The sequence below is a fragment of the Crotalus tigris genome, unplaced genomic scaffold (assembly GCF_016545835.1).
Source record: "Crotalus tigris isolate CLP2741 ecotype Arizona unplaced genomic scaffold, ASM1654583v1 scf7180000018322.853269, whole genome shotgun sequence".
NCBI classification, from domain to species: domain Eukaryota; kingdom Metazoa; phylum Chordata; class Lepidosauria; order Squamata; family Viperidae; genus Crotalus; species Crotalus tigris.
The window spans coordinates 96,952-383,873 of NW_024096942.1; the positions used below are offsets into that span (position 1 = coordinate 96,952).

General features: G+C 43.2%; 9 protein-coding genes and 2 long non-coding RNA genes across 21 annotated transcripts in view; 3 read left to right on the forward strand and 8 right to left on the reverse strand.

Annotated features, from left to right (window-relative positions):
• Positions 1-611: 611 nt before the first annotated feature.
• On the reverse strand, positions 612-27,711 carry NAAA (N-acylethanolamine acid amidase). 2 transcript variants are annotated; one of them, XM_039350319.1, is made up of 11 exons: positions 26,869-27,711; positions 21,599-21,763; positions 19,178-19,304; positions 16,703-16,793; positions 11,140-11,216; positions 9,632-9,804; positions 7,991-8,053; positions 7,028-7,094; positions 6,016-6,044; positions 3,873-3,954; positions 612-781 (listed from the first exon to the last, which is right to left on the reverse strand). In XM_039350319.1, exons 1-10 carry the CDS (start codon positions 27,087-27,089, stop codon positions 3,879-3,881), a joined length of 1,089 nt encoding a protein of 362 aa, XP_039206253.1. In that variant the 5' UTR covers positions 27,090-27,711; the 3' UTR covers positions 612-781; positions 3,873-3,878. The 2 variants fall into 2 exon arrangements, with proteins under 2 accessions (XP_039206253.1, XP_039206252.1); XM_039350318.1 differs by having other exon boundaries at positions 612-2,345; positions 26,869-27,709.
• A 4,421-nt stretch (positions 27,712-32,132) lies between these two features.
• LOC120311155 lies at positions 32,133-34,277 on the reverse strand. The gene is made up of 2 exons (XR_005557539.1): positions 33,362-34,277; positions 32,133-32,359 (listed from the first exon to the last, which is right to left on the reverse strand). It is a non-coding gene; the product is annotated as an uncharacterized LOC120311155 (long non-coding RNA).
• Positions 34,278-40,976: 6,699 nt separating this feature from the next.
• On the reverse strand, positions 40,977-78,632 carry SDAD1 (SDA1 domain containing 1). The gene is made up of 22 exons (XM_039350321.1): positions 78,474-78,632; positions 77,305-77,409; positions 74,870-74,968; positions 72,712-72,822; positions 72,048-72,119; positions 71,842-71,942; positions 71,033-71,090; positions 68,913-68,987; positions 67,371-67,472; positions 65,886-65,955; positions 64,939-65,042; positions 62,264-62,321; positions 59,669-59,727; positions 57,060-57,136; positions 54,694-54,791; positions 54,258-54,334; positions 52,201-52,333; positions 49,387-49,484; positions 47,603-47,793; positions 46,752-46,836; positions 43,104-43,265; positions 40,977-41,242 (listed from the first exon to the last, which is right to left on the reverse strand). The coding sequence occupies exons 1-22, from the start codon at positions 78,561-78,563 to the stop codon at positions 41,192-41,194; spliced, it is 2,076 nt and encodes a 691-aa protein (XP_039206255.1). The 5' UTR covers positions 78,564-78,632; the 3' UTR covers positions 40,977-41,191.
• A 2,846-nt stretch (positions 78,633-81,478) lies between these two features.
• On the reverse strand, positions 81,479-87,669 carry LOC120311144. Its single transcript, XR_005557536.1, has 4 exons — positions 87,563-87,669; positions 86,477-86,603; positions 84,884-84,960; positions 81,479-82,726 (listed from the first exon to the last, which is right to left on the reverse strand). It is a non-coding gene; the product is annotated as an uncharacterized LOC120311144 (long non-coding RNA).
• Positions 87,670-96,561: 8,892 nt separating this feature from the next.
• Positions 96,562-103,982, reverse strand: LOC120311156 (C-X-C motif chemokine 11-like). Its single transcript, XM_039350343.1, has 4 exons — positions 103,844-103,982; positions 100,310-100,433; positions 99,160-99,229; positions 96,562-97,555 (listed from the first exon to the last, which is right to left on the reverse strand). Exons 1-4 carry the CDS (start codon positions 103,905-103,907, stop codon positions 97,526-97,528), a joined length of 288 nt encoding a protein of 95 aa, XP_039206277.1. The 5' UTR covers positions 103,908-103,982; the 3' UTR covers positions 96,562-97,525.
• Positions 103,983-112,401: 8,419 nt separating this feature from the next.
• Positions 112,402-120,714, reverse strand: LOC120311145 (C-X-C motif chemokine 11-6-like). Its single transcript, XM_039350322.1, has 4 exons — positions 120,539-120,714; positions 118,712-118,838; positions 114,905-114,974; positions 112,402-112,924 (listed from the first exon to the last, which is right to left on the reverse strand). Exons 1-4 carry the CDS (start codon positions 120,600-120,602, stop codon positions 112,895-112,897), a joined length of 291 nt encoding a protein of 96 aa, XP_039206256.1. The 5' UTR covers positions 120,603-120,714; the 3' UTR covers positions 112,402-112,894.
• Positions 120,715-140,652: 19,938 nt separating this feature from the next.
• On the forward strand, positions 140,653-172,829 carry LOC120311146 (protein FAM47E-like). 2 transcript variants are annotated; one of them, XM_039350323.1, is made up of 8 exons: positions 140,653-140,837; positions 146,639-147,024; positions 158,045-158,202; positions 160,942-161,092; positions 162,243-162,440; positions 169,987-170,133; positions 170,828-170,905; positions 172,545-172,829. In XM_039350323.1, exons 2-8 carry the CDS (start codon positions 146,656-146,658, stop codon positions 172,656-172,658), a joined length of 1,215 nt encoding a protein of 404 aa, XP_039206257.1. In that variant the 5' UTR covers positions 140,653-140,837; positions 146,639-146,655; the 3' UTR covers positions 172,659-172,829. The 2 variants fall into 2 exon arrangements, with proteins under 2 accessions (XP_039206257.1, XP_039206258.1); XM_039350324.1 differs by lacking the exon at positions 162,243-162,440.
• A 2,655-nt stretch (positions 172,830-175,484) lies between these two features.
• On the reverse strand, positions 175,485-188,276 carry JCHAIN (joining chain of multimeric IgA and IgM). Its single transcript, XM_039350325.1, has 4 exons — positions 188,034-188,276; positions 182,558-182,690; positions 179,343-179,423; positions 175,485-176,278 (listed from the first exon to the last, which is right to left on the reverse strand). The coding sequence occupies exons 1-4, from the start codon at positions 188,095-188,097 to the stop codon at positions 176,080-176,082; spliced, it is 477 nt and encodes a 158-aa protein (XP_039206259.1). The 5' UTR covers positions 188,098-188,276; the 3' UTR covers positions 175,485-176,079.
• A 10,007-nt stretch (positions 188,277-198,283) lies between these two features.
• On the forward strand, positions 198,284-199,992 carry UTP3 (UTP3 small subunit processome component). The gene has a single exon (XM_039350326.1). The coding sequence runs from the start codon at positions 198,401-198,403 to the stop codon at positions 199,901-199,903; it is 1,503 nt and encodes a 500-aa protein (XP_039206260.1). The 5' UTR covers positions 198,284-198,400; the 3' UTR covers positions 199,904-199,992.
• Positions 199,993-204,273: 4,281 nt separating this feature from the next.
• On the forward strand, positions 204,274-276,445 carry RUFY3 (RUN and FYVE domain containing 3). 9 transcript variants are annotated; one of them, XM_039350328.1, is made up of 19 exons: positions 204,276-204,738; positions 230,874-230,927; positions 240,235-240,408; positions 242,225-242,342; positions 242,759-242,860; positions 244,873-244,996; positions 246,727-246,788; positions 250,215-250,280; positions 250,384-250,453; positions 251,973-252,065; positions 253,126-253,209; positions 254,817-254,984; positions 256,039-256,136; positions 264,204-264,323; positions 266,813-266,930; positions 270,064-270,140; positions 270,733-270,760; positions 273,023-273,091; positions 275,747-276,445. In XM_039350328.1, the coding sequence occupies exons 1-19, from the start codon at positions 204,456-204,458 to the stop codon at positions 275,888-275,890; spliced, it is 2,052 nt and encodes a 683-aa protein (XP_039206262.1). In that variant the 5' UTR covers positions 204,276-204,455; the 3' UTR covers positions 275,891-276,445. The 9 variants fall into 9 exon arrangements, 7 of the variants coding, with proteins under 7 accessions (XP_039206262.1, XP_039206266.1, XP_039206263.1 ...); XM_039350330.1 differs by lacking the exon at positions 204,276-204,738 and adding an exon at positions 215,985-217,227 and having other exon boundaries at positions 275,747-276,444; XM_039350329.1 differs by lacking the exon at positions 230,874-230,927 and having other exon boundaries at positions 204,277-204,738; positions 275,747-276,444.
• Positions 276,446-283,047: 6,602 nt separating this feature from the next.
• The window catches only part of GRSF1 (G-rich RNA sequence binding factor 1), a 21,924-nt gene continuing 18,049 nt past the window's right edge, over positions 283,048-286,922 (reverse strand). Inside the window, exons 9-10 of the mRNA XM_039350335.1 lie at positions 285,880-285,966; positions 283,048-283,220 (exon numbers count right to left, since the gene is read on the reverse strand). Of these exons, the coding sequence (XP_039206269.1) occupies positions 285,917-285,966 (50 nt within the window). The 3' untranslated portion in view covers positions 283,048-283,220; positions 285,880-285,916. The remainder of the gene's footprint in view (positions 283,221-285,879; positions 285,967-286,922) is intronic.

Consider the following 286,922-nt stretch of genomic DNA (forward strand, 5'->3'; position numbering starts at 1 on the left):
AATAGGAAGACAGTAGATCATCTCCACCATTGCTTCCTAGTAGACTTGATGAACATGATTTTGGAAGACAGTAAACAATCATCAGATATCCCCACGGAGCTTATAAGTCAATGAATTTGGACAGGTTTAAGGAAAGCTGCAGGAAGTCTGGTGGACAGAAGATGGATCACCTAAAGCAGGGGTGTTCAACCTTGACAACTTTAAGAATGACTTCAACTACCAACATTTCCCAGCTAATCATGCTGAGTTGAAGTCCAGTTGAAGTCTTAAAAGTTGCCAAGACTGGACACCTCTGATCTAAAGCAACGAAATCACTTTGAAGATATAACGTATTTATTAAGCATTCAAACCACAAAGACTGAGCAAACTCCCATTACCAGCATACTAATGAAAGGCTTGAGATGACTAAGAGCTACTCCTTCAATGTTCCTTCTATAGAGCTATTTGGAAAAACCATATTCTCCCCATAATTGATAGGTATCCTGGTTATTCAGAAAGAATTTATCTCCAGTGGCTGCTTAAGGACGAGCAGGCAATGATCACAGCACAGGTGGCTAGATCCTGCGCAGCAGCATTGGGGATTCGCCAGAAATACAAATACACATTTTAGATCTTTTTAATAATCTTTTATAATTAATTTTATTACATGTTTTTATCCAGCATTAGACTCTACTCAATGTATTTTTACGTCAGGTCAGTATGATTCCGTTTTTCTGAAGGTAGCCACACTTTGCTGCTGATTGTCCTCTTCCCGTTCCTTCCATCTTCCCCAGCATTAGAACTTTCTTTCCAGAAAGAAAGAAAAAAAAACAAAAAACAGGCAAGACGTCGCCCTTTTCCAAGTCAATTTATTTTCAGCCCTATCATTAAGTATTTGTGATGATAGACACAAAGAATAAGGAAAAAAAAAAAGGTTTTGGCAGGTTTTAAAACATGGCCTGAGGCTTACATTTAAAGATAAACGACATTTCAAAGTATAAATCCTGATGCTTTTGCGACACTAAAACTACTAGCAGGAAAGGATCTTAAAATTTTAATTATTATTATTTAAAATAATTACAGGAAACATAGCAGTGTATTTGTAGTTGACACTTGAAAAAGGGACGGCAAGACCCCATTCTTCTAATCTAGAAGGACAGAATTTTCTTTGCCTATCTCCTATACCAAGGGTCCCCAACCTATGGGCCACAGCCTGGTACCAGGCTGCGGGCTCTTGGCCAGCGGCCCGCAGAAATGGCTGGCCAAGGCACACACTCGTGGGCGTGCATTCCCCACTTGCGCTAGCGCCCACGGCCCTGCGAATGGGGATGCTAGCGCGGGGGGGGGCGGTGCGCCTTGTTTGTGCATGCATGAACGGGGTGCTAGTGTGTGTGTGTGTGCCCGCAGCCTATTTGTGCATGTGCAAACGGGCGCTAGCCGCCGCAGGGGGTGCACGGCTGTTCACGCACGCACACGTCGCCAGCGCATGCACGAACGCAACCGCTAGTACTGTGCCAGTGGGCGCGGCCCCATTTGCGTGCACACAGTAATTTGGAAGGTGCTCTCCCCTCCGGGCCGCGAGCTCGGAAAGATTAGACAACTCTGTGCTATACTTTGAAATACCAACAGAAGAAAATATTTATAGTTCACAATTGAACTGTGGGGTCCTTGCTGCTCTCTGAGCTCCATTGTTTTCTTGTATATAAACAGAGAGCAAACCTCTTCTAGCACTGATGATGTTACCTAGTTGGATAATGAAACGTCTGCAAGAAAACAACCAAACTCAGAGAGAAACTACAGACCCCCCCCCCCATTTTAAGATACATTCTGCAAAAGCTGGGTATGCAGAGAGCTCTTTGTCCATCTTGGAACTTAACAGCTGTCCAAACTCATTTTTCTAGGGTTTTCCGTAGGAGAATAGAGTCACCATAAATATCTATGTGTGTATCTGGCCGTTGGCCAAATACGTAGATCTAAGATAATCCATCTAAGTCCTGATGTAAACCACACATATCTTATGGTTTCTCAGGAATATCAAATAAAGTGCATCTAATCAGGACATAGCCATGTCATACAGCAACAGGGAAATCTGGTTTTTGTACTGATGGGCTAAAATAGCCAATAGGACATGATGTTTAATCAAATAAAAGAAGGGAAACTGGCTCTTATCCCACGTCTATTATTTCAATAACCATTGCCTGCACACTAAGCCCTAAGGCCCTGAAGGCAGCAAGTTCTTTTTTCTTCTTTTAAAGATGGTAGTTTGAAGAGAATACTATATATACATCAGTTCGTTATTTTGCCTATGCAGTTAATAAACGTAGCTCCTGCTTTTGCGTTTTCAAAGATTTTCATTCCTTCATTTCCTGATTCACAAGAGAGAGAAAAAGAAAGAAAAAAAGGAGAAAATGAACATTTTAAAAACATTTTAAGGTGAATTGCAGCCATCAGCCACGTGACCTATTGACAGTATGCTCTTTCTGTAACTAACTTTTATCCCTTTATTTGATGTCATGCTATCCAGCCACAATTAAAAAAAGGTCTCTGAGTGGCTTGCATAAAGTCTATTCAAGTTTGTTGAATTCAAAAATGTAGTTTAATTCTGTCAATTAAAATAAAGCCTTCTATCATCATCATCATCATCATCAAATCTAGAAAAGCCCATTGGGGTATCTGACACCCACTGAAACTTTGCCACCTTAAAAAGCTCCCTGAATTTTTATTCAGACGCTAAGTGCTTAAGCAAGAAATAAAACCAGCATCTGGAATAATAAAACCCCAGGAATTCAGAGGCATCATCCTGGATTTCAGTGATAGGCTGCACAGATCACAGCATGGTACTCAGAAGAATGCTTTTAAGAAATCTGGAATGGATGATATCGAAGGGCTTTAAGTTATTTTATCTGGGAGTCATATAACATTAGGAAGATGTTTAATTAAAGCATGTTATTCAGTTGTTAAGTGAACCAGATAGTTGTTAAGAGAATATGGCTTCTCCCATTGAGTTTGTTTATCAGAAGCCAGCTAGGAAAGTTACAAATATGATCCTGGGACAGGGCAACCGTCATAAATACAAGCTAGTTACCAAGTGCCTGTATTTTGATCACTTGATCATGGGATGCAACAGTCATAAGTGTCAAAAACGATAATACATTTTTTTCCCAATGCCGTTGTAAACTCAGACAGTCGCTAAACAAATGTTTATAAGTCGAGGACTATTTGTATGTACTTATAATGTCCCAAATGATCAACCAAGATGGTCAACAGATGTCTATCGACTGCCAGCAGCAAAATTCTATTTGAATCAGGGTTAGATGTCGTATCAATGTTCAGTTCCCAAACTGGGTTTGGTGGAAACTAAACTCCCAAGAATTTGCAAGAACTGCAATTGACTTGGCAGGGTTCCCATTTCATGCGCCACTGAACTGCCAGATTTGCATGTTGAGATGTTAAGCCCTTCTCTTATTTCTCAAGCCACAGAACAGTTATACTTACAATTGCAGTCTATCAGGTGCAAAGGATCAAGACCATACATTAAGTTGCAGTTCAAAAGATGTATTGCTCAAATCTAGGCACCAGAATCTAGTCAACTAAAGTTTAATGATGAATTGGCACCAGATAAAGGTTGACAGAATTCAAGAGAGGCTGGACATAGAGCATTCGTTGGAACATAACGATTCTATGCTGATGACTCACTTAACTCCACCCCCAATTCTGCTTATGCTTCTCCTTCCTACACAGTCTGTCAGTGGGTCTCTTCTGCTTTGTTGGAGTTGTTTTAGGAGAACAAAGAAATGAGGATCAAGGCCTTAATTAACATTTTTAGAAAACATGAAGAGTAGAATTGGAATGAAACTTCAAAGGCTCAACAAATGGCCATCACCAGGACTTACACATTTTCACTCCAGTGTCCTGATCCAAGTCTGATACTTGTCCGGATCTGCGTTACTCATCAAAGTAGTATAAATGGTGAGCCTGATGAAAGAAAACCACACAGAAACACACAAAAACCAATAATGAAGTCCAGAACAGATCAAATTTTCAGTCCAACCCAACTGGAAGAGAATTAAAATCAGATTCATCACAGTGTCTGTGTTTGCCTGACAATTATTTGGACAATACACCCGATGGAAACTGTCCAAGGAGAGAAGCAGCCTAGAACTAAGGAGAAACTTCCTGACAGTTAGAACAATTAACCAGTGGAACAACCTGCCTCCAGAAGCGGTGAATGCTGCAACACTGGAATTTTTTAAGAAGAGACTTTTCTAGTCATAATGTGATTTATGACATCAGAATAACAGAACAGAGTTGGAAGGGACCTTGGAGGTCGTCTAGTGCAACCTTCCAGTGTTGGAGCATTCACCACTTCTGGAGGCAGGTGGTTCCACTGGTTAATTGTTCTAACTGTCAAGAAGTTTCTCCTTAGTTCTAGGTTGCTTCTCTCCTTGATTAGTTTCCATCCGTTGCTTCTTGTCCTGCCTTCAGGAGCTTTGGAGAATAGCTTGATTCCCTCTTCTTTATGGAAGCCCTTGAGATATTGGAACACTGCTATCATGTCCCCCCCTCGTTCTTCTCTTCGTTAAATTAGACATACCCAATTCCAGCATCTTAAAAGCATCTTCGCTCTCAGCTGCCACTGTCTAAGCCCATTTTGCTAGTCCATACACTTTCCAATCTTCATCGCACCATCCCTTTGTCTCCTAAGGCATTTCTGCTACCAGTTCAGAGCACAGCATTAGCCTCGCTGTTTCTTCACTTCCTTCAGCCTCAAATCATCTCTGCCTGATCCGAAATGATCCTGAAAATACCTGCCATGTGCCTATTTGGGTTCACTCTGAACCTTCTAATTCAGTGGTTCTCAACTTTTTTAATGCCGCGACCCCCAACCAGTCATAAGTTGAGAACTACTCAACCGGTCGTAAGTCGAGGACTACTCAACTGGTGCAGCACCGTTTGCAGGCTGGGACTTTTGGCGGGCTCAGTAGGGCAGAGACAGCCTGGACAATTCCTATTGGCTTTTGAAAGCCAATAGAATTAGACTCTATTCAGGAGAGTCTATTCTATTGGCTTTCAAAAGCCAATAGAATAAAAGGGAGTAGCACAGCTAAGGAAAAGGGGGGAAAAAATGGCAGACTGCGTTGTTTGGCGACCCCCGTGAAATGGTCGTTTGACCCCAAATGGGGTGCCGACCCACAGGTTGAGAACCACTGTTCTAACTACTGTCTTTCCCTGAAAATAAGGCCTATCCTGAAAATAACCCCTAGCTTGATTTTTATATGTGCCCCTAATATAAGCCCTACCCCCAAAATAAGCCCTAGTTACAACGCTATCCACTCCGTCCCACTATCTGGTTGTACGAGGTGGGGCGAGGTACATGCATAAAAATCAACCTAGGGTGGAGGTGGGGTGGTGGAGCTGCCCCATGTCCCACACCTGTTTACTGCCCGACTTCTTCTGTGTCCGCTTGCTGCTGTTCGCGGCCAGACGTCACATGGCGCATTGCGCCAGTGCCGCCACTTGTGGCAGGAGGCCATGTGGCTCGTCGCGCTGGTACCACCACTCGCAGCAGGAGGCCACATGGCTCATCGGGCCAGTGCTGCCGCACGCACACGTCACGGCACAACATGCCACCTGACCTGCCGCGAGTGGTGGCACCAGCAGGAGGAGCCATGGGGCCTCCTGCCGGAGTGGCGGCACTGTCACGATGCACCATGAGCAGTGGCACCGGCACAATGCGCCACGTGCCGTCCAGCTGCAAGCGGCCACAGAATAAGTTGGGCAGTGATGCAACAAATGCGGTGGTCCTAAGGTCAGCGGGTAAGACATCCTCTGAAAATAAGACCTGTTGCCAGCTTTGGAGGCAAAAGAAAATATAAGATGGAGTCTTATTTTGGGGGGAACACGGGGGAATACTAAGCACAGAACATTTGTGTGGAGAGGGGTTTTCCACATAACCTCTGGCTGATTATCTTTTCCCCCAAAAGACTGTGTGAAATCCAAAATGAATGCATTTTACTTTAAAAAATAAAAACTTACGGGTTTAATACAGGTTCTGTTGATAACACCTGGAAAAAAAATAAAGCACGAGATGGTCATGCATTTAGACTCTTGACAAGGAATACCAGTCCAAATATATTAAGCTAAGATTTGCAAGTGCAGCTGCACAGAATACAGATTTACAACAGTTCATTTACCGACAGTGCAAAGTACCACAGCACTGACAAAAAGGGGCTTATGACTATTTTTCACGCCTCTGACAGTGGCAGCATCCCCATGGTCATGTGATCAATAGTTGGATGCTTGGCAATTGATTCATATTTATGATGGTTGCAGTGTCCTGGGGTCCCCAGGCAGCGACCTTTTGAGAAGCAAAGTCAATGGGGAAGCCAAATTCGCTTAACAATTGTGTTCCTAACTTAAAGACTGCAGTGATTAACTTAACAACTCCAACAAGAAAGTTCGCAAAATGGGGCTAAGTTCACTTAACAACTGTCTCACTTAGCAACAGAAATTTTGTGGAAATGAATAGAATAGAATAGAATAGAGTAGAGTAGAGTAGAGTAGAGTAGAGTAGAGTAGAGTAGAGCAGAGTAGAGTGTAGAGTAGAATAATAATTTTAAATAACGTTAAAATGAGATTTTGTTGCATACAGCTCTCAAAGGGGAACCATCTCCAGTATATATTGCATGAACATGACAAAAATAAATAAATAAAATAAATTATGTGTATATCCACATACACACACATATGTGGCCCACAGAAACAACAGTCTAGTTTGGATATACATACATACATACATACATACATACATACTATGTATGTATGTATGCATGCATGCATGCATGTATGTACATGATCAGAAAAACGAATCTCGCGAGTTTACCAGACTGATGACCTAGGGAACAAAGCTGTTGCAGAATCTGGTAGTCCTGCTAGAAATACTTTGAAATTACGCAAATCACTGAAGTTGTTGGGTGAATCAAATAGTCATTAAGCAAATCCAGTTTCCTCCATGGACAACAGCAAAAGGAGCATGATTTAAACTTGCCTTAAAGAGGGAATTAAGATTGAGATGTTCTTGTCCTGTCCTATTTAGTGCTTTAATAGCTGGAGTCCTGCAGAATAAAAATAAAACGTTAGTTGACCAATATAACTGATTTCACAAGTCAAGAGTGTGCAAACCTGGATTTTAAAATGTTGCCTCTGCTGCTGTGTTCAGCAAGATTTTAAAGAAGTGGATTGTTTCATATTGCAGGAAGAGATCCAGATATTTCCTCTTGCACCCAATCCATTTTTCCAGGTATGGAAAATACAATTTCGACTTCCAAAAATGCTTTTCCCTTTTAAGATTTTTCTCCCCTTTTTTTCCTATTAGGAACACTATATTTTGGGTTGTATTCTGCATTCTAGGAAATAGACATTACACGTTATAAAATTTATGAGAAAAAAATCACAAAATGCTTTGACGGTTGGGGATTTCTGCCTTCAACACTTAAGCACAAACTGGCTTCTGATATTCTACCAGTGACATAAAAAGCAGCTATGTCCTCTTCTCCAAATCCCTGCTTGATCCCAAAGCTTTTTTTCAGATTTTAGCCATTATATTTATCCCAGCATAGGGGATCTCCAGCATAAGCAGGCTATATTTAATAGAATTTAGAATAGCATAGAGCTGGAAGGGACCTTGGAGGTCTTCTAGTCCAGCCTCCTGCTCAAGCAGGAGAACCTATACTATTTCAGATAAGTGACTGTCTAATCTCTTCTTAGTTGCTCGTCTCTGAATTTTTTCCGAACTCTCAACATCTTTTTTGTGACACGGTGACCAAAATTAGCTGCAGTATTCCAGGTGTGGTCTTACTGGGGTTTTATAAATCAGTACTAATTCTTTGCGTGATCTTGATTCTACGCCTCTATTTATACAATCCAGGATTGTATTAGCTTTTTTGGCTGCTGCTGCACACGGCTGGCTCATATCTTGATATGGGTATTCTTCCAGAAAAACATACACTACCTTCGATCATCGTAAGGCGGTGGGTTTGTCCAGTGGTCATAATTGGTCTCCACTCGGTACCACCTTCCAAAAACAGAAAACATACTTAAAAGCAGCCATATTATAACATTTATTTATTTGTTTGTATTCCACTTTTATTATTTTTACAAATAATTCAAGGCAGAGATTATATTTAATACACCTCCCTTCTATTGTGCCCACAACAACTGCCGTATGTGACGGGTTAGGCAACCTTGGCTCTTTTCTGACTCATGGACTTCAAGTCCCAGAATTCTTGAGCTAGCCATGCTGAGGGGAAAGGGAGAGGTTTCTAAGCTGAGCCATGCTGGCTCAGGAATTCTGGGAGTTGAAGTCCACGAGTCATAAAAGAGCCAAGGTTGCCTACCCCTGGGTTAGGCTGAAAGAGAGTGACAGGTGTTTCGTGCCTAAAGCGGGACTAGACCTCACAGTGTCATGGTGATTGGCCCAAAGTCACCCACACGGCTTTCACGCCTAAGGCGGGACTAGAACTCACCGTCTCCTGGTGATTGGCCCAAAGTCTCCCAGCTGGCTTTTATGCTTGAGGCGGGACTAGAACTCTCAGGTTCCTGGTGATTGGCCCAAAGTCTCCCAGCTGGCTTTTATGCCAGAGGCAAGACTAGAACTCACTGTCTCCTGGTGATTGGCCCAAAGTCTCCCAGCTGGCTTTTATGCCTGAGGCGGGACTAGAACTCTCAGGTTCTTGGTGATAGGCCCAAAGTCACTCAGGTGGCTTTCACTCCTAAGGCGGGACTAGAACTCACCGTCTCCTGGTGATTGGCCCAAAGTCTCCCAGCTGGCTTTTATGCCAGAGGCAAGACTAGAACTCACTGTCTCCTGGTGATTGGCCCAAAGTCTCCCAGCTGGCTTTTATGCCTGAGGCGGGACTAGAACTCTCAGGTTCTTGGTGATAGGCCCAAAGTCACTCAGGTGGCTTTCACTCCTAAGGCGGGGCTAGAACTCACCGTTTCCTGGTGATTGGCCCAAAGTCATCCAGGCGGCTTTCACACCTAAGGAGGGACTAGAATTCACCATTCTCCCTCTTTCTAGCTATTCAGTTTTTGGTTTGTATTATTAGGTAGCATACAAAACCAGTCCATGTTATTTTGCTACAAATCCCAGTTAAAAGCCATAAAGGAGCATTTAAAGGTAAACTTAGTTTTATGTCCATCTCTAAGGGGTGGAGGTCATGTTTCTTAGCTGAGAGAGCCAGCATTGTCCGAAGATGCTTCCGTGGTCACGTGGCCAGCACGGCTATACACCGAGGCACACAGAACGCTGTTACCTCCCCACCAAAGTGGTACCCATTTATCTACTCACATCTGCATGCTTTCAAACTGCTAGGCGAGCAGGAGCTGGAGCAAGGAATGGGAGCTCACTCCACTGTGCGGGGGCTTGAACTGCGGCTATCAAGCTCAGTGTCTTTAACCACTGAGCCATCATACCCCTCCCCACACACAAACACAAAAAACAATTTACTTATTTGTTAAATTTATTTGCTGCCTATCTCGCCGAGGGACTATTTAGGCAACTTGCAACAACAGTTTGTTGCTCCCATCATCCTAACAAATGGGTCAATTGCTTGCCATTTGCCTTATAAAACTCAGATTCTACGCAACTTACGCCCCAGTTAAAGGTTCCAGGGGCCAAATATCTACCGGGCCTCTTCTTTTTCTTGTAATGATTGCTCCTTGTCTGGGTGCTGTGCCTCCGATGATGTAATAAACGTCTGCTATAATGGGTGTCTTGGAGAGCATCAGAGCAGCTTCTTCAAAGTTTTCCGCTTCACTTAGAACCTACAAAAAAAAAAAATATTCATGAATTATTGCCAAGTTTGGATAAACCTCTGTTAGACTGACTGCAGCGCTTCATTGTGAAAACAGCACAAAGTACGTGCTGGGGCAGGGGTAGGCAACCTTGGCTCTGTTATGACTCGTGGACTTCAACTCCCAGAATTCCCGAGCCAGTCATGCTGAGGGGAAAGGGAGAGTTTCCAAGCTGAGCCATGCTGGCTCAGGAATTCTGGGAGTTGAAGTCCACGAGTCATAAAAGAGCCAAGGTTGCCTACCCTTGGCCTAGAAGCTTCATTTTATTACTTGGCTCTTTTATGACTCATGGACTTCAACTCCTAAAATTCCTGAGCCAGCATGGCTCAGCTTGGAAACCTTTTCCTTTTCCCTCAGCATGGCTGGCTCAGGAATTCTGGGAGTTGAAGTCCACGAGTCATAAAAGAGCCAAGGTTGCCTACCTCTGGGCTAGGATGTGAGGGTTTCCTTTCAACGTTTGTAAGGTGACCAACCGTCCTTCTTTAGGGAGGACAGTCCTCCTTTTGTAAGTTCTGTCCTCCCTCAAAAAGTGTCCTCCTACATGTCCTCCTTTTCGAAATTTGAAGACTAATCTGCAGGGCTTTTTTTTCTCCTCATAGAACGCTCAGAACGGCGTTCTGGCACCTTTTTTTGATGGGTTTTTTTCAACTTTTGCATGTGCTGTGCTACTCCCGCTATTGGCTTTCGAAAGCCAATAGGAATTGCTGCTGAGCGTGCCAAAACACCCGGCTGGCAAACTTTGCACATGCAAGTTGTCTGTATTATTGTTGCAATGAATAAAATGTTTCTTTTATTTACGATATTTTTTTCTTCAATTTATTTGTGTCCTCCTTTTCATTGTAAAAAAGTTGGTCACCTTAACATTTGTAAAATTCACAGATAGTCCTCGACTTACAACAGTTCATTGAGTGACCGTTCAACGTTACAATGGCACAGAAAAAAGTGACCTAGGACCGTTTTTCAAACTTACAACGGTTGCAGCCTCCTCGTGGTCACCTGGTCAAAATCCAGGCAATTGGCTTGGCAATTGATTCATACTTATGACGATTGCAGTGTCCCAGAGTCACGGGATCCCCTTTTGCGACTTCCTGATGAACAAAGTCGACGAGGGAAGCCGGATTCGCTTAATGACCATCTCACCAATTTAACCAGTGCAGTGATTCACTTAACGACAGAAGAAAGGTCGTAAAAGGGGGCAAAACTCACTTAACAAATGTCTCACTTAGCAACAGAAATGCTGGGCTCAACTGTGGTTGTAAGTCAAGGACTATCTCAATATTTTTTTTTTTAAAAAAAGTTACGCACAGTTCTGATAAGCCAGCTGGCTGGACTGTATCGGGCCAAAAAGGCTGATATGGCGTTCTCCCACCAGTAGCCAACATCTGTAAAATAGAATATAAAAATGAAAAATGCCTTAAGAAAACCAGTTATTATCAAGAATAGAATAGAATAGAATAGAATAGAAAATATGGAATGGAATGGAATGGAATAAATAAGAATAAGAAAAGGAATAAGAATGGAATGGAAAGGAACGGAACGGAACGGAACAGAATAGAATTATTACTAATGGAATGGAGTGGAGTGGAATAAATAAGAATAAGGAATAGTAGAATAGAATAGAATAGAATAGAATAGAATAGAATAGAATAGTAGTAGAGCAGAGCAGAACAGAGTAGAATAGAAGAACAGAGTTGGAAGGGACTTTGGAGGTCATCTAGTCTAGTCCCCCGCCCAAGCAGGAGACCCTACACCATTTCTGACAGATGGCTGTCCAGTCTCTTTTTGAAAGCGTCCAGTGATGAAGCTCCCACATAAAAACGATCCCAAAATCAAAGATAAGTAAGTAGGTTCGATCCACTACATGAAAGCCAAAACTACAGGTATCCCCAACTTACAATCACAGTAGTGACCAGAATTGTCACTGCTAAACAATATGGCTGTTGAGTGAAATCACGCCCAACATTATAACCCTTTTTTGCATGGTTGTTAAACAAATCACTACAGTCGCTAACTGAATTGCATGGTTTTTAAGCAAATCCGGCTACCTTCCACTGCCCCAAATTGGCGATCTCATGGCTCTGGGATGCTGCAAGTGTCGTAAATGCAAGTCACTTGCCAAGCACCCAAATTTTGACCACTTGACCTTGGGGATGCTGTGATAGTTGTTAAGTGTGCGAAACGGTAATAAGTCACTTTTTTCAGGGCTCTCTCGTATCTCCGAATGATCACTAAACAAATGGTTGTAAGTCGAGGACTATCTATGTGTTGTGATTCCTCCTCAGCCAGTGGACCCCACAGCTGAGTCTGAGGAATTGGAGGAGGAGGAGGAGGAGGAGGAGGGGCCTGGAGTAACATTAGAGTCAGAGGAAGGCTCTGAGGAGCTCCAAGACTTACAGTCGGACGAGGAGCCTGGCCCCTCTACTCGCACTCAGGCTGAGACACAGCTGTGCTGGGAGTCCGAGTTGGACACTGATGAAGAACAGCTGGGACAAATCCCAGATGCACGAAAGCACAGGCAAGAGAAGCAAGTAGGACAGAGGAATGCAATGGGGCGGCTCCAAAGGCAAAGGAGAAGGCATTAGGACGCCACTCCTTGGCTGCATAATAAAAGGGAAGGTGTGGGAGGTGCTGGTTGCTTAAGGCAACTGTTTGTGTTAAGGAATCAAGTTTCAGTGAATTGTGTTTTGTTTGCCTTTGCCTTTGGATATTTTACTCAGGTCTGTAAATAATAAAAGGGGACTGGTTTTTTCCTTCAGTTCCAGCTTGCTTGTTGGAAGAGGGGTTTCTCCTTCTGGGCTTAACAAGACTCACGTAGGCTGGGACAGAACACTGTGCTGGAAAATGAAGTTAAATGGGCCATAGAAAATAATAGTAAACAAATAAGTAAATAATAAAGCTGCAAGAGTTTGTGGAATAACAGTGATAAAATTGGTAAGCAGGTATAGAAAACACAGCATTGGATAAGAGACTGGGGTTGTAAGTAGAAGACTGCCGGGTAGAGTTACAAATATGCAGAACCCTGCAGAACCTCAATTTAGATCAGTTTAGGATTAAGCAAACTTCTTCAGGTTTGAAACTGTATTTCCTCTTTCTCAGCTGCCACGGAACTGATGTCATTTAAGCGAATCAGGCTGCCATTTTCACTCTTCATCTAACACAGGGGTGTCAAACTCAATTTCATTGAGGGCCGCATCAGCATTGCGGTTGCCCTCAGGGGGGGCGGGTGGGTGTGGCCAGGGTGGGTGCGGCCTATTGGGTGGGCGTGGATGGAGTGGGTGTGGCCTACTGGGTGGGCGTGGCAGGCTCTACATCATTTGCCTCAAGGGTGCCTGTGGGGGCCTGGGCAGGAGTGGGACAGATCTGAGGGTCTCTGGTAGAAGGGGGTGGGACCGGGGCAAGCGCCAAGGCATGGTCTATTTCTTCATTCCTCACAAAAGGTGACATCTCCCCAGCATGCACCCAGGGGGTGGGGCCGACACGGCAGGGTCTGGTTCCTCGCTGTTTCTGGACGGCCTTGTGGAGCTAAGACTGAATGCGTTTCAGCATAGATGGTTACCACAAAATTGTACCTTGGCTCCCAGGGGCCAGGGCCAAGGCAGCGGGGGCCGTTCCCTCACTGTTTCCAGGATGGCTTCGCGGGCCACATGAAACCACTTCACGGGTCGCATCCAGCCCCTGGGCCTTGTGTTTGAAATGTCTGATCTAGCAAGAGCACTTAGACTTATAGATTAGATTAGATAATCTTTATTGTCATTTTTTACTGTGGGCACAATGGCACATATTGAAAATGAAATTTAGTTGCTTGCTCTCAGAGTGCACACACTACATAACACTCATTTAAACATACTATATACAACATATGTGTAGACCTACACCCTTACATATAAGTAACATATAAATATTAATTGCTCTCCATCTTAAATACTTAACGGAAGGAGGAAGCTTTAGAGTTCACAAGATTAATACAAGGTTAATATACTGCTTTATAGTGCTTTTATAGCCCTCTCTAAGGGGTTTTATAGAGTCAGCATACAGTATTGCTCCCAACAATCTGGGTCCTCATTTTACCCACCTCAGAAGGATGGAAGGCTGAGTCAACCTCGAGCCAGTCACGATCGAACTGCTGGCAAGTGGGCAGAGTCAGCCTGTAATACTGCATTCTAACTGTTGTGATTCCGTGCCAGACTGTAATCCCGGTAGTTGAGTCTGGGGAATCAGAGGAGGAGGAGGGGCCTGGAGAGCCATCAGAGTCGGAGGGAGGCTCTGATGAGCTGCAAGACTTACAAACTAATGAAGAGGCTGGTCCTTCCACCCGTGATCAAGAGAGCCAGCTGTGCTGGGAAGCTGAGTTGGACTTGGAGGAAACACAGCTGGAAGACCTCAGAGATGGGACAGGTCACATGAGTAGGATAGAGGGAGGCAATGGGGCGACTCCAGGGGAAGAGGAGAAAGCAGTGAGAAGGGGGGCTGCGTAACAAAAACGGAATGTGTGGGCAGGGCTGGTTGCTGGAGGCAACCATTTGCAAAGAACTTCAGTGTCAAGAGATCATGGTCTGTTTATTTTGTCTGTGAGTTATTTCCTGTTTGACTCGTGCTCCGTTTTGCTTTTGGACAAGGTCTCCATAGGAAAAGTGTTCTGTTGCTTTTGTTTTCTGGGACAATTATCAGGTCTGTAACTCAAATAAAAAGGGTTTATTTTCCAGTCTACTGTTAAAGAGGGGTTGTCTTTGTGAAGTAACAAGGACGTACGTAGGCTGGGACAGAACACTAACCACTGCACCACTACAGCTCATATTTTTATGTTTTGTGGTGGAATCTCCAGGAAGGGAGGAGTTGAGGGGGGGGGACGAGTTTAGAGGTTCTGTAGTGCAGGACCTGAGCCCCAAACTTCCATGGGTAAGCAAAACACTTCTTCAGTGAATTTTGCCCTGTTTTGATGTCTTTCTTGCCATAGTTGTTACGTGAATCACTGCAGTTGTTAAGTTAGTAACCCTGTAGTTAAGCAAATGTGGCTTCCCCACTAACTTTGCTTGTCAGAAGGTCCCAAAAGGGGATCACGTGACCCCGGGACACTGCAACCGTCATAAATATGAGTCAGTTGCCAAGCGTCTGAGTTTTGAACTCGCGACCATGGGAATGCTGCAATGGTCCTAACTGTAAAAAAAACAGTCATAAGTCACTTTTTTCAGCACCGTTGTAACTTTGAATGGTCACTAAACGAAGGGTTGTAAATTGAAGACTACCTCAAACAGAAGTTTTATTGCTAGTCACCTATAGTAGAAGAATCTCACCAGACTGACTGCCTTTGTTTGTGAAGAGTCAGGTATGGCTTCAAGCATTCTGGAGAAGGTCAGGCCTGTGCCACTTTCTGCAGTGCCAGGACTCTGAGCTCGGTTCCCTCTTAACACCTCCCTCCAGTCCAGCTGGAGCTTCCTCCACATGTTCTGAGCTTCAAGGAGGAACTTGAATCTAGAGAGAATTTGGGCTGGAGGCTAAAACATATGAAGAAAAAAGATGCAGAGACTGTAGAAAGGGGGCAGAAAAGAGCAACAAAGATGATTAGGGGACCGGAGGCTAAAACATATGAAGAACGGTTGCAGGAATTGGATATGTCTAATTTAATGAAGAGAAGGACGAGGGGGGACATGATAGCAGTGATCCAATATCTCAGGGGCTGCCCCAAAGAAGAGGGAGTCAAGCTATTCTCCAAAGCACCTGAAGGCAGGACAAGAAGCAACGGATGGAAACTAACCAAAAAGAGAAGCAACCTAGAACTAAGGAGGAATTTCCAGACGGTGAGGACAATTAATCAGTGGAACAACTTGCCTTCAGAAGGTATAGGCATCACTGGAGGTTTTTAAGAAGAGATTGGACAGCCATTTCTCCAGAGTGGTATAGGTTGTCAAACTCGCAATGTCGCATGACGTTTGCAATGTATTGTGACTTTTTCCCCCATTGCCGGCAATGGGGTAGGCGTGGTTTCACTATGATGCATCCAGCCTGCGGACCCGCAGTTTGACACCCCAGGTATAGGGTCTTTTGCTTGAGCAGGAGGTTGGACTAGAAGACCTCCAGGGTCCCTTCCAACTCTGTTATTCTATTCCAGTGGTGGCGAACCTATGGCACACGTGCCAGAGGCGGCACTCAGAGCCCTCTCTGTGGGCATTCTCGTCATGCCCCGGAAATGGCAACCGTCTCTCTTCAACCAGCCGCCTGCTAACTTGCCGAGGTCCCATGTGGCTGGATGCATCCCAGAACCCATGTGCTCGCTGGCCTCTGTGTGCAGGGGCCTGTGGTGTCAGTCAGCAGTTGCCCCGGCCCCTGCCTCACCTTGCCCTGTGACAATGGCACCCTCGCCCTGCCTCGCCTCGCCTCACCCCGCAGGACGAGCTTCTTGCCCACTGCCCTACCTGCCAGAGACCCCCTGGATCTCCCCCAACCCTGCCCGCCCCCCCCCCCCGGTATTCCTCCCCACGAGCAACATTGAGGTTATCATGCTCACCTTGGCCACACCCACCCAATCTGCCATGACCACCACAGCCACGCCCACCCAGTGGGCCACGCCCACCCGGCACCCAGCGATAAATAAGTGGGTTTTGGGTTGCAGTTTGGGCATTCGGCCTCTAAAAGGTTCACCATCACTGTTCTAATCTCTACTCCCAAATCCTGTTCCGTTAATCCGTTCTGGAATTTTTAAGGTGTGCTGCATCTCTTAGTTTTCTCCCAAAACTTTCAACCTGCCTTCTCTAGAAGAACAATCTAACAGACATTCCTCACAAATGCTTCACCCCTGCTCTTTGCCTTCAGAACCAGGCAAGTGAGTCAGCAAATTATCAGCTTCTCCGGGTAAAAATAAAATTTGCCTTACCTCGCTCATTCCCAGTGATGGAAAACTTGTGTGGACTTTGCCCCGTCCATAAGCCGACGTAGCCGAAGAACGTAGTGCCTTTGAATTTTACCTGGAAATAATTAAAGGACAGAAGAAGCTATACTTATTCCTCATTACTTTTGATATTAAGTTCTCTTCAAAATAGTAAACAAGCCAGGGAGATTGGGAATCCTTTAATTTGATGAAAACCTGTCTTGACTTAAATGTAGAATAAGAGTTAAAATACTTTAGGGATGTAGGAAAAAGGTTATTTTATCTTATCTTAATTTATAATAGTAATAATAATTTGTTTAGTACTGCAAAAAAAAAGAGGAACAAATTTAAGGAAGCATAATTTCTGCGCCTGCTCAATTCTTCCTCAAACCAGTTCAGTGCAAAGTTATTATTTATATTTTTTGATCTTTCTCCTTTCTTACATTCCATTGCTTGTCACATTATCCAGAAATGGAATAAAGTTCACCAGAAGGATTATTTAAAAAGTTTGCCTCACAAACCAAGAAGGGAAATTAACAGAATAACAGATCTGGAAGGGACCTAGGAGGTCTTCTAGTCCAACCCCCTGCTCAGGTAGGAAACTCTATACCATTTCAGACAAATGGCTGTCCAGTCAGTTCTTAAAAACTTCCAGCGTTGGAGCATTCACAGCTTCTGGAGGCAGGTTGTCCCACTGGTTAATTCTTCTAACTGTCAGGAAGTTTCTCCTTAGTTCTAGGTTGCTTCTCTCCTTGATTAGTTTCCATCCGTTGCTTCTTGTCCTGCCTTCAGGTGCTTTGGAGAATAGCTTGACTCCCTCTTCCTTGGGGCAGCCCCTGAGATATTAGAACACTGCTGTCATGTCCGCCCTCGTCCTTCTCTTCATTAAACTGGCTGTATCTAGTTCCTGCAACTGTTCTTCATATGTTTTAGCCTCCATTCCCCTAATTATCTTTGTTGCTTTTTTCTGCACTCTTTCTAGAGTCTCTACATCTTTTTCATGATATGGTAACTAAAACTGGATGCTAAGGCTTTATGAAGCAGCATTCATATGTCACATGATCTTGATTCTATCCCTCTGTTAAATTAGCTTGTTTAAATTTCACTGCAATAGATATCAGCTGCAGAGATGACACATATTATTAAACAAAAATGCAAGTGGAAACTTTAAGACTCATCGTATTTGTGGTGTAGTATAAGAATAGAAAATCATATGATTGTAGCTGCTTGTTGCAATTCTTAACCACGCAAGTTAAAAGTAAAAATTGTGAAAGTGCCATAGTGTTAAATGACTTTGGGTTTGAGGAAGTATAGTTGCACAACAGTTTGATGCTTTAGCACAGCGGTTCTCAACCTATGGGTCGCGACCCCATTTGGGGTCGATCGACCATTTCACGGGGGTCGCCAAACAAGGCGATCCGCCATTTTTCCCTCTCAGGGGGCGCCGCCGCGCATGCGCGCCGCACACGGGGGCGGCGGCGGCATGGGGGTGGCGGTGCGCATGGGGGCGCCGCCGCGCATGCGCGGCATGTTTGTGTGACAGGGGTCGCTGTCACACAAACGTTGAGAACCACTGCTTTAGCAAAACAATCTTTGTGTTTGTTCTAATCCAAAGCCAAATATATAATCCATTTGTTATTTAATGCATTTCTATCCAACCACAATTAAAAAGAACATTTTTGATGACTTACATAAAATAAAAATGATATAGCAATAGAAAAGTGAGAAATTTGTTCCAGTGCAGTAATTTGTATTTTCTTCTAATTTTTTCTTACTTTGCAATCTTTTCCATATAATATCTGAATTTTGTAATTTCTATGCGGGTTTTTTTCCTCTCTCCCTTTCCTTTTAAAAGAAACACATTAATTAAAAAAAACTTTAGAACAATTGGGTATTTATTTTTAATGACCAAACTTTATGGAGGGTCACGTTTATAAAAATTGGAAAGAAAGATTCCGAAAAACAAATGTTTGCAATACAATTGATTTACTGACAATATTATGGTTTGGCTACTAAATGCGTGTACAGACAGTCCTCAACTTATAACTATTCATTTAACAACCATTTGAAGCTACAATCTAAAAAAAGGGACTTACAACTGGTTCCCGCACTTATGACTATCACAGCATCCTCACAGTCATGTGATCAAAATTCGGGTGCGTGGCAACTGGCAGGTATTTAGAACAGTTGCACTGTCCTGAGGTCATGTGATTTCCAATTGCAATTTCCTAGCAAAGTCAATGGGGGAAGCTGGATTCATTTAACAACCGCATGCTTCATTTAACAACTGCACTGATTCCCTTAACAACATGGCAAAAAGGTTGCAAAATTCGGTGCTTCGCTTAGCCACAGAAATTCTCATCCCAATTGTGGGCATAAATCAAGGACTGCCTGTATCTCCAAAATGAACTGTTTCCTACGCTACTTGCCAATATTTTTTATACTTGCTGGGCTCTTTTTTTGTTTTGTTTTGTTTTGTACCTGCCCATTCTCGATAAAATCCACATCAATTGTAATCTTGCGTAAATACTCTCCAAAATCATAATCCATATTCCGACCATGATATATATTTCCTTGCTTGTCTTGAGCAACAATACTGGTGCAGAAGCTGTGAAAGAAAAAGAATAGCAGCTGTGTTAGAAAAGGCTGGACTTCTAAATTCATTTTTCCCAGGGTGTCTTTTTAAATGAAGGAAGGTGAATATACACATCCCAGGATAATGTTGCAGGATCCAATTGGGGTGAGTTACTGGGACCAAAGGTTTTGTCTTCCAAGGTTTTGGACTCGTGCTGGAACCCATCTTCAGGGAATTTCTCTCTAGCAAAGTGTGTGCTATTCTCCATGTGGTATTTATATGGAAATAAATACCTGGCAGGTAGAACAATTAATCAGTGGAATCACCTGCCTCCAGAAACTGTGAACATGCCAACACTGCAAGTTTTTAAGAAGATATGGGGCAAACATTAGTCTGAAATGGTATAGGTCTCCTGCCTGAGCAGGGGGTTGGACTAGAAGATCTCTATGGTCCCTTCTAACTCTGTTTATCCTATCCTAGCCTATCCTATTCATGGACCACACATATAAATACCACACACAGAACAGCACACCCTCTGCTAGAGCAGGAGTCCCCAACCTGTGGGCCATGGCCCAATAGGGGGCCAGGACTGCTGGCCACTGGGCCCCAGGATAGGCTGGCCAGTGTGTGTGCGTGTGTGTGTGTGTGCGCGCACCACCTCACCTGTGGAAGAGCTGCAGCCATGGGGCGCAATAGCAGGCCACCGCTGCACCTCGGGGCATGAAAACGGGATGCTGCCATGCCTCAGGGTGCAAAAATGGGACGCTACCATGCCGCGGGGTGCAGAAATGGGCACTGCCACACCGCCAGGTGCAAAAATGGACCGCCACAGCACTGCAAGGCACAAAAATGGAGGCTGCTGGGCCACGGGGCACAAAAACGGGCTGCTGCCACACTGCAAGGCGCAAAAACAGCCATTGCCATGCTGCAGGGCGCCGAAACAATGCGCTGTGCCACGTAAGACGGGGCAGGCTAGCAAGTATCACACGGGCGCTAGCCCCACCCCATTTGTGGTGCACGCATTCTCACAGCCCCACGCGCATGTGCATGCAGGCATGTACAATGCTTCCCCCTCCTTTTTCCTCCGGTCCGCCAACCTCTGGCCTAGAGAGAAGTTCTCTGAAGATGGGCTGAAAGCTCAGAGAAAGCTCTGATCCTGGTGACCAAACTAGATTGGATCCTGATTTTTTAAATTTTAAATTCATTTTCCCAGGGTGCCTATTCCTTCTCACAATATTCTTAGACCCAAAACAGCATAAGAGAAACTAATTAAGATCTAGTTAATTAAGAACTAATTACGTCTCTGGACTGATTAGATGAGGGATGACCAAGCTTGACAACTTTTAAGACTGGTGGACTTCAACTCCCAGAATTCCCCAGCCAGCTGTGCTGAATTCTGGGAGTTGGAAGTCCACCACTCTTAATGTTGCCAAGGTTGGACCCTGCTGGATTTAGACCAGTGGTTCTCAACCTGTGGGTCAGGACCCCATTTGGGGTTGAACGACCATTTCATGGCGGTCGCCAAACAATGCAGTCCGCCACTTTTCCCCCCTTTTTCCTTAGCTGTGCTACTCCCTTTTATTCTATTGGCTTTTGAAAGCCAATAGAATAGACTCTCTTGAATAGAGTCTAATTCTGTTGGCTTTCAAAAGCCAATAGGAATTGTCCAGGCTGTCTCTGCCCTGCTGAGCCCACCAAAAGTCCCATTCTGCAAACGATGCTGCACCAGTTGAGTAGTCCTCGACTTACGACCGGTTGAGTAGTCCTCGACTTACGACCGGTTGGGGGTCGCGGCATTAAAAAGGTTGAGAACCATTGATTTAGACTCTGGAAAACCTACAGGGCAGAAAACAACCTAAAACAACATAACAAAGAAAAAGAACGATGCCCATTTAGAAGGAAATAAAACCTCCAAATCTTAATTATTAATTAATAATCTTAGCGGATGGTTACCACCCACTTGAGCCCCAAGGCTTGTGGAAAAACCAAGTTTTTAAAGACTTTTAGGGCTGACTCAATCTTCACTGTTCCAAACAGGAGAAAGTCCTGGATCTCATCAGATGACATTGTCCCGTCGATGTATTGTTGATGTCCACACATTTTGTTTAGAGAAAGCAGAAAACTTATTTACAACCCGATAGCAACCAGAGATTGCTTCCTCTAGGCCAGCAGCTTCCCCTGGCTATCTTTTTCCTTACAAAATTTTGCTAAGGAAAGCTAAGAAAAGACAGCCTGATCTTTGCAACAGGCCTGTGCCATGATGAATTTCCCCCCCCCCACACACACACTTCCAGTTCTTGAGACCCACAATGCATTGCAACACTCACGCAGTGAATTCGTAGGCCAGATTCAGCAGGAGCCCATCACCAACGTTAACCCCGAAGTACTTGGAAAGTCCCCGAATTTCTCCTTCATAAGGCTGGGGGATGAATTTCTCTATTTCTTCTGCTATAGGTCGAATAATGGCATGGACCCATTTGGGGATCACTGAACTGGAGGAAAAAAGAGACTCTGGATCATTCATTGCTCAACTAACACGTTTTATTCTACGTTCCTTTTATATTCAGTGGAACGGCTTGCCTCCAGAAGCTGTGGAGGTTTTTAAACAAAGATTGGACAACCATTTGCCTGAAATGGTATAGGGCAGGGGTAGGCAACCTTGGCTCTTTTATGACTCGTGGATGTCAACTCCCAGAATTCCTGAGCCAGTATGGCTGACTCAGGAATTCTGGGAGTTGAAGTCCATCAGTCATAAAAGAGCTAAGGTTGCCTACCCCTGGTCTAGAAGCTTCACTTTATTACATGTCAAGATGTGAATAATTTAGACCAGGGTACACAACCTTGGCTCTCTTATGACTCGTGGACTTCAACTCTCAGAATTCCTGAGCCAGCCATGCTGAGGGGAAAGGGAGAGTTTCCAAGCTGAGCCATGCTGGCTCAGGAATTCTGGGAGTTGAAGTCCACGAGTCATAAAAGAGCCAAGGTTGCCTACCCCTGGTATAAGGTTTCCTGCCTGAGCAGGGAGTTGGACTAGATGACCTCCAAGGTCCCTTCCAACTTTATTATTATTATTATTATGGATCATCACACAGTCAGCCAGAAGTTCAGACTGGATTTGGCATTTTGTCTACCTATCGAGTCCTTACCCAGGACCTGGGATAGGCAGATGTGGATGTTTGATGGTATTACAGATAACGTCGCAGGATGGAAGCAGTTCCTAGTAAGGCCGCCTTTTGCAATTGACTAATAGCGAATTTGTCAATGCCAATGGTGTTCAAGTGGTGCTCCAGTCATCTGGGGATTGCACCCAAGGAGCCTATGACTATTGGTACTACCCTTGCTTGCTTTTGCCACAGTCTTTCTATTTCTATTTGTAGGTCTTTGTATTTTGTTATCTTCTCCAGTTCTTTCTCTTCTATTCTGCTGTCTCCAGGCACTGCCACGTCCACTATCCAGACTTTTTTGTCTTTCTTATCGACAATTGTTAAGTCTGGGGTGTTATGTTGCAGGTGCTTGTCTGTTTGAATTCTGAAGTCCCAGAGCAGTTTAATTTTATCATTTTCTATGACTTTCTCTATTTTATGATCCCACCAGTTTTTGCTTACAGTCAAATGATAATTTTTGCAGATCTTCCAATGCACCATTGTTGCTACTTTGTCATGCCGCTGCTTGTAGTCAGTCTGTGCAATCTTCTTGCAACAGCTTACCAGTTGGTCCACTGTTTCTTCAGCTTCTTTGCATAGGCAGTACTTACTGTCTGTTGCTGTCTTCTCAATTTTGACTTTATATGCATTTGTCCTTAAGGCTTGGTCTTGTGCAGCCAGAATTAGTCCCTCGGTCTCTTTCTTCAATTTTCCTGCTCTTAGCCATTGCCAGGTCTTGTTATTATTTGCTTTCCCAGCTATTTTTTTAATGTATTGGCCATGTAGTGTTTTGTCTTCCCAAGCCTCTATTCTGTTCTTCATTTGATCTTTCTTGTAGGCCAGTTTGGATTATTATTATTATTATTATTATTATTATTATTATTATTATTATTACTACTACTACTATAGCAGGAGTCCCCAACCCCCGGTCCGTGGACCAGTACCGGGCTGCGGCATGCCATCAACCAGTCCGCACAAACAGGCAAAGCCCTATCCGGAGGATGCAGGCCGCACATAAAACCACGCACCCTCCAGTCCACAGAAAAACATTTCTCCATGGAACTGGTCCCTGGTGCCCAAAAGTTTGGGGATCTGTGCTTTATAGAACCAAATCCAGTTAGTCGTCGTATGGGAGATTTATGGGAAATTTTCAGTTCTATAGATTACATGGAGGAATAAAAGCAAGCTAACCTAGGGGAGAACATTTGCTAACTCTTTTTGTATAGCCCCCACTCCTCAAATAAGCGACCACCTCACACTTGCTGAATCCAGACATCTGTTTCCACCCATAGACTAAAAGCCAAAGCAGCAAGACATTGGAAGGTCTTTTTGTAATTTTCCTGCAAAGTACAGGTAGTTCGCGACTTACAACAGCTTGCTTAGTGACCCCCTGAATTTACAAACGGCACCCAAAAAGTGACTTATCGCCGTTTTTCACGCATATGCTCGTTGCAGCATTCCCGTAGGGTCACGTGATCAAAAGACAGCCCCTCGGCAACTGGCCTGTATTTATGACAGCTGCACCGTCCCGGGATCATGTGATCTTCCCAGCCAGCTTCTGACAAGAAAGAAGCCAGATTCGCTTCACAAATGAATAATTTACTTAAGAACTGCAGTGATTCGCTTAACGACCGTGGCCAATAAAGATGGTAAAATCGGGTTCCGCTCCCTTAACAATCACCTTGCTTATCAATGGAAATTCTGATGCAATTGTGGTCGAGGGCTACCTGTAAAGGCTACCTAAAGCAGTCAACAGAGCCACACAAACAACCCCAATTTCTGACCAGTTCAATCCCATCCAATTTTTCTGCCAGGAAATGGAATTTTACCCTAAACTCCCTCTCTTTGTCTGAAACGGTATAGGGTTTCCTGCCTGAGCAGGGGGCTGGACTAGATGACCTCCAAAGTCCCTTCCAACTCTGTTATTCTATTCTATTCTATTCTATTCTATTCTATTCTAATTCCATTAAATGCTATTCTATTCTACCCTATTCCACTCTACTCTACTCTACTCTATTTCCATTCTAATTCCATTACATTCTATTCTATTTTCTACTCTATTCTACTCTATTCCACTGTATTCCACTCTACTCTACTCTACTCTACTCTATTCTTTCTATCCCTATATTCTATTCTATCCCTATAGTCTATTGAATAGACTATAGGGATAGAATAGAATATAGGGGTAGAAAGAATAGAATAGAATAGAATAGAATAGAACAGAGAATAGGAATGAATAAGAATAGAATAGAATAGAATAGAATAGAGTAGAGTAGAGTAGAGTAGAGTAGAGTAGAGTAGAGTAGAGAATAGGAAAGAATAAGAATAGAGTAGAGTAGAGTAGAGTAGAGTGGAATAGAGTCTATTCAATAGACTCTATTCTATTCTATTCCACTCTACTCTATTCTTTCTATCCCTATATTCTATTCTATCCCTATAGTCTATTCTATTCCACTCTACTCTCTACTCTACTCTACTCTATCCCTATATTCTATTCTGTTCTGTTCTATTCTATTCCACCTCCTCTTCCTCCAATGCCCCATCAGAGAAGGTCTCTCAAGTTCACCCAGCCAAGACAAACATACACTTTGTTCCAGCTCAGGTGAACTTGGCTCCAGTGTGAGATGTTCAGTCTGAAACACAAACAAACAGGAAGGATGAGAAGGAAAGAACTCGTTCCTCCGCCTGGTTCACAGTTTTGCTCAGCTGGGTAGAACCTAACATAGAACAACAGAACTGGAAGGGACCTTTGAGGTCATCTGGTCCAACCCCCTGCTCGAGCAGGAAACCCTGTACCATTTCGGACAGGTGGGCTGTCCACCCTCTTCTTCAAAACCTCCATTGATGAGACACCCACAATTTCTGGTGGCAAGCAGTTCCACTGGATAAATGTTCTCACTGTTAGGATGTTTCTCCTTAATTCCAGGTTGCTGCTCTCCTTCATCTTCTGAAGGCAAGGCAGAGAGTCTTTTCCCTTTAGCAAACCAGGAAGCCAGCCAGGACACAAACAACCCGAAGCAAAGGCAGAGACAGGCAAAAATGAATCCGAATAGAGCTGGGAGGCACCTGGAGTCTTCTAGTCCAGCCCCTTGCTCAAGCAGGAGACAATCCTGCAGGATTTGGGGCAGTCTCGGTCCACTTTCCCCCACTTTCCCTTCCAAAGACCCTCCCGCGCTTTCCCTTTCAAAGACCCTCCCGCGCTTTCCCTTCCAAAGACCCTCTTGCGCTTTTCCTTCCAAAGACCCTCCCCCGCTTTCCCTTTCAAAGGCCCCTGCTTTCCCTTTAAAGACCCTCCCCCGCTTTCCCTTCCAAAGACCCTCCCCCGCTTTCCCTTTCAAAGACCCCTGCTTTCCCCTTAACGACCCTCCCCCGCTTTCCCTTCCAAAGACCCTCCCCCGCTTTCCCTTCCAAAGACCCCTGCTTTCCCCTTAACGACCCTCCCCCGCTTTCCCTTCCAAAGACCCTCCCCCGCTTTTCCCTTTCAAAGATCCCTGCTTTCCCCTTAACGACCCTCCCCCGCTTTCCCTTTCAAAGACCCTCCCCCGCTTTCCCTTTCAAAGGCCCCTGCTTTCCCTTTAAAGACCCTCCCCCGCTTTCCCTTCCAAAGACCCTCCCGCGCTTTCCCTTCCAAAGACCCTCCCCCGCTTTCCCTTTCAAAGATCCCTGCTTTCCCCTTAACGACCCTCCCCCGCTTTCCCTTTCAAAGACCCTCCCCCGCTTTCCCTTTCAAAGGCCCCTGCTTTCCCTTTAAAGACCCTCCCCCGCTTTCCCTTCCAAAGACCCTCCCGCGCTTTCCCTTCCAAAGACCCTCCCCCGCTTTCCCTTTCAAAGATCCCTGCTTTCCCCTTAACGACCCTCCCCCGCTTTCCCTTTCAAAGACCCTCCCCCGCTTTCCCTTCCAAAGACCCTCCCCCGCTTTCCCTTCCAAAGACCCTCCCCCGCTTTCCCTTTCAAAGACCCCTGCTTTCCCCTTAACAACCCTCCCCCCGCTTTCCCTTCCAAAGACCCCTGCTTTCCCTTTGAAGACCCTCCCCCGCTTTCCCTTTCAAAGACCCTCCCCCGCTTTCCCTTCCAAAGACCCCTGCTTTCCCCTTAACGACCCTCCCCCGCTTTCCCTTCCAAAGACCCTCCCCCGCTTTCCCTTCCAAAGACCCTCCCCCGCTTTCCCTTTCAAAGACCCCTGCTTTCCCCTTAACAACCCTCCCCCCGCTTTCCCTTCCAAAGACCCCTGCTTTCCCTTTGAAGACCCTCCCCCGCTTTCCCTTTCAAAGACCCTCCCCCGCTTTCCCTTCCAAAGACCCTACGGCTTTTTTCTACGGCGGAGGCTTAAGATCCGCTCGTCCTTCCCCCCTCCCCCCCCACCGCCTCCCCATCGCCCTTTCGCCTCCTCGGAGAAGCGTCCGGTCGCCCAAGCGGAGCGGCCGCGCCAGCCCACCCCCCCCCCCAACTCTCACTCGATGATGCGATTGAGCACGGCGCGCATGAACACCGGCTCGAAGTGCCGGGCGACCGGGCCCCAGCGGAGCTCGGGAGGGCTGTCCAGGCTGACGTTGCAGCGCAAAGGGGCCACTTGGGACCGGGAGCCGCCCGCCCCGCCGCGGGGCAGCGCCAGCAGAAGCAGCCCCAGAAGGAGCGCCAGGGAAAAGCCGGAGCCCCCGCGCCCCTGCTCGGCCATGGACGCAGCTGCAGGACGCGGCAGGCACCCGCCGATCGCCTCCGTTTTCCACGGCCGGCCCCGCCGCTCGGATTGGCTGCCCCGCCGCCTCTCCACGCCCCCCCCTTTTCCGCCCGGACATCTGGGCGCGGCTGGCAAAGGGGATCCCCGAGGCGAAGGGCGCAACTCCGGGCAAGGAGTTTTCGGGGGGGGGGACGAGCAAAATTCAGACGGCGGAAAGCGAGGCCTTCGATCGGATTAAAGCTGGAGGGGACCTTGGAGGTCGTCTAGTCCAGTGGCTCTTAAGCTGGGCCATATTGCCCCCCATATTGCGATTTCATTTTTTAGGGGGGGTGATGGAACGATATGGGGGCAATGGAGCGAGAGGTTTTGGGGACACTTTTGAGACTTTTTCCGTACAGTGAATCGCTGTATATCTGATGGAGGGGGCAGCGCTTCTTTCGAAACATTGCATGCTGAGTGGCTCTGTAAAACATTTTGTATTGTACTTTTTTTAGCGTGCGTTCCAGTTCAATATTACATTTTCTTTGTGTCTTTTTAATCCTTTTTACAGTGTGTGTGACTATGTGTACTTTCCTCGAATCTTAATTGAGTTTCAGTGTTTTCGTCTTGAAATTCTTAGTTCCTGCGTTGCGGTTTGTTCTTATGCCCATTTATATTTCTTTTTTGCGTCTTAAATTTCACTTGTAATTCAATTATTAAATGTTACTGTTTTTCATTTCGGGCATTTCACTTTCTTGCAACTGAATTTTGTTTTCAGTGGTGGTCATTACATTTAAGTGTCTTGAATCAATAAGATAATAATGAAATACATGTATCACGAAGTTTGGGAATAAAGTGACGGGTGGCACCAAAATTTTTCACACGGTTGAGATATGGGAAAAAGACTGGAAATAAATTATTTGCATCGATATGTCCCGATGACAATTTTAAAGAAAACCAAAAAAGTGTTTGGATAAATTGAAGAATTATTTCCTATGTTGTGATTGAGAGATTGAACGAATCGCCCCCTTGAGCCAATGAGGAAGTTGTCATCGCCCCCCTCCCCCAACATAACCTCTCAATCACAACATAGGAGAGAATTCTTCAATTTATGCAAACACTTTTTTTTGTTGTTTTCTTTAAAATTGTCATCAGGACATAGCGATGCAAATAATTTATTTCCAGTCTGTTCTCCATATCTCCCGTATTCTGGCCAATGGCATGCCACTGTATGGGTAGAGGCTGCTGCGCAATGCGCATGAAGATAAGCGATGTGTATTCACATATGTACGGCGTTCTGTACTGAAGCTAGCTGGAGGAACATTTGAAAGCACAATTCAATCCACTAATAGCGAGTGATCTGATGTTTTTGTAGGACAGATATACAGCAATTCACTGTACGAAAAAGTCTCAAAAGTGTCCCCAAAACTTCTCGCTCCATCGCCCCCATATCGCCCCCGTTTCGTTCCATCGCCCCCCTGAAAAATGAAATCGTGCCCAGGGGGGTGAATTTGCCCAGGTTAAGAACCACTGCATTACAGCATTAGTTTTGAGGTGGTCAAAGACCTAATGAGAATATATTTTATTGGCATAGGAAGACCATAAGTTGGAATGTCATAAAGGATATTTTCTCTGACCTAAGCCTTATTATCTTTTTAATTAAATCTTAATCGGGAGAGTACAAAATAGGTCATTAAAAATGATGTATTAATGTTATAGTAATGTCATGCCTGAACTTGTTTTCTAACAAATTAAAATTGGGAGTGTGAATGTTACTATGCCAACTTACAAAGTCATTCCAATAGAAGCTAAGTTGTTTGCTGTTGCTTATTGAATTTTAATATTTTGGATGTAACTAACATGAGGATGTCATAACCTATTAAGCAAAATAAAGCTATGACAGTGGTAAAAAGAAAGCATCTTTATCTGTCATTAATAGCCTATATAAAATGAGATGCTTAGTGTATGTGTGGAGAACCTGAAAACTAAAGTCCTATGAGAACAAAAAATACCATCACTAACCATTTTTTACTAGCAGCTAACTGCAGCTTCTTTGAAACAAATGAAATATATTTTCTAAATGTACCCAAAGTCACAACAATGATTTAGCTGCAATATTCTGTCATAACTGCAGCTTTCATTCAACTTAACTCAAAATAAATTTAGAATAATCTAAATGGGGGGTTGGCAGTCCATGGACTAGTGTTGATGTTATCCATATCCTGGATTAATCACGTGATAAGCCAGCTAAAGTACTCCAAAGCAAGAGAGGCTGACTGATTGAACCTCAAGTGATACAGATGAATTTAGCACTTCCAAACTCCGTACTGCTTTGTGCAGACAATATTGAACAGCCCTGCTGTCAACAAGTTAGAAGGACGTCCACATGTTGAGCCCAATTGTCCACATTCCAGAGGTCTTTGCACGAAAGCAAAACGTCCATGATGGTGACTGGCAATTTGTAGCTCTGTAATAAAGACTTTAGGAAACGTGCCTGAAAGTTCTTTGAAGTGCTTCATTAGTCGGAGCCCTGACAAATGAGTTAATAGGACAAGATTTGAGATCATGTAAATCAGGGCTTTTCAACCTTTTCACCCATTGTACCACTTTTATGATATGGCAATATCCGAGTACCACCAGTCGCCTAGCAAGGTATCAAAAACTTGATGACCCCCCCAAAAAGGAAAAAAGTGATAAAGTACAGGTAGTCCTCGACTTACAACAGTTCACTTAGTGACTGTTCAAAGTTACAATGGCATTGAAAAAAGTGCCCCCCCCAAGCCACAGCCAAGCAAGACACCTGCCTGCCAACTCGGCCGCACTCTTCCTCCTGTCCGAGGTTTTCATTGTCCGCATTTCTATTGAGGATTGGAAGTGGGGGTGGGGTGGAAGGGTGTTTGGTTTTTATTCCCCCCGTCTGCTGGGTGGTTGCAGCAGGTTTTGGTCACTTCATATGACTCTGGGACACTGTGACTGTCATAAATATGAATCAGTTGCCAAGCATCTGAATGTAAATCACAAGACCCTGGAGATGCTGCAACATTCCAGCTGATTGGCGCTTCTTCTGGGCTCAGCAGAAGCGCCAGGATCAGTGCTGAGTTCCAGCTGGAGTCTGGCACTGATCCTGGCACTTCCACTGAGCCCTGACAGTCCCGAAGAAGCGCTGATCCTGGTGCTTCCGCTGAGCCCTGACAATCCCGAAGAAGCGCTGATCAGCTGGAAAGCAGCACTGATCCTGGCGCTTCCGCTGAGCCCTGACAGCTTTGCAGCTCCAGCCGTCTCTCGCTCAGGCTTGTGCGGTGCTGCCACCGGTTCAGCTCATTCCCCTCCCCCGCTACCACTTTTCTAGGATGGTCGCATACCACCTGCCAGGTGCCAATGTACCACAGGTGGTACCCATACCACTGGTTGAAAAGCCCTGATGTAAATTATGTACTTCCCCAGCCATAGGCTTAGGCAAAGTAGATATTGGCCCAGGGCACCAAGATTTAAGAGGTGCCAATATGTCCCTCCTTCTGAGTTGTTCTAAAAATGCGAATCTTCATGTCAGTGGGACAGTGCTCTGCAACTGTGTATGTGAAGGTATCTACATTAAGCAAGCATAGCATATATTTAAAGTTTGTCTCTAAACTAACATAATAGAATACTTTGGAGAAGAGAAAGCTAACTGCCTCACATGGAAAGTTACAACAATTGAAGAAGGCAGTATATATTGTATGATATATGACAGTGGTGGCGAACCTATGGCACGGATGCCAGAGGCGGCACTCAGAACCCTCTTTGTGGAAACACGCTTCATCGCCTCAGTCCTAGACCTTCAGCTGGGTTTTATAAAATCTTTTTACTTTAGGCCTCCACCGCCGTGTGCAAAAAAAAAAAAAAAAAGTTCAATCGATTTCAAGATCTCGCAAAGTTGTAATTGATTAAACTTTTTAGTCCCACCCAGTCTGCCATTATCACTGCAGCCATGCCCACCCAATGGGCCACGCCCACCCAATTGGCCAGACACACCCAATGGGCCACGCCCACCCAATTGGCCAGACACACCCAATGGGCCACACCCACCCGGCACCTGACAATACATAAGTGGGTTTGGAGTTGCAGTTTGGGCACTCGGTCTCTAAAAGGTTCGCCATCACTGATATATGATTTTGGTTGTCCTTTTGATGGAAAGCCTCTAGAGCAGGGGTCTGCAACCTTGACAACTTTATGCTATGCTGGCTGAGGAATTCTGGGAACTGAAGTCCACAAGTCTTAAAAGTCGTCAAGGTTGCAGACCCTTGCTCTAAACCAGTGATTCTCAACCTGTGGGTCAGGACCCCATTTGGGGTCGAACGACCATTTCACGGGGGTCGCCAAACAACGCAGTCCGTCATTTTTCCCCCCCTTTTCCTTAGCTGTGCTACTCCCTTTTATTCTATTGGCTTTTGAAAGCCAATAGAATAGACTCTCTTGAATAGAGTCTAATTCTATTGGCTTTCAAAAGCCAATAGGAATTGTCCAGGCTGTCTCTGCCCTGCTGAGCCCGCCAAAAGTCGCATTCTGCAAACGGTGTTGCAAGTTGTCTGCAGCAAAGGTGAGTTGTCTGGAAGTTTCCACCCCTCCCTGCTGAGCAACTACTAAAAATGTAAGTAAAAGAGGGCCAGGGGAGGGAGGTGGGAGGCTGGTGGGTGCAGGGCGCGCGTGGGGCCCGGCGGGTGCCTTATCTCCCTTGGGCAGCCGGTGGTTGGCCTGCGCCGTCTCTGCCGCTTGCCAGCTACACCTCAGCCGACGCAGGGGGCAGCACCACGCATGCGCAGCACTCCCGGGCAGGGAAAGTCCTCGACTTATGACCGGTTGGGTAGTCCTTGACTTACGACCGGTTGGGTCCTCGACTTACGACTGGTTGGGGGGGTCACGGCATTAAAAAGGTTGAGAACCACTGCTCTAAACAAAGTTATTCCTTCGTTTCTCTGCTTTTAAGTGCTCTACTAGAAATAAGAAGTGGCTTGAAATGTCTGCAGTTTACTCTTTTTGTTTCTTATGTTTCTACTTCTCATAAAAGATGAAAAGACTCCAGAATGAAATGTTAGCCTTTATTGACAGGAGGTATGTTCCAAATTGTTTCAGGCTACCTGGTCCTTGGGAATTCTTGCAGCGTGTTTCAGGGAAAGAAAAAGGAGGTTTGATTTTTTTTTTTTTCCTTTTCTGTTTGGCAGAAACTGAAGCACCATGAAGACCGCTATGAAGACAGAAAACCTAGTGCTTTCTCCTTCTTCTCCTTCTTCTGCCACCTGAAGATTTATGACCTGGAAAAGAGAAAGCCAACATTAGTGATGTTGAGATTGGTCATGTAAGGAAACACAGGGGTATTGGCGTATGGTTTGGAAATGGGTAACAGAAATGAGCATACAAAATATTCAATATAAGCCTGAGACATTTTTGTTAGGAATTGTTGAAGAAAATGTTAGTAAAGAGGGTATGTATTTATTTATTCATGCGGTTACAGCGGCAAGAATAGTATTCGCTCAGAATTGGAAAAATTCAGCTGTACCGAGTGAGGAAATTTTAATTTATAAAATTATGCATTGCACAGAATTAGATAGGTTAACTAAAAGATTCAAAATTCAGGATGTTATGGATTTTTACCAAATATGGAATAAATTTTATAAATGGTGAGGGAAAAAATTTGGAGGTCACTGTGATGAGATAAGTTAAGATTGAGTTTAGAGTGATGTTTTTGTATAGAGTTTAATTAATTATGAATAGGAATGAACTGCGATGTTGGTCAAGTCTGATTTACCATGTTCAATGTTTTTAAACTTTTTCTTTTTTTGTTATTTAATAAAAATTTATATATATAAAAAAAATTAGTGATGTTGAGATGTGTTTGAATATTAGTGATGTAATGTTAATCTTGTGGAAAACGAAAGGACTCTTACGAATTCCAGAGGGTTTTAGCAGAGAGATTTATTGCGCAGGTTCAGAAGCAATAGCAACAAGCAATTCTGAACCCCAAGGGTGGGTTCAGACTTCAGTTTTATACCTTCCCTTTCTCAGGAACAAAGGAATACACATTGAAATACACATTGTAATACATTAGGTTCGTTTCTCACAGGTATACAATGGAGAGTTTGCTACCTACATTGTATCGAAGTGCAATGCGTATTAGGTTAGTCACATACTACTAACACAGCACTATTCCAGTAATTATGCAGACACATCATTATTCTAGTGATTGTTCATCATTCCACATTATTAACATGTTGAGCTGTAATGTAGTTGTAAGGTTTAATGCCTTGACTGTATACCTCTCCTTCTGCCATGTCGTCTTCCACGCCTCCTTCCAGATTTACCCCCACGCCCTTTCCTCCGTCGACGCCTGCGATGGATGCGAGTTAAGCTCCAGCTCCTGCTGTGTCTGAAGCTGGCCATTTCTGATGGTCTTGTTGTTTTTACAAGATCTTAGCAGCTGGAGCTCCACCTGTCTTAGATGGGCCTTTTAGATTTTGTGAGTTGCAGTGGCATCTCCGATCATTTAACAGCTCAGCTTCGAGGTGTAACAATGACCAATGATGTCAGGCTTTCCATTGTGATGAAACTCAGTTACTTGTTGCATATATCTGAGCAAAATAATCTGGCTCCTGTTTTACAGAGATAAGCCAGGAGATGCTATATGTCCATGGGGTTTATCGTATACTTGAAAATTATATCATAGTTTGCATTTTAATATCTATTTCTCAAGAAATCTAAAATTATTCAATTACTTTCCTATGGGGGTGTTCAGTTAAATTAATTAAAGTTCAAAAAGATAGAAGAGTTAAATATCTACATGTGTCCCTTATTATAAATACAATTTTCCTTTAAATTGTTTTTTTAATTCCTGTTGAAAATAATAAGATGGCTCGCTATTTATTTAATATGCAAAAGCCACTGCACTGACAAGTTTTTCTTTAGATTGGTAATGGACAATGTCCATTACATATTTCAAAAGAACAGGGTGGTATATATTAGCATGGCGTCTCCCACAGTACATAGCAACTGATATTTGAAGTAATAGCCTCATCTTGGCTAGTGATCAGGACAATCCAGCTTTTTTTTTTCATAATGTGTATTTGTATCCATAGTTGAAATACAGAATAATAGGAGTTGGAAAGACCTTGGAGATTATCTATTCCAAATCCCTGCTTAAACAGGAGACCCTATATCAGGGGTAGGCAACCTTGGCTCTTTTATGACTCGTGGACTTCAACTCCCAGAATTCCTGAGCCAGCATGGCTCAGCTTGGAAACTCTCCCTTTCCCCTCAACATGGCTGGCTCAGGAATTCTGGGAGTTGAAGTCCACTAGTCATAAAAGAGCCAAGGTTGCCTACCCCTGCCCTATATCATTCCAGACAAATGGCTATCCTGTCTCTTCTTAAAAACCTCCAGTGATGGAGCACCCAGAACCTCTGGAGGCAAGCCATCCCACTGTTTCATTGTTCTTGCGGATAGGAAATTTCTCCTTAATTTTAGACTGGATCTCTCTTTACAGAATAACAAAATCACAGTGTTGGAAGGGACCTTGGAGGTCTTCTAGTCTAACCCCCTATTCTGGTAGGAAACCCTATACTATCTCAAACAAATGGCTGTCTAGTCTCTTCTTAAAAACTTCCAGTGTTGGAGCATTCACAATTTCTGGAAGCAAGTTCCACTGATTAATTGTTCTAACTCAGGAAACTTCTTAGTTCCAGGACAACTGCTTTTCTCCTTGATTAGTTTCCATCTGTTGCTTCTTGTCCTGCCTTCATTTGCTTTGGAGAATAGGTTGACCCCTTCTTCTTTGTGGTAACCGCTGAGATATTGGAACACTGATATGTCACCCTTAGTCCTTCTTTTCATAAACTAGTCATAGCCAATTCCAGCAACCATAAGTTTCCATCTATTACTTCTTGTCCTTCCTTTAGGCATTTTAGATAATAGGGCCACCCTATCCGTGACAGCCCCTCAAACAATGGAAGATTGCTATCATATCACTCCTAATCCTTTGCTTCGTTAGACTAGACATACTCAATTCCTGTGCCATTAATTGTGCGTTTTAGCATTCAGTTTCCTAATCGTGATGACCAAAACTGAACAAGTGTCAAATGTGGATGGACAACAATTAAACTGGGACAATTTTTGGACAATGCTTTTGTCCCAAAATATTCTTTTAGAAGGACATATATTGTTGTGTGAAAAGGGCACTACTGTTAGCATCTCCTTGACACTGGTGAAAAAAGCAAAGTTCTACATTTTGTTAGATAGCGCCCAGTGTTCAAGTCTGTCCAGATCCTCCTGTATCCTAAGCCTGTCTTCTGGAGTGTTGGCTATTCCTGCCAGCTTGGTGTCGTCTGCAAATTTGATGAGTTCCCCATCTATCCCCTCATCCAAATCGTTGATGAAGATGTTGAAGAGCACTGGGCCCAGAACAGAGCCCTGGGGCACCCCACTACACACTTCCCTCCATGTAGATGCAGTTCCATTGAGGACCAAATTAAGATATGTGCTACTGGGCTCTTATTTTATTCAGCTTATACATAGGCCTAATAATGTCATTCTTATGTACCTGCCTTGATAGAACAGAAGAAGATAAAGTTCACATTTTATAAGGAGAAAGAGAAAGATAGTTAAAGTTTACTTACTAAACTTCACTTACCATTACAGTAATGATGGAACCAGGGAAACTCCCTGTATATACAAATGTAAGAAAAGATAATTGGAAAAGAGAAAAAGAAGTGAATGTGTGGGGCAAGTAAATCTTACGTGCTGAGGGTATAGGTCAGAGATAGGCATTTAGGCAAGAAAAACCAAATGCACAGGTATAGTATAGGGGGTACCTTGCTCAACAGTAGTAACTGTGAGAGGGATCTCAGAGTCCTAGTGGACAATCACTTAAATATGAGGCAGCCGTGTGCTGCAGCTGCCAAAAAGGCCAAAACAGTGCTAGGCTGCATTAACAGAGGGATAGAATCAAGATCACATGAAGTGTTTATACTGTACCACTTTACAATGTCTTGGTAAGGCTACACTTGGAATACTGCATCCAGTTTTGATCTCCACGATGTAAAAAAGATGTTGAGACTCTAGAAAGAGTACAGAGAAGAACAACAAAGATGATTAGGTGACTGGAGGTAAAGCATATAAGGAACGGCTGCTGGAATTGGGTATGTCTAGTTTAATAAAGAGAAGGACAAGGGGGTACATGATAGCAGTCTTCCAATATCTCAGGGGCTGCCCCAAAGAAGAAAGAGGGTGTCAAGCTATATTCCAAGGTGCCTGAAGGCAGGACAAGAAGCAACAGGTTGAAACTAAGCAAGGAGAGAAGCAACCTAGAACTAAGGAGAAACTTCCTGACAGTTAGAACAATTAACCGGTGGAACAACCTGCCTCCAGAAGTGGTGAATGCTCCAACACTGGAAGTTTTTAAGAAGAGACTGGACAGCCATTTGTCCAAAATGGTATTGGGTTTCCTGCCCGAGCAGGGGGTTGGACTAGAATCTAGTCCAACTGTCCAACCGCCCCCCCCACTCCACTCAAGCCGGAGACCCTGTACAGATAGTCCTCGACTTAACAGCAGTTCGTTTTAGTGACCATGCCAAGTTATGGCACCAAAAAAAAATGTGACTTATGACCTAGTTTTCACACTTGGGACCTTTGCAGTTATTAACGTGGCCATGTGATCAAAAGGCAGCCACTTGGCAACTGACTCATATTTATGACGGCCGCAGTGTCCCGGGGTCACGTGATCCCCTTTTGCCACTTTTCTGATGAGCAAAGTCAATGGAGAAGCCGGATTCTTCTCTCTCATTGATTAGTTTTCATCCATAGTTTCTTTTCTTGCCTTCTGGTACTTTGGAGAATAAGTTGACCCCCCCCTCTTCTTTGTGGCAGCCCCTCAAATGTTGGAAGACTGCTATCATGTCCCCCCCTAGTCCTTCTTTTCTCTAGACTGGCCGTTCCCAAATCCTGCAACCATTCTTCATGTTTTAGTCTCCAGGCCTTTCAGGGGGTTGGACTAGATGACCTCCAAGGTCCCGTCCAACTTTACTACTACTATTATTATTATCATCTTAGTTGCTCTTCTTTGCATGTTTTCCAAAGTCTCAACATCTTTTTTGTAATGTGGTGAACAAAACTGGATGCAGTAGTCCAGATGTGGCCTTACTAAGGTTTTATAAAGTGGTGCTCATACTTCAAGTGATTTTGATTCTATGCCTCTGTTTGCAAAAACCACCTGCTCAACATCCCACCTGGTCATTAAGAGGTCATTGATTGGGGCTCAAGGCGTTGTGTGAACACAGCCCTCTCGCTTAAAAGCAGTGGCTGCCCCATTTCTCCACCAGGGGATTCAAATGGAAGAGGGAAGCCACAGGCTGGTTTAGCAAGGAGATGCCGTGTTTTGATTCCTCTGCATTGTAAATCCTGCTGTTTGCTAAGGGAGTGGAATTTCTTCCATTTTGCATGTGGACTTTGCCTCCCTTGGCCAAGATGCCCATCACAAGCCATGGCGTGCTTGAAATATGGTTTTGATGTGTAATTCAGGGTTGAAATGGTGCTGAGCTTGGTTGTTTTCTTGCAGATGTTTCATGACCCATCTAGGTAACATCATCAGTGTTACTGTTAGAAAGGAAAAAAAACCCATTCCCTTCGTGCACCAATGCTGTTACCTAGTTTGGTCATGAAACGTCTGCAAGAAAACAACCAAGCTAGGCTCACCTTTTCCCTTTCGCCCTCAAGCTTCAAAACTATATTATGGGTTAATTCAGCCCTGGGAAATTTTTAATCACAACCTCAATTAAAAGAAATCATGAATTAACCATCCCCTCTGACCCACACCTTGCAGATTCTATCTTGAGCAACCAGGTGAGCAGGAATGGAGGTAGGCACCCAGATGTGTTTCTGCTGAGGAAGCTGCAGGTACCTAGATTGTTGTTGTTGTTAATTGCGAAGTCGTGTCCGACCCATCGCGACCCCATGGACAACGTTCCTCCAGGTCTTCCTGTCCTCTACCATCTTCTGGAGTCCATTTAAGTTCACACCTACTGCTTCAGTGACTCCATCCAGCCATCTCATTCTCTGTCGTCCCCTTCTTCTATTGCCCTCAATCTTTCCTAGCATTAGGCCCTTTTCCAGTGAGTCCTTCCTTCTCATTAGGTGGCCAAAGTATTTGAGTTTCAACTTCAGGATCTGGCCTTCTAAAGAGCAGTCGGGGTTAATCTCTTTTAGGACTGACTGGTTTGAATGCCTTGCAGTCCAAGGGACTCGCAGGAGTCTTCCCCAGCACCATAGTTCAAAGGCCTCAACTCTTTGGCGCTCAGCCTTTCTTATGGTCCAACTTTCACAGCCATACATTGCAACTGGGAAAACCATGGCCTGGACTATACGTACTTTTGTTGGCAGGGTGATGTCTCTGCTTTTTAGTATTCTGTCTAGATTTGCCATAGCTTTCCTCCCCAGGAGCAAGCGTCTTTTAATTTCTTGGCTGCAGTCCCCATCTGAGGTGATCTTTGAGCCCAGAAAAATAAAATCTGTCACTACCTCCATTTCTTCCCCATCTATTTGCCAAAAATTGAGAGGACCGGATGCCATGATTTTGGTTTTCTTAATGTTGAGTTTCAAGCCAACTTTTGACGTACCTAGATAACCACCCTTAAGTCATGGCCATGTTCTGCCAGCTGATGTTTTGTCTCAAACGAGACTCACAAACCCTGATTTAATATTTCACCCCATTGTGTAAGGGTTCTCCATCTATCTGTCCGGTATGTGATCATTTATGTGGCTAACAGAGTGGGATCTCAGGTGATCTACTCAGGGGTTGGGTTTTTTTTTTTTCAATTCCAGGATACTGTCTTAATTTTTTCCAACATCAAAAGCCAGGCTTTTTGTAAGCTGCTCAGAGTCACCATGAATGAGTTAGGCAGCTATCTACATTTTCTTAAGCCAGGTGGTCCTTCACTTACAACCATTCAGGGACCATTTGAAATTAACACCAGCCCTGAAAAAGTGATTTATGACTGTTTTTCACATGAGAATTGCAGTATCCCCGTGGTCATGTGATCAAAATTTGGATGCTTGCACTGTCCCAGGGTCACGTGATCCCTTTTATGACTTCTGATTAGCAACAACCGTGTTACTAACCGAACAACTGCATGACTTGCTTAGCAATTATGACAAGTTGGGTCCTAAGATGCATGGGGCAAAATTCAGTTAACCGCTGTCTTGCTTAGTAACAGAAATTTTGGGCTCAATTGTGGCTGTATGTCAAGGACTACCTGTGAATAAAAATAACTAAAAAAATCAGTGTCTTTGGGATGAAAGAGTAAAAATGTCCCTTTTCTAGGAATACTTTAAAAAAATGTCCTTACTCCTATAGCTTAGTAGAAGAGAATGCAATGTAATCTACACAACTGAGTTAGACATCAAACACTGCGACAACTATCTTAACCACAACTGTGTCATAATTTAAGCAAACATTCTTCTAATTAATTTTGAGAACAGTGGCTGTGGGTGGATGGTTGAAGTTTATACTCCCTGTCTTTTCTCATTATTTTATTTCAGTATCTAATTCTCACGATTTAATGAAGGTGGTTCTCCAGATGCAAAGTTTTTGCATTTCATCATCCTGTAGTAATGTGAATAGAGTTGATTTATTAAACCATGCAGGAAAGTTCACTGGGCTTATCCCAAAGTAGTGCAAAGTTCGTAGGAATGCTAAAACAGCATTTTTCACACAGCCTTATAAATTGTATTTAGAAATATCCAAGGCGATATCTGTAGCTAAAATTGTGTTTATATAACATATTGATTGATTGAGCTTTATTAAGAAATGGATTAAATTGAATATGATATAATAATTAAGGGAAATATAGAGAGGGAACTTCTAATGATTTAATTTTTGATTTACATGAATGACGCTGTTACTGGACTATGGCTTATCCTATCTTCACGGTGTTTTTCCTAATCACTTGGCTGTAAAAATTGAAAAATTAATAAAACTTGATTAAAAAAAGAAAGAAAAGAAATATCCAAGGCTGAGGTCAGAAGTTATTAAAATGCATTATGTAATTATTACACTTCTGGTAAAGTGGGATGACACAACCCCCTTACACAGTGAAATAGGCAAGTCATTGTCATAAGGACATAAAATAAGTCTTCAGCCAGAGGTTGGAAGGGTCATCTGTCAAAAAATGCTCCTACACCAAACAGAGGGTTAGGCTAGATGACCTCTACAATCTCTTCCAACTATGTTTCTGTGAAAAGGTTCTTCAGCAAGATGAATTAAATCAGTCAGTCCGACTCATGTTACAGTTTAGTCGATAAATGAGAAGGCAGAAATATATGTTTATTTTTAAATATATTTAAAACCATGTTCTTTTCCCATATATATAAATTTGCAGGCTGATGCAGTTCTGCAGCACCATTTCCTTGTAAAACAGTGGTTCTCAACCTGTGGGTCGGGACCCCATTTGGGGTCAAACGACCATTTCACGGGGGTCGCCAAACAACGCAGTCCGCCATTTTTTCCCCCTTTTCCTTAGCTGTGCTACTCCCTTTTATTCTATTGGCTTTTGAAAGCCAATAGAATAGACTCTCTTGAATAGAGTCTAATTCTATTGGCTTTCAAAAGCCAATAGGAATTGTCCAGGCTGTCTCTGCCCTGCTGAGCCCGCCAAAAGTCCCATTCTGCAAACGGTGCTGCACTAGTTGAGTAGTCCTCGACTTACGACTGGTTAAGTAGTCCTTGACTTACGACTGGTTGGGGGTCACGGCATTAAAAAGGTTGAGAACTACTGTTGTAAAACAATCCCTTTGCAATTCATAGGATTTGGATTATGAAGGCCGGAACACAAATCGTTGCCTTTTAGCATCATACTTTTTCCACCCCACTTCATTTTCAAAACAACTTTTTTTTCATCGTGAGCCTAGAGAAAGAACTGAATGTCATTAATATTTTTTTTCTTAGGCACATAATGCATAGAGAAGTCTTCTTTAAATTGTCTTGTGAATGAAATCAGTGTATTGCTTTAGTTCACCATTTTCAGCTACCTTTCTCCGGTCCTCTTAGTTTTGGCTTTTCAAACTATAATTTCTGACGTTTATATCCTCTGCCATGCTGTGGTTATTTCGTGAGTCTTTTTTTCTGCCTCAGAAGGGCGTCCCGTAGAGCCAGCTGCAGTTGCAAATAAATAAATAAATAAATAAATAAATAAGTTAGCATAAACGACGTACTTTGCAAAGGAAAACCTCTGAATTTATACATGGCACAATATCCGTTATAAAATCTCCTGTATTCAATTCCCCAATTCAAAATAGTTTTATCATCCTATTCTAATCCAAAGCATATGCTAAACCAGGGGTAGGCAACCTTGGCTCTTTTATGACTCGTGGACTTCATCTCCCAGCATGGCTGGCTCAGGAATTCTGGGAGTTGAAGTCCACGAGTCCTAAAAGAGCCAAGGTTGCCTACCCAACCAAAAGGATGCCAAACGTAACTCGATGGTTCCCATACCACATGAATGAAAGAAAGCCTCTTATGCTCATCGACGCATGTTTAACCACAAAAATAATAATCAGTAAAGTAGAAAAAGGTTAGAATTTATATTTCAGTGCTTTGTATCATCACTCAACCTTCTTAAGCCAGTGTTCTTCAAACACGGCCCCTTTAAGACATGTGGACTTCGACTCCCAGAATTCCCCAGCCAGCATGGCTCAGCTTGGAAACTCTCCCTTTCCCCTCCGCATGGCTGGCTGGGGAATTCTGGGAGTCGAAGTCCACAAGTCATAAAAGAGCCACGGCTGAAAAACATTGTTTTAACCAATACAGGTAGTCCCGACTAGTTGCCTAGCCACTATTCAAAGTCACAACAGACCCCCTCAAAAGGTATTTATGACCAAATTCCAAAGTTCCAATGGTTGCGCCCCTGGTCACGTGATCAATATCAAGAGGCTTGGCTCAAATTTACGGCTGTTTGCAGCGTCTTGTAGTCGTATGACTACCCTTTACGACACTTTTACAAAAAAAAATAATAATAAAAAAAATGGCATTGACTTCTATTTTTCACCAGAAACGGCCAATAACAAACAATGGCTCCACTTTACAGCTGCAGTGTTTGCTCCCTTAACGGTCACAAAAAAAGGTGTAAAATCAGGACAGATGTGGGTGACCTGGTTTACGAGTGTCATGACTCACGTTAAGTACTGAGCATTAGGGTCATAAGTTGAGAACTCCCTGTACGACTAAGTTTAGCGTTTGCAGCTATTCTAAAGCCAGGGAAAAATAGAAAAATTGGGACCGGGAAACAGGAAAGAAAACGCAGGTCCTAAAAGGATGAAGCTAATGAAGTAAAAGCTGCTCAGTGTGCAGAAATAAAAATACTTTAATGCATTCAAAACGCTCACATGTAGCTCACAACAACTGATAACTATGCATTATCTCTAATGTTTAATTAACACGGAGTAATTTTCGGCTTTGTCTTCCCTCAAGGGAGGTGCAAGCAGACGTAAGCAAACATTATCATTACTCATTTCCAGCAATCCTTGATCTGGTTTTTAGGGACTTAAAGCAATCTGCCTTAATAACATGCAGGAACCTGTGTTTTGTTCAAGTCCTCGACTTACAGCGGTTCATTTAGTGACTGTTCTAAGTTACAAGGGGCAGTGAAAAAAAGTGACTTATGACCGTTTTTCACACTTACGACCGTTGCAACATCCCCTTGGTCATGGGATCAAAATTCAGACACTTGGCAACTGACTCATATTTATGACGGTGGCCGGGTCCTGGGATCACGTGATCCCCTTTTGCGACCTTCTGACAAGCAGAGTCAATGGGGGAAGCCAGATTCACTTAACAACGGTGTTACTCACTTAACAACTGCTATGATTCACTTAATAACTGTGACAAGAGAGGTCGTAAAATGGGGCAAAACTGATTTAACAACTGTCTCAGGAGCAGAAATTTTGGGGCTCAATTGTGGGCCTAAGTTGAGGACTGCCTGTATTTGGGAATCTTTTCGTTACGTAACCTCACTTGCCTGCTTCTCCCGAAAAGAACGCTTATTTTTCGTCCGGACGTTGTGGCTGTATCGCATCATCATGAAATTCTTCTGCTTCTTCTTCTCTTTGTTGGTGGAGCTGGCAAAAGGGTTGAGTTTTGTTCTCCTTTTCACAAACTCTTTTCTGTCGGTCTTGCCAGCCTCAAAGCCCACGGGGAAGAAAAGACAGGTTAGCGACGTCGCTCTTTTACGACCTGCATGTTCACTTTTTGTTTTGTTTTTTCTTTTGCTTTGAAATGCACGAATGCGTTTAATTTTAAAATATGCAGCACACCTTGCAGAAGTTAAATGAGGAAGCTCACCAATTAAATTATAGCTTCGTTGCGGAAAGGCAACATCATAATAAGCAGCTGTTATTGGCAGAGAAGGCATGCTGCGAGTATGATCTGCCGGAGACTTATATTGGGTGGTGGGCTTTCTCTGACGCAGTGCCCACCTTAAGGGGCATTTGCCCTCCTCCCTAATAAATTAGCTTAGCTCCGCACATGATATTCTAGAAGTATAAGATGATAAACCTTCTGTAGGCTAAATTATAGGATGAACAACTCAATAGCAACAGCAATAGCACCTATATACTGCTTCACAGGGCTTTACAGACCTCTCTAAGCGGTTTACAGAGTCAGTCTATTGCCCCCAACCATCTGGGTCCTCATTTTACCGACCTCGGAAGGATGGAAAGCTGAGTCAACCTAGAGCTGGTCAGGATCGAACTGCTGGCAATGGGTAGAGCCAGCCTGTAATACTGCATTCTAACCACTGCACCACCACGACTTTCAAATAGGTCTGTCTAGTCCAGGGGTAGGCAACCTTGGCTCTTTTATGACTCGTGGACTTCAACTCCCAGAATTCCTGAGCCAGCCATGCTGAGGGGAAAGGGGGAGGTTTCCAAGCTGAGCCATGCTGACTCAGGAATTCTGGGAGTTGAAGTCCATGAGTCACAAAGCGGCCTAGGCCTAGGCCAGAGATAGGCAACCTTGGCTCTTTTATGGCTCGTGGACTTCAACTCCCAGAATTCCTGAGCCAGCCATGCTGAGGGGAAAGAGAGAGGTTTCCAAGCTGAGCCATGCTGGCTCAGGAATTCTGGGAGTTGAAGTCCACGAGTCACAAAGCGGCCTAGGCCTAGGCCAGAGATAGAGCCAAGGTTGCCCACCCCTGGTCTAGTCTAATCAAAAGAAGGCCTAGGGGTGACATGATAGCAGTCTTTCAATATCTAAGGGACTGCCCCACAGAAGAAGGGGGCAACCTATTCTCCAAAGCACCTGAAGGCAGGACAAGAACAATGGATGGAAGATGGAACTAAGGAGCAATTTCCTGACAGTGAAAACAATTAAGCAATGGAACAGCTTGCCCCTCAGAATTGTGGATGTTCTATCGCTGGAGATTTTCAAGGGGAAACTGGGAAACCACTTGTTCAGGATGGTATAAGGACTCCTGTTCTGGGCGGAGGGCTGGGCTAGAAGACCTCCAAGGTCCCTTCCAGCCTCATGATTCTAGGCCCCTCAAGACCTGGTTGTGTCACCACACCTGGTGGTCCCAAGGATCTAGAGACAAGCTCAGATGACTTTACAGCTGAGACAGATATACTCACTCACTCTCTGCCTGAGGTCTGTATATTTTGATGGAGGTAGGAGGTAGAGCACAGCCCCCAGGTGAGCAAGGTAAGTGGAGGGAGGATCCATTGACACTTCTTCACAAAAAGCATCCAGCACAAATGAGAGAGGACTTCTCCAAGTTAACAGAATAAGAGAGTTGGAAGGGACCTTGGAGGTCATCGAGTCCAACCCCCTGCTCAGGCAGGAAACCCTATACCAGGGGTAGGCAACCTTGGCTCTTTTCTGACTTATGGACTTCAACTCCCAGAATTCCTGAGCCAGCCATGCTGAGGGGAATGGGAGAGGTTTCCAAGCTGAGCCATGCTGGCTCAGGAATTCTGGGAGTTGAAGTCCACGAGTCATAAAAGAGCCAAGGTTGCCTACCCTTGTCCTATACCATCTCAGACAAATGGCTGTCCAGTGTCTTCTTAAAAGCTTCCAGTGTTGGAACATTCACCGCTTCTGGAGGCAGGTTGTTCCACTGGTTAATTGTTCTCACTGTCAGGAAGTTTCTCCTTAGTTCTAGGTTGCTTCTCTCCTTGATGAGTTTCCATTCGTTGCTTCTTGTCCTGCCTTCAGGCGCTTTGGAGAATAGCTTGACACCCTCCTCTTTGGGGCAGCCCCTGAGATATTGGAACACTGCTGTCATGTCCCCCCTCGTCCTTCTCTTCATTAAACTAGACATACCCAGTTCCAGCAACTGTTCCTTATATGCTTTAGCCTCCAGTCCCCTAATCATCTTTGTTGCTCTTCTCTGCACTCTTTCTAGAGTCTCAGCATCTTTTTTACATCGCAGTGACCAAAACTGGATGCAGTATTCCAAGTGTGGCCTTACCAAGGCGTTGTAAAGTGGTATTAACACTTCACGTGATCTTGTTTCTGTCCCTCTGTTAATGCAGCCTGGCACTGTGTTGGCCTTTTTTGGCAGCTGCAGCACACGGCTGGCTCATATTTAAGTGATTGTCCACTAGGACTTCAAAATCCCTCTCGCAGTTAATACTATGGAGTGAGGTACCACCTGAATTGTTCCTGCTGAAATGCGTTGCTTTGCAATTGTTAAATGACAGAGGCAAAGATGACAGTTTACTAGCAGAGCCATCGTAGTAAATGTACTAAAAATGTCACTATAGCCCAGTGTTTCTCAACATTGACAATTTTAAGGCATGTGGACTTCAGCTCCCAGAATTCCACAGCCAGCATGGCTGGCTGTGGAATTCTGGGAGCTGAAGTCCACATGCCTTAAAATTGTCAAGGTTGAGAAACACTGCTATAGCCAAAGATTCGATTTTCTCCTGGCCCCCACCCACTTGTTTGTCTATGGAGATTCTCCGTCATCCAGATCCTGGCTATCCCAAAAGTGCTTTTCCCAAAAGGCAATTGAACTTAGTTTTTTTAAAAAATAATAATACTAATAATAATAGTTGGAAGGGATCTTGGAGGTCATCTAGTCCAACCCCCTGCTCAGGCAGGAAACCCTATACCATCTCGGACGAATGGCCTGTCCAGTCTCTTCTTAAAAACTTCCAGTGTTGGAGCATTCACCGCTTCTGGAGGCAGGTTGTTCCACTGGTTAACTGTTCTAATTGTCAGGAAGTTTCTCCTCAGTTCTAGGTTGCTTCTCTCCTTGATTAGCAACGTTTTCTTTGAAAACCTTTCGCTTCTCATCCAAGGCGTGTCCTTAATTCTAACTTGTTCTGAACTTTTGAAGAAGCTTCTTGGATGAGAAGTGAAATGATTTCAAAGAGAAAAAAAAAATCAAGAAAGTCCAGATGCCTTTTAGAAAAAGCTCCTTTGGGACATCCACTTCAAAAAGCTTAAGTCTGAGGTTGTAATTTCTTGGTGTGCAATCTTACAGGCCCTCCCACCCAAACTACACACCTCTGGCTTAGAGGCTTTTAAAAGGAAAGGACCCATCCTTGGGGAGGCAGACGGAGCCTCAAAATGGAGATGGCAAAGAGGCTGGTTGAGCTTTTCAAGTGGTTTTGAACGACTGAAGCATATGTAAATCTTGCAGGTTTACATGCACGCAACTCACCATTGCAGTGGCTAATCTTGTCTCTTTATCAGACCGAGGCTTTTTATGGAGGTGTTCGATGTCTCTAAGTGAGAGCAGCTCCCCCCTGCAAAAGATCACAGAGATAATAACAGCCTGAGGCCAGAAAGGAAAAAAAATATTCCTTCAAGAGGAGAAAGTTGAGAACCACTTTGGGTTGTCGGTAGGTCACCAGGCTAGAACCCAACCGATCCTGAGTTCTAGTCCTTCCTTAGGCATGAAAGTGGCTGGATGATTTTAGGCCAGTCTCTTTCTCTCTCTCTCTCCTACCTCACAGGGCTGTTGAGACTAGAACTCACAGTCTCCTAGCGACTGGCCCACAGTCACTCAGTCGGCTTTCATGCCTAAGGCAGGACTAGAACTCACAGTCTCCTAGAGACTGGCCCACAGTCACCCAGCCGGCTTTCATGCCTAAAATGGGACTAGAACTCACAATCTCCTAGTGACTGGCCCAAAGTCACTCAGCCGGCTTTCACGCCTAAGTCAAGACTAGAACTCACAGTCTCCTAGAGACTGGCCCACAGTCATCCAGCCGGCTTTCATGCCTAAGGCGGGACTAGAACTCACAGTCTCCTAGCAACTGGCCCAAAGTCACCCAGCCGACGTTCGTGCCTAAGGTGAGACTAGAACTCACAGTCTCCTAGCGACTGGCCCAAAGTCACCCAGCTGGCTTTCATGCCTAAGGTGAGAGAGCAAGAAGAATGAGAGGTGGCCCATTTATTTAGAGGTCCTTCAAAAACCTGGCTATGCCATTCCACATAGGATTTTGCTGCTCTCCCTCCTGCAACACTCAATGCAAGGGCCCGTTGCCTGCATCCATCATTTTTTTTTACCTCGATTCTTCTTCACTGTCTATTTCTACGTTCTTCCTTTTGGCTGCCTTGCCAGGAGCAGATTTGAGTTCTTTGCTCATCTGAGCCAGCCGGATTTTCTGAAAGTCTTCTTGAGTGAGAAGGCGGCTGCTGCTGACAGCCGTGGCCTTGGCCTTCCGTTCCTCCGCAGGCAGGCTTTCGATCTTTTCCGCCTTGTAAGGGAAGAGGCAAAACAGGTGAGACCTGGAAGACGGACGAAATCCACCCCCCCTCTTCACGAAGGACGACGGGCAGTCCTCGGCTTACGACCGCAACAGAGCCCAACGTTTACGTCGCTAAGTGAGACAGCTGTTTTCTGCCCATTTTAGGAGCTTTCTTGCCACGTTTGTGAAAGTGAATCACGGCAGTCGTTTTAAGCTTGTAACCCGGTCGTTAAGTGAATCTGGCTTCTGACTTTGCTTGTCAGAAAGTCGCAAAAGGGGATCACGTGACACTCCCCCCCTCAGGTCACTGCAACCATCATGAATGTGAGTCAGTTGCCGAGCTTCTGAATTCTGATCACATGACAATGGGGATGCTGCAACGACTGTAAGCATGAAAAATGGTCATAAGTCACTTTTTTCAGGGCCATGTGGTCACTAAAGGGGTGGTTGTTAAGTTGAGGACTACTTTGTATACTGAGTAAGCTTCGCAGCAGTGACTCACGTTTACACACAATGAGGGATTATTTGCAAACAAGCATGATCATCATCCTAGTCCAGGGCTTTTCAGCCAGTGGTACGGGTACCACCTGTGGTATATTGGCACTTGGCAGGTGGTACGCGACCATCCTAGAAAAGTGGTAGTGAGGGAGGGGAATGAGCTGAACCGGTGGCAGCACTGCACAAGTTTGAGTGAGAGATGGCTGGAGCTGCAGGGCTGTCAGGGCTCAGCGGAAGCGCCAGGATCAGTGCCGCTTTTCAGCTGATCAGCATTCTTCAAGGCTGTCAGAGCTCAGTGGAAGCGCCAAGATCAACGCCAGGATCCAGCTGGAGCTCAGCGCTGATCCTGGTGCTTCTGCTGAGCCCTGAAGAAGCACCAATCAGCTGGAAAGCAGCACTGATCCTGGTGCTTCTGCTGAGCCCTGAAGCACCAATCAGCTGGAAAACAGCACTGATCCTGGTGCATTTGCTGAGCCCAGAAGAAGCACTGATCAGCTGGAATGTTGCAGCCTCTCCAGGGTCTTGTGATTTACATTCAGATGCTTGGCAACTGATTCATATTTATGACGGTCACAGCGTCCCAGGGTCATGTGAAGTGACCAAAACCTGCGGCAACCACCCAGCAGACGGGGGAAATAAAAACCAAACAACCCCCCACCCCACCCCCGCTGCCAATCCTCAACAAAAATGCTCACAACAATGAAAACCTCGGACAGGAGGAAGAGCGCCGCTGGGCGGGCAGGTGTCTTGCTGGGCTGTGGCTTGGGGGGCACTTTTTTCAGTGCCATTGTAACTTCGAACAGTCACTAAGCAAACTGTTGTAAGTCGAGGACTACCTGTACTTTATCACTTTTTTCCCTTTTTTGGGGGGGGGGTCATCGAGTTTTTGACGCCTTGCTAGGCGACTGGTGGTACTCGGATGTTGCCATATCCTAAAAGTGGTACAATGGGTGAAAAGGTTGAAAAGCCCTGTCCTAGAATGTGCCTGGCTGTCTCACCCTGCAAATTCAGGCCCAGCTAAATGAACCAGGAACTTAGCAAAGAATAATTATAGTCATAGAGGAAAATGTTTGGCAAAAATGTAAGGGTAAAAGGACGCCCTACTATCGCTTGCTGTTCCTCATCCGAGGAGTGATGCACGTCCACCCACTCTCCCTCTTCATCATCTTCCTCTTCGCTGCAGCTGGCTGTCTCCCAACCATCTGTAAAGAGGTTAAAAAGAGGTAAATGGTGGAACAGAGTTGGAAAAAAATAAATTAAATTATTTTAAGAATGAGTTTTGCTTCCTTCAGACCTTCATTAAGGTTTAAGCCTAAAGGCTACAGCCGTCATTAAAAGGTGTATTAAGGCCAATGTATGTTGCCTATCAAAATTACTTTGTGAATCACCATTATTACTAATATAATACTAAATATTAATCGGCCTATCTTGTCTCTGCTTTCCTTTTGCTGATAGTCCTTCATTTACGACTGTTAACGGGCCTGCCTGTTGTGGTTATTAAGTTGTAACGGTCATAAGCAATGGGTTTTGCCATGGTCGTTAAGCAAAGACCTCAGCTGCGAAGAGAACAGATGGTTCGCTAGGGGCGTGATTTTGCCAAAACTCGGAAATATGTGCCAGTGTTTGGCAAAGCCATCGTAAAATGCAGTCACAACTCTGCAAAGGCAAGTATGTTGAAGAGTGACCAAAGTGCAACCACATGACTGCCCCCACCCCCTGGCAGTCAAAACTTTGGATCCAGGTTGGAAGTCTCCTTTCTGGGATTTGTTGAAGCTCTGGTTACAAGTCAAGGACTACTGTACATCTTTGTGTACACAACGCAAACAGAACAGAACAGAAAATATGGAATGGAATGGAGTGGAATAGAATAGAATGCTCTTTAGAAGGCCAGATCCTGAAGCTGAAACTCAAATACTTTGGCCACCTAATGAGAAGGAAGGACTCACTGGCGAAGGGCCTAATGCTGGGAAAGATGGAGGGCAATAGAAGAAGGGGACGACAGAGAATGAGGTGGCTGGATGGGGTCACTGAAGCAGTAGGCATGAGCTTAAATGGACTCCAGAAGATGGTAGAGGACAGGAAGACCTGGAGGAACGTTGTCCATGGGGTCGCGATGGGTCGGACACGACTTCGCAATTAACAACAACAACAAGAATAGAATGGAATGGGATGAAATAGAATAGAATAGATGGGATGGGATGGGATAGAATGGGATGGGATAGAATAGAATAGATGGAATGGGATGGGACAGAACGGGACGGGATGGAACAGAACAGAACAGAACAGAATAGAAGGGACAGAACAGAACAAAACAGAAGAGAAAATATAGAACGAAATGGAATAGAATAAAAATTTTATTGTCACTTTAAATGCACACTAAACAGCATACATTAAAATGAAATTTTATCGCATTCAACTCTCAAAAAAAATACTATTATGCATGTAACCACATACACACATATGACACAGAGAAACATTTCAGTCTAATTCAAATGTATACATATACATGGTGGTGGGGGGGGGAAAGAATCCTGCGAAATTACAAGATGGATGTCATAAGGAACAAGGCTGTTACAGAATCTAGCAGTTCTGCTATAAATACTTTGAAACCTCCTCCCAAAGGGGAGCAACAGGAACAGACCGTGAAGTGGTGTGTGTGGAGTCTCTAACAATGCCCCAAGCTCTAAGCACATATAAATGCTTGTAAGCCGTATTCTGAATAATGGGAAGCGGGCTTCCTATAATCTTCTCAGCGGTCCTTACCACTTTGCATGGACTTTCTATCTGAAGGTCTGCTACCAACCAAACCAAACACTGATGCGGTTTGTTAAAATGCTCTCAATTATGCCTCTGTAAAAAGTAACCAGGATGGAAGGAGAAAGATGTGCTCCAAGATGTACCAATTAGGATAACGCTTTCTGAATATGAAATGAAATTTAATCCATAAAATCTTTTGAGCTCTTATAAAAGATATGCAGATGATACCACTCTAATGGCAGAAAGTGAAGAGGAACTAAAGAGCCTCTTGATGCGGGTGAAGAAGGAGAGTACAAAAGTGGGCTTGAAACTCAACATTAAGAAAACCAAGATCATGGCATCCAGCCCTCTCAATTCCTGGCAAATAGATGGGGAAGAAATGGAGATAGTGACAGATTTTATTTTTCTGGGCTCCAAGATCACCTCAGATGGGGACTGCAGCCAAGAAATTAAAAGACGCTTGCTCCTGGGGAGGAAAGCTATGGCAAATCTAGACAGCATTCTAAAAAGCAGAGACATCACCCTGCCAACAAAAGTACGTATAGTCCAGGCCATGGTTTTCCCGGTTAAAATGCATGGCTGTGAAAGTTGGACCATAGGAAAGGCTGAGCGCCAAAGAATGGAGGCCTTGGAACTCTGGTGCTGGAGAAGACTCCTGCGAGTCCCCTGGACTGCAAGGTGATCAAACCGGTCAGTCCTAGAGGAGATCAACCCCGACTGCTCTTTAGAAGACCAGATCCTGAAGTTGAAACTCAAGTACTTTGGCCACCTAATGAGAAGGAAGGACTCCCTGGAGAAGAGCCTAATGCTGGGAAAGATGGAGGGCAATAGAAGAATGGGACGACAGAGAATGAGGTGGCTGGATGGAGTCACTGAAGCAGTAGGTGTGAACTTAAATGGACTCCAGAAGATGGTAGAGGACAGGAAGACCTGGAGGAACGTTGCCCATGGGGTCGCGATGGGTCAGACATGACTTCGCAACTAACAACAACAACAACAAAATAGAAAAAATATGATTAGCCTTTAAAGCGCCATAAGATACCCCCTTACACACCTTAAATCAGGAGTATCCAATCTTGGCAACTTTAACACCTGTAGATTCTGCTCCCAGAGTTCTAAACAAGAGGAGCAGAAATGTACCGATGGCAAACTCAAACTGACCTCCTTCTTCTTCAAGGATTTTTTCTTCTCCCTTCTCGAGCTCCAGGACTTCAGCTCCTGGAATATAATCTTTGACATCCAATTCCCCATATTCGTGGATCTTGGCTTCTGAAGTGGCTTCTGTTGGTTTACCCTGCAGACAAATCAGTGCTTAATGAATGCTACATCCCACCGTGTTTCCCTAAAAATAAGACTGGGCCTTATTTTTTTTTTTTACTCCAAAGAAGGCACCAGGTCTTATTTTCAAGGTAGGCCTTACCTCACCTCCGGCACCGACAGCCCCACCCAGCTGGTCCACTTCTTCTGGGGCCGAAGTTCTGCAGCTGCATTCGGGCCTGCATTTTGCAGTCAGTCCTTTCCGGAAGGCCTATGCAGCCGAGTACCAACCTATGGATTCAATCCATAGCTCGGTGCTCAGCTGCTGAGGTCTTGCAGAACCAAGCTAGGGATTGAATCCATAGCTCGGTTCTTGGGTACAGAGGCCTTCCGGAAAGCCCTGGGACTGAGAAATGCAGGCCTGGCTGCAGAAGAAGAAGCCTCATAAGAAGTGGGCCAGCAAGGAGAGGCCTGGCTGCAAGGGAAGTGGGTGCAGGGTGGGTGGGGCAGCTTCACACCCCCACCCCCAGCTGATTTTTAGGTGTGTGCCTCACCCCAAAACTAAGGCTTATTTTTGGGATAGGGCTTATATTAGGCCCAGCCCTCAAAATCAAGCTAGGGCTTATTGTTGGTGTAGGCCTTACTTTCAGGGAAACACATTAAGATACTTCTAGAAAGGATGCTTCAAGACAACTAGGATGGCTTCAAGCTTGGACAATCTTCTCTCTTGCTTCTAGAACAGGACTCTCCAAATGGGGCAACTTTTAAGACTTGTGGACTTCAACTGCCAGAATTCCCTAGCCGGCTGAGGAATTCTGGGAGTTGAAGTCCACAAGTCTTAAAAGTTGCCCCGTTTGAAGTCCCCTGTTTTAGAAGATACCTAAAGAAGATGGATGGCAATCACAGAAAGCTTAAACAAGCCAGAGCTGTCTTCTTCAACCCCAACAGGTGCAAAGAGAGTTCCAAGCCAGGGCGGACCAAGTCCACTAGGTGGCCAATGGCAAAAAAACCCCATGCTGAAGAGTTACAACTCCAGAATCAAAATCAGAAGATCTGCTGCAGATACAGCAAGAACCAGCGCATAAGATACAACTTACTCATGAGGTCAAGAGATTAAAACTTTCACCTAGCCCACAGGTCCCCAGCCTTTTGGCCACCAGGGACCGGTTACGTGGAGAGAGGTTTTTCTGTGGACTGGAGGGTTCGTGGTTTTGTGTGCTGCCTGATCTTGCGGATGGGGCTTTGATTGTTTGTGCAGCCACCGGTACTGGTCCATGGACTGGGGGTTGGGGACCCATGACCTAGATCAGTGGTGGCGAACCTATGGCACAGGTGCCAGAGGCAGCACTCAGAGCCCTCTCTGTGGGCACGTGCGCCATGCCCCGGAGATGGCAACCATCCCTCTTCAACCAGCTGCCCACTAACTCGCCGAGGTCCCACGTGGCCAGATGCATCCCAGCACCCATGTGCTCGCTGGCTTCTGTGTGCGGGGGGCGATGGTGTCAGGCAGCAGCCGCCCCAGCCCGCCTCGCCTTGCTCTGTGACAACGACACCCCTGCCCTGCCTCGCCTCATCCCGCAGGACGAGACTCCTGCCCACCGCCCCACCTGCTAGAGACCCCCTGGATCTCCCCCAACCTGCCTGGCCCCCACAGGCGTCCCTCCTCATGAGCAACATCGAGGTGACCATGCCTGCCTTGGCCACACCCACCCAGTTTGCCATGACTACCACAGGCACGCCCATCCAGTGGGCCACGCCCACCTGGCACCTAGCGATAAATAAGTGGGTTTTGGGTTGCAGTTTGGGCACTCGGTCTCTAAAAGGTTCGCCATCACTGACCTAGATGTTTCATACCAACTCTTAATTTTAGTGGCCTCTTTTTAAAAAAAAAAATATTTCAGGAGGCGAGCATCAATGGTGAGCAGTTCATTCTTTCTCACAGACACAAAATAATTATTTACCCGGAATTTTTTCTGCAACATCCGTGGATTCAGTGACTGGAACAGGTGGATGAGTGTCCTTGCTGACATCACTACGTCTGTGAAGAACAATTAATAACACTGAGCGTGGCTTGCAAAGCTATGTTCAGAAATATATATAAAGTTATGCCTTTGAATTTTATCCTTCCTGATGGCTTTCTGCTATTTCTGTTTATTAATCATTAAAAAAAAATTATGCCTCCCACCTCCTCTACAAGCTGACTCTGAGTGGAAAACAAATAATATGGCAACAGTGAAGCTCTCAAAAATGTTGGAAATAAATTAAAAAGCTGATTAAAAGAAGACACTCACTTGGAATTAATAACAAAGGAGCTCTGCAAAGCTACCTAGCCTCTGAACCAACTAAATAAAGTCCCTCAGAGAGCATTCATTTTGTACACATACAAAACTGACTTACTTTTGTTTTTATGAGATTTGTATTGAACCAAGTCTTGAAGCAAATCAACCGTCATAGCCAGAGGGCACCGAGCAGATATTTCTTTAATAGCATTGATCCTAAAAAGTTGGGAAGTTTTGAATTATATATACATATACATACATACATACATACATACATACATACATACATACGGCAGACGCTACTGCGACAAACTATTTTTGTGTTAAATTTAGATTTTGCTGACAAAGAATTAAAGTATAGTATAACTAGTATAGCTATTTCGAGCTATTTAGCTCTCATCAGCTAGCCATACCCTTCTGAGATTCGAACCTGGGCCACTTGCAAGAGAGACAGGCGAAAGCAATAGCAGATTGCTCTGTCCCATATTTGGGTAGACCACGAACTCTGTTATACTGCTTTCACTGGAAAACACTTAATCTCGTGACAGCTGACAAAAGCGAGGAGAACCTGTGGCCTAGAGGTTAATAGAGCTGCCTAACGTGCAAGCAGCCCGGGTTCAAATCTCAGAAGGGTATGGTTAGCTGATGAGAGCTAAATAGCTTCAAATAGCTATACTAGTCTCCCTTTAATTCTTTGTCGGGAAAAACCATCTGTCTGTCTGTCTGTATGTATGTATGTATATTGCTTGAATGTGTATCAGAGTTGTGAAGTCCTTTGATTTGATATCCGAGAAATGTTCAGGAGTACAAACATAGGACCTGTTAGCAGCTTCATGTTCCTAGAAAAGATGAAAGGGCTACATTTGTTCTTTTATACACTTCAGAGGACTTGAGGAGACTGGCACTGCACAACTCTGAAATAATTCACAATGCGCATTCTGCAGTAACTGAAATTAAATTCAAGGTCAAAGCCATACAATTCTTAAAGTTGGATTCTGCCTAAGCTATACGGAAATCTACTTTCTGTGCCTTACAAACAGTCCTGAGTTAATGACAGCCTTGTTTAGCAACAGTTCAAAGTTAGGATGGCCCTGGAAAAGTAACATCACCCACATGGGGACGTGATCATATTTCAGGCACTAGTGACTGTGATCTGCAAATTTGTTTTTGCCGTTTTCCAGCAAAAAAATGTCGAGTTTTTGCTGATTCATTTAAGAACTGTGTGAGTTGCTTAATGACAAGTGACTCACTTAACCGCTATCATAAAAAAGGTTGTAAAATTGATCCACAAAAAAATGTCTCGTATGTATCCTGACTTACAGCCTAAATGTTGGAGATGTGGATGTTCGGATGCTACTTATTATCATATCTGGTGGTCATGTAAAAATATAAAAGCTTTTTGGATTAAGATATGGTGGAATATCCAAAGAATTTTTAGAAGAAGGGTAAAATTTACCCCACAATTGTTTTTGTTAGGTATTGTTTCTGATTGTGATACTAAAGAGACTATATTGATGTTAAATTTAATTACAGCGGGAAGGTTGTTAGTAGGGCAATGTTGGAAGAAGGAATCTTTGCCTACCTTGCAAGAGTGGTTTTTTAAAGTTTCTTATTTGGCGGAAATGGCAAAGATTTCGGCTTTCTTAAAACACCAACCACAAGAGAAGTATTTTTTGGTATGGAAAATATGGATAGACTTTATACAACATAAGTTGGACATAAAAAAATATTATTTAGCTTTTCAATAACTTATATTTAAAATTTAAGATATTTTATAGATTTTATAGACTTTCCTTTTTTCTTTTTTTTTCTTTCTTCTTTTTTCTTTTTCCTTTCTTCCTATTTTTTTGTATTTTCTTGTATTTTTGTCTTTTTATATACCGTAAATGCCAGCGTACAAGGCGACCCGGCGTATAAGATGACCCCCGTCTTTATAGCCAGGCCGCATTCCTAGAACGTCGTCTTATACGCCGGAAACTACAAGTATTTCCGGCGTATAAGACGACTCGGCGTATAAGACGACCCCCGTCTTTGGCGCCGATTTCAGCCCTCGCGGAAGTCGCCTTATACGCCGGCATTTACGGTATATATTATTGTTAACTATTTCATAAATTGGTTTAATTAATGTATTTAGACTTGTTAATGGTTTATATCTGTTTTAAGATTTTTTGAAAAATTTTAATTAAGCCTGTATTCAGCTCTGGGAGGGTCGGGGGAGGGTATGGGGGGGGTTGGGGGGGGCTTGGGGAAGGGAACTGTATTGTTTTGTAAAATTTAAAAATTTTCAATAAAAAAAAAAAAAGGTTGTAAAATTGAGTCCCGTCACATGGTGACTCAACTCAACTCAACCACAATAACTTGTGACCAAAACTCTAAGCTCCATTGGATAAGTTGAGGATGCCTGCACTCAATTTTGCAAAGCCACATTGTCTCCTCTTTAGATGTTGCTGGTTTACATGCTGGTCCCAAGCTCTAAATGCTTACCCAACAGTCATGACTTCCCCAGAGTTTTTATCGGTGACAAAGTTGTTGGCTATTGTCATGAGGACTGGCTGCATAGTCTGTTGAAAAGAAGAAGAAAAAATAGGTTGAAGAATTGATACGAGTCATTTTGTTCCTTCTTTAGTAAACAAAGAATGGAATTTAATTACATCAAGGTGTGCTGGCATAACAAACTCTTAAGTTACATGGAACATTTCAGTCCGGGGGGTTTTAAATTAACAGAAAAAACTAGGCAAAGGATTGGCCCAAAGTCACCAGCCGGCATTCATACCTAAGGAGGGACTAGAATTCACAGTCTCCTAGAGATTGGTCTAAAGTCACCCAGCTGGCTTTCATGCCTAAGGAGGGACTAGAATTCACAGTCTCCTAGAGATTGGTCTAAAGTCACCAGCCGGCATTCATATCTAAGGAGGGACTAGAATTCACAGTCTCCTAGAGATTGGTCTAAAGTCATCCAGCTGACTTTCATGCCTAAGGAGGGACTAGAATTCACAGTCTCCTAGAGATTGGTCTAAAGTCACCCAGCCGGCATTCATGCCTAAGGAGGGACTAGAATTCACAGTCTCCTAGAGATTGGCCCAAAGTCATCCAGTTGGCATTCATGCCTAAGGTGGGACTAGAATTCACAGTCTCCTAGAGATTGGTCTAAAGTCATCCAGCTGACTTTCATGCCTAAGGTGGGACTAGAACTCACAGTCTCCTAGATATTGGCCCAAAGTCACCCAGCCGACTTTCAGGCCTAAGGAGGGACTAGAACTCACATTCTCCTAGAGATTGGCCCAAAGTCATCCAGTTGGCATTCATGTCTAAGGCGGGACTAGAATTCACAGTTTCCTAGAGATTGGCCCAAAGTCATCCAGTTGGCATTCATGCCTAAGGTGGGACTAGAACTCACCGTCGCCTGGTTTCTAAGCCATCACCTTAATCATTATACCAAACTGGCTCTCTAACTACACTGCGGAGCCAACAGGCATGGGTTCTCCTTCCCACCCTATCCAACACAATACAAAAAGTTTAGCCAGTATGATCAATATGTACGACATACAACCTCAATTGAGCCCAAAATTTCTGTTGCTAAGTGAGACATGTGTTAAGTGAGTTTTGCCTCATTTTCCGAACGTTTGTTACCAGAGTTGGCAAGTGAATAACTGCAGTTGTTAAGTTAAGTGACACAGTTGTTAAGTGAATCCGTCTTCCCCACTGACGTTGCTTGTCAGAAGACCACAAAAGGGGATCACACAAACCACGGACACTGCAACTCTCATAAATATGAGTCAGTTGTCAGGTGTCTGAATTGTCACGTGATCATGGGGATGCTGCGATGGCCGTGTGGAAAGCGGTCATGTCGCTTCTTTCAGTGTCATTGTAACTTTGAACTGTCACTAAATGAACTAGTGTTAAGTCGAGAAATTCCTGTATCAGCACAGGCGATACAGGAATTTCATTAAGCCCCACCAACTACCTATAAAGGAGAAATCCCATTTTTATTATTATTATTATAAATTTTATTGGTTTTAATAGGGTTAGGGATAAAATGGGGTCGGGATTAGGATTGAGGTTTGGGTTAAGGTTGGGGTTTCCTTAGGTAACATTTTCAATATTTAGCAAACAGCATATTGTCTGGGTATATGTTATTTAACGAACAATAACAGATATAGCTAATTATCATAAACAGTATTAATTAATCACTCAGTAGCCTTCTTCTTACTAATATATATTCAAAATTCCATGTCACATTCCTTGCTCTCTGACTGGTTTTTCTAGCCATTGGTAAAAGTTATCCCAAATAGAGTGAGTCTTCTTTCTCTTTAATCTCTGAAGTCAATCTATCCATTTCTGCGCACGCTAGAATTTTCTTAATTAGTACTTCTTCAGTTGGTAAGTTTTCATTTTTCCAATATTGGGCAAATACAATTCTTGCTGCTGTTAATACATGTAGTATTAGATATCTGCAATCTTTCTCATACTTGGCTCCTATTATTCCTAACAAAAACAATTCTGGTTTGAAGTCTATTTGTTTTTTAGTCATCTTCTCCAACCATAACTGTATTTTAGCCCAATCCCTTTTTGTTTTAGGGCACGTCCACCAGATGTGGTAATAAGAACCTGGCCTTTGTATGCATTTCCAACAATTGTTTGACGTATTTTTAAACATTTTCGCTAGCCTCACTGGTGTCATGTGCCATCTGTAAAACATTTTGTATAAGTTTTCTTTATAGGGCACTGCTTTAGTTAATTTAATATTTCTTTCCCATAATTTTTGCCACTCTTCTAATTCTATAGTATATCCAAAATCCCATTTTTATCCTTTGGGCGAGATGTCTGAAAGAAAACAATTACCGTATATTCTGGCGTATAAGGCGACCTGGAGTATAAGACGACCCCCATCTTTGGCGCCGAGTCGCATGCCTAGAAAGTCGTCTTATACGCCGGAAACTACCGTAATTTCCGGCGTATAAGACGACTCAGCATATAAGACGACCCCTGACTTCGGTGCCGATTTTAAGGCTTGCGAAAGTCGTCTTATACGCCGGAAAGTACGGTACTTCTTCCTAGTCATTTTGGTCAACAGGAACTTGAAAAGGCCTCACCTCTGGTGGGACAAGCTGGTGAGATGCTTGGGCAGCAAAAAGAAGAATCTTGGTAACTTCTGCAACAACAACAACAAAAAAGGACAGTTGTAATGATGGACCAAAAGATACATCAGTTCCTCAAATAGAAAGGAAAAAAAAAATCTGTTAAATTTATCATTGATGAATCTTCTTGTTTAGGGCTGTTGGCAACAACTGGCAGAGGTTTTCCATATTTAATCATTTGATCATTTTTAATGTGGGCTAGTGTGCTCACTGTAAAATTGACAACAAAGGTGATCTTATTTGTCAAATTTAGATACTGCCCATCTGACTGTCCAAGGGACTCTGAGCGGTTTGTAGAACCTTTGAATCATTTTTCAAGCTTCCACGTCTTCACCTTCCAATGTGGAAGTCTGAAAAATGATTCGAAGGTTCTATAAACCGCCCAGAATCGCTTGGACAGGAAGATGGGCAGTATCTAAATTTGACAAATAAGATAACCTTTATTTAACGTGGGCACACCAGCCCACGTTAAAAATGAAATCCTATTTTTGCCTGCTCTGAAAAGAAAGTATATATCTAATGTCAAGGTTCCGACTGACGAACCCAACCAAGCAAATACCATTGAGACATTCCAATCTCTTAATGCAGGGGTCTTCAAACTTGGCCCTTTTATGACTGGTGGACTCCAACTCCAACTGGTGGACTCTAACTCCCAGAATTTCTGGGAGTTGAAGTCCACCAGTCATAAAAGGGCCAAGTTTGAAGACCCCTGTCTTAATGTAAAACTTTATTGAGTACATCACTTCGGCACTAATGAAAGCAAAACCAGCTCTGGCAAGACCCCTCCCAAACCCATGTAGTAAAAGCATTGAATTCTCCCTCCTGCCTCCCTGGGTCAGGTCACGTTGCCCAATCAAGTGGAAAAATATTGTTATGAGAAAGCATCTCTAGGTTTGGCCAGACATCTGGTGTAACATCCTTGAGTCTCATGGTCTGGCTTCTTAATCTTTGAAGTCTGCATTTCAAACTTCTCACCCCCACCCCCAAGTTCGTTGGCAAGCTGAGAAGCTGTCACACCAGCAAAACCGTGCTTGACATCTAAATAAATAAACAATAAACCAAATCTTTGGCCTGAAAAGTGACTTGCCATTGAGCAAGGCCATTTTCTAGTATTTTCCAACTTCCTAAAAAAGTTAAACTGGTGATGGAGAACACTCTTGAGAGATCCTGCAAGGGGATCCCATCCGTCAATCCTAAAGGAAATTGCCCCGGATTGTCCTTTGGAAAGACAGACACTGAAACTGAAGCTCAAATACTCTGGTCATCAAAGGAGAAGAGAGGACTCATTGGAGAACGTAAGAGATGTTGGGAAAGATGGAAGGCAAAAAAGGGGGGGGGATGGCAGAGAATGAGATGACTGAATAATTGTATTGATCCAATGAACATGAATTTAGCCAAACTCTGGGAGACAGTGGAGGATTATGGGGATGTGGGGTGCTGTGGTCCACAAAGTGTCATGGTTCCGAAAGATGAAACTCTTCAAAGAACTTTGAGGCATTGTTTACCTTAAAGAACCTTTAATTGAGCAGCATAGCTTCGGTAGGTACATAGTTGAAGCCAAAATCTGACTTCCTCTCCCTTCAGCACATAGTATCAAAGCACAATTCCCTCCTACAACTAACAGTCATAAATCACATTCTCCAAGTAGTTTGAAATGCTGGCTTCCCACCCAGTTCGCTATCCTGCCATGCTTTATCAGCTCTTTTTGCAAGATATTGTATGTCTAACTAATTCCCATCACATTCCTCCCCCAGTATCATCTAATTCTAAGAGTAGAGTACAAGAAAGAGCTACATCTTCATCTTTGTCAAAGCAAGAACATCCAGTGTTAGCAGCATTGACACAAAGAGTCAGACACAACTTAGCGACTGAACGACAACACAACACTTTGCAGCCCAGAGCTAAAAGCATCTGCTTTTATCGTTTGTGTGTCTCTTCTTTCAAAATCAAGGCTGTTACCAAACTAAAATAAAATGGGTCAAAGAAAGAAAGCAGAGAGAAAAAGCCTTGCTTTTCATTTTTCCAGAAAGCTTCTGAAGTAAAGAGAGGAGCTTTCCACTGCTGCTCATAAAACCGAGCAATATTTTCGGCCAGCGTAGGATTCATTTCCATAAGAACCACAGAAAGAAAAGCCCATAATTTGTGCTTTTCTTTGGATCCGAGTACCGTGCTTTCCGGCGTATAAGACGACTTTCGCAAGCGTTAAAATCAGCGCCGAAGTCGGGGGTTGTCTTATACGCCGGAAATAACGATAGTTTCTGGCATATAAGACGACTTTCTAGGCATGCGACTCGGCGACGAAGTCGGGGGTCATCTTATATGCCGGAGCGCCTTATATCCGGAAAATACGGTAATTTGTTTTCTTGCTCCGAGTTCTGAAATGGTTGCCAAAGGCCAGAAAGGTTCAGAGACCTTAATATTAAAATGAGACAACATCTGGGAACGCAAAGCAGAGTAAACAAAATTCTCTTTGTTTTTTGGCAACTGGTAGCCTCAAGGCAAAGAAAAATAATGAGGTTGGGAAGAACGTACTGAATTGAGGCCACTTACCTCTTTGGTGGGGCTGCAGAAATCGTTGTATAAAAGGGTAAAAGTTGAAGACGAAAAGCTGTGGAAACACGAAGGGTTGTCAAGAGGTCAGTTATGAATGAAATGGACGACTGAGTATAAAATAATCCCACCCACCACCAGAGTGACTTTCCAGCGAAGCCAGAGAGAAAAAGCATATGGAACAGACCCCAAAATGCTTTTTCAAAAGGCAACTGGACTTCGTTTTTCCTAGAAGACATTTCGCTTCCCACCTTCTTCAGTTCTTGGATGAGAAGAGAAACATCTTCAAGGAAAAAACAAAGTCCAGTTGCCTTTTGAAAAAGCACCTTTGGGACAACCATGACTTGAATGACTGAGAAGCTCCACAGACAATCCTTAGAAAAGGAACCCAGACTACCAACTTCTAGATGTGTTGACTACAATTCCAACTGTCCCCAGCAGACAGTTGCCGCTTATAACCCAACCCGTCTGGAAGGCACTTCCTGAGTTAGAACAATTAATCAGTGGAACAACTTGCCTCCAGAAGTTGTGGGTGCTCCATCACTGGATGTTTTTAAGAGGAGACTGGACAGCCATTTGCCTGAAATGATATAGGGCAGGGGTAGGCAACCTTGGCTCTTTTATGACTTGTGGACTTCAACTCCCAGAATTCCTGAGCCAGCATGGCTCAGCTTGGAAATCTCTCCCTTTTCCCTCAGCATGGTTGGCTCAGGAATTCTGGGAGTTGAAGTCCACAAGTCATAAAAGAGCCAAGGTTGCCTACCCCTGGTTTAGGTCTAGGCCTAGGCCGCTTTATGACTTGTGGACTTCAACTCCCAGAATTCCTGAGCCAGCATGGCTCAGCTTGGAAACCTCTCCCTTTCCCCTCAGCATGGCTGGCTGAGGAATTCTGGGAATTGAAGTCCACAAGTCATAAAAGAGCCAAAGTTACCTATCTCTGGCCTAGGCCGTTTTATGACTCGTGGACTTCGACTCCCAGAATTCCTGAGCCACCATGGCTCAGCTTAGAAACTCTCCCTTTCCCCTCAGCATGGCTGGCTCAGGAATTCTGGGAGTTGAAGTCCACGAGTCATAAAATAGCCAAGGTTGCCTACCCCTGGTATAAGATCTCCTGCTTGAGCAGGGGGCTGGGCTAGAAGACCTCCAAGGTCCCTTCTAATTGTTATTCTGTTACTTTCACTATTGTATCACAACATGCTCATATAATTCCGCTGATCCTGAAAGCTGAAGCAGACATTTTAAAGCATTACTACCAAGCTACGTAAACATTTTATAGACCATCAGCAAATTTCACCCTATGTTGACATCCAGATGACCCTCAACTTTGCTTACGTAGAAGAGCTGTGAAGACATGACTCTTCCCCCATATCTTTAGCAAGAGAGTGAGACCCCCCCCCTTGCTTCATGGTGCTTGCCCTCTTTTGTCATTATTTTTATTTCACTTCATTGTAATTGTTCATTGTGAGCCAGGGAGTTATTGAGAGACAGCATACAAGTTTGTTTTTTTAAAAGAAATACTGTAAATTATCTCAAGTTTCATCATTGAGGATTATTAACACGCAGAAAAACAGTTAAAGCCGTGATTTGTGGCACTGAATGCTCAGCTTCTTTAAAAAAATATATATCAGAATTTGGGTCAGAGGTGGGATGGATATATGTTCCTAAATACAGGTAGTCCTCATATTACAACCATTCGTTTAGTGACCGTTTGAACTTACAATGGTCCTGAAAAAAGTGACCGATGACCATTTTTCACACTTTATGACTATTGCAGCCTCCTTGTGGTGAGTTGATCAAAATTCAGGGGCTCGGCATGTATTTCTGACAACTGCAGTGTCCCCAGGGCCACGTGAACACTTTTTACAACCTTCTGACAAACAAAGTCAATGGGGAAGGCAGATCCCCTTAACAACCGTGTCACTAATTTAACAATTGCAGGGATTCACTTAACAACTGTGGCAAGAAAGGTTGTAAAATGTAAAGAAAGATGTTGAGTCTTTAGAAAGAGTACAGAGAAGAATACCAAAGATGATCAGAGGACTGGAAGCTAAAACGTATAAGGAATGGCTGCTGGAATTGGGGATGTCTAGTCTAATGAAGAGAAGGACGAGGGGGGACATAATAGCAGTCTTCCAATATCTCAGGGGCTGCCACAAAGAAGAGGGAGTCAAGCTATTCTCCAAGGCACCTGAAGGCAGGACAAGAAGCAACGGATGGAAACTCATCCAGGAGAGAAGCAACCTAGAACTAAGGAGAAACTTCCTGACAGTTAGAACAATTAACCAATGGAACAACCTGCCTCCAGAAGCAGTGAATGCTCCAACACTGGAAGTTTTCAAGAAAAGACTGGACAGCCATTTGTCCGAAATGGTATATGGTTTCCTGCCTCAGCAGGGGGTTGGACTAGATGACCTCCAAGATCCTTTCCAACTTTATTATTATTACTGTTGTTGTTATAATAAAATGGGGCAAAATTCACTTAACAGCTGTCTCGCTTAGCAACAGAAATTGTGGACTTAATTGCGGTCATAAGATGCCCGTACGTGCTCTTGATCAACAACCACAAAACTTGCTAGCACATTTTCCTTTTCTGCCCCAGACTTACCAAAAAGTAAAGCAAAAGGAAAACAAGAAAAGAAAAAGCCAGGAAAAATAACTCAAAACGTGAATTGTACCTCGTGAATCCCCACCAGCCTCGAAATGAGATCCATCAGCATCATCTTCACTTCAAACCTCTCCTTTGAGGATTCCAGCTGCTTTAACAGCTTCTCAGCAAAGTCTGAAATCAGCAGGAAATGGATGAACATCCGAGAAAGGCCTGTGGCAGGGTAGGCTGTCTTGAGGGCCTCAAAGTTAAAAGTTTTTTTTCTGTGTGGCAAAACTAGGCTCAGTGTCCCACGGATGCTGAGAGGTTTCATGCCTGATTAAAACACCTGGGTCATAGGTGTGTTTGCCCTAGAGATGAAAATACCCCAAAGGTGATGGTGTTAAGCAGGGGTCTTCAAACCTGGCCCTTTTATGACTTGTAGACTTCAACTCCCAGAATTCCTCATTTCTGGGAGTTGAAAGTCCACTCCTTTTAAAGTCTATATCAGGGGTCTTCAAACCTGGCCCTTTTATGACTTGTGGACTTCAACTCCCAGAATCCCTCAGCCAGGCACACTGGCTGAGGAATTCTGGGAGTTGAAGTCCACTCCTCTTAAAGTCTGTATCAGGGGTCTTCAAACTTGGTCCTTTTATGACTTGGCCCTTTTATGGCCCTTGGCCCTTTTAAACTTGGCCCTTTTATGAATGGACTTCAATTCCCAGAATTTCTCAGCCAGGCACGCTGGCTGAGGAATTCTGGGAGCTGAAGTCCACAAGTCATAAAAGGGCCAGGTTTGAAGAGCCCTGGTGTTAAGTAATGGAAGGGGAGATGGTTGGATATTCCTGGAGCTGATTTTGCTTGGTGTGGCCTGGAGATACTTGTATATCAAGGTAGAGGGAGAATCTGCAACTCAAGACCGTGTCTTCCCATCCAAACTCTAACCACGACTGACCCCGCTCAGCTTCCGAGAGACAATAAGGAGGTAAGTCAGAAGCTGCTCCTTGCAAAGATTTATCTCAGGTGAAACAAACTTGCCTTGGGGATCGTGGATTAAATGAATTGCTGAAAAATTGAACACTTCTGGTTTCTTCTTTTTCTTGTGTTTCTGGAGAAGAAGGAAACAGACGTGTTCAGTAAAGAACGAATTCAATAATTATGTTTCATTAGGCTGTCTGAATTCTTCCTGGGAGAGGTGATACAGATGGAGAGAATCAGCCTGCAATATTTAGCTATTGGGAAATGCTTGCTCTAGACCTGTTGAACATCCACGTCCTAGCTTAAAATCTATCTGCAGGGCCCTGAAAGTGAAGTCCAATAGGAACAGCCTGTGTATCGTGGCCGTTTTCCAGACTGTTAATTGTCACTTCAGAAGAGACCTTCCAGAAATACATAGAAATAAAGATACAAGTGGTCCTCAACTTACGACTGATCGCTCAACGACCGTTTGACGACATAAATACCTGGAGGATATTTATCACCCCCCATTTGAAATTACGACAATCACAGCGGCCCTGGTCATTACGAGTGCTCAGCAACTGGGTGGCATTTATAAGATAACACATTAAAAGCACATATTAAAAATGAAATTCTGTTGCCTGCTCTCAAAAGCGTAGACATACCTAACGCACATATAAATGTGCTACCTACAACATATGTATATACCTACAGCCTTACATATAAATACATATAAATATTAATCACTGTCCATCTTGAATACATAACGGAAAGAGGAAGCGTGAGAGTTCACAAAGTTACCGTATTTTTCCGTGTATAAGACAGGGAGGTGGAGCCGGGTGGGAGGCATCTATTTGGAGCGGTGGGAGGCGATTGTTCCCAGCGCTGACTTTGTTTGCATCTATTTGGAGCGGTGGGAGGCGATTGTTCCCAGCGCTGACTTTGTTTGCGGTAAGCTTGGAACTTGCATGCCAGAGCGTCTTATACAAGGGTGCATCTTATAGACGGAAAAATACGGTAATACTGTACGGAAGAAAACTGTGATTGAATCTGGATGTTCTGCTTCGGATACCACGGAGCTCCCTTCCCCCCAGAAGGTAAGAAAGAAAACAGACTGTGAAGAGGATGTGTAGCGTCCCAGACAATCCTGGAGACCCTATTCAAGGATGGCTTACGTGCCATCCTGGATAGAAGGGAGGAAACTGTCAATAATCTTTTCTGCCATCCTCACCTTTTCTTTCTTTCTTTCTTTCTTTTTTTAATGGCTATTTGCTGAGTCCCACAGTCACATAACAGTGTTTTACTGTGGTTTTGCAAAAAAAAAAAAAAAAAAAAGGCATTTACTTTTGGTTTTTCGCAAAACCATACCCACAGCAAACCAGGGGTTCTCTTAACGACCACTGCAATAAACAAATTACAAAAATCAGGCTGGTTACGTGACCGACCTGCTTTATGACCATCACAAGCAAGCTCCACTAGTCATAGCTCCAGGATTATCTACATTAGGACAGGCATAGAGAACAGGCTGACTATGTCCAGAACTCCTTGGCTGAGCAGACTACTCACTTTTAAAACTCGCATAGCTTTTTCTAGTTTCTTCTTGTTCTTTGTCGTTTTCTTTCCTGTGGCATACCGTACCATCAAGTCTCTTGCTGAGGGACCGTCATCCTTGAGAAATAAATATTGTATGAAAGAGAAATTTAAGATTCAGTAAAGCTTTGCGTGAGGAAACATGAAACGACCACTCTTTATCAAATTCTATTCCTGGGATGTACAGACATATGGTAATTTGGTACATCTTCCTCTATCTTGTGCTACATTTTGTTGGCAATGCACAGTGAAATGGTTGTGGAATTGAAAATAATGACACTTTGGCAACAATGAGTTAAATAAAAATTTAGAGACAAAACGGCCACAGAATCCTTTGCATCAATTCAATGGTGAAAAAAGTAAGGTTCTACATTTAGGGAAGAAAAACTAAATGCACAGGTATAGTATAGATAGTACATTGCTCAATAGTAGCAACTGTGAGAGGGATCTCAGAGTCCTAGTGCACAATCACTTAGATAGGAGCCAGCAGTGTGCTGCAGCTGCCAAAAAAGCCAACATAGTGCTAGGCTGCATTAACAGAGGGACAGAATCAAGATCACATGAAGTATTAATACCACTTTACAATGCCTTGGTAAGGCCACAAGTGGAATACTGCATTCAGTTTTGGTCACCACGGTGTAAAAAAGATGTTGAGACTCTAGAAAGAGTGCGGAGAAGAGCAACAAAGATGATCAGGGGACTGGAGGCTAAAACATATAAGGAACGGCTGCTGGACTTGGGGATGTCTAGTCTAATGAAGAGAAGGACGAGGGGGGACATGATAGCAGTCTTCCAATATCTCAGGGGCTGCCCCAAAAGAAGAGGGAGTCAAGCGCCTGAAGGCAGGACAAGAAGCAATGGATGGAAACTAATCAAGGAGAGAAGCAACCTAGAACTAAGGAGAAACTTCCTGACAGTGAGAACAATTAACCAGTGGAACAACCTGCCTCTAGAAGCTGTGAATGCTCCAACACTGGAAGTTTTTAAAAAAAGAAAACCATTTGTCTGAAATGGTATAGGGTTTCTCTCCCTGAGCAGGGGGTTGGACTAGAAGACCTCCAAGGTCCCTTCCAACTCTACTGTTCTATTTCTAATTTTTTAGAAGAAAGTTTTATTGATTTTCTAGTTTTACATTTAAATATTTGAAAAGCAACGTGGCGGCTGGATTAGTCAATAATCCAATAACCTACAAATATCTTTAGTAGAATCTCAAACTATTACATCTAATGTTTCCTCTCTTTCCCCCTTGGTACTTACTCATATTTGAATTAATACAATTCTTATTATATCAATTAAATAAAAAATAACTTTCTTACATTGATCAATAATTTTTGTTTATACAGATCTATTGTTCTATTTCTAATTTACCAAATTTCTATGACAACGTCCGTGGACATTACTCGGCTTTTAATGGTGGGGCATTCAATCAGACATAAGCTGTGGTACGCTTCTCATCTTTTGAGAATTAGGCCCAAGACAGGACGCTGAGTTATTATTCTGGATTCCAGGAACACTGACCTCCGATTCTGAGTCACTGTCTTTCTTTTCATCTTTCTCCTTCCCAAGGAAAAACGTCAAGCCAGCAACTTGGATCTACAAAGTCAGGAGAGGTGACAAAGAAGAGCCAAAGGAATTTTTTTAAAAAATCCAACTCCTTGAGAAAGTAGGTTTCATACACTGCTGAACTAACAAAATCAGAAATATTATCCCCTCCCGCCTCAAATCAGGAAAAAAGTAAAGGTAGTCCTTTTTTTAAAAAAAAAATGTTTTATTAATTTTTTTAACATAATCACCTTAATATTTGGTAAACAGTGTGTTGTCTGGGTTTACATTTAAGAAGCTATTTTCCAAAGTGCCTGAAGGCAGGACAAGAAGCAACGGATGGAAACTAATCAAGGAGAGAAGCAACCTAGAACTAAGGAGAAACTTCCTGACAGTTAGAACAATTAACCAGTGGAACAACCTGCCTCCAGAAGTGGTGAATGCTCCAACACTGGAAGTTTTCAAGAAGAAACTGGATGGCTATTTGTCTGAAATGGTATAGGGCTTTCTGTCTGAGCAGGGGGTTGGACTAGATGACCTCCAGGGTCCCTTCCAACTTTATTATTATAAACATTCACTAACAGTTGATTTCTATAATCTATAACCCATATAATAACTTTACTTGATTCCCTCTTTGTTCTCTTTTACCAACTTTAAGTTAATACAATTCTTGTTGTTTTAATGAATGACGATTGAGTACAAACGTCTTCTAATATTTCTACATATAATAATCACATCAATATAATATTCCTTTTTTATCTACGTAGTCATTCTGGTTGTCTCATCATAGATCCTGTTTACAGTTCTTGTTTACATTTGTTTTTTTCCACAATGTTCAAAACATAATTACTGGTTAAGATTTTCTCAAAGCACAAGTAGTCCTTGACTTACGACAATGGAGCTCAAAATTACCACTGCTAAGTGAGACGTTTGCCAAGTGAGTTTTGCGCCATTTTATAAGCTTTCTTGCCACCGTTGCTAAATGAATCGCTGCAGTTGTTCAGTCAGTAACACAGTTGTTAAGTGAACCTGGCTTCCCCATTGATTTTACTTGTCAGGTCGCAAAAGGGGATCACGTGACCGCGGGACGCTGCAACTGTCATAAATAGTTGCATAGCATCCAAATATTGATCACTTGACCAAGGGGATGCTGCGACCGTCGTAAGTCTGAAAAATGGTCACTTTTTTTTCAGTGCCGCTGTAACTTTGAACGGTCACTAAAGGGACTGATGTAAGTTGAGGACTACCTGTACTTATTCCCCCTAATAACGGCTCTGCATTTTAGACACCTGGTAACCGTTTGCATCCTGCAGTCATGTGACCGCAATTTCTTATTTTCAGAAATTGGCATTTATTTCTGGTTTCTGGCTCAAAGTGCGCAGAGCGAACAAGGGGTCTGCTTAACAATCAGAGTGTTCGCTTAAGGATTACAGCGTTCGCTTAATGGACCCTGCAAAACAGGTCGCAAAATCGGATGCAGTCATGCTGACCTTATTAACCATTGCCATAACTTAAGTTGTACTTGACAATATAATTACCTCAAAAGTTGAGGACTAAATGTACTGAATAAACCAGGGGTCTTCAAACTTGGCAACTTTAAGACTTGTGGACTTCAACTCCCAGAATTCCTCAGCCAGCCCTCAGAATTCTGGGAGTTGAAGTCCACAAGTCTTAAAGTTGCCAAGTTTGAAGACCCCTGGAATAAACCAAAAGTTCTAAAAAAATAATTACAGGTGGCCCTTGACTACAATTGAGCCCAAAGTTTCTGATGCTAAGTAGGATAATTAAAGGAATTCTGTTCCATTTTATGACCTTTCTTGCAACGGTTGTTAATAACATAGTCATTAAGTGAATCCAACTTCCCCGTTGACTTTGTCAGAAGGTCGCAAAAGGGGATCACACGACTCCGGGACACTGCCACAGTCATAAATATGAACCAACTGTCAACAGTCTAAATTTGGTCACGTGACCACGGGGATGCTACGATGATCGTAAGTGTGAAAAAACAGCCATGTTATTTTTTTTCAGTGACGGTCACTAAATGAACTGCTGTAAATTGAGGACTACCTGTACTTGGACCAAAATGTTTACTTTACCTTGGTGACTTTGGAAAAACAAGCCAGTGTTATGACATTCACAGTTCTGGCATCGTTCCTGTTTTAAAAAAAAAAGACTGTTTACAACAGAGACTGAGAAATTAAATATATGTGTTTTATTTTCTTTAGCTATAAGCCAGCCGTGTGCTGCAGCTGCCAAAAAAGCCAACACAGTTCTAGGCTGCATTAACAGAAGGATAGAATCAAGATCACGTGAAGTGTTAATACCACTTTACAACGCCTTGGTAAGGCCACACTTGGAATCCTGCGTCCAGTTTTGGTCACGACGATGTAAAAAAGATGTTTAGACTCTAGAAAGAGTGCAGAGAAGAGCAACAAAGATGATTAGGGGACTGCAGGCAAAAATATATAAGGAACGGCTGCTGGAATTGGGTATGTCTAGTTTAACGAAGAGAAGGATGAGGGGCGACATGATAGCAGTGTTCCAATATCTCAGGGGCTGCCCCAAAGAAGAGGGAGTCAAGCTCTTCTCCAAAGAAGCAATGGACAAGAAGCAACGGATGGAAACTAATCAAGGAGAGAAGCAACCTAGAACTAAGGAAAAACTTCCTGACAGTTAGAACAATTAGCCAGTGGAACAACCTGCCTCCAGAAGCGGTGAATGCTCCAACACTGGAAGTTTTTAAGAAGAGACTGGACAGCCATTTGTCTGAAATGGTATAGGGTTTCCTGCCTGAGTAGGAGGTTGGACTAGATGACCTCCAAGGTCCCTTCCACCTTTATTATTATCATCATCATCATCATCATCATCTGAGGTTTCACCATTGTTCCTACCCACTGCAACCTACCAGATATTCCTTCTGTACAGCTCAATCATCACATCCAGTGAAATCTTGGCTGCAGTTGGGTTACTGTCTTGCAGCATTGTGTACATGAAACTCTGAAGCATCTGCAAAATAAAAATAAAAAAAATAAAAAGGGGACACTGTTTTTTGAGGAAGAGTCACCTGGAGCTATCCATCTTAAAATCTGATGGAAGGAGCCAAAAACTTACAGTGTTCATTCTGTTGTTCTTGTGTTTGGCATTGACGTTCTTGATGTCGGTAACGATGTGAGTGTATAATGTCTGTTGAAATAAGAATAGCTTTTTTGAGAAAAAAATGAACAGAAGCAGAAGCAGACACTCCATGATGGATCAATCTCAGATAGATAAGATTTCTCATCATTTGTCTATGTGTGCAATGGCACACATTAAAATGAAATTCAGATCCAAAAGAATCACACCCAAACACCTATACTGGATCTGTATGTATGTATATATAGTAGTGGCCAAAATTGTGGAAACCTTTTGGGAAAAGTGTACAGTAGAAATGCCATCTTTGGTTAAGCTTCCACCAATTTTTCTTCTAATTTCTTTATAAATGAAGCCTTGTTCACTTAATAATACTATTTTACATCGCTTTCTGGGCAACCAGTCAACTCTTTGCACCATTACTTTAATTTTATTACGTTTTACAAGCTCACTAAATGAAGGAACACAAAAAAACCCAACCAACTGGATAGCGATCACATAACACACTGACAAATGTCCTCCTCTCAGCTTCAATACATGACATCAATAACTGAATCCTGCTGTGATCTGATTGGCTCATGGCCAAAACAAAAGGACACCTGATTGGCTCTCTAAACACTCATGCTCATTACGAAAAGCTACTTACTTTTCGTAAAAATTTATCATGGCAACGGAGGAGCTCAAAGAACAGTTCCAACAAGCTTGTGGGATTGATCAGGTTCTTGTTGCGTAGCAAGATCAGCGCTCTGCAAAACGTCTGCAAAAAGGAGGAAGGGATTACTACAAATGGCAATAAAAAAGTGTGAATCAGCCAGACTGCAACACTAATACTAAAATAACCAACCGTATCCTATTCTTTCCTCTCATTTTTTTTCCAGCTTGCTATTTTTTTAAATAGCACTTACCAACAGCACTTAGCGTTATATACCGCTTCATAGTGCTTTAAACCATAAATGATTTACGGAGTCAGCATATGGCCCCCAACAATCTGGGTCCTCATTTAACTAACTTCAGAAGGATGGAAGGCTGAGTCAACCTTGAGCCGGTCAGGATCGAACTCCTGGCGGTGGGCAGAGTCAGCCTGCAATACCGCATTCTAACCAATGCACCACCACAGCTCACAGAACAGAAAACCACTGCTCTTTAATGTTGGTAGACAGAACATTCACAGCGTGGGCAAATGGTATAGGGCAGGGGTAGGCAACCTTGGCTCTTTTATGACTCGTGGACTTCAACTCCCAGAATTCCTGAGCCAGCCATGCTGAGGGGAAAGGGAGAGGTTTCCAAGCTGAGTCAGGCTGGCTCAGGAATTCTGGGAGTTGAAGTCCACGAGTCATAAAAGAGCCAAGGTTGCCTACTTCTGGTATAGGGTTTCCTGCCTGAGCAGGGGGTTGGACTAGAAGACCTCCAAGGTCTCTTCCAACTCTGTTATTGTATTGTATCTAAATATCAGCCATTCGAGGTAGACCAATAGAACTCTTATTTTAATGAGATTCTAGTAACAGAATCTTTCAAGCCGGATTGTATTTTTCGTTGCCTTCCTGCTGGCTGGCGAATTCTGAGTGTTGAAGTCCGCACATCTTAAATTTGCAGACATACAAGTAGTCCTTGACTTACAGTCGCTTAGTGACCGAAGTTGCAATGCCCCCCCCCCCCAGAAAGGTACTTACAATCTGGTTCTGAAGCTGCCCCCCCCCGTGGTCACATGACATTTTAGGTGCTTGGTAGCCAGTCCACGCTTATGGTCATTTAGAGCGTCCCATTGTAGTGTCCCGCAGTCACATAACCATGATTTTTGACATTTTTGTGTTTACTTCCAGTTTTTTGGAGAAAATGCCCCATAGCAAACAAACAATGCTTACTTAATGACCACAGATTCACTTAATAATCATGGTGATTCACTTTAAAAGATCATAAAATCAGTCACGTGATGATCTGCTTTATGTCACAATATACCATCATAATTTGCAAGCTCCATAACTGTCCTAAGTTGAGGACGATCTGTACTGTCCTAGAAGGTCAGAGAGAAGCCAACTGAATTTCTTCCTAATACTTTCTCCTTTTCCTGGGCTCAAGGCATGCTTCCTCCCTTTTAGTTTGTAACAGTTTCTGAATATTTTGTCCAAGGTCACCTCGTGAGTAAGAAACTCCAGCTGTCATGGTTCCTACAGATGAAACTCTTCAAAGAACTTCAAGGCATTGTTTACCTTAAAGAATCTTTATTCTGAGTAGCATAGCATCTGCATGTACATAGGCGATGCCAAAATCTGAATTCCACTCCCCTGAACACATAGTATCAAGCGCAATTCCCTCCTCTGATTAACAGTCATAAATCACATTCTCCGATTAGTTTGAAATGCAGGCTTTCCCTCCAGTTCCCCAACCGCCATTTCTTATCATCTCTTTTCAAAAAACCTTGATTCTCACACTGCTACAATATTGTTATGTCTCACTAACTCCCATGCACATTCCTCCTCCTCTCCCCAGTATCATCTAATTCTAAAACATAAGAAGGAAAATGGCTGCCTCTCCATATGTTGTCAAAGCAAGAACATCCGATGTTAGCAGCGTTGACACTAGCAACAGAGAAGCGGTGAAAAAGCGTGCTTTTCACAGCTCTTTTTCACCTTCCCTTAATAAAAAAACATTATATATAAATTATCAGCAGGGCAGCATGTGGTACCAGTCTTATGCTATTCCAGAACATTGGCTCCAATCTCTTAAGACAAGAAACTAAAGCAACATTGTCCCCTCACAGAGTCCTCTCCTTCCAGGAATCAAACATCTGGATTGCAGATGCTCACCATACGAAGATCTGGATCCAAGACCGTGTGACTATAGGACAACAATTCCTTCAACTGTTGCGGAAAGTTTTCTAGGTAATCAGGATAGCAATGGGCAACCTGTTTAAAAAAGAAAAGGAAATCGGAGTAAAAAGTTTTTCCACATCAATCAGAAAGTTTGTCTGGTTGTACTCAAATAACATTAAGGGGGCGTGTTGGGTGGCTGAAATGGATTTCTTCATGAATCTTTACGACAATCTCAGTCTCGCTAGTTGCCAGAGCACAGGTGTCAACCCTCTCAGGTAAATCAGAAAGGAAACTACCATATTTTCCCAAAAATAAAACTGGGTCTTATATTTATTTTTAATCCAAAAGATGTATTAGGGCAGTGGTTCTCAACCTGTGGGTCGGGACCCCATTTGGGGCCGAACGACCATTTCACGGGGGTCGCCAAACAATGCAGTCCGCCATTTTTTTCCCCTTTTCCTTAGCTGTGCTACTCCCTTTTATTCTATTGGCTTTTGAAAGCCAATAGAATAGACTCTCTTGAATAGAGTCTAATTCTATTGGCTTTCAAAAGCCAATAGGAATTGTCCAGGCTGTCTCTGCCCTGCTGAGCCCGCCAAAAGTCCCATTCTGCAAACGGTGCTGCACCAGTTGAGTAGTCCTCGACTTACGACCGGTTGGGGGGTCGCGGCATTTAAAAGGTTGAGAACCACTGCATTAGGGCTTATTTTCCGGTTAGGTCTTATTTTCGGAGAAATACGGTACTAAATGCGTCTATCTGGCTGACACTCTTAATTGGGGCTTATTTTCGGGGTAGGGTTTATATTACAAGCATCCTGAAAAATCATGCCAGGGCTTATTTTCCAGTTAGGTCTTAATTTCAGGGAAACCGGATAGATGAGCTAAATCTATTTTACTGTAAGACTACATTAACAGCATCTTGCAAGTCTGAAGGTATAAACTTCCTGCCGCCACTGTTTGATCAATTAGGGCAGGTCCTACCTAAGTTTCTTCCTCTGACTGCTAAGCCACTGGGAACTCCTGCCTCTCGTCTGATAATTCCCTAAGTAGCATCTTTTTCCTTCATCCCCCAAGGTTATCCACACATTCCATTACAATAGGTCAGGGGTAGGCCACCTTGGCTCTTTTATGACTCGTGGACTTCAACTCCCAGAATTCCTGAGCCAGCCATGCTGAGGGGAAAAGGAGGTTTCCAAGCTGAGCCATGCTGGCTCAGGAATTCTGGGAGTTGAAGTCCAAAAGTCATAAAGCGGCCTAGGTCTAGGCCAGAGATAGGTAACCTTGGCTCTTTTATGACTAGTGAACTTCAACTCCCAGAATTCCTGAGCCAGCCATGCTGAGGGGAAAGGGAGAGGTTCCCAAGCTGAGCCATGCTGGCTCAGGAATTCTGGGAGTTGAAGTCCACGAGTCATAAAAGAGCCAAGTTTGCCTACCCCTGCAATAGGTGATCTCCTCAGTAAACAAGCTATCTGGAACCCTTGTAAGATTTTGACATTCTTACATGAAACCTCAGCTTTGGGACCTTGGAATTTTCTACCTTAGCAACTGGGACAACCCCATTTCTGAGGACACTGCGAATCCCTGTCCCAAAGAGAAATGCCTCTGAATACCTTATTCTCCCATTCCCATGTCCCACAGATAACATTCAATCCACAATGCAGTTTTCCCTAATCTGGCATTCCCTGGAAATTATTGGATGTTAGTTCCACCATGGTTTCACTACAAACTGGATATTTTCCCCTAACGAGGTTTGCTATCAAGAGGGTACCAGTAACTAAGGACACTTTCTCTCTACATAGCAATTTCCATTTAATACGCCTGAATGCATGTTCTAAAACGTATTACAGGGTTTAGCAATACTTTGGAATAAACTATTTCAGAGGACAGAATGCTAGTTTTGAAGATTACTCTTCAAAGTACCCCTGTTGTTTCCTAGGATTGTGCAGCTATCTTCTATGACATTATCTGGCAAGAATGCAGCTGCTTTAAAAAGTTAACAGTGGGTATGTTTATGATCCCAACCACCCCAAACCAACTTTTTGGAACTGAATCTAAAGCATTGGACTCCTTGCTATATAACTTCTATTCCACACACTGTGTTTTTTCCACCACAGTATCCTTGCAACTCAAGAATGGTGAGAATTTTCTTTGAAAATATTGTTAAAGCCACATTCAAAATGGTGATTCAAGCAGAAATTGCTAAATCAATTTGAGCTCCATACATTAGAATTGTCAGAAGTGATTATTCTTACTCGCTTACATTTAGAGCCTTCCATTAGAATTATCTGAATTATCTGAAGCCTTAATATTTTTATTTTCTTAATAATTTGTTTTTTTTTTTTTCCCTTCAGTGAGGGAGGCTTAAACTAATTCAAGCAAAATTCTCTCTCTCTCTCCCATCCATCCCCCCCCCACACCATGAATTTTACCTGGGCCAAAAACATCACCAATTCACCCAGTTCTTTACTGGGCTTTGCTGGCTGAAGCTTGAATATTTCCACATTGGACTTATAATGGCGATACTGTTGAAGGAACTAGAAGAAATCCAAAGAAGAAAAATTACTGGGAGTAAGGATTGAGAAGGATGCTCAATAAAACAAATAAGAATACTCCATTCAAAAGGAGAAGTGGAATTCTAGGATTTACTAGGAATGGCAAATTTTCCGAGCCTGCAAACAAAACTTTCCAGTGTTTTATATTATCCAATGGAATGAGGTAACACACAACCAATTAAAACAATCCTATCTGGATCACATCTTCTATCATTCCTTTCATTACACTGGTATTAAATTACAAAAGCTGGAGGAACTACAGGGAGTGGTTGTTTTAAAATCCAACAAAATATTTTGCGGCAAATTACAGATAGTCCTCAACTTACGACCACAATGGAGCCCGAAATTTATGTTGCTAAGTCAAACAGTTGAGTTTTGCCCCATTTTATGACCTTGCTTGTTCGGTGAATCAGTGCAGCTCTTAATAACAGGGTTGTTAAGTGAATCTGGCTTCCCCATTGACTTAGCTTGTCAGATGGTTGCGAAAGGGGATCACATGACCCCTGGGACATTGCAACTGTCATAAATATGAGTCAGTTGCCAAGCATCTGAAGTTTGATTATATTACTTTAGGGTTGCTGCAAAAATCGGTTGAGTGAAAAAAACAGCCGTAAGTCACTTTTTTCAGTGCTGTTATAACTTTGAATAGTCACTAAGTGAACGGTTGTTAAATCGAGGACTACTCTAGAGGGAATGGATGTCCTTGCTAAATGAGGAGAGCCTGTTTGGTGTAGTGCCTTTGTACATGCTCAGAGGCATCCTTTCTGTTGCTCTATCAGCTGCAATACCACCAAGCGCTGATCTTCAATCCAGCTGCCATAGCTCCACACAACCTAAGTCACTCTGTATATGCTCAGAGGCATCTTCTCCCTTGCTATTTCAGTTGCAAAATCGACCAAGCGCTTACACCCCCACAGAAATAACAGAGTTGGAAGAGACCTCAAGAGATCTTCTAGTCCAACCCCCTTGGACAGAAACACCACGCAGGACCCCTTTTCAGGGTATACTCCAGTGAAGGCAGCCCACCCCCCCCCCCAATTCCTTACCTCCTCGGTATAAGACGGCGGGTCCCGCTTGATCAAGTTCTGCAACTGCGGCAAGTTGAACGGCAGCTTGTTGTTATGGCGAGCAGCCATGACGGCGAACAGCGCAGCTTCTTCCGGGCCGGCAACGTGGGACTTTCGATGGGCGGCGCCATGTTAAGTCACGTGGGTAAGGCAGCCGCGTAGGGTTCTTCGTCCTTCTAACGCGAAAGCGCCTCAGACGCCGTACTGCACCTTGCCATTCATAATCTGCTTGCATTGCGACTCCCAAAATTCCCAGCGGGCGCACTGAACTCTGGGAGTTGGAGTTCCAGCTTCTCTAGCTGGCTTTTAAGTCAGAGCAGCGTTTCTCAACCTTAGCAGCTAAGGAATGCTAACCCTCACATTATGATCAGAATCAGAATAGCGTTGGAAGGGACCTTGGAGGTCTTCTAGTCCAACCCCCTGCTCAAGCAGGAGACCCTATACCAGGGGTAGACAACCTCGGCTCTTTTATGACTCATGGACTTCAACTCCCAGAATTCCTGAGTCAGCTATGCTATGCTATGCTATGTTGACTCAGGAATTTTGGGAGTTGAAGTCCATGAGTCATAAAAGAGCCGAGGTTGCCTACCCCTGTCCTATACCATTTCAGACAAGTGACTGTCCATACAATATTGTTCATATAATACACTAGCTGGGGAATTCTGGGAATTGAAGTCCACAAATCTTAAAAGTTGCCAAGTTTGTAGAGCCTTAGTGTAGGATATGGTGTCAAAATGGCTGGTTGTAGAGAATCTCCATCAGCGTGTTAAAATATTTTTTATGATATGATATTAGAATATTGTATTTGAGCATTTGCATTATTATTAAGGCTCAGAGACCATGTCTCCCTTTGTTGACTTTAAGATTACGGTAGTTGGCGGTCTTACACTTCATTGTTCACAGTACTTGAAAGTAGTTTTTCCAGGAAAATGAGATAAGGTGATCCTCCCACGGATTATCCTTAATTATTATCATAGAATATAGAATCATAGGAACTGGAAGGGACCTCAGAGGTCATTTAGTCCAACCCCCTGCTCAAGGCAGGTGATCTTATACCATCCCAGTGAAATGCTTGTCCAGCCTACTTTTGAAAACCTCCAGTGATGGAGCACTCCGGGAGGCAAGCCGTTCCACTGATTAATTGTTCTCACTGTCACAAAATTTCTCCTTATTTCTAGGTTGGATTTCTCTTTAACAAGCTTCCACCCATTACTTCTTGTCCTGTTCTCTGATGCTTTGGAGAATCAATCAATTCCCTCTTCTCTGTAACAACCTCTCAAGTACCAGGGGATTGCTATCGTGTCCCCCTTATAATAGATTGGATGCTCAGATACAAAATTCTAATGTCATTTGCACTTTTATTACGGCTCAGGAGCCATGTCTGTTTATTTTAAGATTAGTTGGCTGTTTTACACTTTATTGTTCACACAACCTGACTCTTCCACCCATTACTTCTTGTCCTGCCCCCTCTGTGCTTTAGAGAATAAATCAACCCCTTATTTTATGTGACAACCCCTTAGATTCCGGAAGACAACTATAGTCAGACATCTAGCTCCCTCAACCGCTCAGAAAACTTAAAGATGACAGCAAAGAAGGAAGCTTCTTATATGGAATAATGTGAAGAGGGAAATGAGTAACTGGAGAAGGGGTAAATATTCTATAGGAGGAACTGATTGCAATGTATATAAATTGTGCTGATTGGGCCTTTGCAGCCACCTAGTCACAGCTTTCTGTCATTGCTCTTCAGTGAAGAATAAAGAACTTAATCCATGACTCTGCCTGTTTTCTGGATCTCGGCTCAGAAATGAGTTTGGTAAGGAACAAAATATTTCAACACTTGAATGTTTCAGGTGGAGTTTTGGCTTCCGGAGTTTCGAAAAGAAAATCTTTTGTTGCCCTTTTGTAAAAGGGGAACTGAAACACTGCTTTTAATAATTGAACAACACCATAAAACAAGTCTGTGTTTTGTTAAATTTTATTGAATAATTTATGTTTTCTTAGGTAAAAAGTTATTTCCTCTTAATTTAATTATTTTCTTTAAAACATTAACAGGCGTATGTTTACAGGCATCCTGATATTTTATTTTTTCTGAGTGCATGTAACAAATTACATTTTCACCTATAGCTGTAAGCAATATCGGTAACAGTTTAAGAACAGAACAAATGTGTATTACATCATCTCACATATAAATGTACCTGTTTCATATATTTAAAAATACATTTAACAGAAGCAAATCTTTAGAACTGATTTATAAGAAAATACTTTTGTCTATGCTACATAAAATGGAAATGAGGACTGAATTTTTCTACAGATTTCTTGGAGTGATGAGACTAGCTTTAAATTCCCACACAAGGTGGGATGAATAATATAAATTACATTATTAATTTTAGCAGATTGAAAGAACTAGATATGTAAGCATATCTAAAGTCTTAGGAATATATAGTAGAGAATTCCTTGCACATTTTTGTTGAAACAGAATATATTTTAAAGTAGTTCAACAAAACCAAAGAACTTTATTCAATAAAGCTATATTCTCTAAGCTTAGTTTTCCATTTGCAAATATTTCATTACTGGCCAAATCATATCTGCAATGCTACCAGCTGGGATTTTTCCATTGTAAAATATATTAATGTCTGTACAATCAGTTACATGTCATTGGTGAGCTGCCCTGTTAAATGCAGTTGTTGTCTGCAAGATGGGCTGTTATCTGGTTAATTGTTGGGTAAGAAAGAGGCCTTTGAACTGTGGTGCTGGAGAAGACTCCTGCGAGTCCCTTGGACTGCAAGGCATTCAAACCGGTCGGTCCTAGAAGAGATCAACCCCGACTGCTCTTTAGAAGGCCAGATCCTGAAGTTGAAACTCAAGTACTTTGGCCACCTAATGAGAAGGAAGGATTCACTGGAGAAGAGCCTAATGTTGGGAAAGATTGAGGGCAATAGAAGAAGGGGACGACAGAGAATGAGATGGCTGGATGGAGTCACTGAAGCAGTAGGTGTGAATTTAAATGGACTCCAGAAGATGGTAGAGGACAGGAAGACCTGGAGGAATGTTGTCCATGGGGTCGCGATGGGTCGGACACGACTTTGCAATTAACAACAACAACAAGAAAGAGGACCAATACCGTGATCTCATTCCAGCTTAATCTTTGGTTATTTCTGTGGTTAACTAAATTCATTTATGCAGCTGTCCACTCTGCAGATGTGGCTCTGGGCCGCTTACCACACATTCAAAACAATAAAACGATGTCAATGAAACAAAGAACCAATAAGGGATATTGAAAAAATAAACCAAAGATTATCAGCAAGCCAACAATTATGCTTAAGCCACTTAACCTATAAATCCCATGCTCTGGCACACATCCAGGTTTTAAGGGCTTTGCAGAGAAACTAGCAAGTTCCAGGCCAATCTAACCTCTAAGGGTAGAGTGTTCTAGTATTTACACATTACAACATTGCTCGTTGCTAATTTGCAACCATGAACATTTGCAACTGCCATAGAAAACCAGACTCACAAGACCTCTGCAGCCTAACAGTGCAATCCTGAGCTATATATCTTCTCTATTTCCTAAATGTAGGTACAAAGGTCCTTGTTTATCTAAAATTAACTACATAGTTTTTTGGAACTCATCAGTAGTGATTAAAGTTTTTTTGGATAATTATTTCAAGCATTCTGGCCATCCTACTAGATTGTGCTAGCTGTCAAACAGAACCAGGAACCATACATAATACTTGTTTTAGGATCATACTTGGCTGGGTTCACTAATCATGAACGATGGCTTACAATACAGAATTGATTGGGATTGTGCTACATATACATTTGATAAATAAAAATACACACTTAGCCCAGATCAAAGTTGGTGTGATGTGCAAGCCAAGTGGAAGACCCTCCCAGACTGGCTTTAAACACTTATCTAACCATCATTTGGTTCATTCAACAGAGTTGGCTATGTTTAAACAGCTAAGTTGTCATGCTATAAAGTCCAGTAAATTGCATGATGCCCTTAGCTTGTACATTAGTACAAGATCTACCAAATATGTGGCTTTGGAAAAAAAAAAACCATCACAGAACAAGCTTGCAGACTTCCACCAATGTGCGTCCTCTTTGGTCGAGGCAATTTTGTTCCTGAGGCATGTGTGGGATATCCAACGGAAACCATCACCCCTTGCCTGGATGAAATTACTGAGGTCTTATTGGTCTTCTCCTTCCTGGTTGGGTGTTCTTCAAATTTGTGACTGGTTTAAACAAAATGGAAGAGGTGAAAATAGCTTTCCTGGAAGGACCATTAATTCCAGCCAAAATACAGCTGCTACAGAAGCATCTTCCTGCTAGCCAGTTTGATGCTACTCAAGCGTGCCAAACCTAAATAGCATTTGTGTTTAGTCTTCAAGGTCCTCCTGAACATGTGCTAGATTCCTTTAGTAAAACAAAGCATTTCTTAACGTAAAAGACTGCTTGAGGATGGATAAAATGTCTCTCTGAAGATTCCCTAACCGGAGTTTGGCTAGTTCAACCTGGACACCGATTCTTCTGAAAGAGATCTTTCCCACCCCTAGTCAAAAAAAAGTATATTGCTATCCAATCACTTCTCTTCTTTCTGATGTAAAACCTAACCTGAGATTTCATGAGCAAGGCAAGCATTCTGCCTAATCTACTCCATATAGGATAACATGGGATAATTCTGCTGTCTCCTATTGGTTCCTGTTGGGAGTGTAATCCCAAACTCACAGCAGGCAGAACAGTTAGAGCAGTGGTTCTCAACCTTTTTAATGCCGCGACCCCCAACTGGTCGTAAGTCGAGGACTACTCAACCGGTCGTAAGTCAAGGACTACTCAACTGGTGCAGCACCGTTTGCAGAATGGGACTTTTGGCGGGCTCAGCAGGGCAGAGACAGCCTGGACAATTCCTATTGGCTTTTGAAAGCCAATAGAATTAGACTCTATTCAAGAGAGTCTATTCTATTGGCTTTCAAAAGCCAATAGAATAAAAGGGAGTAGCACAGCTAAGGAAAAGGGGAAAAAATGGCGGACTGCGTTGTTTGGCGACCCCCGTGAAATGGTCGTTCGACCCCAAATGGGGTCCCGACCCACAGGTTGAGAACCACTGAGTTAGAGGAAGGAAAAACAAGGAAGATATATTCAAAGCTCAAACATAGTTAATAGTTTAGATCAGGGGCATCTAACTTTGGAAACTTTAAAACTTCTGGGTGTTGAAGTCCACAATTCTTATAGTTGCCAAGGTTGGACGCCCCTGATTTAGATTCAGTATCTCCAAGAGGTATCATAGGAGTTGTAGTCTAACAGATGAGGAGGATTCCAAGATGAAATAAGCTGAGTTAGATACTTAATAGCTGGGTTCATACAACACACTCAACCATGTCTGTCAAGGACCTAACAGTTATCTTTTGCATAACCTGTTAGGCTCAGCTAGCTTTAAAATTGGGTAGGTGAATGCAAGGTGTTAATCAGGGTGCACTGAATTGTGGAAGCTCAGAAAAAAAATAATTTGGTAACTAATTTAAATGGTGTTAGGTCAGTGGTGGCAAACCTTTTAGAGACCGAGTGCCCAAACTGCAACTCAAAACCCACTTATGCATCACCGGGGGGCGTGGCCACTCAGTGGGCATGGGCACTGAGTGGGCGTGGCCACCAAGCTGTCGGCTCGTGCTTGCTCGCTCGCTCGCTGTCTGCTCCAACTTGTGCTCGCTCCCAAGCTGTCTGCAGCAAATGCTGCTTCCGGCAGAAAGTTGCTCCTTTTATAGCCTCTTGCCTATTCCCAGACTGCGCATGCACGGAGAGGAGGGAACAGCTCGGCCCAGCAATGGCTCACGTGCCACCAGAGATGGCTCCGCGTGCCGCCTGTGGCACGCGTGCCATAGGTTCGTCACCACAGTGCTAGGTAAATCTTGCTGCTCACATTAATTATTGCAGCCAGAGGGCGATATAAAAGTATAAAATACAAGTATAATTGTAAAATATAAAATTTCTCCACTCCAAATAGCTGAAGTAACTTACATTTTGCTACACTTGATCTCAGCCAAAAGACCAAGAAGCAATTTTGAATTTTATGAGTCTTCAGGAGGAAATCATCTGGCTATTTTAGAATCTAACCAGGGAGATATACTTTTTTATAAATATGTATAAAATTTATCTGCAGATGAAAATCCTAAGATTACAATGGCAACAATCAAATTGCTAACTGTGGCTATGAAGTTAAAGCTTTTAGTAATAAATCAATGAGCTGCACTTTTAAGTCTGTCTTGTTACATTTATTAAATATTTTGCTTGTTAAATATTTTACTTGTTAAACTGTTTCATCCATGCCAAGTTTAGATTAAGTTTATAACTTGCTTTTGGTCCTTTCAACTGTAAATAAAATTGATTGAACTTACAATTTTTCAACATTTTCTGCACTTCTTTTGAAGTTGGGTCTAGGCACTGCTGTTGTCCTGTGATTTTCCGTGTCGCTCTTAAGAGAAGGAAACAATGAACAAAGTCCTTATTTATTACATTTACAGGTGGTTCTCAACTTACAACCATTCATTTAGTGGCCAAAGTTACCACAGCGCTGAAGAAAATGACTTGCAGCCAGTCCTTCCTCTTGTGTCCATCATAGCATCCCAACAATTGCATAGTCAAAATCCGAGCACTTTGTGTTTGTACATGATGGTTCCATCATTGCACAGTCATGTGAGTGCCATTTGCAAACTTCCCAGCTGATTTTCCCTCAAAATCAATGGGAAAAACCAGGCTGACTTAACTGCCTGTTCAGTGTGGCAGCAGTGACAAAAATGATTGTAAAATCAGGTGCAATTCTTATCAATTTGCTTAGCAACAGGAATTCTGCTCCCTATTTAAGAAAATTCATATGGCCACCCAATTTATTTTTACTGACTCCAGGCAGCTTACAAGGATAAAAATCTCAATACAAAAATAATTTGTTGTTGTTTTAACATTCAGTTGTGTCCAACTCTTGGAAAGTTTATAAGAAAGTGCTCTCCACGCTACCTGTCAAGTCCAGCTTCTTTCAGTTGTTGGATACTCATCTTTGTATCGGATTTGATGTTATCAAGCCAGCGTGTTCTTTGATTGCCCCTTCTTGTTATTCCACTAACCATTCCTAGCATCATTGCCTTATCCAATGAAATTTGTATGCATGACATGACCAAAAATAATACAAAAGGCCAATAAAGGAGAATAGTTATAGGCTTGAAATGAGAGGTCCTTGATGAGGTGGCGAGAGCCGAGGTGGTGCAGCAGTTAGAGTGCAGTACTGCAGGCCACTTTAGCTGACTGTGTTCAGCAGGTCAGCGGTTCAAATCTTACCGGCTCAAGGTTAACTCAGCCTTCCATCCTTCCGGGGTAGGTAAAATGAGGACCCAGATTGTTGGGGGCAATGTAAATATATATATACATTGCTTACTGGTGTACACCGCTTAGAGAGTGCTTGCACTTAAAGCGGTATATAAGTCTCACAAATAAATAAATAAATAAATGCTCACTGAGCTTGGTTGTTTTCTTGCAGACGTTTCATTACCCTACTAGGTCACATCATCAGTGCTAGTCTAGTGAAACATCTACAAGAAAACAACCAAGCTCAGAGAGCACTCAATACAAAAAGCAATAACAACCCCACCCCACAACAATCAAACAAGCTACTTGATGAGCTGCATATCATTCTGGGGTCCCCAGGCTCACTGGCAGAATCAGGTCTTCAGAGTCTTGTGAAAGTGTGTTAAAAGTGGAGGCCAGTCCTATCTCTGTAGGGATGTTCCACAGAGAGGGATCACAATTGTGATAAGTGGAGGACTACTTGTATATCCCATCCCAAATCAAACATGGTTGTGCATTCTTTGAGGCACACATTAAGGAGAAAGGCAGATAAGACAACTCCAACTTCTGTTTATAGCAGCAATATTCATAAATCAGATTTTGTTGTTTTTCCTTTCCTCCTTGGTTTGCTCTGGAGAGGATTCAGTACTTACATATATTCAACTTTGTTGCAGGACGAACTAATAGGGAAGATTTCAAGCTTGCTCACGAATCCCAATCGCATAGGCCTGGGAGATACAGTTTGGCACTTACAAGTATTCCTGGGAATTGTCACCATTCCTAGACCCCATGCAAAAAAGACAAGAGAATGCGATTACAAATCCCAGCAGACATTTTGAAACACAGCTATCTACAGTAATGGCCAAAAAGGTGAAAACCTTTTGGGAAAAGTGTACAGTAGAAATGCCACCTTTGGTTAAGTTTCCACCCATTTTTTTTTCTAATTTCTTTATAACTATAGCCTTGTTCACTTAATACTACTATTTTACATCGTTTTCTGGGCAACCAGTCAAGTCTTTGCACCGTTACTTTAATTTTATTATGTTTTACAAGCTCACTCAATGAAAGAACGCCAAAAAACCCCAAACAACTCGATAGCCATCACATAACACACTGACCAATGTCCTCCTCTCAGCTTCAATACACAACATCAATAACTGAATCCTACTGTGATCTGATTGGTCCATGGCCAAAACAAGATGACACTCAATTGGCTCTCTAAACACTCATGCTCATTGGCTACAATCAGAGGAAGGAAAGCTACCTGATATCAACCTAAGCAAGTTGTGCTTCCTTTTTCTGGCTATTTGGCTATAACTTTTCCTAAAATACAGTACAGATAATTGAACAAACTATGTTGCATTACATTCTTGATTAAACTATCTTTCCATTGATATATAATGTTATGGCACTACTCCAAAAAAAAGTGGTGTTATTAGCCACCCAACCTCAAAAATACACTTTTCCCAAAAGATTTCCACAATTTTGGCCACTACTGTACATATGTGTCTGTACATATGTACTGTACATCCTGGCTGGTTGCCTAAGCTTTGCTGCCTTGGGAATTCTGGGAATTGAAGTCCACCCATCTTAAAGTTACCAAAGTTGAGAAACAATGCAATAGGTAATATAAATGGATGGAAATTAATTTCCAGAAATTAAGGAATTAATTAGTTCACATTGTAGGATAAACATACTCAGCCCCACCCCCACCCCCAAATGCTGTAATTCTTCCTTACCTTCCAGTCCCACTGCAAGCAGGAGGAGCAAAGAAAGGGAAGCAACACACACTTTCATCATGGTGATGAGAGTTCCTTGAGTGTTAATTCTCTCTAAGCAAATGCTGTGATTTATAGCCAGAGAATTCTCCCTCCTGAAAGCTGATTGGTTATTTGAATTGCTTCAGGGAAAGTCCCACTTGACTGCAAATACTTGGAAAAAGTTCCTGTTTTAGGAAATGGGAAACTTTCACTTTCAGTTCTGTTTAAAATCTTGACACAAGCTCTCTCTTCCTCTTTGCTGCCCTGTACAAGTAATCCTTGACTTATCACAGTTCATTTAGTGACCGTGCGAAGTTACAACGGCACTGAAAAAAAGCAACTTATGACCGTTTTTCACACTTACGTCCATTTCAGCATCCCCATGATCACGTGATCAAAATTCAAATGCTTGGCAACTGATTCATATTTATCACGGTTACAGTGTCTTGGCATTGTGTGATCCCAAAAATATAACCTTGGAAGTAGCTCAACCAAGAATTTCCATTAAGGGAAGTGTAGGCTATTGTAAGGTTTTCCACGTAACCTCACAATTGCCCCAGCATTACTCAGGAATTTAAAAGAGCCAAAGAAACTCCTATAAGCTGAGGTTTCAGCAAGCAAACAACTTTTATTTTGATCAAAACAGAGTTGGGTGACCCCATCTCTCTTCGTGGCTGGTAGAGAGATGAAGGCAACAACCAGGAAAGATGTCTTCCACCTTTTATACCTTTTCAGAACAAAGAGATCAGGTCTTGGTACCAGCCATAAGATGGCACAAAAAAATAATTCCTAGATGATAACTCATACACAGCAACCCAGGCTCCATCCGTAACTCCTTTCCCCCTCCCCTTACTGTGCTCTTTTCATATAAGCAATCACCTATACCTAAAGCATGAAGCCTTTACTTTTCCAATATATTTATATAAAGCATCTGATCAAGCAATTAACTACAAAATAATGATTACAAAATAACAAAACAATGATTACATGATAACACTATATGTATCAATATAAAATGGTTACTATATATCAAATAAATGCTAATGTCAAACTTAAACATACTAAAATCATAATAAAATCCCTTCACTATCCCTCAACTCAGTGCAGTGATACCTTGCAATTATTGGCATGGTGTGTATTTGCTAAACCATGGATATACCACCAGCACTGGGATACGCTGAAATTATTTACTTGGTCAAAAATTTGAACAAGTACATTCATTAATTACACAGTTCAGGTAGTCTAGTCTAGTTTAGTCTAGTCTAGTCTAGTCTAGTCTAGGACAGGACAGGACAGGACAGGACAGGATAGGATAGGACAGGACTAGAACAGAATAGACTGGAACAGAATAGAACAGAACAGAATATAAACAGAATAGAGTAGAACAGAACAGAACAGAATAGAATAGAATAACAGAGTTGGAAGGGACCTTGGAGGTCTTCTAGTCCAACCCCCTGTTCAGACAGGAAACCCTATACCATTTCAGACTAATGGTTGTCCAATCTCTTCTTAAAAACTTGACTTATAACCATTTATTTAACGACCGTTCATAACTACAATGGTACTGAAAAAAATGACTTGTGACCACCATAACATCTCAAAGGGGTCACATGATCAAAATTTGGGCAGTTGGCAACTGGCATGTCCTGTATTCGTGTCAGTTGTGCTGTCCTGGGACCATGTGATCTGTCAACTCTAAAACGAGATTAGCTGAAGCCATCTTCCCTTCGTTTTCGGTTGCCACCGAATTGGGAGGGGGGGGATGAGTGTTTTATCGTAGACATAACAATAAATTGTTCTATGGGAACCAAGGTCATTGCTAACTGCATTTTGGCAGGCTATAGTTTCCATTAGAAAGCCCGCACAAGTAGCTAATTGGGGAATGTGGTTTATGACACACTACTGGGGTGGGAAGTTTAACTTTGTAATTTTGTAACCTTTGGGGGAGGGGTTCAGCTTTGGGTTCACTTTTGAATGTGCCGTTATGTAGCCAAATAAAAATGTTCTTTAAGGAAATTGTTTTTGCCTTGGAGTTCTTTCTTTTTGGTCTCATCTTTCGAACCATGACACAATCACCATTTGCGACCTTCCCAGCTGGCTTGCCACAATGGAGTCATTTGTCTTCTCCAACCACCAGGACCATGTCTCCATCCAGAAGGTCTCCTAGATCAGGGGGTCCTCAAACCTGGCCACTTTAAGACTTGTGAACTTCAACTCCCAGAATTCCCCAGCCAGCCATACTGGCTGGGGAATTCTGGGAGTTGAAGTCCACAAGTCTTAAAGTGGCCAGGTTTGAGGACCCCTGTCCTAGATCAATGTTTTTCAAACTTGGCAATTTTTTGAAGGGTGGACTTCAACTCGCTGGCTGGGGAATTTTGAAAGTTGAAATCCATATGTTAAAAAATTGCCAAGTTTGAAAAACCCTGTCCTGGATATGTACTTGATGAAGTTCTCAAGGAGAGAAAACACAGTCTTGGGGGGGAAATGGAATGAGGGGGGAAATGTTAAACTTTGCCAAAAAAAAAAAAAAAAGAATGTGAAGGGGCCAAGCAAAGTTTTTAAGGGCCGCTCACGATAAAGAAGGACAGAAGAAATATTAGGGGTGCTGAATAGAAACTCTGTGCAAGTTGATAACTTAAACATAATCACAATTAAAAGGGAAGGAAACCTAAATTTAAAAAATGCTTTACTGAATCCAACTTTTATGGGGGGGGGGGAAACACATATCAGCCTTTGACCAGCCAAAATCAAACTATCAATACTACCTAAATGAGCCCATCATTATCATCATCAAACTTGGAAGGGACCTTGGAGGTCTTCTAGTCCAACCCCCTGCTCAGACAGGAAACCCTATACTATTTCGATAAATGGTTGTCCAATCTCGTCTTAAAAGTTGTGAAGCACCCACAACTTCTGGAGGCAGGTTGTTCCACTGATTAATTGTTCTAACTAACAGGAAATGTCTCCTTGGTTCTAGGTTAAATCTCTCCTTGATTCAATTTCCATCTATTGCTTCTTGTCCTGCCTTCAGGTGCTTTGGAGAATAGGTTGACACCCCCTCTTCTTTGTGGCAGCCCCTCAAATATTGGAAGACTACTATCATGTCACCCCTAGTCCTTGTTTTCATTAGACAATCTTGTCTACAATATTTGAGGGGCTGCCACAAAGAAGAGGGGGTGTCAACCTATTCTCCAAAGCACTCAATTCCTGCAACAGTTCTTCATATATTTCAGCCTCCAGCATCCTAATCATCTTAACTTCTCTTCTCTGCATTCTTTCCAGAGTCATTTTTATATCTAATAGTTCCCCCTTAATTTGCACTTATGGGGAAAAAAATCTAATTAACTAATTCTGGCCATTTAGTTTTGTTTTTAAAAAAAGTCGGACCACGCAGCCTTCCTTTTTCTTTCCTCTCTCTTTGCTTATGACTCACCATGATTTTGAAACGGAAACTGAATTTGGCTTTTAGGAGAAATATCTGTTTTCAAGGAAAAGGAAGGAATTTGACTGCCAGATAAATCAAGGGGAAGCCCAAGATATTCTTTGAAAGACCATTGGTGGATTCTGATTGTTATTTCTTGTAACAACCCAGCAATATTTGAAGGGGAATTCAATTTACTTGGTAGTGGGTTCCAAGAAGTCCTGGACTTTCAACCATTCATTTAGTGACCGTTCCAAGTTACAACAGCACTGCAAAAAGTGACTTATGACTATGTTTCACACTCAAGACCATCGTAGCATCCCCATAGTCACATGGTCAAAATCTGGCTGCTTGGCAACTGATTCATATTTATGACGGTTGCAGTATCCCAATGTCATGCCGTCTTCTGACCAGTTAAGTCAGGGGTGTTCAAACTTGGCCCTTTTATCACTTGTGGACTTCAACTCCCAGAATTCCTGAGCCAGCCATGCTGAGGGGAAAGGGAGTTTCCAAGCTGAGCTAGGCTGGCTCAGGAATTCTGGGAGTTGAAGTCCACGAGTCATAAAAGAGCCAAGGTTGCCTACCTCTGACCTACGTCTAGGCCGCTTTATGACTCGTGGACTTCAACTCCCAGAATTCCTGAGCCAGCATGGCTCAGCTTGGAAACCTCTCCCTTTCCCCTCAGCATGGCTGGCTCAGGAATTCTGTGAGTTGAAGTCTACAAGTCATGAAAGGGCCAAGTTTGAAGACCCCTGAGCTACGTCAATGGGGAAGTCAGATTCACTTAACAACGGTGTTATTCACTGAATGACTGCAGTGATTCACTTGTCAAGTGTGATAAAATGGGGCAAAAGTCACCTGTATGGCATTTCCTTGTGAGACTCTGGTGATAGCCCTCCCATATTTCTTTTCCATCAGTCTTTGAGTGCATTACTTGTTTAAGTTGCTGGTTCAAGCAACAAATCATGTGATGACTATTCAGGCAAGCAGGATCAACAGATGAATTCCACCTTCCAAATTATTTCTCGGGATATGTTAGGGTGCTGCTTTCCTCAATGTCCTGGAATTGTGATTTTTTTTTTCTTCATCGATAACAATGGAGTTGGAGGTGTCAACATCTTCCAAATCTTGATCCGTTTGAGGACCTGCCAGTATAGGTAGTCTTGACATAACAACCACATTTGGGACCACAATTTCTGTTGCTAAGCAAAGCAATTCTTAAGTGAGTTGTGTCTGATTTTATGAACCTTTTTGCTACAGTTGTTAAGTAAATCACTTGCCACTGTTAAGTAAATCATTTGGTCCTTAAAGGAATATGGATTTCCCCCCATTGACTTTATTTGTTGAAAGCTGGCTGGGAAGGTCACAAAAGATGATCACATGACCCAATCAATCAATCAATCAATCAATCAATCAGAATAGAGCTGGAAGGGACCTTGGAGATCTTCTAGTCCAGCCCCCTACTCAAGCAGGAGATCCTATATCAGTGATGGCGAACCTTTTAGAGACCGAGTGCCCAAAAACTGGCTCCACCCCTGCTCCACCCCCCGCCCCGCCCCGCCCCACCCCGCCCCCGCCCCCACCCCATTCCCCCACCCCACCTGCCCACAGGGCCACTCACCGCCCCCAGGGCCCACTGCAGATCACCCAGGCAGCCCAGCCCTCTGCCTGCGCCCCGCAGCATCAACTGTGTGGGATGGGGCATGAGGGCAGAGTCTTGTCTACGCTGCCTGGCTGCCATGTCCTTGGCTGCGCTGCTCCGTGTGGGCCACGCTTGGAGGCGACTTCTCCAGGGGGGCTGCTGGTGAGGGGTCCTGGGGGGAGGTGAGGCTGGGGCAACGGCACATATGCCCACAGAGAGGGCTCCGAGTGCCGCCTCTGGCACGCGTGCCAAAGGTTCGCCACCACTGTCCTATATCATTTCAGACAAGTGGCTATCCAATCTCTTCTTAAAAACTTCCACAACTTCTGGAGGCAGGCCGTTCCACTGGTTAATTGTCCTCACTGTTAGGAAGTTCCTCCTTAACTCCAGGTTGCTTCTCTCCTTAATTACTTTCCATCCATGGTTTCTTGTCTAGTCCTTAACTTACAATCACAACTGAGCCCAGAATTTATGTTGCTAAGTGAGAAATTTGTTAAGTGAATTTTGCCCCATTTTATGATTTTTCTTGCCACATTTGTTAAGCGAATCGCTGCAGTTGCTAAGTTAGCAGCACGGTTGTTAATCTGGCTTCCTTATTGGCTTTGCTTTTCAGAAGGTTGCAAAGGGGGATCATGTGACCCCAGGACACTGCAACCGTCATAAATATGAACCAGTTGCCCAGCAGCCAAATTTTGATCACGTGACCCTGGGGATGCTGCAACGGTCCTAAGTTTGAAAAATGTCACTTTTTTATTGCAGTTGTAGCTTTAAACGGTCATTAAATGAACGGTTGCAAATCGACCATCTGCGGTCAATCCTGGAGGCAAAGAGGAAACTGAGAGTCCATGTGTTACTGAGAATCCTCAGCTTAGAAACTATTCATTTAGTGAGCATTCAAAGTTACAATGGCTCTGAAAAAAGTGACACGACCAGTCCTCACACTTACAACGGTTGCATCATCCTCACCGTGATGTGATCAGAATTTGAGTGCTTGGCAGCCAGCATATATTTATGACAGTTGCACTGTCCTGGGGTCATGTGGTTGCCCTTTGTGACCTTTCCAGGTTGACTCTGGCAGCCAGATTCATTTAACAACTGCATATTTGCTATCGGCTGCAGCGATTAGCTTAAAAACTATGGCAAAAAAAGGTTGCAAAATTGTTCACGACCCACTTAACAAGCAACTTGCTTAACCACCACAACAAAACATCTCAGTTGTGGTCGTAAGTTGAGGACTGCTAGGGAACCTGGAAATTTCTACCTTTGCAATTGTGTATTGAAACTACAGCTAGTTGTTGTGAGTCCGTGCCAGCCAGTGGACCCGGCAGCTGGACCCGGGGAATCAGAGGAGGAGGAGGAGGAGGAGGGGCCTGGAGAACTGGAGGAAGGCTCTGATGAGCTCCAGGACTTACAATCTGATGAAGAGCCTGGCCCCTCCAATCGTGCTCAGGCTGAGACCCAGCTGTGCGGGGGAAGCTGAGTCAGACTCTGAGGACTCACAGCTGGAAGACGCCATAGACGCTTGCAAACGCAGACAGGCAACAAGAGCAGGATAGAGGGAGGCAATGGGGTAACTCCAAGGGAGGAGGAGAAGGCATTGAGAAGCCATGCCTTTGGGCTGCATAATAAAAAGGGAAGGTGTGGGCGATACTGGTTGCTGAGGGCAACCGTTTGCAAAGGACTCAAGTTTCATGGAATTATATTCTGTTTGCCTTGCCTGTGAACAATTTTCCATTTGAATCGTGTTCTGTTTGCCTTGGGACAATTCTTCATTTGAATTGTGTTGTTTGCCTTTGAATAATTCTCCGTTTGCATCGTGTTTTGTTTGCCTTTGCTTTTGGGACATTTTGCAAGTCTGTACATAATTAATAAAAGGGGTTTGTTTTTCCTGCATTTCCAGCCTACTTGTTAAAAGAGGGGTCTGTCCTTGTGAGTTAACAAGGACTCACGTAGCTGGGACAGAACACTAATCCTCAACTTACCAGACTTCATTTAGTGACAAAGTTACAAGGCCACTGAAAAAATTGACGTACGACTATTCGGTAAACTGCTTAGAGAGGGCTATAAAGCACTATGAAGTGGTATATAAGTCTAAGTGCTAGTGCTATTTTTCATACTTAGGACTATTGCAGCATTTCCTTGGTCATGTGATTAAAATTTGGATGCTTTGCAACTGGTTCATATGCCTTACGATCACAATTCAGCCCAAAATAGCTACAGCTGGAACAGAAGAGAGCTTCTTGATTTAGATTTATATCTTGTCCATGTTTTTTCAAGGAAGAGCATATCAGTATTGTATCCTAGCCAGTTTGCTCTTGTGGTTAAGGCACCAGCATAGAAATCAGGAGGTAGTGAGTTCTAGTTCCAACTTCGGCACGATTGGACTTTGGTCCAATCACCAGGAGACAGTGAGTTCTAGTACTGCCTTATGCAAGAAAGCCAGTTGGGTGACTTTGGTCCGATCACCAGGTGACTGTGAGTTCTAGCTCTGCCTTAAGCATGAAAGCTGGCTGGGTGATTTTAGTCCAATCACTAGTAGTCTGTGAATTCTAGTTTTGCTGTAGGCATGAAAGGGGGCTGGGTGACTTTGGGCCAACTCAACTCCCAGCATTGTAGTTTTTGGGAAAAAGAGAAGGAAGGAGTGTTATGAATGTTTGCTGATTTCAGTTTCAGTAATAAAGATATGGTGAAAAATCTAAAAAATAAATATTTAAATGTGTTTCAGAGTTAGGGTTACCAGTTATTTGAATGGCAAAGGAGGACATGGACAATATGAAAAAAGGAGAAAGATTAACTGCTTAACTTTATTTTTTCAGCACCCAAAATAAAGGGTTTTCAATCGTAATAATTTTTCCAACAAATCTTGATTTTCAGAAACATATTGTATGCATATGACAACAATGAACGTTTCCAAATTTAACCACAGGAACCTAAAATGGGTCATGTCATTTAAAGACCATACACTAGAAGGGGCTGCATTGAAGCTGATGGCTCAAATCAGGAAATAAATAACTGTTGATAGACAAGTTAAAAAAGAAGCAGATAATTCGCAAGGGAGCAATGCACAAAAATTTGAAGGATTACATACTGTATAGTCCTCAACAATTTTAGCAACTATTCGTAGCTACAGCAGCACTGAAAAAAGGGACTTATGACCCATCCTCACTCTTACAACTGTAGCAGCATCCCCATTTGGTCACACGATCAAAATTTGGACACTTGACAATTGGCATGGATTTATGATTCCTATATCCCAGATTCACAAGATCATCATTTGTGACTTTCCTAGCCAGTTTCCGATAAGCAAAGCCAATGGGTGAAGCCAGATACACTTAATGACCGCATAATTCATTTAACAGCTGCCTTGCTTAGCAGTGGAAATATTCTTAACCTAACTTCACAGAAAGAAAGGAAAGTCCATGCTCCATTTCCTAATTTTTGATCACTCCTTTGGCTGAGGATATGAAGGTAAAAAAAAAAAAATTAAAATGGTGGCTTTGATCACTCAGCTGTGGCTGCCATCTTGAGTTTTTTTTTAATCTGCCTCCAGATGCCCCAGCTGTCAGATAATGTCATATTCCAACAAAAATACACTGCAGCTAAAATACAAATACACATTTAAAATCATGTCCGATGTGAGCCTGAGGCTTTGTATTTGTTGAAAAAATACCCTTAAGCCTCATCATTTGAATAAGATCAGTTACAAATCTAGCTGCTACATTGCCACAATGGCAATGGCATTTATTTTGTGAGGGATGTTTCTGTTGTGTAATTCAGCCTGCTTGGCTAATTTATGATTTGAGGTATGTGGGGAAACCAGGATTTGGGGTTATTCAGTAATCAGGTTAAATGTATTTTGAGGACGTACTGTGTGAATAAACGTTGGATAGAGAATAACAGAATGAGACATTGAAATATTGAAGAAATATTTTTAATTATAGTAGACTGTATACATAGGTGACCACAGAGTAATCAATGGACAGTATGGTGTGTTATGGGGTATGAACTCCATTCTGTGACTTATGTACTTGCACACAAAATTGCAATGTTACTGAAAATGGTGAAGCTTGGACTGCAACATTACAACACACACAGTTCATGCTTAGGAACGGAAGTTTATAATAATATAACCAGGATAAAATACATGTAGTCCTCGATTTACAGCCATTCATTTAGTGACTGTTTGAAGTTACAATGGCACGGAAAACAGTGACCCGTCACTGCTTTTCACACTTACAACCGTTGTAGCATCCCCATGGTCATGTGATCAAAATTTGTCAGCTTGGCAACTGACATGTATATATGACAATTGCATATGTCCCAGGGTGATAGGATCACCTTTTGTGAACTTCTGACAAGCAAAGTCAATGGGGAAGCCAGATTCACTTAACGACTGAGTTACTAACTTAACAGCTGCAGTGATTCACATAGGAACTGTGGCAAGAAAGGTTGTAAAATGGAGCAAAACTCACTTTTAAGGGCCTTGCTTTGCCACAGAAATTTTGTGCTCAGTTGTGATCATAAGTTGAGGACTATTTGTAATGTTATAACAAGCATAAAATATTCAGGAATGAAGGATGCCAATATTACATTGTCATAGCTTGTTTGAATGGAAGAACGAAGATCGTCCATGGTCAAAGATGTTAACATCGAGAGAAAATCACAGACATTTTGCTTCTTTATATGGCTTTTGTACTTGTGTTAGTAAATTCCTACAGGTAATACTTGGAGTTAACTTCTAAACCTCAGCAGCTTGATAAGGATAATACTGTTGGATGGTGGCTCCAACTAGCTTATGAGTCCTTCTGAAGCTGATTACATGTCTGCAGGAAGAGAAGCATTTGTGGAGCAGCTTCTCCAAAACTCAATTTGAATTTCATTATTTGGCATTATTTTTCTTTATAATACCCTGTAAAAGAAGCATAGAAAGTAAGAGCCGTGATTAGTTTTCTCAGACTACAAAAGGTTGCCTTGAACGTCTTCTGATCCTTCTGCTCCATGTTCTGACTGATAGCTTCATTTTATAAGAATATAAAATGAATAACAGAGTTGGAAGGGATCTTGGAGGTTGTCTAGTCCAACTGCCTGTCAAGCAGGAAACCCTATATCATTTTAGACAAATGATAGTCCAATCTCTTTTTAATAACCTCCAATATTGGAGCACTCACAACTTCTGGAGGCAAGTCGTTCCACTGATTAATTGTTCTAACTGTTAGGAAAAGTTTGATTAGTTCTAGGTTGCTTCTATCTTTTATTAGTTTCCATCTGTTGCCTCTTGTCCTGCCTTCAGGTGCTTTGGAGAATAGCTTGACCCCCTCTTCTTTGTGGCAGCTCCTTAGATATTGGAAGACTGCTATCATGTCACCCCTAGTCCTTCTCTTCATTAAACTAGACATACTCAATTCCTGTAATGGTTCTTCATATATTGAAAGCCTAAGAATATAAAATGATAAAGAATATAAAATAAGGGAATCCTTCAAACAGGGAAAGTTCCCTTTAAACCTAGAGAAAGCAATAACAAAAGTGATAACTTTTAAAGGAAAAGACTCTCATTCTTAAGAAAAGATCTCAAATGATGTTTTGTAGAGGAAGTCAGTCAGGAATTAACCTGAACTATGTAGAAATGAGCCACTTGTAGTTAGAACTGATTCAATTGTCCACTGGGCCAGAGGTCTTCAAACTTGGCCATTTTATGACTTGTGGACTTCAACTCCCAGAATTCCTCAGCCAGCATGTCTGGCTGAGGAATTCTGGGAGTTGAAGTCCACAAGTCATAAAAGGGCCAGGTTTGAAGACCCCTGCACTGGACTGTTTAAGCTTCCCCTCTCTTTGCTGGCTCCCTTGCAAAACTGACAAACAAGCCACAGGTACACAGGAGGAAACATCTGGCAATGATTTTCAAAGGTACTTTTTCAAAAGACAACTGGACTGTTTTTTCCTTGAGGAAAAAGAAGACGTTTTGCTTCTCATCTAAGAAGCTTCATCAGTTCTGGCTACTGTAGATGGTGGAGGGATGGAAGGAATATATTTATTTGGAGTCATCTGGTCTTCATCATCTGATGGAGCTTCTTGGATGAGAAGCAAAACTTCTTTTTCCTCAAGGAAAAATCAAAGTCCAGTTGCCTTTTGAAAAAGCACCTTTGAGACAACTCTGACCTGGATGATTGAGAATCTTCATAGATATCTGTCAACAAGACAGAATTTATAAGGTTTCGAGGAGCCGCTATGATTAATTTTGTACTAAATATGAGAAATGTGATCAGCCAAGTGTGAACGCTAACCTTGTGAATGAAGTCACAGAGAGAATGACATGCGGTAAATAACAAAGAACCTTTTTTTGTATAAATATCTGAGACAACTTTTACTCAGGATGCTTGATTCCCATGCTTGAGGCTCTGTTTGCACAGAAATCAACAGTTGAAAAAAAATGTCTTTCCTCAGCCCAGCTTGATTTATTGGTCCTTGAAAAAACACAAACACAGCTAAAGTTCCACCAACATGATCACTTCTTACCTCTTTAATTGTCCTGCCTTGCTTCCCGTTTGGGTTCAGACAGAGTTTTTGTTTGTTTCTGAGGGTCACTCTGCATATATGCAAATTAAAAACAAAGGATTGTTTGATGTTATTAACATTCTTCATTACTTATCAGTGCAACTGTGGTGAAGCCGACCCACCTGCCTTCCCACCTCTCCAGATTGTCAGCTGCAAACTCAAAAATACCCACACCAGCTGACCTCAAACAAGGAAGACCTCAGGCATAACTGGGGGAACCATATACAAGATTTCCACATCCATCTGGGGAGAAACTTTGGAATTTTTAAAAATCCATACTATACATCTGGCTACTAGGACAGGTAAATGAACTAAGATCATCTTGTTCTGATCCTGGTTTCAGGATATGATCCACAAGAATCATAAAAACTCTAGGACAGAGGTCCCCAACCTTTTGGGCACCAGGGACCGTTTACATAAGTGGTTCTCAACCTGTGGGTCGACCCCCATTTCACGGGGGTCGCCAAACAAGACTGTCCACCATTTTCCCCCCCTTTTCCTTAGCTGTGCTACTCCCTTTTATTCTATTGGCTTTTGAAAGCCAATAGAATAGACTCTCTTGAATAGAGTCTAATTCTATTGGCTTTCAAAAGCCAATAGGAATTGTCCAGGCTGTCTCTGCCCTGCTGAGCCCGCCAAAAGTCCCATTCTGCAAACGGTGCTGCACCAGTTGAGTAGTCCTCGACTTACGACCGGTTGAGTAGTCCTCGACTTACGACCGGTTGGGGGTCGCGGCATTAAAAAGGTTGAGAACTACTGGTTTACATGGAGACTTATGACCATTTTTCACACTTAAAATCATTGCAGCCTTTCCATGATCACTTGATCAAAATTCAGAGGCTTGGCCTGTATATATGACGGTTGCAGTGTCCCAGGGTCATGTGCTCATCTTTTGCAACCTTCTGACAAACAAAGTCAACGGGGAAGCCTGATTCCCTTTATGACCGTGTTACTAACTGAACAACGTCAGTGATTCACTTAACAACTCTGGCAAGAAAGATTGCAAAGGGGGGCAAAACTGACTTAGGAACTGTCTCACTTGGCAATGAAAGTTTTGGCAATTCGATAGCTTCTATGGGAGAAGGCATCACGACCCTGCTCAACTACTTACATCAGTTCTTCTTGACTGCAGCGGCTGTGTGGCTTGTAGTACTGAGCTGTAGCCATAAGGTTCTTCCTCACAGATTCTTCCCAACTAGTGCACAAACAGCGCTCCCGCCTGAAGGAGGGCATCCCTGCAAGAGATCATATAGAGAAGGTGAGTTCTTCACCCATCATTTGCAATCGTCTAAGGCAGGGATAGACAACCTTGGCTCTTTTATGACTCATGGACTTCAACTCCCAGTATTTCTGAGCCAGCATGGCTCAGTTTGGAAACCTCTCTTTTCCCCCTCAGCATGGCTGGCTCAGGAATTCTGGGAGTTGAAGTCCACGAGTCATAAAAGAGCTGAGGTTGCCTACCTCTGGCCTAGGCCTAGGCCGCTTTATGACTCATGGACTTCAACTCCCAGAATTCCTGAGCCAGCATGGCTCAGCTTGGAAACCTCTCCCTTTCCCCTCAGCATGGCTGGCTCAGGAATTCTGAGAGTTGAAGTCCACAGGTCATAAAAGAGCCAAGGTTGCCTACCCTGGCCTAGGCCTGTATTTTTCAACCTTGGCCACTCGGAAATGGGTAGACTTCAACTCCCAGAATTCCTGAGCCAGCATGGGGGAACTATGGCCCCTTCATGACTCGTAGACTTCAACTCCCAGAATTCCCAAGCCAGGATGGGGGAACTATGGCCCCTTCATGACTCGTGGACTTCAACTCCCAGAATTCCTGAGCCAGCATGGCTCAGCTTGGAAACCTCTCCCTTTCCCCTCAGCATGGCTGGCTCAGGAATTCTGGGAGTTGAAGTCCACAGGTCATAAAAGAGCCAAGGTTGCCTACCCTGGTCTAAGTCAATGACCCGGCCACTTTAAGATGAGTGCAGTTCAGTTCTGGAAGTTGAAGTCCATCTTCTATCTCAATGTTGCTGAGGTTGAGAAACACTGATCTAATGTATGAGAAAGTTTGCTTGCAAGCCTTCCAGCATACCGATTACAGCTTATCATCATGATATAGTGTAATGGGTATTATCTATCTACCTGTCCGTCCATCCATTTAAAAAAAAAAAAAATGTTGAAAAGTTTTATACAGAATGAAATCAGTACAAATGTAAGGAAATAAGAGAGGCAGAAAAGAAGAAGATATAAAGCAGCGACTTTTCATCTTTACAGTTATAATTATATTTATATTTTATCCTGTCTGTCTAAGATTACATTGTGGCTCCCTTCTTTCCATATTCTACCCTTTCTAATTATCAAACCCATAAAACATGAGTCTGTAGCAAAAAGCCCATAGAAGGTTTCCAGCCACTAAAAAATGTAATTATTGATTTTCCCCTAATCAAACAAGTCCAATTTGCCTATCCCTCCCTCCCTCCCTTCCTTCCTGCCTTCCTTCCTTCCTTCCTTCCTTCCCTCAGAGTTTGTGCATTAGACCAGTGGTTCTCAACCTGTGGGTCGGGACCCCATTTGGGGTCGAACGACCATTTCACGGGGGTCACCAAACAACGCAGTCCGCCATTTTTTCCCCCTTTTCCTTAGCTGTGCTACTCCCTTTTATTCTATTGGCTTTTGAAAGCCAATAGAATAGACTCTCTTGAATAGAGTCTAATTCTATTGGCTTTCAAAAGCCAATAGGAATTGTCCAGGCTGTCTCTGCCCTGCTGAGCCCCCCAAAAGTCCCATTCTGCAAACGGTGCTGCACCAGTTGAGTAGTCCTCGACTTACGACCGGTTGGGGGTCATGGCATTAAAAAGGTTGAGAACCACTGCATTAGACTAAAATAAAATCAAGCTATATTATGACTTATTCAACAACCTACATGAAAAAAAAACTTTTTCCTGTCCCAGCTAAATCTCAGAAACATATACTTTGATTACTGATAATTGTCAAAGCCAGAAACAGACATTTCACAGGACCTAGAGGAGACACAAGCAATTTGAACAAAGGAGCAAGAAATAGAAGAAACAGAAAAGGGGTCTACTGAGGGACAACCCACTCTTGAATATCTGGGGTGAACTTGGAAATGTCCCTCTTCTAAAACCAAAAGAAAAAAGGAATCAAATCATTTAACCTTGCGTGAGAGTGACACAGCAAGCCAGAAGAATAAGGATGGGAAGGAAGCTTTTTTTTTTTAATCATCTTTGTGTTGAGTCTCCTTTCCTAGTTGTGATATCTTGGCCAATGGCTAATTTACTGGCTAAATTCTTCCCCACCGACTAATTTTCATGACCTTTTTTTTTTTTACAAAATACCTGAAATGCTACATAAGAAACACTGGAATCTGTCCTAAAAGGGGAACCTTGAGATTAAGAATCTGTCAAAATAGAGGCAATAGATAAATTGCATAGATTGCATGTATGGTTTCACTCACAAATACATTCCCCTAATGGACTTGTCAGCTGTCTTCCCTTCACTCTAACCCAGTGGTTCTCAACCTTTTTAATGCCCCGACCCCCAACCGGTCGTAAGTCGAGGACTACTCAACCGGTCGTAAGTCAAGGACTACTCAACTGGTGCAGCACTGTTTGCAGAATGGGACTTTTGGCGGGCTCAGCAGGGCAGAGACAGCCTGGACAATTCCTATTGGCTTTTGAAAGCCAATAGAATTAGACTCTATTCAAGAGAGTCTATTCCATTGGCTTTCAAAAGCCAATAGAATAAAAGGGAGTAGCACAGCTAAGGAAAAGGGGGGAAAAAATGGCGGACTGCATTGTTTGGCGACCCCCGTGAAATGGTCGTTCAACCCCAAATGGGGTCCCGACCCACAGGTTGAGAACCACTGCTCTAACCTCTTCCAATAAGGCAAATGTTACTTTTCTAATTCAGACTCTTTCAACTGTGTTTTCCCCACTTCAAAGCCAGAAAAATACTAGGACTAGGAACAGAGAAGAACAGTCTGAATAACAGAATAACAGAGTTGGAAGGGACCTTGAAGATCTTCTAATCTAGTCCAATGCCCTGCTCAAGCAGGAGACCCTATCCAGGGTTAGGCAACCTTGTGGGTTGCCTGGGTATTGAAGTCCAATTTGTGGACTTCAATACCCAGAATTCCTGAACCAGCCATGTTGGCTCAGGAATTCTGGGAGTTGAAGTCCACGAGTCATAAAAGAGCCAAGGTTACCTATCTCTGGCCTAGGCCTAGGCTGCTTTATGATTCGTGGACTTCAACTCCCAGAATTCCTGAGCCAACCATGCTGAGGGGAAAGGGAGAGTTCCAAGCTGAGCCATGCTGGCTCAGGAATTCTGGGAGTTGAAGTCCACGAGTCATAAAAGAGCCAAGGTTGCCTACCCCTGCGCCTATACCATTCCGGACAAATGGTTGTCCAGTCTCTTTTTGAAAATCTCCAGTGCTGGAGCACCCTCAACTTCTGAAGGCAAGCCTTTTCACTGATTAATTGTTCTCACTGTCAGGAAATTTCTTCAAAAGGTTACACAAAGTTACACAAAGAAATTGCACGAAGGACGAAGGAGCGAGAAGTAGAAGAAACTGGAAAAGGGTCTTGGAAATGCCTCCCTTCTAGAACCCAAAAAGAACTAGATCATATTTTTTTTTTACCTTGCATGAGAGCCACACAACAAGCCAGAAGAACAAGGACGGTGAGGAAAGATTTTCTGAGCATCTCTGCGCTGAGTCTCCTTTCCTGCTTGTGATCCAGACAGAGAAGAGGTGTTCTTGCATTGGTGAACAGCTAATTTATTGCTTAGGTTCACCCAGTATTATGCCTCAGGGAATCCCCATCCTACTTACTTTCACTTCCCATTCATTTAAATTAACAAGGAAATCATTCTCTACATTAGGTCCCAAATATAGTACACCCACGGTTGTGTACGGTAATTTTCTCGGTAGTGTAGTGCCATTTTCCCAGTACCGTACTGCAATTATCCTTTTCCAAAAATTGTGCTTTCATTTTTATTGTGCACTTTCCCTCCACATGTGTAGACATGTCTGTGGAATCCTTAGGCAATTATCTGACAGATCAGCAGCTTTCATATTAATTTAAGTTGCTGATGATCCAAAGTTCAGGATTTTTATATTTTTACATTCAAGCTGGGATGTGGTTTGGATTAGACTGTTCAAATCCAATGGTCTGTGCTTTTTTTATTTCTTTGTAAGTAATTTTTATTCACTTATAACATAAAATATGAAAGTTGTTGTTGTTGTTGTTAGTTGCGAAGTCGTGTCCGACCCATCGCGACCCCATGGACAACCTTCCTCCAGGCCTTCCTGTCCTCTACCATCTTCTGGAGTCCATTTAAGCTCACGCCTCCTGCTTCAGTGATTCCATCCAGCCACCTCATTCTCCGTCGTCCCCTTCTTCTATTGCCCTCCATCTTTCCCAGCATTAGGCTCTTCTCCAGGGAGTCCTTCCTTCTCATTAGGTGGCCAAAGGACTTGAGTTTCAACTTCAGGATCTGGCCTTCTAAAGAGCAGTCAGGGTTGATCTCCTCTTGGACTGACCGGTGGAATGTAAACTGACCTTTTCCAATCCTGTGGCCATTGTTGAGTTTTCCAAATTTGCTGGCAAATTGAGTGTAGCACTTTTACTGCATCGTAATATGAAAGTACAAAAGCAAATAGTAAGGAACAATGGTAGGGGAAGGGGAAAAAGAGGTGTGGAGAGGAAGGGGGGGGGAAAGGCGTGACTCCCTCTGTTACAGTAGAATAAGGCATAAACATCAAGTCACAACTTTTTACATTTCTGTAGTAGTATGAACTAGCCATTTTTACACCAACAAATCAATCTAATCACTAAAACCCAAAATCATAATATCATTTTTTTTTCCACCTCAAGCACAAAGTCCAGAAGCGGTTTCCTTGTATTCAAAGTTTTATTAGTTTATAATAGATGATACAATCGAAATACAAAGTAAATAGTGGATAAGATGGGGAAGAGAAAAGGGAGTAGAGAAGTGAGGTAAGGGAGAAAAAAAGAAAAAAAAGGCATTGACTTCCAACTTCCTTTGGTGCATCAACTTCTAACCTCAGCTTTTTACTTTTACAAAAAAATATAAACTAGCCATTTCAATAACATGAAATCTATCTAATTGGTAAAGTCCACAATCAAAATTTCATTTTTTTCCATGTTGACATCAAAGTTCCTACTTTTTTTCCAGGTCTTTATGTATTAGCCCCAAGTCTCTGGTTTTTTTATATATTTAGTTTAAAGTTTTTCTCTATTAACATATGAATCCTATTCCAATATTTTCTTGCTTTATCAGAAGTGGTTTCCAAGTAGAAACAAAAGTACTGTATTCTTTTCTTTTATCAAAACAGTCAATTTAGCCCTCATCCGCTTTTTCCATCAGCTTTTTGTAGCCATTCTTCCATGGTGGGAATCAAAACATCCTTCCATTTTTGTACATAGAGCAATATTGCTGCCGTCACCATGTATTAAAAAAATGGTTTGTGCTTTATTCAAATAAATAAACCATGGTTTGGCACAAAGTACCACTCGAGACTTTTTGCTCAGTTTAATTCACCTTTTTATGAGTGTAGAGCTGTGGTGGCGCAGTGGTTAGAATGCGGTATTGCAGGCTAACTCTGCCAACCGCCAGGAGTTTGATCCTGACCAGCTCAAGGTTGACTCAGCCATACGTCCTTCCGAGGTCAGTAAAATGAGGAGCCAGATCATTGGGGGGGGGCAATATATTGACTCTGCAAACAACTTAGGGAGGACAGTTAAGCACCGTGAAGCGGTATATAAGTCTACGTGCTGTCGTTATTATTCTAGTCGTTGTTTTTCAAGTGAAGTCCACGCATCCTAAAGTTGCCAAGTTTGAAAAATACTGCTCTGGTTGCTTTCATTGGCTATAGTTGTCCTGGTTTTATGCCGTGATAAAGCAAACAAATATGACTGATACTAAATAATAAAATAAAAGAATTCATTTTTATAATTTTCTGTATTTTTTCATAAGCTAAAAAAATACAGGTAATCCTCAGTTTGCTAGCATTCGTTTATTCTGCCTCACAGGTAGCTGGGCTGACCGCAGTTGCTCCTGCCTCTTCTCTGCTCTGTGTGCTCTTAGATTGTGTGGAAGAAGCAGTTCTTCCTCATCCATGCTGCTGCCAAGGCTCTCTCCACCCGAAGTCTCAGGGCTGTCCTGCTGCAACTGTGCCTCAATTGTCCCACATTCAGCCAGCTGCTCATCTGGTCATTCCCCCTGCAACTGCTCCACCACGCTTGGTCCTGGCTTGGTGCTACCTCCGGACATGCTGTCATGCCCTCCCCCCCCCACGTGCCTGGGACTGGCTCATCCACCTCCGAGCTGTATTGGGAAGTATCCGAGAAGGCCATCAGAGGGATAGTATCAAAATCTCATGAAATATTGCTTTACAACGCCTTGGTAAGGCCACACTTGGAATATGGCATCCAGTTTTGATCACTACGATGTAAAGAAGATGTTGAGACTCTGGAAAGAGTGCAGAGAAGACCACCAAAGATGATCAAGGGACTGGAGGCTAAAACATATAAGGAACGGTTGCTGGAATTGGGTATATCTAGTTTAATGAAGAGAAGGACAAGGGGAGACATGATAGCAGTGTTCCAATATCTCAGGGGTGGCCCCAAAGAAGAGGGAGTCAAGCTATTCTCCAAAGCACCTGAAGGCAGGACAAGAAGAAACGGATGGAAACTCATCAAGGAGAGAAGCAACCTAGAACTAAGGAGAAATTTCCTGACAGTGAGAACAATTAATCAGTGGAACAACCTGCCTCCAGAAGTTGTAAATGCTCCAACAGTGGAAGTTTTAAAGAAGAAATTGAACAACCATTTGTCTGAAATGGCATAGTAGGGTCTCCTGCTTGAGCAGACTAGACATATCCAGTTCCTGCAACCGATCTTCGAATGTTTTAGCCTCCAACCCCCAATCATCTTAATTTTTAAGGTGACCAACCGTCCTCCTTTAGGGAGGACAGTCTTCCTTTTGTAAGTTCTGTCCTCCCTAAAAAAGTGTCCTCCTTCATGTCCTCCTTTTCGATATTTGAAGACTAATCTGCAGGGCTTTTTTCCCCTCATAGAACGCTCAGAATGGCATTCCGGCACCTTTTTTTGATGTTTTTTTTTCAACTTTTGCATGAGCTGTGCTACTCCTGCTATTGGCTTTCGAAAGCCCATAGGAATTGCTGCTGAGTGCGCCAAAACACCCGGCTGGGAAACTTTGCACATGCAAGTTGTCTGTATTATTGTTGCAATGAGTAAAATGTTTCTTTTATTTACGATATTTTTTTTCTTCAATTTATTTGTGTCCTCCTTTTCATTGTAAAAAAGTTGGTCACCTTATTAATTATCTTCTCTGTACTCTTTCAAGAGTCTCAATATCTTTTTTATATCTAATAGTTCTAATAGTTCCTCCTTGATTTGCATTTAGGAAAAAAGCTAATTAACTAAAAAGTTTTTTTTTAAAAAAAAATTATCAGACAATGAACGTAGCCTTCGTTTTCTTTCCACTCTCTTTGCTTATGACTCACCATGATCTTGAAACTGAAACCAGATTTGGTTTTTAGGAAAAAATCTCTGGTTTTCAAGGAAAAGAAAGGGATCTGACTGCCAGATATAAAAAGGGGAAGCCCAAGATATTATCTGAAAGACAGAAGTGAATTCTGGTTGTTATTTCTTGTAAAAACCCAGTAATATTTTGAAAGGAATTCAATTTTCTTGGTAGTGGGTTACAGGAAGTCCTTGACTTTCAACCATTCATTTAGTGAACTTTTGAAGTTACAGTGGCACTGAAAAATGTGATTTCCAACTGTGTTTCACATTTAAGACTGGTGCAGCATTCACACAGGTGGTCAAAATTTGGCAACTGGCCCCTATTTATGACAGTTGCAGTGTCCTTTTTTTGTTTTGTTAGTTGCGAAGTCGTGTCCGACCCATTGTGACCCCATGGACAATGTTCCTCCAGGCCTTCCTGTCCTCTACCATCTTCTGGAGTCCATTTAAGCTCACGCCTACTGCTTCAGTGACTCCATCCAGCCACCTCATTCTCTGTCGTCCTCTTCTTCTATTGCCCTCCATCTTTCCCAACATCAGGCTCTTCTCCAGTGAGTCCTTCCTTCTCATTAGGTGGCCAAAGTACTTGAGTTTCAACTTCAGGATCTGGCCTTCTAAAGACCAGTCAGGGTTGATCTCCTCTAGGACTGACCGGTTTGATCGCCTTGCAGTCCAGGGGACTCGCAGGAGTCTTCTCCAGCACCATAATTCAAAGGCCTCAATTCTTTGGCGCTCAGCCTTTCTTATGGTCCAACTTTCACAGCCATACATTGCAACTGAGAAAACCATGGTCTTGACTATATGCACTTTTGTTGGCAGGGTGATGACTCTGCTTTTTAGTATGCTGTCTAGATTTGCCATAGCTTTCCTCCCCAGCAGCAAGCGTCTTTTAATTTCTTGGTTGCAGTCCCCATCTGTGGTGATCTTGGAGCCCAGGAACATAAAATCTGTCACTACCTCCATTTCTTCCCCATCTATTTGCCAGGAATTGAGAGGGCCGGATGCCATGATCTTGGTTTTCTTGGTCAAAATTTGGCTGCTTGGCAACTGGCCCCTATTTATGACGGTTGCAGCGTCCTGGGGTCACGTAATCATCTGTTGTGACAAGCAAAGTCAATGGGGGAGCCAGTTTCATTTAACAACCTTGTTAATAACAACTGCAGTGATTCAGTTAACAACTGTGGCAAAAAAAAGTCATGAAATGGGGCAAAACTCACTGTCTCCTTAGCAACAGAAATTTTGGGCTCAATTATGGTTGTAAGTTGAGGACTATTCTGCATAGCATTTTGTTGTGAAACACTCGTGATACCCCTCCCATATTCCTTTCCCATCAATCTTTACCATTGGCAGGGTCACTGAGGGCATTACTTCTTTAAGTTGCTGATTCCAACCTTGAATCATGTAGATGACCATTCAGGCAAGCCGGATCAATAGGATTGAAGAAGAGGGAGTCAAGCCATTCTCCAAAGCACCTGAAGGCAGGATGAGAAGCAACAGATGGAAACTCATCAAGGAGAGAATCATCCTAGAACTAAGGAGATATTTCCTTAGTTCAGTGCAACCACCTGCCTCCAGGAGTTGTGAATGCTCCAACACTGGAAGTTTTTAAGAAGAGACTGGACAGCTATTTGTTTGAAATGGTATAGGGTTTCCTGCCTGAGCAGGGGGTTGCACTAGTCCTAGTGGACAATCACTTAACTATGAGCCAGCCGTGTGCTGCAGCTACCAAAAAAGCCAACACAGTGCTAGGCTGCATTAACAGAGGGACAGAATCAAGATCATGTGAACTATTAATACCACTTTACAAGGCCTTGGTAAGGCCACACTTGGAATACTGCATCCAGTTTTGATCACCACGATATAAAAAAGATGTTGAGATTCTAGAAAGTGTGCAGAGAAGAGCAACAAAGGTGATTAGGGGACTGGAGGCTAAAACATATAAGGAACGGTGGCTGGAATTGGGTATGTCTAGTAGTTTAATGAAGAGAAGGACGAGGGAGGACAGGATAGCTGTGTTCCAATATCTCAGGGGCTGCCACAAAGAAGAGGGAGTCAAGCTATTCTCCAGGGTGCCTGAAGGCAGGACAAGAAGCAACAGATGGAAATTAATCAAGGAGAGAAGCAACCTAGAACTAAGGAGAAACTTCCTGACAGTTAGAACAATTAACCAATGGCACAACCTGCCTCCAGAAGTTGTGAATGCTCTAACACTGGAAGTTTTTAAGAAGAGACTGGACAGCCATTTGTCTGAAATGGTATAGGGTTTCCTGCCTGGGCAGGGGGTTAGACTAGATGACCTCCAAGTTCCCTTCCAACATCATCATCATCATTATTATTATCATTATCATTATCATTTGAATTTCACCCACAAAATTATTTCTCAGAATATATTAGGGTGCAGCTTTCCTTAATGTCCAGGAATTGTGAATTTTTTTCATTGATAACAAAGGAGCTGGAGGAGTTTATAAACAGCTTCTGAATCTTGATCAGTTTGGGAAGCCACCATTACAGGTCGTCCTCAACTTATAACCACAGTTAGGACCAGAATTTCCATTGCTAAGCAAAGGTGGTGGTTAAGTGAATTGCATCTGATTTTGTGAACTTTTTTGCTACGGTTGTTAAGTGAATCATTTGGTCGTTAAAGGAATCTGGCTTCCCTCACTGACTTTATTTATTGAAAGCTGGCTGGGAAAGTGACAGAAGGTGATCACATGAACCTGGGATGCTGCAACCATCCTAAATACATGCCAGTTGCTAGGCACCTGAGTTTTGATCACGCGATCATGGAGATGCTGTGACTTTCATAACTGTGAGGATCCACTATAAGTCACTTTTTTCAGTGCCGTTGTAATTTAGAGCAGTCACTCAACAAATGGCTGTAAGTCAAGGACTACGTATACTACATTCCAAAAATGGCCTTTGGTGAAGAGATGTGAAAGATTTCAGATACAAAAGTGCCTTCAAATTTTGCTATGGAAGGTCCATTTTCATGTCATGACACAGGTGTGCAATGTGGCTTTTTTTACACATACATGTAGTTGGGGCATGTAACAGCATCCCCGTCAACGGGGAAGCCAAATCCACTTAACAGCTGGGTTACTAACTTAAACAATTGCAATGATTCATTTAACAACTGTGGCAAGAAAAGTCATAAAATGGGGCAGCCCTCACTTAATGAACGTCTTATTTAGCAACATAAATTTTGGGCTCAATTCTTGCCGTAAGTTGAGGACTACCTGTACAATGTTTAATTTTAAGGCTATGCGTGCTGGATGGAGGATGTCTAGTAATCCTATTTAGAACTGAATTTTTCTTGTCCCGGCTAGGAATTTCTGAATTTTTAATCCCCAAAGCTTTGATGGATATCCAGTGAGGAAAAACTTCCCTCACAAGGCAGAGATGACAAATGAGCAAAATGGATATTTATTACTTTTTTCTTTAATTCGTTTCAGATAGAAGATACAAAACGGGACCCCAGAGATTGAGAGCTAATTTAATCATGCGCAGCTCCCAAAAGCTTTGTTTTCTTTTAGCATGAGCCAAAATATTAGCAATCCTCTGGCTCAGTGCAAGTTACATTTTTGTCTTCTATTATTTATATTTTTTATTTTTCCTAGCCTGCGATTCTTAAAGCCACTCAGTGCCAAATCCAGCGTCAAAAGAGAAACATTCTCAGTCTTGCTTCTGAGAACGGCAGGAAGCTCCATTTCCCAATCTTTGATCACCCCTTTAGCTGAGGGCATGAAGGTCAAAAATGTCAAGATGGCAGCTTTGACCACTTCGTGGCCGCCATCTTGATTTTTTCAAACCCTCTTGCAGACGCCTCAGCTGTCAGACAACATAATTTTCCAACAAAAACATAGTGCAAGTAAAATACAAATACACATTTAAAATCATTTCAAATTTGAGCATGAGACTTTATATTGGTTGAAAAATTACAAGCATTTTAAATTGAACAAGATCAGATACAAATCTGGATGCTACATTTCTACAATGGCAATGTTTGTGTGAGGAGTGTGTCTTGTGTAGGTCAGCCTGTTTGGTAAATTTATTATTAGAGTATGTGGGAACCCAGGATTTGGGTTTATTAAGTAATCAGTTAAAATGGACTTTGAGGACACACTGTGTGATTAAAGGTCAGACAGAATAGGAGAAGGAGTTTTATTGAAGTGTTGAAAAAAATATTCTGTTTAACTATTGTAGACTGTAAATATAGGTGCCTACAGAAGACTCAGTGGACAGTATGGTGTGTTATGGTGTCATAAATTCCATTCTGTGGTTTATGTACTTGCACACAAAATTGCAATGCTACTAAAAATGATGAGGCTTGGATTGCAACATTACAGCACACACAGTTCATGATTAGGAACAGAAACCCGTAATGGTATAACAAGCATAAAATACAGGTACTCCTTGACTTACAACCATTCATTTAGTGACTGTTTGAAATTACAACGGCACTGGGAAAAGTGAGTTATGACTATTTTTCACACTTAGAACCGTTGTAGCATCCCCATGGTCACATGATCAAAACTCGGACTCTTGGCAACTGACTCCTATTTACGACGGTTGCAATATCCCGGGGTCATGTGATCACCAAGCAGAGTCCATGGGGGAAGCCAGATTCACTTAATGACATGTTACTAACTAAACAATTGCAGTGATTCACTTAAGAACAGCGGCAAGAAAAGTCACAAAACGGAGCAAAACTCACTTTTAACCGTTTTGCTTTGCAACAGAAACATTGGGCTCAAGTGTGGTTATAAGTCATGGACTATCTGTATTGGTGTAACCAGCATAAAATATTCAAGAATGAAGGCTGCCACTATCACATTGTCCTGGCTGAAGATCTTCCATGGTGAGATACATCAAAATCAGAACAAAATCACAGACATTTTGCTCCATTACATTGGTTCTTGTGCTTGTTTGAATAAAATTCCTACAGGACGTCCTTAAAGTTTCTTCTAAAGCCCTTAGCAGCTGGATAAAAATAACGCTGTTGCATCAGTGGCTCCCAACTTGGGTGTCATAGTTCATGAGTCCTTCAGAAGCTGATTACATGTCTATAGGAAGTGAAGCATTTGTGTTGCAACTTCTCTAAAACAGCTTGATCTTCCTTATTTGACATTCCTTTTCTTCATAATTGCCTATAAAGAAAGCATAGAAAGTCAAAAACTTGGTTAGTTTTCCCAGTCTACAAAGGATTGCCTTGAAAGTTAATGGTCTTCTTCTGATCCTTTGACTCCACGTTCTAACTAACAGAATAACAGAATAGTAGAGTTAGAAGGGACCTTGGAGGTCTTCTAGTCCAACCCCCTGCTCAAGCAAAAGACCCTGTACCATTTCAGACAAGTGGCTGACCAGTCTCTTCTTTAAAACTTCCAGTGTTGGAGCACCCACAATTGTTCTCAGATTTTCCTTCCCCCTGGAAGCAAGCGATAGATCATAAACTGGGCTCTTATGGGCTCTCTTCAATATTCTTAATGTCCCTAGGCTTTGACCAAGCAAAGCAAGTAATATCCAATAGAATAAAGGACATGGAGTTACAAGAAGAACTAAATAGGTTGCCTGGCCACAGTAGGGATAGAATCAAACAGGGTGTGTGGCAAGATATTTGAATAATCTGACCTTCCCAAAACAAAGAATAGCTTTTTTCAGAGCCAGATTTAACATTCTTCCCTCAGCACTCCTCCAGGGCAGGTATAAGAGAACACCAATAGCAGAACGGGTATGTATATGTGGTAAAGGAGAAGTCGAAGATATCTCACCTGTTTTATTGTACTGTGAGTTATACCAAGTTTATAGGACAGCGTATATTCTCCCTTTATTAGAGAGATTGCCAGGGAGGGCAGACAATTTTTATGTAGGTTTTCTCCTCCAAGACTCAAACCCTTCTATCACGCATGCAGTGGCAAAATACTGTGTTGCAGCAATGTCCACAAGAAAAAATTGGTTACAGATTTATAGTCGTCAACTTGTGCCAATTTTTTGGAGATATCTCTAATAATGTTTGGAACATTATATTTACTCACACATTAATCGGCTATCCACTCCCATAAATTAGGGAGTGACCCTAACATTTTGAGAACATGTATTTTCTTAACAGGGATGTTATTATTTACTATTAATGTTAGTACTATTTTTATTATTATTATTATTATTATTTAATATAATGTAAAAAGTGATGGCTATTGCTGGTCTACGACCGTAATAAAGTTTATTAAGTATTATTAAGTTCTCAGTGTCAGAAAATTTCTCCTTGGTTTTAGGTTGGTTCTCTCCTTGGTTAGTTTCCATCCATTGCTTCTTGTCCTGCCTTTAGGTGCTTTGGAGAATAGCTTGATTGCCTCTTCTTTGTGGCAACTCCTGAGATATTGGAACACTGCTATCATGTCACCCCTGGTCCTTCTTTTCATTAAACTAGATATACCCAATTCCTGCAACCGTTCTTCATATATTGATAGCATAAGAATATACAGATACAAATCAGGGAATATCTGATGATGAGTCTCAAAGATGCTTTCTCAAAAGACAACTGGACTGTTTTTTCCTTGAGTTTTGCTTCTCATCCAGGAAGCTTCATCAGTTCTGGTTGGATGGTAGATGATGGAAAGGTAGGTTTTGACAGGATTACGATGGAGGGATGGAAGGAATATATTTCTTTGCAGTCATCTGGTCTTCATCATCTGATGAAGCTTCTTGGATGAGAAGCAAAACTTCTTCTTCCTCAAGGAAAAATCAAAGTCCAGTTGCCTTTTGAAAAAGCACCTTTGAGACAACTCTGACCTGGATGATTGAGAACCTCCATAGACATCTGTCAACGAGACAGAATTCATAAGGTTTCGAGGAACCGCTATGAGTAATTTTGTACTAAATATGAGAAATGTGATCGGCCAAGTGTGAACGCTAACCTTGTGAAAGCAGTCGCAGAGAGAATGACATGCGGTAAATAACAAAGAAAGTCTTTTGTACAAATATCTGAGCCAACTTTTACTCAGGATGCTTGATTCCCAAGCTTGAGGCTCTCTATTTGCACAGAAACAGACATTTGGAAAAAGAGTTTGATTTATTGGTCCTCGGAAAAAGACAAATACATCTAAAGTTCCACCAAAATGATCAGTGCTTACCTCTTTAATTGTCCTGCCTTGCTCCCCGTTCAGGTTCAGACAGCGTCTCCGGCTGTTTTTAAGGGTCACTCTGTATATATGCAAATTAGAGACCAAATTAGGCAAAGGATTGTTTGATATTATTAACATTCTTCATTAATTATCAGTGCAACTGTGGTGAAGCCTATCCACCTGCCTTCCCACCTGTCAGCTGTAAACTCAACATACCAGTTGACCTCAAACAAGGAAGACCTCAAGCATAAGTGGGGAAACCATAATGTAAGATTTTCATATCCCTCTGAGGAGAAATTCTAGAATTTTTAAAAATCCAAACTAGATGTCTGGCTACTGAGACAGGTAAAAAGGTGCAAAGATCATCTTGTTCCACTCCTGATTTCAGGATGTGGTCGATAAAAAACTGAAAAATCCCAGGGGATCCAAACCGGAGTCTTTGGAAGGACTTTTTCTAATTAAGATATAGACATGTGTTTCATACCATGAATTTACAGTTAGACATTTGGTTCTTTGAAATAAACACTTTCTTATATCTGAGGTTTATTGTTGTCTGTGCCAATTTAATTGTGTGAATTAATTATTTTTATGGTCTGCTCATAAGGTTTACTGTGCATTGTATGGTTTGAACAAAATAAATGAATTTATCTTTTTTTTTCTTTAGGGCATCTGTTTTAAGCCATGCCTAGGGTCGTGAAATATGCTCTGGTCCTACATGGTTTTCAGCTATATTACCATTTGACTGTGTGACCATTGAAAGCAACGAAAGAAATGTCGTTGCATTCAAGTTTTACTTTGTTTTTAAATCAGATAAATAAATCCCTTTATTTATCTGTCAGCGGATAGGGGGCTGATTTTCTTTGATGCATGGCTCATGCTGCAGATTTAGGAGGCAAGTGTTGTAGAAATGTTGTTTGCCAGCAAGAGCATTGATGGGGGGGGGCGTGGGGGTGAGGATAGGTTCCTATCTGTTTCACAGACTGCTTGTTAAGTGGGAGGATGGCAAGTAGGTTCTCCTGCTTGAGCAGGGGGCTGGACTAGACGACCTCCAAGGTCCCTTCCAGCTCTATTCTATTCTATTCTATTCTATTCTATTCTATTCTATTCTATTCTATTCTATTCTATTCTATTCTATTCTATTCCAGTCCAGTCCAGTCCAGTCTAGTCCAGTCCAGTCTATATTCTATTCTATTCTAGTCTAGTCTAGTCTAGTCTAGTCTGTTCTGTTCTGTGAGGTTCTATTCTATTCTATTCTATTCTATTCTATTCTATTCTAGTCTAGTCTAGTCTAGTCTAGTCTAGTCTAGTCTAGTCTAGTCTAGTCTAGTCCAGTCCAGTCTATATTCTATTCTATTCTATTCTATTCTATTCTATTCTAGTCTAGTCTAGTCTAGTCTAGTCTAGTCCAGTCCAGTCCAGTCCAGTCCAGTCCAGTCTATATTCTATTCTATTCTATTCTATTCTATTCTATTCTATTCTATTCTATTCTATTCTATTCTATTCTATTCTATTCTATTCTAGTCTATTCTAGTCTAGTCTAGTCTAGTCTAGTCTAGTCTAGTCCAGTCCAGTCCAGTCTATATTCTATTCTATTCTATTCTATTCTATTCTATTCTATTCTATTCTATTCTATTCTATTCTAAAAACATCCCGCTGGGAGAAAGGGAGTGACGAACTGCTAATAATCTATGCAGGGCAGAAAAATGGGGCTAGGGGTTATAAATCTCAGACAATTCTGAGATCACCCACCTTCCACCCCACTCAGCAGCCCTGAGGCTGCACCATCTGGGGATAGAAAAAGGCACTCTGCTGTATGCATAGAACTACTTTTCAAGAAAGACAGAGAGAAAGGGAGACAGAGAAACACAGAGAGAATCATGAGGGGTCCTTGCAGAGAGGAGGAGGGGGGAGGAGGAGGAGGAGGAGGAAGACTGTGGGGTCTTTGGTGCTCTCTCAGCTGGTTTGTTTTCTTGCAGACATTTCATAACCCAAACTAGGTAACCTCATCAGTGCTAGTCCTAGTCGAGTGCTAGAGAGAATCATGTGTACATTTACAGATACGTACAAACAACGGCATCAGAGTTTGCTTTAACATGGTTGATATTGAATATGGAAAATAGACTAAGTTCAAGTCCCATGGCTTTGTTGCTTTTTCAAGCTCCATGGACACACATAGATGGAATTTTTAAAAGGATTTTAAAAACATACATTTTTTAAAAAAAGAAAGGAAAAGAAAGAAAAGAAAAAAATACCTGAAAAAGTGCAAATAAGGAAAGAAAACGGAAAGGGAAAGGGAAGGTTATATAGGTGGTTTCCAACCTTTTTAACAGCAGTTACATTTATAGTTTAGCCTCTCTCTCAAAGGTTACAACATAGCTTCCTTCTTTCCATAGTCTACACCAGGGGTAGGCAACCTTGGCTCTTTTATGACTGGTGGACTTCAACTCCCAGAATTCCTGAGCCAGCCATGCTGAAGGGAAAGGGAGAAGTTTCCAAGCTGAGCCATGCTGGCTCAGGAATTCTGGGAGTTGAAGTCCATGAGTCATAAAAGAGCCAAGGTTGCCTACCCCTGGCTACACCATCTAATCATCAACCCCCTAAATTACAAGTTAATTTCCCCCACTTTTTTCAGCAAAAAAGTCCATAAGGGGTTTCCAGTCACTAATAAAACCAATTAAACGAGCCTCTCTTTCTTTTTCCTGACTAAGTCAGCGTAGAAAGCATTTACTTCCATACATTTCAGTCAGTTTAAGCCACATCTAAGTCAAAGGGGAAGCCAGGTTCACTTTACAACCTGGTTACTAACTGAACACTGGCAATGATTCACTTAACAGCTGTGGCAAGAATGTCATAAAAGGGACATTAATGAGCCCAGACAACACGTTGTTTATTAAGTGTCTGGTTGTAAAACTAGAACTGTCTCGCTTAGCAATGGAAATTTTGGAGTCAGTTGTCAACAAAGTCAGTTTTCCAAAGCGCCTGAAGGCAGGACAAGAAACAATGGGTGGAAACTAACCAAAGAGAGAAGCAACCTAGAACTTCCTGACAGTTAGAACAATTAACCAGTGGAACAACCTGCCTCCAGAAGCGGTGAATGCTCCAACACTGGAAGTTTTTAAGAAGAGACTGGACAGCCATTTGTCCGAAATGGTATAGGGTTCCCTGTCTGAGTAGGGGGTTGGACTAGATGACCTCCAAGGTCCCTTCCAACTTTATCATTATTATCGATCATCGCACAGTCAGCCAGATGTTCAGACTGGATTTGGCATTTTGTCTACCTATCGAGTCCTTACCCAGGACCTGGGATAGGCAGATGTGGCTGTTTGATGGTATTACAGGTATCGTCGCAGGATGGAAGCAGTTCCTAATAAGGCCGCCTTTTGCAATTGACTAATAGCAAATTTCTCAATGCCAATGGTGTTCAAGTGGTGCTCCAGTTGTTTTGGGATTGCGCCCAAGGAGCCTATGACTATTGGTACTACCCTTGCTTGCTTTTGCCACAGTCGTTCTATTTCTATTTGTAGGTCTTTGTATTTTGTTATCTTCTCCAGTTCTTTCTCTTCTATTCTGCTATCTCCAGGCACTGCCACATCCACTATTATTATTATTATTATTATTATTATTATTATTATTATTATTACCTATAGAGCAGGGATCTTCAAACTTGGCCCCTTTAAGACTTGTGGACTTCAACTCCTGAGGGCTGGCTGAGGAATTCTGGGAACTGAAGTCCACAAGTCTTAAAGGGGCCAAGTTTGAAGACCCCTGCTATAGAGCAATTCAATAGCTTCAACAGGAAAAGACAGCAGGACTTACAGCAATTCCTCTCGGCCACAACTGCCGCTTGATTGGTGGTACTCCACTGTGGCCACCCGCTCCATCCTCACAGACAGCATTCCTGGTCTTTTGCACAAACAGCGCTCACGGCTGGAGGTAGGCAATCCTGCAAGGAGTTATTTAGAGAAGGTGACTTCTTCACCCATCAGTCACAATTGTCTAAAGCAGTGTTTGTCAATCCAGTAACTTTAAGATGATTAGGGGACTGGAGGCTAACACCTACAAAGAACGGTTGCTGGAATTGGGTATGTCTAGTTTAATGAAGAAAAGGACTGGGGTGACAGGATAGCAGCGTTCCCGTATCTCAGGGGTTGCCACAAAGAAGAGGGAGTCAAGCTATTCTCCGAAGCACCTGAAGGCAGGACAAGAAGCAACGGATCGAAACTAAGCAAGGAGAGAAGCAACCAAGAACCAAGGAGAAATTTCCTGACAGTTAGAACAATTAACCAGTGGAACAACCTGCCTCCAGAAGCAGTGAATGCTCCAACACTGAAAGTTTTTAAGAAGAAACTGGACAGCCATTTGTCTGAAATGATATAGGGTTTCCTTCCTGAGCAGGGGATTGGAGTAGATGACCTCCAAGGTACCTTCCATCATCATCATCATCATCATCATCATCATCATCATCATCAATATGAGAGGGGGTGTCAACCTATTCCCCAAAGCAACTAAAGGCAGGACAGTCCAGTGGATAATGCAGCTTGTTGCTACATAGTTGAGTTAATTCCTGACTGACTTGGTCTTTTCTTAGGGATGGGATTCTTTTCCCATAGAACTTATCACTTTTGCTGTTATTTCCTCTAGGATTTAAAGGCAACTTTCCCTCTTTGAAGGATTCCCTTATTTTATATCCCTCATTTTATATTCTTAAGCTATCATTAAGCTAAAACATATGAAAGAATCACTGCAGGAATCTGGGGTGAGCTTGGAAATGCTGCTAAAAATCAAAGAAGGCAAAGGAGAGAGGAAAAAAAAGAATAGTTTTGCCTTGCATGAGAATTACACCGCAAGCCAGAAGGACAAGGAAGGGAAAGAAACTTTTGTATGATTATCTCTGTGTTGAATCTCCATTCCTACTTGTGGCGATTCAGTATCTCGGCCAACGATTAATTTATTGGCTAAATTCACCCCTGCTGTTTTTTCCCTGCCAACTGATTTTCATGAGAAGGGACAGCTTCTTCTACAAAAGACGTGAGGTGCTGTCTGATCTGCCCCAAAGGGGGAATCTTAGGGTTGAGAATCTCTCAAACAGAGATGGCAAATAAATAGCATGGATTGCATGTATGGTTTCACCCATGAATACATTCCTTTAGTGGGCTCAGCAGCTGCCTTCTCTTGACCCTGTTCCAAGTCTTATTTTCATAAGCCAGATCCTTTCAGCTCTGTTTCCCCCCCCCCCTTCAAAGCCAGAAACAGATATCCCAAAGGACTAGGAACACAGAAAGCGAGACCAAATAATAAATAACAAGAGTTGGAAGGGACCTTGGAGGTCTTCTAGTCCAACCCCCTGTCCGCTTAAGGGGAAAACCTTATACCGTTCCAGACAAATGGTTGTCCAATCTCTTCTTAAAAAAAACACCAGTGATGGAGTGCTCACAACTTCTGAAGGCAAACCATTCTTAATTGTTTTGTCAGGAAATTTCTCCTTATTTCTAGGGTACACGAAGTTACACCAAGAACTTGCACAAAGGACAATTAGGGCGAGAAGTAGAAGAAACAGGAAAGGGGACTTGAAAATTGGGGGGGGGGGCGAGCTTGGTAATGCCTCTTCTAGAACCCAAAAGAGAACAAGGTCACTTTTCTTACCTTGCATGAGAGCCACACAACAAGCCAGAAGAAGAAGGACGGCGAGGAAAACTTGTTTGAGCATCTCTGCACCTGAGTCCCCTTTCCTGCTTGAGATCCAAACAGAGAAGAACTGCTCTTGACTCCATGAACTGCTAATTTATTGCCTAAATTCACCCACTGTTATTCTTCAGGGAATCCCCATCCCACTCGCTTTCACTTCCCATTCATTTACTTTAGCAAATAAATAATTGCGTAGGTCCTAACTAAAGCACACCCACGGTCTGTGTATCGCAATTCTTCTTTTTGAAAAAAAAGCAAACAAACTGCTTTCCTTTTAATCCTACGCTTAGCCTCCACTTCTTCCCTTTCCCCTTTTTCTGATTTTGTTGCCAAGGAAAGTGTGCAGGAGTTTCAATGAAACCTCTGCACAGTCGGCTTGACAGACCATCGTCTTTCCTGCAAATTCAAATTGCTGCTGACCCAATATTTGGAATTTTGCTATTCTAAGCTAGGACGTGGCTTGGAGTAGACTATGTGAACCCAGTGCTTTATGTTTTATTCAAAACATTGTAGTTAAACATACCATGATTTGGTACAAAGTAGGAATCAAGACTCATCACTCAGTTTAATTCGTTTCTTTATTCTAGTTCATATTTCAAGTAATAACAACAACAACAACAACAACAACAACAACAATAATAATAATCATCGTGGGAACATAGGGTGGAAAAAGTTGTTGAGAATGAGAGGGTGAAGATCTTGTGGGACTTTCGAATACAGACAGATCGCCATTTGAAACACAATATGCCGGATATCGCAGTTGTAGAGAACCGAAGCGTACAGCTGATTGATATCGCTGTACCAGGAGATGCCAGAGTCGAAGAAAAAGAACTGGAAAAAATTACGAAATATCACGACCTGGCCATCGAAACTGCACAATTATGGATGAAACGTGTAACAGTGATACCCATTGTCATCGGGGCACTGGGAACTATGTCCAATACCTTTGCAAAATACATCAAGAAAGTGCAGCTTCCTGCAATAACTCCAGCAATGCTGCAAAAAACTGTGCTACTTGGAACAACTTATATTTTAAAGAGGTACCTGGTTGACACCTAGGATGCTGGTAGCAACCCGTGTCAACCATCAGTGCCAACCAATTTGAATGTTCAGTTGACTGAGGTTCATGTTTAATGAATAGAAGATTATTATTATTATTATGGATCATCGCACAGTCAGCCAGATGTTCAGACTGGATTTGGCATTTTGTCTACGTATCGAGTCCTTACCCAGGACCTGGGATAGGCAGATGTGGTTGTTATTATTATTATTATTTATTATTATTTGGAAGGGACCTTGGAAGTCATCTAGTCCAGAGCTTTTCAACCAGTGGTACGGGTACCACTTGTGGTACATTGGCACCTGGCAGGTGGTATGCGACCATCCTAGAAAAGTAGTAGCAGGGGAGGGGAATGAGCTGAACCGGTGTCAGTATCGCATAAGCCTGAGTGAGAGACGGCTGGAGCTGCAGGGCTGTCAGGGCTCAGCGGAAGCGACAGGATCAGTGCCGCTTTCCAGCTGATCGGCACTTCTTTGGGACTGTCAGGGCTCAGCGGAAGCGCCAGGATCAGCGCCAGGCTCCAGCTGAAGCTCGGTGCTGATCCTGGTGCTTCTGCTGAGCCCTGAAGAAGCACCAATCAGCTGGAAAGCAGCATTGATCCTGGCGCTTCTGCTGAGCCCAGAAGAAGCGCCGATCAGCTGGAATGTTACAGCATCTCCAGGGTCTTGTGATTTACATTCAGATGCTTGGCAACTGATTCATATTTATGACGATCACAGTGTCCCAGGGTCATGTGAAGTGACCAAAACCTGCTGCAACCACCCAGCAGACGGGGGAATAACCCCCCACCCCACCCCACCCCCTCTGCCACTCCTCAACAGAAATGCTCACAACAATGAAAACCTCGGACAGGAGGAAGAGTGCCGCCAGGCAGGCAGGCAGGTGTCTTGCTCGGCTGTGGCTTGGGGGGCACTTTTTTCAGTGCCATTGTAACTTCGAACAGTCACTAAATGAACGGTTGTAAGTTGAGGACCACCTGTACTTTATCACTTTTTTCCTTTTTTTTTGGTCATCAAGTTTTTGACCCCTTGCTAGGCGCCTGGTGGTACTCGGATATTGCCATATCCTAAAAGTGGTACAATGGGTGAAAAGGTTGAAAAGCCCTGGGCTAGTCCAACCCCCTGCTCAGGCAGGAAACCCTATACCAGTGATGCCGAACCTTTTAGAGACCGAGTGCCCAAACTGCAACCCAAAACCCAGTTATCTATCGCAAAGTGCCAGGGGCTCATCAGCATTGTGGTACCCTCGGGGGGGGGGGGCAGGGAGGCACCTCTGAGTGCCGCCTCTGGCACGCAAAAACCAGGAGCGCAAAAATAGGCCACCGTGCTGCAAGGTGCAAAAATGGCCGCCGCTCGCCACGGGGTGAAGATACAAGGCGCTGCACCACACAAGAATGGGGCAGGGCTAGTGAGTATTACACAGGCACTAGCCCTGCCTCATTTGCAGTGCGTGCATGCTCGCGGTCCATGTGTGCACACGTGCATGTAAAATGCTTCCCCCTCCCTTTTCTTCCAGTCCACCAATCAACAATGGTTGGTGACCTCTGCTCTACCATCTCTACTCGAGCTCGCTAGTCGGCCGCTTTGCGTCCTTTGTGCTGGGTGAGGCTCCTGCTCTGGGCGGTGGTGGCAGCCTGATGGACCTGCTGCTGGTAGCAGTGGCGCGTATGCCAACAGAGAGGGCTCTGAGTGCCGCCTCTGGCACGCGTGCCATAGGTTTGCCACCACTGCCTTACACCATTTCGGACAAATGGCTGTCCAGTCTCTTCTTAAAAACTTCCAGTGTTGGAGCATTCACCGCTTCTGGAGGCAGGTGGTTCCACTGATTAATTCAATGGAGAAAAGCAGATTCACTTAACAGCCGTGTTACTAATTTAACAACTGCAGCGATTCACTCAACAACTGTGGCAAGAAAGGTCGTAAAATGGAGCAAAATTCACTTAACAAATGTTTCACTTTGCAGCAAAACCTTTGGGCTTGATTGTGGTGGTAAGTTGAGGACTACCTGTATGCAGTCGTCCATCCTCACTTCCTGGAAGCATTGTACAACTTCAGCATTTTGTCGACTTGAGGAAGGACAGGTGGTGGGGGGCTACAATTTTTAGTAATAGGCAGTCCATTTGTAAGTACTACTTCTGACTTATATACAAGTTTGAGTTAAAGGCAGAGATAGGAACTTGTTCTTAATCCACCGGACTTCCTATAAATAAAATTACTACCTTGAAATCTGGGCGTGTCTATATGTGTAAATCTTGGGGAAAACCTTCTCTTGTCCTTTGCCAAATCTCTGTCTCTCTCTCTCCTATGTTAAATGTTTACTTTTCTAGCAGCCCAGAAACTGATACCACACCGAGCTGCCTTTCATCTATTTAGCAAGAAAGGAAAATCACCTCTATACATGGTCCTTGACTTACAACCGCAGTTGAGCCCCAAAAGTTCTGTTGCTCAGTGAGACATTTCTTAAATGAGTTTTGCCCCACAGTTGTTAAGTGAAATCTGGCGTCCCTATTGACTTTGCTGGTCAGATGGCGGCAAAAACGATCACGTGACCCCAGGACACTTCAACCGTCATAAATATGAGTCAGCTGTCCAGCATCTACATTTTTAAGGTGACCAACTTTTTTACAATGAAAAGGAGGACACAAATAAATTGAAGAAAAAAAATATCGTAAATAAAAGAAACATTTTATTCATTGCAACAATAATATAGACAACTTGCATGTGCAAAGTTTACCGGCCGGGTGTTTTGGCGCGCTCAGCAGCAATTCCTATTGGCTTTCGAAAGCCAGTAGTGGGAGTAGCACAGCTCAGGCAAAAGTTGAAAAAAAAAACATCAAAAAAAGATGCCGGAATGCCGTTCTGAGCGTTCTATGAGGGAAAAAAAAGCCCTGCAGTTTAGTCTTCAAATATCGAAAAGGGAGACATGTAGGAGGACACTTTTTGAGGGAGGACAGAACTCACAAAAGGAGGACTGTCCTCCCTAAAGGAGGACGGTTGGTCACTTTAATTTTGATCACATGACCATTGGGAATGACACATGAATCTAAGTGTGAAAAACAGTCATTAAGTCCCTTTTTCCAGTGCCTGTTGTAACTTCAAATGTTACTGTTGTTAAGTCAAGGATTACTGTACTCAATTTTATCTCTAGAACGACCCCTTAATTGAAGATCCTAATCTGGTTGTGAGGAGTGTTTTCTCTCCTTGACGACTACAGCATCTGTGGCTGATGTGCATGATGTTACATCCTTTATTCAAAACCCAGGTGGGGCTGAGAAAATATAATTTAGATTCTGCCGGGCAAGGGTTCTACAGTAAATAGAATTTGTTGGGGCTTCTGGTCTGTTTGTCTGCCTGTTTGCGGAAAATGTAGATATTCTGCATTGGATTTATTCCTGCAGTCCAGCTGTAGTCAAACAAAAGGAAGGCAGGAAATACAGATTTTAATCAATCTGGTGCTAATCACTGAATCCAAGGAGCAGCTGTGCAGTCATGCAGTTGCATAAATAGGGAAAGTTTGAATGAGAAAGTCCCTTTTAAAAGTCTACAGATATAGGCAAGGACTACCAATACTATTTTATAGCTTGGAGGGAAACAGTGCTCTTTGTAGTTGGCCAACTCAGGAAAACCGATACCACAAAAAATGTTGCCTGTTTCTTGCTTGGTTGGGGCTTGGAGGTAGACAACATCTAAACTGAAATCAATAAAATATTAGAATCCTACTGCTTTGTTATAAGGCAGTGGTTCTCAACCTTTTTAATGCCGCGACCCCCAACCGGTCGTAAGTCGAGGACTACTCAACTGGTGCAGCACTGTTTGCAGAATGGGACTTTTGGAAGGCTCAGCAGGGCAGAGACAGCCTGGACAATTCCTATTGGCTTTTGAAAGCTAATAGAATTAGATTCTATTCAAGAGAGTCTGTTCTATTGGCTTTCAAAAGCCAATAGAATAAAAGGGAGGAGCACAGCTAAGGAAAAGGGGAAAAAAATGGCAGACTGCGTTGTTTGGTGACACCCGTGAAATGGTCGTTCGACCCCAAATGGGGTCCCGACCCACAGGTGGAGAACGACTGTTATAAGCTCTAATGCAGATAATGGAACCAGAATTTCTACATATTGTTAAACCAGGCCGTTGTAAAGTGAGTCGCAATTTTACAACAATTGTTAAGCCAACCATCTAAACCGGGGATCTTTAAACTTGGCCCTTTTCTGACTTGTGGATTTCATCTCCCAGAATTCCTCACGCTGGCTGAGGAATTCTGGGAGTCGAAGTCCACAAGTCATAAAAGGGCCAAGTTTGAAGACCCCCCCTACATTAGAAGAAATATCCTGCATGTGGAAATGGAATAAGAGAGGCAGTATAGTGTACTGGTTAAAGCATCAGGCTAAAAACGGGAAGGTTGTGAGCTCTGCTCTTGTTTTAGGCATGAAGCCAGCTGGGGTGACCTTGGGCCAGTCACTTCCGCTCAGCCCTAGGAAGGAGACAATGGCAAACCACTTTTTTAAAGAAATGCCAAGAAACCTGTCCAGGCAGTTTCCAAGAATCAGAGATGATAGAACGGAATGACAAAAAAGAAGTAAAATAAACGGACTAATTCTTATCTGGTGGGAACAGTATAAATGGCCATTTGCCAGGGAAGCTGTTGTGACTAAGCAGATAACCTTTACTATTCTGTTCTTCCCTGCCAGTCTAAATGCCAAGTAGAATTTAAACCCTGTATACGTCTCAGGCGTGGGCGTTATAGCATGTATGTTCAGAAGATTTTCCAAGCCTAGGCAGAAATGAAAAAAGCTGCTATTTTTTAAAAAGCAACAAAAAAAAGCAGTTTTTGGGGAAATAGAGCAAGATCTTTCTGTGCCTGAAACTGACAAAACAAGTGGAAATTCCATCTTCCCAACAGCTGGTGTTTCCAATAAATTGAAGGGGTGTGTGTGTGTCCAGCTTACAAAATACAGGCAGTCCTTGACTTACAATAATTCATTTAGTGACCGTTCAAAGTTACAGCGGCACTGGAAAAAGCGACTGTTTTCACACAGACCGTTGCAGCATCCCCATAGTCATGTGATCAAAATTTAGACACTTGGCAACCGATTCGTATTTATGTTGGTTGCAGCGTCCCGGGGTTGTGACATTCTCTTTTTTGTGACCTTCTGAGCAGCAAAGTCAATGGGAACATCAGATTATCTTAACAATCGTGTTACTAACTTAACATCTGTAGTGATTCACTTAACGACTCCGTCAAGAAAGGTCATAAAATGGGGCCAAACACACTTAACAACTGTCTTGCTTAGCAACAGAAAGTTTGGGCTCAGTTGTGGTCATAAGTCAAGGATTATCTGTAGCAGAGGACTTTGCATTGAGAATTGGAGTATTTCTCTCTCTCTCTCTCTCTCTCTATCCTTAACTGCTCCAGCTAGATCAGTGGTTCTCAACCTGTGGGTCGGGACCCCATTTGGGGTCGAACGACATTTCATGGGGGTCGCCAAACAACGCAGTCCGCCATTTTTTCCCCCTTTTCCTTAGCTGTGCTACTCCCTTTTATTCTATTGGCTTTTGAAAGCCAATAGAATAGACTCTCTTGAATAGAGTCTAATTCTATTGGCTTTCAAAAGCCAACAGGAATTGTCCAGGCTGTCTCTGCCCTGCTGAGCCCGCCAAAAGTCCCATTCTGCAAACAGTACTGCACCAGTTGAGTAGTCCTTGACTTACGACCGGTTGAGTAGTCCTCGACTTACGACCGGTTGGGGGTAGCGGCATTAACAAAAGTTGAGAACCACTGAGCTAGATGTTGTGTTTAGTTTTAATTGCTTTGCGTGTGGCTTAAGCTCTCCTTATTTATTTGTACAAGTCGGGTGTTCTATGTAGACGCAGTTCAATATTTACTTTTCTCTTTACTCTTTGAGAGCAGATGCTTAACTTGAAAGAAATCTGTTGCCCCAGATGACTTGACGACCTTGTGGCCTGCTGAGAACTTTGGATGTGTTTTTGTTACTAGCCCTGGCATACCTTTTGATCAACTTTTGGGGGGGTAATGTCATTTGATTTTTTTTTAATCTCTTGTGAAATTGATTTCTCTCCCAAGTGGGAGGTAGAAAAGGCGAAATCATTAGCCACATGCAGATATACTACAAGGACGAGAGACTACATAACGGAATAAAAGAGTTGGAAGGGACCTTGGAGGTCATCTAGTCCAGGGCTTTTCAACCTTTTCATCCATTGTACCACTTTTAGGATATGGCAACATCCAAGTACCACCTGTCGCCTAGCAAGGTGTCAAAAACTTGATGACCCCCCCCCAAAAGGAAAAAAGTGATAAAGAACAGGTAGTCCTCGACTTACAACAGTTCGCTTAGTGACTGTTCAAAGTTACAATGGCATTGAAAAAAGTGCCCCCCAAGTCACATCCGAGCAAGACACCTGCCTGCCCGCCCAGCAGCACTCTTCCTCCTGTCCAAGGTTTTCGTTGTTGTGAACATTTCTATGGAGGATTGGCAGTGGGGGTGGGGTGGGGGTGTTTGGTTTTTATTCCCCCCATCTGCTGGGTGGTTGCAACAGGTTTTGGTCACTTCACATGACCCTGGGACACTGTGACCGTCATAAATATGAATCAGTTGAATGTAAATCACAAGACCCTGGAGATGCTGCAACATTCCAGCTGATTGGCGCTTCTTCTGGGCTCAGCAGAAGCGCCAGGATCAGCGCCGAGCTCCAGCTGGAGCCTGGGGTTGATCCTGGCGCTTCCGCTGAGCCCTGACAGCCCTCCAGCTCCAGCCGTCTCTCGCTCAGGCTTGTGCGGTGCTGCCACCGGTTCAGCTCATTCCCCTCCCCTGCTACCACTTTTCTAGGATGGTCGCGTACCACCTGCCAGGTGCCAATGTACCACAGGTGGTACCCGTACCACTGGTTGAAAAGCCCTGGACTAGATGACCTCCAAAGTCCCTTCCAACTCTGTTATCGTGCTTAAAATGTTCAGTATTCCCCTTTTGCAATAGTGGAACCTTCTTATCCTAAACATTAATTAATCACTTGGTAAGATGAAAGCAGATTTAATAACAATTTAAAACGGCAAATGTTTGAAAGCAAGCTACGGCATGCCCGGACCGAAAGTGTCAGGGCCATACAGCTTGCCCAAGGCCTATTTTATTCCAGTCCTCCTGCAAAATGATTGGATGCAAATTTAAACAGTTTCAGAAGACATCCCGTACCTCCATCCGTTTAGGGAGCTATGACTGTCCCCCCTAAAGGAGGACGGTTGGTCACCTTAAGATAACATTAAGAAAAGCTAAGTCATAATTTAGAGAAAAAAGGAACTATGCAGTGGATTTGGTTTATTGCTTAAAATAGCTAATCAGGAAATTCAAGTAAGGCCTAGTTTTGAGTTTGGCAATTGTATTTTTTTTTTTAAAAAAAATAGCAATTTCAGGGAAGTGATTTCAATCACTCGGTTCCCATTTATGTCAGTTCACACAAGTATGATCACACAACTACTAAGTACATAAAGAGCATTTTAGTTTTCTTCCAAAGTGCAAGTCAATACATTCAGGATCAATTTAACTTTTTTTTCAACTTACAAAGGAAAAAAGCCTCCTTCAATTCAATATAACTGGGACAGGGCACGGATACATTATAATTATTAACTGTAAACTAACATACTTGCATAGGTAACTGCATTAGCCAAGTTATTTTTAGAAACTCAATTATTTATTTTAAAAAATACATCCCAGTTATCTTTATTTGAAGTCTATTATTTAGTTTAATAATCATCATGACCCTTTTCAGTAAGAAAACCAGCATATTTCATAGTCATGAAAGATAGTATTAAAACAGTGTGAGTTTAATTTTCTGCCTCTTTTATATAATGCTCTACTGTACTTTAATGAGTTAATACACCTACAACAGTGTTGGGTGTAGGACAGAACTGGCAATTTTCCAAGATCAGTTGAGTTGTGGATATATGTGCCCTCCAGCAATGCTCAGAGGGTCTTCCAGATAGAATGCAGCCAAATCAAGACACCCCTTTTTAAGCACCCAAAATATAAAGGCCAGCCATCTTCTACGTGGAAACCACTATTGAGCTTTTTGCTTGAGGTGGAACAAAAAATGAAACTTTGATTTTGGGTTCTGCTGATTAGATAAGTTTATTGTTATAGAAATGGCTAGTATATATTATCATATAAAAATCAAAAGTGGAGGCTTAATGTTGTTAACTTATTCTGCGTCAAAACGAGTCGGAAATCAATGCTTTTCTTTTTCTTTTCTCTTTTCCTACACATTTCTGCCTTTTCTCCTTTCCCTCCTTTAACTTCCCATTATCTTCATTTTTCTTTGTGTTTTTGTAGTATATATTTTGATGCACTAAAATATTTGAATCCTAATAAAAGGTTTTACAGGTAAATATATAAAGGCCAGCCATCATTGCAAAAGTCCATCTTTATTGCTTTCTGATGCAGTCATAATAAACTAAGAATATTTTAAAACAGTTACAGAGCAGTTGAACAATCCCTTAAATCCAGCGTCCCCGATTCACACACCTGTCTCTTCACACAATATAATGTCAACCTGAGAGTTGGAAATGTTTTATTTTGAAACATTGCCCACTACGTAGCTAATTTGTTTGCTGTTAGGGAGTTGTTGGCTTGATTTCATTTGAAGAACATGTTCCTATCTTAAAGCCTAGCCTAGCAGAAGAAAGACTGGCTATGAGGCAGTCCTAGTAAACACACAGCAAGGAGATGCACACTAAGGTAGGTAACTACAGACAGAGAAATATACTCCTATGTTCAATGATACCCCCAGCACTTATGGGCCACCTGATCTTCATGTTCAGTTACTAGCATTCGGTTGGCACATTCTTCCCATCGCACAACCTTGCCTCTCTCCATCAAGACGAACTTCCAGTCAACGCTGGCATCAAATGGTAGACCCATAGAGTCTGATCAGAAGCCATCTTTGTCATACCTGAGGGGTATAATATGGCACCACTGGCCTAGACACTCGTGGTCACCTGTAATCGTGATCTGCTGGGCTTCCGACTGAGTGATGTAGTGGACACGGAAGACCACATGGACAGTCTGAGGCAAGGTGTCAAAAACTTGATGACCAAAAAAAAAAAAAAAAGGAAAAAAGTGATAAAGTACAGGTAGTCCTCAACTTACAACAGTTCGCTTAGTGACTGTTTGAAGTTACAATGGCACTGAAAAAAGTGCCCCCAAGCCACAGCCGAGCAAGACACCTGCCTGCCCACCCAGCGGCGCTCTTCCTCCTGTCCGAGGTTTCCATTGTTGTGAGCATTTCTGTTGAGGATTGGCAGCAGGGGTAGGGTGGGGGGTTTTTGGTTTTTATTCCCCTCCCCCCCGTCTGCTGGGTGGTTGCATCAGGTTTTGGTCACTTCACATGACCCTGGGACACTGTGACCGTCATAAATATGAATCAATTGCCACTAGGATATAATATAAATATGGATCAATGGTAGCAAGTATGGGAGCAAAATAACAAAATCACATTGGCGACAGCATATAAAGAAAACCTGTATAAGATGGTTAACAGATGGCATCTCCCTCCGTCCAGATTTGCCAAAATGTATAATGGATATTCAATCTATGTGTTGGAAATGTAAAAAAGAAAAGGGCACCTTTTTCATGTATGGTGGACATGTAGAGAAGCACAGGTGTACTGGTGTGTGGTCTGGGAATGGGCAATAGAAATAACTAGGCAAAACATTCTATACAAACCTAAGGCATTACTATTAGGAATACTAGAGAAAAATGTAAATAAAGAGGACACATATTTAATTATTCACGTGGTTACGGCGGCAAGGATACTATTTGCTCAAAAGTGGAAAGCAATGGAAGTACCGAGTGAGGAAGTACTAATAAAGAAAATTATGTATTGCGCGGAACTAGATAGGATAACTAAAATATTAAAAAATCAGGAAGAAACAGAATTTTATCAAATATGGAATAAATTTTATAGATGGAGGGGGAAAAATGGAGGTCACAAATAAAGAGATAAGTTAAGATAGAGACCAGAAATGTATAGTTTGTATATAGATATATTATATGTAATTAATGTACAATATGGACTGAGATGTCACTCAAAGACGATTTACCATGTTCAATGCTTTTAATCCCTTTTTTTCTTTGTACTCAGTAAAAACTTATTAAAAAAAATAAAATAAAAAATAAATATGAATCAATTGCCAAGCATCTGAATGTAAATCACAAGACCCTGGAGATGCTGCAACATTCCAGCTGATTGGCGCTTCTTCTGGGCTCAGCAGAAGCACCAGGATCAGTCTGCTTTCCAGCTGATTGGTGCTTCTTCAGGGCTCAGCAGAAGCACCAGGATCAGCGCCGAGCTCCAGCTGGATCCTGGCGCTGATTCTGGTGCTTCCGCTGAGCCCTGACAGCCTCCAGCCATCTCTCACCCAAGCTTGTCCGGTGCTGCCACCGGTTCAGCTCATTCCTCTCCCCTGATACCATTTTTTCTAGGATGGTTGCGTACCACCTGCCAGGTGCCAACCCCCTGCTCAAGCTACATTAAGACTTGTGGACTTCAACTCCCAGAATTCCTCAGCCAGCCATGAAGCAAACTCATGCTGGCTGAAGAATTCTGGGAATTGAAGTCCATAAGTTTTAAAGTAGTCAAGGTTGGAGATCCTTGGTATTGGGTCTCCTGCTTGAGCAGGGGGTTGGATTAGAAGACCTCCAAGTTTCCTTCTGTTGTTCTGTTATGTAGTTTCTTGTCCTTGTAGCATAACAGGATGTGACTAATGGCTTCACCTTTTCTCCTTCCCACTTGCCTCCTTTGGGACAGAAGTCAATTTCACAACATTCTAGGTCAGTGGTTCTCAACCTGTGGGTCAGGACCCCATTTGGGGTCGAACGACCATTTCACGGGGGTTGCCAAACAATGCAGTCCGCCATTTTTCCCTCCTTTTCCTTACCTGTGCTACTCCCTTTTATTCTATTGGCTTTTGAAAGCCAATAGAATAGACTCTCTTGAATAGAGTCTAATTCTATTGGCTTTCAAAAGCCCATAGGAATTGTCCAGGCTGTCTCTGCCCTGCTGAGCCCGCCAAAAGTCCCATTCTGCAAACGGTGCTGCACCAGTTGAGTAGTCCTCGACTTACGACTGGTTGAGTAGTCCTCGACTTACGACCGGTTGGGGGATCGCAGCATTAAAAAAGTTGAGAACCACTGTTCTAGGTGCCTTGCCTCCCCTCTCCTTTATTTCCATTTTCCACAGTCCAAAACATTTTCCACAATCCAAAACCAAGACATGATAGCAGTATTCCAGTATTTGAGAGGCTGCCACAAGGAGGAGGGGGGTCAACTTATTTTCCAAAGCACCAGAAGGCAGGACAAGAAACAATGGATGGAAACTAATCAAGGAGAGAAGCAACTTGGAATTAAGGAGAAACTTCCTAATAGTGAGGACAATTAACCAGTGGAACACCTTGCCTTCAGGCCTTGTGGGTGCTCCATCACTGGAGGTTTTTAAGAAGAGATTGGATAGCCACTTGTCTGAAAAGATATAGGTTCTCCTGCTTGAGCAGGGGGCTGGACTAGAAGACCTTCAAGGCCCCTTCCAGCTCTATTCTGATTCTTATTCATCAGAGACCAATTCTGGATCTTCTGCTGTGTGACACTCTCAATGTCTGAAGCCTTCTCTTTTCATGGGGACCTATGACCAGCTACTTCAATCTCTCTTCATTGATCCCCTGATCCTCTCCACTACTTTTCCAGCTTATTTGAAACTTTTGTTAAAGACAATTATGACAAATTAATGGATCAGATTAAAACAGACTTGGACACCTGGACAAATCTCCAGCTTTCTTTCATGGGTAGAATTGCCGTAATTAAAATGAACATATTACCTAAAATATTATTCCTGTTTCAATGTATACCAATTACATTAGAAAAGGAATTTTTTCGAAATTTCAACCAAACCATACTTAAATTCATTTGGCAAGGGAAAAAACCAAGGATTAAATTAAAATTATTACAGGATGCTAAGGAAAGGGGGGGGGGGTTTCGGCCTCCCCGATCTGGAAAAATACTATCAATCTACAATTCTATTGTGGGTGTGGGATTGGATTCGACTGGAAAATCGGAGATTATTAGAACTGGAAGGTCATGACATGCAGACTGGATGGCATGCCATGTTATGGGATGAGAAGCATAAAGTTCACCAGTACTTCCAGAGGCACTATATCAGACGGGCGCTAATAGGTGTATGGATCAAAATCCGACGACAGAACTATAGGTGTTGTGTCCTGAGCCTGCAAAGGCAGGCTCGGGACGTTGCAACGGTCCCGGGCAGTTGCAAGCTGCCCGGGACAAGACTGGCTGGTGCCGGCGCTCACGCGCATGCGCGAGGCGCGCAGCACGCCAGAATGTTGCCTTTTGGCCCGGGGAATGCTTTTAAGAGAAGCTGAGAAGCTTGCGTGCCTCAGAGTTGTAACGGGGCTACAGAACAACAATAAAGAGGCTCCTGAAACTACGAGATGCTCCGTGACTTATTGCCATTAACTGAGGACTCAACAATAGGCAAGTCCCCAATTGGATCTCAACACTAAAAATGTACATACATCCAAGGTTCATTCAGTTGGGGAAAGTAATAACCTATAAAAACATACTAGACAAGAGAGGAGAATTAAAACCGAGGAAGAATCTCCAAGATGCAGGGATAGAATTAGAATGGTGGGCATACCTCCAACTACAAGCAAGATATAGGCAAGATAAAAAAGAGTGGGGTATAAAGATAAAACCGACAGAACTAGATAAAATTTTATTAGGTCCCGAGGATAAAATGATTAAAAAAAATATATCATTTTCTTTTAGATCAGACAATGTATGAAGAACAGGTTAAGGAGACCATGTTAATTTGGAGTAGGGATTTTGGTTTCAGTATCGACCTACATATTTGGCAAGAACTGTGGGAAAGGAATAGGAAAATCACCTTAGCTACCTCATATAAGGAAAATCTTTACAAGATGTTTTATAGATGGCATTTCCCACCCGTAAGGCTAGCCAAAATGGATTCAAACATCTCACCCCTATGCTGGAAATGTAAAACAGCAATAGGATCATACTACCATATGTGGTGGGAATGCCCAAAGACTCGTGAGTATTGCAACAGGACACAAAACTGGTTGAGGGATATATTAACACTGGATTTAGAGTTAAAACCTGAACTTTTCTTGTTGGGAATAACAACAGAAAAATACGGCAAGGGAACAATCTACCTGCTGCTACACATCCTGACTGCAGCTAGGCTTGCTTTTGCGCAAAAATGGGAGAGCAAGGAAATTCCCACAGAGGAAGAGTTAATACATAAAATATTAGCATGTGCAGAAATGGACAAGCTCACAATGATATTAAAGGACAAATGTGGATCAGTTTATTATGAAACCTGGGATAAATTTTACCGCTGGAGGAATTCGAAGAGGATGGTTGGGATTAAAGATGAATGTTAAGATAGAAATATATGTTATTTTAGAATAAGTATTGTATTTAAAACTTAGATGTATATGTAGAGATGAATAATTGATTGTAAAAAGTGGAATAATCTGATAAAAATGTATATTCTGGAATGTCACGTTAAATCCAATGTTCGTTTGTTTTTAACTGTATTATAAATAAAATTTGTATATATATATAAAAAAAGAACAGCCTCCCAAACAGATTAGTATCTGATCAGTTGGGTGTCATCTTTGCTTCCTTGGATGGCCTCCAAGACCGAGACATTGCGAAAGCAGATGTTACAGCAAACCAGAAGCTGATCGAAAATAATTACAGGGAAGCAACAGTTATAGGAAAGTGCACCCACACAAAAATTCCACTATGACAAAATTGTCATTGTCAAATTCGGAAGGAAGGAAAAGAATGAAGAACATCACAGGAAGTATAATTCCTTGTTGTCATTGTCCTCCTCCTCTTCCTCCTCCTCCTCCTCCTCCCCTCCTCCTCCACATATATTTATTTGTCACAAATTAATATTTGGAGGGGACAGATAAGAGTGAAACCCCTGGGCCTCACTTCAGGATCCACAACTTTTGTGATTATGCCTGTGTTAACATTCAGATGCTTATAGGCTGTTGGACCCATAATCCAGGATATTGAAGATGGAGGAAAGCAGATGACCTGCCCAGGTGAATCTCAGCCCTGATTACATCATCCACGACATCTATTTATTTATTTGTAGACCACCTTTATTATAATTACAAACAACTCAAGGCAATGAACATATCCAACACACCTTCCTCCTTCCGTTATATATTCAAGATGGACAATATTTAATATTTATTTGCTACATATATGTAGGGATGTGGGTCTATACATATGTTGTTCATAGTATGTTTAGGTGTGTGTCATGTATGTGTTTCACTTTGAGAGCGGGCAACTAAATTTCATTTTTGATGTGTGCCATTGTGCCCACAGTATAAAAATGACAATAAAGGTTATCTTATCTCATCTCATCTCATCTCATCTTATCTTACCTTTGTTCTCCTATTTTCCCCACAACAACAACAACCATTAAGATGAGTTAGGCTAGGAGAGAGTGACTGGACAAACTCGCCGAACTGGCTTTCATGCCTAAGACTAGAACTCACAGTCTCCTGGTGATTGGCCAAAGTCACCCAGCTGGCTTCCATATCTAAGGCAAGACTAGAACTCCCTGCCTCTCTGTTTTTAGCCTGGTGCCTAGGAATAACTACTAGACCAGGGGTAGGCAACCTTGGCTCTTTTATGACTTGTGGACTTCAACTCCCAGAATTCCTGAGCCAGCTTGGCTCAGCTTAGAAACTCTCCCTTTCCCCTCAGCATGGCTGGCTCAGGAATTCTGGGAGTTGCTAATAGATGAGGAGAAACACTCCTTCAAACAAAGAAGAGCTGAAATGTTCCAACATCTCAGGGGTGGCCCCAAAGAAGAGGGAGTCAATCTATTCTCCAAAGCGCCTGAAGGCAGGACAAGAAACAACTGAGGGAAACTAATCAAGGAAAGAAGCAACCTAGAACTAAGGAGAAATTTCCTGACAGTGGGAACAATTAATCAGTGGAACAACCTGCCTCCTGAAGCTGTGAATGCTCCAACACTGGAAGTTTTTAAGAAGAGACTGGACAGCCATTTGTCTCAAATGGTATTTGGCTTCCTGCCTGAGCAGGGGGTTGGACTAGAAGACCTCCAATGTCCCTTCCAACTCTGTTATTCTTAAAGAAGACCTGACAGTCTTGTTATCTGAAGAGGTATCTGCTCCTATAGTCCTCTGCCTGTCCTGTTCCTTGGGGATTGCTATCTGATAGGCTTCAGAAGGAGTTTTTTTCATAGGTAACCTCCATACATTGGGACACTTTTCCACAGAGACTGAATCAGCCCAGTCTCATTTGGCTTTTGGGAAAGCTGTTAAAATCTCCTTGTTCCATCTGGTACATAAGGGGAAACTTTAATTGATGGTTAATTGATGAACAGATTGGGTTTGTCTTTTTTTTTCTTTTTGTCTGTTGGTTTTTTAATGTATTTTTTGCAGGGTTACCTGGAGAAGCTTGCTGATTCATTTATTTCCTATTTGTTTGTTTATCTATTTGTTTTTTCCCAACTCTGGATCCTCAACACCTGTAACAATCTCATCATGATTAAAATTAAAGTTAAAAAAGGTTTAGGGTTAGGGTGTGGAAACCCTACCAAAATGCAAAATGCAAAAATTTCTTTAGCATGTGGAAAATTATATGCGTGTGTGTGTGTGTGTGTGTGTGTGTGTGTGTGTGTGTGTTCCCTCAAAGCCAGCAGAGCAAATTCTAGCAATGCTAGTGTGAAAGAGGAAGGAAGTAATCTAAAACATTGTTTCTGATTTTTCCCATGTGAGTAATTCTGCCAAGAAAGTTTTGGAGAATCAGTCCTGGAAATGAAACAAAAAGTATTTTTTTGGCTGGGAGAATAGAAATGGGGAATAATTGTAGGAACGTATGGTTTTTATGAAAAATGCCAGTTGTTTACTTGTTTGTCTGCTTACAAATCATGTTTTGCTAAGTGGAGAAAAGAGGATACATTCAGTCCAAATAATTTATAGCTTTGGAAGGAAATTTTTCTTGTTTTACTAAAGTTCGTTTTTCTGGCCCTGGGGAAAAAACAAACAAACACTACATCTGGTCCAGAGTTCAACACCCCACAGCTGCTTTGGACGAATCCCTAGTAAAGGAATGCAACTTTATTTTAGAGAAAACATTTGTGCTAATTTATTCACAAATGTAAGTAGATTGTGTAACAGTTATACCATTGAGTAGAACTCTTCGAGTCATTTGCTTGCCAAGCCTTGCGAAATGCCATGTGGGGTACATTTTGAGGGTCCACAGACATGTCCTTCTCAAAATACCTCTACACCACAGACACTGTGGTCTTTGCGGTTAATCATGAACTTCAATATGATACAATCTCTAGGAAGACATAGGCTGGGGATTTTCCAGAAACCTCCACCAAGTTCTACTAAATGGTAGCGATATTAGAAGTTGAAACTCAGGGTTTTTCCATAAGGTTTCATTAACCCCTTTCAGGCCTGTTGGGGGATGTTCTGGTGTTCTCCATAGTTTCTGGTCAATTGTCTCCAAAAGTGATGGAGTATGAACTGTATTGTGATTATGGAATTATGTAGGCCCAGATTAAGAGTTGTTCACTCCCCAGGTCAAATACCCGATGTTAGTAAAGAACTGCCATCTCTTCTATCAACAGAAGAGAATATTTGTACCCAAGGTTGAACTACGGGGTCCTTGGTATTCTCTGACCTTCTTGCAGACGTTTCATTGCCCATCAGTGCTAGAAGAGAGTGGAATTTGTGGAGTGGAGGAGAAGAAGGAGGAAGAGGACTGTGGAATCCTTGGTGCTCTCTGAGTTTGATGGTTTTCTTGCAGACATTTCATTGCCCAACTAGGTAACATCATCAGTGCTAGAAGAGAGTGGGGTTTGTGGAGTGGAGGAGGAGGAGGAGGAGGACAACGACGACGATGACAACTATGGAGTCCTTGGTGCTCTCTGAGCTTGATGGTTTTCTTGCAGACTTTTCATTGCCCAACTAGGTAATATCATCAGTGCTAGACGAGAGTGGGATTTGTGGAGTGAAGGAGGAGGAGGAGGACTGTGGAGTCCTTGGTGCTCTCTGAGCTTGGTGGTTTTCTTGCAGACATTTCATTGCCCAACTAGGTAACATCATCAGAAGAAGTGGGGTTTATTCTCTGTTTATATATAAGTCTATAACACTGTTGGTACCAACACTCACAAGACAAGCCACTGCATATAAACAGAAAGCCAACCCCCCACTCCCTTCTAGCACTGATGATGTTACTTAGTTTGGTAATGAAATGTCTGCAAGAAAACAACCAAGCTCAGAGAGCACCAAGGACCTCACAGTTCTTCTATCTTTAGTACCTGAAGATGATCAGAGAGCGGTTGTTTTCAGATTAGGGTGAAGGTGGACTTGATGATGGAATCTGGACATTTTTAACTCCTTTTCCAGCACCATCCAAATATTTTGGAAGTGGAGTTCCCAAACGTCTCAGTCAGCATCACCCATAAATGAAAGGTGCAAGTTCCAACTGAATCAAAAGCCTCTTGTTCCATGAGAAAAGTCTGAAAAAAAGACCCCAATGCATTTGCAGCCTGTGCAGATATTCAATTACTGGGAAGACCTTGGTTTAATCAAGCTGGTGCACACTTCATGATAAGCCCTAACCGAGCCTGGCAGACAGGTAGCAGAGTTCACATTGATTAAGAATTGCAAGCTTTGGCACGACAAGAGAAGGAAGGTTGTCTGGACTTGTCCAACCGAATTTCCTTGGTTGCAATCAGCTTTTGCTGGCAGAAAACCTTGTTTTGAGAGCCAGAAAAAAAAACCCTCATCTTTAGGGAGAGGACCTGCCTTGGATCTTGAGAGATGTACTGGCCAGTAGCTGGGTTCAATGATTTCTGAGGTCATCTGAACTCTACAATTCTTTGATTTTAGGATGCATGGACGCCAGCATTGCCTGACTGTCCTAGTGCTTATACTAACGGAATAACAGAATAACAGAGTTGGAACGGATCTTGGAGGTCTTCTAGTCCAACCTCCTGCTCAAGCAGGAAAGCATACTATTTCAGACAAATGGTTGTCCAATCCTTTGTTGAACACCTCTAGTGATGAAGCACCCACAACTTCTGGAGGCAGGTTGTTACACTGATTAATTGTTCTCACTGTCAGGAAGTTTCTCCTTAGTTCTAGGTTGCTTCTCTCCTTGACTAGTTTCCATCCATTGTTTTTTATCCTGCTTTCAGGTGCTTTGGAGAAGAGCTTGACTCTCTCTTCTTTGTAGCAGCCCCTGAGATACTGGAACACTGCTATCATGCCACCCCTCGTCCTTCTCTTCATCAAACTAGACCAGGGGTAGGCAACCTTGGCTCTTTTATGACTCGTGGACTTCAACTCCCAGAATTCCAGAGCCAGCATGGCTCAGCTTGGAAACCTCTCCCTTTCCCCTCAGCATGGCTGGCTCAGGAATTCTGGAAGTTGAAGTCCACGAGTCATAAAAGAGCCAAGGATACCTATCTCTGGCCTAGGCCTAGGCCGCTTTATGACTTTTGGACTTCATCTCCCAGAATTCCTGAGCCAGCATGACTCAGCTTGGAAACCTCTCCCTTTCCCCTCAGCATGGCTGGCTCAGGAATTCTGGGAGTTGAAGTCCACGAGTCATAAAAGAGCCAAGGTTGCCTACCCCTGAACTAGACATACCCAATTCCTGCAACATTCCTTCATATTTTAGCCTCCAGTTACCTAAGCCAGCTCTAAACCACCATGGAGTGACACAAGCCAAATCCTCCTTCAAGTGCTGCATTAACCATACTCTCCTTGGCACCAACAATTTTCCCCCTCGCGGACAATTTTTCCTCAGAAGAAAAGGCCTGCGCGTGCTCTCATGCATAAATAGCTGGGCAGAGCTGGTTGTCAAAACAACCAATCCCAAACACACCAGATTCTCCCGGTGCGCCTCTGGAAACACAACCGCTTGTCTCCTCTCCTGCAGAGTTAAAGCCTGCTGCCAGGTGCAGACTCAGAAAGGTTGTGTGCTGCACACAACCCCAAGACAACATTTTCAAGCAATATTTGCAAAAAAATCTATTGTGCGTTGTTGATGTGGATGCAAATGCTGGATTACTCTGCTGCTTTTAGCTGCTGGTATGTTCTTTTCTTATTATACAGTATCTTCACTGAGAAAGGTCAAAGATGGTGGTTCTAAATATGTTTATCCAAGACTAAGGTCCAAGGTAATAATAATAATAGTAGTAATAATAATAATAATAATAAATAGAAAGACTGTGGCAAAAGCAAGCAAGGGTAGTACCAATAGTCATAGGCGCCTTGGGTGCAATCCCAAAACAACTGGAGCACCAGTTGAACACCATTGGCATTGACAAATTCGCTATTAGTCAATTGCAAAAGGCGGCCTTACTAGGAACTGCTTCCATCCTGCGACGATACCTGTAATACCATAAAACATCCACATCTGCCTATCCCAGGTCGTGGGTAAGGACTTGATAGGTAGACAAAATGCCAAATCCAGTCTGAACATCTGGCTGACTGTGCGATGATCCATAATAATAGTAATAATAAAGTTGGAAGGAACCTTGAAGGTTATCTAGTCCAACCCCCTGCTCAGGCAGGAAACCCTATACCAATGATGGCGAACCTTTTAAAGACCGAGTGCCCAAACTGCAACCCAAAACGCACTTATGTATAATCGGGTGGGCATGGCCCATTTGGTGGGTGTGGCCTATTGGGTGGGCGTGGCTGTGGTGGTAATGGCAGACTGGGTGGGACTAACATGTTCAATCAATCAATTCCAACTTTGCGAGATCTTTTTTTTCCCCACGAGAAGTTGAAATTGATTGATTGATTGACTGAACCTTTTTTTTTTTTTTTGCACACGGCAGCGGAGGCCTAAAGTGAAAAGGTTTTATAAAATCCAGCTGAAGGCCTAGGACTGGGGCAACAGTGCATGTGCCCACAGAGAGGGCTCTGCGTGCCACCTGTGGCATGCGTGCCGTAGGTTCGCCACCACGGCCCTATACCATTTGAGACAAATGGCTGTCAAGTCTCTTCTTAAAAACTTCCAGTGTTGGCGCATTCACCGCTTCTGGAGGCAGGTTGTTCCACTGGTTAATTGTTCTAACTGTCAGGAAGTTTCTCTTTAGTTCTAGGTTGCTTCTCTCCTTGATTAGTTTCCATCCATTGTTTCTTGTCCTGCCTTCAGGCGTTTTGGAAAATAGCTTAACCTCCTCTTCTTTGGGGCAGCCCCTGAGATATTGGAACTCTGCTATCATGTCCCCCCTCATCCTTCTCTTCATTAAATTACTAGACATTCCCAATTCCAGCCACCGTTATTTATGTTTTAGCCTCCAGTCCCCTTATAGAACTAATTAGATTTATGCTATAACCATCCTACAGTGGTATAAAGTGAGCCCTTAGTCCGTTAGCAGAGATGGCTAAATTGACTGCTTTGATAAAAGAAAATGATATAGGTACTTTTGTTTCTACTTGGAAACTGCTTCTGGACTTTGTGCTTGAGGTGGAAAAAAAATGATACTTTGATTTTGGACTTTATTGATCAGACTGATTTGTTGCAGTAGCACTGATGATGTTACCTAGTTGGGTCATGAAACGTCTGCAAGAAAACCAGCAAGCTCAGAGAGCACCAAGGAGCCGTCATTTCAGCCCTGAACTACAAATATTCTCCTTCATTGATATTGATTTGTTAGGCAACCTTGGCGCTTTTATGACTCGTGGACTTCAACTCCCAGAATTCCTGAGCCAGCCATGCTGAGGGGAAAGGGAGAGATTTCCAAGCTGAGCCATGCTAGCTCAGGAATTTTGGGAGTTGAAGTCCACAAGTCTTAAAGTCGACAAGTTTGAAGACCCCTGGTATAAAGCTTAAATTGTTTTTTTTTAACTACAGGTAGTCCTTGACTTACAACTATTTGTTTAGTGACAGTTCAAAGTTACGACGGCACTGAAAAAAGTAACATGACTGCTTTTCACCCTTACGACCGTTGCAGCATCCCCACGGTCACGTGATCAAAATTCAGACGCTTGGCAACTGATTCATATTTATGACCGTGGTAATGTCTCAGGGACATGGGATCACCTTTTGCGACCTAACCCATCCATGTTACTAACTTAACAACTACAGTGATTTGTTTAACAACTGTGGCAAGAGAGGTTGTAAAACGGGGACACTTAGCAACCCTCCTGCTTTGCAATAGAAATTTTGGGCTCAGCTGCGGTTGTAAGTTGAGGACTACCTGTACCCCTTAACGTGGGCTACATTACGTTCACAAGGGACACGAGAGACCCTCCCTTGAATGCTGTGGACATAATTTACTTGGACTTCAGTAAGGCATTTGATAAAGTAGATCACAACCTACTACTTGACAAGATAGAAAAATGTGGGGTAGACAGAACCACCACCAGATGGATCCGTAGCTGGCTGACCGGCCGTACTCAGCGAGTGGTCCTCAATGGAACTGCATCTATATGGAGGGAAGTGTGTAGTGGGGTGCCCCAGGGCTCTGTTCTGGGCCCATTACTCTTCAACATCTTCATCAACGATTTGGATGAAGGGATAGATGGGGAACTCATCAAATTTGCAGATGACACCAAGCTGGCAGGAATAGCCAACACTCCAGAAGACAGGCTTCAGGTACAGAAGGATCTGGACAGACTTGAACACTGGGCACTAACTAACAAAATGAAATTCAATGGTGAAAAAAGCAAGGTTATACATTTAGGCAAGAAAAACCAAATGCACAAGTACAGCATAGGTGGCACCATGCTCAATAGTAGTAACTGTGAGAGGGACCTCAGAGTCCTAGTAGACAATCACCTAAATATGAGCCAGCAGTGTGCTGCAGCTGCCAAAAGGCCAACACAGTGCTAGGCTGCATTAACAGAGGGATAGAATCAAGATCACGTGAAGTATTAATACCACTCTTTAATGCCTTGGTAAGGCCACACTTGGAATACTGCATCCAGTTTTGGTCACCACGATGTAAAAAAGATGTTGAGACTCTATAAAGAGTACAGAGAAGAGCAACAAAGATGATTAGGGGACTGGAGGCTAAAACATATAAGGAACGGTTGCTAGAATTGGGTATGTCTAGTTTAACGAAGAGAAGGACAAGGGGGGACATGATAGCAGTATTCCAATATCTCAGGGGCTGCCATAAAGAAGAGGAATTAAGCTATTTTCCAAAGCACCTGAAGGCAGGACAAGAAGCAATGGGTGGAAACTAATCAAGGAGAGAAGCAACCTAGAACTAAGGAGAAACTTCCTGACAGTGAGAACAATTAATCAGTGGAACAGCTTGCCTCCAGAAGCAGTAAATGCTCCAACACTGGAAGTTTTTAAGAAGAGACTTGACAGCCATTTGTCCGAAATGGTGTAGGGTTTCCTGCCCGAGCAGGGGGTTGGACTAGATGACCTCCAAGGTCCCTTCCAACTTTACTACTACTATTATTATTATAATCTCTGCCCACTGTTATGTAGAGCAGAAATCGGCTGCCGATGCTTAGAAAAAAAGTTCACCAGATATGGAACTGCCACTGGGCCAGCAGTTTTAAAAGAATCACAAGAACCAGCAAGAAGAGTTTCTGCCCCAAAATTCGGTGTATGTTGGGAGGGGGGCATGGGGGAGTATGCTGTTTTTTAATGAACATAACAGATTTTTTTTAAACATACATCCAGGGTTAAAAATGAGCATAAAAGTAGAACTGTAATGTTAGTAATATCAATATACATCTAATGAAAAGTTTAAATTTCATGAAAAGTTTAAATTCATGAAAACTTCCTCCTTCTCCTCGCCCCCTCCCCTCCTTCTCCTCGTTCTCCCCTCCTCCTCCCTTCCTCCTCCTCCTCCCTCTTTTCCCCTCCCCTCCTCCTCCTCCTCCTCCTCTTCCTCCTCCTCCACCTCCCCTCCTCCTCCTCCTCCTCGCAAACCCCTCCCTCTTCTAACACTGATGATGTTACCTGATTGGGTAATGAAACATCTTCAAGCTCAGAGAGCACCAAGGACCCCACAGTCCTCCTCCTCCTCCTCCTCCTCCTCTTCCTCCTCCTCCTCTTCCTCCTCTCTGCAAAGCCCACTCCCTTCTAGCACTGATGATGTTACTTAGTTGGGTCATGAAATGTCTGCAAGAAAACAATCAAGCTCAGAGAGCACCAAGGACCCCACAGTCCTCTTCCTCCTCCTCCCCCTCCTCCCCCTCCTCCTCCTCCTCCTCCTCCTTCCTCCTCCTCCTCCTCCTCCTCTCTGCACACCCCCTGCCTTCTAGCACTGATGATGTTACTTAGTTGGGTCGTGAAACGTCTGCAAGAAAACAATCAAGCTCAGAGAGCACCAAGGACCCCACAGTTCTCCTCCTCCTCTTTCTCTTCCCTCTTTCATGTTGTTACTCTGGTGTTACATCCACATTGTGGGAACCAGAATGAGTTTGACAGGAGTGAAAGAGGAATAAGAATCATACGGAAAAATTCCCTGAGATAATACTTTCATTTTTTTATGAGTAAAAAGCACATCCCACAACACACGTCGCCGTGATCTGTATTTATAACAATTCTGCTGCCACTGCTTAACAAAAACTTATAGCAAATTATTAAGGTGACCAACTTTTTTACAATGAAAAGGAGGACACAAATAAATTGAAGAAAAAAATAACGTAAATAAAAGAAACGCTTTATTCATTGCAACAATAATACAGACAACTTGCAGGTGCAAAGTTTGCTGGCCGGGTGTTTTGGCACGTTCAGCAGCAATTCCTATTGACTTTCGAAAGCCAATAGCGGGAGTAGCACAGCACAAGCAAAAGTTGAAAAAAAAACATTAAAAAAGGTGCCGGAATGCCGTTCTGAGCGTTCTATGAGGGGGGAAAAAAGCCCTGCAGATTAGTCTTCAAATATCGAAAAGGAGGACATGAAGGAGGACACTTTTTGAGGGAGGACAGAACTCACAAAAGGAGGACCGTCCTCCCTAAAGGAGGACGGTTGGTCACCTTAAAATTATAGCAATTGCATTTTTGTTGAATTCGTTTTTCAGAGGAAAAGACCGCTGCCAGACTTCCCATAACACCTGGAAGTCTGGAGAAAATCAATAAATAGAACGCGGTAGGAAAAGTAGCTGAATTTTAGGAATGACGTCTATGGGGACATTACATCAGAGAGTGCCCCAGCAATGCTATCCAAACAGCATTTTTTTCCTGTGACTGTCAGGATCCCCCAGAGGGAGCAGGGCTGTCCCCTTTTTTCTATCTCTGGGGTGTTTTGGTGGGGGCGAAGGCTTCAGGGAAAAAATGGCAACAATAATAATAATAATAACAACAACAACAACGTTGGATGGGACCTTAGAGGTCATCTAGTCCAACCCCCTGCTCAGGCAGGAAACCCTACACCATTTCGGACAAATGGCTGTCCAGTCTCTTCTTAAAGACTTCCAGTGTTGGAGCATTCACCGCTTCTGGAGGCAGGTTGTTCCACTGGTTAATTGTTCTCACTGTCAGGAAGTTTCTCCTTAGTTCTAGGTTGCTTCTCTCCTTGATTAGTTTCCTCCGTTGCTTCTTGTCCTGCCTTCAGGCGCTTTGGAGAATAGCTTGGCTCCCTCTTCTTTAGGGCAGCCCCTGAGATATTGGAAGACTGCTATCATGTCCCCCCTCGTCCTTCTCTTAACTAGACATTGCTCTCAGTCTGCTGTGCAAATCCCCTGGTGCTTTCAGGAGCTGCACCCTTCTGCTCCAGAGGCTGAAAACATCTGGCGTGAATAAATTGCAAGTATGAAATTAAGCCAAGAAGCTTTCCTCAACACAGATGTAAATTCAGTCATGGAGAACAGCTTTGCCTGCTTGGCGTGGGTGGCTCAGCCCACTCCAGCCATTGCGAGGTCAGCCAAACCAAGTCATAACCTCTAACAAGTGTGGCTATTTTTTTTCAGGTCAAGCTGGTGAAGGCATGCCTTTCCAGTTTTCCCAATGGCACGGCGGTCACAAATCCAGGTTCTCCACTTCCTTGAACAGTCAACACTGGAGGTTTCTGAAGAGCAATTTGGATTATTCCAGAGAGGACTTCCTTCCTGTAAATGAGGGTATCATCGCCCAGCCAGCGAGGAGACCTGACCCTCTTCTTCCCTCCGAGAAACCCAAGAATCTTCTCAGAGCATCCCAGAGATCCAGAAAGGTGCTAACTGAGCCACAGAGCTACACTTCGAAGCTCAGCCTGATGAGCCAAACCCGGAAGGACCAGGTTGCTCAAGTTGAGTATTGCCTCAGCCAACATCCCTTAGCACTCTACCCAAGTTTTCAAGAAAGCATCCCTGCAGAGGTGAGAACGTGCATTTCTGCCCATGTTTTCAATAGCAGCTGTAATAGTCACGTTTGACCACTGATGATGTTACCAAGTTTGGTAATGAAACATCTGCAATAAGACACCCAAGGTTAGACAGCACCAAGAACCCTACAGCCTTCCTCCTTCTCCTCCTCCTCTTCCTCTCCACAAACACTATTTGCTTCTAGTACTGATGATAGAATGGAATGGAATGGAATGGAATGGAACGGAACGGAACGGAACGGAACGGAACGGAACAGAATAGAATAGAATAGAATAGAATAGAATAGAATAGAATAGAATAGAACAGAACAGAACAGAATAGAATAGAATAGGAAATAATAAAATAGGAAATAATAGAATAGAATGGAATGGAATGGAATGGAACGGAACGGAACAGAACAGAATAGAATAGAATAGGAAATAATAAAATAGGAAATAATAGAAGGGAATGGAATGGAATAGAATAGAATAGAATAGAATAGAATAGAATAGAATAGAATAGAATAGAATAGAATAGAATAGAATAGAAAGGGATCTTGGAGATCTTCTAATTCAGGCAGGAAACGCTATATCATTTGAGACAAATGGTTGTCCAGTCTCTTCTTAAAAACTGTTGGAGCATTCACAACTTCTGGAGGCAAGTTGTTCCACTGATTAATTGTTCTAATTCTCAGGAAATTTTTCCTTATTTCTAGATTGGTTCTCTCCTTGACTAGTTTCCATCCATTGCTTCTTGTCCTGTCTTGAGGTGCTTTGGAGAATAGCTTGACTCCCTCTTCTGTGTGGCAACCCCTCAGATATTGGAACAATACAATCATGTCACCCCTAGTCCTTCTCTTCATGATGTTACATAGTTTGGTAATGAAATGTTTGCATGAAACCAACCAAGGACCCCTCATTTCAACTCTGAGCTACAAATATTCTCCTTTATTGGACTACATTCCCACTGTTTAGCCTAAAACAGTGTTTCTCAACCCTGAATACTTCAACTCCCAGAATTCCCTAGTCAGCAAGCAAGCTGGTTGTGGAATTCTGGGAGTTGAAGTCCACACATCGTCAGGCGGCCAAGATTGAGAAATACTCTTCTAATCTCTTGTCTCATCCCATCTCCACACTCTTTGGCCTCCAAAACTGACATTTTCTGGGTTGTAAATTTGGAGTGTCGGCCAATGAATTGTTTTGACACAATAAAGGATGTAAATGAAGTCTAATGACCCAATCTTCTAGTCCTTTTTTACTAAAACCTATATTTAATTTATAAGTATAATCAAGTATTTTCCTGCCAAGACAATTCTGAGGATTGATGACTCATCCATTTCATAAGGAGCTTCTTTGAAGAGAAAGAGAGGCCTGTGTGGTAGAGAAAGTCCCTTGACTTGGTCCATGAATGACATCAGCATGGGGTTCTCTGGGTAAATTCCTAAATGGATATTTTGTTTTTAAAAAAAAAAAAGAAAGTTGCTTGATAAGAAAAAGAAACGACTGTAAGTATTGTTTTTTTAATTGCTGACTTGCCAGTTTTTAACCAAGGGCCTCTTTGGAAGAAAAGATGAACGTGATAGTAAGATGAGAGGATAGCAGTATTCCAATATTTGAGGGGCTGCACAAAGAAGTGGGAGTCAAGCTATTATCCAGAAGGCAGGACGAGAAGCAACAGATGGAAACTAATCAAGGAGAGAAGCAACCTGGAACTACGGAGAAACTTCCTGACAGTGAGAACAATTAACCAGTGGAACAACCTGCCTCCAGAAGCAGTGAATGCTGCAACACTGGAAGTTTTTAAGAAGAGACTGGACAGCCATTTGTCCGAAATGGTGTAGGGTTTCCTGCCTGAGCAGGGGGTTGGACTAGAAGACCTTCAAGGTCACTTTCCAACTCTGTTATTCTGTTAGTTATTCAGGTCTAAAATTGAGGGAGACTAGAAGGGAAAGTAAAGGAAAATGCTCAGTGCCATCTCTTGTAAGGGGTCAAAAGAGGCAAGATGGTGGCCACTGCACTGTAATCAAGTAGCATCCCTGTGTACATTGCCCACCTACTAGTAGTCAACTTGCAACCATTTGTTTAGTGACCATTTGAAGTTACAACGGCACTGAAAAAGTGGCTGACTGTTTTTCACACTTGCAACCATTACACCACGGTAATGTGATCAAAATTTAGACCTTTGGCAATTGACTCCTATTTATGACAGTTATAATAATAATAATCAGAATAGAGCTGGAAGGGACCTTTGAAGTCTTCTAGTCCAACCCCCTGCTCAAGCAGGAGTCCCTACATCATTTCAGACAAGTGGCTGTCCAGTCTCTTCTTAAAAACCTCCAGTGATGGAGCACCCACAACTTCTGGTGGCAAGCAGTTCCACTGGTTAATTGTCCTCACTGTTAGGAAGTTTCTCCTTAATTCCAGGTTGCTTCTCTCCTTGATTAGTTTCCATCCATTGTGTCTTGTCTTGCCTTCTAGTGCTTTGGAAAATAAATTGACCCCCTCTTCTTTGTGGCACCCCCCTCAAATACTGGATTACTGCTATCATGTCCCCCCTAGTCCCCTAGTTGCAGTGTCCCGAGGTCATGGGATCTCCTTTTACGAGCTTCTGCCGAGAAAAACCAATAGGGAAGTAATGATCGTGTTACTAACTTAACTGCAGTGATTTACTGAATCATTGTGGCAAGAAAGCCACAATAACAAAAAAAGCTTCTTTCAACATGTAAAAAACAAGAAAAAAGTGAAGGAAATGATTGGTCCATTAGTGGGTGGAAGTGGCAAGAAGGTGACAAGCAACAGGGAGAAAGCAGAATTATTTAACTCATTTTTTGCATCTGTCTTTACACAAAGGGAAAAAACAGACCAACCTATCAAAAATAGTGCCATAAAAAACAAAACAGAAACACAAGTTAAGATAGGCAAGAAAATGGTTAGTGAGCACCTGTCCAGCCTAGATGAGTTCAAATCGCCAGGACAAGATGGATTACACCCCAGAGTTCTCAAGGAACTGGAAGATGTGATATCGGAGCCACTGAACTATATTTTTCAAAGATCCTGGAACACAGGGGAACTACCAGAGGACTGGAAAAGAGCTGATGTAGTTCCCATCCTCAAAAAAGGAAAAAAAATGGATCCAGGAAATTACAGAACTATCAGCCTGACCTCAATACCTGGGAAGATCCTGGAAAAGATAATCAAACAACGAATCAACGAACACCTAGAGGCAAACAAAGTCATTACTAAAAGCCAACATGGATTTGTTAAAAATAGATCATGCCAGACAAATCTTATTGCATTCTTTGGCCAAATGACAAAATTAGTGGATCAGAGGAATTCTGTAGACATAATTTACTTGGACTTCAGTAAGGCATTTGATAAAGTAGATCACAACCTACTACTCGATAAGATAGAAAAATGTGGGGTAGACAGAATCACCACCAGATGGATCCGTAGCTGGCTGACCGGCCTTACTCAGCGTGTGGTTCTCAATGGAACTGGATGTATATGGAGGGAAGTGTGTAGTGGGGCGCCCCAGGGCTCTGTTCTGGGCCCAGTGCTCTTCAACATCTTCATCAACGATTTGGACGAAGGGATACATGGGGAACTCATCAAATTTGCAGACGACACCAAGCTGGCAGGAATAGCCAACACTCCAGAAGACAGGCTTAAGATACAGAAGATCTGGACAGACTTGAACACTGGGTGCTATCTAAGAAAATGAAATTCAGTGGTGAAAAAAGTAAGGTTCTCCATTTAGGCAAGAAAAACCAAATGCACAAGTACAGCATAGGTGGCACCATGCTCAATAGTAGTAACTGTGAGAGGGACCTCGGAGTCCTAGTAGACAATCACCTAAATATGAGCCAGCAGTGTGCTGCAGCTGCCAAAAAGGCCAAAACAGTGCTAGGCTGCATTAACAGAGGGATAGAATCAAGATCACGTGAAGTATTAATACCACTCTTCAATGCCTTGGTAAGGCCACACTTGGAATACTGCATCCAGTTTGGTCACCACGATGTAAAAAAGATGTTGAGACTCTAGAAAGAGTACAGAGAAGAGCAACAAAGATGATTAGGGACTGGAGGCTAAAACATATAAGGAACGGTTGCTAGAATTGGGTATGTCTAGTTTAATGAAGAGAAGGACAAGGGGGGACATGATAGCAGTATTCCAATATCTCAGGGGCTGCCATAAAGAAGAAGGAATTAAGCTATTTTCCAAAGCACCTGAAGGCAGGACAAGAAGCAACGGGTGGAAACTACTCAAGGAGAGAAGCAACCTAGAACTAAGGAGAAACGTCCTGACAGTGAGAACAATTAATCAGTGGAACAGCTTGCCTCCAGAAGCAGTAAATGCTCCAACACTGGAAGTTTTTAAGAAGAGACTGGACAGCCATTTGTCCGAAATGGTGTAGGGTTTCCTGCCTGAGCAGGGGGTTGGACTAGATGACCTCCAAGGTCTCTTCCAACTCTGTTATTCTGTTAGTTATTCAGGTCTAAAATTGAGGGAGATTAGAAGGGAAAGTAAAGGAAAATGCTCAGTGCCACCTCTTGGAGGGGGTCAAAAGAGGCAAGATGGTGGCCACTGCACTGTAATCAAGTAGCATCCCTGTGTACATTGCCCACCTACTAGTAGTCAACTTGCAACCATTTGTTTAGTGACCATTTGAAGTTACAACGGCACTGAAAAAGTGGCTGACTGTTTTTCACACTTGCAACCATTACACCACGGTAATGTGATCAAAATTTAGACCTTTGGCAATTGACTCCTATTTATGACAGTTATAATAATAATAATCAGAATAGAGCTGGAAGGGACCTTTGAAGTCTTCTAGTCCAACCCCCTGCTCAAGCAGGAGTCCCTACATCATTTCAGACAAGTGGCTGTCCAGTCTCTTCTTAAAAACCTCCAGTGATGGAGCACCCACAACTTCTGGTGGCAAGCAGTTCCACTGGTTAATTGTCCTCACTGTTAGGAAGTTTCTCCTTAATTCCAGGTTGCTTCTCTCCTTGATTAGTTTCCATCCATTGTGTCTTGTCTTGCCTTCTAGTGCTTTGGAAAATAAATTGACCCCCTCTTCTTTGTGGCACCCCCCTCAAATACTGGATTACTGCTATCATGTCCCCCCTAGTCCCCTAGTTGCAGTGTCCCGAGGTCATGGGATCTCCTTTTACGAGCTTCTGCCGAGAAAAACCAATAGGGAAGTAATGATCGTGTTACTAACTTAACTGCAGTGATTTACTGAATCATTGTGGCAAGAAAGCCACAATAACAAAAAAAGCTTCTTTCAACATGTAAAAAACAAGAAAAAAGTGAAGGAAATGATTGGTCCATTAGTGGGTGAAAGTGGCAAGAAGGTGACAAGCAACAGGGAGAAAGCAGAATTATTTAATTCGGTTTTTGCATCTGTCTTTACACAAAGGGAAAAAACAGACCAACCTATCAAAAATAGTGCCATAAAAAACAAAATAGAAACACAAGTTAAGATAGGCAAGAAAATGGTAAGTGAGCACCTGTCCAGCCTAGATGAGTTCAAATCGCCAGGACCAGATGGATTACACCCCAAGGTTCTCAAGGAACTGGCAGATGTGATATCGGAACCACTGAACTATATTTTTCAAAGATCCTGGAACACAGGGGAACTACCAGAGGACTGGAAAAGAGCTGATGTAGTTCCCATCCTCAAAAAAGGAAAAAAAATGGATCCAGGAAATTACAGACCTATCAGCCTGACCTCAATACCTGGGAAGATCCTGGAAAAGATAATCAAACAACGAATCAACGAACACCTAGAGGCAAACAAAGTCATTACTAAAAGCCAACATGGATTTGTTAAAAATAGATCATGCCAGACAAATCTTATTGCATTCTTTGGCCAAATGACAAAATTAGTGGATCAGAGGAATTCTGTAGACATAATTTACTTGGACTTCAGTAAGGCATTTGATAAAGTAGATCACAACCTACTACTCGATAAGATAGAAAAATGTGGGGTAGACAGAATCACCACCAGATGGATCCGTAGCTGGCTGACCGGCCTTACTCAGCGTGTGGTTCTCAATGGAACTGGATGTATATGGAGGGAAGTGTGTAGTGGGGCGCCCCAGGGCTCTGTTCTGGGCCCAGTGCTCTTCAACATCTTCATCAACGATTTGGACGAAGGGATACATGGGGAACTCATCAAATTTGCAGACGACACCAAGCTGGCAGGAATAGCCAACACTCCAGAAGACAGGCTTAAGATACAGAAGATCTGGACAGACTTGAACACTGGGTGCTATCTAAGAAAATGAAATTCAGTGGTGAAAAAAGTAAGGTTCTCCATTTAGGCAAGAAAAACCAAATGCACAAGTACAGCATAGGTGGCACCATGCTCAATAGTAGTAACTGTGAGAGGGACCTCGGAGTCCTAGTAGACAATCACCTAAATATGAGCCAGCAGTGTGCTGCAGCTGCCAAAAAGGCCAACACAGTGCTAGGCTGCATTAACAGAGGGATAGAATCAAGATCACGTGAAGTATTAATGCCACTCTACAATGCCTTGGTAAGGCCACACTTGGAATACTGCATCCAGTTTTGGTCACCACGATGTAAAAAAGATGTTGAGACTCTAGAAAGAGTACAGAGAAGAGCAACAAAGATGATTAGGGGACTGGAGGCTAAAACATATAAGGAACGGTTGCTAGAATTGGGTATGTCTAGTTTAACGAAGAGAAGGACAAGGGGGGACATGATAGCAGTATTCCAATACCTCAGGGGCTGCCATAAAGAAGAGGGTGTCAAGCTATTTTCCAAAGCACCTGAAGGCAGGACAAGAAGCAATAGGTGGAAACTAATCAAGGAGAGAAGCAACCTAGAATTACGGAGAAACTTCCTGACAGTGAGAACAATTAACCAATGGAACAGCCTGCCTCCGGAAGCAGTGAATGCTCCAACACTGGAAGTTTATAAGAAGAGACTGGACAGCCATTTGTCCGAAATGGTATAGGGTTTTCTGCCTGAGCAGGAGGTTGAACTAGATGACCTCCAAGGTCCCTTCCAACTTTACTATTATTATTATTATTATTATTATTATTATTATTGGTCGTAAAATGGAACAAATCACACTTAACAGCCATGGAAAATTTGGACTCAGTTGTCATTGTTAGCCGAGGACCACTTGTATACAATAGGATGGGGCTTTGATGGCAATGATGAACTTGCCAACTTGCTTCTTTTGACCTCTTCCCATGAAGACGGTGCAAATATCTCAATTGCTACATGCCCAGCAAGAGAACATATGTGAGGAGCAGGGCAATGGCTGGCTGGCCTCTCCAGGCACCATGGACCTTATCCTAGAACAGAGATCTTCAAACTTGACAACTTTAAGACTTGTGGACTTCAACTCCCTGAATTCCTCAGCCAGTCATGCTCAATTTTAAGACTTGTGGACTTCAACTCCCAGAATTCCTCAGCCAGTCATGCTCAACTTTAAGATTTGTGGACTTCAACCCCCAGAATTCCTCAGCCAGTCATGCTCAACTTTAAGACTTGTGGACTTCAACTCCCAGAATTCCTCAGCCAGTCATGCTCAACTTTAAGACTTGTGGACTTCAACTCCCAGAATTCCTCAGCCAGTCATGCTCAACTTTAAGACTTCAACTCCCAGAATTCCTCAGCCAGTCATGCTCAACTTTAAGACTTGTGGACTTCAACTCCCAGAATTCCTCAGCCAGTCATGCTCAACTTTAAGACTTGTGGACTTCAACTCCCAGAATTCCTCAGCCAGTCATGCTCAACTTTAAGACTTGTGGACTTCAACTCCCAGAATTCCTCAGCCAGCCCTAGCTGGCTGAGGAATTCTGGAAGTTGAAATCCACAAGTCTTAAAGTTGCCAAGTTTGAAGACCTCTGTCTTAGAAGCAAGGCTAGCTGAGGAGCCGCTGGACACCTTATCCTGCCCCGAGGGGCTGCAGAACTCAGTTAGATGGACCAAGGATCTGTTTCAGGGCCATCTCGACCTTCAGACAAAATGTACCAGAGGGTCATTGAAGAAGAGATTGGACAACCATTTGTCTGAACGGTTCTTGTCTTGTGGAAAAATAAAGCTTTAAAAAATATAAGGACTTTTACGAAATTCCAAGGGTGAAAGAGAGATTTTTATTTTTGCGCAAAAAGTTCAGAAGTGATTTAACAATCAACAAATTTCTGAACAAGGGGGAGAGTCTAAACTAAAGCTTTATAGGTTTCTTTTTCTCAGGAACAAAGGAGACATAGATGGAATCTTACATTGTATATGGAATCTACTTTGTGTAACATTCAAATAGTTTCTCACACGTTAGGTCCATTTCTCATGGGAATACAATGAAGGCAGTTTTTACTTTTAAACAATGTTTCTAAATATGCATTAGGTCATTCACGTATTGTTAATACAGCTTTTGGCTAACACAGCTTTCTTTCAGAGATTATGCAGACACACGATTTTTGCTTTTAGTGATTTTTCATTATTATTATTATAATACTTTATTCTTCTTTATTCTATGTTATTCTATTTCTTTCCCACATTACTTGGATGAGAAGCGAAACGTCTTCAAAGAAAAGCCAGGGAGTCCACTTGCTTTGTGAAAAAGCACCTTTGGGATAGTCTGAAATGGTATAGGGTCTCCTGGTTGAGCCACGGGATGGACTAGAAGACCTCTAAGGTCCCTTCCCACTCCTCTAATTCTATTATTCATGAATGGGAACCAAGCTGAGGACCTCTCAGCCTGATTCCTGCACTCTAGCAAAGCTGTAGGCCGTGTTTCCATGGCAACCTTTGCAGAAAGAGACAGGGAAGCATACTCATACCCCAGGTGAGGAAAGGTTTGGGGGTGGAAGTGGTACAGGATTCCCATTTTAGGGACTGTGGACTCCTCCACCACTGCTTCCCATCTCTCCTGCTCTTGCATAGAGGTAATCCTCAATTTACAACCATTCGTTTAGTGACTGTTCCAAGTTTCAACGGCGCTGAAAAGGGACATGACCGTTTTTCGCCCTTACGACCTTTGCAGCATCCCGGAGGTCACAGGGCCAAAGTTCAGACACTTGGCAGCTGACTCATATTTATGACGGTCGCAGCATCCCCGGGTCATGTGATCACCCTTCCCAGCCTTCGGACGAGCAAAGTCAATGGGGGAAGCCAGCTTCACTTAGCAACTGCAGTGATTCGCTTAACGGCTGTGGCAAGAAAGGTCGTAAAATGGAGCAGTACTCTCTTAGCAATGGCAACAAAAATTTGGGGCTCAATTGCGGTCGTAAATCGAGGACTACCTAGAGTGGGGTGCCTTCACCCCTGGAGAAGAAGCACACGTGTGGGAACGACTTCCAAACGTTTCACTGATGCTTGAGCAGGGGGCTGGACTAGACGACCTCCAAGGTCCCTTCCAGCTCTATTCTATTCTATTGCAGCTGCTTCTGCAGGAAAACACATGCCTTCCAAACAAAATGAGCCCCGGGATGAATAGAAGTCAGGTTTCCTTTAAGCCTGGGTGAACTGAGGTTTTTGTCAAGTTTTATCTCCATTCAAGGGAAGTTTCCAAGTTCAGTGACCCTTGGGAAGTTGTGAACTTTGTGACGTTGACAGCTCTTGCTATCTATCTCCTAGTTGATATGGTTGGTGAATTCTCTCTCCTGAACTCAGTACTGACAGGAAATCCCCCGGGGTTAATCTCGCAGGCCTAAGGAGTAAATAAGAGAGGGGATTTTTGCTGTTGTTACAACTCAAAGTACAGGAGAATAGACTGCCACTGTTTTCAGCTAAATAAACAGAACAGTGCCCTGGGACCTTGGCACATTTTGTACTCTGGACGGAAGCGATATTACTCGTTAGCTTGTTCCTTATTTTGAGGCTGTGGCTTTCGTTCACTCAGTTCACGAGGAGACTTTCCAATTTAGGCCTTTTCCAGAATTTTCCTGATATATCCATGTGCTGTTGGGGGTTGGCTTCGGACCTAGAAGTAAGGAGAAATTTCCTGACAGTGAGGACAATTAATCAGTGGAACCACTTGCCTCCAAAAGTTGTGGGTGCTCCAACACTAGAAGTTTTTAAGAAGAGATTGGACAACCATTTGTCTGAAATGGTGTGGGGTTTCCTGCCTGAGCAGGGGGTTGGACTAGATGACCTCCAAGGTCCCTTCCAATTCTGTTATTCTACTCTACTCTACTCTACTCTACTCTACTCTGTTCTATTTCGTGGAAACATTTGTCTGTCCCTTGTCATTGATCAGTTTACACAAGAGAGAGGTTAATAAGGTGCAAGAATTGTGGTCTCATGCTGGCTGACACTGCCCTTGGATATCTCTTGCCAATTGGTTTGGAGGCACACTTGGGTGAAATAGTTATGTTCAGAAAGTCTCTTCTTTCTTTTTATTTTTCTTTCTTTCTTTCTTTCTTTCTTCTTTCCCTTCCTTCCTTCCTTCCTTCCTTCCTTCCTTTCTTTCTTTCTTTCTTTCTTTCTTTCTTTCTTTCTTTCTTTCTCTCCCTTCCTTCCTTCCTTCCTTCCTTCCTTCCTTCTTTCCTCCTACCTACCTACTTACCTACCTACCTACCTTCCATCAAGCATGAAACTTTGGCAGCTATGTGCCTCTGCGTTTCAACTTGCCTTTAGATAAAGGGGGAGGGAGGTGTTACTCTCAGTGGGTAGATGGAGAAACAAAACTTCTTCAATTCAGCTACAGACTGTGGGAGCCTGAAGCCTTGCCAAGGACACCAGAACAGGTGTGGATTTGAAGCAGACGGTTCCCATAAGAAAGTGGACTTGTTGATGTGGATTGCGCAAGACGTTGGGGGTTTGGTTGAGAAAATTATTGTTTAAGTCTATGAATTGGTGTAGGAATCTCGAAGTTAGTTTTACTTTGACATAACCATGCAGTGTATTCAACAAACTGTAAGATTTTTGGAAAAGGAATTAATCTAGAATTTTATTTGGATTCTTGAGCTGGATATTGACACCTTCCTTCCTTCCTTCCTTCTTCCCTCCCTCCCCCTCCCTCCCATCAACCCTCCCCTTCCCTTCTCAGCTTTTCAGGGAAGTCATGAGCATCCTGGACCCAGAGATGCTTCCTACTGGCCAAGAACGTGATGCCAACCTTGATGGAGAACCCTGTCCTCTGTCTACAACGCCATCCCTCTTGGAAAACAAAAGAAACAGGCAAACGAGGGCCAGACAGGTCAGCTGGTGAGTGCCAGGCCACAGATAGTACCCAGGCATCATAAACCACGATTGTCTACTTCCCAGGCCATTATCCGCCATGATTAAGAATCACAAGGGCTTCATTTCCATAATATGCAAGCCGTAACCAAGAAGCCCATGGGATGTCCCACCTCCCACCCCCCACTCCCGCTAAAAGATGCGTCTCCTGGGAACTTTTCCACTCGAGATATAGGTAGTCCTCTGCTTACAACCACAATGGAGCCCAACCTTTCTATTGCTAAGCTAAACAGTTGTTAAGTGAGTTTTGCTTCACTTTACGACCTTTCTTGCCACTGCAGCTGTTAAGTTACTTACACGGTTGTAAAGTGAATCCGGCTTCCCTCATCGACTTTGCTTGTCAAAAGGTGGGAAAACGGGATCGCAGGACCATTGCCGGGACACGGCAACCGTCATAAATATGAGTCAATTGGCAAGCGTCTGAATTTTGATCACTTGACCCTGGGGATGCTGCAAGGGTCGTAAGTGTGAAAAACAGTTGTAAGTCACTTTTCTCAGCACTGTTGCAACTTTGAATTGTCACTAAACAAACCGTTGTAAATCGAGGACTCTCTGCACTTTCTTGCAAGGGAGAATATTTTCACCCAGGGGCAGAACGGCTCAGCCACCCTCTCTAATTGCCCTTTTTGGAAGGTTTTCGCCATCGTTTTATATTATATTAATTATTATTATTATATTATATACTAAATAATAATAATAAAAATAATAGAGTTGGAAGGGACCTTGGAGGTCATCTAGTCTAACCCCCTGCTCAGGCAGAAAACCTTATACCATTTCAGACAAATGTCTGTCCAGTCTCTTCTTAAAAACTTCCAGTGTTGGAGCATTCACAGCTTCTGGAGGCAGGTAGTTCCACTGGTTAATTATTCTAACAATCAGGACATTTCTCCTTAGTTCTAGGTTGCTTCTCTCCTTGATGAGTTTCCATCCATTGCTTCTTGTCCTGCCTTCAGGCGCTTTGGAGAATAGCTTGACTCCCTTTTCTTTGGGGCAGGCCCTGAGATACTGGAAGACTGCTATCATATCCCCCCTCGTCCTTCTCTTCATTAAACTGGACATACCCAATTCCAGCAACCGTTCCTTGTATGTTTTTAGCCTCCAGTCCCCTCATCATCTTTGTTGCTTTTCTCTGTACTCTTTCTAGAGTCTCAGCATCTTTTTTACATCGTGGTGACCATGTGTGGCCTTACCAAGGCATTGTAAAGTGGTATTAACACCATGTGATCTTGATTCTGTCCCTCTGTTACGTAAGGTCCATCTTTAGCTTGCATTCCTCTGGCTTTCTTATGTGGTTTGGCCTGAGTAGATGGAGGAGGGATTTTTTTGGGGGTGGAAGGTTTCTCACAATGAGGACCAGAACTTCACTTGCTAAGCAGGGCAGTTAAGTGAGCCATATCTAACCGTATGACCTTTTTGCCATGGTCATTAAACAAATCACTGCAGCTGTTAAGTGAATCCAGCTTCCCTCCTCGACTTGGCTTGTTGGAAGCGGCTGGGAAGGTCACAAATGGAGGTCACATGACCTTGGGATGCTGCAATGCTTGTAAGTGTGAAAAAAAATTTCAGTGCCGTTGCAACTGAATAAATAATATCATAAATAAATGCTGGTTACCCAAGTGCCCAAATTTTGGCCACAGGAACTCCACAACAGTTGTCAATGTGAGGGCTGGTGGCAATTCACTTGTTCCAATGCCATACTGTGACTAAAGAAACGGTCGTAAGTCGAGGACTCCCTGTGCTATGTGGGACATATAATTTACTCTTCCACACACAGGCTTCTGCTTGGCTCCTGGGCGCCATCTTGTGGTGTTAGGTTGCTCAACAGTTTTCAGAGCCTTCTAGAATCTTTGAGGAACATAATCTCCACTTCCCCAAATGTCTGGTTTCTTTCTTACTATTCATTCAAACTAAACAAATCAGGAGAGCTAAACAAGGTTAAGACCTAGTTTGGTTTCGGACAGGAAACTAGAAATGTAGGTTAGACTGGAAGCTCAACATAATATCAAGAAAAAGTCGCCAATAAGACTCTTTTTTTACTGTTGGCAAAGGAACACTTAAAATGTATTTCTTTATTTCATTTATCAAGCAAATATATAACAGAGTGGGAGTGTGTGGAGTAAGAGTGGTATACAGATAGTCCTCAGCTTATGACTGCAACTGAGCCCAAAGTTTTTGTTGCTAAGCAAAGTCAATGGGAAAACCAGATTCATTAACTTAACAACTGCAGTGATAACTTAACAACTGTGGCAAGAAAGTTTGTAAAATGGGGCAAACAGCTGTCTTGCTTAGCAACAGAAATTTTGGACTCAGTTGTGGTCGTAGGTCAAAGACCATTGTACATAAAAATTTAGTCAACTAAAAGTTATCACTAAATTGGCGCTAGATAAGTGTTAATGGACTTCAAGAAGGTTGAACCTGGACCATTGTGGGAACGTAACAATTCTAGGCTGATTCCTTTCTTAACCCCACCCCTGTGCTCTAGCTGTCCTTCGCCTGCAGTCATGGCTATCATCTCCCCATGGAAATCTCTGGTTAATGTACTTAGGAAAAGTAACTGGCAGATAAATATTCGGTGATATTAATTAGTCCCAGCAGAGTGGAGATCATAAAGCTGCAGTTCAGGGCTTAGTTGATGGGAAGAACAGCTCATTAAACATCATAGGATTTGCTGCTCGATCAATACGGATATGCAAATGTCTCTTACAGCAAGGACGCAGAAAACAAGGCTCCTTACACCTGGTTCTCCCCCACAAAAGTGGCAGCAAGAGAACTGAAGGCCAGGTTGAATTACGTCCCTCCCCTCGACGAGAATATCAAGAGAGCCACCAAAGAACTTTGTGACGGATTCAGTGCTCTAGTAAGTCAAACAGTTTCTACGGCGGTGTTTCTCAAGTGTGGCCCCTTTAAGGCATGTGGACTTCAGTTCCCAGTATTCCCCAAACGTCATGGCTGGCTGGGGAATTCTGGGAGTTGAAGTCCACATGCCTTAAAGGGGCCAAGCTGGAGAAAATTTGCATGGAATGTTCTTTCCCAGGCCAGATTCTTCTGCTCCAAAGAAACCACCCAATGGAATTGGACTTCAAGAACTATAATCAAAAGCTAGCATCTATGAGGTTATGGGAGTTGTAGTCCAACATATTCCAGACCACAGTGCTGGAAAAAGGGCTGTTGGACTGGCCTTTATCTCTTCTCCTATCCTATTGCAGTGATTTGTTCCAGGAGCTCCTGTCCATTTCTTATCTATTTCAGATCAGATATTTATATCTACAGTAATTCCAGGAAAAAAATATTTTCCCCTTTGCAGATTAAGAAAAGAGGTATTGGCTTTGTGACTTCATGTGTTAACAGTCAGCTAGACCCAAATAATTACTTAAATCTTCAGCAGTACCTAGCTATATTTTTATAGCTGTATGTCTGGCAGATTTATATAAAATCTGAAGTATTTTGTAGTTTTGGAAACCAAAATGGATTCCTACCTGCTTTTTAAAAAGCAGCCTATTTCGTTTACCATTTTACTTTACAGATAAATACATACAGGTAGTCCTTGACTTGCAACCATTCATTTAGTGACTGAAGTTACAAGGCCACTGAAAAAAGTGGCTTATGACCATTTTTCACCCTTACGAACATTGCAGCATCTCCAATGGTCACGTGATCAAAATTCAAATACTTGGGAACGGACTCGTATTTGTGACGGTTGGCAGTGTCCCACGATCACCTGATCCCCTTTTGCGATTATCTGAGAAGCCAAGTCAATGGGGAAGCCAGATTCACTTAACAGCTGTGTTATTAACTTAACAACTGCAGTGATTTACTTAACAATTGTGACAAGCAAAGTTGTAAAATGGGGCAAAGCTCACTTAACAACTGTCTCGCTTAGCGATGGAAATTTTTGGCTCAGTTATGGTTGTAAGTGAAAAAAAAATCAAGAACAAAATAGATCTTTTGCTGGATTAAAAAAGATGTGATAGTTTGACACTTGTGCTCAATTTGAGTTCGTCTTTTAGGGCGGAGAGAAGTACAACATAGATGAAGACACAGTCCTAAGTATGTTTGATGCGGGTTACGAGACCACCGTCCCGATGTTTCATCCGCTTCGTGTTGAGGAACTCCGTGATCTACCAATGGATCTAAAGAAGCACCTTGGGATGCTACCTTCTCGGGCTATTAGAAAGAAACTTGATCAGGAAATGGAATCTTCCAAGGTGGGTGGCCTAGTCTAGCATGCAGATACACAGTGCTTTGATGAAGATTATTCATTAAACTTTGACTTAACAAATGTACAGTACATTTTGGGAAGAGTGCAGAGAAGAGCAGCTAAGATGATCAAGGGCCTGGAGACAAAAACATATGAAGAAGAGTTGCAGGATTTGGGTTTAGCCAGTCTAGAGAAAAGAAGGACTAGAGGGGACATGACTATTCTAGTATTTGAGAGGCTGCCACAAAGAAGAGAGAGTCAAATTATTTTCCAAAGCACCAGAAGGGAGGACAAGAAACGATGGATGGAAATTAATCACGGAGAGGTGCAAACTGGAAATAAGGAGAAACTTCCTAACAGCGACAACAATTAACCAAGTGGAACAGCTTGCCTCCAGAAGTTGTGGGTGCTCCGTCACTGGAGGTTTTTAAGAAGAGACTGGGCAACCATCTATCTGAAATGTATAGGGTCTCCTGCTTGAGCAGGGGGTTGGACTAGAAGACCTCCAAGGTCCCTTCTGGCTCTATTCTGATTGATTGACTTTTACTTGGGAGAACTGAAGACATTTAGCTTGCAAAGAAGAAAAAGAGAGGCTTCATATAGGTCAGGGGTAGGCAACCTTGGCTCTTTTATGATTCATGGACTTCAACTCCCAGAATTCCTGAGCCAGCATTGCTCAGCTTGGAAACCTCCCCCTTTCCCCTCAGCATGGCTGGCTCAGGAATTCTGGGAGTTGAAGTCCGTGAGTCATAAAAGAGCCAAGGTTGCTGTTATGTCCCGAGCCTTTGCAAACGGCTCGGGCGTTTGCAGGCAGTCCCGGGCAGGTGCAAAGCTGCCCGGGACCAGACAGGCTGTCGCCAGCGCCGTGCGCATGCGCGGGTGCTGGCGCAGGAAAAGTAACCCATTTACCCGGGAGTTGCCTATATAAGAGGCTGTGAGGCGTTTGGGCGAGGCTGAAGCCATCTTCCTGTAAGCTGAACACTGAATAAATGAAACTGAGAACTCCAGCTGCTTCTCGTGTCTGTTTCCCCGCCACGGACTCAACACTGGCGACGAGGGTGGGATGCCTTGCACTACCTGGAAAGGAAGAAGTGTAAGCTTACCCAAGGAGTCCTGAGCGGCGAAAGAGGAACGGCGTCGACTCGGCAGCTGCCCGCCAATCCGGTGCGCATTCGGGGGTAGGCTGGCTGATAGACCCGTCTCCTGAAGATCCGAAGATGGCGAAAATCGGAAGGCTTTCGGAATTCGACGTCTCACATCCAGAGCGGTGGGAGTCCTACGTATCCAGAATGGAGAACTACTTCAAGGCAAACCAAGTGAGGGAAGATAGCTTGAAGGCGGCCACCCTGCTTTGCGTTTGCGGCCAAGACGCCTTCGAAATCGCAGAAAACCTTGCAGCACCTGTCCCAGTAGAGTCTGTAAGCTACGCAGACCTGAAGAAGCTGCTGAAGGAGCACTTCCACCCCAAGGTGTCCGTTATCTCATGGCGCCACACCTTCGAACAAAGGGATCAACGGTCCGGTGAGTCAGCCAAGGAATACATCGCCGCGTTACGGAAGGCCGCCAAGCCCTGCGAGTTCAAGGACCTCGAGGAACGACTGAGGGACCGATTCGTGTGCGGGTTAAGGCATCGCGAGCTACAACAGAGACTTTTCGCAAAGGAAGAATTATCCTTCCAAGACGCCTTAAGGGAAGTCACCGCAGAAGAAGCAGCAGGCGGCGCCGTCAAAAACATGCGGCCGATCAGAAACAGTGCAGAGGGTGCGTCCGTGCACCAGGAAGACGTCCGACGAAACTCCGAGGAGGATCCGGACGAGGAAGTCGACCGTCTACACCCCGCGAGGGAAGAGAACCAGAAGGGAAGCTCTTCGGCTCCGCTCAAGTGCATCGGCTGTGGAGGTCGCCACAGGAGAACCGACTGCAAGTTCCGCTCCGCTACCTGCCGGGCATGCGGTAAACAAGGGCACATTGCAGCTGTGTGCCTGGGCCGACGAAAGGCACAACCCCAAGAAGAACGCCTGAAGGGTACCAGATTCCCCAGCCAGAATAGGGTAGGTTTTTGCGCTTCGCGAAGAAGCATCTGTAGAACAGGCACACACAAGCCCATGAAGAAAAAGCTGTCACTCAACGTGAAGCTACAAGGGGTTCCATTATCTATGGAACTAGACACAGGGTCTGCCCTGTCCATCATTTCATTGCATACATTTAGGAAGATTTGTTCCAGAAGTGGGTCTAAGGCCAAGTTAAGGCCTTCTGATATTGTATTAACAGATTTTCAGAACTCAAGAGTGTGTGTTAAGGGGGAGGCCACCCTTAACGTGCAATACAAGAGTTTTGAAGGTCCACTAGACTTATTAGTAGTAGGGGGTGAACGAACGAGTCTCATAGGACTCGATTGGTTTGAGGCCCTGGGGATACACGTCACAGGACTCAACAGCTTACAAACACTCGACCTACAGGAAGTCTGCAAAGAATTTGCAGATGTTTTCAGCCCCCAGCTGGGCACATTCAAAGGACCACCTGTGTCCTTAAAGCTAGACCCCACTGTCACTCCCATTAGGATTAAAGCAAGAAGGGTCCCTTTTGCTTTAAAAAGTAAGATTGACACTGAACTAGACAAACTAATCCAACAGGGAATCCTAGAACCTGTTGATTCCAGCCCGTGGGAGACCCCCATTGTCACGCCTCTAAAGGCAAATGGGGACATTCGCATTTGTGCTGATTACAAATGCACACTCAATAAGGCATTGCAGCAACATGCCTATCCTGTTCCTGTGGTCAGTCACATCCTGGCCTCTCTCAAGGGGGGGCGTGTTTTTGCAAAGCTTGACCTAGCTCAAGCATATCAACAGCTGCCTGTTGATGATGATGCTGCCATAGCTCAGACCATTGTGACCCACAGGGGAGCCTTTAAAGTAAAAAGGCTACAGTTTGGAGTGAATGTCGCTCCTGGGATTTTCCAAAGCGTAATGGAAAACACACTACGAGGTATACCAGGGGTCTGCCCCTACTTTGACGATGTCTTGATTGCAGGAGACTCCACACACATTCTAGCTGAAAGGCTTAGGGCTGTCCTGTTAAGATTCAGGAAATCAGGCCTCAAGCTCAGAAAAGACAAATGCCAGATTGGGGTGCCTTCTACTGAATTTCTGGGATTCAAAATTGATGCTGCTGGGATTCATCCTGCTGAATCCAAACTAACTGCTATTTTAGATGCACCCAGGCCAAAGTCTAAGGCCGAACTTCAGGCCTTCCTAGGCCTCCTGAATTTCTACAATTCTTTTCTTCCACATAAAGCTAGTGTAGCTGAGCCTCTTCACAGGCTACTAGACAAACAGGCTGTGTGGCTGTGGTCACAAGCGCATGAGGCTTGCTTTAAAGAAGTCAAGGCCTTGCTCACTTCTAACAGTGTTCTTGCACATTTCAACGAGTCTCTCCCTGTGTGCATCGCTTGTGATGCGTCCCCCTACGGGGTTGGAGCTGTCCTGAGTCACCTCAGGTCTGATGGAACTCAGGTTCCTATTGCATACTACTCCAGAACACTGTCTTCTGCCGAGCGCAACTACGCTCAGATAGACAGGGAGGCTCTGGCTGTTGTTGCTGGAATTAAAAAATTCCACGATTTTCTATATGGCAGGCATTTCACGGTCTTCACTGACCATAAGCCTCTGCTGGGACTGTTTACCACACGTAAGCAGACTCCCCACATCATTTCCCCTAGAATGCTTAGGTGGTCTATTTTCTTGTCTGCATATGATTTTTCATTACTCCACAAGCCTGGGAAAGAAATGGGCCATGCTGATGGCCTCAGTAGATTGCCTCTGCCAGTAGTAGAAGCTGACCCCGCGCCAGCTGTCAACATTCTATCAATCCAAGCCTTGCCCGAGCTCCCTCTTAGTGCCAGGGATGTTACCGCTGAAACAGGTACAGATCACACACTTTCACGTGTCCGCTCCTGGGTCCTGTCCGGGTGGCCTGAGCACTGCCCTAGTCCTGAGTTTCAGAGTTTCTGGTCCAAAAGAAACGAACTGTCCCTTTCTCAGGGTTGTCTGCTTTGGGGAAACAGAGTTGTCATTCCCACCTCAATGAGGACTAGGGTCTTAGAATCCCTCCACGAGGGTCATCCTGGCATTGTTCGTATGAAGGCTCTTGCACGCAGCCACTTGTGGTGGCCTGCTTTAGATAAAGATATTGAGGCTAAGGTACACGCATGCCACCTGTGCCAACGATCTCGCCCAGAGATGCCCCAAGCTCCTGTGCATAGATGGGAGGAAACACAGTCCCCATGGTCTAGGGTGCACATTGACTACGCTGGGCCCTTTCAGGGCCAGTTCTTCTTGGTCCTTGTTGACAGCCATTCAAAATGGCTTGAGGTTGTGCCTGTCTCATCCACCACCACTGCAAAGACTATTCAGGTACTGAGGGGGATTTTTGCTGCACACGGGCTGCCAGATGTCATTGTGTCCGACAACGGCCCTCAATTCACCTCCTCCGAATTCCAAGCTTTCTTACAGGCAAACCTGATTCGTCATGCCACGTCTGCGCCTTTTCACCCGTCCACCAACGGTATGGCTGAACGCATGGTGCGCATCGCAAAGGACGCCTTGAAGAGACTCACCTACGGGGACTGGCATCACAGGTTGGCTGACTTTCTCCTTTCTTATCGCACCACACCGTCCACTTCTACAGGGAGAAGTCCAGCTGAACTTCGTTGGGGGCGCCAACTTACTACTAGACTTGACCGGTTGCATCCGGACAGACTGCCTTCATCTACCTCACATCCTAGGGCACCTAGACAACTACTTGTGGGTGCCCCGGTTTGGGCTCGCAATTACGGGCCTGGTCATACATGGGTCCCCGCTTCTGTGTCCAGGATCACAGGTCCTCTCTCCTACGAGGTTGCCCTGGACAACGGTCGTGTCCTGCGTCGGCACATCGACCAACTTCGCTCTAGGCGAGACTTTTCTGCTGAGACTCCTGGGTCTTTTCCAGGGGGGGAGGGGGACCCTTTGGAGCAAAGGGAAGGGCAAGAGCTACTGCCCATCTCCACTGAGGGAGCCACAAACGGCTCGTCCCAAGGTTCTGCAATTGCTCCGAAAAGAAAGTCATGGAGCTTACCCACACAACAGGCACTCACGCCTACTCCAGCCAGGGAGTCACCCCGGGGGCATACTCACTTTCCACACACATCACACAGCACTCCAGCAACGGAGGATACCCGGGGGCATCCCAACAAATCATTCCCCGCAAGAGAACTGGCACACAATTCCCAAGGTTGGCCTGACCTTACCCCAAATCCTACAGGGGGTCAAACATACACAGAGTTAGTCGAGGAACCAAGTCCCGACTACAACAACCCTAGCACAAATCAGGGAACACCTGAGTTTTGGGAAAGTACAGAAACCCACACGAGCCCGAACACAGAATGGGGTTCAGGGAATGGACAGCCTCCTGACAGGTCTTGGACTGACCTAGGAGGTTCTACAGAGACGCCCAGCAGCGGCTATCACTTCAAGGGGCCTGAGGGTCTACAGCTAGGTAGGTCAACCAGGTCACAAAGTAACAGAAGCCCTGGCCTGACGAGCCCGGTGGGCAAGCAAGCAGGCCAGGCATCGGGGCACAGTCCTTGGAAGACACCAGGGCACAATAGAGAGAACAGGCTCACGCCTCCCTCCAGTCAGGGGACTTATGCCAGTAACCCAGAGCTAAGAAGGTCACAGAGAGCAAAGAAATCTCCTAAGTATCTAGAAGATTACATAACATTGCTGGCAAGGCAAAAGCCAGTAATCAGTGGGAGCACTGGGGAGCAAAATGTCATATAAAATAAATGTTGTATGTTGGTAGTAGTTTTAGCCCGGGGGAAAGGGGTGTTATGTCCCGAGCCTTGCAAACGGCTCGGGCGTTTGCAGGCAGTCCCGGGCAGGTGCAAAGCTGCCCGGGACCAGACAGGCTGTCGCCAGCGCCGTGCGCATGCGCGGGTGCTGGCGCGGGAAAAGTAACCCATTTACCCGGGAGTTGCCTATATAAGAGGCTGCGAGGCGTTTGGGCGAGGCTGAAGCCATCTTCCTGTAAGCTGAACACTGAATAAATGAAACTGAGAACTCCAGCTGCTTCTCGTGTCTGTTTCCCCGCCACGGACTCAACAGTTGCCTACCTCTAGCCTAGGCCTAGGCCACTTTATGACTCATGGACTTCAACTCCCAGAATTCCTGAGCCAGCATAGCTCAGCTTGGAAACCTCTCCCTTTCTCCTCAGCATGGCTGGCTCAGGAATTCTGGGAATTGAAGTCCACGAGTCATAAAAGCGCCAAGGTTGCCTACCTCTGGCCTAGGCCGCTTTCTGACTTGTGGACTTCAACTCCCAGAATTCCTGAGCCAACATGGCTCAGTTTGGAAACCTCTCCCTTTCCCCTCAGCATGACTGGCTCAGGAATTCTGGGAGTTGAAGTCCGTGAGTCATAAAAGAGCCAAGGTTGCCTACCTCTGGCCTAGGCCTAGGCCACTTTATGACTCGTGGACTTCAACTCCCAGAATTCCTGAACCAGCATGGCTCAACTTGAAAACTCTCCCTTTCCCCCCAGCATGGCTGGCTCAGGAATTCTGGGAGTTGAAGTCCACGAGTCATAAAAGACCCAAGGTTGCCTACCCCTGATATAGGTAGTTCTTGACTTACAACCGGTATGTTATGATGTTCCTTCCTAGAGCTACTTATGACCCAGTTTCAAAGTTCCAAAGGCCGGGGCCAGTCTACAGTCATGTGATCCCATTTTGGGTGCTTGGCAACTGTCTCACATTTATGACCTTTTGCAGTTGACCAAGACTTATGATGTTTCTTTGCTGGAGACCAATATTTATTTCTAGCCAAAAAGACCCATTGGATACAATGGACTCATTTAACAACCGTGGTGTTTGCTTAGCACCGCTGCAAAAAAAGATTATAAAATAGGTTGCGGTCATGTGATGACCCGCTTAACCATCAGAACATCTTGTGACTGTAATTCCAGGCTCAATTACATTTGTAAGTCAAGGACTAGCTGTATTTTTCTATATATTCATATCCATCTACAATTGCTCTTTCCTATGTGATGGGACAGATACTCACTGGGAGTCTGGGGAAAGGCCACTGATGCAAACTAGAGTCAAGCAGATTCCCTACAGTCTTTCAGTGCTGCTACTTTCTGTTGTTTGGGGAGCTAGTGTCAGGCATAAAGGATCAGGACCATCCATTAAATTGCAGCACCGAACATTTATTTAGGCCCATACACAAGAATCTGGTCAACTGAAGTTCAAGATTAAATTGGAGCCAGATAAGAGTCAACAGAATTCAGGAGAGGCTGGATTCCAACCCTTTGTGACAACGTAATGACCCCAAGCTAATGATGTGCTTAACTCTCCCCCCCCCCCCAGCTCTTCCTGCTCGTCTCCTACAGTTGGTGGTTGAATCTTCAGCTCCTGTGTTTGCTACCAGCAGGAAGGGAGACGGAATAGAATAGGTCAACTCCTAACTTTTGAGCACATGAAAATGACGTTTCTTCCCTCTTTCTCTTCTCCCAGGACCCTTACCAATCCAGATGGAAGAAGATCAGATATGGGGCTTGGTATCTGGACCCCAAGACATGGAAAAAACAGGATGTGAATGAACCTTTAGAAAACTCCAAAGAGAGCAGCATCAAGAATTCCAGAAGGTTCTTAAGGGAAGAGGTATGTTACAAATTCCTGTTGGAAGGAAGAAGGGAGGGAGGCAGGGAGGGAGGGAGAGGGGAAAGGAGGGGAAAGGTGAGGAAAGGAGGGGGGAAGGGGAGAAGAGAAAAGGAAGAAGGGAAGGAAAGAAAGAAGCGAGAGGAAGGAAGGAAGGAAGGAAGGAAGGGAGGGAGGGAGGGAGGAAAGGCGGGGAAAGGAGAGGTGAGGAGAGGAGGGAAGGGAAGGGGAGAAGAGAAAAGGAAGAAGGGAAGGAAAGAAAGAAGCGAGAGGAAGGAAGGAAGGAAGGAAGGAAGGAAGGAAGGAAGGAAGGAAGGAGGAAGGGAGGAAAGGAGGGGAAAGGAGAGGTGAGGAGAAGAGGGAAGTGAAGGGGAGAAGGGAAAAGGAAGGAAAGAAAAAAGCAAGAGGAAGGAAGGAAGGAAGGGAAGGAAGGAAGGAAGGAAGGAAGGAAGGAAGGAAGGAAGGGAAGGAGGGAGGGAGAGGGAAAAGGAGGGGAAAGGAGAGGTGAGGAGAGGAGGGAAGGGGAGAAGAGAAAAGGAAGAAGGGAAAGAAAGAAAGAAGTGAGAGGAAGGAAGGAAGGAAGAAAGAAAGAAAGAAAGGAAGGAAGGAAGGAAGGAAGGAAGGAAGGAAGGAAGGAAGGAAGGGGAAGAGAAGGGAGAGAGGGAGTCTTATTTTAATTTCTGGATAATTTCTGCAGGATGCCGAGCTCATACAACTTCATGGAACTCATGCTTTCCGGGAATTTCTTGTAGAAAAAGGTTATCGGATACCAGAGGTAAACTTTAAATACCTCCCACTCACCTAGCAATTCTGTTGCTCTCCAGATGTTTCAGCATCTCTTTTATAATGGGCTGTAGCCAGCACAGTCAACGCTCCCAATACCCGGAGGGCTTCAAGTTGCCATTCTCTGCCGTCTAGTCTATATTCCGCCTTTTTGTTCAAACATGATTGCAAAACCAAAGGGGCTCCCTTTATAGCTACTGACCTGTACTGCTTCTCTTCCCTGCCTGGTTTTAGACCAGGGCAGCTTTCTGCTTCCCTATTCCTTGGCCCAAAGTCTTCAGCATCCCGACCCAGATGGCTCAGTGTGGAAAGCTATAGTCCAGGGCAGGGGTAGGCAACCTTGGCTCTTTTCTGACTCATGGACTTCAACGCCCAGAATTCCTAAGCCAGCATGGCTCAGCTTGGAAACCTCTCCCTTTCCCCTCAGCACGGCTGGCTCAGGAATTCTGGGCGTTGAAGTCCATGAGTCAGAAAAGAGCCAAGGTTGCCTACCTCTGGCCTAGGCCGATTTATGACTTGTGGACTTCAACTCCCAGAATTCCTAAGCCAGCATGGCTCAGCTTGGAAACCTCTCCCTTTCCCCTCAGCGTGGCTGGCTCAGGAATTCTGGGAGTTGAAGTCCACGAGCCAAGGTTGCCTACCCCTGCTATAGTCCATTGAACCAAGAAAGAAGCAGAATGGGGAAAAATGGGTAGGAAAGAATGTAGGCACAGATAGTCCTCAACTTACAACCGTTCATTTAGTGACTATTCAAAGTTACAATGGCACTGAAAAAAGTGGCTTACGACCATTTTTTCACATTTATGAACGACTGCAGCATCTCCAGGGTCACCTGATCAAAATTCAGATACTGGTCAACTGGTTCATATTTATAACGGTTGCAGCATCCTAGGGAGTCATGTGATGCCCTTTTGCAACCTTCTGACAAGCAAAGTCAAGCCAGATTCACTTAACACCTGCAGTGACTCACTTAACGACGGTGGCAAGAAAGGTCAGAAAATGGGGCAAAACTCACTTAACAGCTGTCTTGCTTAGCAACGGAAATGTTGGGCTCCGTTGTGGTCGTAAGTCGAGGGCTTGCCTGTATTGCAGCTTTTGAACAAGGCTCTGGAGTTCTTCCCTGCTATAATTGTAAATTATTATTTACAATTAATAATTGTAAATTAAGATTGTCAAATAATAGCTTTTATTTCTGATAAGTCGCTTTCTCAAAATGCCGAGAAAGGCTCACTTTTAAAAAAAAAGATCTATTTTTATTTATTTATTTATTTTTGCACTTAACACTGTGTTCTTTCTTCAAGGGGATGAAACTGTGTCCATGTCTCTAAAATTATTTTGCCTTTGTGTCCTAGCAAGTTGTGTAGGCTTTTTGATAGGGCCAGCAGGTCTGCTGGAGATGACGTAATTGCAACGGAAGAGATTCTGCTTGAAAAAAACATCACCTTATCAAGCAGGGGATAACCCGAATTTTAGTTTATATTCCAGGAATCTGTTGGGGATCCTGCAGCTGCTTGATAGCCTCATGTTTCCTTCAATAAGATCAGATTTCTAAAGTCTTTGGGTCAACAAAAGTTGGAGCGCCGTAACCTGTTCCTTGGAACAAGCCGGTGAAATTGTGTGTTTGGGTTCAGTTTTTGCAGCGGGTGCTGGAGGAACCGAATGGGCTTCCACCCAAAGTGGGGGCTTTGAAGAACACCAAGGAGGAACCCCAGAGGTGCAAAGACTTCCAAGAAGATTATTCATGAATGATGGGAATCTAACACAAAGAATCCAGGGACCAAGAGAATGGAAGCTGACGATAGCTCTATCCGTGATGTTATTTGAGCAGGAATTCTGAGGACGTGTACCTGAACGAAATTTTCTGAGCAATACCTGGGGAGGGTTCCCTACAAAATCCTTTGCCTCTTTTTTTTTTTACAGCTGGTCAAAAATCAGAATAAACAACGTAGTTGGAACCAAGAAACCTGCTGGGTACGCCTAGAAAAACCCAAGAGTCACCCAACAAGGGTTGGAAGGTTTCTTATTGCTGTCTCTAACCATAACATACACACAACTGATTAGATGTGTCCCTATTGATTTCTAAAGAAAAGAAATAGGGGAGAGACGATAGCAGTCTTCCAGTATCTGAGGGGCTGCCACAAGGCAGAGGGGGTCAGGTTGTTCACCAGAGTACCAGAGGGAAGGACGAGAAACAATGGTTGGAAGCTGATCAAAGAGAGAAGCAACCTGGAATTAAGGAGAAACTTCCTGACAGTGAAGACAATCAACTAATGGAACAGCTTGCTACCAGAAATCGTGAGCGCTCCATCACTGGAAGTTTTTAAAAAGAGACTGGACAATCACTTGTCTGAGATGGTATAGGTCAGGGTAGGCAACCTTGACTCTTTTATGACTCGTGGACTTCAACTCCCAGAATTCCTGAGCCAGCATGGCTCAGCTTGGAACCTCTCCCTTTCCCCTCAGCATGGCTGGCTCAGGAATTCTGGGAGTTGAAGTCCATGAGTCATAAAAGAGCCAAGGTTGCCTACCCCTGGTATATGTCTTCCTGCTTGAGCAGGGGGCTGGACTAGAAGACCTCCAAGGTACCTTCCAGCTCTATTCTATTCTATTCTATTCTATTCTATTCTATTCTATTCTATTCTAATTCTAATTCTTTCTTCTATTCTATTGTATTCTATTCTATTGTATTCTATTCTATTGTATTCTATTCTATTGTATTCTATTCTATTCTATTCTATTCTATTCGAGTTGGCAGGACATTCTGGGATCCTAAATCTTGCTGTTCCCCTTGCAGTATGTCCTTATTGTGCACCAGAAATGGGTTTGTGCTGCATTGCTGTCCACGCTTCGACATACAATGTTCCAAATGTTGTGATGGTTGGTTCCCTCTAATAAAATTCTGCCCCTAATGTCACCTGCTATGTGATGCATCCTCCTGACAACCAAAATAAATTGGTAGGGTGGGAGAACAAATGAACAAACATAGAGAAGAGTGGCTTCCACCAGAAGACCAGGAGAACCAATTGGGGCTATAGATTTACCACTATGGAAGGTATTATTTCAGACAGATTCCTCCCTTCACGCCCATCTTACATAGTCTGCGTTGGCATCTTTAGCCAGAGTTAAAAAGGGGAAGCATTTTGGGGCCACAGGTCACAAAGGGCACCCAGCTTATCAGGATCAACTCCAAAATAGTTTGATGTAGCACTGGCCTTTGAAGTGGAATATTTATTTAATTTCCTGCTTTTATTATTTTATACACACACACACACACACACACACACACACACACACACAAACTCAAGGTAACAAACATATCTAATAATTACTTTTCTTCCTATTTAGCCCAAAACAACAAACTGTGAAGTGAGTTGTGCTGAGAGAGATGGATTGGCCCAAAGTCATCCAGCTGCATTTCATGCCTGGGGTGGGACTAGAACTCACAATCTCCTGGTGATTGGCCAAAAGACCTCTAGCTGCCTTTTATGGCTGAGGTGAGACTAGAACTCACAGTCTCCTAGCAATTGCCCAAAGAGACCCAGCTGCCTTTCATGGCTGAGGTGGGACTAGAACTCACAATCTCCTAGAGATTGGCCCAAAGACACCCAGCTGCCTTTCATGGCTGAGGTGGGACTAGAACTCACAATCTCCTAGAGATTGGCCCAGAGACACCCAGCTGCCTTTCATGGCTGAGGTGGGACTAGAACTCACAATCTCCTAGAGGTTGTCCCAAAGACACCCAGCTGCCTTTCATGGCTGAGGTGGGACTAGAACTCACAATCTCTTGGCGATTGGCCCAAAGACACCCAGCTGCCTTTCATGGCTGAGGTGGGACTAGAACTCACAGTCTCCTGGTGATGGGCTCAAAATCATCCAGCTGGCTTTCATGTCTAAGACAGAGCTAGAACTCCCCCTTTCCTGGTGATTGGCCCTAAGTTATCCAGCTGGTTTTCACGCCTAAGGTGAGACTAGAACTCACTGTCTCCCGTTTTCTAGCCTGCTGCCTTAACCACTAGACCCAGGGTAGGCAGCCTTGGCTCTTTTATGACTCGTGGACTTCAACTCCCAGAATTCCTGAGCCAGCCATGCTGAGGAGAAAGGGAGGGGTTTCCAAGCTGAGCCATGCTGGCTCAGGAATTCTGGGAGTTGAAGTCCATGAGTCATAAAGCAGTCTAGGCCTAGGCCAGAGATAGGTAACGTTGGCTCTTTTATGACTTGTGGACGTCAACTCCCAGAATTCCTGAGCCAGGCATGCTGAGGGGAAAGGGAGAGATTTCCAAGCTGACCCATAAAAGATGTTATGTTCCTTTAAGAATATGTCCATGATAATAGAATAATTCTATCTAGTACAGGGGTAGGCAGCCTTGGCTCTTTTATGACTCGTGGACTTCAACTCCCAGAATTCCTGAGCCAGCTATGGAATTCTGGGAGTTGAAGTCCACGAGTCCTAAAAGGGCCAAGGTTGCCTACCCCTGCACTAGACCGAGCAGATTCTTTCTGCCACTTTGATAGCAGTTAGACATCTAATCCACTTTAACTCATAAAGCTGAATTCCAATGAAACGACGGTCGCTCTAATGAAATATTATTTTATTGATGGCAAGCGTGAATGAAAAGGGTAGTATAGAATGCAGATAAGAAGACAAAAGCAAGAGTTGTTTAGACTGGAAGAAGCATATGGGAGAAATCGAGGGAAAGCATTCTGCTGAGGCAGATGAAGAGATGGACAATTTTTAAACATTTTAATTTTTTTAAACCTTCTTTTCAGCATTAAGAGCAACGTGAAGATGTCTACACCAAAGATTTGGAAAGGTTTCTCTCTTCACCCAAGGGAATCAAGTTTCCAAGAGAGAGATCTAAGATGTCTCTGGAAACTCTCAGCATCTGGGACAAACTACAATTCCCAGGATCCTTTGGGAGAATAGAATGTTCATTTGAGCTTTTCCTTTCCCTTCTTAATTGTTGCGGCTTTTTAATCCATGGATCAATGCAGATACCCCAAATGGCAGCGAGAAAGATAGGAAAGGGGATCCTTGCATATCTGAAACTTTGGATATCCCCCCCCCCCGCCCAATGAGCTGTGAAAGCTGTCATTGGTATAAGGTCAACCTACATATCTGTGGTGTAGACATGCTCATAACTCTCAACAAAACACCCCAGTTGTGGTCTACTCTGGATAGCAGGACTCAGGGGTTAGGGCTGTCTGAATAACCTTAGTTTCCCCGTTGTTGGAGAACAAGGCAGAAACCGTGTAGCACTTATTCCGGTCGTAGGTGTAACAGGGTTCCTCGAAATTACCACATAACGTGCTTGAGCCAAACGTCACCCCCTTTTCAGTTTTGGGGTGGTCATCACATTTCTCACAACTGGAAAAGAAGACGGGAGGAGAAACATTAAGCCAAGTCACTGAAAAAATATTCCAGACATATCAATCTAGCTTCTTATTATAGCTGAAACGGCTATACCAGGGGTAGGCAACCTTGGCTCTTTTTTGACTCGTGGACTTCAACTCCCAGAATTCCTGAGCCAGCCATGCTGAGGGGAAAGGGAGAGGTTTCCAAGCTGAGGCATGCTGGCTCTGGAATTCTGGGAGTTGAAGTCTATGAGTCATAAAAGAGCCAAGGTTGCCTACCCTGGGCTATACGGCTAGAATTCCACTTGCTTAGCAGCTGCAGCTCCTGCCTTTCCTCAGAGGAAAGCTTAAATGAGAGTGGACAGGTAGTCCTCGACTTACGACAGTTGAGCCCAACATTTCTGTTGCTAAAGCAAAACAGTTAGGTGAGTTTGGCCCCATTTTATGACCTTTTCTTGCTACAGTTGTTAAGTGAATCCCTGCAGTTGTTAAGTGAGTCAGACAGTTCAGTGAATCTGATTTTCTCGTGGACTTTTCTTGTCAGAAGGTCGCAAAAGGCGACCATCACATGACTCCAGTACACTGGAACCATCATACACATGAGTCAGTTGACAAACGTCCCAAATTTTATTCACATGACCGTGGGGATGCTGCAATGGACGTAAGTGTGAGAAATGGTCATAAGCCACTTTTTTTTCCAGTACCTTTGTAACCTCCAACGGTCACTAAGCCAACAGTTGTAAGTCAAGGATTACCTGTGTTAGCTTCTGATTGGTCAGAAAAGAATTATTCCTGGCAGTGGTTTGTTCTCCAAGCTTGTTTCAATATCATTTCTGAACGTTTCGTTACCAAACTAGCTAACGTCATCAGCAGGGATTTTCACAAGACACGTATAAGCTAAGGATAATAGGACAGTAAAATCCTGCTGATGACGTTAGCTAGTTTGGTAACGAAACGTTCAGAAATGATATTGAAACAAGCTTGGAGAACAAACCACAGCCAACGTCAAGAACTCGAGCTACAAGTATTTTCTATTATTTCAAAGAATTATTCCTCCCAGCCCAGAGCCATCAAGGGGAAGAAGGGAACAGAAAAGAGATAAGAGGAGGATAAGAGTCCTTTCTCTATCCTAGCCTGCTCAGCTGCCTATTATCCAAGCTTTCTCAGGCTATAAATACCGTGTTTCCCCGAAAATAAGACCTTTTTTCTTTTTTCTTTTGCCTCCAAAAGAGGCACCAAGTCTTATTTTCGGAGTAGGCCTTACCTCACCTCTGGAACCGATAGCTCCACCCAGCTGGTCCACTTCTTCTGGGGCCGAAGTTCTGCAGCTGGATTCGGGCCTCCATTTTGCAGTTAGTTCTTTCTGGAAGGCCTATGCAGCCGACTACAAAGCTATGGATTCAATCCATAGCTTGGTTCTCGGCTGCAGAGGTCTTGCAGAAACAAGCTATGGATTGAATCCATAGCTCGGTTCTCGGCTGCAGAAGCCTTCCGGAAAGGCCTGTGACTGAGAAATGCAGGCCTGGCTGCAGAAGAGGCCTCAGAAGAAGAAGTGGGCCGGCAAGGAGAGGCCTGGCTGCAAGGGGAGTAGGGGCGGGGCAGATCCACCCCTCACCCCTGGCCTAGCTTGATTTTTAGGTGTGTGCCTCATCCCAAAATTAGGGCTTTTTTTGGAGGTAGGGCTTATATTAGGCCACCACCAAAAATCAAACTAGGGCTTATTTTCGGGGTAGGCCTTACAGAGTATCATCTCTACTGAAACCTGACCTTGCAATTGGTTACCATAGTAGCAGACTCTTCAACATGGCAAAAATAAGGTGCTTTATTGCAGGTAAGAAATAAGTCATGAACATACAACCATCCATTTATCAAACATTTAAAGTTACAGCAGCACTGGAAAAAAAAACCCACTTATAACTGGTCCTCGCACTTATGACTGTTGCAGCATCCCCACAGCCCTGTGATCAAAATTTGGGCAGTTTGTCAACGGGAATATATTTTCGACTGTTGCAGGGTGCCGGGGATTGTGTGATTACTATCTGCAACTTGCCCAGATGGCTTCAGACCATCCAAGGCAGAAAAGTCAGATCTGTTTAACAACCACCTTATTTAGCAATGGAAATTTTCTGGTCCGAGTTGTGGTTGTTAAGTCGAGGTCTGCCCAAGTATGACTGCTACAAAATACAGGAATAATATATATATATAAATTTACATACCCGCACCCATACCCATACAAGCCTGGGGTGGGGAAAATCATTCTTTTCAGACCAATCAGAAGCTAATATACTCATACAGCACATTGGATAGATAGATAGATAGATAGATAGATAGATAGATAGATAGATAGATAGATAGATAGATAGATAGATAGATAGGTAGATGATAGGTAGATGATAGGTAGATAGGTAGGTAAGTAGGTAGATAGAGAAAAAGAAAGAAAGAAGAAAAAAAGAAAGAAAGAAAGTTTAGCTGCCATTTGAACTACAAATAAGAGAACTTTTCAGACCAATCAGAAGCTAATACCTGTATACTCATACAGCACATTGGCTAGATAGATAGATAGATAGATAGATAGATAGATAGATAGATAGATAGATAGATAGATAGATAGATAATGAATGAATGAATGTTTGGCTGCCATTTAAACTACAAATAAGAGAACTTTTCAGACCAATCAGAAGCTAATATACAGCACATTGGCTAAATAAATAAGTAAGTATGTGAGTAAGTAAGTAAGTAAGTAAGTAAATAATGAATGAATGAATGAATGAATGAATGAATGAATGTTTAGCTGCCATTTGAACTACAAATAAGAGAACGTCCGAAAGGCGCTTTTTCAAAAGGCAACTGGACTTTGTTTTTTTTTTCCTTGAAGACATTTCTCTTCTCATCCAAGAAGCTTCTCCGGTTCTGAAGTTTTTCAGTTCAGAACCGAAGAAGCTTCTCGAATGAGAAGCGAAACGTCTTCAAGGGAAAAAAAGAACCAAAGTCCAGTTGCCTTTTGAAAAAGCGCCTTTGGGGCAACCATGACCTGGATGACTGAGAATCTTCGTAGACAAAATAAGAGAAAGCCTTACAGCTTGGAGAGCTTGTAGACAAACTTGGTTCTCACTGGTGAGGTGGGATCAGAAATGTTCTCCCTGGCGTTGAGGGGAATCCTGCAAAAAGGAAATTAAAAAAAAAAAAAGACTGCATATTAGTTTGTTCTCATGAAACACAACGGGAATCTATATTTGCTCTACTACAAGTGCCTTCCCGTTGCAACAAATTCCTTGTGTGTCCAACCACACTTGGCCAATAAAGAATAAAGAATTCTATCTCCCATAACCCCGGCCCTCTGTCCTATTGGCTAAGGATGATGGGTATTGTGTGTCTAGAAGGGGCCAGGTTCTCTCTCCTCCCGTTAGTCTTCCATAGCAGCAATGCAAAAATATAGTTGTATGCAGTGATGGGATTCAAATATGGGAACAACCGGTTCTCTGTGTGGATGCCACTTCCAGAAGTCCGTTCTGGGCCTGGGCAACAAAAAATTAGCTACCGGTTCTGCCAAAGTGGTGCAACTGGCTAAATCCCACCACTGGAGAGCAGTCTACCAATACTTGAGGGGCTGTCCCAGAGAAGAGGAGTCTGTGGACCTGTTCTCCGAAGCACTTGAGGGCAGGACAGGAAGTAATAGATGGAAGATCATCAAAGAGAGAAGCAACCTAGAATTAAGAAGAAATTTCTGGACATTTAGAACAATTAACCGGTGGAACAATTAGCCTCCAGAAGTTGTGGGTGCTCCAACACTGGAGGTTTTTAAGAAGAGATTGGACAACCGTTTGTCTGAAATGATATAGGGTCTCCTGCTTGAGCAGGGGGTTAGACTAGACTGTCAAGGTCCCTTCCAACTTTATTATTCTATGTTCTATATCAGGGGTCTTCAAACTTGCCCCTTTTATGATTTGTGGACTTCAACACCCAGAATTCCTCAGCCAGAATGCCTGGCTAAGGAATTCTGGGAGTTGAAGTCCACAAGTCATAAAAGGGCCAAGTTTGAAGACCCCTGTTCTATATATCAACACCAGGGGTCTTCAAACTTGGCTCTTTTATGACCTGTGGACTTCAGCTCCCAGAATTCCTCAGCCAGCATGCCTGGCTAAGGAATTCTGGGAGTTGAAGTCCACAAGTCATAAAAGGGCCAAGTTTGAAGACACCTGATCAACATTCTCACCCAGACCCAAAATCACTCTACGAACCTCAGTGGTTATGGCCGAAAATTGACTAGAACCAGAGTATTCCAGTCCTGGTCCAACATCTTCCCCATTGAACCATTCTAGCTCTTACAATGAAAGGGAGGGACTGCCAAAGTCACCCAGGAAGTTGCTACTGGTGAAGGGGGACTAAAACCAGATTATCTCCCATCTGTATCCAACCTCTTCACCATTATGTCACTTTGGCCATCTTCTATTTTTAGGTTCTAAACTACAGGAGTCTCCTAAAAGGGCAATCCTCCAGCTAAGCCGCAGTGTTTCTTCAACCTTGACAATTTTAAGGCATATGGACTTCAACTCCCAGAATTCCACAGCCAGCATTGCTGGCTGTGGAATTCTGGGAGTTGAAGTCCACATGCCTTAAAATTGTCAAGGTTGAGAAACACTGAGCTAAGGTAAGACAGCCACACCTGTAATTTGGCTCTGGAATTCTGGGAGCTGTAGTCCCAATGCATTTGGAGGGTACCATGAAGAGGAGACTGCAGTATAGTTTTGTGTGTCTTTTGCCCTCACTCCATGGTTTTGGAGTCTGGAAGGAGACTGGAGGCTAAAGCATATGAAGAACGGTTGTAGGAATTGGATATGGCTAATTTAATTTTTAAAAAAGGACTAGGGCTGACATGATAGCAGTCTTTCCAATATTTGAGGGTCTGCAACAAAAAGAAGGGGAGTCAAGCTATTCTCCAAAGCACCAGAAGGTAAGAGAAGAAACATCGGAGGGGAACTAATCAAGGAGAGAAGCAACCTAGAACTAAGGAGAAATCCTCTGACAGTGAGAACAATTAGTCAGTGGAACGCCTTGCCTCCAGAAGTTGTGGGTACTCCAACACTGGAGGTTTTTTTAAAAAAAAATTTTTTTATTTATAATACAGTTAAAAAAGAAAACATTGGACATGACGTAACATTCCAGTATAAACATTTCTATCAAATTATTTCTCTTCTTATATTTAGTTATTTCTCTCTATAAATACATATATGTTATTTATACAATACTTAATTCATTTCTCTATTTGCTGGCCTAAGATTATATACATTTCTATCTTAACACTAATCTGTAATCCCAACAGTCTTCCTCGATTCCCACCAATAGTAAAATTTGTCCCAGATTTCAAAGTATTCTGATCCACTCTTATCCTTCAGTTCCATCGTAAGCCTGTCCATTTCAGCGCAAGATAGTATTTTATATAGTAACTCTTCCTCTGTGGGAATTGCTTTGTTCTTCCATTTTTGTGCAAACGCCAGTATAGCAGCAGTCAAAATGTGCAACATCAAATAGACTATCTCCTTGTCATATTTCTCTATGGTTATGCCCAATAAAAAAAGTTCAGGTTTTAGCTCTATCTCCAACATTAATATTTCTTCCAACCATTTTCTTATCCTATTCCAATAATCACAGGCTTTAACAGTGTTTCTCAACCTTGACAATTTTAAGGCATGTGGACTTCAACTCCCAGAATTCCACAACCAGCAATGCTGGCTGTGGAATTCTGGGAGTTGAAGTCCACATGCCTTAAAATTGTCAAAGTTGAGAAATACTGCTAGTTTAGGACATTCCCACCACATATGGTAATAGGTCCCTATTACTAATTTGCATTTCCGACATATGGGTGAGAGATTTGGGCCCATTTTGGCGAACCTTGTGGGTGGGAAATGCCATATGTAAAACATCTTGTAGAGATTTTCCTTATAAGAAGTAGCTAAGGTGAGTTTCCTGTTTCTTTCCCACAATTCTTGCCAGATATGCAGATCAGTATTAAAGCCGAAATCCCTACTACACTGGAGGTTTTTAAGAAGAGATTGGACAACCATTTGTCTGAAATGCTTGCGGGGTTTGGATTAAAAAACCTCCAAGATCCCTTCTAACTCTGTTATTCTATTAGAAGGAACTTTCAGAGCTATAAAAAGATTGGGGTATGAGTGAGCTCAGGATGCCCATGCTTGCCCCCCAAATTGTACATCTCTGTCATTGCCCCCATTCCTTTCTGTGACGACGTCTTTCAGAAATGCAAAAGGCAGAGGGAAGATAAGGCATCACTTACATGATACGGATGTTTCTCTCCAGGACTTGTTCTTGGGGGTTTTCTTTATCTGGGACGAGTTTTGATGTCACCTTTATACACTGGCACTTGTTATCCACCAGAACCGTCTCTTCATCATCCTCCTGCCAGTAAGCTTAAAACAAATAAACTAATCAAGTTGGAAACTCATCCAGGAGAGAACCAACCTAGAACTTTCCTGACAGTTAGAAGAATTAGTCAGTGGAACTGCTTGCCTCCAGAAGTTGTGGGTGCTCCAACATGGGAGGTTTTTAAGAAGAGATTGTCTGAAATGGTTGAGCAGGGGATGGACTAGACCAGGATTTTTAACCAGTGGTACGGGTACAACCTGTGGTACATTGGCACCTGGCAGGTGGTACGCGACTATCCTAGAAAAGTGGTAGCTGGGGACGGGAATGAGCTGAACCGGTGGCAGCACCGCACAAGCCTGAGCAAGAGATGGCTGAAGCTGCAGGGCTGTCAGGGCTCAGTGGAAGTGCCAGGATCAGTGCCAGGCTCCAGCTGGAGCTCGGCGCTGATCCTGGCGCTTCTGCTGAGCCCAGAAGAAGCGCCGATCAGCTGGAATGTTGCAGCATCTCCAGGGTCTTGTGATTTACATTCAGATGCTTGGCAACTGATTCATATTTATGACGGTCACAGTGTCCAGGGTCATGTGAAGTGACCAAAACCTGCTGTAACCATCCAGCAGACGGGGGGGGGGAATAAAAACCAAACACCACCCCCGCTGCCAATCCTCAACAGAAATGTTCACAACAATGAAAACCTTGGACAGAGGAAAAGTGCGGACGGGTGGGCAGGCAGGTGTCTTGCTCCGCTGTGGCTTGGGGGGCACTTTTTTCAGTGCCATTGTAACTTCAAACAGTCACTAAGCGAACTGTTGTAAGTCAAGGACTACCTGTACTTTCTCACTTTTTTCCTTTTTCCTTTTTTTGGGGGGGGGGTGTCATTAAGTTTTTGACACCTTGCTAGGTGACTGGTGGTACTCGGATGTTGCCATATCCTAAAAGTGGTACAATGGGTGAAAAGGTTGAAAAGCCCTGGACTAGACCCAGGTCCTTTCCAACTCTGTTATTCTGTTATTCAAATAAAATGCATCAATAAGACCGTAAGAAATGACCAACATTCTTTAATGCCATTTAATCCAGAGTCTGATTTTATGATGTGTGTCCAACGGCTATGAAAAAAAAACAAGGCTGGCTGAAAGAGAAGTTGTAGTATTAGTAATATTGAGAAATGCATCTGAAAAAGACCGGAAGCTAAATTTAGGATAGGTGCAAAGGAAACTGAAACCCCAGCCTTTCAAGGTATATTTTCAGACACAAGGCATGATTTTGCAAGCTAGTCTTTCGATGACAAATGAATACTTGAAATCAGCTGAGTCACCTCTTTACGCTTTACGCAACGCTGGCTGGGTTGGTAAATTTGGCAGTCCCCAAATTAGTCAATCATGTTGTGCAGATCTGGAGCCAAGTCTGGTGTTCCAACTTTAAGTCCAAATCAACCTTCCCACATTCTAATTGACCCAAAAGGAGAATCTGCAGACTTAAATCGGAGACATTCTTCTCTTGAGGCTTCTGAATGCAGAATGCTTGCAGTCTCCTAAAAACATTGTGGGTTCCTTGTAGTTCTAAAGCTGCATTTGATTTTGGGGGGCTAATTTTATCTTGATGTTGCCCTAATGCCAAACCCCCATTACCTGTAGCTCCTTCCCTGGAACGTGCTGTGACAGAGAAGGAGGGAGGGAGGGAGGAAGGGAGAGAGAGAGAGAGAGGGAGAGGGAGAGAGGGAGGAAGGGAGAGAGAGAGGGGAGGGGAGAGGGAGAGGGAGAGGGGGAGAGGGAGGGAGGAAGGGAGAGAGAGAGAGAGAGAGGGAGGGAGAGGGAGAGGGAGAGAGGGAGGGAGGGAGGGAGAGAGAGGGAGAGAGAGAGGATCAAAAGAAAATAGAATTTATTAAAAGAATGGCTGCCCCACACTCAGACTTTGTGCCTGATTCAGCCCTATTTAATGTGCCCCCTCCCAACAGCTTATTTGAGAATGAGGCACAATTAAAAAAAGATGACCCATCTCTGTTGCTGTCCAGATAGCTCAGTCAAAGGCTGCACTTTCCCCTAGTTGACAAATCTTTTTTGTGTATGCATGTAGATGTTTTAGTCCAGGGGTCTTCAAACTCGGCCCTTTTATGACTCGTGGACTTCAACTCCCAGAATTCCTCAGCCAGCGTGCCTGGCTGAGGAATTCTGGGAGTTGAAGTCCACGAGTCATAAAAGGGCCGAGTCTGAAGACCCCTGTTTTAGTCTTTTAATTTTTTTCAAGGTCATTAACGTCAGTTGGACTCCGAGATACCATGATAGGAAAAGTTTCAACTTGTTGAGTTGACCCTTACTTAGTCACCAGAATGCAAAAAAAGATGCTAAGACTCTAGAACAGGGGTAGGCAACTGTTGCTCTTTTATGACTGGTGGACTTCAACTCCCAGAATTCCTGAGCCAGCATGGCTCAGCTTAGAAACCTCTCCCTTTGCCCTCAGTATGGCTGGCTCAGGAATTCTGGGAGTTGAAGTCCACGAGTCATAAAAGAACCAAGGTTGCCTACCCCTGGTATAGAAAGAGTGCAGAGAAGAGCAGCAAAGATGATTAGGGGGCTGGAGGCTAAAACATACCACCAGCGGTCGGGGGAGCTAGACATGCCTATCAAAGAGGAATAAGGAGGACATGATAGCAATCTTCCAATATTTGCAGGGCTGCCCCAAAGAAGAGGGAGTCAAGCTATTCTCCAGAGCACCTGAAGGCAGGACAAGAAGTCATGGAGTGGAAGCTAATCAAAAAGAGAAGCAACCTAGAACTAAGGAGAAATTTCCTGACAGTTAGAACAATTAATCAGTGGAACAGAAGTTGTGGGTGCTCCATCACTGGAGATTTTAAGGTTTTAAGTAGAGATTGGCCAGCTATTTGTCCAGAATAGTATTGCATGGGCAGTGGGCTGGACTAACGGACCTCCAAAATCCCTTCCAACCCTACTAATTCTTTGAAATAAAAAAGAGGTAGCTCTGTTACAACCCCACATTTTTCTATTTCCTCCTTTCACACAAGCTGTGAGCACCCCTAATGTCTACCCATCTGCATATTTGTAGAATTTTTGCATGAAGCAGAAAAAAAAATGCACTTACAATCTCAGGTTAGAAAAAAATGGATAATTCAAAAAAACCAGAGGGTTTTTTTTTTTGTATTCTTAAAACAAGTGATCATTCTGTAGTTGCATTTGTATTTGTTGCAAAGGAAATCGGAACCTTCTTTTTATCTTTTGATTCTCTTTCTACACTTTCGCTTTTCTTTTCTTTACTGTTTCTCCTCTTTATTAATTTGGGTTTTATTTGTTTTGCAAGCTTTTAATAAAACATTTATAAAAAAAAAGCAATGTCCATTCATCTGGTTTGGTTTTCTAGTTCCAGCTTCTGTATTTAGTCACCCTTCTTCGCTACTTTTTTGGGGGAATTTAAGAAATATTGTGAAGGGTGTTTCTTCCAGAAATGAACTGTAAAAGTCAAGTCAGAAAACCACAGGGAAGGATGGCAAACAGATATTGAAATTCACAAGGCAAACGTGATATATTCTATTTGTCTAACTAAGAAGGAAGGAGAACTTCATGATTTAGCTTGTTCCATAAAATCAAAATAAAATCAAGCACCTTGGGATTAATTATTTTAAAACAGAGCTATGCAAATGCAAGGAATGAAATTTTTAAATGTAGAAAATAGATACAGGAATGCTCATTTTATTGCATTAGAAGTATTTAAATTAGGTGTCTGTTTCTTTCTCTGGATATTTTTATGGCTAGTCCCCTTTTCCCATCACTTTAAATCAGGATGAAATAAGCATTTTGTTCTGACATTTCTGACTTTTAACAAATAGCAAGCAGTGAAACTTTTTAAATGTAAGAAATACTGGTGTGCTCCTTTTATCGAATTAAAAGTATTTAATGAATATTTTTATATGTACCCTCTTTCTCCATCACTTATAAATGAGGATAAAATAATTTATTTTATTCCAGCATTTTTTACTTTTAACGAATAGCTGTTATTATCCTGATATCACTTTAAAGCAGCATAAAAGAAGCATTTTATTCAAGTATTTCTTACTTTTAACGAATAACCTGTGGGTAATGCAAAGTAAAGTTTCACAACTGAAATTATAAACTCTTATTAAGGAAAGTTTCTACAAAGAAGAGACTAGACAATCACTTGTTCTGAAAGGGTATAGGTTCTCCTGCTTGAGCAGAGGACTGGACTAGAAGATCTCCAAGGTCCCTTCTATTCTATTCTATTCTATTCTATTCTATTCTATTCTATTCTATTCTATTCTATTCTATTCCATTCCATTCCATTCCATTCTTATTCTTTCCTATTCTATTCTATTCTATTCTATTCCATTCCATTCCATTCCATTCTTATTCTTTCCTATTCTATTCTATTCTATTCTATTCTATTCTATTCTATTCTATTCCATTCCATTCCATTCCATTCCATTTCTATTCTATTCTATTCTATTCCATTCCATTCCATTCCATTCCATTCCATTCTTATTCTATTCTATTCTATTCTATTCTATTCTATTCTATTGCATTCCATTCCATTCCATTCCATTCTATTCTATTCCATTCCATTCCATCCCATTCTATTCCACTCTATTCCACTCCATTCCATATATTCTATTCTATTCTATTCTATTCTATTCTATTCTATTCTATTCTATTCTATTCTATTCTATTCTATTCTATTGCATTGCATTGCATTGCATTGCATTGCATTGCATTCCATTCCATTCCATTCCATTCCATTCCATTCCATTCCATTCCATTCTATTCTATTCTATTCTATTCTATTCTATTCCATTCCATTCCATTTCATTCTATTCCACTCTATTCCACTCCATTCTATTCTATTCTATTCTATTCTATTCTATTCTATTCTATTCTATTCTATTCTATTCTATTCCATTCCATTCCATTCCATTCCACGCCACTCCACTCCATTCCATTCCATTCCATTCTAAGCAATTTTATATCTATCTACATCTACATCTATATCTATCCCTATATCTCAACACTCAACACTCTCTATATGATAAAATATTAGAAAAAAGATACACACTCTTACTTTTACTAAATTACTGTTAAAAAAATCTCTTATAAACCACAAGAGTTGAATGCGTCAGATAGACCAATGGCTGTTTCTGAGTGTCTGCCTGCATACATGCACACACATCTCTGCCTTATTTTAAACCATTTACGGTAGAGCAAAATATATTAAGCCTCTCATACCAGGATTATTTATTGTAAAAAAAAGTTTCCTAGGAGAATTATTAAGGGATGGATGTGCCAGTTGAAACAATGGGCAATTCCCCCCCCCCCAACTGGGCTGCATGAACAATTCTGCAGGGATTTCTCTTGATAAGTTTCACTTACCATTCACAAGAACCGTGGTGCAAAAAAGGATCGCAATTCCATAGATCAGCCAAGAAGTTTTCATCTTTAAGTCTCGTGTTCAGCTGCTCTCTGCAGTGTGTTCCTCAGCTAGGAAGGTTTGTGTGGAAGTGTTGTACACCAGTTGTTGTTTTTTTTTCCTGAAAGACCAAGGCTAATTACAGGCAAGCAGCACTGAAGGCTGTGACCACCTATTGTGAAACCACAAGCTTTTGTCGGTATACTAATCAGAGAGGAAACCTCCCTGTTCTTTGAAAGCTTGGCTAGACGGTAGCATTTTTCTTTTTCCTGCTTTATTAAGCTTTTTATTTGTATCAATAGTAATTTCTAGATCGAGAGATGCATAGGTAACATAAATGGAAAAATAATACATACAATGCACGAAATTACAAAATGTGCTTTGAGCAAGTTGTGATGTTTTGGGACAGTGTTGCTCAAAGGTGACAACTTTTAAGATGTGTGCACTTCAACTCCCAGAATGCTAGCTGGGGAATTCTGGGAATTGAAGTCCACACATCTTAAAAGTTGCCAAGTTTGAAAAACAAGAGTGCTTTGGAACTCTTGATTAACAAATTAATCTTGTCTAGTACTGCAATGCAACTGGGAATTTAATCTTTTCTGGAATAGATACTACTCACGAGAGGCCATTGGGGCATAAATAGAATAGTATGTGGCACAGAATTAGCTTTAGATAGTTTTCAGCTAATGGAAAAAGACACTGATTTCCAATCGGATAGTTAATAATGCCTATTATAGTTATACATAGTTCCATTATTCTTTTACAACAGAAACCACAAACCATTTGTGGCCTCTTAAAAAATAAAAAACTTCATTGTTGTTGTTGTTGTTGTTGTTGTTAATTGCGAAGTCGTGTCCGACCCATCACGACCCCATGGACAACGTTCCTCCAGGTCTTCCTGTCCTCTACCATCTTCTGGAGTCCATTTAAGTTCACACCTACTGCTTCCGTGACTCCATTCAGCCATCTCATTTTCTGTCGTCCCCTTCTTCTATTGCCCTCCATCTTTCCCAGCACTAGGCCCTTCTCCAGTGAGTCCTTCCTTCTCATTAGGTGGCCAAAGTATTTGAGTTTCAACTTCAGGATCTGGCCTTCTAAAGAGCAGTCGGGGTTGATCTCTTCTAGGACTGACTGGTTTGATTGCCCTGCAGTCCAGGGGACTCGCAGGAGTCTTCCCCAGCACCATAGTTCAAAGGCCTCAATTCTTTGGCGCTCAGCCTTTCTTATGGTCCAACTTTCACAGCCATACATTGCAACTGGGAAAACCATGGCCTGGACAATATGCACTTTTGTTGGCAGGGTGATGTCTCTGCTTTTTAGTATGCTGTCTAGATTTGCCATAGCTTTCCTCCCCAGGAGCAAGCGTCTTTTAATTTCTTGGCTGCAGTCCCCATCTGAGGTGATCTTTGAGCCCAGAAAAATAAAATCTGTCATTACCTCCATTTCTTCCCCATCTATTTGCCAGGAATTGAGAGGGCTGGATGCCATGATTTGGTTTTCTTAATGTTGAGTTTCAAGCCAACTTTTGCACTCTCCTTCTTCACCCGCATCAAGAGGCTCTTTAGTTCCTCTTCGCTTTCTGCCATTAGAGTGGTATCATCTGCATATCTTAGGTAGTGATAAACTAATATCACGTGAAGGTTTTCTAAACCATTGCCCATGGAATGGAATGGAATGGAATGGAATGGAATGGAATAGAATAATAATAATAATAATAGGAATAGAATAGAATAGGATAGGATAGGATAGGATAGGATAGGATAGGATAGGATAGGATAGGACAGGACAGGATAGGAGCTGGAAGGAACCTTAGAGATCTTCTAGTCCAGCCCCCTGCTCAAGTAGAAGAACTATACTGTTGAGTCCGTCACGAAATGGTAAGACACGAGAAGCAGTTGTAGTTCTCAGGAAACCTTTATTCTTCAGTTCAGCTTACAATGGAATATGGCGGCAATGCCCAAAACTCTCGGCCTCCTTTTATAGGCCTTTCCCGGGTCAATCTGCTACTTTTGGCGCGCCAGCACCCGCGCATGCGCACACGTACTGGTGACAGCCTGTCTGGTCCCGGGCAGCTTGCACCTGCCCGGAACCGCCTGCAATGCCCCGAGCCTGCTTGCAAGGCTCAGAACATAACATATACCATCTGAGACAGGTGATTTTCCAGTCTCTTCTTAAAAACCTCCAATGATGGAGCGCTCATAACTTCTGGAGGCAAGTTGTTCCACTGATTAATTGTTCTAACTGTCAGGAAATTTCTTATTAATTCTAGATTGTTTCTCTCCTTGATTCCTTGACTTGTAGAAGGGATGACATGATAGCAGTCTTCCAATACTTGAGGGGCTGCCACAAAGAAGAGGGGGGTCAACCGATTCTCCGAAGCACCTGAAGGCAGGGCAAGAAGCAATGGATAGAAACTAATCAAGGAGAGAAGCAACCTGGAATTAAGGAGAAGTTTCCTGACAGTGAGAACAATTAATCAGTGGAACAACCTGCCTCCAGAAGTTGTGGGTCCTCCATCACTGGAGTCTTTTAAGAAGAGACTGGACAGTCATTTGTCCAGAATGGCATAGGGCAAGGGTCTTCAAACTTGGCCCTTTTATGACTTGTGGACTTCAACTCCCAGAATTCCTCAGCCAGGCACGCTGGCTGAGGAATTCTGGGAGTTGAAGTCCACAAGTCATAAAAGGGCCAAGTTTGAAGACTCTTGGCATAGGGTCTCCTGCCTGAACAGGGGGTGGACCAGAAGACCTCCAACGTCACTTCCAACTTTATTATTCTGTTAAAGTATATACACCAAACATATGTGTGTGTGCATGTGTGTAGAGGAAAAGACAGGAAAAAGAAAAATAGTGGGGAAAAAAGATGGCAGTTACATGGGAACTGTGACCACAAAGGTAGATGTGACACAGATATTCTTGCATTGACTAGTAAATTCACACGAATCCTGTGATAAGGGTTTTTTTTTAAAAAAAAAAATCCCCAAGCAATGGTTTTATTTTAAACAGAATAAAATGTTACTGATGATAACAGAAAGTAATTTATACCTAGATATCCACTTGCTTTTTTCAGTCCAGCTTTTGGGTTCTGCCTTTAACTGCCTTCAAGCACACGTTAAAAAATACCCACCTTCTGACCACAGTTTGATTTCTAAAATATAAAGTTTCAGTTCCATTGTTGGTTCGGTTCCAAAAAACAAAAGAAGGGTTATTTTGCAGATGATGCCCCCAACTGAATTTTCAAACCAAGACTTAGAACTAATATATTATTAGCATCAGGTAGGAGGGCTTTGTCTTTTTCAGAAAATGCCAGAGTACACAAGTACTTCAGCTACCCACGCCTAACCACAACTTGATCCAACATCCTTTAGTTTAGAGGACAAAACAAGAAACGAAAAGAAAGAGGGGATTGTTATATTTCCATTAGGTTAAAAGAAGCCAAAGGGCAGAGAGGTTGTGACGTGGACAGACACGGCAGATCTTAGGGAAATGGGAGAATAGAGTAGAGTAGAGTAGAGTAGAGTAGAGTAGAGTAGAGTAGAATAGAATAGAATAGAATAGAATAGAATAGAATAGAATAGAATAAATAGAATAGAATATAGGAAAGAATAAGAATAGAATAGAATAAGAACAGAATGAATAGAATGGAATAATAAGGTGACCAACTTTTTTACAATGAAAAGGAGGACACAAATAAATTGAAGAAAAAAATATTGTAAATAAAAGAAATATTTTATTCATTGCAACAATAATACAGAATACACTATAATATGATAAATGCATAATAAAAAACATTTGTAACAATAACATTTTATATTGTAATTATGCTTACATGCTGCGCCCCCGCCCCCAGCCGCCCCGCCAGCACTGCTGCCCTGCTGTGTAGAGTGGGCCCCGCGGCTGCCAAAGCACCAGCTATGCTGGCTCCAGCTCCGGGGGGCAGCCCGCCATCAACACATCCCGCCTGCAGCCACCCCGCCAGCACCATCGCCCATTCTGTGCAGCCCCGTGTAGAGCAGGCCCCGTGGCTCCCACAGCACAGGGGGAAGCCGACCACTGCCGCCCCTCACACCCACATCCCACAGCAGCCCCGCCACCCTTGCCTCTTGTGCCCGCAGCCATTATTGCCCTAGCAGGGCCGAAGATCAAGAGAAAGTTACCATTAATGTGGAATAATGAACAATCACTAGAATAATGATGTGTCTGCATAATTACTGGAATAGTGCTGTGTTAGTAGTATGTGACTAACCTAATGTGCATTGCACTTGGATACAATGTATGTAGCAAACTCTCCATTGCATACCCGTGAGAAATGAACCTAATGTATTACAATGTGTATTTCAATGTGTATTCCTTTGTTCCTGAGAAAGGGAAAGTATAAAACTGTAGTCTGAACCCGCCCTCGGGGTTCAGAGTTGCTTGTTGCTATTGCTTCTGAACCTGCGCAATAAATCTCTCTGCTAAAACCCTCTGGAATTCGTAAGAGTCCTTTCGTTTTCCACAAGACTGTGGCATCACCGCTCCAGTCTCCTTCAGGTATCTTCGGGACTAACTAGGAGATGGTGTAGTTGGGTAGCAGGGAAGGGTGCAAAGTTCCTGCCAATTTGCCTTCGCTGCAGACAACCTACATGTGCAAAATTTGCTGGCCGGGTGTTTTGGCGCGCTCAGCAGCAATTCCTATTGGCTTTCAAAAGCCAATAGGGGGAGTAGCACAGCTCATGCAAAAGTTGAAAAAAAACCATCAAAAAAGGTGCCGGAACGCCGTTCTGAGCGTTCTATGAGAAAAAAAAAAGCCCTGCAGATTAGTCTTCAAATATCGAAAAGGAGGACATGTAGGAGGACACTTTTCGTGGGAGGGCAGAACACACAAAAGGAGGACTGTCCTCCCTAAAGGAGGATGGTTGGTCACCTTAGGAATAAGAATGAATAGAATAGAATAGAATAGAATAAGAACATTGTCACTTTAAATGTATACTAATCAGCATACATTAAAATGAGATTTCATTGCATACAGCTCTCAAAGGGTAACTGTCTCCAATATACACTGCATAAACATGACAAAAGAATATGCATATACCCACATACACATATTCTATTCTATTCTATTCTATTCTATTCTATTCTATTCTATTCTATTCTATTCTATTCTATTCTATTCTATTCTATTCTATTCTATTCCATTCCATTCCATTCTATTCCATTCCATTCCACTACACTACACTACACTCTACTCTTTCATTATTTCTATTCTAATTCTTATTCCTTATTCTATTCTATTCTATTTTTTGTTTGTGTGCCATACAGGTCTTCTGCTAGTTACAATCCGCTCCTGGGTTCACTTCAGGCTAATCTGCTTCTAGCAGCTTCTTATTGCAAGGAACCCATGTTGGAAAATTATGTTACTTGCATCTTTAAAACAAAGACTTTACTTACAACCATTCGTTTAGTGATCAAAATTACCACGACACTGGAAAAAGTGACTTATGACTGGTTCCACACTTACGACCATTGAAGTAGCATCTCCATGGTCACATGATCAAAATTCAGGTGCTTGGCAACTGACTTGTATTTAGGATGGTTTCACCGTCCCGCCATTTGTAATCTTCCCAGCCAACTTCCAACAAGCAAAGCAAATGGGAGAATCCAGATTTGCTTAAGGACCACATGATTCACTTACAACTGCAGTGATTTGCTTAATGACTGGGCCAAAAAAGGTTGTAAAATGGAGCAAAACTCACTGAACAACTGCCTGGCTTAACAATGGAAATGTTGGGTTCAGTTATGGTCATAAGTCAAGGACTACCTCCAAGGCTGGGACTCTACTTCTCTGACTCCTAGCTATAAGAAAGTTATGTAGTTATTGACGTCACTTTATACAGGTTTTCTCTGACCAGTTTTCCAACTCTCCTCATTTTGTTTTGCCTGGAGGGCACTCAGCTCAATTCAAATGAGTTAAAATGTGATAAAACAATTAAAATGAAAAGTCTGAATAAATAGGAAAGTCCCCCCCCCCATACACACCTTGTGTTGATTTTTGCCTACCTTAATCTCAAGTAAAACTCACGAAGTAGCAAGAAGCTACTTGACTTTGGCTAATCTTGAAAACTAAGTGGGATTGTCTTGGATTAATATTTGGATGGAAGCTTATGAACTAGGTTGGAAAGTAAAAAAAAAATACAAGAAATACAAGAATACAAGAAAATAATTGCAAACCATTTGTGTATCAAACAGAATAAAAGAATAACAGAGTTGGAAGGGACCTTGGGAGGTCTTCTAGTCCAACCCCGCTGCTTAGGCAGAAAACCCTATAATGGGGGTAGGCAACCTTGGCTCTTTTATGACTGGTGGACTTCAACTCCCAGAATTCCTGAGCCAGCCATGCTGAAGGGAAAGGGAGAGTTTCCAAGCTGAGCCATGCTGGCTCAGGAATTCTGGGAGTTGAAGTCCACGAATCATGAAGGGGCCAAAGTTTCCCTCATGCTGGCTCAGGAATTCTGGGAATTGAAGTCCATGAGTCATAAAAGAGTCAAGGTTGCCTATCCCTGCCCTATACCATTTCAGACAAATGGCTGTCCAGTCTCTTCTTAAAAACTTCCAGTGTTGGAGCATTCACAATTTCTGGAGGCAAGTTGTTCCACTGATTAATTGTTCTCACTGTCAGGAAATTTCTCCTTAATTCCAGGTTGCTTCTCTCCTTGATTAGTTTCCGTCCATTGCTTCTTGCCCTGCCTTCAAGTTTGAAGACCCCTGATGTATAGAAATCTCCATGTGAATAATCAATAATTGACTTCAACTTAAGGCTACTTTACTTTTAAAGTATAGTCAGATAATTCAGGGTCAAAAGTAATGCTACGGCCGCACAACCTTTTTTTCCTCTCCTCTATGCTTCTGTACAACCATGATAAACTGCCACGTTGGGATATTTTACAGTGCCTCTTCTCAATCAACGATGGACGGGAAGTCGAGAAAGGGACACCGACAGAAGAACAATGAGATTTACTTTAAGACTTGTGGTGGAAAAAGAATGCATCTGATACCCACAAAGTGATATATTAGGCCCAGCCCTGGAACCATTGTATGCAAACAGCCCAGGTGGCAGTTTATTTTTAAGAAAACCACAAAACAGGTGCAGCTGCTATGATTGAAGAGGAATAAAATAAACAGATTTAATAATTAGGATGAGGACACAACGTTGTTTAAAGTCTCAGAAGAAAGCTATCATTTCCACATTAGACTTTTCATCTTCTTGGAGCTATTACAGGTGGTCCTCGGCTTACCACTGTTTGTTTAGTGGCCATTCAAAGTTACAACAGCACTGAAAAGAACTGACATATGGCCGTTTTTCCGTTATGACCGTAGTAGCATCCCCATGGTCATGTGACTAAAATTTGAGTGCTTGGTAACTGGCATTTATTTATGACTGTCCTGGGGTCATCATTGGTAATCTTCCCAGCCAGATCCCTACAAGCCAAGTCGATAGGGGAAGTCAAATTCGTTTAATAGCCACAGGATTCAATTAACAACTGCAGTAAGTTGCTTAACAATTGTGGCAAAAAAGGTCATAAAATGAGGCGCAACTCACTTAACAACTGCCTCACTTAGCAGTTGGGCTCAATTGTGGTCCTAAGTCAGGGGTAGGCAACCTTGGCTCTTTTATGACTCATGGACCAACTCCCAGAATTCCTGAGCAAGCCATGTTTCCAAGCTGAGCCATGCTGGCTCAGGAATTCTGGGAGTTGAAGTCCACAAGTCATAAAAGAGCCAAGGTTGCCTATCTCTGGCCTAGGCCTAGGCCGCTTTATGACTCATGGACTTCAACTCCCAGAATTCCTGAGCCAGCACGGCTCAGCTTGGAAATCTCTCCCTTTCCCCTCAGCATGGCTGGCTCAGGAATTCTGGGAGTTGAAGTCCACGAGTCATAAAAGAGCCAAGGTTGCCTACCTCTGGTCTAGGCCTAGGCCGCTTTATAACTCATGGACTTCAACTCCCAGAATTCCTGAGCCAGCACGGCTCAGCTTGGAAATCTCTCCCTTTCCCCTCAGCATGGCTGGCTCAGGAATTCTGGGAGTTGAAGTCCACGAGTCATAAAAGAGCCAAGGTTGCCTATCTCTGGCCTAGGCCTAGGCCGCTTTATGACTCATGGACCTCAACTCCCAGAATTCCTGAGCCAGCCTGGCTCAGCTTGGAAACCTCTCCCTTTTCCCTCAGCATGGCTGGCTCAGGAATTCTGGGAGTTGAAGTCCACGAGTCATAAAAGAGCCAAGGTTGCCTACCCCTGTCCTAAGTCAAGGTATTATTGCTGGTATTATCAAGAGGAAAGGGGAACAGGAGTTACCTAGACTTGTGGATTGGCTTGGAATCACCACCCTGTAACTATAACTATTTCCTCATAAAGATGAAGGTGTCCTCTAGTCAAATTCAACTCTTCCCTACATAGACACAATCAGAGACATCGTGGTCACGAGTAGTCTCAACGCTTCAAGATGGCATTCATGACCCCATTGTTTTAATCACACGATTGTAGCTGCCATCTTCTCTTTTTACATCCCTCTCCCCAGCAGATCACATTGGATGCAGTTTCTTTGGCAACAAGATGGACATTTTAACTTCCTAGTTTAGTCTCCATTCTTGGTTTTCCTTGGCTATCTTCACATGCCACCTTGAGTTACTTATACAGGTGGAAGAAAAAGCTAATAAGAAGTGAATAAAAACGTTAGCCAGGTTAACCTTGGATCACTTCCAGAAAGACCAGCATGTTCCCTGTTGAGACTTATTTAGTGACAGTAAAATTAATTACATATCCCTTTGTCTGGCTGTTATTACTAGTTTGCAAATCTAAGGAACCCTAATAAAAAGCACACAGTAAGCATACAGTATAAAAACGGACAGTAAAGTCCAGCTAGATCGTAGATAATGTTAGATTATAGTTATAGATGACAGATAGATAGATAAAAAGACTGATAGGTAGATGGTAGATAATGAGATAGATAGATAGATAGATAGATAGATAGATAGATAGATAGATAGATAGATAGATAGATAGATGACAGACTGATAGGTAGATGGTAGATATAGATAGATGATAATTAGATAAATAAATCTATAGAGATGATAGATAGAAAGATAGGTAGGTAGATAGGCAGATGATAGATGATCGATAAGCAGATAAATAGGTAGGTAGTTCTATAGAGATGACAGGTAGATCTAAATAGATAGATAGGGCATAGACTGATAGGTAGATGGTAGATAATGATAGATAAATCTATATAGATAGATTAGATAAATAAATCTGTATAGATGATAGATAATAGAAAGGTGGGTAGGTGGGTAAGGTAGATAGTTGATTGATAGGCAGATAGATAATATAGATGACAGATAGATGGGTACATAGATAAATCTACATAATGATAGATTAGATAAATAAATCTATATAGATGATAGATAATAGAAAGGTGGGTAGGTGGGTAAGGCAGATAGTTGATTGATAGGCAGATAGGTAATATAGATGACAGATAGATGGGTACATAGATAAATCTACATAATGATAGATTAGTTAAATAAATCTATATAGATGATAGGCAGATGATAGCTGATTAATAGGCAGATTGTCAGTGTTTCTCAACCTTGACAATTTTAAGGCATGTGGACCAACTCCCAGAATTCCACAGCCAGCAATGCTGGCTGTGGAATTCTGGGAGTTGAAGTCCACATGCCTTAAAATTGTCAAGGTTGAGAAACACTGGATTAGATAGATCTATAGACATATATGATAGATTTATATAGATAGATGGATGGATGACAGATTGATAATGGGTAGATGGTAGATAATGATTGACAGATGATATAGTAAAAGAAAGAAAATTTTGAATGGAAAACGAAGGCCGGGGCTGACATCATTAATATAAAATTAGTGGGCGTGCAGAGGCAGATTTTCCCCAATGTCTAAAAAAAGCAATATACTCCTTATGAAAACCAGGGAGCGGGTTCCAAAGGGGGAAATGGCGGGCGAAAGAGGCCAAAGACGCCAGGCGGACGCAACGCGCTTTGAAACCAGCGCCACTCTCTATGCGCCTTTTCCAAACAGAGCGCCGCAAACTCTTCAGAACCGGAAGCTCGGCCGCCGGAAGTCGAACCATTGGGCGAAAGCGAAGATTGCGAATGGAACAGAGTCGACGAGTCCAGAAAGGTCATCCTTTCCTTCCTTTCCGGGAAACCGGAAGTGGCCTTCGACTTGGCCTGAACCTCGACCCGGAAACCATCCCTTATCCTGCCGGCGAGAGCGTGCGTCCGTCTCGTTTCCCCCGTATTTTTTTTTTCTCCGTTCGGCAGCCATCATGGGGAAGGCACGCCGGAGAATCCCGCCGGCTTTGCGGGCCTCGGCCGAGCGCGAAGAGAAGATGGAGGAGCCGGAGCCGGGGGAGCCACGGGTGACGGAGGAGGCGGACGACTTCCACGAGCGGCGGATGGAGGAGACGGTGCTGGCGGCGCTGGGCAGCGAGGAGGAGGAGGAGGGCGAGGAGGAGGAGGAAGAAGAGGTGCTGGTCCTGCACCTGTCCGAGAACAGCGAGTCTGAGGAAGATGATGGGGAAGGGCCGGCCGAGGACGCGGGACCTGGTGAGGATGATGATGATGATGAGGAGGAGGACGATGAGCCTCTGGACATGGACAGCGACCTGGAAGAGCAACGGGGCGAAGGCAAGTGGGGCTCAGGCCTCCCCAATGAGCTGGCTTGGGGTCAGAGGAAGAAGCTCTACTATGGCACGGACTACGAGGGGGCAGGGCGTCGCCCCAAAGCCCCCAAGAAGAGCAAGGAAGAGGTGGAAGCAGAGGAGCTGGAGGAAGAGGCCGAGGCTCAGGCCATCCAGAAGAGGATGGCGGAGAACTTGGGCGAGGAGGACTATGGCTTGGATCTCCTGCAGGCTTACACCAGGACAGCTGAGCCACCAAGCGGGAAAGAATCTGGGCAGAAAATCGCCAAGGACTTGGCCTCCCTTTCTAAAAAAGAGCAGCTGAAATTGCTTAGAAAGGAATCTCCGGAACTGTTGGAGCTGATTCAGGACTTTGAAGCCAAAGTCGTCGAGCTCAGAGATGAACTGGAGCCCCTCGTGCAAATGATCGGGGACGGGGTCATCCCAGAGGGGAAAGGAAGCCAGTATTTGCAAACCAAGTACCACCTCTATCTGAACTATTGTTGTAACATCAGTTTTTACTTGGTGTTGAAAGCGAAGAGAATTCCGGTCCACGACCATCCAGTCATCGAAAGGCTTGTGACTTACAGAAACTTGATCAATGACTTGGCCGTTGTGGACCAAAAACTGTTGCCAGAGGTTCGCCTGCTTCTGAATGAATTCCATAATAACGAGAGCGGTGGGGTGGCAAGTGGGAAGAAGTCCCTGCCGTTTATTAGAAAAGCAGCCAATAAAAGGAAAACAAAATCGCCAAACTTTACTGAGGGTGAGGCCGAAGACGAACTCACGGATGATTCAGAGTTTGATGAGCAAGCTGCCCTGGATTTTTATAAGGAGATGGAAGAGAAGATCATGCTTAAGAAGAAGAGGAAACGAGAAGCAAAAGAAGACGCAAGTCACCTGGTTGTTGAAGAGGAGGAATCTGACCAAAAGAGAGGAGCAACGTACCAGATGTTGAAAAATAAAGGCCTCACACCTAGAAGAAAGAAGATTGATCGTAATCCAAGAGTAAAACATCGTGAGAAGTTCAGAAGAGCTAAGATCCGTAGAAAGGGACAAGTCCGTGAATTCCGTAGAGAAATACAGAAATATGCAGGCGAATTGTCTGGCATTCGTGCTGGAGTTAAGAAAAGTATTAAACTTAAGTGATCCATTCTCTTCCTTTTTTCACCTCTCCCTCTTTATTTGCAGACTAAAGATAGCAGACGTGAATTTAATAAATATATCTTTTGGGGGAATTATAACGTATATTATTTTTAATAATGGCTCTCACTTCCAGAGTTGTACCCATTACAGAGTTTTGACTTAATATATATATATATATACAGATAGTCTTCAACTTACTTTTTGTTTACTAACCATTTGAAGTTACTGCAGCAACGGAAAACGTTGCCAAGAATCTGAGTTTTGATTGTGTGTGATCGTGGGGATGCTGCAACAGTTGTATGAAAACGTACAACCGTTGCAGCATCCCCATGATCACGTGATCAAAATTCAGACTCTTGGCAGCCACCTTGTATTTATGACGATTGCAGAGTCCTGGGGTCACATGATTTACCTTTTGTGATCTTACAGGCAAAGTCTGGGGAGGGCAGATTCACTTAACAACTGTGTCACTTAGCAATTGTGGCAAGAAAGATCATAAAATGGGTAAACATTCACTACAATTCCCTTGCTTAGCAATAGAGATTTGGGGCTCAGTTGTAGTCGTAAGTCAAGGACTATCTGTACTAGCTGAGGCAGCTCCTTTTCTTCTTCACAATGGTGGTTCATTTGTTTCTTCCCGCTTCACCTGAGCATTGACATTATTTCTGAATAAACTGTGACAGGACATAGTGGAGAAGGGAGACAGAACACCATATAACTTAGGAATATGTGGGTAGATGTTGTCTACTTGGTTTACCATTAGATACAACTATGGATCTTGTCAATTCAGGACAACTTTCCAAGTTGTTTCATGCTATTGTAACCTTCCATAAAAGTCAAGTCTTTGTTGAGTCAAGCTTTACTGTTGGTTACTAGTGGGACATATCCATGTATTTTTCTTGGCCAAAGTACAAACAGAGTTTGCTGATGCCTTCTGTGGGAATTTATAACTATTTTTCAGTCTAATTTCAGCTTTGATATTGGCTGGTAGTTTCCTAATCCAAGTATTAGTCAAGTCTGCCTCTGCTTAGATTTTAACCTAGCAAGTTTAGCCAGATGCTGCCACCTACTGAGACATCTGTACTCTGTTACATCACATCTAGTCTTCCCCAAGTCATTTTCAGATGTTTTAGACCAATTCCCCAAACCTTCCAGCCAGAATCTGAAGGGTATCAAATCAAACCTTTATTACGGGCATAAACCAGCATAATAGAAAATGACAATTTGAGGAAGATTGGTTTGGTTTAGTAGTTATTTTTAGATTATGTTAGTTCAGTGGTTCTCAACCTGTGGGTCGGGACCCCATTTGGGGTCGAACGACCATTTCATGGGGGTCGCCAAACAAGGCTGTCCGCCATTTTTCCCCCTTTTCTTTGGCCACGCCCCTGGCATCCAGTGATGTATAAGTGATTGGGGGTCACCACAACATGGGGAACTGTATTATGGGGTCACAGCATTAGAAAGGTTGAGAACCACTGTGTTAGTTAAAGGGTACCTGTCAGTTCCATTTGCCACATAATACCGATACTAAACATTAAGAAGGATTTGTAAAGCAATGGTTGATAGTTTTGTGGGTTCTTATTAGTTTAAACTAAACTGTTCAACATTTTGCTCATAATTTATCAAAAAATTAAAAAGATCCCAGAAATTCTTAAAAATTCAGAGTTCTGCAAAATAATACATTGCTTTCTCACATTTTGCAAGGGATTTGGTAATCTTCTAATCCAATTCTATTTTGTGCAGTTAGTCTTGCTAATAGCTGTCCAGATTTTGTTTAAAACCCTCCTGAAAGCTAGAATCTATCATCTCTCATCTGTTCCACTTTTTGAAATTATTTTTTTCTGCTTGGTGCTATTTAATTCATGGAATTAAGAGCATATCGGACATTGGAATGTGTCCTACCACACATGGGAAAAATCAGCACTTGCCAATTGTTAGATAACTACCATTGGACAGAGGTTGGGAAAAATAAAATTTATAATGAGTTATTTACAGGAAAGATTCAGCTGATTTTAAAAAAAATGAGCCAATAATATGTAACGGGGAAAGGCAATTACACAGGCTTAAGGACTTTGGTTTATCTGATATTAGGGCAAAACTTTTGATTTTGTCCAATATTTCAGAAAAACAAGCTTTTTTGGGGGGAGTAGAGTGGCATAGAACTTCCAGTAGTAAATGAGAAGTGAATTCAAGTGCAATAGAATGCAAATTCATTACTTTTTTTAATTACATTCATGGAAGTGTAATTATCGATTCTGACCGGCGAACACAATCCATGTTTTACCACCCATTAACTGACTACTGTCAGTTTACTATGCATCGAGTTGAACATTAATTAAATCCATGGGGTAATATTGTTTGCTCAGAATTAAGTATTTCAGAGTTGTTAAAAGCTAAGTAAACAGTACTGAATACCTGCACAAGGTTATTTGGGAAGATGGCAGTACGTTAATCCTGTTTGAGAAAGGCTGCATAAACTAATCACGTAATTAATTTTCCTGTCTGGGTTCATTATTTTTCATATTTATAGTGTTATTGTTTATACTATTGTTAATTTATTTGTTGCCTCTCTTGCCATGGGGCTGTGACTGCCCATCTTGCAAAGTGATGTACAACAATGAAGCCATAAACACAGAAAAACAGTAATTATAAATTAGGCATGGCTTCTGGAAATGATGCCATTTGATAAAATCTGTTGGATGGAAAAGGCTGCTTCTGAGCTGAAGTTCTTTTAAGATACTGCAATTAATGTTTCTTTTTAAAATGCGCAACCTATGACAGCATAGGCAAACTGAATAACACCACAATGCTGTTAATTGCTATCCTGATATATTAAAATAGCACACCCTACAATCTGAAAAAACCCTATCACAGTGGTGGCGAACCTGTGGCACGGTGCCAGAAGCAGCACTCGGAGCCCTCTCTGTGGGCGCACGCACCGTCACCCCAGTCCTGGGCCTTCAGCTGGGTTTTATAAAACCTTTTCACTTTAGGCCTCTGCCACCGTGTGCAAAAAAAAAAAAAAAAAAGGTTCAATCAGTCAATTTCAACTCGTGGAAAAAAAATCTTGCAAAGTTGGAATTGATCGACCTTTTTAGTCCCACCCAGTCTGCCGTTACCACGGCAGCCACGCCCACCCAATGGGCCACGCCCACCCAATGGGCCACCCGGCACTCGACGATGCATAAGTGGGTTTTGGGTTGCAGTTTGGGCACTCAGTCTCTAAAAGGTTCGCCATCACTGCCCTATCACCCACAGAAACCAAAGGGCGAAGAGGGGAAAAAAAAATGAAAGGGAAAATTAACTGGAACTACCCCAAAAACCTAAATAAGAATTGCAGCAAAGAGGGAGAAAGAAATTGCAGCAAAGAGGCAGGGGTAGGCAACCTTGGCTCTTTTATGACTCGTGGACTTCAACTCCCAGAATTCCTGAGCCAGCCAGCAGGAAATGCTCTAAGGAAATGAGGGAAAAAATGGCAAAATACCCCCTCTGAATAAACCTTATCTATCCACACAAACTACAGAGTGAAGAGGAAAATTATTTTAAAAGGAACATTAATCCCAACCCAAATAAGAATTGTAGCAAAGAGGAGAAAAATCCTTCAAGGAAATGAAAAAAAAAAAAAAAAAAAACGGCGAAATGCCACCACCACTTTCTGAGAAAAACCCTATTATTTCTCCATGCACTTCTAGGGCGACAAGGGGAAAAAAATTAAAATGGAAAATTAAGCAAAACTACCCCAAAACCCAAAGAAGAATTACAGGTAGTCCTTGACTGACAACCACAACTGAGGCCCAGAATTTAAGTTGCTAAGAGAGAAATTTGTTGAGGGAAGTTTTGTCCCATTTTACGACTTTTCTTGCCCCATTTGTTAAGGGAATCACTGCAATTGTTAAAATTAGCCACACGGTTGTTAAACGAAGTTTGGCTTCCCCATGGATTTTGCTTGTCAGAAGTTTGCAAAAGGGGATCCCACGATCCCAGGACACCGCAACCGTCATAAATACCAGTCAGTTGCCATCTGTCTGAATTTTGATCACACCACCGTGGGGATGCTGCAACGGCCATTAAGTATGAAACGCGCTCACAAGTCATTTTCTTTCAGCGCCACTCTAACTTCCAGCGGACACTAAACGAACTGTTGTAAGTCGAGGACGATCTGCATGGCAAAGAAAAAGACATCTCCCAAGAAATCAGAAAGAAAATTGGGGGGAAAAAAACCACAACCCACTAGCACCTGCCAAAAAATGAAAACTAATCACGGGGGGGGGGGGGGAGAGGGGAAGATCCCGAGGATCTACCCAGACCTGGGAGCCGCGCCGTGCGCTTCGGGGAGGAGCCGGGGCGCGCGCCGAGGAGGCCGGCCGAAGCCGGGGCCGGCGGGGCGGAGCTCGGCGAGGGGCCGGGTCAAGGCACGGTTCTCCCGGCTGGCTGGGCCCGAGCTGGGCTGATCCGCAGGAAGGGCGGCGGGAGCGGCGGCGCAAAGTGGCCCGCCTGCTCTGGGGACCTTGCCGTGCGCGCTTGGAGAGGCCGAGGAGCCCCGCGCTTGGCCGGCATGGAGAGCCCCGACGGCCGCCGCCGCGGCAACTTCCAGCGCCGAGAGGCCGGCGGGGAAGCCGACGGGGAGGAGGAGGAAGAGGAGGAGGCGCCGCCGCCGGACTCGCCCCCTTTTTTCCTCCTCTACCCCGGCCGGGGAGGAGGCGCCGCCACCGCCGCGCCCGGTGCGCAGCCCCAGAGCGCTTGGCGCGCAGCGCCGCCGGGCCCTCGTGGTGCCCCGTTGCCGGTCCTACTCAGCTATATCGGGCCGGAGCCCGCCCAGCCGCGAACCGGCGGCGCTCGTGAGTAGCAGCAGCAGCAGCAGCAGCTTTCCGGTCCCTTCGCCCCCCACCCCGGCTTCCCCAACTTGGGGTCTTCCCCATGGGTGGGATCTGTGCTCCCATGATCCCCAGTCGGAGGTGGGTGGGTGGATAGAGAATCTGTGCTGTCAAGAGGGCTGGGGAGCTGCACTCCACAGTCCGTGGATGCCTCTTTCTCGTTGGCACACCCTGCTTTCTGCACAACAAATCCTTCAAGGGAAAAATTCCTTCCTTCCCTCCTTCCTTCCTTCCTTCCTTTTCCTTCCTTCCTTCTTTCCTTCACCCACTCTCCCCTTCCAGTCCTTCAAGCCACTTGTCACCTGCTTTGCAGTGTCAGCGTCTGAGGTTTTATTTATTCCACTGATGGGTTAAAGTCTCTCCCAAAGGAAGGTGTTTTAGCTGAAGGTAGGTGCCAGCTAAAAAACACCCCAGCAAATTGTGTTATCAGAGAGAAGCCTCTACTGTTTTTTTCCTGCTTGGTAGGCATAATAAAATAAGAGAATAACAAGAGTTGGAAGGGACCTTGGAGGTCTTCTAGTCCGACGCTCACTCAAGCAGGAGACTCTACCTACACCGTTTCAGACAAACGGCTGTCCAGTCTCTTGCTAAAAGCTTCCAATATTGGAGCATTCCCAACTTCTGGAGGCAAGCCGTTCCACTGATTAATTGTTCTAACTCTCAAGAAATTTCTCCTTAGTTTTAAGTTGCTTCTCTCCTTGATTAGTTTTCATCCATTATTTCTTGTTCTGCCTTCAGGTGTTTTGGAAAATAGGCTGTCCCTCTCTTCTTTGTGGTAGACCCTTAGATATTGGAACACTTCTTTGGAAATTGTCCTTTAAAGAAAGTGCCTGGGTTACAACTCTGAATTTCTGTTTTCATTTTTTCCTCCTTTTCCTTCAAGTTTCCTTCAAACTTTGGGGAGAAAAAGTGGCTGATTTTGGAGAAAAATAGCAATTCAGAGAGACTTCTTATAGCGGCAGAAGCTTGGCTAACTGTGCTATCATTAGGAAGATTAAAGATAGATGCAAGGAGTTATAAAATAACTATCAGCCCTTTTCTTAAATAGGTGGTGATGATAGTAGTAGCCAGCTAATTTTATGGAAAGTCTATAATGCTAGGAAAGGTGGAAGGAAAGAGAAGAAGTGGTTAATGAAAAGGAGGACTGGGGGGAGCGATAGCAGTCTTCCAATATTTGAGGGGCTGCCACAAAGAAGAAGGGGGTGTCAACCTATTCTCCAAAGCGCCAAAGAAGGCAAGACAAGAAACTAAATCAAGGAAAGAAGAAACCTAGAACTAAGGAGAAAATTCCTGATAGAACAATTAATCAGTGGAACAGCCTGCCTCCAGAAGTTGTGGGTGCTCCATCACTGGAGGTTTTAAAGAAGAGACTGGGCAGCCATGTGTCTGAAATGTTATAGGCTCTCCTGCTTGAGCAGGGGGTTGGACTAGAAGACCTCCAAGGTCCCTTCCAATTCTGTTATTCTGTTATAATCAGCAGCAAGTAGATGGAGTCAGTTATGGGGGTGATGAACGTCATTGGGAAACCTGAAGGATCAAATTGTGGATTGATCCTCTTAGAAGTGTGTCTGTTGCTGACGTTTTCAAGAATAGTTTGGATAACCATTCGTCCCGGATGGAATAAGGACGACTTCTGCCTTGGGATAAAGGAGTTGGACTAGAAGACCTCCATGGTCCCTTTTAGCCCTGTGATTCTATAGCAGTGGTTCTCAACCTTTTTAATACCGTGACCCCCCAACCAGTCGTAAGTCAAGGACTACTCAACTGGTCGTAAGTCGAGGACTACTCAACTGGTACAGCACTGTTTGCAGACTGGGGCTTTTGGCGGGCTCAGCAGGGCAGAGACAGCCTGGACAATTCCTATTGGCTTTTGAAAGCCAACAGAATTAGACTCTATTCAAGAGAGTCTATTCTATTGGTTTTCAAAAGCCAATAGAATAAAAGGGAGTAGCACAGCTAAGGAAAAGGGGAAAAAAATGGCGGACTGCGTTGTTTGGCGACCCCCGTGAAATGGTCGTTCGACCCCAAATGGGGTCACAACCCACAGGTTGAGAACCGCTGGACTAGAAGACCTCCATGATCCCTTTTAGCCCTGTGATTCTATAGGGTGGCTAAGGATTGATGCTGACGCGATGGAATATCATCCACAATACATTAAAAACATCCACTTACATCTGAACATTGGGGAAAAAATAGATTCTCTCTTTGTAGAAGTAAACTAATAACAGAACATGATTTTTTTCTGTGGAATGAAAGTTTCATTTTGCTTTTAGATTGGAAAATTCTTTTTTTGGGGGGGAGGATAAATCAGGCCTCAGAGAAAGTATAGGCAACCCTCGACTTATCACCACAGTTGAGCCCAAAATTTCCATTGGTAAGCAAGACAGTTGTTCAGATAGGCCCCATTTTATGACCCCTTTTTTGCTACACTTGTGAAGTGAATCACTGCAGTTGCTAACTGAAACAAGCTGTCCTTAAGTGAACCTGACTTCCCTCCCCCCCCTTGACTAGCTTGTCGGAAGCTGGCTGGGAAGGTTACAAATGGGGATCACATGACCCCGGCGGGACAGTGCAACCGTCCTAGGTACATGCCAGTTGCCAAGTGCTCGGATTTTTTATCATGTGACCCTAGGAAATATTGCAGTGGTCGTAAGTGTGAAAACCGGCCATCAGCCACTTTTTTCAGTGCCATTGTAATTTCAAATGATCCAGAAGTGAAATCCTGTAACGACAAACCAGTTTTGTACATTCTCAAGGAAACAATATGGAAATGTTTGTAAAGCCATGGGGAGCTCGGATAGATTCAAAGGAGTCTTTGCTTAATTTAGTCAAGGGGAGAACTGACTCTGAAAGAGGATTTTCTATGCTGTTTCTGTCATGCTAATTACCTTTTTCCATTGGCAGGAGGGTGTAGGAGCGTTCCAGGATTGTGATAGAAGCAGAATTGCTGTTTTTATATTAGTAACGGATGGTTATTCAGTGGGCAGGAATTTGTTTATAATCTGACCGCTATTACAAGTGCAATTTGTCTTTGCTTATGATGTATTTAGGACTTTTCAGTACAAAAAGAACAGGTTTTTTTTTTTTTGCCTTTAAGAGACTTACGATCAGTCCTGATAAAACATTTTGTTCTATTGTTTTGCGATCGTTATATAAATCAGTCTTCTTCTTTTTTTTGCTTCTGTTCACCCGTGTCCAATTCTTGCACACTGCCTGGACAGGTTTGTGCAGTTTTCTTGGCAAGGATTCGCAGAAGTAGTTTGTCATTGCCTTCTTCCTATGGTTGAGAGAAAGTGACTGGCCCAAGGTCACTCAGCTGGCTTTGTGTCTTAATGCAGGATTAGAACTCACAGCCTCCTGGTTTCTAACCTAATGCCTTCACCATTACACCAAACTAGCTCTCATTACATTCAATAGAGCAGGGGTGTCAAACTCAATTTCATTGAGGGCCGCATCAGCGTTGCGGTTGCCCTGGGGGGGCAGGGGTGTGTGGCCAGGGTGGGTACGGCCTACTGGGTGGGCATGGCTAGCTCTACATCGTTCGTGTCAAGGGTGCCTGTGGGGGCTCAGCCTCTTGGCGCTGTGAGGAAAGCGCCTCACTGCCTGCCGAAATCCGTCCCCCAAAGCCCATCAAGCCGGATGTGTGAAGTAGGCCAGGGCCATTTGCTGGCCATTTCCAGGCGATGGTCCATTTCTTCATTCCTCATAAAGGGTGATACCTCCCCAGCATGCACCCAGGAGGCGGGGGCGACACAGCAGGGGCTGGTTCCTCGCTGTTTCCAGACGGCCTTGTGGAGCTAAGACTGAATGTGTTTCAGCATAGATGGCCACCACAAAATTGTACATTGGCTCCCGGCTGGCCTGGGCCAGGGCCAAGGCAGTGGGTGCCGTTCCCTCACTGTTTCCAGGATGACTTTGCGGGCCACATGAAACCACTTCGCAGGCTGCATCCAACCCCCGCGCCTTGTGTTTGACATGTCTGCAATAGAGCAAGGGTCTTCGAACTTAGCAACTTTAAGGCTTGTGGACTTCAACTCCCAGAATTGCTTAAAGTAATAAAAAAAAAAAACTTTGCATGGATACAATATTTAAAGGCCTGACATGATGTGTTACTGTCAGGGAGTGAGAGCTCCTAGTGAACAGACTGATATGGAAGAACATGTACTTTCTGGTTGATTGATTTTGTGCCATTATAAAGTTGCAACTGCTTAGATAGATCTCACCTGGGCTTTACAAGAATTTAGACAGCAGGATTATCGGGAGACCAGGCCGAAAAGCAGGAAACCATGAGTTCAGGTCCCATGTTAGCCATGAAACTCATCTGGGTGACTTTGGGCTAATTGCCAGGAGACAGTGAGTTCTAGTCCTGCCTTAGACAGGAAAGCTGGTTGGGTGACTTTGGACCAATCGCCAGGAGACAGTGAGTTCTAGTCCCACCTTAGGCATGAAAGCCAGCTGGGTGACTTTGGGCCATTCGCCAGGGGACAGTGAGTTCTAGTCTTGCCTTAGGCATGAAAGCTGGTTGGGTGACTTTGGACCAATTGCCAGGAGACAGTGAGTTCTAGTCCCACCTTAAGCATGAAAGCCAGCTGGGTGACTGGACCAATCATCAGGAGGCAGTGAGTTCTACTCCTACCTTAGGCATGAAAGCCATCTGGGATGACTTTGGGCTAGTCTCTGTCTCTTAGCCCATCCCATCCCGCAGGGTTGTTGTTGGTGGTGGGGAAAATAGGAGGAAGGAGGTAAGTTGGATATGCCTGCCTCCTTGGGTTTTTGAAAACTGATAAAGGCAGGATATAAATAAATAATAGATAAATAAATAAACAGTGGATTGTGGCAGTGAACAGGGACTCGTTGCCTGTGTTGCTTGTAGAGACAAATAGATGCATAGTAGATGCTAATTGCAAGTTGAAGTACAAGTTCTACCAGTCAGATATCATATTGCTTACACGCTTGAAGAGTGAACGAAGCAGCAGGCTCGTTTGGACCAACTGTTGGTGAATCAGACATTTATTTTTGCGAAACAGTTTGAGAAACTGAAGGGGAGAGCATATGTGTTCTGTCTTAAGTCAAGGAAAGAGCCAAAACAGGAACGAAAACTTGGAAGATCTTAGCCGAGCTTCTCTTTCGACATTATCTCCTTTTGCCAGACCGATCCTGCGCTATTGCCTAGTTAGTAAAAAACTGGTATTTAATTTTATGAATGGGAAATCATTAAGTAGCATACAATGGGTAGCAGGTGAATGGTAGGTGACTTCAGGGGGCTGACTTTGATCATGTTTCCATGACTACTATCCGTCTAGTTCAGGGGTAGGCCACCTTGGCTCTTTTATGACTCGTGGACTTCAACTCCCAGAATTCCTGAGCCAGCCATGCTGAGGGAAAAGGGAGAGTTTCCAAGCTGTGCCATACTGGCTCAGGAATTCTGGGAGTTGAAGTCCACGAGTCATAAAGCGGCCTAGGCCTAGGCCAGACAGAGGTAGGCAACCTTGGCTCTTTTATGACTCACGGACTTCAACTCCCAGAATTCCTGAGCCAGCCATGCTGAGGGGAAAGGGAGAGGTTTCCAAGCTGAGCCATGCTGGCTCAGGAATTCTGGGAATTGAAGTCCACAAGTCATAAAGCGGCCTAGGCCTAGGCCAGAGGTAGGCAACCTTGGCTCTTTTATGACTCGTAGACTTCAACTCCCAGAATTCCTGAGCCAGCCTGGCTCAGCTTGGAAACTCTCCCTTTTCCCTCAGCATGGCTGGCTCAGGAATTCTGGGAGTTGAAGTCCACAAGTCATAAAGGAGCCAAGGTTGCCTACCCCTGGTCTAGTTCTTCCTGATTTTGTTTAAAACCTTCCCAATGGAAGAGCAATTTGGGTCAATAGCTTTAATAATTACTGGGAGTCGATGTGAAATGGAGGATAGCGTTGCTTGATTTTCAAGCTCTGTACAAATTCTATATAAAGCCTAGATCTGCCCGAAGCGTTTTGCTGCCTAAACAATGCATGAAGTAGTCAGGTATTTTTAAGTGTTTTGACAGTCTGTGTCACAACTAATGCCCGTAACGTGCTTTTCTGCTTTGGAATTAATTTTATATTGCTATTTTAGGTACCAGGAAATTTTTTCTTTTTAGGGATTTGCATCTCTGAATCAGGAATGATCAAGTTCTTCATGGCGGGGGAGTTTAAGAGCCACGCTGAATCAAATAAAGATGCAAAACAGGCAGGACAAGATCTTCTCTTTCATGTATGCAGGTCGGTGGGTTTGGGGTGTCTTGGAGAAAGACAAGAGACAGAGGTTAAGAGGAAAAGAAAGGAGTGGAGCATTAAAGAACAACTTTAAACAACATTAAAGAACAACAACAAGATGGTCCCGAGATAGAAGAAAATGTGAAGAAGAAACTCAAAATAACCTTGCTTTGATATTGTTGAGTATAGGATTGAATAACAGAATTATAGAGTTGGAAGGGACCTTGGAGGCCATCTAGTTCAACCCCCTGCTCAGGCAGGAAACCCTGGCCTATACCATTTCAGACAACTGGCTGTCCAGTCTCTTCTTAAAAACCTCCAGTGTTGGAGCATTCACTGCTTCTGGAGGCAGGTTGTTCCACTGGTTCATTGTTCTAACTGTCAGGAATTTTCTCCTTAGTTCTAGGTTGATTAGTTTCCATCCGTTGCTTCTTGTCCTGCCTTCAGGTGCTTTGGAGAATAGGTTGACCCCCCCCTCTTCTTTGGCAGCCCCTTAGATATTGGAACACGGCTATCATGTCACCCCTAGTCCTTCTTTTCATTAATCTAGACATACCCAATTTCTGCAACCGTTCTTCATATGTCTTAGCCTTCAGTCTCTTGATCTTCTTCTTCTTATTATTATTATTTCCATGGGGAAAGCTGCATTCACTTAACCAACACATGATTCATTTAATGATTTGCTTAACTACATGGTTTTTAAAAAAAGGCCATAAAATTGGGCGTGATTTATTTAACAACTGCCTTGCTGAGCAACAGAAATTCTGATGGAAGAGGAACTTACCGTAAGGGAATGTGAACTTGGCACTTGTCTGCGATTCCATAAAACAGCTACATCTAACAGCTATTTAAATACATTTGTCAGGACAAGTATAATGTTCTTTTTGTGTGATATAGCATTTCCAAGAAGTTTAGAAATATTTTTGTAGAAGAAATAATATGTGTGATTGGTCAGGATTTTTAGTTGAGTGGGAATCGAAAAGCAGGGATGTGCAAATGTTTCAAATTTGAAATGTTTTTGAATTCAAAATGTTTCCTGCTTTACTGGAAGAGCGAATAGGGCCCAGCCTGGTCAGAAAAATTCTGATGTTATTCTAATTATTTTGGAAAGGTTCCTGGGTTGAAAGTATTGTATTTTCAGCTTGAAACAGTTGTTTCCATGTTGGAACACTTCCAGTAAGATTAGTCAGTTCTATGTGTTACAGCCTTTAAAATAGGTATCAATAAAAGAAAATTTTAAAAAGAACGGGGAAAAAAAGAGAGCTTGATGTTAACCTGAGATCAACCAAGGTTACTCAGAATGGTTTGAAAAAGGCTACACAAAAGGAGCTTTAAAGCGGGTTGAGAAGCAAGATTGAGCAGTCCAATGGACTGAAGGGAGAAGATTGCGAGTTCTAGTTCCGCCTGAAAGCTGGTTGGGTGACTTTGGGCCAATCACCAGGAGACAGTGAGTTCTAGTCCTGCCTCAGACATGAAAGCCAGCTGTCTAACTTTGGGCCAGTCACTAGCAGGCGGAGAGTTCTAGTCCCATCTTAGGCATGAAAGCTGCTGGGTGACATTGGGCCAATAACCAGGAGTCTGGGAATTCGCTGGGTGACATTGGGCCAATAACCAGGAGTCTGGGAATTCTAGTCCTGCCTCAGGCCTGAAAGCCAGCTGGGTAATTTTGGGCCTGTCACTGTCTCTCAGCCCAACTCACTGTTGCTGTTCTTGGTAACATCGGAGGATGAAGGAGTACTATGTATGTTCACTGCCTAGAATAAAGGCGGGTTAATAAATAAATAAAATAAAAAGTAAATTTAAACCACTCATTAGGACCTCTACTCCCAGTGAGATTGGAAGCAGATTGAAACAAGGTGTCCTGACAAGGTCAGAATCGTTGTTTTGAAGTGGAAATGTTTTGAATGCAAAATGCTTTGTACATGGCTAGTAAGTATGAAATAAGATATGAGGTACCACAGATCAGAGATAGCACCGAAGAAACCAGATTGAAGCCAAGGGAAATAATGCTGTTACTACGTGTAGTTTCCTTAATTAGATAATGAAGCATAACGTCCAGCTTGTAGCACCTGTTTCTGAACTCTAATCCTTGAATAGCCTTGGGCAAAAAAAATGCACCGACGTATTTTCCCACTGAATCAAAATGAATCAGAATGAAGAATAAAGAAAAGATTACCTACTCTGAACCAAAACCAGAGCATTGATTGGTTTCTGATATATAATGATTTTAATGTATGCTTCTGGTTACGCAATTACTGTGAATGTAATTCCTAGGAAAATTGTTACACCGTAGGAAGCCTATAATAAGGAAATTATACTCACTGCCTCTAATGTGTTTGCCAAAATAGGTTATTCACCATTTTCTCTGAATGACATGATTATAATTTTTGCGTTGGAGTTCTTTAATTGTAAACTGTGGGAACTAAACTTATTATAAAATAAAGCTGGAGTATTAGTATCATTTTGAGTTGCAGGGACTTAACGATGTGGAGATTGTCTCCTACTTTATAGAAGGTGTATGGAACTTGGATTTATGATAGATGAGTATAGTATTCCACTCACAACCACAATTAAGCTCAAACTTTCTGTTGCTAAGTGAGACGGTTAAGTGAGTTTTCCCCATTTTATGACCTTTTTTGCCACAGTTGCGAAGTGAATCACTGCAGTTGTTAATAATATGGTTGTTAAGTGAATCTGGCTTCCCCATTGAGTTTGCTTGTCAGAAGTCGCCAAAGATGATCACATGACCCGGGACACAGTGACCGTCATAAGTATGAGTCCATTGCCAAGTGTCTGAAGTTTGATCATGTGATCATAGGGATGCTGCAATGGTCAAAAGTGTGAAAAATGGTCATAAATCAAATAATAGTAGTAGTAGTAATAATAAAATAAAATAAAATAAAAGTTGGACGGGACCTTGGAGGTCATCTGGTCCAACCCACTGCTTAGGCAGGAAACTTTATACCATTTCAGACAAATGGCTGTCCAGTCTCTTCTTAAAAACTTCTATTGTTGGAACGTTCACTGCTTCTGGAGGCAAATAGTTCCACTGATTAATTGTTCTGTCAGGAAATTTCTCCTTAGTTCTAGGTTGCTTCTCTCTTTGACTAGTTGCCATCTTTTTCGGTGCCATTGTAACTTTGAACGGTCACTAAATGAACTGTTGTAAGTCAAGGACTATTTGTGCATTTTCAGTATGTGGGGTCCTGGGTGCTTTCTGAACGGTGGTTGTTTTCTTGCAGATGTTTCATTACTCAAATTAGGTTACAGTGTCCCTCATTTAAACCCCTAGCTACAGAAATTATTTTTTATTTTCAGTATGGTTTTTGAGCCGATTCTGTGAGTTTTATGGTCTTTCTAAAACTTCCATGGTGTGTAATTGGTTTAATACTTTATGTAATACAGTATTGTGATTTAGTCTTTAAGAAATTTCAAAAACCAAAAAGCAAGTTAAACAGAATCTTAAGTACATCGGTTTTTGAACGCATAAAGCCAGCAGCTCTAAACCTCATTAATCTAAAACAGGGGTAGGCAACCTTGGCTCTTTTATGACTCGTGGACTTCAACTCCCAGAATTCCTGAGCCAGCCTGGGTCAGCTTGGAAACTCTCCCTTTCCCCTCAGCATGGCTGGCTCAGGAATTCTGGGAGTTGAAGTCCATGACTTCATAAAAGAGCCAAGGTTGCCTAGCCCTCATCTAAAAACATATATGGGAATGTCACTATGGAATGAACAAAAAAACTTTCTCTGCAAAAGAAGCAATATAATGTTTTGTTACTTGAGCTTGACTTATCAGTCATATTTCCCTAGCTCTAGGCATCTTCTCTTGTTTGTAGAGTTCTGCTTTATGTCTGGGGTTTAATATTTGGGTTTTATTATAATATTGCCTGTTCAAGTCAGTCATCGTAGTCTTGCCTATGGCTTAAAATTCGGTGGGCAACTTTTTTTTTTCCTGTTGTCATCTACAGTTGTTTTGTTGGAGGCCACAGGATGGGTGGAATTAAAATGAACTAGATCCAAAAGGAAATAGTGATATTCATTCTCTTTCTGACAACCCTTTTTCCCAATAACCTCTTTCATCTCTCTTAAGTAGTATCCTAGAGAAAAAGACAAAAAGCTCTTACGGAAGAGATTATCTCCTCCATAAGAATTTCGATCTAGCTAAATCCAGTCTCAGGAACATTGTTTGCTGGTCCCTGGTTTAAAATATTCAACTTTTTCTTAGGTCTTTACCTCATAAGGGTACAGTGGATACAGGTAGGCCTTGATTGATGATCACAATGGAGCACAGAATTTCTGTTGCTAGTTGTTCAGTCAGTTTTGTCCCATTTTACGACTTTTCTTGCCTCAGTTGTTAAGTGAATCGCTGCAGTTGTTAAGTTAGTAACATAGTTATTAAGTGAATCTGGCTTCCCCATTGACTTTCCTTGTTAGAAGGTCACAAAAGGTGATCACGTGATGCTGCGACATTGCAACTGTCATAAATATGAACCAGTTGCCAAGCGTCCAAATTTTGATGAATTGATGAACGTGGGTGTGAAAAATGGTCATAAGTCACCTTTTTCAATGCTGTGGTAACTTTGAATGGTCACTGAATGAACCATTGTCAGTTGAGAAGTACCTGCATATTTACTTCAAGCATGTTTCAAGTAAGATCTAAGATGACTTTGGAATAGCTGACTTGTTATCCAGGTTAGTCATTTGTTCTCTGTTTGGACTGTGTTTTGTTCATTTCATATCCATCCAATGATAATTTCTTCTCGCGTCGTTATCTCAGTTTTTATGAAAATTATTCTAGATTAAACATCATAAGCAATAACGAGTGTCTCCAGGAACTGGAAATTGAAGTCTCTTTTTCCGTATTATTCTCTTGGGAGGTAAATAAACTGTTTACAGTAGCTGCAAACTGAGATTAGGGATTTTACTCCAGACTGACCTGTTTGGTGGCACTAATCGGCGTTAGCTACAAAATATGTTGTCATCCTCTTTGCAAACACGCTGTGTTTGGAATCGGTCCATTACTCAGCTTGCAAATAATATGTCTATGCCAAGCAGGGGTATTTAGCAGAATCCCTTCTCAATATTTTTTTTCCCTGACTCTGGGGCTAAATCTGTATGAAACGGGTGCATTAGGGGATACAGTCTCCCCGTTCGGGAAATGGACCTCTTTGCAAAAGAATAAGCATTTGCTAAAGATGTTTTGAAACTGGCAAACATCTGAGGTTGATCAGAAGCATGTTTGCATCGCTTTGCGCCTGGAGATGGATTTGACTAGCCCTGGTTAAGCAGAGATGAGATGTCGAGGACTTTGGCTTGGCTCTTTCTCCTGCATCAGCAGCAGCAGCATCTATAAAGCATCTTGGGAATTGCTTGCCGTACGGCGAGAGCAAACTGGTCACATGAGTCTGAATTTTCATTTTAGTTCATTAGTCAGCCATTTTGGTCAACACCCTCTTTAACTGCGCACAATCCAATCCTATTATCCTTCCGAATCTGGGTTGATCGGAAGGGGGCAAGAGAGAGAGAGAGAGAGAGAGTGCAGCTGTAGACCTCAGTGGATCCTGGATACCTTTTTCTTTGTGGTTATTGTTCTGTTGTTTTGCCATATTTTTTTTTTTTAAAAAAAGACAAGGCTTTTTCTAAGAGACCGCAAAGAGGGCTGATTTTTTTCCCCCTCCTCTCCTGATGCAGAGGCCGTGCGTGAAGGGGTTATTCAGGAATAATAGCTCCTAGTCACATCGGTTGTGCGTGTTGTGCATGGGTGTGCAGCCTTGCAGAAGAAAAACGGAGAAAGGGGAAACAGCTGAGAAGGGGTCTCTTTCCCCTCCTTCCCCTCTGCCTCGCTTTCCTCAAAAGTAGTGCATTGTCTGATCTCCAGAAAATCTTTCCCAAGCCGGCCATCTATTGGATTTTTGATTATTATTTTTGGGGGGGTTCTCTTCGAGGGGAAGATTTCTTTTTTATGGTTTTGTTTCATTTTCGCTTGATTTTATTCTATTTTTTCCCCACATCGGCTTTATTGTTGTATCCGCTGAGTCATCATGTCTGCTCTGACGCCTCAAAGCGATACGCCGACTCCCACCACAGACAAGATCACCCAGGCTGCCATGGAAACGATCTATCTGTGCAAATTCCGGGTGTCTATGGATGGAGAATGGCTCTGTTTGAGGGAGCTGGATGACATCTCTCTTACGCCTGACCCCGAACCGAGTCAAGAAGGTACGGTTTGCCTGAAACCTGCCAGCCAACCCTGGTTGTTGCGGTGCAAAGTGGTAGGGTTTTGATGTTTGCGTTCCCAGCACACCACCCAAGCGTAGCCGTTTCACCGTACGTGGAATAACCTTGTTTCATTTGAATGTGGACCGTGCTGTTGATTCTGATTTTTAAAAAAAGGAGTCGCTTGGTGGAAAGCGGAAAGGCTGGCTAAAGACGAAGGTCAACAGCGGGGAAAATGGTTGGCTTATTCTGTTTTTCTAGGCACCTGCGCTCTTTGCAGCAAGATCTAGCAGACTAACCTGAGGCTGTGCCTTCTCTTCTGCACTGGAAAGAAAATTCATCTTGACATTTAAAGATGGAATTTCAGCCTCCTAAACTACTGTTGTTATTTTTTTTAGCAAAAGGAGTTTATTTTTCGTAGAGGACAATGGCCAAAAATAATGGGGTTAGGTCCAGCCTAACCTAACCTACTACTACTACTACTACTACTACTACTATTATTATTATTATTATTATTATTATTATTATTATTATTATTATTATTATTATTATTTTAGCAAAAGGGGTTTATTTTTCATAGAGGACAATGGCCAAAAATAATGGGCTTAGGTGCAACCTAAATTACTACTATTATTATTTTTAGCAAATAGGGTTTATTTTTCATAGAGGACAATGGCCAAAAATAATCGGCTTAGGTGCAATAATGTAATTAATGTAATTACATTATTAATTAATGTGATGTAATGGGATGAGGTATAAAAATGAGGTTAGGGAACGAGGCTAAAACACATGAAGAACGGTTGCTGGAATCTGGTAGGTCTGGTTTAATGGAGAGAAGGACTAGGGATGACATGATAACAGTCTTCCAGTATCTCAGGGTTTGCCCCAGAGAAGAGGCAGTCAACTTATTTTCCAAAGCACCTGAAGGCAGGACAAGAAACAATGGATGGAAACTAATCAAGGAGAGAAGCAACCTAGAACTAAGGAAAAAAATTCCTGACAGTGAGAACAATTAATCAGTGGAACAACCTGCCTCCAGAAGTTGTGGGTGCTCCATCACTGGAGGTTTTTAAGAGATTGGACAATCAGAATGTCACAGGGTTTCTGCTTGAGCAGGGGGTTGGACTAGAAGATCTCCAAGATCCCTTTATTCTGCTGAAGCAGATGGTTTTAAAAAAAGCATGCCACCTTTGGGTATAAAAGGAATGATATAGTTTAAAATTTAGATGGTGTAAATTGATAATGTGTCCTTTGGGGCTTTAAGACAGACTTCATAGTGGCTGGTGGTGGCTGGCTTTGACAGGAGAGGAAATAAGTAGGAAATTATAGGGGAGACAGGATTATTATTTATTGTATGACAAGGGGATACAGGAAATAGAACTGTAAGCAGTAAACGGTATTATTTAATCTCTGGTTTAAAGATTTCATTTTAAAATCAGGAAGCACCCGGTGAAGGTGATTTGAATTTAGTTCCCTTTTTAAATCTCTACCGACTGCTTTTTTGCCATAACATCTTTCTTTGAAGCAAAATGAAAGCATTTAGTCTTTTGCAATATCACGCCCCAGTGTAATATTCACAGGTGTGGAATCCACCTGCTGTTTGACAGTTATCACAATGGGCAACCCTGGGTTACCTCAGCCGTTTTCAAGGTGAGGGTAATCTCTTGTATAAAACCCGAAGTTAATTGAGGTGGTTTCTCATTCCTTACTTTCACAGAGAGTAGCCAGTTTATTTTTTATTTCTTTATTGTTGGTTTGCATCTCTGACTTACACATGAAGCGCAGGCTCCCTGCTCAGTTGCCATTTTGTGTGGCTTTCCCAAAGGTGCTTTTTCCAAGAGGCAGCTGGACTTCCTTTGTTTCTCCTTGAAGATGTTTCGCTTCTCCTCCAAGAAGCTCCTTCAGTTTTGACTGAATGGCTGGGAATGGAAGTATTTATATTCCTCGCAGTCTTCTGTTCGTTAGCACTCCTTCTGAGAGTTGTTGAGGCCACTTTGAGGTTCATTCGTGTCCTCAGGGTCACCTGAATACATGTAGTCCTTGACTTACCACCACAATGGAGCCCAAGGTTTCTGTTGCTGAGTGAAACACTTCTTAAGTGAATTTTGCCCCATCTTACGACCTTTAAGCCGATCACTGCAGTTATGAAGTTAGTAACACGGTTGTTAAGTGAATTTGGCTTCCCCTTTGACTTTGTTTGTCAGAAGGTCACAAAAGGGGATCACTGCAACGGTCATAAATATGAATCAGTTGCCAAGCGTCCGAATTTCGATCATGTGATCATGGGGATGTAAGTGTGAAAAACGGTCGTAAGTCACTTTTCTCAGTGCCATTGTAACTCTGAATGATGATCACTAACTGAACCGTTGTAAGTTGAGGACTAACTGTAGTGCAAATTTGGCGTGGAACTTTATTGGGACTGTGTTGTAGACTGGAGATAGGTGATGTTGTATCCTTCCCCCTTTGTTGAGAGAGGGCTGTTCAGTTTTAGTATAGATGGCCTCTTTGACCCCTCTTTCAAAGCAGCGCCCCTCTGTGTCCAGAACATGGACTTTGCTTTCTTCAGAATAGTAGCTTTGGTTTTTCAAACGCCGATGGGCTGCTGAATTCAGATGGAATTGAAAAAGCACCTTTGGGATAACCCTGTCCTGGAGGACTGAGAATCTCCATAGACCAGTTGTTCTCAACCTTTTTAATGCCGCAACCCCCAACAGGTCGTAGGTCAAGGACTACTCAACCGGTCGTAAGTCGAGGACTACTCAACTGGTGCAGCACCGTTTGCAGACTGGGGCTTTTGGCGGGCTCAGCAGGGCAGAGACAGCCTGGACAATTCCTATTGGCTTTTGAAAGCCAATAGAATTAGACTCTATTCAAGAGAGTCTATTCTATTGGCTTTCAAAAGCCAATAGAATAAAAGGGAGTAGCACAGCTAAGGAAAAGGGGGAAAAAATGGCGGACTGCGTTGTTTGGCGACCCCCGTGAAATGGTCGTTCGACCCCAGATGGGGTCCCGACCCACAGGTTGAGAACCACTGCCATAGACACTTCTCTGACTTTGTTTTTCTAATCTCTGCTTCTAGCTGAGAAGATTTCCAGAAGGTTTGGCATCCCTCATGCAATGGCCATAAATTACAAGCTCTAGATAAGAAAGCAGCATCCTATTTTCCTTGGGGAAGTTTCATATGATAGGAAATCTAATTTTATCATATGGCCCCACTGTTATGCACTTAGAGCACTCACAGACACTCCCCTACATTTGAGAGGATTATTCAGTTCTTACCTGGAAAGGCAGATAAGAGGAAGTGGAGGGTAATAAAATGAAACCGAGCAAATGATTTTAATATGTGGAAACTGCATTTTGCAGCAGACTATCCTGCTTTTAATATCTGTTTAATTCTTCACTGTGCTATCAGCCCGTTCTACTTCTACCTGCAAACATTGGAAAGGATGTATTTAAGATGCCACTTTCTCTTCAACTCAGATCTCAGCTTGGATGTTTTTTTTTTAAGGGTTTGTTTATACAAATTTCTTTGAGATGGACCCTGCTGTTGCTTTATTTCTAATAAATATATCATAGGTCCGTTGTAACTTTGAACAGTTGCTAAGCCACTGATCGTTAGATTTTTGCTCAGCAGTGAAACATGGAAGGGGGGAACCAAGGGCCTTCATTGGAATTATTTTCCTATTTTTTTCCCACAAGAAAATCACTCTCTTCATTATTTAGGACAGTGGTTGAAAACTCTACATGCCTCAAAGTTGTGAATTATTTACCACAGCGTGATTATCAGTAAAGGCAGCTAAGAGGTAATAGTAAGTTCATAGAATGTATAATGCAGCCAGCACAGAAGGGTCTCTTATGGAAAACACAGCAAGATGGAAAGTCAAAAGGCTATTTTAAGCAGTGCAATTTACCTAATATTAATTCTGCTATTTCCAGGATTTATTTTCTCATATCCAAACCCTTTATTTTTTTGATCGATTAATGCAGCGGTTCTCAACCTGTGGGTCGGGACCCCATTTGGGGTCGAACGACCATTTCACGGGGGTCGCCAAACAAGGCTGTCCGCCATTTTTTCCCCCTTTTCCTTAGCTGTGCTACTCTCTTTTATTCTATTGGCTTTTGAAAGCCAATAGAATAGACTCTCTTGAATAGAGTCTAATTCTATTGGCTTTCAAAAGCCAATAGGAATTGTCCAGGCTGTCTCTGCCCTGCTGAGCCCGCCAAAAGTCCCATTCTGCAAACGGTGCTGCACCAGTTGAGTAGTCCTCGACTTACGACTGGTTGAGTAGTCCTCAACTTATGACCGGTTGGGGGTCGCGGCATTAAAAAGGTTGAGAACCACTGGATTAATGGATCGCCAAGCATATAAGCTTGCGGCCATTCCTTTTTTAAAAAAAGAATGTATTGTAGAAGTAGTTTATCCAAATGCTTTCAACTTCCACCCTTACAAAATAGCGTTGCGTTCTGCATTCCAGAAAGTCATTGTAAACAACGCTGCCTCACTTTTTAAATTACTTGATTTATACGGATTTATTTATTTATCTGATTTATCTGCCGCCCATCTCATCTAGAAGTGACTTACAAACATGAAAAACCAGTAGATATTAAAATAATCAAAATAATAAATAACAAGAGTAATAAGTACAGTTAAAAGATGGGGAGAACCAGAGCACAAAGTACGTGGAGTCCTCGAATTACGGCCGCCGTTGAGCCAAAAATGTCCACTGCTGAAAAACACAGTTATTAAATGAATTTTGCCTCATGTTACGACCTTTCTTGCCACTGTTGTTAAGTGAAGCGCTGCAGCTGTTAAGTTAGTAACACGCTTGTTAAATGAATTTGGCTTCCCCTTTGACTTCGCTTGTCGGAAGGTTGCAAAAGCTGATTTACGGGACCCCGGGACGTTGTAATCGTCATAAATATGAGTCAATTACCAAGTATTTGAATTTTGGTCACGTGACCATGAGGACGCTGCAGCGACCGTAAGTGTAAAAAGCAGTCATAAGTCACTTTTTTTCAGTACTGTTGTAACTTTGAATGGTCACTAAATGAATGGTTGTAAGACGAGGACTATCTGTATGGGGGGGGGCTTTTCTTAATCCAATAGCCACTTTAAGAATGGTGCGCCTCTTATTAGGGCCCCTGGCTAACTGACAGAGCCATATCTTCAGGTCCTTGGGAAGAAGGTCAAAAGGGTGGCTGTGGATATCACCTCCGGATGTTCCAAAGGGCAGGAACCACGGCGGAAAAGGCTCTTCTCCCAGACCCCGCCAGACGAAACTCCTTGACGGACAGGTCCGGAGCGTGGTCCTTCAAGCACAGTTGGGACAGTTGGGATGAGACAGTTCTTTACATAACCTGAACCCAAAATAATAATCCCAAGGTGCTTGATCACACAGAACCTATTTTATTTTGATTTTATGGAACAACCTAAATTATGTAGTTCTCCTTCCTTAGAATAGAATAGAATAGAATAGAATAGAATAGAATAGAATAGAATAGAATTGGAAGGGACCTTGGAGGTCTTCTAGTCCAGCCCCCTGCTTAAGCAGGAGAACCTATACCATCTCAGACAAGTGACCGTCTAGCCCAGCGGTTCTCAACCTGTGGGTCGGGACCCCATTTGGGGTCGAACGACCATTTCACAGGGGTCGCCAAACAACACAGTCTGCCATTTTTTCCCCCTTTCCTTAGCTGTGCTACTCCCTTTTATTCTATTGGCTTTTGAAAGCCAATAGAATAGACTCTCTTGAATAGAGTCTAATTCTATTGGCTTTCGAAAGCCAATAGGAATTGTCCAGGCTGTTTCTGCCCTGCTGAGCCCGCCAAAAGTCCCATTCTGCAAACGGTGCTGCACCAGTTGAGTAGTCCTCGACTTACGACCGCTTGAGTAGTCCTTGACTTACGACCAGTTGGAGGTCACGGCATTAAAAAGGTTGAGAACCACTGGTCTAGCCTTTTCTTAAAAATCTCCAGTGATGGGGTGCCCACGATTTCTGGAGGCAAGCTGTTCCACTGGTTAATTGTCCTGACTGTCAGGAAGTTTCTCCAAAATTCCAGGTTGCTTCTCTCTTTGGTCAGTTTCCAACCATTGTTTCTCGTCCCGCCCTCTGGTGCTTTGGTGAATAACATGAATCCCTCTTCTTTGTGGCAGCCCCTGAAATACGGGAACACTGCTATCATGTCTCCCCTATATCTTCTTTTCTTTAGACTAGCCAAACCCAAGTTAGACAAATAGACAAACTTTTGTCTGGTGAATTTCAGTATCTTGAAATTCAATTCATCCTCCTCCCGGTGTATCTATCTTTTTCAGACTAGACTGTTAGAGCTCATTTCTGGAAGAAACACCCTTTGTAATATTTCTTGGATTCCCCTAAGAAGTAGCGAAGAAGGCTGACTAAATGCAGAAGGTGGAATTGGAAAAGCAACCCAGATGAATGGACATTATTTTTTTTTATATAAATGTTTTATTAGTCTTAAGGAAAGATTAATAAAGAAAAATCTCCATCATATTGAATTTGACTCCTGGTGGTGGTGACTTCATGGACTCAACCATCTTTGCCTTGACAACAGCTGGAAGTAGCTTGCTATTACAGGCACTCCTTGACTTACAACTTTACGACGTTTAGTGACCATTCAAAGTTTCAGAGGCACTGAAAAAAAAATAACGCATTACCCTTTTTCACACTTACAGCCATCACAGCATCCCTGTGGTCATCTGATCAAAATCCAGACACTTGGCAACTGGACGGTATTTATGACAGTTGCAGTGTCTCAGGATCATGGAATAAGCAAAGTTCAGTAGCGAAGCCAGATGGATTTAACCGTGTTACTAATTTAACAACTGTAGTGATTTACTTAATTGTGGCAGGAAAGGTGGTAAAATGGAGCAAAACTCACTTAACTTGCTTAGCGATGGAAATTTTGGACTCAGTTAGTTATGTTCCTAAGTTGAGGACTAGCTGTGAAGTGAAATCTCTTTCTTTCCCTGTAGCTATCAATTCTTCTCATCCCTAATTCTGACTTTATCAGTTGCCATATCATTAAAATTTCAGCAATCATCTGTGTGGCCATTGATCAACGACCAGTATTTTGACTAATTTGAAAAACAGGTACTTGTATCATTATAAGAGCTAGGTAGCCAAGCTATAAATCTCTGTAGCTAATCTTTATTTGCAAGGCATATGGACTAAGCAATATTTATTCTAAATTTCCATGCTTATATTGTCTGGAAGCTGTTAAAATTTACTTAGTCTTGCTGTTAATCAAATACTTAGTTGAAACTAGTATTTATCATAGCAGCTGAAATGATACTGTTTTGTCAGATAACGTCTTCCAAGTTTTGTGCAGTTACTTACTGGATTCACACACTGAACTAAGCCACAGTATCATTTACATGTTTTAGCAAATTATGTGAATTTATTATTAAGGTTTTCAAACGATTGTTTTTTTAACCATAATGCATGATTTACATCAAATAAATACTTGTAAATGAAAAGGGAGGCAATAATTTTTGCCGCTGTAGTTTAGAATTAAATTATAATGTATAAAGAAAATGTTTGCAGGCAAGTAATTGTCAAGATACTGAAAGTCATTTTTGAAATGTGCCTGTTTTATTCCGCTAAAAATAGTCTCAGCTTAGGAGAGCAAATTGATGTATACCTGACAACAGATGTCACTGAATTTAATGGTATTTATTCCTGAGTAATCATGAATGGTAATAACAGTTTGAGGTTTTTCCTGTGATAATTTTCTCCAGAATTTTTTAATCTCTCCTCCTTACCCTAAAAACCACAAGGAAAGATCTGTCAAGCAGCTGTCTAGCGGATTAAAAAATTGACTAATTGATTAAAAAAGAAAGAAAATGTGAAATGTGACTTACATAGAAATGTGCCCATAATATACACACAATTCATCAGATTCTGGCCTTTGCTTTTAGCTGTGAGTGGGCATTTTCATATTTGTTAGATGTACTTGTCAGTTACAAATTTCCTTTTAGACATGAGAGTTGACAGTTGAGAAATTAATAGCAATCGCTTATTTGAACAATACAAAAGTCCAAATCTAATGTAGCCTGCCTAGCTGTATTTGTATGTCATTTGTTTTAAAGGTTAACTTTATTGCTTTGAGAAACTGATTTATGTCTTATTGATAAAGGATAATATTTGTATTGTGGATTGAAATGTGTGGTCCTTGGTACTCTCTGAGCTTGGTTGTTTTCTTGCAGACGTTTCATTACCCAGCAATCTAACATCATCAATGTTAGCGGGAAGAGCAAACTCCACTCCTTACTAGCACTAATGATATTACCTAGTTTAGGCAATAAAACATCTGCAAAAAAAGCCCAGAGAGCACCAAGGACATCCCAATTTATGTCTTTTTTTTAAAAAAAATACAATAATAAGAATAGTAAAGAGGGTGGTAGCCATCCATAGCTAAAATATTCAGCGTTAACATCTTTATCAAGTTCCTAAGAAAAGTGTTCCTGATCGCAGAGTAAAATGGGGAAGAGTTTAGCTTGTATGCAGAGAATTCTCTAATACTTGTTGACTGCTAAGGAAAGCTGACCTTTTCCAAATGTTCTTTGAAATACTTTGGAAAGAGGAATGTAATATAACAGTGATGGTGAACCTTTTAGAGACTGAGTGCCCAAACTGCAACGCAAAACCCATTTATGCATCGTTGGGTGCCGGGTGGGTGTGGCCCATTGGCTGGGTGTGGCCCATTGAGTGGGCATGGCTGCGGTGGTAACGGCAGACTGGGTGGGACTAAAAAGTTCAATCAATCAATTCCAACTTTGCAAGATCTTTTTTTTTCCCGCGAGAAGTTGAAATTCACTGATTGAACCCTTTTTTTTTGCACACGGTGGCGGAGGCCTAAAGCAGGGCTTTTCAAACAGTGGTACGGGTACCACCTGTGGTACATTGGCACCTGGCAGGTGGTATGCGACCATCCTAGAAACGTAGTAGCGGGAGAGGTGAATGAGCTGAACCGGTGGTAGCACCGCACAAGCCTGAGCGAGAGACGGCTGGAGCTGCAGGGTTGTCAGGGCTCAGCGGAAGCACCAGGATCAGCGCTTCTTCTGGGCTGTCAGGGATCAGTGGAAGCACCAGGATCAGCGCCAGGCTCCAGCTGGAGCTCGTTGCTGATCCTGGCACTTCTGCTGAGCCCAGAAGACGCGCCGATCAGCTGGAATATTGCAGCGTCTCCAGGGTCTTGTGATTTACATTCAGATGCTTGGCAACTGATTCGTATTTATGACGGTCACAGTGTCCCAGGGTCATGTGAAGTGACCAAATCCTGCTGCAACCACCCAGCAGACGGGGGAATAAAAATCAAACACCCCCCCACCCCATCCCCGCTGCCAATCCTCAACAGAAATGCTCAGAACAATGGAAACCTCGGACAGGAGGAAGAGCGCTGCCAGGTGGGCAGGCAGGTGTCTTGCTCAGCTGTGCCTTGGGGGGCACTTTTTTCAGTGCCATTGTAACTTCGAACAGTCACTAAGCGAACTGTTGTAAGTCGTGGACTACCTGTACTTTATCACTTTTTTCCTTTTCTTTTTTTTTTTTTTTTGGTCAAGTTTTTAACACCTTGGTGGTACTCGGAAATTACCATATCCTAAAAGTGGTACAATGGGTGAAAAGGTTGAAAATCCCTGGCGTAAAGCGAAAAGGATTTATAAAATCCAGCTGAAGGCCTAGGACTGGGGTGACGGCGTGCGTGCCCACAGAGAGGGCTCTGAGTGTCGCCTCTGGCACCCGTGCCATAGGTTCGCCACCACTGTAATATAATGACTTGCGAAGTTGGATCTTGGTTTAGCTTTGATATCTAGTTCAATTCTCAGCGTGAATGTATTCTTAAGGGCACAGTCCCACTAGGACAGTGCTTCTCGACCTTGGCCCCTTGAAGATGTGTGGACTTCAACTCCCAGAATTCTGTGGCCAAGGTTGAGGAACACAGCTAGGATTGGAAAGAGGTTCTGAATCTCTATATTCTTAGTGATGACATAGGTGAACCTTCCAACCCTCGGACATTGTTTAGAGACATTATGGATCATCTTCCCATTGGAGAGAACTCCTTCCTCTCCCTCTTCTGAATCCTGAGTTTCAGATCCTGCCTTGGAAATACCAGGTGGATAATTGAGGCACCTTCTCAGGACCTCAGGCCAAATGTGTGAGAGCAATGTTTATTTGAGTTCTGAGTTTCTCCCTTTTCTTCAGCAAGGGACCAGTTCTGCAGAGCACTTCCTTCCTTCCTCCCTTCCTTCCTGCCTGCCTGCCTTCCTTCCTTTCCTCCCTCCCTCTCCTCTCCTCTCCTCTCCTATTCTCCTTTTGGTACTTTTCCCTCCCTCCCTCTCCTCTCTCTCCTCCTTTTGCTACCCTTCCCTCCCTCTCCTCTCCTTTCCTCTCCTCTCCTCCTTTTGCCTCCCTCCCTTCCCTCTCCTCTCCTCTCTTCTCCTTTTGGTACCCTTCCCTCCCTCCCTCTCCTCTCCTCTCCTCTCCTCTTCTCCTTTTGGTACCCTTCCCTCCCTCCCTCCCTCTCCTCTCCTCTCCTCTCTTCTCCTCTTCTCCTTTTGGTACACTTCCCTCCCTCCCTCTCCTCTCCTCTTCTCCTTTTGGTACCCTTCTCTCCCTCTCCTCTCCTCTCCTCTCCTCTTTTTGCTACCCCCCTCCCTCCCTCCCTCCCTCCCTCCCTTCCTTCCTTCCTTCCTTCCTTCGTTCCTTCCTTCCTTCCTTCCTTCCTCTGTTTTTTAGGGTTCCTTTGGACTGTATTAGAATGTCATGTCACAGATTTGAAAGCATATATGTATTTAGAAGGAGGTTTCCTGAATTTCACTGGGTCCAGGTGCGTTTACAATTCTGCTTTACAATTGTTTGAATATTGTGCAACATTGCCGGGTGTACAGGTAGTCCTTAACTTACGACCATGGCCAGAATTTAAAGGCTAAGCAAGAGGGTTGTTAAGTGAGTTGCACCCCATTTTATGACCTTATTTGCCAGGATCATTAAGCAAAACACAGCAGTTGTTAAATGATTCAAGTGGTTGTTAAACGAATCTGGCTCTCTCCCCCCCCCCCAAATTGCTTGTCAGAAACTGGCTAGGAAGGTCGCAAATGACAATCACATAATAATTGCATCCTGCAATACTTATTAATACAGACTGCTTGCCAAGCACCCCAGTTTTGATCACATGACCTTGGACTTCAACCCCCAGAATTCCTGAGCCAGCATGGCTCAGCTTGGAAACCTCTCCCTTTCCCCTCAGCATGGCTGGCTCAGGAATTCTGGGAGTTGAAGTCCACGAATCATAAAAGAACCAAGGTTGCCTACCTCTGGCCTAGGCCTAGGCCACTTTATGATTCGTGGACTTCAACTCCCAGAATTCCTGAGCCAGCCAAGCTGAGGGGAAAGGGAGAGGTTTCCAAGCTGAGCCAGGCTGGCTCAGGGATTCTGGGAGTTGAAGTCCACGAGTCATAAAAGAGCCAAGGTTGCCTACCCCTGCCTTACGCAATATAGTTGAATGTGTACAGCACGGTTAAATTTTGGAAGCCAGAAAATGTGATCGTGTAATGTTTTCAAGTGACCAGAGGGCAAAAATGACACTTCCTGTGGAAAATAAAAACAGGAATTTGGGCCCAGCACTGAACAAACATCTGTTTTTTTTGACAGTTGCAAGTTCACCCATGTGTACGGATAAGATTATTAAAAGGTTTTCTGCGGGAGGAAACCAGGATGGGTTTAAGTGTTTAATCAACATTCAGTCTGAACTCAAAAGAAATGCTTCCCACAAGTTGTTTTGGCTACTTTAATCGAGTTTGAATTAGGATCCCAGAAAGAAAAAAAAAATATTATATCAGTAAGTTGAATGTATCAATGGTTCTTATTCACCAAGTTGGTGAATTATGGGTAATTTATACATTCCTGTCTCTTTGGCACTTTCATTTTGATGGAACAAATCTAGTACAAGGGAGTCATAGGTGGGTCATACTCATTCCATGGTGCTGTACCGTTAATTTGACGGCAACAGTTGGGACCAGGTAGTCCTCGACTTACAACAGCTCATTTAGTGACCGTTGGAAGTTACAATGGTATTGAAAAAAAGTGACTTATGGCCGTTTTTCACACTTATCACCATTGCAGCATCCCCATGATCAAAATGCAGAGGCTTGGGAATTGACGGTTGCAGCGTCCGGTGTCATGTGATCAACCTTTTGTGAAATTCTGACAAGCAAAGTCAATGGGGAAGCCAGATTCACTCAACAACCATCTTACTAACTTAACAACTGCAGTGACTTAAGAACAGTGGCAGGAAAGGTTGTAAAATGAGGAAAAACCCATTAACAAATGTCTGGTTTAGCAAGATAAATTTTGGGCTCAGTAGTGGTCGTATGTCAAGGACTGCCTGTAGTTTAAAATGGTGCGGTCTTTAAGAGAGGCAACAAATGACTGTCCCAGTTTTACAGCTTCCCCCCTGGTCATTAAGCGAGACATCACGTGACCATGACTTGCAACTTCCTGTCGTCTTCCCCATTGACTTTGCTTATCGGAAGCCAGCAGGTAGCAATTGTGTAATTCTGGGATACTGCAACTATCATAAATTCTTGCTGGTTGCAGGTATCATAATCAGATGATCACAGGGATGTTGCAATGGTTGTTAAGTGTGGGATTAGTTGTAAGCAGTGATGGGATTCAAATATGTGAAGAACCGGTTCTCTGCGCGGATGCCACTTCCAGAAGTCCATTCTGGGCCTGGGCGACAAAAAATTAGCTACCGGTTCTGCCGAAGTAGTGCGAACTGGCTGAATCCCACCACTGGTTGTAAGACACTTTTTTTTTAGTGTAGTCACAACTTTGAATAGTCCCTAAACGAATGGACAGAAGTCAAGGACTACCAGTACTGAGCATGGTACTGTCCATATCTTTGGTGTAATTTATGCACAAAAGAAAAGTACTTAATACTAAGGAGAAACTTCCTGAGAGTTAGAAAAATTAACCAGTGGAACAACCTGCCTCCAGAAGCGGTGAATGCTCCAACACTGGAAGTTTTTAAGAAGAGACTGGACAGCCATTTGTCCGAAATGGTATAGGGTTACCTGCCTGAGCAGGGGGTTGGACTTGATGACCTCCAAGGTCCCTTCCAACATCATCATGATCATGATCATCATCACCATCATTATGATGATGATGATGATGATGTTTAACATAGAGATAATTATTGTATGGTGCAAAACACCAGAATACTTTTCTATTAAGCTCTCCAATAATTCTAAAAAAGTTGGAAGCTGGTATATAACTTCTTAAAACATCCTGCTCCATAAAAAGGCGGGTTACAAATTCACTTGAATCCCCTTCTTAAAAATAATTTAAAACTTAATAATCTTAGTATCCTTTTTTGACTTAGTTAAAAAAAAAACACAACCCATTCTTTCTTGTCGCTTGAATGCTCTGTGTTACTGTGCGGTGTCGTAATTAAAAGTACTTTTAAAACTTTAAACCTTAAGCTGATTTCAGTGTGTTTCCTGTATAACAACCTCCCTTTCTGTTGTTTTTTCTCCCCACCCCCCCACCCCACCCCCCCAGTCTTTTCTTTGTATCATGGCTTCCATGACATTTTTCTTTCTTTTCCTTTTTTTGCTGTTTGCAAAGACTCTTGGGAGGATTTGACAGATTTGGTGGAGCAATTGCGCGATGATGCAGAAGGTGCGTGTCACACCAACATCTTCTTGCTAGTCTCTACATCCCATTTGCCATGGCTTTTATTGTCTTTTGAGCTGGGTCACCCACTGCTTTCCGGGATTGTCGCTGGAGGGTCCATGCACATCTGTGCCCCACCTTGTTCTGCGTTTTTCTCGGTTAAAATACGCATTTTCTCTTAATGTTGTCGTTTTCCATTGCACTCTTAATATGCACCCATACCTCCATTTATTTACTTTATAGTTGGGGGCTACTGTTGGTCACCATCCAAAGAAGCACCATCTTCATTACAAATAAATTTAATAATAAATAAATAGACATAAAGTTCATTCTATAGGTTGACCCTGGAAACGAGTCTCCTCTCAAGGCTCATATATGCAGGTAGTCCTTGACTTCTGACCACAGTTGAGCCCAAGATTCCCTTTGATAAGTGAGACAGTTTATATATGTCAGTTTTGCCCCATTTTGCGGCCTTTCTCACCACCGTTCTTAAGTGAATTTAACTGAAATTAAGAGCATCTTGACAACTGCAGTTGTTAAGTTAGTAAGACGGTTGTTAAGTGAATCTGGCTTCCCCGTGGACTTTAGTTGCCAGAAGGTCACAAAAGTGGTCACATGACCCCGGGACACTGCAACCGTCAGACGTATGAGTCAATTGCCAAGCATCCAAATTTTGATCATGTGACCGTGCAACGGTCGTAAGTGTGAAAAATGGTCATAGGTCACTTTTCTCAGTGCTGTTGTAACTTTGAACGGTCACAAAATGAATGGTTGTTAAGTCGAAGTCTACCTAGATACCAGAACTCCAGAAGCTGAACTCTCTCTTAATATCTTGCTGTATACTTCTGTAGACAACGAAATTTCATTTTAATGTATGCCAATTAGTGTACATTCAAAGTGACAATAAAGTTATTATTCTATTCTATTCTATTCTATTCTATTCCATTCCACTCCACTCCACTCCACTCCACTCCACTCCACTCCACTCCACTCTACTCCATTCCATATTTTCTATTCAATTCTATTCTGTTCCGTTCTGTTCCATTCCATTCCACTCCACTTCATTCCATTCCATATTTTCTATTCCTTTCTGTTCCGTTCCATTCTATTCCATTCCATATTTTCCATTCCATTCCACTCCACTCCACTCTACTCTTATTCTCTATTCCACTCGACTCCATTCCATTCCACATACATACGTAGTTCTTGACTTACAACCATCCACTTAGTGACTGTTCATGTATTTATGACAATTGCACTGTTCCGGGATCATGTGATCACCGTTTGCAACCTTCCCAGCAGGCTTCACAGCAAGCAAAGTCAATTGGGAAGCCAGATTCACTGAACAACTCCAGTGATTTGTTTAACCGTTGTGACAAAACAGGGTCATAAAATTGGGCTTGTCTCACTAAACAACCACCTTGATTAAGAACGGAAATTCTGACGCCAGTTGTGGTCATAAGTTGAGGACTACCTGTAACCTGTTTTTCAAAATGAAAGTCGATTAAGTCCTTGAACAAAATCCTTAAAATAGCGTTAAATATATTAATAATCGATACAGCCCATGCACCTGGCAGCAGATAATAGAAGAGCTTTTTCAATCTGACCATTTCTGGACTGGATCAAATAAAATTTTTAACTCCTCAAAAAAAAAACCGGCAAAGAGGAATCCTGGAATGTTTTCTGAAAAGAGATGTCAACAGTACATTTTTTCCAGGTTCAAGGATTCATTAAATGGCATATATTGTAAACCTTTCGCTGCCTTACTGCTTCAGACAGGAAGGCGGTACAGAGAGTTGTGAGGACGGCAGAAAAGATTATCGGCAGTTCACTCCCTTCGATGGGTCCGCAGGATTGTCTGGGATACTACACATTCTCCTCACAACCTGTTTTCCTTGCTACCTTTTGGGAAGAGGCTTCGTTTTATCCAAAGCAGAACATCCAGATTCAGTCACAGTTTTGTTCCATATAGCATCAACCTTGGTAACCCTCAGACTTCCTCTTTCTGCTATGTATTCAAAATGGAGAGTGATTCATATTTGTGTGTGTGTGTGTGTGTGTGTGTGTGTGTGTGTGTGTGTGTGTATCTATGTATCTATGTATGTATGAGTCTAGGTCCAGGGTAGGCAACCTTGGCTCTTTTAGGACTCGTGGACTTCAACTCCCAGAATTCCTGAGCCAGCATGGCTCAGCTTGGAAACTCTCCCTTTCCCCTCAGCATGGCTGGTTCAGGAATTCTGGGAGTTGAAGTCCACAAGTCATGAAAGAGCCAAGGTTGCCTACCCCTGGTCTAGGTATATATATATGTATATAGCATGTGTATATGTGTGTTATGTCTGTGTATGGAGAGATATATACTTTCTTTTGAGAGCAGGCAACAGAATTTCATTTTTAATATGGGCCAGTGTGCTCACAGTAAAAAATGACAATAAAGGTTATCTTATCTTATTTATACCCTTCATTCTTGACTGTTTCCTCTTTTGTTATACAAAAGGTTTTAAAAATCTTTGACAAATGTTTGGTGCCACACCCATGCATTTGTTTGCTTAGTTTCTTCTGTTCATTTTTTGCAGCAGATTAACAGAATAACAGAATTGGAAGGGACCTTGGAGGTCTTCTAGTCCAGCCTCCTGCTCAGGCAGAGAACCCTATACCAGGGGTAGGCAACCTTGGCTTTTTTATGACTTGTGGACTTCAACTCCCAGAATTCCTGAGCCAATATAGCTCAGCATGGAAACCTCTCCCTTTCCCCTCTGCATGGCTGGCTCAGGAATTCTGGGAGTTGAAGTCCATCAATCATAAAAGAGCCAAGGTTGCCTACCCCTGCCCTATACCATTTCAGACAAATGGTTGTCCAATCTCTTCTTTAAAACCTCCAATGTTGGAGTACCCACAATTTCTGTAGGCAAGGCGCTGCACTGATTGTTCTAAGTGTCAGGTAATTTCTCTTTAGTTTTAGGTTTGTTCTCTCCCTGATTAGTTTCCATCTGTTTCTTCTTGTCCTGCCTTCAGCAGCTTTGGAGAATAGTTTGACACCTCTCCTCCCCCCCCCCCTCTTATTTGTGGCAGCCCCTCAAATATTGGAAGACTGCTATCATGTCACCCCTTCTTCTTCTTCTTCTTGTGCCATATCCGTTATTGGACATTGGCGATCATGTTGGCATCAGCAGCCGCACGAAAAAGTACTGCTGAATTTTGTCCAAACCAGTCCCTTAGATTTTGAAGCCACGATGTTCTTCTTCTGCCTAGACCTCGTTTGCCTTCAATCTTTCCCATTTAATCCTCCAGGGAAAGATTGAAGGCAAACGAGGTCATGTCACCCCTGGTCCTTCTTTTCATTAAACTAGACATATCCAATTCCTGCAATTGTTCTTCGCGTGTTTTAGCTTCCAGCCCCCTAATCATCTTTGCTGCTCTTCTCCCCACTCTTTCTAGAGTCTCAACATCTTTTTTACATTGTGGTGACCAAAACTGGATGCAGCATTCCATGTGTTGCCTTACCAAGGCGTTGTAAAGTGATATTAAGACTTCGCGTGATCTTGATTTTATCCATTAATGCAGCCTAGGAACAGCACGTAACCCACAGGTTTTTTTTCCTCGTTCACTTATAAAGGCTATCATTTCTCTGAATGTCTAATATAACTTCCTGTGCATTTCTTAAATGTAGCTTTTTTTTGCCTACCACCCATTCTCCTTTTATAGCAATCCTGAATATTCACAATAAATAGAATAGAATAGAGAATAGGAAAGAATTAGAATAGAATAGAATAGAATAGAATAGAATAGAATAGAATAGAATAGAATAGAATAGAATAGAATAGAATAGGAGGAAAGAATGAATAGAATAGAATAGGAGTAGAGTAGAATAGAATAGAATAGAATAGGAGTAGAATAGAATAGAATAGAATAGGAGGAAAGAATGAATAGAATAGAATAGGAGTAGAGTAGAATAGAATAGAATAGGAGGAAAGAATGAATAGAATAGAATAGGAGTAGAGTAGAGTAGAATAGAATAGAATAGAATAGGAATAGGGTAGAATAGAATAGAACAGAATAGAGTAGAATAGAATAGAATAGAATAGAATTGGAAGGGACCTTGGAGATCTTCTAGTCCAGCCCCCTGCTCAAGCAGGAGGACCTATACCATTTCGGACAGGTGATTGTCTAGTCTTTTCTTCATATACCAAATATGTTGAAGTAACGTGCCAAAAGGATAGGACAAAGGCAAACATTTTGAGATAACTGATTGGACAACTATTTATCTGAAATGGTATAGGGTCCCCTGTTATTCTGTTATTCTATTTGTAACTTGCGGTTTTACTCACCCTGTATGCGTACCAATGGTTAGCAAGATCACAGTTAGGTTTCACAAATGGTTGGAATAATAAAGTAATTATATATTAGCTAACTCCTGCCAAAACAGCAGGTTCAAATGTGATTGGCTGATTTGTGTTTGTGTGTGTGATGTAAATGCAGCCTGTGTGTGATATGCCACAATTCAGTGTGAAAAGGATGTAAACAAATGAAACAGCATCTGGTCGTGGTTGGGGAATTTTTGTGCCGCGCTTCTAGGCAAGGAAGCAGAAATGGATAAGAATCTTGATATTATGACAGAAAACTGTAAGCGTTCGGCTTTGTGGATTTATATTTAATAATGTAATTGAGTGGCTTTTGTCTCCCACATTTGTCTCCCGCATTTACATCAGAAATGTCTGGCTTCAAAAGATTTTCGTTATCTCAGAAATAGTAAAGCTTGATCTATCATGATCTAATTTAATTGTGGTGATGAGAAAAACAGATTGTCTCTTTGGGCTGACGAAATTATGAAAAATTACCATGATTTTACTTCAGCATCTCATCCGTTACTAATCAGTTCTTACAAATTTGGGGTTGGGACTGTGCATTTGTCAAAATATGCCTTGTTTTAGTCTCAATTTAAGGGGAAGTGGTGGATTTGGAATTCTTTGGAAGATATGGGAGCAAGAATAAAGCACTTTTCCTCTTTTCCTCCTCCTCCTCCTCCTCTCCATAAAACCCACTCCCTTCTAACACTGATGATGTTACCTAGCTGGGTCATGAAATGTCTGCAAGAAAACCACCAAGCCCAGAGAGCACTAAGGACCCCACATTCTTCTTCTTCTTCTTCTTCTTCTTCTTCTTCTTCTTCTTCTTCTTCTTCTTCTTCTTCTTCTTCTTCTTCTTCTTCTTCTTCTTCTTCTTCTTCTTCTTCTTCTTCTTCTTCTTCCTCCTCCTCCTCCTCCTCCTCCTCCTCCTCCTCCTCCTCTTCTCCATAAAACCCACTTCCTTCTAACACTGATGATGTTACCTAGCTGGGTCATGAAATGTCTGTAAGAAAACTACTCAGCTCAGAGAGCACCAAGAACCCCACATTCCTCCTCCTCCTCCTCCTCTCCATAAAATCCACTCCCTTCTGACACTGATGATGTTACCTAGTTGGGTCATGAAATGTCTGCAAGAAAACTACCCAGCCCAGAGAGTACCAAGGAACCCACAGTTCAACGCTGAGCTACAAATATTCTCTTCTGTTGACAAGAATGGTTAGAAGTGGTTAAAGCAATGGTATCGTTTCTCAGGCTTGTTCAGCCATCTTCAAAAGCCCCGCCCCACTATTTTCACATGTGTGAGATGGCTGTGTTTTCACAGGTGTCTGAAGGCAGCCAGGAACAACTTCAAAAGCAGCTGTGTGAATCTGGAAAAGGAGATGGGCTATTTTAATTATTCCAAAAGAGAACAGGCACTTATATCCATTCGCAGCGTCCCGTTGTTACATGACTGCAATTTGCAACTGGCATTTACATTCAGCAAAAAAACACCCATTGCAAATAATAGGTTTGCTTAACAATGGCAGATTAACAGAATAACAAGAGTTGGAAGGGACCTTGGAGGTCTTCTAGTCCAGAGGTCTCCAACCCTTTGGACACCAGGGACTGGTTACGTGGAAAGACATTTTTCCATGGACCAGAGGGGGCATGGTTTTGTGTGCTGCCTGCATGCTGTGAATGGGGCTTTCCTTGTTTGTGTGGACCAATTGCTGGCATGCTGCGGCCCAGTACTGGTCCACAGACGGGGTTGGGGACCCCTGGTCTAGTCCAACCTCCTGCTCAGGCAGGAAACCCTATATCATTTCAGAGAAATGGCTGTCCAGTCTCTTCTTAAAAACTTCCAAATTGGAGCATTCACAACTTCTAGAGGCAGGTTGTTCCACTGATTAATTGTTCTACCTGTAAATGAAAAAAATTCACAATTCCTGGACATTAAGGAAAGCTGCACCCTAACATATTCTGAGAAATAATTTTGTGGGTGAAATTCAAACAACAACAACAACAACAATAATGTTGGAAGGGACCTTGGAGGTCATCTAGTCCAACCCACTGCTCAGGCAGGAAACCCTATGCCATTTCAGACAAATGGCTGTCTAGTCTCTTCTTAAAAATTTACAGTGTTGGAGCATTCACAGCTTCTGGAGGCAGGTTGTTCCACTGGTTAATTGTTCTAACTGTCAGGAAGTTTCTCCTTAGTTCTAGGTTGCTTCTCTCCTTGATTAGTTTCCATCCCTTGCTTCTTGTCCTGCCTTCAGGCGCTTTGGAAAATAGCTTGACTCCCTCTTCTTTATGGAAGCCCTTGAGATATTGAAAGACTGCTATCATGTTCCCCCTCGTCCTTCTCTTCGTTAAACTAGACATACCCAATTCCAACAACCATTCCTTATATGCTTTAGCCTCCAGTCCCCTAATCATCTTTGTTGCTCTTCTCTGTACTCTTTTCAGAGTCTCAACATCTTTTCTACATCGTGGTGACCAAAACTGGATGCAGTATTCCAAGTGTGGCCTTACCAAGGCCTTGTAAAGTGGTATTAATACTTCACATGATCTTGATTCTATCCCTCTGTTAATGCAGCCTAGCACTGTGTTGGCTTTTTTGGCAGCTGCAGCACACTGCTGGCTCATATTTAAGTGATTGTCCACTAGGACTTCAAAATCCCTCTCGCAGTTACTACTATTCGCTTAACAATCACTGCAAAAAATACCATAGAATTGAGTCAATTGTGATGATCTGCTTAATGACCCGCAAGATTTATGATTGTATAGCAAGGCTCATGTGTCATATGTTGAGAACAACCGGTAACTAGAAAAGCAAAGGTTATTTGCATCTTGCAATTTTTTTATAAGTACCGTCAGCATGAAGTCCATTTTAAGTGTGAAAGCACAAAAAGAGTTACATTTTCTAAATCGAGGGATGGTCTTAAAAGACGCTATCCATAGGCTGGTGGCTTGGAAATTGGGTTTAGTAAAAAATTATCTGTATTCCTTTGGAAACAAACACAATTCCAGTTCCCGTACTTGTCTCCATACCAGTCTTCATGGGAGGAAAGAATTCTGTTTAGTGAGGAAATATTTACTTTATTGATTTGTCTATCAAAGTCTTTAAACTCAAGCTTTGGGACTTTCTGTTTTGTCATGCAAGTCGGTTTTAAGACTTTTTTTTTAAGTGTGCAGTGCTCAGTGATTTTGTTCCTTCTGCTAACCACAGGAACAAAGTTTATTCACAAGGGTCACGACTATAAAACAAATGGGTAGGTAGGCATGTAAATTGACAAAGCGTTTAGTCTACGATAGGGTTATCCAACCTTGGCAACTTTAAGACTTGTGGACTTCAACTCCCAGAATTCTCCAGCCAGCCATGCCCACCCAATTAAGGTTGCCTCGCCTATAGAGATTCTGCCAGCAGAACTTGCTCCAAGTGTAAAAGAAGTGTTATGCAGCTTGATTAAATGTACTCTTGATTCATGCATGATTTGCAATGCAAATAATCATTCTTAGAGGCAGAAGAATCTTCTATTGCATTAGCTAAATCCTTAGACAATCACACTCGTTTGCATATATTAGATTAATTATGCTGTTCTTGGTTCGCCGTTTCCATTATGGAACTATTCAATCTCAGCCCTTGTCTTGAACGCAACACACATTGTAAATAGGTTTGCAAATTAAGTTTGCCAGGGAGACTTAATAATAATACTTAGTGGGGTTGTGCAGCGGTATAGGTTGAAAAGCCAAAAGATGCTTCAGACCATGTGTAAGTATGCATGTAACATTTGTCTTGAAAGAAAAGTCTTCATTGTGGTTCAATCCAAGCTGGGAATAAACATGGCGACTGCTTTAGAAAGAAGGTTGCAGTTTATTGACGAGGAGAGCCAGACAGAAAGATGGCTCTGGAAGAAAGAAGGGGGAAAAAAGGGCTGAGCACATGTAGGGAGTGGGTTTTTATATCCTCTGGAGCCTTTTGTTTGGAGTTATTTCCTGTTCCTGTTTTGAGGCTTTGTATTTCCTGTGTCATGTATTTTGACCTATGTCCCTTTGGCATCTGTGAGTTAATTCTATTATGTCCTGTCTTCGACTTTGGGGTATGTAGATTTTAGGTGTCTTTGTCTTCTTAATCTTCTAGCTTCAACCTTCCTGATGATTTACATCTGCATTTCTATAGAGCTGGTTTCTGCTTGGAGAAGGGAGACTTGGGGCTATTAAGAAAAACTGGGCATGCTTTTCTGCCTCTTTAAGATCCTTTGAGGAAATATGTTTTCCTGCCCTTTTAATATTTCCTTCTCTGGGGAACTGACTTCCCACAGCAGTTTTTCTCAAACTTGGTAATTTTAAAATGTGCGGATCTCAACTCTCAGAATTAAGATGTGTGGACTTCAACTCCCAGAATTCCACAGCTAGCAAGTTTTTTATTTACAGTGGTTGCAGGGTCCCAGATCCTGGGATTGTCATTTACAAAGCAATGACCATGTGGTTAATTTAACAACTGCAGTGATTCGCTTAAGAACCATGGCAAAAAGGTCGTAAAGTAGGATGTGAGTCATTTAACAACTGCTTAGCTTAGCAACGGAAATTTTGGGCTCCATTGTGATCGTAAGTTGAGGACCAGCTGTATATATAATTGTCTTCTACCACCAGGGTGGAAATTTGGGGGAGTTAGTTCAGTTCAGCCTTTTGGGAAGTCTGCCTTAAAATTTTGCCTGTTTTCTGCAAGCACCATTTTTAACTTTAACCATTCTTGAACTATTTCTTGGTGGATATGACAGTTGTCATTTTTAATTATATAATACAATACAATATGCAATGTTATTTATATTGATGTTCCATCAAGTAAGTCTCAACGGTTGGCGATCACATTAGATGGAGTATTTCTACAATGATCTGGCCTCACCTGCTCTCTGTGTTTTCTTAAGTTTTTTCACTTAATGAAATTACGATCCTGCTTCTTATTGAATCTTGTACATTTTCTGTTACAGATCCCAACTATGTCATGGCCAATGAACGCATGAATCTGATGAATATGGCGAAACTAAGCATAAAGGGCTTGATTGAATCCGCTCTGAATCTTGGGAGAACCTTAGACTCTGACTATGCACCTCTCCAGCAGTTCTTTGTAGTTATGGAGCACTGCCTTAAACATGGCTTAAAAGGTGGGTATAAATTGACAGAAGATCTCCTCTGGGGATTATATCCAAATTCTCAAACTGGAATAAACTAGTAGATAGGGCAGTATGTTTTCTTTCCTAAGTAGTTTTCTTAAGTAAAGGTATTGTTTAAACCAGGGGTCTCCAAACTTGTCAAGTTTAAGACTTGTGGACTTCAACTCCCAGAATTCCTCAGCCAGCCATGCTCAACTTTAAGACTTGTGGACTTCAACTCCCAGAATTCCTCAGCCAGCCATGCTCAACTTTAAGACTTGTGGACGTCAACTTCCAGAATTCCTCAGCCAGATATGCAAGAATTCTGGGAGTTGAAATCCACAAGTCTGAAAGTTGCCAAGCTTGGAGACTCCGACTCCTGGTTTAAAGGGATAGTCCACTTTAGAGCATGCCTTTTAATCAGTAAAGTCCATGAAGTGTACATTTTTTCATTTTTTGGTAGTGAGCAGTTTTCCACACATATAGTAGACCTTATTTCCAGGTTTCCCTCAATACATCTTCATATCCAACATTCAGGACCTGATTTGGTGGTCTACCCCAGTAGAATAAGAATCATAAGCCTACAAAATCAATTTATTGACTTATGGAATCTACTAAAACATTTAATGTATACTTTTGAATGGAACAAGACGGGAACATTATGAAATGAATGGGGAAGAACCAATATTTTAAATCAATGTTAGTGTTAATATGTATTGTTTTCATGTTTCAGCTTGAGGTTTTTATAATTACGAACTGCCTAGAATCTCCTCTAGGTGAGATAAGTTTAATAAACAAACAAACAAATAACTAGTCCAGCCCCCTGCTCAAGCAGGAGACTCCATACCATTTCAGACAAATAACTGTTCAATCTCTTCTTAAAAACCTCCAGTGATGGAGCACCCACAAGTTCTGAAGGCAAGCCTTTCCACTGGAACTAAAGCCATAACTGCAATTGATCATTATACAAATATTTGGGAGATATGATTGGGGAAGGCTGGATTAAGATACAGTATTGAGAGCTTTTAAAAGTCCTAGTGGACAGTCCCTTAAATATGAGCCAGGCGTGTGTTGCAGCTGCCAAAAAAGGCCAACACAGTGCTAGGCTGCATTAACAGAGGGACAGAATCAAGATCACGTGAAGTGTTAATACCACTTTACAATGCCTTGGTAAGGCCACACTTGGAATACTGCATCCACTTTTGGTCACCACAATGTAAAAAAGATGTTGAGACTCTAGAAGGAGTACAGAGAAGAGCAACAAAGATGATCAGGGGACTGGAGGCTAAAACATATAAGGAATGGTTTCTGGAATTGGGTATGTCTAGTTTAACGAAGAGAAGGACGAGGGGGGACATGATAGCAGTATTCCAATATCTCAGGGGCTGCCACAAAGAAGAGGGAGTCAAGCTATTCTCCAAAGCGCCTGAAGGCAGGACAAGAAGCAGTGGATGGAAACTGATCAAGGAGAGAAGCAACCTAGAACTAAGGAGAAACTTCCTGACAGTGAGAACAATTAACCAGTGGAACAACCTGCCTCCAGAAGTGGTGAATGCTCCAACACTGGAAGTTTTTAAAAAGAGACTGGACAGCCATTTGTCTGAAATGGTATAGGCCAGGGTTTCCTGCCTGAGCAGGAGGTTGGACTAGATGGCCTCCAAGGTCCCTTCCAACTTTTATTACTACTACTACTACTACTATTATTATTATTATCATCATCATCATCATTATAAAACATAGTGTTTGAATTTCTAATACAATGCCACTATTCCAAATGACTTGAAATGCCAATTCAGATATATTAGAAACAAAAAATGTTTCTGTTTAGCCAAGAAAACTTTTCTGGGCCAAAATAAGTCATTTTGGGGACCTCTGGAATTGGTGGAGAAGTTTGTTCCTGAAGCTGGAGAAATCACAGCAAGCGTTAAAGATTTGCCTGGGCTAAAGTAAGTGTTGTCTTCTTCTATTCTTTCAACAAGATGCCTGTCAGGTTTTTCTTAGAAATACTGTCAAGCAGTAACTCTATTCATTCATTGTTGACCTCCCAGTCAACAAGCCTAACGTCTTCACCACACAGCCCCGGCTAACTGATTCTTAAGCAAGTTGTAACACTTCTAAGAGTATGATTGGAAAAATACTTCAAATAAAACTCACACTCAAGTCTGTTTTTCACCCTGTGCATTAGGACATTGCTTCCCTCTTCTCAGCCACCGCGCCCATCTTTTATTTACTTTTTTTCTAATTGGAGGGGAAAAAATAGTCGCCCGCTTTTATTGCTGAGTTTGTGTGCAGAATTTGCCCCTTAGATGACATGCCACCTTATGTGTAACAACATTTATCATTTGTCTTTGGGACTTGGTAGGACTCCCGTGGGAAGGGGCAGAGCCTGGCTGCGTCTGGCATTAATGCAGAAGAAACTTTCAGAGTACATGAAAGCCTTGATAAACAGAAGGGAAATTCTCAGGTAAGAACTTGGTTCATCCTTGAATGAAAATCCCTGTAAACTGGCATCCATGACATAAATCAGTGGCTCTCTTTAAACAATCTTTCCATACTACATACTGTTATTTTCACCGTTCTAAAATTTTTAAGAGGAGGAAATGTAAAAATTTCCCTTTTGGGGACTTGTTTGAATACATCCTGTCAGGAGCAAGCAATTGTAGCCTCTCATAAGTACCATATTTTCCAGTGTATAAGGCGACCCGGTGTATAAGACGACCCCCGACTTCGGCGCCGATTTCCGTGCCTAGAAAGTCGTCTTATACGCCGGAAACTACCATAATTTCCGGCGTATAAAATGACTCGGCGTATAAGACGACCCTTGACTTCGGCACTGATTTCCACGCTTTAGAAAGTCATCTTATACGCCGGAAAATATGGTAGCCAAAGTCAGTAACTTTATTGTTTACCACTTACGTTACAAGAATCTTCCCAGACTGCTTACCTTCCCCTGGGAGCAACCAGATAAGGTTTCATGGATCTTGGGGGAGTCAAGCTTATGCTGCTTGCAATTGTGCAATGATTCCAAGCTTGGCCCTCATTTGACTCCTCCTTCCAGCCTAGCTGGCAGTTTCCCAACCCATTGTGCACTTAGATCAGTGGTTCTCAACCTTTCTAATGCCGCGACCCCATAATACAGTTCCCCATGTTGTGGTGACCCCCAACCACTTATACATCACCGGGTGCCAGGGGCGTGGCCAAAGAAAAGGGGGAAAAAATGGCAGACAGCCTTGTTTGGCAACCCCCGTGAAATGGTCGTTCGACCCAAATGGGGTCCCGACCCATAGGTTGAGAACCACTGACTTAGATCCTTGTTCTCCAACCTGTGAGATACCACAAAATAAACTGCAATGATTGCTGTGCACATGCCTTTTGTTTACTTTGATATAATAGTAAAACATGTATCTGTGTTTCTCTGATGGATCTTTGGAGTTCCGTTTGGTTCCTCTGAATGGTGAGGGCCCTGACTCCTCTGTCATTCCAATTGCCAGGTTTAAATATTCTAACCTTGGACAACAGAATAGGAATTCTAGCTTGCATAATATAGTTCTCGTAAAACATGGCTAAGGTAAAAGAATGCAGCTAAAACTCTTCTTCAGATCCTGCTGCTCAGAATGGCTGGAAAATGGGGGCCGTGCTCACTTAGAGGTGAAGACCCCCTGCTGCCCGTTGCCCTACGTTGATTGCATGCCTTGTGGCTCCAGGTGAATGATTGAAAAATGATAGATGTAGGGGTCCCACCATAGAGATTCCATTCTAAAATGAAGTGATGGGTGAGCTTATTTAATAATAATAAAATGAACTTAGGTAACGTAGAACTCAGAGGGTGTGTGAGCACCAGGTTGCTTTGCTCTGTGTAAACTTCTCATGTCCTCAGAAGGTTGAGGACAGGTAAGCTGGATATGAATCTTCATAGCCAACTCAGCTATACATGTAAAGAGTGTGTATGTAAAAGAACTTGCCATTATGTAAGCAGCTATTTACTTAACAACTACTCAGTTTAACCCCGACGATGCCTGGAGAGACGAATGGTCCAAGGTACCTTCTTGACTTGTGGCCTAACCATTAGTGATCCCTCTACCAAACCACCTGGTTTGCTTTGTCTGTTTGAAATTGAACAGAATTAGTTGTGGTACTGGAAGAAGTGCCTGTGGGGATGGAAAGAGTCCTCTTGTTGCGATTGAGGTGCTGATACGCAAACTGTTAAGCATATTGTGCAAGATTCCCCATGACGTGTGCTCTCTGGTTGCCTAGAAGAGCTGCATGAAGCAACGCCAGAGACTGAATTGGACAGTCAGTTACGAGGCCACTGCCATACTCCCATAGAAGTTTTACTTCTAGTTACGTAGACCGTGTATGCCTAATAATAATAATAAAATAAATAAAAATGCCAAATCCAGTCTGAACATCTGGCTAACTGTGCGATGATCAATGATGATGATGATGTAACAATTTATATTTCAATGTGTTTTGCAGTGAATTTTACGAACCAAATGCCCTCATGATGGAGGAAGAAGGTGCTATAATCGCTGGACTTTTAGTGGGCCTCAATGTCATTGATGCAAATTTTTGCATGAAAGGAGAAGACTTGGATTCTCAGGTGCCGGATCTTTAATTTACATATAATCGGGGGTGACCTACTGCGTCCTCCTGAGTTACTATGGCTTGTAGATAACAATTAGCTTTCTTGCATTTGGGCTATTGAATTCTGAGCCTGTGTCAGGGAATTGTGCAGCTGTCCAGATAAAGTCAGAGACACTAACAAAAACTTGTAGTTTTGTCATCATCCAGAAACAGAAAATACAAGATAGTCAAGAACACAGGAACATCATGCGGTAAATGTCTGAGGAGATTCTCAGTCATCGAGGTAATGGCTGTCCCAAGATACTTTTTCAGGAGGCAACTGGACTTTCTTGTTTTTCTTTGAAGGCATTTCGCTTCTCATCCAAGAAGTTTCTTCAGCCCTGACTGGATGGTGGGGAATCGAAGGTTTTATATTCCTTGCAGACTGCTGGTCATTTGCATTCTTTTAGAGAGTTGTTGAGGCCATTTGGAGATTTACCTGTGTCCTCAAGGTCACCTCAACAATTCTCTAAAAGAATGCAAATGACCAGCTGTCTGCAAGGAATATAAATCCTGCCATTCTCCACCATCCAGTCAGGGCTGAAGAAGCTTCTTGGATGAGAAGAAAGAAAAACAAGAAAGTTCAGTTGCCTCCTGAAAAAAGCACCTTTGGAACAATCATGAGGTAAATTAAACAGTGTACAGAACACACTGAAGAGAAAAAGGCGGGAAAAAAGGGAAACGCCCCCTTTATGCTTAACGGCAATCAATCATAGCGTAGATTGCCTTATAAATGAGTCAGCACTCCAACCAATCAACTACAACGGTGTGTTCTGGCCTATTGCGCACTTTACTAAAGTTCCATCTACTAAATTCAATATCCTAACAGCGTGCCAAATCAGATGTGATTTAGTACTAAGTGGGCAGAGAATTCTGGGAAATGAAGTCCAAGGTGTTGAGATTGAGAAATACTGCTCTACTACAGGGAAGATAACCTTGGCGAGGGTGACTGGGGAGAAACATATTTTAAGTCCAGAACAGAAGCAGCTGAGGCAGACACCTCCCTAATTCGGTGAACTATAAGGAGAAGTTAGACCGTTTTGTGATTATATCTGAATAAAAAAACAAATTTAGCCTTTTTTATGGCATTGATTTCTTGGCCTGGCCTGCTTAATGGGGCTGACATCAATCTTGCGAGCCATGATTGTGCCATGATTGCTGAAGATGCCTAGATGAATCACACAGGTGAATAGAATAGAACAGAGCTGGAAGGGACCTTGGAGGTCTTCTAGTCCAGCCCCTTGCTTAAGCAGGAGAACCTATACCGTGTCAGACAGGTGAATGTCTAGTCTCTTCTTACAGATCTCCAGTGATGGGGTGCCCACGATTTCTGGTGGCAAGCTGTTCCACTGGTTGATTATCCTCACTGTCAGGAAGTTTCTCCTTAATTCCAGCTTGCTTCTCTCCTTGATTAGTTTCCATCCATTGTTTCTCGTCCTTTCCTCTGGTGTTCTGGTGAACAACCTGACACCCTCTTCCTCGTGGCAGCCCCTCAGATACTGGAACACTGCTATCATGTCTCCCCTATTTCTTCTTTTCTTTAGACTAGCCAAACCCAAATTCCGCAGCCGTTCTTCATATGTTTTAGCCTCCAGGCCTTTGATCATTTGATAAGTTGATCAGTGGATAAGTTACAGTATAAGAGGAATAAAATGACAAAAGGTGAAAGTGTCGGGCATGAAGTATTATTGCTGTCTTTTCTTGTAGGTTGGCGTTATTGATTTTTCAATGTATTTGAAGGACGGCAGTAGCAGTAAGGGCAGTGAAGGGTAAGTCCTCTGATTCCTACCCAGAATCTGTATTTTAGAAGCTTCTCTGAAGCTCTGTTATAAGAGCATTTTGCCAATTTTACTGCTTGGTTCTTTCTTATTCTTGTCACCCTAGTGCAGGGATAAGCAACCTTGGCTCTTTTATGACTCGTGGACTTCAACTCCCAGAATTCCCGAGCCAGCCATGTTGAGGGGAAAGGGAGAGTTTCCAAGCTAAGCCATGCTGGCTCAGGAATTCTGGGAGTTGAAGTCCACAAGTCATAAAAGAGCCAAGGTTGCCTATCCCTGCCCTAGTGGGAAATGCCAGATATAGCACCTTATTGTAATGATGTCTAGGGTTACAGGTAGGCCTCAACTTACAACAGTTCCCTTAGAGACGGTTCAAAGTTACAACGGCCCTGATGACCATTTTCCACACTTAACAACTGTTGCCGCCTCCCCATGGTCACGTGACCAAAGTTCGGATGCTCGGCAACCGACTCCTATTTATGACGGTTTCAGTGACCCAGGGTCACGTGATCACCTTTTGCGACCTTCTGACAAGCAAAGACAATGGGGAAGCCAGATTCACTTAACAACCGTATGACTAATTTAACAACCAAAGTGATTCACCTTACAGCTGTGTCAACAAAGGTCGTAAAGTGGGGCAAGGTTCACTTAACAACAAAAATTTGGGGCTCAATCATGGTCGTAAGTTGTTGAACTTGGTGGAATGTTCGTGAAGGGAAAAAGAAGTCATAACAATTTTTAACATGCTAATATGAGCCAATTTAGTGTACTGGTTAAAGACACTGGGCTAGAAACCAGGACACTTGGAGTTCTAGTCCTGTCTTAGATACAAGACCACCTGGGTGAATATGGACCACTCCCTCCCTCTCAGGCCTAGGATAAAGTTGACAAACCACTTCTGAAGCTGTTGTCAAGAAAATTGCAGGGACTTGCCAAGAATCAGACTGAATTGAAGGCATAAAATAGTGATGGCGAACCTTTTAGAGATCGAGTGCCCAAACTGCAACCCAAAATCCACTTATTTATCACCAGGTGGGCGTGGCCCACTGGGTGAGCATGGCCAAGGTGGGCGTGGTCACCTCGATGTTGCTCGTGGGGAGGGATGCCTGTGGGGGCCAGGCAGGGCTGGGGGAGATCCAGGGGGTGTCTGGCAGGTGGGGCAGTGGGCTGGAGGCTCGTCCTGTGGGATGAGGCGAGGCAGGGCAGGGGTGCCATTGTCACAGGGCAAAGCGAGGCAGGGGTCAGGGTGGCTGCTGTCTGACACCATGAACCCTCGCACACAGAGGCCAGCAAGCACATGGGGGCTGACGGTGTCCGTCAGCAGCCACAACCTGCCGGCCCCTCGACCGGCACACTCTGGGGATCCGCAGCCGGCTGCCAGCAATTCAGAGAAGCTGCCTCTGAGCTGGATGGCTGGCTGACAGCTGAGGAGGCAATGCTAGTGGGTCATTCCTAGGAAAAGGAGAGCATGCGAGGCCAGGAGGGATGGGACGGGGGGGGGGAGGGAAACCAGCCATGCCGGGATGCATCCGGCCACGTGGAACTTCGGCGAGTTAGTGGGCAGCTGGTGGAAGAGCAACGGTTGCCATCTCCGGGGCATGGCGTGTGTGCCCACAGAGAGGGCTCAGAGTGCCGCCTCTGGCACGCGTGCCATAGGTTCGCCACCATTGGCATAAAATGTTAATCCACAGGTAGTCTGCCCTTAGCAATTCAGCTGTCTTTCAAGCTTATGTCAATGATGAGCAAGGAGACATAAACGGCCCTCAAAATTGCAGTCCTCCTGGTCACACAATTACGAGTGTTTAGCAACTAGCGGCACAACGAGGGTAATCACAGCATTGCATCATTTTATGATCGTCGTGGTAATGCGATATTGTCTTTAATGAGCTCAATTGGAACTGCTCTCATAAGTCAGTACAGTCCCGTGATTTTTCAATTTATGACCGTGTCCCTTAGTGGCAGAGTTCCAATTATGGTCATTAAGTAAGGACTAGCTGCAATAGGTTTGAATTTCTGTCCTATAGAAGCAGTTATCTGGCTTATAAAAACCTCTGGTGCCGTTTGGTGCAGCGGTGAATTCAATATGAAATTTTAATCTAAAGTGACCCCTGTCACTTTAACCATGCAAAAGAAAGTCTTGTTTTTTCTGATTACCATCTATTTCATAATATGTTTTTGTTCCATCATTTCACAAGGCTTCGGATGTGGAGGCCATAGTGAAAGCAATCCGTAATTCACACTGTTTCTTGCTAAAAGAGCCTGGCTGGGGTTTATGTGTGATGTTGCTGAACACCTCTAGAGGCAACCGAGTTGAAGAAAGCTAATTTGGCTTAGAGCAGTGGTTCTCAACCTTTTTAATGCCGTGACCCCCAACCGGTCGTAAGTCGAGGACTACTCAACTGGTCGTAAGTCGAGGGCTACTCAACTGGTGCAGCACCGTTTGCAGAATGGAACTTTTGGCGGGCTCAGCAGGGCAGAGACAGCCTGGACAATTCCTATTGGCTTTTGAAAGCCAATAGAATTAGACTCTATTCAAGAGAGTCTATTCTATTGGCTTTCAAAAGCCAACAGAATAAAAGGGAGTAGCACAGCTAAGGAAAAGGGGAAAAAAATGGCGGACTTCGTTGTTTAGCGACCCCCGTGAAATGGTCGTTCAGCCCCAAATGGGGTCCCGACCCACAGGTTGAGAACCACTGGCTTAGAGTTACTTGTCTGCTTTACAGTTTTGTCATTTCAGCACCCATTTTTTATTTGTTTTTCCAAAGTTAAAAAAGTTAAAAATAAACTGAAAGTCACCGCCCACTTTTATAGATTCATGTTTATCTCTGTGGAACAGCAGCTTTTGGAGCAGGGGTGTCTAAGTGTGTGTAAGTGTGAGTTTGTCAAAGAGTCAGGATGGCAACTAGGAATACTACTCATCACATATAAAAGGGTAGGATGTCTTCTCATAATCACCATCTTGACTTTTTTGACCTTTCTTGCAGATAGCATGGCTCTGGAGGCTGAATGTTGACTTGTCAGTTTAAACGTTATGCAAATCTATATTTATGATAAACAGTAATTTGCAGGCCTTTTCACATTATGACTTCTAATTCTTTTCAGACAATCATTTATTTATTATTTAATTCTAGGTTCTTAGTACATGTCAGTTCAGACCATAGTAGACCTTAAACATCTTAATGGTTGCTTAATGTAGTATGAATTTTCAAACAACTGTCAATTGAATTGATGAGCATTATTTTGTTATCATGTCAGAAAGAAATTGACGTCTGCTTTTCTAATTAATCTGTATTAATTACTGACTTTTTCATCAATGATATAAACAACTTCTTCTTCCTAAACATATTGCTTTGCTCTGCAGTACTGCTTAATATTTTTCTCTGTGCATGGTTAATATTCACTGTGTCTCATTTTCAGTGATGGTCAAATTACTGCAATTCTGGATCAGAAAAATTACGTAGAAGAACTCAATAGACATTTAAGGTAAAGAGGTAAATCTTCTGTAGAAAATTTGGTCAGTTTGTGTTGAATTTCTTAAGTTTCATAGCGTTACTACCTGTCTTTTTTTTTTTTTTTAATTGGACAGTGCTACAGTCAACAACTTACAGACAAAGGTTGATGCTTTGGAAAAATCTAACACTAAACTAACTGAGGAGGTAAGTAGAAATGAAAGAAATGTAAGGAGTTTTTTTCCCCTGCATAGGATAAAATTAAAAGAAACAACATTCACGTTTTAGGAACATTAGGATTCATTCTAGGTTGCATTAACAGAGGGATAGAATCAAGATCACATGAAGTATTAATATCACTCTACAATGCCTTGGTAAGGCCACACTTGGAAAACTGCATCCAGTTTTGGTCACCACAATGTAAAAAAGATGTTGAGACTCTAGAAAGAGTGCAGAGAAGAGCAACAAAGATGATTAGGGGACTGGAAGCTAAAACATATAAGGAGCGATTGCTGGAATTGGGAATGTCTAGTTTAATGAAGAGAAGGACGAAGGGGGGCATGATAGCAGTCTTCCAGTATCTGAGGGGCTGCCCCAAAGAAGAGGGAGTCAATCTATTCTCCAAAGCATCTGAAGGCAGGACAAGAAGCAACGGATGGAAACTAAGCAAGGAGAGAAGCAACCTAGAACTAAGGAGAAACTTCCTGACAGTTAGAACAATTAACCAGTAGAACAATCTGCCTCCAGAAGCGGTGAATGCTCAAAAACTGGAAGTTTTTAAGAAGAAACTGGACAGGCATTTGTCCGAAATGGTATAAGGTTTCCTCCCTGAGCAGGGGGTTGGACTAGATGACCTCCAAGGTTCCTTCCAATATTATTATTATTATTATTTAGATCACATCTAATTAGCTAATATTCCAGTCTGGTTCATACGTATCCCAAAATAATTTCAAGTACAAGAGATGCCAGATGAATTAATGTTATGGGATGGAATTCTATCTGGTCTAGAGCATAGATGTCTAATAGAGACTTACTCTATTGTGGAATTCTGCAAAGAATATTCTTTATGCCCAAGTGTAATTGGACACACAAGGAATTTGTCTCCGGTGCATAAGGTCTCAGTGTACATACAAACAACAAGGTGATAAATAGGAGTAGAGAACAGGAAAAACGAGAAGGATAATAGCAATACAATCCTACTGCTTGGTTAGATATCGTTAGGCATATGACAGTGTTGTGGGAATTAGGTGTTCAGCAGAGTGATGCCAAGGGGGGGAAGAAACTACCTTTGCACCTAGTTGTTTTGGTGTGCAGTGCCATATAGCGGTGTCCTAAGGAGAGGAGTTGTAACAGTTTATGTCCAGGATGTGAGGGGTCTGTAGATATTTTCTCAGCCCTCTTTCTGGATTGTGCAGTATTCTGGCCCTCAATGGAAGGCAGGCTGGTTGCAATTGTTTTTTTTTTTCCTGATGTCCTATTCATCTGTTAGTGTGGGACATTAACAAGTACTGACGGAGCTGGAATCCAAATTGGAAAGTTTTTATTGTCTTGCAAGAAAACAAAACACTCTTGCACCTACTTTTTGCTGAGGGCACTTGTCTCTTACCTGACATTTGATGGAGTAGCGATCAGAAGACAGAAAGAAAAATATATACGGAGCTGCAGGTGAATTTGCAACCCCCAGCGTGGTAGATTTGTCTTTCATGTGTGTTCTTGTGTAACGCAGCTTGCCGTTGCAAACAACAGAATTATCACACTGCAAGAAGAAATGGAGCGAGTCAAAGAGGAGAGTTCGTACATTTTGGAATCCAACCGAAAGGTTAGTTTTGTGTGTCTATTATATGCAGCCATTGGGGAACTGCTTGATTCTTGTTTTCTCTTATGCTTCTGTAATACGGTTCATTTCATAAGACCTTTTTTATTCTCAGTCAGAGGTAGTTCTCAACTTATGGCAGTTCATTTAGTGCAGTGGTTCTCAACCTTTTTAATGCCGCGACCCCCCCCCAACAGGTTGTAAGTCGAGGACTACTCAACCGGTCGTAAGTCAAGGACTACTCAACCGGTGCAGCACCGTTTGCAGAATGGGACTTTTGGCGGGCTCAGCAGGGCAAAGACAGCCTGGACAATTCCTATTGGCTTTTGAAAGCCAATAGAATTAGACTCTATTCAAGAGAGTCTATTCTATTGGCTTTCAAAAGCCAATAGAATAAAAGGGAGTAGCACAGCCAAGGAAAAGGGGGAAAAAATGGTGGACTGCGTTGTTTGGCGACCCCCGTGAAATGGTCGTTCGACCCCAAATGGGGTACCGACCCACAGGTTGAGAACCACTGATTTAGTGCCTGTTCAAAGTTACAGTGGCACTGAAAAAAGTGACTTACGACCGTTTTTCACATTTACAATTGTTGTAGCCTCCCCCACAGTCACGTGATCAAAATTCAGAGGTTTGGCAACTGACTCATATTTATGACAGTTGTAGTGTTACAGGGTCAGGTGATCCCCTTTTGTAACCTTCTGACAAGCAGAGTCAATGGGGAAGCCAGATTTATTTAACAGTCGTGTTACTTACTTAACGACTGCAGTGATTCACTTGACAACTGTAGCAAGAAAGGTCGTAAAATGGGGTAAAACTCATTTAACAAATGTTTCACTTAGCAACAGAAGATATGGGCTCAGTCGTGGTCGTAAATCAAGGTCTTATATCTTCACTCTTCTTGGTGTTTTGCATTGAGCATCCTCACTTGACTGCAGTAAATTGGGAGCACTAATCTCCGTCATTTATTTGTTTTTAATTTGTTTATTAAATTTATATGCTGTCCAGTTCATCTCAGTTAATAACCTTTCCATTCTGTTTGATTTAGTGATGTCTTCATTGATTACAGGTCAATAAGCAGGATCGCACGTCAGACGGACATGCCCTAACTGAAGCGAGGAAACAGTTAAAAGAGGAAACCCAGTTAAGACTGGTAAGGTGGATAGCAGGTGAAGGGAAGTTAGGGCAGAATTCCAACTCCTTGTAAATCCATCCCAGCATAGTCAGTTGTAGAACAGGGGTGTCAAACTCTAATTTCATTGAGGGCCACATCAGCATTGCGGTTGCCATTGGGGGGGCAGGTGGGTGTGGCCAGGGTGGGTGCGGCCTACTGGGTGGGCGTGGATGGAGTGGGTGCAGCCTACTGGGTGGGCATGGCCAGCTCTACATCGTTCACGTCAAGGGGACCTGTGGGGGCCTGGGCAGGAGTGGGACAGATCTGAGGGTCTCTGGTAGAAGGGGGTGGGACCGGGGCAAGCGCCAAGGCATGGTCCATTTCTTCATTCCTCACAAAGGGTGACCCCTTCCCAGCATGCACCCAGGGGGCGGGGCCGACATGGCAGAGTCTGGTTCCTCGCTGTTTCCAGACAGCCTTGTGGAGCTAAGACTGAATGCGTTTCAGCATAGATGGCCACCACACAATTGTACATTGGCTCCCGGCTGGCCTGGGCCAGGGACAAGGCAGCGGGGGCCGTTCCCTCACTGTTTCCAGGATGGCTTCGCGGGCCACATGAAACCACATCACGGGCCGCATCCGACCCCCGGGCCTGTGTTTGACATGTCTGGTGTAGAAGGATTCTGGAATTTGGAATTCAGCAACTTCACAAAGAATACAGTTTCCATTTTCTGGTTTTAATGTTTTGTGCAGTTATTAGAAAATTAGAAAAATAACAATTACAAAAAGAATCCTAGATTTCTTTCTCTGCTGGTATGTGCCCAGGGAACAGGAAAATGGGGGAAAATTTGGCCAGATCCCAGTTATCTGCCAAGTCAAGGGTGTTATAACAGATATAGACAGTTCTCACCTTACAATCAGTTACTGCTTAAAGTGACTGTTCAAAGTTAAAATGGACACATACACACACCCCAAAACATACTTAAGACCCATTCTGAAGTTCTGACAGCTGGTTCCATCTCCAGTGCTGATAAAATTATGTCTTCAGGGCCTTTTTAGAAAAGCAACAAAGTGATATATATGCCCCTACACCCACACACACAGACCCCAAAAGTGCAGAATGGTTCTAATGGCAAAGAAAAGGGTTAATATTTTCTCACACAGAATGCCTTTACAAAGAAAATATATATGAGAAAATGTGAACTGCTTGTGAAAGGCTGAACTGCCTGTAAACATGATCCGATTTATTAAAAGGTGAAGTCCCACAGGTCCTTTTCCAAAAGGCTGCTGCACTTTCTTGGGTTTTATTTTCTTGAAAACGTTTCGTTTCACAACCGAGAAGCTTCTTCCGTTCATGAACCGAAGAAGCTTCTTGGATGAGAAGTGAAATGTTTTCAAGGAAAAAAACACCAAGAAAGTCCAGTTGCCTTTTGGAAAAGCAACTTTAAGACAACCATGATCTGGAGGATTGAGAATCTCCATAGAGTGAATTAATATCTTCTTCCGTCTTCTGAAGGAATGGAAAAAAAATCACACTTCACTCAATCCTGCCCTTTCTTGTATTTTAGCCCTTTCTTATAGGGGAGGGCAAGTCTTTCGAGCATCCACACTCACCTATAACGCTTGTATGTGTCTGCCTGCTTTAGGATGTGGAAAAAGAGCTGGAAATGCAGATTGGAATGAGACAAGAGATGGAGCTGGCCATGAAGATGCTGGAAAAGGATGTTTGTGAGAAGCAGGATGCGCTTGTGGTGCTCAGACAACAACTGGATGATCTCAGGGCCCTAAAACTTGAACTTTCTTTCAAGCTGCAGGTAAATCAATAGGAATGGGTTAATTGAAAGGCACCTGCCCGTCGTCTTAGCTTTCTTTTGGGAGAAATAGAGCTTTGGACGTGGGAGAATAAGATGGCTTAGTTACAAAGCTTTGCCATGACACTGTGACTCTTTACCCTTTTCTCTTGGTTGATACGATTTTTTTTATAAAAGTTTTTATTGAGTTTTATGGGGTTAGGGAATGGATAGGACCAGGATAGGGATTAAGGTTCAGGGTGGGGTTAGGATCGGGGTTGGAGTTGGGACAGGATTGCCCCCAATAACATTTCCAAGCTTTAGCAAACAGACTATTGTCTGGGTACATATGCTCAGTTAACACTAATTAATACAATAGTGAATAGCTGTAGTGAATATGATAAACAATAATCATAAACAATATCAATCGGTCAATACGTATCATTCTTCTTGCTAATATGTATTCAAAATAACATATCGGATTCATTTCTCACTAGTTCGTTTTCCTAACCATTGGTAAAATTTACCCCACGTTTTAAAATAAACTGAATCTTCTTTCTCTTTAATCTCTAAAGTTATCCCAGTGATGGCGAACCTTTTAGAGACCAAGTGCCCAAACTGCAACCCAAAACCCACTTATGCATCGTCGAGTGCTGGGTGGGTGTGGCCCATTAGGTGGGTGTGGCTGCGGTGGTAACGGCAGACTGGGTGGGACTAAAAAGTTCAATCAATCAATTCCAACTTTGCAAGATCTTTTTTTTTCCCGTGAGAAGTTGAAATTGACTGATTGAACCTTTTTTTTTTTTTGTACACAGCGGCAGAGGCCTAAAACAAAAAGGTTTTATAAAACCCAGCTGAAGGCCTAGGACTGGGGCGATGGCGCGCGTGCCCACAGAGAGGGCTCTTGAGTGCTGCCTCTGGCACCCATGCCATAGGTTCGCCACCACTGGCCTAGAGCATGGCAAAATAAATGCATACAAAATAATTTGCACATGGTGATCGTTGCTCATATATTTAATGTGACCTCATAATCTTTAAGGATAAGTAAGCACAGCTGTTGCTCTCTTTTTTCTTTTAGAGTTCAGACCTGGGAATGAAGCAGAAAAGTGAATTGAATAGCCGCCTGGAGGAGAAGACCAGTCAAATGGCTGCTACAATTAAACTGCTGGAACAGAGGTAAACTCGAAACCGGTTTATCTGAGCAAGCTAAAATTGTGATTTTATATTCATCTTTTCATTCATTCTTGGGTTACAGGAAATTTGTTTTCTAAGTTTTTAAGTTTCCTAAACCTGTTTCTTGCAAGGACCAGTCTCTTTATCATTCGTCTGCTGCAGGAAAAAAAAAATTGGGAAATATTGGCCTGCGTGTTATATAATAGCACTGATATAGCTTCAGGCCAAGTTTTTTCCAAGTCACCAAAAGGTTACACCACCTGCTTGTAAGTAGATCATTTGAGTTCTGCAACAAGCCACAGCAGCTTTAGATGGCAGCCAAGAGCTGGATGTTCTTGTAGCTCTCTACTGCCATCTGCAGGTTTGTAACCCACATGTGACATGTTTATTTTTCTCAGAGAAGAAAAAATTCTGCAGCGTGTTTCAAGGATGGGATTCACCCATAAGCGGGAACAATTGTGTTGCTACTGAAGGGGGGGGTTCCATCCTGATTCTTTATTTGGGGTTTAACAAAGATTTAAGAAGCGTCTGCAGACCCTTGCAAAACCAGTAGTAGAATGGCAGTCAGGACATTAACGTACATACTATGTGGCCACTCTATAACTAAATACAGGTAGTCCTCGCCTTACAACAGACCGTTTAGTGACTGTACGAAATGACAACCGTCCTGAAAAAGGTGACTTGTGACCGTTTTTCACACTTACAGCCATTGCAGCGTATCAGTGGTCACGTGATCAAAATTCAGAGGCTTGGCAACTGACTCACATTTATGACGGTTGCATGTGATCCCCTTTTGCGACCTTCTGACAAACAAAATCCATGGGGAAGCCAGATGTACTTAACAGCCGTGTTACTAACTCAACAACTGCAGTGATTCACTTAACAACTGTGGCAAGAAAGGTCGTAAAATGGGGCAAAGCTCACTGCCTTGCTTAGCAATGGAAAGTTTGGGCTCGGTGCATTTCTAAATGCACCAGCATTATAGTAATATGGAAAATGAACAATCATTAGAATAATGATTTGTCTGCGTAATTACTGGAATAGTGCTGTGTGAGTAGTATGTGACTAACCTAATGCGCATTGCACTTGGATACAATGTTATGTAGCAAACTCTCCATTGTATACCCGTGAGAAACCTAATGTATTACAATGTGTATTCCAGTGTGTAATCTTTTGTTCCTGAGAAAGAAAAAAGAGAAATATAAAACTGAAGTCTGAACCCACCCTCGGGGTTCAGAATTGCTTGTTGCTATTGCTTCTGAACCTGCACAATAAATCTCTCTGCTAAAACCCTCTGGAATTCGTAAGAATCCTTTCAATTTTCCACAAGAATAGAGTTTATTTATTTATTTATTTATTTATGAGACTTATATACCGCTTTAAGTGCAAGCACTCTCTAAGTGGTGTACACCAGTAAGCAATGTATATATATATTTAAATTGCCCCCAACAATCTGGGTCCTCATTTTACCTACCCCGGAAGGATGGAAGGCTGAGTCAACCTTGAGCCGGTGAGATTTGAACCAACCGCTGACCTGCTGAACACAGTCAGCTAAAGTGGCCTGCAGTACTGCACTCTAACTGCTGCGCCACCTCGGTTCCTAACATTTTCAGCCATTGTTTTGCAGCATCTACCGATTACCAGGCTAGTTCTAATAAAAAACTTAATCCTCTTAATCTAACCACCTCCAGACATCATCATCACCCAGGCTAAAAGTAAGCTAGTCTAAGCCGTGCTGATTTAATGACAGGATTTAAAGGGGGGGGGGCGCTATGAATAAAATTACTTGCCAACAAAGGTAAAGTTCTGAGTTCTTCATTTAACTACAAACATATTAATTACAAACATCTTAATCTTAATGTGCACGGTTAGTTTTGGCACCAGAGATTGATAATTTAATGTAAAATTGGAAAAGTCAGAATGTAACTCTTATGTTCTCCATTTCTTTATAGACTGAAATCTAGTTGATATAATGTGCTGTAAAAGTGATGCATATCGGGTTTGTTCAATATTCCACCGATAGTTGGAATCATATCCTGTGGTAGCTTATTTTTGATGCAACTCAGCAGTCATTAAGGAGAATGGGACTATAAAGGGATAGATATTTTAATTACTGAAGACATTAAAAAAAGTCTTCATGGAACTTTTTTCTGATGTTTGAAAAGGATCCAGTTTCAAAAAATGAATATTTAACACTGTTCAATCAGATGTTGCAATGATTGAAAATCAGATTAATGTACATGTGTCAAAAGTAATAGAAATAAAACAGAGAGTGTAACAATTCACAGACTCAGTAGAATGATCTGAGAATGCATGAAGTTGTCATCTTTTAAAGCTAAGTAAATCTGGAAAAGGTCGATGCATGGATGGGAAGGAAACTTAAGAAATGTACGCGTATTATTTTGGATCCTACAAGGAAAATATAGAGGATACAGTATAATCCTGTAACTGATTCGTATACCAACCGAAAAAAATGTAGGCCATAACCCTCATTTACAATCCATGATGGTTGGGTTGTTGACATGCTAAGCTCACCTAGCATATCACATTGCAACTTAATGAGATATTCGAACTGAATCCAATAAATTCAATGCTAGCAATTCGAGAAAACATTTGCCACTTCTGTTAAGTCCTTGACTTACGATCACATTTGTGCCCCAGATTTCTGTGGCTAAGCAAGAAAGTTGTTCACTGAGTTTTGCCCTGTTTTATAACTTTTCTGGCTGTTAATCACTGCTATTTTTAAGTTAGCAACATGGTTGTAAAGTGAACCTGGCTCCCCCATGGGTTTTGCTTGTCAGAAATTTGCAAAAGGCGATCACATGACCCCAGGACAATGCAACTGTCATAAGTACATGCCAGTTGCCAAGTGTCTGAATTTTGGTCACGTGATCATGGGAACACCACAGTCGCGCACGACAAATGGTCATAAGTCACTTTTTTCATTGCCATTATAACTTCAAATGGTCACTAAGCAAAAGGCTGTAAGTCGAGGCCCTCCTGTAAAGGAATCTAAAACATACATGTTTGAAAAGACATAACTTTGAGATATATATGTATTGATGTGCCTTGTTCTTATGAAGCGAAGTTCCAAGAGTTTAAATTATATTTAAGCTGTGCTTATTTAAAGTACTGTAATATATAACCACTGATATCTGTTCAATTAACTGGTACTTTCTTTTATTGCGTATTTTCTCTGCTCCAACCCCCCATTTTCCACATATCATTTTTGTTTCCTTTCCCCCCCCTCCTTATAGTGAAAAGGATTTGGTGAAACAGGCAAAAACCTTAAATAGCGCAGCAAACAAATTAATTCAGAAGCCGCACTAGACATTTTAATTTTTGCAGCCGGTCACATCGCAGCTCTGACATCTCAGCTCTGTTACGAGCGAAGAGCAAAAAACAAAAAAATTGAGAATTTAGGTGTCAGAATTACATGTTGTCACTAAAGTCGACGTGGAATTTGATGGGGATTTTTTTTTTTTTTAAAAAAAGGTTTTATTCAGAAACAGAAAAATTAACTTCTAGCTTCCCCTTTCCCTGGTGAACGCTTAAACTTTATTAAAATACGAGCAATTTGATCAGTGAGTACTCCAGAAAGAAGATAGAATTAAAATCAGATTTGTGGCTACGTACATGCAATTGTGTATACCGCACATTTTTTTTTTTAGCTTTTACAACATAATATAGAAAAGCGTAGCAATATTTCTGCCTCACCCCAAATGTTCAAATTCAAAAGAAGAAGTTCTTGATTTCCCTGTTGTGAAGTAGATGGGGGGGGGGGGAAACAGAGGCAGAGAAGTTGGAAGCCTGTAGGAAACCACCATTTTTGTAGGTGTGGTGGCTCCACTTGATCATAAGCAGGACAGACCCACAACAGGGTTAGAAGTTGCTTTTAGAAGCATTTGGCCATTATTAACCAAAGGCTTGTCTGCACTGCACGCCTTTCTGCCTGAGCCTTGCTCAGGATGTTTTGTAAATTGAAAATGAGTGTTGAGGGGCTGCAAAGCATCCTCCGTAAGGGGATATTCCCGTTCCCCAGATGCTGTGCTTAAAATCGTCCCAATTGAAGCTGGATGAAAATTCAGAGAACAGAGTCAACTCCATCTGGACTCTCTCTTGCTTGCATTTTTCTTCGGCTTGCAGTTGAGAACAATCGCCTTGTCCCACTCTCTTTTCTGGGAATTTTCTTTTAAGGCTATCAGCCGATCCATCTGAAATGACCAAAATCCTTTGTTTGACGTAGCCGTGGTGGGTGGGTATTAATAAATATTCAGAAGACCCCCCCCCCCAGACAATGCAAATCACGCCAATTTTCATTGCTCAAAGCTGTAACCGGAATTTTTTAGCAATCCGAGGACAAGCTAAGCTAACAGGCCAGTGCAGGCCACTTTCACAACAGGGGGAATAATTCATTCACCCCCTTTAGGTGACATGGATGCAAACTCTAGCTGTTAGCTATTTTTTTAATTGGTAAACCCTTCTTTCCCTTTGCATTGACTTCTACCTCTGCCTTTTCTCCCTAAAATATAGTGATTCTCATTTCCTGGTGGACTTTTATAATATATGTGTCTTGCCTTCTTCCCTTGCTCTTTTAGAAAAGACTGAATCATTGTCCCTTTCATATATAAAAAGGATAAACAGAACTGGTAGTGTTTTACTGTGGATCACTCTTCGACTTAAAAGCAGCTACAGTGAAAAATAACCTGGCCATTGTTCAAAGCTATCTCTGGCCGCTATTAACATTCGATTCGGAGTGATCTTGATCAAACAAGAGGTTTGCTAGGAGTCGTAGTGAAAGGGCATCTAAGCCTTAGAAAGTCTACTAAAACGCCATGTTGTAACTTAACAATGTATTTTTTTTTCTTTTCCTCATTCTGATGAAACCGGAGGGGGTTGTAAGAAAGTGTGGAGAATTAATCAACATTTCTCAAACTATCCACACTATTTTTTCCCCCCTAACTTAAATAGTTGTTCTTCAACCAAGTGCTCTCCAAATGTAGGGGGATACATTTCCAGCATTCCTAGGAATCCTTTGGGCTGTATTGATTGAGAATTCGGTGAAGCGTAAACCCTAGGACACGTCCCTATTTAATAGCCGCGTGCGAAAGAAATAAAAGATGTGTTCTTCTAAATTCCCATTAGGATTGAAATTGTTTCCTCCTGTATAAATCACCTTTGTTTGGTCCAGAAAAATGGGGAAATGCAGGGGAAAAAAGATGGAAACAAAAAATATAGTAGCTTGATTTTACAATCCACATGGCTGTAAAATCTGATTCACTTCATAGCTTATAAATCCATCTGTCAGATTTATTGATTCATTCATTTTACGGAACCTTGGAAAGAAAGTTGATTTGGGGGTGGCATGTTCAAATCCTGTCCAAAAGTATTAGCCTTTTCATTACCGTCTCTTAAACGGGGTATCGTTAACGTTGTGAGAAGACCCTAGAATTATAATTGGAGTTTTCATAAAACCACATTCCATGGGACGTGTCTTCTGGCTGATATTCACCAGTCAAGTAATTTAGGGGTAGAGAATCACCCTCAGATTTTCGCAAGAGAAGGGAAAGGATCTCTTCCCAAACAGGGCGGATGCTGCTTCCTTCTGGTTAAAGACAATTCCGATTGACTTCGCAATCGTGACCAACTGTTTTGGTGATAGTAGGATAGCAGTTTTCCTTTTAACTTCTTCTGGGATGTTTATAACCTGGAAGCTTACAACCCCGATAACCTCTGGTATTTTTCCATCCATGTGATAAGCAGATCTGCTAAGCCAGACATGTCAAACACAAGGCCCAGGGGCCAGATGCGGCCCGCGAAGTGGTTTCATGTGGCCCGCGAAGCCATCCTGGAAACAATGAGGGAACGGCCCCCGCTGCCTTTGCCCTGGCCCAGGCCGGCCAGGAGCCAATGTACAATTTTGTGGTGGCCATCTATGCTGAAACGCATTCAGTCTTAGCTCCACAAGGCCGTTTGGAAACATTGAGGAACCAGCCCCTGCCGCATTGACCCCGCCCCTTAGGTGCATGCTGGGGAGGTGTCACTCTTTGTGAGGAAAGAAGAAATGGACCATGCCTTGGCGCTTGCCCCTGTCCCACCCCCTTCTACCAGAGACCCTCAGATCTGTCCTACTCCTGCCCAGGCCCCCACAGGCACCCTTGACAGGAACAATGTACAGCTGGCCACGCCCACCCAGTAGGCCACACCTACTCCAGCCATGCCCACCCAGTAGGTCGCGCCCATCCTGGCCACACCTACCCCCCCCCCCCCGAGGACAACCGCAATGCTGATGCGGCCCTCAATGAAATTGAGTTTGACATCTCTGTGCTAAGCTTTTCAAGATTAGCCTAGGTTGGTGCCTAGCCAATTACACCAATAGATTGCTTCATATTTTTTAATCCACAGGCCCATTTATGTAAAATACCCTTCGAAGTCATCCTTTGCTCCCAGGAAAAAAATGAAACCATCCCTGAGAAATGAGGTTTTTTGCTTCCTAGCTCTCAGGCTTTACCCAACAGACAGGACTGAAACCACCACTCATAAAACATCATCCAAGAATTTCGTACAAGTGAATGCTATTGAAGGAAGTTAGAATTTCAGCAATTGCTACGTTGAGACAACAGACAGTAGATAGATAGACAATGTTCTTCTGTATCTCTTTCTCCTCTCTGCTCTGTAAAAGAAGCTGCTGACCCTTCTCTTTTGTGTAGGCTATTATCCTCTGGTTTTTGCAAGGAAGTCATTTGGGAATTACTCTTAGGTTGCTCTTCACTCACTGTGTGAGAGAGACGGTCCTCACGCAGGCCTAGGAGTCCTGCTCGACTCCAATGGGAGGCAGGGAAGATCTTCTCCGTAGAATTTCTGTACGGTAGAATTTGTCCCACCGGTGTCTCTCGCCCTTGTGACAAAGGTTGAGCTTTGATAGCCAATGGGCACCCTCTAACCCAGCGGTTCTCAACCTATGGGTCGCGACCCCATTTGGGGTCGATCGACCATTTTTCGGGGGTCGCCAAAGGCGGCGATCCACCATTTTCTCCCCTCCAGGGGCGCCGCCGCGCATGCGCGCTGCACATGGGGGCGCCACCGCGCCTCCAGGGGCACCGCCGCGCATGCACATAATGTTTGTGTGGCAGGGGTCGCCGTCACACAAACGTTGAGAACCGCTGCTCTAACCAATGCCTCAATTCCTCTGCAGCTGCCAACTGGCCATTAACAAAAGGCCAGTGTGAACATACAGGTGGCCCACTTGGGACAGGATCTCTCTGTTTTCCACCCAGGGATACTTTCTAAGAATCTCCTCTTGAGTCCTACCTGTCAGATGGTGCCACTTGGCTGGAATTCTTGAGCCCGCCTCAGAAGTGGAAAGGCAGGTGTCGTCCTTCTGTTGGAAGAACAGTCCATTCTACCTGACCACCCTCTAGTGAAGCCTTCACCCTAAGTATTTGCCCCCTGGTTGGTGGATTCAAGTAGCCCAAATCAGTTTCTGTGTTGTGATAGTATACTTTGCCCCTTTCTTCTCATTGAGCAGCACCCGAAATAGTCTGGGAACCCTCAAACAAACAGCCCACAACTTTTTGCCTTCGGTCTGGAACCCTCGCGTGCTTCCCCTGCCTGATGTGACAGTTGTGGATGAGGCTAGACAAATGCACTAATAACCTAGGTATCCCACGACGCGAGTCCCGGTTACTTGTATAAAGCTGCCGTGTAACGTAACGAAGAACCCACCAAGACCTTTTCACCTTACTCTGTACTTGAGATTTGCTTTGACTATGGATAATAAAAGTGATGTTTTATGTTTATCATCTAATGACTGTAAACTGTAGTAATAGAATAAAAAAAATGGAAAAGAGACGCTCCTTCTGCCTGGTTCACCTCACCCGTTGTTGTTTTTTTTAAGTTCTTCGTTAGATTTTGGGTTTTTTTTGTCCCCGCCCACCTTCTCGTTTCCACACTCCTCCCTTCATCTCTCATTCAGCTTTTTTCTTTTATTTATGGTTTCAATTTGGTCTTTCCCCCCCCCCCCACCATAGCTTTTGTTTTTTATCACAAGTTCATGTGGCTCATACCCAGATTGCAGCTGTCCGAGCGAGAATGCCAGTCTCTACAGGAGGACAACCGGCTCTTCAAGCTGGAATTCGGTGACAAGATCGACAGCCTTCAAGTCGAAGTGGAGCAACTTACCAAGCAGCGGTGAAGAGAGACCGTTTCCCTTCCTCTGGGTATCTTTAGTTGGTGGGAGTTTTCCCTCTGGAGCAGTGGTTCTCAACCTGTGGGTCGGGACCCCATCTGGGGTCGAACGACCATTTCATGGGGGTCACCAAACAACGCGGTCCGCCATTTTTTCCCCCCTTTTCCTTAGCTGTGCTACTCCCTTTTATTCTATTGGCTTTTGAAAGCCAATAGAATAGACTCTCTTGATTAGGGTCTAATTCTATTGGCTTTCAAAAGCCAATAGGAATTGTCCAGGCTGTCTCTGCCCTGCTCAGCCTGCCAAAAGTCCCATTCTGCAAACGGTGCTGTACCAGTTGAGTCGTCCTCGACTTACGACCGGTTGAGTCGTCCTCGACTTACGACCGGTTGGGGGTCACGGCATTAAAAAGGTTGAGAACTACTGATCTGGATGGACAGGTGCTCTTTTGAGCTTGTTGATAGCAGAAAACAATATTCAAACCCAGGAAGCATCAAGGAGAAACCATGTGCCAATCAACATTGGCAGGGCAACTATTGTTTATAAATAGGGAGCAACCCCTACTCCTAGCACTGGTGATGTTACCTGGTTTGTGATGAAATGTCTGTAAGCAAACAACCAAGCTTATAGAGCACAGGTCCCCAACCTTTTGGGCACCAGGGACTGGTTACATGGAGAGAGGTTTTTCCGCAGACCGGAGGGTATGTGGTTTTGTGTGCTGCCTGCATCCTGCGGATGGGGCTTTCCTTGGTTGTGCGGACCGGTTGCTGGCATGCCGCAGGCCGGTACTGGTCCACGGCCCGGGGGTTGGGGACCCCCATTATAGAGGACTGAAGACCCTCCTGGGTGCCACTGTTTGAGGTCAGACAAAGATGGGAAATGCTGGAGGACTCCTCAGAATGGAAATAAATTAAGCACACACATCATACTTTTGGGGTGCATTTACTTCTCATTCAAAGGGATCCTGCATAGAGCGGCATGGTGGCCTAGGAGTGGAGCTCTTCCCTCACAATTAAGGGGCTGTGAGTTCAGATAGGGGCAGATGTTTCTGTCTTTGGGCGCAATGAATTATATTGTCTGCTGCGAACTCCGCATAGGTGTCAGGAAGGGCCTCAAGTAAACACTTGAGCTCCATTCAGTTGCCCCAATTCTACCCCGATGCAAGGAATTACAGGGTCATTAAAAGAAAAAAAAAGTGATTCTGCGTACTTCAAAGTAATATTTTTTTAAATGCTTTATTTGTTTTAAGGCCTATGTAAATTGAATATCACAAGCCGTTGCTGGGTGATTTGCAATGCAAATTAAAAACAGTTATAATTCAACTAGAATAATATATTTGGTTAAACTGAAATTTACTACAGTGGCACACCGTGGGGGGCGTTGTAAAATAAATGCACAGCAAGAGTTAAATATGAAATTGCAGAATTCTATAATTACAGTCCTTTATCGGTCTACCAGCAGTGAGCCCCAATGAATTTAAGTGGGCATATTGTATGTAGGATTTCTACCCAAGACAATCAATGTACAGTAACTGTATTTTGTGGAAGATGGGAGTGGAATAGCTCAGCACTGAATCATGCTAGGTCCATAAGCCCTACAAGGCTTTCCAGAGCTCCTTTGGGGTTTTGTGTTTTGGGGGGTTGGGGTCCTTGGGTTTTAAAATTGCTCCCTAAAACAGGCAGAAATCTGGTGAAAATTGTACCTGCATCTTGGATTAAGGATCAGGATTACTTTAACAAGTCACCTCCTTAAAGCAGGGGGTCTTCACTCTTTAAGTCTTCAACTTTAAGACATGTCGGCTTTTAAGACTTATGGACTACAGCTGCCAAAATTCTGAGAGTTGAAGTCCACATGTCTTAAAATTGGAGACTCCTGCCTCCAAACAGCTTGACTGGAAGCCTGAAAAAAGTCACACAGTCATTAACAAATAGCAGAGAGAGAGGATATAAAGTCAAACGGACAACAAAATCAATTTTAAAACGTAGTGCTTGTGTCCTGGCATTGTTCAATTACTCTTCTATTGATCAAATTAAAATTGTCATTTTTTTAAAAAAGATAGTTCTAAAGCAGCGGTTCTCAACCTGTGGGTCGGGACCCCATTTGGGGTCGAACGACCATTTCACGGGGGTCGCCAAACAACGCAGTCCGCCACTTTTTTCCCCCTTTTCCTTAGCTGTGCTACTCCCTTTTATTCTATTGGCTTTTGAAAGCCAATAGAATAGACTCTCTTGAATAGAGTCTAATTCTATTGGCTTTCAAAAGCCAATAGGAATTGTCCAGGCTGTCTCTGCCCTGCTGAGCCCGCCAAAAGTCCCATTCTGCAAATGATGCTGCACCAGTTGAGTAGTCCTCGACTTACGACCGGTTGGGGGTCGCGGCATTAAAAAGGTTGAGAACCACTGTTCTAAAGGGAAAGGATGGGGACCAGTTTACTTTGTTTGGGAGGGGGTGCCGGTTATATTTAATGTATTTTCTCCTGTTGTTGCTTCAGAGGCCAGCTCGAAGTTGAATTGAGACGGGAACGGTGGCTGCATTTGCCTCACGGAGTTCCGGATTACAAAAGCTTGTTCAGCCCTAACAAAGGCATTCAGAAGACAGGATCAAAAATAGTAATAATTCTTGTCTGTTGCTTTACATCTCACTGGCTTAATGTAGCTTCCTTTTTAAACTGGGTGCTTAGCATATAGCATTTATTAATTGTGGCTGGAATTCTAGCTGCTGTCAGTCAAATATTCTATAACGGGAATCTGCGGGGTAGGGTGTCAAAAAAGTCAACTGATACTGTAGGACAATGATGGCGAACCTTTTAGAGATTGAGTGCCCAAACTGCAACCCAAAACCCACTTATGTATCGTCGGGTGCCGGGTGGGTATGGCCCACTGGGTGGGTGTGGCTATGGTGGTCATGGCAGATTGGGTGGGTGTGGCCAAGGTGGGCATGGTCACCTCAATGTTGCTTGTGGGGAGGGACACCTGTGGCGGGTGGGCAGGGTTGGGGGAGATCCAGGGAGTCTCTGGCAAGTGGGGCAGTAGGCAGGAGGCTCGTCCTGCGGGTTGAAGCAAGGCATGGCAGGGGTGCCATTGCCATGGGGCAAGGCAAGGGCCAGGGTGGCTGCTGCCTGACACCATCGGCTCCCACACACAGATGCCAGAAAGCGCATGGGGGCCGACACTGTCCGTCAGCAGCCACAGTCTGCCGGCCCCTCAACTGGTGCACTCTGGGGCTCCGCAGCCTGCTGCCAGCAGTTCAGAGAAGCCGCCTCTGAGCTGGATGGCCGGCTGACAGCTGAAGAGGCGATGCAGTGGGTTGTCTCCAGGAAAAGGAGAGCATGCGAGACCAGGAGGGATGGGACAGGAGGGAGGGAAACCGGCTGTGCCGGGATGCATCCGGTCACGTGGGACCTCAGTGAGTTAGCAGGCAGCTGGTTGAAGAGGGGCCGTTGCTGTCTCCGGGGCATAGCGTGCGTGCCCACAGAGAGGACTCTGAGTGCCGCCTCTGGCACCCGCGTGCCATAGGTTCGCCACCACTGCTGTAGGAGATGATCAGGCTGAGTCCGAGGGATCAAACATGTCATCAGGCTTGAGTTCCTGCACGCCTGCAAAAGATCTAAGTCCAGCCCACCTTGAATTCCTTTCTTATCTCCAGCTCATTTCCCTTGACTGCTAGTTGGTCAGATTCTTGTAGAGAACTTAAGCTTGCAATAAACCTTTACGCTCATTTGAACTGCCTTAATCTCCCGATTTCCCCGGTGCTTTGACACATACAAACCTAATGGTGGGCATTTGTTGAACATCTAAATAAATAAAATATCCATGTGATTGAAGCTCTACCCCTTGCTTACAAGTACCACACACAACACACTTAAAACAGAGGTGGGGCTTTGATCTATCCCACCTTCCTTGCTGGCTTCCCCCAAGCAAAGGCAATGAGGAAGCCGGGAAGGAAGATTGGAAGATGATCCTGTAAGTAGTTCACACATCTACAGCTTTTTGTCCTAAGGAGCCTGACTTTGGTGTTGTTAATTGCGAAGTCGTGTCCGACCCATCACGACACCACGGACAACGTTCCTCCAGGCCTTCCTGTCCTCTACCATCTTCTGGAGTCCATTTAAGCTCACGCCTACTGCTTCAGGGACTCCATCCAGCCACCTCATTCTCTGTCGTGCCCTTATTCTCTTGCCCTCTATCTTTCCCAACATCAGGCTCTTCTCCAGGGAGTCCTTCCTTCTCATTAGGTGGCCAAAGGACTTGAGTTTCAACTTCAGGATCTGGCCTTCTAAAGAGCAGTCGGGGTTGATCTCCTCTAGGACTGACCGGTTTGAATGCCTTGCAGTCCATGGGACTCGCAGGAATCTTCTCCAGCACCATAGTTCAAAGGCCTCCATTCTTTGTTGCTCAGCCTGACTACAGAGTAGCAGATCCCAGAGCCCACCCTTGCTCGTGCACACCCTCCCCTATCCATCAGCAGCCACCCTGTCCCTGTCACAGCACAACAGCACTTTACCCAGACACTGGCCTGCTTACAAACTGTTTGGGACTTGCAACTTCCTATGGCTTCCCCATAGGTTTGTTGCAAGCCAGTAGGAAGTTGCAAGGTGGTCCCTCAATTAACCACCCATGATCCTTGCTTAACCACAGCAGTGGGGGACTGTCTGGATTGCCACCGTTCAGCAATGTGGTCTTGTGATGTTACGAATTAGACTTCGCAACAAAAATTTTGGATCCAGTTAACCATTGTTAAGTGAGAACCGGCTGCAAACTATGTGTGTCAGATAACGCCCGTATCATGGAGGGTAACGCGTAGGCAGACAATTCTGATCATCCAGTTCTCATTCTAATCTTTTAACTAATCTCTGACTTGGTAGTGGTGGGTGGCTCCATATATTCTCAGCAGGAAACTGCTAAGAAGCTCTGGTAATGCAATGATTAGAAAGCAGTGCTGCAGGCTGACTCTGCCCACAGTCTGCAGTCTGATTCTGACCGACTCAAGGTTGACTCAGCCTTCCATCCTTCTGAGGGTGGTAAAATGAGGACCCAGATTGTTGGGGGCAATAGGCTGGCATTGTATATACCAAGAGGGCTACAGAGCACTATGGAGGGGTGTATAAGTCTTAAGCGCTCTTGCTATGTCTATTATGGAAAAGTAATTCCACAATGAATGGTTTCCACCCCTTGTTTCAGGTTGTTGTTGTTAGTTGCGAAGTCGTATCCGACCCATTGCGACCCCATGGGCAACGTTCCTCCAGGCCGTCCTGTCCTCTACCATCTTCTGGAGTCCATTTAAGCTCACGCCTACTGCTTCAGTGGCTCCATCCGGCCACCTCATTCTCTGTCATCCCCTTCTTCTATTGACCTCGATCTTTCCCAGCATCAGGCCCTTCTCCAGTGAGTCCTTCTCATTAGGTGGCCAAAGTATTTGAGTTTCAATTTCAGGATCTGGCCTTCTAAAGAGCAGTCAGAGTTCATCTCCTCTAAGATTGACCGGTTTGACTGCTTTGCAGTCCAGGGGACTCACAGGAGTCTTCTCCAGCACCATAGTTCAAAGGCCTCCATTCTTTGGCGCTCAGCCTTTCTTACGGTCCAACTTTCACAGCCATACATTGCAACTGGGAAAACCATGGCCTGGACTATACGTACTTTTGTTGGCAGGGTGATGTCTCTGCTTTTTAGCATGCATATTCAAAATAAAGAATGTCTTGGGTTATCCTGCTTTGGCTCTTCAATATATTCCTTGCTTTGATAGGATTCAAGCGACAGACAGCTAGAAGGAGATTCCCAATGGAGAGCATCAGTGAAAAAGAATACAGGGCTTTCAAGCAGGTATGGACTAAATCCACAATCACAGTCTTTGGCTTATCTTAAACAAGCAAACAAACGTAATGGTGCTGCTTATAAATCATAAGTCATTTTGGAAGCCTTTTTGTGATTTCTGGGTCTGTGTATATATAATTGAGCCCAGAATTGTGGTCATTAGTTATGCTGGTTGTCTTGACCATGCCCAATTTTAACAACTTTTTTTGTGGTAGTCGGTAAGCCAACACTGCAGTCCTTAACCAGATCTATTGTCTGCAATAGCTGTTTCTTATCAGAAACAGAAGTAAACTCAGCTTTCCGGCAAAACCCGTAAAATGTGGCCATATGACTGGGATGTTGTAAATGGTCATAAATGAGGGTGGTTCTTCAGCCCCCCCCCCCAAATGCAAATCCTGTGATAGGGGGGTGGCTGTTCAAAACTTTGAATCTGGATCATAAGAAGCCACGGGGTGGTCCGTCATAACTTCAAACAGTTGCTCAGCAACCGGTTGTAAGTCAAGGACTTACTTAGATAACGATATTCCAGAAATCAGCACATATTTAATACCTGTTTTTTTGCAAGATGGAGATGAAATAAAAGGATATCTTATATTTGCAGTGTGTTTCCGGACCTGCAAGACGAGCAGGTAAGTAACTGGTTTTATGAATTCTGGGAAAGTGGCTGGATTTTTATTTATTTATTTATTTATTTATTTTGTCTCCCAGTTGGACTGGTTTGAACTTTTAAATTTCAGCCACTGTAAATGTGATGGTTTCTCAAAAGTGCTTTTTTTTTTTTCTTTCTTCAAAAGATAACTGGACTGTTTTTTTCCTTGAAGATGATGTTTCACTTCTCATCCAAGAAGCTTCATCAGTTCTGATGGAGGAGGAAGGATGTAAGGATAGATAACTGACAGTACCTGGATCTGAGACTGATGGTGGGGGGAACGGAAGGACTGTATTTCTTTTCAGTCCTCTGGTCATTAGCGCTCTCCCTGAGGGCTGTTGAGGCCACTTGGGGGGGTGTATCTGTGCCCTCATTGCACCCTGATTCAGCTGACCCAGATTAACTCCCAAGTGGCCCCAAGAGCCCTCAGGGAGAGTGCAAACAACCAGATGACTGCAAAGAAATACAATTCTCCCATCTTCCCCCACCATCCTATCAGAACCTATCCTTCCATCCCCCCATCATCCAATCTCAAATGACAATACCTGTCCTGCCATCCCCCTATCATCAGAACTGATGAAGCTTCTTGTATGAGAAGCAAAATCTCTCCTCTTCCTCCTCCTCCCTCCTCCTCCTCCTCCTCCTCCTCCTCCTCTTCTCTTTCTCCTCCTCCTCCTTCTTCCTCATGGAAAAAAACAGTCCAGTTGCCTTTTGAAGAAAAGAGACAGCTATGACCTGAATGACTGAGAATCTCCACAATGGTGGTGCCGATGTGTTTTTTCTAAGAGTTCACTCAAGAGGCTGTCGGTAGCCAGTTAATTTATAGCCGGTTGGTACACCTGAAAGGCGTATCTAAACTGTTTTAGGGCATAGAGTTCTGATTTTGGGGCTCATAAGAATTAAGCTATTGCTCATTTCACCAAATACTTATTCTGTTCTTATTAAACGTTTCCAGTTGCTTTTCACGTGGCATTGCATATGAAGATCACTGTTTTTTAGCAATTCAGAACCTCTGATACTAGTGCAGGGGTAGGCAACCTTGGCTCTTTTATGACTGGTGGACTTCAACTCCCAGAATTCCTGAGCCAGCCATGCTGAGGGGAAAGGGAGAGGTTTCCAAGCTGAGCCATGTTGGCTCAGGAATTCTGGGAGTTGAAGCCCACGAGTCGTAAAAGAGCCAAGGTTGCCTATCTCTGGCCTAGGCCTAGGCCGCTTTATGACTCGTGGACTTCCAACTCCCAGAATTCCTGAGCCAGCATGGCTCAGCTTGGAAATCTCTCCCTTTCCCCTCAGCATGGCTGGCTCAGGAATTCTGGGAGTTGAAGTCCACAAGTCGTAAAAGAGCCAAGGTTGCCTATCTCTGGCCTAGGCCTAGGCCGCTTTATGACTCGTGGACCAACTCCCAGAATTCCTGAGCCAGCATGGCTCAGCTTGGAAACTCTCCCTTTCCCCTCAGCATGGCTGGCTCAGCAATTCTGGGAGTTGAAGTCCACGAGTGGTAAAAGAGCCAAGGTTGCCTACCCCTGTACTAGAGGGAGCAAACACAAGTAGCAGACAGCTCTCAGAGAGAGTGCTAATAACCAGAAAGGGATATGAAAGAAGAATTGAGTTTGCAATCTGAGATGAGTGACGATGTTGACAGAACACAGACGGTCCTCATCTTACGACCACAATTGAGCCCGGAATTTCCATTGCTAAGCAAGATGGTGGTTCAGTGAGTTTTGCCCCATTTTATGACTTTTCTCACTGCAGTGGCTAAGCGAATCACTGCAGTCGTTAAGTCAGTAGCACGGTTGTTAAGTGAATCTGGCTTCCCCATTGAGTTTGCTTGTTAGGAACTTGCAAAAAAGGGATCACGTAACTCCCCAGGACACGGCAACCGTCATCAATATGAACCCCGTTGCCAAGCATCATGGAGTTGCCGCAACTATCGTTAAGTGTGAAAAAACGGTCGTAAGTCATTGTACAAACGATCCTCAAACCAACGGTTGTTATGTCGAGCACTTCCTGTATTTTGGGCATTTATGAGTTTAAGAATTTGGCCTATACTGAAGATCTTTGACTGGGTGATATCCTTTATTTATTATGAATTCTTTTTGGATGGCACGAAGCGCAAAACCGAAAGGGAATGTTGCCCATTTGAACGGGAGGGCTTTGGCTAAGAGCCAGCGGCACATTCATGGGAATAATGGGAGGGCTGGCTCCAAATATGCATAAACAAGATGTATTTTCAATGCTTTAGGAGCAGACTTCTGAAAAACCCAAACCCTGCCAACTGTGTCAAGAAGAAAATACCTGGAGCAAAAGAAAGGTAACTCAGCTCATCTTTTAACCCAGTGGTTCTCAACCCGTGGGTCGGGACCCCATTTGGGGTCGAACGACCATTTCACGGGGATCGCCAAACAATGCAGTCCACCATTCCCCCCCCCCCTTTTCCTTAGCTATGCTACTCCCTTTTATTCTATTGGCTTTTGAAAACCAATAGAATAGACTCTCTTGAATAGAGTCTAATTCTATTGGCTTTCAAAAGCCAATAGGAATTGTCCAGGCTGTCTCTGCCCTGCTGAGCCCGCCAAAAGTCCCATTCTGCAAACGATGCTGCACCAGTTGAGTAGTCCTTGACTTACGACCGTTGAGTAGTCCTCGACTTACGACCAGTCGGGGGTTGTGGCATTAAAAAGGTTGAGAACCACTGTTTTAACCTGTTTTAAAGCCCTACCTGGCTACCTATGGAGTCGCCTTCATCCCATTACATGAGCCCCTCCCGTCCAATCAGGTGGGGAAGGCGCGTTGCAGGCGCCATCGATTAAAACAGGGCTCCCCAACCTACGGTCCACGGCCCGGTCCCACCCACGGCCTGTCGGCCACCAGGCTCCAGGAATAGCTGGCGGGCCCTGCCCCACTTGCGGTAGCACCACCGTGTGGGCACCAGCAGCCCCATTTGCACATTTTCCCGCTGCTCCCTTTCCTTCCAGGTTGCCAAGCTGGAAAGATTGGGGAACTCTGAATTAAAGAATTCCAACTGGTGGGGGAGAGCAGAGCCTTTTCTGCGGTTGCCTCCATCAGTGACCACAATTGAGCTTAAAATTTCTGTTGCTAAGCAAGGCAAGGCAGTGATTGAGTTTTGCCCCATTTTACAAACTTTCTGCCGCAGCCGTTAAGCCAGTCGCTGCACTGGTTAAGGCAGTGTTTCTCAACCTTGACAATTTTAAGGCATGTGGACTTCAACTCCCAGAATTCCACAGCCAGCAATGCTGGCTGTGGAATTCTGGGAGTTGAAGTCCACATGCCTTAAAATTGTCAAGGTTGAGAAACACTGGATTAAGGGAACCATGCGTTCATTAAGCGAATCTGCCCCCCCCCCACACACACACACTGACTTTGCTTGTGGTAAGCTGGCTGAGACAGTCACAAATAGCCATCACACGACATACATTCTGGTGGCTAAGCTGCTGAATTTTGAACATGTGACTCTGGGGCGCAAGGCCACAACCGTCACAAGCGTGAGGATTTTTTGTAAGTCCCCTTTTTTCACTGCCAATTTTAACTCTTGGATGGTCGCTGAACGGATGCCTGTAAGTCGAGGACTATTAATGAAGAGAAGGATGAGGGGGACATGATAGCAGTCTTCCAATATCTCAGGGGCTGCCCCAAAGAAGAGGGAGTCAAGCTGTTCTCCAAAGCACCTGAAGGCAGGACAAGAAGCAACAGATGGAAACTAATCGAGGAGAGAAGCAACCTAGAACTAAGGTCAAACTTCCTGACAGTGAGAACAATTAACCGGTGGAACAACCTGCCTCCAGAAGCTGTGAATGCTCAAAACGCTGGAAGTTTCTAAGAAGAGACTGGACAACCATTTGTCCGAAATGGTATAGGGCAGCGGTTCTCAACCTGTGGGTCGCGACCCCATTTGAGGTCAGTCGACTATTTCACGGGGGTCGCCAAGCAAAGCTGTCTGCCATTTTTTTTTCCCTTTTCTGGCGGGTGCCTTACCACCCTTGGGCTGGGCCAGCTGGTGGCCCAGCCAGTGGTCGGCCTGCTCCGTCTCTGCCGCTTGCCAGCTACGCCTCGGCCGGCGCAGGGGGCGGAACCATGCATGCGTGGTGCTCCCAGGCAGGGTAAGTCCTCGAATTACGACCGGTTGGGTAGTCCTCGACTTACGACCTGTTTAGTACTCTACGACCATTTAGTCCTTGACTTACGACCGGTTGGGGGTCACGGCATTAAAAACGTTGAGAACCACTGGTATAGGGTTTCCTGCCTGAGCAGGGGGTTGGACTTGATGACCTCCAAGGTCCCTTCCAACTTTATTATTATATTCTTATTCTTCTTATTATTATTATTATTTTGGATCATCGCACAGTCAGCCAGATGTTCAGACTGGATTTGGCATTTTGTCTACCTATCGAGTCCTTACCCAGGACCTGGGATAGGCAGATGTGGATGTTTGATGGTATTACAGGTATCGTCGCAGGATGGAAGCAGTTCCTAGCAAGGCCGCCTTTTGCAATTGACTAATAGCGAATTTGTCAATGCCAATGGTGTTCAAGTGGTGCTCCAGTTGTTTTGGGATTGCACCCAAGGCACCTATGTCTATTGGTACTACCCTTGCTTGCTTTTGCCACAAGTCTTTCTATTTCTATTTGTAGGTCTCTGTGTTTTGTTATCTTCTCCAGTTCTTTCTCGTCTATTCTGCTGTCTCCAGGCACTGCCACGTCCACTGTCCAGACTTTTTTGTCTTTCTTATCGACAATTGTTAAGTCTGGGGTGTTATGTTGCAGGTGCTTGTCTGTTTGAATTCTGAAGTCCCAGAGCAGTTTAATTTTATCATTTTCTATGATTTTCTCTATTTTATGATCTCACCAGTTTTTGCTTACAGGCAAATGATATTTTTTGCAGATCTTATTATTATTATTACACTGAATTAGAATTCTCGGTGTTTGACTGCTCTTCCTCCCCTATCCAGAACACCTGCAAGAACTGCGGAGGCGTCTTCTGTGAAGACTGTTCGGCCAATGAACTCCCCCTTCCTTCCAGCATCAACCCGGAGCGGGTCTGCAATCTTTGCCACAAACACTTAATACAGCAATATTCCGCCAGCCCTTCCTAGGACTGCAAAAGAGTGGCCGTGCTTTCTGTTTTGCCGACTCCTTCCCCCCCCCCCCAAAAACGAGTCGGCTTCCGATGATCTTGGGAGCTGCTTGAAACGTTGATTTCCAGAGGACATTTCCCCCCCCCCTGCTTTGGCAGAGACAGAAAGAACACGGGGGGGTGTTGGGCGGTCGTCCGTTGACAATCAGTCGTTAACTGTGTTGTTTGGAAGCTTTGGCGTTGACTGCACTTTGAGGGCTTTCTCCTGATGTAGGTTGGGGGGGGGGTTCTCCTTTGTTGAGTCTGCTTGTTAGGGGAAAAAAAAATATTACTGCACTCAAGTTTGAGATAGGGCAGCTTCCTTAATAAGGAAAATATCCGCCAGAGCTCGCCAGCCATAGACTTGAAGCATGATAGAAAACAGGATAATAGGGATGCTAACTAGGCAGAAGTCACAATATGAGCTAGGAGCTATCCCAGTCTAGTACAGACATTGTTTTCTGTAGAACAGAGGTGTCCAACCGTGTCAACTTTAAGACCTGTGGACTTCAACTCCCAGAATCCCCCAGCCAGCCAGCATGCTGGCTGGCTGGGGGATTCTGGGTGTTGAAGTCCACAGGTCTTAAAGTTGACACGGTTGGATACCCCTGCTGTAGACGAACTGAGTTACGTGAGTCTCCGTTTCATAAAAGTCAAACACTAAAGCGGAAGATTCAGTGATATCAACACTCAACGTGAGTTACATCGCCTAAAATGGAGGCATACCAATTTTGACGTTACAAGGGCCACACCCAGGTTGTGTGTCATCACTTGAAAGGCCAGTTGACAACGTCGAGGGTTGTTGTTTTTTTTTTTAAAAAAAGAGGGCCTCTGGAATTCTAAGGGCTAAAATAGAATGGGTAAATCTCTCCGAAACGGGAGGGAAGAGGGATCAATATATTGATTCTGCCCACTCTGGGGGGGGGGGGTAAATGCCAGAAGTGATTCTGACAGGCCTTTTGCAACCCCCATACAAGATTTCTACAACTCAGGTCTAAAGAACTGTTTTTGGGAAATGCAAAGCATAGGATTAAACCCTTCAGAAATGTATTTGCAACATTCATGTGCAAAAGAATAAAATTAAAATCTAAATGCAAGGGAATAAAAAAAATAAAGCAATTGGTTAAAGATAAAAATGCCACAAACATGATTTTTTTTTTCAGTTTTTCAAGTGAAAAAGTTTTTGAACTTATGGTTTCTTTGCTGCTTAAAAAAAATGGCTTGCCTGTACAAAGTCTTTAAAAGACAGGATGGTATTCTGCGTTTCCTTTTTTGCTGAGGTTTGGGCATACAAATAATTCGGCAAAGGTACCGTATTTTCCGCCGTGTAAGACGACTTTCTAAACCGTGCAAATCATCTCCGAAGTCAGGGGTTCGTCTTATACGCCAAGTCGTCTTATACGCCGGAAAATACAATAGTCCTTTTGAACTTCCCTGGGCAATTTTTTTCAGTGTTTTTTGCAGGTTACCAAGGCCAACAACTAAAAATCGTCATAGATTCGGGAGACCTTTTTTAAAAAATCATTCATTCGTTCTTAAATCTCTTGAAATAGAAATCGCTTGAAATAGGAGGACAGTCTGGTGGCCTAGAGGTGAAGATACTCGCCTCCCACCCGGAAGGTTGAGAGTTCTCAATCCTAGGTAGCGGCAGATGCAAAGAAAAAGTATCTCCTGTGAACTCCACATGGGTGTCAGGAAGGGCATCTGGCCCATAAACTCTCAGCTCCATCCATTCGCCCCGACCCTATCCTGAATTAAGGGACTACAGGGTCATAAAAAGAAAAAAAAACTTGAACCTTTAATATAAACATGACTGAGAAAATAGGACTATGTTGGCAGTAACAATTCCTTTAAATTCAGTTTAATTTAGATCTATATACCGTACTTTCCGGCGTATAAGACGACTTTCAAAAGCGTTGAAATCGGTGCCGAAGTCGGGGGTCGTCTTATACGCCAAGTCGTCTTATATGCTGGAAATAACGGTAGTTTCCGGCGTATAAGACTTTCTAGGCATGCAACTCGGCGCCGAAGTCGGGGGTCATCTTATACGCCAGAAAATATGGTAATTTTTTTTAAATCCACTATTTAATGGTGAAAGCATGGCGGCAAATCATGGAATCTATGCTGACGTAATGGAGATCGTTGCTTAACAAAGGGAATTTTTTTAACAGTGGCAACTACTGGGCAGCTCCAAACCGCTTCATCCTTTGTACAGATGTTTTACTTGAACTGAACATTAAAATGAGGCCACAGAATGTATTTGAATCTGTGGTTTATTTGCCTGAATAATGCAGTCCTGACTGACCATTTGTAAGCTTTGCCAAAAAAAAAGTAAGGGCAGGTATCTAATTTCATTTTGAAATTGACAGGCACATTTAAGATCTCTCAATGCAATAATTTAATGGAATGGGTAAGGCACCAGGCTAGAAGCCAGGAGAATGCGAGTTCTAATCCTGTCTCTTATGTATGAAAGCTGGCTGGCTGACTTTGGGCCAATCACCAGGAGACGGTGAGTTCTAGTACCGCCTTAGCACGAAAACTGGCTCGGTTGGCCTTGGGCCAGTCACTCTCTCAGCCCAACTCACTGCACAGTTGTTAAAAGTGTGTAAGTCATGGACAATCTGTTGTTGGGGGGGGGGGGAATAGGAGTATTGTGTGTGTTCACCATCTTGCTGTTTATACAAAAAAAAGGGGGGGGCAGGATATAAACAAATCACTGCTCAGGCTGCTTCTGGGGAAAAAACGTGTCAAACTGGTGTTCCTACAATGGGAAGAAAACTTAACTAGTAGGTTAACCTGACACACAAATCCTTCTTTGGAGACCAAGCCGTGCAAAATCTGATTTTTTTAAATCCTTCCATTCATGAAGGAGAATTCTGTAAAGCAAGAGCCCTGTAAACGCTTCGTCTTTTAGGGTGTTCCTTTTTATGACTCACTTTGCATATTGACCTATGTAGTGCTGACTTTGTGCCTTTTTAAAAAGGGGTGTGTGTAAAGGAATAAACTATTTTATTTTCTTGGGAAATCCCTAGGAAAAAAATGATGCCACTCGGGATGGAGATGCTGTGGGTTGTGAGGAACAGCATGGGAATCTATGGGTTGCCTCTCCTTAGATTAGTGGTTCTCAACCTGTGGGTCGGGACCCCATTTGGGGTCGAATGACCATTTCACGGGGGTCGCCAAACAAGGCTGTCCGCCATTTTTTCCCCCTTTTCTTTGGCCACGCCCCTGGCACCCGGTGATGCCACTCCTCCCGTTCCATCCCTCCTGGCCTCGCATGTTCTCCTTTTCCCGGGCATGACCCACTGCATCACCTCCTCAGCTGTTGGCCGGCCGTCGAGCTCAGAGGCGGCTTATCTGAACTGGCAGTGGGCTACGGAGCCCTAGAGTGCGCTGGTTGAGGGGCCAGCAGGCTGTGGCTGCTGACGGACACTGTCGGCCTCCATGCGCTCGCTGGCCTCTGTGTGCGGGGGCCCATGGTGTCAGGCAGCAGCTGCCCTGGCCCTGCGACAGTGGCACCCCCGCCCTGCCTCGCCTCCCCTCACCCCGCAGGATGAGCCTCCTGCCCACTGTCCCACCCACCAGAGACTCCCTGGATCTCCTCCAACCCTGTCCAGCCCCCACAGGTGTCCCTCCCCACGAGCAACATCGAGGTGACCACGGCCACCTTGGCCACACCCACCCATTCTGCCCTGACCACAGCTACGCCCACTTGGCACTGTGATAAGTGGGGTTTGGGTTGCAGTTTGGGCACTCGGTCTCTAAAAGGTTCGCCATCACTGCTTTATTAGAGTTTCTACATTTTTGCGTTTGTGGTCCGATTACAAGTATCCTGAGGTCTTGACACTTGAATGGGCTTGCCTTTTTTGAGAAAGCGGTTTTTGAAGAACGATCAAAACAGGAACCCGGAAGCACCATGACTGCTTGAAGGAAAAGAGTCTCCATTCGGTGTACAGATTGTCCATGACTTACAACTGGTCACTTTAACAACTGTTTGAAATTACAACAGGCCAGTAAAGCACTTACGGTCATCACCAAATGTTGTGCCTCACACAGACAGAAATACATCCTTTGGCCACAAAGTTGCATTTTTGGTGCTTGGCAACTGGCTCTCCTTTATGACCAGTTGCAGGGTCTTGCAGTCAACGTGTCCATGATTCAAGTGATTTTTGCCGGTTCCTGGCAAACAAAAGACTGGGTTCACACTTAACGACTGTGGCATTTGCTTCATAACCACAGATTTACTCAATGACTGCCACACAAAAAAAAATGTAAAGCGTAGCACAGTCATGTGGGGTGCGCAGGTTTACAAACCACAACTTATGAGGGGAAATTTGGCCTCATTTGCAGTTGTAAGACAAGGACTGCTTGGGCTACATCCACTTGATCAGAGCGGATCATCGTGGCAATAAAAGTTGGGGTCATCAGTGTTCGTTTCAAGAGAATTCATTAAAAAAAAAAACACTTATTCTGATCCAGGCTCTTATGCAAAAAGTCTGAAAATACATAGAAAAGGACCCATTTCACAATCTGGCCAGTTGATTAAAACAGTGCTTTTCAACCAGTAGTACGGGTACCACCTGTGGTATGTTGGCATCTGGCAGGTGGTACGCGACCATCCTAGAAAAGTAGCGGGGGAGGGGAATGAGCTGAACCGGTGGCAGCACCGCACAAGCCTGAGCGAGAGACGGCTGGAGCTGCAGGGCTGTCAGGGCTCAGCGGAAGCACCAGGATCAGCGCTTCTTCGGGGCTGTCAGAGCTCAGTGGAAGCACCAGGATCCAGCTGGAGCTTGGCACTGATCCTGGCACTTCTGCTGAGCCCAGAAGAGGCGCCGATCAGCTGGAATGTTGCAGCATCTCCAGAGTCTTGTGATTTATATTCAGATGCTTGGCAACTGATTCATATTTATGACGGTCACAGTGTCCCAGGGTCATGTGAAGTGACCAAAACCTGCTGCAACCACCCAGCAGACAGGGGGAATAAAAACCATCAACCCCCCCCCACCCCAGCCCCACTGTCAATCCTCAACAGAAATATTCACAACAATGAAAACCTCGGACAGGAGGAACAGCGTCGCCAGGCGAGCAGGCAGGCGTCTTGCTCAGCTGTAGCTTGGGGGGGGGCACTTTTTTCAGTGCCATTGTAACTTCTGACAGTCACTAAGCGAACTGTTGTAAGTCGAGGACTACCTGTACTTTATCACTTTTTTTCCCTTTTTTGGGAGGGGGTTAAGTTTTTGACACCTTGCTAGACGACGGGTGGTACTCGGATGTTGCCATATCCTAAAAGTGGTACAATGGGTGAAAAGGTTGAAAAGCCCTGGATTAAAACATTAAATCTGAAATAGATATCTGGGAATTAGTAGCAGATATATAGGGCTTGTATATCAAATGTAAAGTTGATTTGCTAATAAACTCACAGAAAGCCAAACTGGGTGATTGGGGGGAGAGCTCCCTATATCCACCTTCGGCTCCTATTTCAGAAGGCAGAATTTTCCAGCTGTTGCCTAAGCTTAGCAACGCAATCAAATTTCTCTCCAGTCCCTTCTGCCTTCATGTCACTCAAACTCAACACCTCATCCCCATCTCTTTGTACGTTGCTTACTAGTGTGAAAACTCCCTTCCCTCTCCCTAAACAACTTGAGAGTGAAAAGTGTGGAATTTCAAGGGTGGAAAAGTATTCCTATCACCCAGGTGTAGTCAAGACTTGTCTTCAAGATGAGTAGTGTTTTATTGCGGCCACTGGAGGATTCTAGGATGCCAAAACTTCCTTCCAGAAGCATTAGCTTCTTGAGCCTGTGACGGTCTAGAACAGGGGTGTCCAAATTTGGTAACTGTGTGGGCTTCAACTCCCAGAATTCCCCAATTCACCATGGCTAGCTAGGGAATTGTGGGAGTTGACGTCCGCAGGGCTTAAAAGTTTAAAGCAGTGTTTCTCAACCTTGACCGTTTTAAGGCATGTGGACTTCAACTCCCAGAATTCCACAGCCAGCATTGCTGGCTGTGGAATTCTGGGAGTTGAAGTCCACATGCCTTAAAACGGTCAAGGTTGAGAAACACTGCTTTAAAGCATGACTGGCTGAGGAATTCTGGGAACTGAAGTCCACAGTGGCCAAAGCTGGATACCCCGAGAGAAGATCCTTTCAGAAGCACATTCTTTCATGCACGTAGTTGCATCCATGCGGTGTCTAGTCAGCTTTTTCTCCAGGTTCCTGTCTCAAAAACCCTGCTCATGCCAAGTTTCACACAAACATTATTCACGTCCCCAAATGTACCATACCATGAATGGTTTGCTGAAACTTCTTAAGTAGGAGGGTATTAATAGATTTACTTAGGGGTGGGGGAAAAAAGCAAAGAGCCAAATTTATCGAATGTAAGTTTGTTGGTTGGATTATACTGGAGGGAAAATTTTGTGTTTATTATGGATGAATGGTTGTTTAAAAGAAATATACACCTCAGCGTGGAGAAGGTGGATAAATTACATGTAGAGTAAATATGGGTTAGAGTTGATACGGGATTAAAAAGTATTATTTAGATTATGAATAATTTTTAGTTTTTAATTTGGAATTGCTTATATTGTTATTTTTTTTTAATTTGCGTAAATTTGTATTCGAGTTAAAGCACATTATTGATTTTGTTATTTGTATAGTTGGATAAGTTTATTTAGAATTTGCTTGTTTATTTGTAACCCTGTAACCAGTTCTGGGAAGTGAGGGGGGGAGGGAGGGGGGTTATTCTAGGGGGGGGGTTATTGTTAAAAACTTGTATAAAACTTTTCAATAAAAAAAGAAGCACATTCTTTCATGCATGTAGTTGCATCCATGCGGTGTCTAGTCAGCTTTTCCTCCAAGTTCCTGTCTCAAAAGCCCTGCTCATGCCAAGTTTCACACAAACATTATTCACGTTCCCAAATGTACCATGGCTGAGTAGGTACATGGCCTCAACTTCCTGCAGTTCTCTCTCTCTCTCTCTGCTAGAGACTGACTGGGCCCTCTCACCAGTTAATGGTTGAGTTGGCTTTCTTAGCCAGATGTTCTGAAACGAAAGGCCATTTCCATCTGCATGGTCAGAATTGACCAGCCAAGTGGGACCCTCTCAGCTTGGCTCCCAATCAACCAGGAAACGTACCGGAGCAAATTTAAGTACAGTTCAACTTTAATGTTGGTTTACGTAAAACAGAGCCCGCACAACCGTTTCGGAAGGGTTTCAGACATAGCCGCTGGATTTTCTTGGAAAGGCAATTCAGGAGGGGGTGACGGGAATAATAGTCCAGCTCTAGGAACGTGCAGATGAAAAGCATCTTAGCTTCTCTGTTGAGAAAAGAGAACAGAAGCAAATGAACAGAGAGGAACACTGGCCTATTTCCATACCTGAGGAGAAGAAGTCAAGGATGCCAGTCAAATGACATTCATAAAGGTGTATCAAGCCATCGGTGTTTCTTCTGAGGAGTCTGAAATACAGACTGTGGCCTAGTACAACTTTTCTGTTCTTAAAGAGTTTGTAAGAGTTGAGAGGTTAGAGGGTTTGCAGAAGTTGACACAATAAGTATAGGCCAGGGGTAGGCAACCTTGGCTCTTTTATGACTTGTGGACTTCAACTCCCAGAATTCCTGAGCCAGCCATGCTGAGGGGAAAGGGAGTTTCCAAGCTGAGCCATGCTGGCTCAGGAATTCTGGTAGTTGAAGTCCACGAGTCATAAAAGAGCCAAGGTTGCCTATCTCTGGCCTAGGCCTAGGCCCCTTTATGACTCATGGACTTCAACTCCCAGAATTCCTGAGCCAACCTGGCTCAGCTTGGAAACCTCTCCCTTTCCCCTCAGTATGGCTGGCTCAGGAATTCTGAGAGTTGTAGTCCACGAGTCATAAAGCGGCCTAGGCCTAGGCCAGAGATAGGCAACCTCGGCTCTTTTATGACTCGTGGACTTCAACTCCCAGCATTCCTGAGTCAGCCATGCTGAGGGGAAAGAGAGAGGTTTCCAAGTTGAGCCGTGCTGGCTCAGGAATTCTGGGAGTTGAAGTCCACGAGTCATAAAAGAGCCAAGGTTACCTACCCCGGTATATGTAATCCTCAATTTATGACCAGTCAAAGTTACAACGGATCCCTGAAAAAGGTATTTGCAACACAGATTTGAAGTGGCAACAGCCACACAATCAACTCCCGTGTCATGCGATCACATTTTGGATGCTTGGCAACTGGCTCACATTTAACGGCAGTTTGCAGCATTCTGTGATCACGTGGCTGCAATTTATGTTTTTGCTGGAAACGGGTTCAATTCCGATTAATAAAGCTCCTTACTGAACAATTCCCTCAATAACCATCGCAAAAAGTAGTAAAACTGGGTCCAGTCGTGTGAAGTTCTGCATAATGACTTAATCACAACTTACAACTGTACTTGTAGGCTCAACTATGGTTGTAAGTCAAGGACTACCTGTGTCACATATACTTCCTTTGTGGTATTTAATTTTAACACAAGCTTTTTGGTTCTTATAACAGAATACGTGTTCTCTAATGATGTTCTAAATCTGGCTATTTTACAGCTTTCCTTACGAAAGCTTGTTTAGTTTTCACACTATAAAACCAAAACTTGAGACAATCTCATGCGAACCAACCAATGTTTGTAAATGAAGGCTGACGGCTTAGTCTGTTGGGCAAATCCAGACAAAAATCAGTTAGATAATTAACGACTTACTGCAATGTGCAACTTTAGTCAATGGATTCAAGTCACTTAGTTCCCAGTAAAATAAATCAAGTAAATTTGGTTCTGATTTTAACAATTAATTACTTAAACAGAACAAAGGTCAGATAGCTTGGATCTGAGTTGGTGTCCCAAACAATTAACATTAATCAATAGGAGAATGAAACCACGCAAAATAATTGGAAAAAAGCCCAATTCTATTCCAGGTTTAAGGACTGCAAAAGCCTGAATAAGTAGCAGTTTAAAGGTAATTACAGGAACATAAATGTGAACAGATAGGTTGTCACACAACCATGGATTAGAGAACAATATGAATATAAAATTTTGAGCCCAGCTAACATGCTCACCTCATAGAAAACCCGTCTGAGCATGCACTAGTTTTAGCCCATTTCTTATGTTCATTTCAAAAATTAAAACAATTAAAAAAGTAAGTCCTAAGGGGGAAAAAAAGTATGCTCCTCTTGGTCCAAACAATTTTTAGTTTGAAATTGGCCATTGAGAAGTCACATTTATGGAGAATTCAGTTACCAGCAGCAACTGGTAGAAGGAGAAATTTCTTGACAGTGAGAACAATTACCAGTGGAACAACCTGCCTCCAGAAGCTGTGAATGCTCCAACACTGGACAGCCATTTGTCTGAAATGGTATAGGGCAGGGGTAGGCAACCTTGGCTCTTTTATGACTCGTGGATTTCAACTCCCAGAATTCCTGAGGCAGCCATGCTTGAGGGGAAAGGGAGAGGTTTCCGTGCTTAGCCATGCTGGCTCAGGAATTCTGGGAGTTGAAGTCCACGTCATAAAGTGGCCTAGGCCTAGGCCAAAGGTAGGCAACCTTGGCTCTTTTATGACTGGTGGACTTCAACTCCCAGAATTCCTGAGCCAGCCATGCTGAGGGGAAAGGGAGAGGTTTCCAAGCTGAGCCATGCTGGCTCAGGAATTCTGGGAGTTGGTCCACCAGTCATAAAAGAGCCAAGTTGCCTACCCCTGGTATAAGGTTTCCTGTCTGAGCAGGAGGTTGGACTAGATGACCTCCAAGGTCCCTTCCAACATCATCATTACTATTACTATTGTTATTATTATCGTCATCATCGGGCAATTACTGTCTTCTAGAAAAAGTCTGTCTCAGCATATCAGGAATTAATAACAAAAAAAAAGTTATCACCTCCAAAGCCACCTTGGGCTCTTGAATGGGCCAGTGTGACAAGAAACGGCCCAAGAATTCAGACATTCCTCAACGAGCCACGCCTCCCCTATCACAAATTTCCCAATGAACTCACCTAAACTTTGGGAATTATACCACTACAGTAGATTGCTCTATTTTCTGCTTGGTGATGAATTCAGGAATAATTCAATATAACTATGCTCTGCAAAATAAAAGAAGATAAATGTCAGGCACAAAGACTCAGCACCATTCGTAAGGCTGCCGCACAGGTTATTCATTGAAGTCTATATACAGGAAATCTGGTAAACTAAAAGTTCAACACTAAATTGGTGCAAGATACGGGCAGTCCTCGGCTTATGACCATGATTGAGCGCAACATTTCCACTGCCAAACAAGACAACGGTTAAGTGAGCTTTGCCCCCATTTTATACTCTTTCTTGCCACAGTTGTGAAGGGAATCGCTATGCAGTAGTGGCCAAAATTGTGGAAACCTTTTGGGAAAAGTGTACATTTGAGGTTTGATGGCTAATAACACCACTGTTGGTTTGGAGTAGTACCATAAAATTATATATCAATGGAAAGATAATTTAACCAAGAATGTAATGCAACATAGTTTGTTCAATTATCTGTATTCTATGAAAAGTTATAGCCAAATAACCAGAAAAAGGAAGTACAACTTGCTTAGGTTGATATCAGGTAGCTTTCCTTCATCCGATTGTAGCCAATGAGCACGAGTGTTTAGAGAGCCAATCGGGTGTCATCTTGTTTTGGCAATGAGCCAATCAGATCACAGTAGGATCCAGTGATTGATGTCGTGTATTGAAGCTGAGAGGAGGACATTGGTCAGTGTGTTATGTGATCGCTGTCGAGTTGGTTGGGTTTTTTTGTGTTCTTTCATTGAGTGAGCTTGTAAAACATAATAAAATTAAAGTAGTGGTGCAAAGAGTTGACTGGTCGTCCAGAAAGCAATGTAAAATAGTATTATTAAGTGAACAAGGCTACAGCTATAAAGGAATTAGAAGAAAAAAGGGTGGAAACTTAACCAAAGGTGGCATTTCTACTGTACACTTTTCCCAAAAGGTTTCCACAATTTTGGCCACGACTGTAGTTGTTAATAACATGGTTAAGTGAATTTAGTTTCCCCACTGACTCTGCTTC

Excerpts from the sequence above, each read along its gene's own strand:
- UTP3 (XM_039350326.1), top strand. The coding sequence starts at position 198,401 with ATGGGGAAGGCACGCCGGAGAATCCCGCCGGCTTTGCGGGCCTCGGCC.
- LOC120311145 (XM_039350322.1), bottom strand. The coding sequence starts at position 120,602 with ATGCTCAAACAAGTTTTCCTCGCCGTCCTTCTTCTTCTGGCTTGTTGT. Across the intron at positions 118,839-120,538 it reads TTGTGTGGCTCTCATGCAAG|GATTGCCTACCTCCAGCCGT; the intron begins GTAAGAAAAGTG and ends AACTCCTTGCAG. Across the intron at positions 112,925-114,904 it reads AAGGCAGGACAATTAAAGAG|GCAATTATGAAGAAAAGGAA; the intron begins GTAAGCACTGAT and ends CTTTCTTTATAG.
- NAAA (XM_039350319.1), bottom strand. The coding sequence starts at position 27,089 with ATGGCCGAGCAGGGGCGCGGGGGCTCCGGCTTTTCCCTGGCGCTCCTT. Across the intron at positions 9,805-11,139 it reads CCAGCTGGCTTATCAGAACT|GTTCTAAGTGAAGCGGAAAA; the intron begins GTGCGTAACTTT and ends TTTTTTTTGTAG. Across the intron at positions 3,955-6,015 it reads ACAGAACCTGTATTAAACCC|GCTCACCATTTATACTACTT; the intron begins GTAAGTTTTTAT and ends TTCTTTCATCAG.
- RUFY3 (XM_039350328.1), top strand. The coding sequence starts at position 204,456 with ATGGAGAGCCCCGACGGCCGCCGCCGCGGCAACTTCCAGCGCCGAGAG. Across the intron at positions 240,409-242,224 it reads CCTTAAACATGGCTTAAAAG|CCAAGAAAACTTTTCTGGGC; the intron begins GTGGGTATAAAT and ends GTTTCTGTTTAG. Across the intron at positions 273,092-275,746 it reads ATACCTGGAGCAAAAGAAAG|AACACCTGCAAGAACTGCGG; the intron begins GTAACTCAGCTC and ends TCCCCTATCCAG.
- SDAD1 (XM_039350321.1), bottom strand. The coding sequence starts at position 78,563 with ATGGCTGCTCGCCATAACAACAAGCTGCCGTTCAACTTGCCGCAGTTG. Across the intron at positions 72,120-72,711 it reads ATGATAAATTTTTACGAAAA|ACATTATACACTCACATCGT; the intron begins GTAAGTAGCTTT and ends TTATTTCAACAG. Across the intron at positions 65,956-67,370 it reads AAGCTATGCGAGTTTTAAAA|AAACACAAGAAAAAGAAGAA; the intron begins GTGAGTAGTCTG and ends CTTCTTCTCCAG.
- JCHAIN (XM_039350325.1), bottom strand. The coding sequence starts at position 188,097 with ATGAAAACTTCTTGGCTGATCTATGGAATTGCGATCCTTTTTTGCACC. Across the intron at positions 182,691-188,033 it reads CACCACGGTTCTTGTGAATG|CTTACTGGCAGGAGGATGAT; the intron begins GTAAGTGAAACT and ends ATTTGTTTTAAG. Across the intron at positions 176,279-179,342 it reads GTCTACAAGCTCTCCAAGCT|TTGTGAGAAATGTGATGACC; the intron begins GTAAGGCTTTCT and ends CTTCTTTTCCAG.
- LOC120311146 (XM_039350323.1), top strand. The coding sequence starts at position 146,656 with ATGCCTTTCCAGTTTTCCCAATGGCACGGCGGTCACAAATCCAGGTTC. Across the intron at positions 147,025-158,044 it reads AAGAAAGCATCCCTGCAGAG|CTTTTCAGGGAAGTCATGAG; the intron begins GTGAGAACGTGC and ends TTCCCTTCTCAG. Across the intron at positions 162,441-169,986 it reads AGGAAATGGAATCTTCCAAG|GACCCTTACCAATCCAGATG; the intron begins GTGGGTGGCCTA and ends CTCTTCTCCCAG.
- LOC120311156 (XM_039350343.1), bottom strand. The coding sequence starts at position 103,907 with ATGCTCAGAAAATCTTTCCTCACCGTCCTTGTTCTTCTGGCTTGTTGT. Across the intron at positions 100,434-103,843 it reads TTGTGTGGCTCTCATGCAAG|GGATGCCCTCCTTCAGGCGG; the intron begins GTAAAAAAAAAA and ends GATCTCTTGCAG. Across the intron at positions 97,556-99,159 it reads AAGGCAGGACAATTAAAGAG|GGTATTATAAAGAAAAATAA; the intron begins GTAAGAAGTGAT and ends CTTCTTTTACAG.